General features: G+C 43.4%; 5 protein-coding genes across 9 annotated transcripts; 1 reads left to right on the top strand and 4 right to left on the bottom strand.

Moving 5' to 3' along the window:
- Positions 1-8,886: 8,886 nt before the first annotated feature.
- On the bottom strand, positions 8,887-29,219 carry LOC117346786 (RING finger protein 225-like). The gene is made up of 2 exons (XM_033916878.1): positions 28,845-29,219; positions 8,887-10,089 (listed from the first exon to the last, which is right to left on the bottom strand). Exon 2 carries the CDS (start codon positions 9,974-9,976, stop codon positions 9,194-9,196), a length of 783 nt encoding a protein of 260 aa, XP_033772769.1. The 5' UTR covers positions 9,977-10,089; positions 28,845-29,219; the 3' UTR covers positions 8,887-9,193.
- A 9,462-nt stretch (positions 29,220-38,681) lies between these two features.
- LOC117346486 (40S ribosomal protein S5) lies at positions 38,682-63,334 on the bottom strand. 2 transcript variants are annotated; one of them, XM_033916139.1, is made up of 7 exons: positions 63,192-63,293; positions 54,035-54,085; positions 52,402-52,507; positions 49,492-49,701; positions 49,165-49,293; positions 41,384-41,482; positions 38,682-38,797 (listed from the first exon to the last, which is right to left on the bottom strand). In XM_033916139.1, exons 3-7 carry the CDS (start codon positions 52,504-52,506, stop codon positions 38,729-38,731), a joined length of 612 nt encoding a protein of 203 aa, XP_033772030.1. In that variant the 5' UTR covers position 52,507; positions 54,035-54,085; positions 63,192-63,293; the 3' UTR covers positions 38,682-38,728. The 2 variants fall into 2 exon arrangements, with proteins under 2 accessions (XP_033772030.1, XP_033772029.1); XM_033916138.1 differs by lacking the exon at positions 54,035-54,085 and having other exon boundaries at positions 63,192-63,334.
- Positions 63,335-82,383: 19,049 nt separating this feature from the next.
- On the bottom strand, positions 82,384-126,898 carry CCDC105 (coiled-coil domain containing 105). The gene is made up of 8 exons (XM_033915284.1): positions 126,783-126,898; positions 124,318-124,881; positions 115,137-115,241; positions 106,647-106,815; positions 97,181-97,347; positions 93,544-93,639; positions 85,481-85,594; positions 82,384-82,698 (listed from the first exon to the last, which is right to left on the bottom strand). The coding sequence occupies exons 2-8, from the start codon at positions 124,861-124,863 to the stop codon at positions 82,498-82,500; spliced, it is 1,398 nt and encodes a 465-aa protein (XP_033771175.1). The 5' UTR covers positions 124,864-124,881; positions 126,783-126,898; the 3' UTR covers positions 82,384-82,497.
- Positions 126,899-130,118: 3,220 nt separating this feature from the next.
- Positions 130,119-151,459, bottom strand: LOC117346074 (butyrophilin subfamily 3 member A1-like). Of its 4 annotated transcripts, none has more exons than XM_033915376.1 (4): positions 151,422-151,459; positions 138,610-138,893; positions 134,757-134,849; positions 130,119-131,533 (listed from the first exon to the last, which is right to left on the bottom strand). In XM_033915376.1, the coding sequence occupies exons 2-4, from the start codon at positions 138,872-138,874 to the stop codon at positions 131,022-131,024; spliced, it is 870 nt and encodes a 289-aa protein (XP_033771267.1). In that variant the 5' UTR covers positions 138,875-138,893; positions 151,422-151,459; the 3' UTR covers positions 130,119-131,021. The 4 variants fall into 4 exon arrangements, with proteins under 4 accessions (XP_033771267.1, XP_033771268.1, XP_033771269.1 ...); XM_033915377.1 differs by lacking the exon at positions 151,422-151,459 and adding an exon at positions 142,157-142,351; XM_033915378.1 differs by lacking the exon at positions 151,422-151,459 and adding an exon at positions 141,978-142,096.
- Positions 151,460-152,416: 957 nt separating this feature from the next.
- Positions 152,417-243,323, top strand: STXBP2 (syntaxin binding protein 2). The gene is made up of 19 exons (XM_033916533.1): positions 152,417-152,575; positions 160,204-160,253; positions 164,228-164,309; positions 169,403-169,479; positions 172,495-172,573; positions 176,100-176,203; positions 179,015-179,163; positions 186,670-186,754; positions 197,803-197,933; positions 198,213-198,320; positions 209,717-209,774; positions 214,149-214,214; positions 215,285-215,365; positions 219,599-219,737; positions 221,614-221,720; positions 228,455-228,547; positions 236,443-236,528; positions 237,175-237,332; positions 241,974-243,323. The coding sequence occupies exons 1-19, from the start codon at positions 152,539-152,541 to the stop codon at positions 242,054-242,056; spliced, it is 1,773 nt and encodes a 590-aa protein (XP_033772424.1). The 5' UTR covers positions 152,417-152,538; the 3' UTR covers positions 242,057-243,323.
- The last annotated feature ends 470 nt before the right edge of the window (positions 243,324-243,793 follow it).

Here is a 243,793-nt window from a genome sequence, read left to right on the forward strand (position 1 = left end):
ATGATTTTAATATTGAGAATAGCATGGCAGAGTTTTTTGCCTTTCCAATTTGTTCCTTATAGTACTCTTTCTTTGCTACATTTATTTTAATCTTATAGTGGTTTGTTTGTTCCTGATAATTTTAATAAGTTCGAAGGTGTCTTAGTCTGACCCCATTTTCGATTGAGAGCACGCAATTGATTTTTAATTAATGTTAACTCGGAAGTATACCAAGGTTTTTTTGTTTTTTTAACCGAAATCAATTTTGTTGCAGTAGCAGTACATTTGTTCATCAAATCTATGCAAAGATTATTCCACTTGGATAATTGGTCTTCGAGTGACAAGTTATCAAAGTCGTTGATGTTCAACTTAATAGATGAAGTGACTGATGAGTCATCTAGATTAGAGTAGTCACGAACAGATATTAATTTAGGTGACCCTGAAACTGAATATGATGATTGAGAATATTTTATTACTATTAAATTATGATCGGACCAGGGTACAAAATAAATTTTTGGCACCAGTACCTCCTTTTTCCTACTGGCCGTATCTCGTTATGCACCCTAGCATCCTTCTAGTTTTCAGTCATCTTTTCAACCATTTAACCACCTTAAGACTATCACATACTATCACTCCCAAGTCCATTCTTCTTTCCTGCACAAAAGCTCTTCACCCCTTATACCAGGGATAGGGAACTCCGGTCCTCGAGAGCCATATTCCAGTCGGGTTTTCAGGATTTCCCCAATGAATATGCATTGAAAGCAGTGCATGCAAATAGATCGCATGCATATTCATTGGAGAAATCCTGAAAACCCGACTGGAATACGGCTCTCGAGGACCGGAGTTCCCTACCCCTGCCTTATACTATACCATTCCTTCAGGTTTTTGCAGCCCAAATTCATGACCTTGCATTTCATAGCATTAAGTTTTAGCTGCCAAATTTCAGACCATTCTTCAAGCTTCACTATGGGCTCCTTTTACAAAGGTGCATTAGGGCCTTAACGCGCAGAATAGCACGCACTAAAATGCCATGCGCATTAGCCGCTACCGCCTCCTCTTGAGCAGGCGGTAGTTTTTCGGGTAGCATGCGCTATAGCGCACGCTAATCCAGTGCATGCGCTAAAAACGCTAGCGCACCTTTGTAAAAGGAGCCCTATGTCTTTCTTCGTGTTATTCACGCCATTCGTGGCGTCTACTCTATTGCAGAATTTGGTATCATCTACAAAGAGGCAAATCTTCCCCGTCAGCCTTTCAGTAACATTACTTACAAAAATGTTAAAAAAGAACAGACTCAAGAACCGACTCTTGAGGCACACCACTGATAACATCCCTTTCCTCAGAGCGATCTCCATTGACCACTACCCTTTGTCACCTTCCACTCAACCAATTTCTGACCCAGTTCATCACTTTGGACCCAAACGTAGGGCATTCAATTTATTTATTAGACACCTATGTAGAACAGTGCTATTGTTTTATATTTTAGGCTCACTATTGGCTCCTCAATTTAGGAGCTAACTTCTAAAATTTCCTTTTATATATTAAGTAGTAGCAGACTTCTTGATGAGTCTACTGGTAAATGTCCCTTCTTTGTATTTCAGTGGCACCTGTCGGGTTCTGCCTTGTGATACCCCCTCCACATCTATTTATTTATCAAAATTTCTAATTCTATCTAAAATTCATAGTGGGATATGAATTGCATATAATAATGATGATATTTAGCCCTATTAACTGGCTAAATTCTATATCCTAAATGGCACATCTATATTAGCTGAATAAAGATACCCAGTAAACTTTTAACCTATGACATTTACTGGGGGAAATTATCAACAGGCGCTAACTGCATTTACATACACTCTTCAACCTCTACATAGCCACACTCGGCACATACCTAGACAAAGACATAACCTCATACAGCTACGCAGATGATATCACCATCTTCATGCCTTTCGACCATTCCACCAATGACACAACAATCAAAATACATACAACACTAGAAACAATATCACAATGGATGAGAGACCACAAACTAAAGTTGAACCAAGTCAAAACCAAATTCCTACTTCTAGAAAAAAACCAAAACACCCTCCATAACAAACCTAGAATTAAACTCCATCTTATACCCCCTACAACCCAACCTAAAACTGCTGGGAATAATAATATACAAGGGCTGCACCATGCAAAATCAAATCAGCAAAACAGTCCAGAAGGCATTCGCAACCATGTACAACCTAAGAAAAATCAGAAAATACTTCAACAAAGAACAATTCAGACTCATGGTCCAAGAGCTAATCCTGGGTCTCCTGGACTACTGTAACAGCCTATACCTGTCATGCCCACCTATACCTTAAAACAATTACAAACGGTGAAAAACACAGCTCTCAGATTGATATACTCATTGAAAAAATACGATCACATTACCACTACTTACCAAGACTTACACTGGCTCCCAATACAAGCACGCTTACAAGCCCTTTTCAGAGCCCTAAATGGAACTGGTCCCAGCTACTTAAACACCTGATCAGAAATAACACATCAAAGACCAAGGGGAACACAGGCTCTCTTCACCCATCCCCCAGCAAAAGGCATACAAAGCAAAAAACTATGATGAACTACTAGTCACTAGAGCAGCGAAAATAGACTGCCACCTCTCCAAGCTACCGACCAAGATGACCAACTACAAAATATACTTTTCAAAAAATTTGTCAAATGAGCTAATCAAAAACCTTATAAACCGTCCCCCCAAAACCCATTGCTCATGCTAGTCTTCAATTCGTGTAAGCTCACTCTATCTATCAACTCTGTAAGCTCTCTGGGAGTGCCCAGGCCAACTCTTTTTGTAAACCACTTTGAACTGAAAGGTATTTGCGGGATAGAAAACACTAATGTGTTGTAAACGCTAAAAACATCCATTAAATTCCTATGAGTATCTTTAGCGTTTACTGCATGCTAATGCGGTTAGCACCTTTTGATGAATTCCCTGCCCCTTAGTGGTGCCGACTTAACCAGATATCTGGTTAAACATAACCAAATTGACTTATTGAATTATCTTTTTCCATAGATTGGGGCACTGTATATTAACCTCAATGTTTGCAGTAGTTTATTTTAAAGAAATAGATTGAAGACAAGAAGGGTTTCAGAAGGCTCAGATATTGAGTTTTATTAGAAACTGTACACAAATTGTTAAAGAGAAGTCATTTTTGAGGTAATAGTAGAACATGTCACATTTGTCAGGAAAATGCACAAAAAAAACCACAGCGGTTTTCACAACTATTGTCATTTGTTCCTTCATTCATCTAGTTATACTCCCAGCATCCTTGGCCCCAACAAAAAACAAAAAAACAAAACAGACCCCAACCTAGAAGTGCCTGCCTCAGAAAGAGAGAGAACCCCAAACCCATATACACTAACTGAGACAAAGAGAAGAACAAATCTGTCTGCTTGATGACAAGGTATCTGAAATTACACTTGTTCTCCTAACCTCCTCTGTCCAGTGTTCCCTCTAAGCTGCGCTGGCGTGCGCTGGCGCACAAAATATTACATCGCAGCGCACAAGTTTCTCGTCACAGCGCACGGCGTACGGCAGATGGCAGGGCGGCGAGAGGAGAATCGGGCGAGTTGGCTCATAACTTGCTGGCGCCCGATATTTTTAGCTCACAGCGAAAAAAAGTTTGCTCACAACACCCGCCCGCTTAGAGGGAGCACTGCCTCTGTCCCAGCTTGACTTGGACAGAGCTGCCAAGTTATCCAGTTCCAGAAAGGAGATTTTGAGTTTATTGTCGATTTCTGACAACTCAGTCCTCAGGGATCACCTGGCAAGTTGGATTTTCAGGATACACTTCTCCCTCCGTATTCGCGGTTTCAGCCATCACAGTTTCGATTATTCACGGATTTTAACTTGCTGGTTCCTCCCACAAAATTATATCAGCTTGAATAAGAAATCACTGATTCTAACCATTTACAGAGAAAATCGCCGATTCCCAGCACTTTCTTCACTGTGTTTTGGCTCTCCTTCAGGAACAGGCCAGGTCTCTCACCATATTATTCGCGGTTTCACCATATTCATGATGGTTTTTAATAGAAAACAGCAAATAACATATGAAAAAGTTTTTTTTTGTATTCTGTCACAGCGAATACGGAGGGAGAAGTGTACTTACAATGAATATGTATGAAATGTATTTAGCCTGCATTTCCTCTATTGCATGCAAATATCTCTCATGCTTATTCATTGTGCATATTGCACTATGGGACATGAAGCATCACTACCAAACACCACTGGTCAAAACACACACACACACACACATGAGTTAGTTGAATTTTATTTTATTATATTTTGCAATAGGACCCCTGAGAAAGAAGTTTCATCTCAACACGACCCTGTCGGGTCCCAGTTTCTAACACTGAGGACCTCTTCTAGTGGGGCTCCCACCACTGAAGGTATTTGAGGGTCTTGGGGGAACAGAGAGAGAAGGCCAGGGGCAGAGAGCAGGGGGACAGGGCAAACTTTTGCATCCTTCCTAATTTTGTATGCATGTGACCTCCCCCCCAAAAAAATAATTAAACTGCACAACATTGATTTCAACAGGTAGAATCAGAGATGACAAATAACACTATCTTAGAATGTATATTCAGAACCGGGACTGGCAAAAAACTCCCCCAAAAACAACAACAAACGTCTCCCTCCTTGAACTGGGAAACTTGGTAGCTTTGCCTGGATTTGCCAGAAGTGAAATCAGCTAGTACTTAAAGTTCTTCATACAGCACAGAGAATGCACAGGACTAAATAACCACCAACTGCGTTAAAATACAACATTTGGTTATTAATTTATAATTTTTGAGTGTTTCCTCAGTGTGAAGTCACAAGCTATGAGAGCAAATTGCCCAAAGGTTAAAATCAGAGCAAGACCAAACTATCATGCAGGGCCACAAACCTACTGAAGCGGAATAGAAAGTATGGAGTTGTGCAGTAGCCGTCTAACCAGCAACGTTTAAAGGGGATCAGTGTTCAAAACCACCCACTTAGCCGCAAAGTCCCACAGATTCTAACATAGTAACATAGGGGGTCCCGTTACTAAGGTGTGCTAGCCATTTTAGCACACGCTAAACGCGAACACGTCCATTATAGTCTACAGATGCGTTAGCATTTAGCGCATGCAAATATTTAGCGTACACCAAAATGGCTAGTGTGCCTTAGTAAAAGGACCCCATAATAAATGACGGCAGATAAAGGCCTGAACAACCCATTCAGTCTGCCCATAAGTTATACTCATTAAAAAATGTAACATAGTAGATGACAGCAGATAAAGACCCGAATGGTCCATCCAGTCTGCCCAACCTGATTCAATTTAAATTTTTTTCTTCTTAGCTATTTCTGGGCAAGAATCCAAAGCTCTACCCGGTACTGTGCTTGGGTTCCTACTGCCGAAATCTCCGTTAAAAACCTACTCCAGCCCATCTACACCCTCCCACCCATCCTCCACCAAATGGCCATACACAGACACAGACCGTGCAAGTCTGCCCAGTACTGGCCTTAGTTCAATTTTTAATATTATTTTCTGATTCTAGATCCTCTGTGTTCATCCCACACTTGATTAGATTAAAATGTCTGTTTTTTGATATCAGATATGTGCATAGTTAGAAAACTGCTTTTAGGCAAGTACATTTTTCCTTTCACAATGCATGTCGTTTTGAAAATGCAAATCTCCGTACCTATTTGCCTCCCTTGACCTAACCCCCACCTTCAAGCTTGTCTAGTTTTTCTTTGAGTATAGGTTCATATGCTTTTGATCCCAGATATACTTTTGTACCCACAGACAGGGTGAGCAATTTTTAGACAGCTTATTAACCAGAGTAAATGGTTTTTGGAAATTGTCCTTCCAGGGAGGTGGAGATGTTTGCAGAACTTCAGCCCTGGAAAGAGGAGAAGGGGCAAATGCAGAATGGCACACGCCACACTGCTGGCTACCGACAAAAATCTGCTCCTCTTGCTGCCCTTGGCATTGAGCCAGCAGAGTGGTAAAACTGGCAGATGGTGCTTTCATGGCCCCCCCATTGGCTGCTTCTTATCCCTAATGTGTGTTTCCTTTTGAAAAAAAAAGGAAGCTAGAGGCTGGGCTAGTAAATCTGGTCGATTCTTGGAACAGTTTCTCTCCACCCCAAAGTCAGAGGGGGCCAGGAATGCTATGAAATCAATGTTCATTGGTCGATTCTTGGAACAGTTTCTCTGCACCCGAAGTCAGAGGGGGCCAGGAATGCTATGAAATCAATGTTCATTGCCCCTTGGGAGGGGAAGGGCTGAAGTCATAGTCATCTACATTTAAAGAGCAGTTCTGTAACAGTGCACCTATATTTAGGCACCTAGAGGGCACCCATGTGGCAAACATTCCATAAAGAAAATAGATGCCTATATTCTTTTTTAGAATATGAGCATAGTCTCAATGCATAAATTTACTCTTGGTCCATTCTCATCTGACCGCCTAATTTGTAACTTGAATTTTTCTTTTTTCTTTTAAATAGTTTTCTCACTCAGGAACATCTTGGATCTTTAATTTTGGGACTTAATTTGATTGAGTAAATTGTAATTTTGTTATATAAATGTTACTTCTTTTGTTTTTTTATAACATGTTGACTTAATCATATTCTGTACAAGAAGTTTATTCTTGATAATATGTTTAAAATAGAAATAAAGAATTAAAAAAAAAAAAAAAAAAAAAAGAATGAGCATAGCAGCATATCAAGCTCATGACCAATGATGGGCCACTATAGCAGCCGTGCATTCGTCAATGGGCTGCACTAAAATATTCATCCTCTCTATTCTTCCCATTACAATTACCTAAGAGCCAAATTCACATCATTTAATCAACCAAACGGTAAATTTAGAAAGTGCATTAGATACCACCCTGCAGGCCCTGCAGGCCACATGTTTGACACACCTGGTGTTAAGCCTCATGCCTAAATTGCTATAATGTACTTAAGTTATAGTTTTCAATAATTTATGCTTGCAACTCTGCATTCTGCCCATGCTCCTCCCAGACTTTCAGATATGCTGAAGGTGGCCCATTCCAGGTCTAGAGATTTAAGGCCAATGAATGAGATTTCTCTCGTAGCCCCTGCCATGCCTTAAACCAGCTCAAGCATACATACGTCGCAAAGCCTGATTTATTTTTAATTTTATTTTTTTAGGTATTTATACGCCTCCTATCAAAGTTATCTAAGCTATTTATAATCAGGTACTCAAGCATTTTCCCTATCTGTCCCGGATGGCTCACAATCTATCTAATGGACCTGGGGCAATGGAGGATTGAGTGACTTGCCCAGAGTCACAAGGAGCAGCATGGGATTTGAACCCACAACCTCAGGGTGCCGAGGCTGTTGCTCTAACCACTACGCCACTCCCTCCTGATATATTGTAATTAATAAATAAATAAGAAAATAAACATATTTTTCTGTTTTTGTTGTCTGGTAATTTTAGTTTTGTGATAGTGTTGGTCTCAGTCTCTGGTTTCTGCTGTCCTCTCTCGTAACTGTCTTGCCAGAGTCTCTTTATCCTTTTGGCACTTATTTTTTCTCCATGTCTATCATACCCAGCATGACCCCTAAGTTCTTGTCTCTATCTTACTACCATGTTGAGCATCTCCCACATTTGTGTTCCTATTCTTGCCCTGTCCATCATAATCTTCTGTGTCTCTAAGCCCGCCTCCCAACATGCCAGCATCTCTCCCTCTTGTCTCCTAGTAGGCCAGCATCTCTCCCTCCTTCTGCTCCAGCAAATATTCCTCTGTCTTCCCTCACTCCTATTCCGTTTCCCCTTTGGAGGTCTAGTACCTCTCGCTTCTCCCTTCAGCTTCCCTTTGCAAGTCCAGTACCTATCTCCCCTCCCTCCAGCCCCCACCCCTTTCACAAGCTCAGCACCTTCATAGCTTTCTTTTCGACAAAGTGCCAAGTTTTGAAAAGCTGTCTAGACCCCAAGGCATGTCCTCAAAAGGAGGACATGTCCAGAGAAATCCAGATCTCTGGTAACCCTAAGTAACTAAATAATGGGAGTAAAAGGATCATGGATTTGATATACCACCTTTCTATGATACAACCAAAGCGGTTTTCATGTATTATATACGGGCATTTTTTTTCTATCTCTGGTGGGCTCACAATCTCAGTTTTTGTACCTGGGGCAAAGGAAGATAAGTGACTTGCCCAGAGTCACAGCTGCAGCTCCTCAGATTCTTAGCCCCCCCTGTACTAAATCATTAGGCTACTCCTCCCCTCCTGCGAGCACTCTACTAATTAGATGAATGAGCAGCCCTGTAGTCAGCAGGATTTGAACCTGCACAAGGAGACCTCAATGAATTTTTGGTCCATCATCTTAACCACTCAGCCTTAACAACCGTCACACTACTGAATATCATATCTAACTGCTTCGACACATTCCAGTTGGTGCCAGAGCAGTCCAGGAACAGAGCTAAGGTGGATCCAGTAGTTACATGGGTACCGCCAGCACCCGTACCCTGTTAACTATCTGGACAAGTTAGGCCGGAGCCATAGTTGTCCTAATTGCTTGGATAACTCATCCGGTATTGGCACTGAATGTCAGTGGTACTCAGATAACATCCGATGGTTTTGGTGCCAGTATCTAGGCATGGCCCAACACTGACTATCCAGTTTAGAAACACCCACAGTGGGCCAAGTATTTAAATATTACCTCAATAATTTCTAAGCACGCCTTGCCCATGATGGCAGTGGCACATCATGCAGTGCCCGAGGGCTGGTGTTTATATTTGCCCCTCTCCCAAAACACATTACCGCACAAAGGGCCTGTGCTTTGTTTTTTGACCTTTCAACTCCTCCAGTGCCTCTCCTTAGATAGCACTCAGAGGCCTTGGCCACCATCCCAACCCCACCCACCCCTTTCCCACAATCGATACACTCTAGATCCAGTGCATATCCCTGCATGTTCTTTTGCATAATAGTATAACCGCATCGATTCCTTGTAGAGAACTGCGGTATATAAGACACTATATTGTATTGCATAGTCTATATCCAAGTGATCTTTTGGCCAATGCCATCATAGCCTTGCTCATGGCAGAGGGACAATCCCAAACCCAGCAACCCACCACAGAGTCATCTTGCTCAGCTCCAACTATTGCTGGCGTAAGTCTTTTTCTACTCGGTAGGTGTCAGTGCCTCCTATAAGTCATTCTTCATTTCAGTCCTAATCCCTTGGTCACATGTGCTGTAGGGTTGTGGCATTCCCATCTCCTTGCATCATGCTGCTATTTCCAATGTGGACAATTGCTGGGCTGCTGCCTCCTGGATATTTATAGGGAAGCAGGAAGAAGATATAGATCCCAGACATGACCAGACCCAGCGTAAGAATGACTGCGATGGTCACAGCAATATAAAACAGCCAGCTGCCCCGGACACAGCCCATGGGGACCCTGCTTCGGGGAGCAGGCCGCCCCACATCCAGGCTCAGGCTCACCGAGCTGACCTGTAGTGGTTTGGGCAGGTGGTGTCGAACGGACGTGCTCTTGTCTTTCATATACAGTAGTCCTTTCTTGCGACTGAAATGGACCGAGCCCAGTTCCGAGTCCCCAGACAGCTGACTAAGAATGCTTGTGTCGTTGTCCAGTGCCGGAAGCCCTTTCCTTGTGGGCAGGCGGGTGGCATTGCGACAGATGGGGCACGTGACGGAGTTGACCTCTTCAGAAGAGATGTTAATACGCGCCAAGCACTCCAAGCAGAAGGTGTGACCACACTGCAGCACTTTTGGCAGCTTGAAGACGTTGTCGTACTGTGTGAAGCAAATTATGCACTCGGTGCCGTCACAACTGCTGGCATCGTCGTTTGCCGTAGCACCAACACAGCTGTTGCTATTGACTGTTTCTTCCTTCATGACACAGCTTCTGGCATCCTCTTCAACTGTGGCGCCAGCGCTGCTGCTCTTGGCATTCTCTTCATTTGTGGCACCTCTGTCACCAATTGTGGCATTTTCCTTCTTAGCCATGGCACTGCCAATACTGCTGCTGTCCCTGGAATCCTTCTCCTCCTCAGACACTTGGAAAGTTCCTTATCTGGAGCCAGAAACAGCCAGGAAATCTCTGTGTCCTTGTTCAGCCTCTGTGAAAGAAAAGCAAAGAAAAGGCATAGTTAGCAGATTCAGAGGTGAAATCCTGGAGTACGATAACAGAGTAAGAGAGATAACGAGGAACGAAATTGTTGGACAATTACCACAGTAGTATCGAGATAGTACTAGAATAACCGCTGGCACTAGAACAAGGACTGGCTGACCAATTTAAGTCTCAGTATGAATCTCTGTCTTTTTTAGCTGAGAAATCACATCTCCCATGAGCCTCTCAACAGGTATAACGTGTCTGCACTGGAATGAAGCCTCGGGTAACTCCCGTCATCAAGCCACGGACAAATACCTGCCCACAAATGTCAGAATGCTAACAAATAATACAGATCTCAGATAGAATCAAAGAATGAAATTCGGAGATTGCAATTACCAAAGGCACAGAATGTCACGGCTCTTACATTTGCTAGTATTCTAGGAATCCAGCTTCCATTTCAGAGGCACTACTTTTAACCTATCCAAACCCTACATTATACTGGGAACCCACAAAAACATTCCTTGATTTTAAATGGTTACAAAACCAAGATTTATTGGAATATTCTCTCACCTTTGAGGCTACAGTTTCATCAACTCATAAAAGTTTCATATGGTATCTGATTGCATATACTCGATGTGCGCCCCACCTGTTACTCGGCAAACATCGATGCAATAATCGAGCTCGGACCAGACTCTCTGAAGCATATCTGGCGTGATCGCGTTTATAGCTTCAGTGATCCGTTCCTGCAGATCATCCATAGTTGCGGGTGGTGGAGGTACATACATACTCTTGTCTTCACGTACCCTAATGTCCAGTGATCTCGGGGGCCTCTTGAGGAACACCTGGTCATTTTGTTGCGTTGCATTGTCCGAAGGTTGTAACTTCTGCACCAGCTGCAGCTTATATAAGGGTGAAAGCACAAGCGATAAGATCTCGCTAACCGTGCTTTTTGGGACTTGTACTTGCTGTCACCTTATTTATAAACATATTCCAATAAGTTTTGATTTTGTAACCATTTAAAATCAAGGAGTGTTTTTGTGGCCACCCTGTATATTTTAACAGTGTTCAATGGCTGCAAGTAGAATCTTACTGGAATCTTGTTTGATGGTGGCATTTTTTTCAAAGCTCAGAAGAGGGTAGTTTTTCCTCAAAAAGTGGAAAAATTGTGAAATGTTTTCTCCTTTACAACCATAACTGCCATGCTATTCTGCCTTCTTTCCCTTCTGATTCTCTTCCCTCCAGTAGCATTCAATATCTTCTAATCTACCACTACTATTAATTATTTCTATAGCGTTACCACACGCACGCAGCGCTGTACAGAGTCACAAAGAGTAAGAAAACAGTCCCTGCTTGAAAGAGCTTAAAATCTAAACAGGCAAAACAAACAAACAAGATGTCATGGATACAGTTAAGGGGAATGGTTAATCAGCTGGCTGGGTTGGAGGGCAGAGGAGTAGGGTTAAGAATTGAAAGCTATATCAAAAAGGTGGGTTTTCAGTCTGCTTTTTTTTAACATCATTTTTATTAAGTTTTGGGGTTTTTTAAAAAAAATACAATCAATACAACAACAAACCAACAACTGCAAACAAGAGGAAATAACAGTAACAGTCAGGTCGTTCGCGTTATTCCTTCACGAAGACCCACGGAAACCAACTCCCCCAAACAGAACCCCCCTAACCCTCCCCCCCCCCCGCACTCCAGTGTCAAAAGTTCAATAAAGAACTTCTAGCTCTAGGGGACAATCCCTCCCAAACGAGAGCCCATATTCTCCTAAATTTCCTCCACGGCCCAGGACCGCCCCTCCGAACATTCAGATATTCAAATTTCAACAAAGTAAACAAATTCATTTCTCCACATAGTAAGGGTAGGCCCTTTAGCTTGGCGCCACAACAGAAGGATACATTTCTGGCCCAATAAGGAGGCCTTTTGCAATAACATGTTACCCCCTCTAGACAAGCCCAAATGAACCACCTGAGAAGAGCAGAACGTCCGCCCTCAAAGGAATCTGCTTACGCAGAGCAGACTGCAAGTACAGTGCTACAAAAGACCAGAACGTTTGAATGCGGTCACAAGACCAAAACATATGAAGCAAGCCTGCAGGGGTGGACTGGCACTTAGGACACCGAGCATGAGAGGCATAGCCAGAGACATAGGCCCGAAATGGTGATACATGCAGCCGCAAAAGAAACTTGAAGTGCAGCTCCTGCAGCACAACAGAATGAGTCATCCGAGAAAGATGTTTCATAAGAAGACAAATTCAGTCTGCTTTTAAACCAGGGAAGGGGCTTGACGGACAAACTTGGATAATTTATTCCAGGCATAGGGGACAGCTAGATGAAAGGAACAAAGTCTGGAATTGGCAGTGGAGAAGGGTAAGGTTAAGAGTGACTTATCTGAGGAACGGAGGTCTCTGGGGGGGTGTTTAAGGAGAGAGAAGCGAGGAGATATATTGAGGGGAAGCAGAATGAACACACTATGCTTTTATTAACCGCCAATTCCAAACAGAACCTAGTTATTTATTTAAAAGATTTATTAACTGCCCAAAATCTAGGCGGCTTACAATAAAACATACACAGTCATCAATAGACATGTATAAAATTCAAGAGCCATCAATTACATCAGTAAATTTAAACAGAACATCTTAATGAATGATTTAATATGCAAGCCTTGCAAAGTATAATCAACCCTTGCTACAATGAAATGTCTGGACAAAAAGATATGTTTTCAATAACTTCTTAAAACCAAACATTCTCACAGAAGCACAAATTTCCAGGAATACCGTTCCACAAAACTGGACCAGCAATAAGAGAAGGAAAAGAAGACCGCTTTGGTTCTCAAAAGTAGTAGCTGAGATGGTAAGGAATAAGAGGTTAGCTTTCATAAACTACAAAAAATCGCAGAAAGAGAAGACAGGCAAAAATATCTGGAAAAGTTGAGAGAGGCTGGTCGAGAAGTCAGGAAAGCAAGGATACAAATGGAAGAAAAAAAAAATAGCTAACTCAGTAAAATGGGGAGACAAAACATATTTTAGATATATCACTGATAGGAAGAAGTACAAATGTGGCATTGTAAGACTCAAAAGTGAAGGCTGAATTGTTTAACAAATATTTCTGTTCTATATTCACGGCTGAAAATCCGGGAGCAGGATCGCAGAAGATTAATGTGAATAGGGATGTGGAGTGGTAGACCCCGATCAATTTTCAGAGGGTTAATTTCATGAGGAGCTAGCTAAATTAAAGGTAGATAAAGCGATGGGGCTGGATGGTGTACATCTGAGGGTGCTGAACGAACTTAGGGAAGTTCTGGTAGCTCCGCTGACTAACCTTTTCAATGCTTCTCTAGAGTTGGGAGTAGTACTAGAGGACTGGAGAAGAGCGGATATGGTCCCTCTACACAAAAGTAGAAGTTAAGAAGAAGTAGGGAATCACAGGCCAGTAAGCTTGACTTATGTGGTAAGCAAATTAATGGAAACGCTTCTAAAACAGAGAATGGTGATGTTTCTGGAATCCTGTGGATTACAGGACCAGAGGCAACATGGATTCACTAGAGGTAGGAATTGTCAGACAAATCTGATCAATTTCTTTCAAGTTTCCAAGTTTATTAGTTCTTAATATCCCGACCATCAAACAAATATCTGGCCAGTTAACAATAAAATTAAACAAGAGATTAAAAATAGTAATGAGAGATTAAAGATTGTAGAAAGTGCGTAGGAATATCTGAATTGAACATAACTGGGTTCACTAGAGAATTGGGTAGAGGGAGTGAAAGTTCTAGATGTGGTGTATTTAGATTTTAGCAAAGCCTTTGACAGTGTACCACACAGATGTCAAATAAATCGAGTGGTCTTGGGAAGGGCCCCAAAGTGACGGGCTGAGTCAGGAACTGGTTAAGTGGAAGATGACAGAGGGTAGTGGTCAATGGAGATCTCTTTGAGGAAAGGGATGTTACCAGATGATACCAAAATAGATGGTGTGAATAACATGAAAAAAGACCTAACGAAGTTTGAAGAATGGTCTGAAATTTGGCAGCTAAAATGTAATGCTAAGAAATGCAAAGTCATGCTTTTGGGATGCAAAAATCCAAAGGAACGGTACAGTTTAGGGGGTAAAGCACTTTTGTGCATGAAAGAGCGGGATTTGGGTGTGATTGTATGTGATTATCTTAAGGTGGACAAACAAGTTGAAAAAGTGACGGTGAAAGCTAGAAGGATGCTAGGATACTAGAGTGCATAGGAAGAGGTATAGCTAGAAGGAAAAAGGAGGTATTGATGCTCCTGTATAAGACTGGTGAGCCCTCATTTAGAATATTGTATACAATTCTGGAGACCGCATATTCAAAAAGATATAAAAAGTATGGAGTCGGTCCAGAGGTCAGCTACTAAAATGGTGCGTGGTCTTCGAAACAAGGTGTATGGGGAGAGACTTAAAGATCTTAATATGTATACTTTAGAGGAAAGGTGGGAGAGAGGAGATATGATCAGAGACGTTTAAGTACCTACATAGCATAAATGTGCATGAGTCGAGTCTCTTTCAATTGAAAGGAAGCACTGGAATGAGAGGGCATAGGATGGAGTTAAGAGGTGATAGGCTCCGAAATAATCTAAGGAAATACTTTTTACAGAAAGAGTGGTAGATGCGTGGAACAGTCTCCCAGAAGAAGTGGTGGAGACAGAGACTTTGTCTGAATTCAAGAAGGCGTGAGATAGGCAAATGGGATCTCTAAGAGAGAGGAAGAGAACAGTTACTGTGGACGGGCAGACTAGATGGGCTATTTGGCCTTTATCTCCCATCATGTTTCTATGTAAGATTTTTTTAAATTTATTTATTTATTTATTTATTTGATTATTCGTTATATCTTAATAACAAATATTCATGAATGATCACAAAAATTACAAATTCCATATAAAGAACAACAAAACATATTAGGCAATAATTCAACCATGTCCTAGTCCACATTATCACTGGTCGCCAGTATTTTAAAATAAAACATCAAATCTTTCTGTCTACTTATCTAGGGACAGGCAACTGGCATTTTATACATCTATACAACATCCTCCAAAAGTAAAATCAGTATTTGAAATTAAACTTTCAACAATGGTTTCTCTTTAATAAAGTCTTCTAACTGGACTGGATCATAAAACACATATTTATCACTACCATACGAGATAAGGCATTTGCATGGAAATTTCAAAAAGAAAGTAGCTCCATCTGCCAAAACTTTAGGCTTTAGCTGAAGGAACTGTTTCCTTTTGAACTGAGTCTGTTTAGAGACATCCGGAAACATTATCACCCGTTGACCGCAAAACATCTCTTGTTTTTTCAAAAAATATAATTTTAAAATATCTTGTTTTTCAAGCTCTGTCTTAAAGGTCACGAGAAGAGTTGCTCACTTATCTATTGTATCTTTAGATGATTCCAAAAACTGTGACACATTCAAACTATCAAGTGACACTATTTTATCCATTTCACCTTCATCTGCCCTTTCTTTAGAGTCTCTTGAGATGTAATAGAGATTATCATTCTCAAAGGTCTCCACTTTAGTATAATGTAATATATCTTTCAAATACATTCTCAAGAGTTCCATCGGGGACAGATAATGTGTGATTGGAAAATTTAATAAGCGAAGATTTTTACCCCTGATAGAGTTTTCCATTTTTTCTAATTTAGCATGTATCATCATACTATCCTTTATATTAGAAACAGCACTAGCTTGTAAGGTAGCTACTGCCTGGTCTAATTTTTCAAACTTCACAGCTGTTTCTCCAATTTTAATATCTTGCTCTTTAATTTTAACTGTTGCATCAGATGAAAATTGACATAAATTCATAACAGTCTTTTGTAATGATGATGACTCTATTCTATTAATGCTAAGCCAAACATTATTTAGAGTGATCACTTTATCCCTGGGGAGAACGTCCGAGTCTTGCCCAGTAGTCATCTGCACTGGGATTAGTTCTTTAGCTTGCCCCAAGGATTGTCCAGAAACCTCCAGTCCAGATAACAAGGATGATTGAGGGGAAGAAGAAATTAATCCCTCCTTAAAAAGGGAGGGAGATTCTTCTAACCATAGGGAATATAATGGTTGAGGAGGTGGTGTTGGTTCCCCTGAGGATAGAGAGACAGCTTGAATATTAGGAGTTACCTGTTCTTCAGCATGTGGCAGAGTGGGAACCATAAGGTGGCGATCCATCAGGCCCGTTGTTCCAGCAGATAGTATTGCTTTGGCCTTCCTCTTGCCCATATTGAGGAGTAGATAACCCTACTCCCTACTCCTCTTGGGCTCCGAAGGGGCTCAAAAGGGGCAAGCCCATTTAGCCACGCCCCTTCAGCTCACGACCCGGGGCTCACGACCCGGGGCCGCGTACCGCAGCTGGTCCGAAGTTTAAGGCTCCCCGAAGGACCCTCTCAGCTGGCTGGGTCGGGCAGCAGCGGGACTGCCTGTCCCGATGTGAAGAGGTGCTAAACAGCACTGGCTACAGGCTCCCTCACGGCTGGTCCGAAGTTTAAGGCTCCCCAAAGGACCCTCTCAGCTGGCTGGGTCGGGCAGCAGCGGGACTGCCTGTCCCGATGTGAAGAGGTGCTAAACAGCACTGGCTCTCTATGTAAGATTTTGCTGTATTCACATAATTGCATAACCCCTTGTTCCAATATCCAACAATATACGTTTCTCAGATCTTAATGTACGCCCTGGGTTGTAAATCTGTAAAATCCCACCAAAGTACTTGTGGAGTTTACCATAAATGCCTTGCTGAATCCACTACTCCAAGACTGAAAACTAGGGTCCTTCTATTGGAAGGGCAGACAGCCTTGGAATGTATTGGAGAGATCCTGGAGACTTATGATAAGCTTTGTATCCCTACAAGGTCTCACTGAGTAAAGTGTCCCAATACCTACAGCAGATATACACAACACAGAGTTCCCTATTAACATTCACAGCATCCTTCCTCCCCTAATCCCACTATCCTTTAACACCTTGAGGCCTGCTTCCACCAGATTCTCCCACAGACATAAACTATCCTTCCCCTCTCTACACGGTATTCTCTATGCAGGTAAACTGGGAAAATCCCTTCTCTTCAAAATCACAGGTCTTTGGAACAACCTCACTATCCCACTGCGGAACCTGGGCTCCCTTCAATTATTCTGCAAACAACTGAAAACCTGGCTTTTCTCTAATATATAACACTATTTTCCCCCCCTTTCTCTTCCCTCACTATATATGCTCATGTAAATCTTTCCCCTGTCTCTTCTTATATTTTTTAAGCTTGTAAACCGTGCCGAGCTCCACTTCCGTGGAGATGATGCGATATATAAACTTAAGGCTTAGTTTAGTTTAGTTTAGTAACATTGGAAACAACGTAGGAGAAAACCAGGGTCACAAAAATACACAAAAGCCACAGACATACTCACTTAACTCCAAAGTGACATGTAGAGCCGAAAAGAGTTGGAGTTATTTTACACACAACTCACAACACTGAGAACAACTAGAGTCACATACAGGTCTGAAACTGAACCCCCCCCAAAACAAACAAACAAACAAAAAAAAAACCCACACACTGTAAGCTGCCTCGAATTAAAAATTGGAAATGTGGATGTGAAATAGAAGCACAAATATGCAGCGACACCACTGCAAATAGTTGGAGTCACCACAAAACCCCTCATTGATGTTGTAACTTGACTTACACGGCTCCGCAGTGACACATAAGAACATAAGAGTTGCCTCCGCTGGATCAGACCAGAGGTCCATCGCGCCCAGCAGCCCGCACCCGCAGCGGCCCATCAGGTCCACGACCTGTTTAGTGTCCCTGTCTTTCCTGTACCTATCTTTATGTCTATCTGTCCCTGCCTTTCCTATACCTATCTCTATGTCTATCTGTACCCCTCAATCCCCTTATCCTGTAGGTATTCATCCAAACCTTCTTTGAACCCTTGTAGCTTGTCCTGCCCTATCACAGCCTCCGGGAACGCGTTCCATGTGTCCACCACCCTCTGAGTAAAGAAGAACTTCCTAGCATTTGTTCTAAACCTGTCCCCTTTCAATTTCTCCGAGTGCCCCCTTGTATTTGTGGCTCCCCTCAGTCTGAAGAATCTGTCCCTGTCTACCTTCTCTATGCCTTTCAAGATTTTGAAGGTTTCTATCATGTCTCCTCTAAGTCTCCGCTTTTCCAGGGAGAAAAGCCCCAGCTTATCTAACCTATCAGTGTATGAAAGGTTTTCCATACCTCTTACCAACTTAGTTGCTCTTCTCTGGACTCCCTGAAGTATTGTCATGTCTTTCTTGAGGTACGGTGACCAGTACTGGAAACATTTGCAGTCACACAAAGTTGAGCAGCATCAGACAAAAGTTTGAAACAGCTAGTCGCACATACACTCAATTTACACATGCTGCAAACAACCAAAGTCTCCACGGGCACAGCCCCTGGGCGCAGTGACACCACACACCCTAAATATTGCTACCTTTAGTTGCGATTGAGGTGTTTCCAGCAACACCCTCCTCCATTCCTGGTCAGACTGAACCTTCCATCAGCCGCAGCATTATTCTGGAACCCTGTCTTTTCCACCCAGCAGACGTGAATCTGCGTAATGCAGGAAAAGTAAACAGAAGATAAAAAAGCAGCAAGGGCAGAGAGGTGTGCCCATAACCAGACCTAACTTTAAAAACTCTGTGTGACCTGAGGAATACCAGGCATGGGGGAAACCTGAGCCTGTATAAGGGGCAACAACAGCTCCAGAGTTCATTATCCAGGATATAAAAATCCATTGCTTCCCTAAAGATGGTAGATCTTCACTGACCCCATCATCCCCTGGGGTGCTGATTCCCACTGCCCCTTTCACTGCCTAAGATATTGATTATTTTGTTTTAGCAGGACTTTTAGTACTTCTGTTTTGGTAATGATTATAAACTTCTTCCCCAGTGCAGACAAGTGGTTGGGCATTAAACGCCCACTTTGTACAGGTTCTCATTCTCAGCCAAAATGCCAAGAACAAATCTTTGATCCTTTGGTTAAAAAAAAAACCCATACCATTCTCAGGCAGGAGTCACTGACAGACATATCTGTGATCTCACAGTTGTCAATGGTCTCACGTTCCCTGAAATCATGGCATTTCACCGTCTCACTGTGAAACACTGAATTCGGTGACCTCTTAAGCTCTGCCAGCAGGGGAAGAGAGGAGAGCCACCACTAGGGTGAAAAGGAGAAGCAGTTACCGACAGGAACCCCATTCCCCACTGGCAGAGGAAGGATCAAAGGCCACAAGGGTGACAAAGAACAGAAGCAGCTGCCAGTGGGAGCCCCTAAGCCCTGCTGGCAGAGGTTTGTAGCTGTGCCGAAAATTGCTGGAGCCTGCCAATGGGAACCCATAAGTATTCCCATAGCGAGACAGACCAAAGGTCCTTCAAGCTCAGCTTCCTGTTTCCAAGATCAGTCAATCCAAGTCGCAAGTACCTGGCAAACCCAAGAGAGCACAATAGATTTCATGCTGCTTATCTTAGGACTAAGCAATGGGTTTTCCTCAACTCCACCTTAATAATGGTTTTTGAACTTTTTGGAACCTATCCAAACCTTTTTTACACCCTGCTAAGCTAACTGCTGTTATCACATTCTCTGGTAATAAATTCCAGAGTTGAAATACACATTGAGTGAAGAAATATTTTCTCCAATTTGTTATAAATGTACTATTTAGTAACTTCATTGCGTTCACCCTAGTACTGCTTTGGAAAGAGTAAACAAGCAATTTACATCTTCCCATTCCATTTTATTCATGATTTTATAGACTTTTATCATATCTCCTCTCAGCTTTTCTCGTCTTTAAGTTTCATCCTAGCCTCTTTAGCTTTTCCTCATAGGTGAGTCTTTTTATTTTCTTTTTCTCACATATATGTGCATGTGGCCTTTTTCACTCATGGGACTACCCAAGCACATAACTCGGCTGATAAAGAGCCTCTACGAAAATCATGAAGCTGCAGTGAGAGCAGAATATGGCAACAGCGAATGGTTTCCAATAAAACATGGCATCGGGCAAGGATGCATCTTGTCACCCTACCTGTTTAACCTTTACGGTGAAGCCATTTTCAGAAAAGCAAATTTGGAAGAGAAGGTGGTGGCCAAGATATAAACAGCCTGCGCTATGCAGATGATACAAGGCAGCAAAGACATGCTCTGTAATCTACTGAGAAAAGTCAAAGTCAAAAGTCATAACATGGAATTAGAACGGAACATAAACAAGACGAAGATCATGAACACGATGAAGAATCTGAGCTTGAAGGCGATAGAAGTTGTAAAGGATTTCAATCTCCTGGGCTCTTTTGTAAACAAAGCAGCAACCAGCAGGCAGGAAATACTCTGGTCGCTCTTCAATGAAGGCTCTTGACAAAGTATTCAAATGCAAGGAAATAGCACTCATTTTCTCAGTGGTCAATTACGGACGGGAAAGCTAAACACTACAGAAACAAGACAGAAAGAAGATTGACTCATTTGAGCTCGGGTGCTGGAGAAGAATTTTATGCATGCCGTGAACCGCCAGAAGAGCTATCAATTCTGGGAGAGATCAAACCGGCTAGACCACTCAAAGCCAAATGATGAAATTACAACTAGAGAATGACACGGGGACAAATTTTTCCCCGTCCCCGCGAGAACTCATTTTCCCATTCCGGCGAGTTCTTTTCCTGTCCCTACCCCTTCCCTGCAAGCTCTGTCCTCATCTGCACAAGCCTCAAACACTTTAAAAATCAGAAGTGTTCGAGACATGTGCGGTTAAGGCAGGGTTTACAGGAATGAAACAGGGACGGCAACAAAACTTGCAGGGACGGGATGGGGAAATTGAGTTTGTCCCCCGTGTCATCTCAAAACATACCTCTTTGACAAATTCCTCTAACCCCCACCCTCCCTACCCAAAATAACACCCCACTTCATCTTCCTCCCTACCCTTCCCTCTCCTTCACCCCGGTTGGCACCCCCCAAGCAACAGTGATTGGTTCACTTTGCATTTGCCACCGGTCTATACCATATAATTGTTAATTAATTCTCTACACCTGCATTGTTTAAATCGCTCTGAACTGTTTCCAATATGCTGTAACTTCGATGTAACTTCGCTGTAAATGTACAGTCTCTTACCCTGTAAACCGCTCTGAACTGCTTGTGGTATTGCGGTATACAAGAATAAAGTTATTATTATTATTATTATTATCCTCTAGTTGTCTTATTTTGGTCACACTGTCAGAAGAGAAAGATCATTGGAGAAGGACATTAAGTTTGGTAAGATCAAAGGAACCATGCGAAGAGGGCAGCCCGCAATCAGATGGCTGGACATGTTGAAAACAACCATGGGGGATGACACTTGAGGCCCTTACTGGACTAGCACAAAACCAATCTATTTTTAGATCTGTACTTTATCAAGCTGCAAGGACTTAAGCACGAGTCGATGGCACCTAGCTATAATTAAGCTCACGTCAATAGTACACCCACACTTTCATTTATTGTATTTTGCTCACACCTTTGTAATAGTAGCAAGTTAATGTCAGGTAGAGTAGGTTTTTTCCTGTCAGGCTATAGATGATGCAGTAGAGCAGGGCTGCCCAAGTCCGGTCCTCGAGATCTACTGGCAGTCCAGGTTTTCAGGATATCCACAATGAATATGCATGAGAGAGATTTGCCTGCACTGCCTTCTTGGTATGCAAATCTCTTGTCTCATGCATATTCCTTGTGGATATCCTGAAAACCTGGCCTGCCAGTAGATCTCGAGGACTGGACTTGGGCAGCCCTGGCAGTAGAGGGTTAATTGGACTTGGACTTGCCCACGACTATGAGGAATGTTAGTGGGTCTCTCCAATGGCTACCTGATGCTCTAACCAGTAGGCTACTCCTCTACTTGCCCTGTATAGTTGTCTGTGAATTTTCAAAAGCGTATATACTTCTGTTCTGAATACGTCTCCCCAGAGTTTAGGTGGCTCTTTACCCTTTACAAATTTTCTGGGTCATTTTACTAAAAAATATTTGAACAAATTCAAACACCTCTCCAGCTTTGGCCCAAAGAACACCACTACTAGGTCAGAAAATTCTACGTGTACAGATTGTATGCATATGACTTTGTGTGCATATTGGATGCACAGTTTTATCACCGCACAATGTTTTACTTCTAAAATTGCCCTCATAGGAGATATATTTTTATAAAATAAGTCTAAAAAGGTACCTGTACTACAAAAGGTGACATAGGTGCTTCTTGCCTTTATAGAATAGGCTTATACAATAGAAACACAAAAAATGACGCCAAATAAAAACCATTTGGCCTATCCAGTCTGCCTAACCATACCATTTATTTATTTTATTATTTATATACCACTTATATCCTAAGTGGTTTACATTCATATTTCCCTATCTGTCCCGGCGGGCTCAAACTATCTAGTGTATGTGGGGCAATGAGGGGATTAAGCGACTTGCCCAAGGTCACGAGGAGCAGCGAGGGATTCGAACCCACAGCCTCAGGGTACCGAGGCTGTAGCTCTAACCCCTGCGCCAACCACTCCCCATTTACTATCCTTTCTTTTCTCTTAGAGATCCTAGGTGCTTGCACCATTCTTTTTTTTTTAAATCGGATAGTCTTCATCTCCACCACCTCCACTTGGAGGCCATTCTGTGCATCCTCCCCTTTTCCATAAAGAAGTATTTACTTAGGGCTAGATTCACTAAACCTTACGATCCTGACCCCGACCCGATTCACTAAACAGCTTCCCGATCAATCTCCTAACGGATCCGACACACCCATGCACATGAGGGCAGAGGGCATGCAAAAGTAGGAAGCGATCGGAAGCAGAAGAAGAAACCCCGATTGGGTTTGCTGATCCAAAAAGAAGCGCCTGCTGACGATCAGTTGCGTACTATCCTTTCCAACTGTCCTGCCCAGAAATATCAGTATCAAGATTACAACCCTATATAAAACAACCATTAAAATGAAAAATAAAACTGTAAAATAAGAATTCATGACTTTTATATATTCTGTAAAATGCGCATTGCAAGCCTGTGGTTTTTAAAGCGTGTTCTGTTCCGCAAAACGTCCATAGTCTGGCTACACAAAATCTAATTCACTGCGTCGGTCACAAATCATTCCTTTTTAAAAAGTCCAACTAGTAGGGCCAGCAAAAGGAACTGCAGACACCCTCCCCCTTTTCTTTTGGGATCGCTTGTCGCGTGATGTGCAGGAATAAACCCCACCCACTAACTTCGTAGTAAAGGGCGAAGAGTTAGCGCATGTGTAAATTGAATCAATAACCAACCAAGGATACTCTGCGCACGCGTTTCAATTGCTCTTACAGTGATCTGTGGGATCGCTATAGGGCGTGCATCTGATCAGATCATTTGCACGTAAAAACTGTGGTGAATCGGTCGCTCGGCAAAACTCGGCCAAGAATCGCCCAAGAACGATCCAGTCGGCCTTAGATTACTGTCCTCTTTCATCTTCATCCTATGCCCCCTCATTTCAGAACTTCCTTTCAACTGAGACGTGTTTCCTGTGCATTTTTATTTTAATTGGTATTTAAATGTCTCTGTCATATCTCCCCTCTACCATAATGATCCCCATTAGTGAACAAATTCTCCCACACAAATTTACACCCACTCAGAAGGTGTAAATATGTGCATGTACTCTTAGTATGTTTCATAAAATACATACATTTTAATACTAAAATTCCACCCAGACTATAACTCATGGGAACACCTGTTTATTTATCTGAATGTAGCTAATATCTTTTCATTACAATAGTACCTCAAGGGGGAGCGTATTCAGGTAGATGAAGTATTTCCCTGTTGCTAGAGTGAAGGGCTTGTAATGTATGTTTGCACCCGAGGCAATGGAGGGTTAAGTGAACTGCCCAAGGTCACAAGGAGCACCAGTGGGAACTGGACCCCGTCTTCCCTGTTTTGGGGGGCAAAAAAACCCCCCAGGAATATAACTTCTGCAAAACCAGCCCAGGATGTAAAAACAGTAAAGGTGGTCCAAGAAGTGTGGAAGAACCAAAAATGCAAATGTAATATTTTATTGAAGCAGGACCCGACTTGGCCATAAGTTTGACATGAGCCTTTATCAAGGGCAGTCAAATTCAAAGGCAACAGTAAAAGCTCAAGTTTGCATTCAGTGGTTTACCATTCTGGATTATCCAAAAAATCAAGAAAAGGATGCCCAAAATAAATCACAAAAAATTGCACCCTCCAAAATACAGGACAAAAAAAATACCTTTCCTTACAAAAAGGGAGAAAAGACCTCAGTGTCTAATAGGGGCTCTTTAAGCTTCCCATATAGACAGGCTAGTTTTAAACAGAATTTAATCCTAGCAGACACATCCTTGGTCAGAAAAACTCCCAATTAGTGCGTGAACCTCTTTTCTAATTTTCTTATAGTTTTATGTATTTTCTTATAGTTTTAGATATTTTTTTACTTTTCTTCAAACAACAATTGTCAAAAATAGAAGTCACTTATCTGAGCACTTCGATATTCAGGTGTAGTCCTGGAGTAAAGCAAGCAGGAAAAACTGCTCTATGGAAAAAAGCTATCAGTCAAAACATTCTTCCAAAATATCCAACAGGGGCCCCTGTTTCGCAACAAGATGCTTCGTCAGGGATTTGAGCGATCACACACCCGCTTCCACTCCTGTCATATCATTCTGGATGCCATGTGTTAGTAGTGGTTTGCAGACTATTTCAGTGCAAATTTAAGCTTTTCTTGGTTTCTTTTGATGAATTTGACTACCCTTCATGAAACATAGCTGGGTCCTGTTTCATCAAAATAATAACTACTACTACATGGCGATACTTGAGAGGGTTCAGAGAAAGGCAACAAAAATGACAAAAGGTATGGAAAACCTCTCATATGCAGACAGGCTGGAAAGGCTGGGGCTTTTCTCACTGGAGAAGCGGAGACTCAGAGGAGACATGATAGAGACATAAAAGATCATGAAAGGCATGGAGAAGGTGGAGAGGGACAGATTCTTCAGCCTATTGGGAACCACAAGAACAAGGGGGCACTCGGAGAAATTGAAAGGGAACAGGTTCAGAACCAATGCTAGGAAATTCTTTTTTCACTCAGAGGGTGGTGGACACCTGGAATGCGCTTCCGGAAGATGTGATAGGACAGAGTACATTACGGGGTTTCAAAGAGGGATTGGATAAATTCCTGAAGGACTCGGGGATTGAGGGATACAGATAGGGGTAGAGATAGGACTATGAAGGTTAATAGATAGAAGGGGAACGGGGAATGAATGGGTTTCAGACAAAGAATCACTTTACAAGTCATGGACCTGATGGGCCGCCACGGGAGTGGGCTGCTGGGCACGATGAACCACTGGTCTGACCCAGCAGAGGCAACTTCTTATGTTCTTACTATTAATTGTTTCTATAAGTCAAAAAAAAACAACAACAAATAAAAAACCCAATTCAAGCACAAGGGTACTTAAAAGATCACAAAAATATGCTTAAAGGAAAAGAACAGGACAGGGGTGAAGATTTTCTATACTCCTAAATATCACAATGTCGATAAAATATTAATAGTGAAAGAGGGGCCCTCAGTGTCGAGGTGATAAGCTCTACAGAGCGAGTACAATTGCTTAAACAGACATTGGCCCCAAATTTCACGTTTCTAGCCACACACCATCATAGGGTGCCCCGATTGTGTGGGCTCATACAGTGAATGCTGTGATATAATTAATAACAAAAATGAAAAAAATTAATTTTAATTCAATTAGCAAGAAAGTTTCTGCCCCCGCCCTGTAAGCCAAACGGGAAAACTGACAGCGACAACGTAAATTCATTCATTAGAATGAATCCATCAGCTTAAGGTCTCTGATCTCCCACAGAGGCTGTTCTGGCTGGCAACACCGGTTTCACCTTCTCATCCCAGGACTTCCCCCTCAGTGCTCAGGGTCTCAAGGGGGGGGAGGGGCTGGACAACCGAAGACCCCTTTATAACAGTGAATTAACAGTCATGATCCCAACATCATCTCTGTGGGCAGCCATCTATTGCCCTTTCCTTACTATACAGAAAAAAAATGGAACGCTGATGCATGTATAACTTTGAGGCATCTTCTGTAGGCTGTTTTAGCTGCTAACTTGTTATAATATAGTGTGCTTTGGAAAAAATCACCAGAGAGATGGGACTTGATTACAAATTTAAAAAGTAGTTACCACATCAGAAGAACATAAGCATTGTCATACTGGGACAGACTGAAGGTCCATCAAGCCCAGTATCCTGTTTCTAACTGTGGCCAACCCAGGTCACAAGAGCCTGGCAAATCCCAAAAGAGAAAAACACATTTTATGCTGCTTATCCTAGAAATAAGCAGTGGAATTTCCCCAAGCATATCTTAATAATGGTTTATGAACTTTTCTTTTAGGAACTTAGTCTAACCTTGTTTTGTGTTTTTTTTAAACCCTGCTAAGCTAACTGCTTAGATGCCCAGGAAATGCAGTGGTCAAAGTATTAGGCATTTTAAAGACTTGTAGCAAAGTTGCTCAACTGCAAAAATGAGTAACTGTTAATATACAGTATATGGGAATAAATCTCCTGACCAACTGCCACTATATTAAAGTGGACTGGAGAACTGTAATGAGTATGTAATCTTCCTCTTCCGCCAATCAGGCCATTAAAAACTGCCTCCTCAATATACTTCTAGTACTCTTCGCTATGACCAGTCTGGGTTCTAGAATAAGCTATGTTATTGTCTACCGTAACCTATTTGTTGTCGTGACTAGTCTGTTTTCAAACGATTGTGAATGTCTACTTGTAACCCATTCTGAGCTTCTGGGAGAATAGGATAGGAATCGAAATTAAAAAAAAAAAAAAAAATCTAAGAATTTCAAACTTAACTGAAGGCAGATGGCAGCATAGTGAGATTTTCAGCATCAGACCCTTGAAGTAGATTAGATCCCATGCTAGATAGATGTGGTCTTTTAGGGTCGCTAGCTCTAGGATCATCACAGACAGGCCGAGACAGCCATGCTTTTATTCCTCATTGTGTCCCATGGTTACAGTTTCCCACCTGACTCGACCTCTCCACAGTTTGCTTCTGGTCAATACTTTTTCTAACGTTCTTGAGTCCTCAGAAACTCCCGCACTTTAATCTATATCACAAAGGACCTCTTTTACTAAGCCACGGGTGCCAAATGCTCCGACACTGCTCTGACATTCAAAGGAATTCTATTGAGCATCGAAGCATTTAGGGCTCTACCGTGGCTTAGTAAAATTGGGGGGGAGGGGTTAAAAACAATGAGGATGAACACAGCGGTTAGAGCTTCAGCCTTAGCACCCTGAGGTTGTGGGTTCAAATCCCTCACTGCTCCTTGTGACCCTGGGAAGGTCACTTAATCCCCTCGTTGCCCCAGGTACACTAGATAGAGTTTGAGCCCACCGGAACAGATAGGGAAATATGATAAACCACTTAGGATACAAGTGGTATATAAATAAATGTATGTGTGTACCTTATGTAGCGACATAGTAAAGGGTCATAGATTTGATACCACCTTTCTACGAGTACAACCAAAGTGATTTACATACACCGTAGCAGATAAACGCCAAAGTGGCCTAGTCTACCCAACAAAGTGGTTAGGGTTTTAGCAATCGCGCCACGCAGGTTATGTCTCATGCCTTTGATTTAGTTTTGTAACTATTGTTCCCAATGTTGCTTCTGAATCTGCCTCCTGATATCATGACTTCTAATTCTACAGCTTCCCAAGCCTTTGGGCAAGATTTGTTTATTAATACATCCTAAGTATTTAAACAGCTTTTATCACCTCCCTGTGTCTCATCTCTTGAAAGACTTTTTTTTTTTTTTTTAAGTTACTGTATATCTGTCTGCTTGCATCTATTTCTTTCCTATGGATGAGGTTTCTCTATCCTTCTATTAGTCTAAGTCCAGGGGTAGGGAACTCCGGTCCTCCAGAGCTGTATTCCAGTCGGGTTTTCCCCAATGAATATGCCTTGAAAGCAGTGCATGCAAATAGATCTCATGCATATTCATTGCAGAAATCCAGAAAACTCGACTGGAATAATAATAATAACAGCTTATATACCGCAATACCGTGAAGTTCTCTGCGGTTTACAAAGATTAAGCAAAAGGTACAAATTGATTGATTTTAAGAGGGGAGGAAGAAAGAGGGTTAATAGGACAGGAAATCCATTTTTGAGGAGAGAGTGATCAATAGAACAAGTTAATCGCTATAGAGGGGAGAGAGAAGAGAGGATCAGTTGTCTAGATGCTTTAGGAACAGGTGTGTTTTCAGACGTTTCCTAAATTCCTCATAAGTAGGAATACGGCTCTCGAGGATCGGAGTTTCCTACCCCTGGTCCAAGACTCTCACTCTGACACTCCTTTCGGCCCCTTTAGTCCAGCTTTTCTCTCTCCATAGTATCTTTGTTTCCCCACTTTGCCAAGTCTTAATTGTAAAATGTACTATAGGCTTAGTTTTGTTTCAGCATGGTTTTTCCACTTGCCTATTTTGGGTTTCCAACTCAAATCACATAAGGACTGGGATCTGACCCCCCCCCCCCCCTTAATTTTTATATTCCCCCCTCAATTTACTCAGCCTAGTCATTGCAGCGCTTGGACTAACAGGTTCTAAAAACGCCCACCAGGGGTCACCCTTTTGTGCTCACGGGCTAACTTCCGCTCCCCCTTTTTTACCGGACTCGGGGAACGGAAGTCTCGAGCTCGCAATGAATTGTGCACTAGAAATCGGGTTGTAAAAAGTAAAGCAAAAAGCCACCGGAAGTGGTTTTTACCCACCTGTTCATGCCTCTCTCTTTTTTTTTTTTTTTTTTTGGCATTTCTTTCCTTAATCTCCTTCTCTCTCCGCCCGTTTCCCCGGAGTTATAAGCGCCATGGCTGCCTTTCTCTCTCTTATCCCTTTTCTTGCGCGGAGGAGTTTTGCATTTATTTGCCTTGGGTTGGACTTCCCCATTCCCAGCCCGCCTAACCACGGGGCTGCTGCTGACTAGCGGAGCCCGGCTGAGCCGCAGCTGGCATTAGCCGGTGCCTGGAATCTCGGCCAACCTGTCGGACCGGCTGAGCCGCGAGAGCGTGTCGCGCGCAGCAGGTGCAGCGGCCCGTGCGAGTAAGTAACCACACCTGGCAGGCTCTTTCTTGCGCGCGCCCACCACCCCCTACACACAAGAGAAAGCATTAAAAAAAAAAAAAAGACGGGGAAAAGGAGAATCCGAAAGGACGACTTCCTGGTAGCTGCAGGGCTCGGGGCCAGAAATAAAAGAGGGAAATGGAATGCAGTGGAGAGATGCCCAGTAAGGCAATGGTTCACTAGCTTTTACTTGACAAAAAAAAAAAAAAAAAATCAAATGGTGATCTATTAGCAAAATAAATATATATTAGAGACCATTTGCAAAAAAAATCAAAAATGAACATTGACTCTAGATGTACTCATTCAATCATAGTACTTATTTTAATTAATTAAGCTATAATTGATTTAATTTATAACATTTTTATTGAAATCAGTAAAAATATAATACAATAAGTCATTAAATTAAAATTCATCATATTAATTTCCATCAAATATCTTTCATTTCTTTAAAATATATTTCTCAATACCCTCCCCCTAATTCCTACCCCCCCTTCCCTTTTCCCTATTGACCTCTCCCTCCCCCTATGCTCCCCCAAAATTTAGTTTATAACTTTTTATTGAAAGAATCATACTAAACCCCCAAACCCAATGAAAGTTGACAAAAATAAAGAATAATAAAAGTAAAGACCTGGCATTTTAGATAAATAATCATAGCTTCAATGTAAATCATTAAGAATTAAACTTCTTGCCTTAGTTGATTCTGAATATACGGATCCCAAATTTCCATAAACATATGAATTTTCCTACCCTCAGACTTAGAAGTACATCTTCCCATACTGGGACTTCTTCGAGAGAAGGAAAGCCACTAATTCTCTTGCCTCCTTATAACATCACTGGCTTGTTCCCCACCTCCCTACCAAATTAATTCATTAATCTTTAATCAGCTAACACTTTCTAAACTGCATCAGTCTTATTATATAAATACTTACTAATTTATTTCCACTATTTAAATAATTTAATTTTAAATTCACTATTTTAATAATATCAATATATGAAAAACTCTCACTTTTATGGTATGGGGTACACATATACTCTAAAGCAGGGGTGCCCAACACGTCGATTGCGATCGACCAGTAGCTCAGGAAGGCAACGTGAGTCGATCGCTAGACTCGTGTTGCCGTCCTGATCTACCGGGCCGATCGGCCTTCCTCTGTGTTCTCCCTAGGGCCTTTTAGCTGGGCGGTCCGCCCAGCTGTCATCTGCTGCCGCGGCTGCTGAACATTTGAAAAAAACCCGGATTGGAGATTTTAGCCCGTAGCGAACTTATGCTCCGGGCTCTAACGTGTGCGTGCTGGCTTCTCTTCTCTTCCCTCCGAAACCGGAAGTTATGTCCGGGGGGGGGGGGGGGGGAGGCCGGCACGCACATGTTGAGAGCCCTGAAGCAAGTATTCGCTACGGGCTAAGGCGGGAGACAGGTTAGTGAAGCATTTCCTCTTCTTGCTGCCGGGTCCTGCCTACTTTCTGTTTCCGCGAAGGCAGGACCCGGCAGCATTTCCCCCAATAGGTCGATTGCGATGCTGGTCGGCCGAAGTAGGGACAGCTTGGGGCGGCATTGGCTTTCGGGCCTGTTATTGGTGGCAGTTTGGGTCCTGGTCCAGATGGCAGTTTGGTCCCCGTTGGCTGTGGCAGTGGCTTGGGGGAGGGCAGGGAGAAAGAAAGAAAAAGAGCAGGCAGGGAGACAGAAGGAAAGAAGAGAAACAGAAAAAAAGAAAGGGAGGCAGAGAGAAAGAAAGGGAAGGGAGAGAAGAAGGAAAAGTTGGGGGAGGGAATGAGGTCTGGAGGAGAGGAAGCATACAGGCTAAAAGAAGGGAAGAAAGATTGGATGCACAGTCAGAAGAAAGTGCAACCAGAGACTCATGAAATCACCAGACAAGGTAGGAAAAATTATTTTATTTTAAATTTAGTGATCAAAATGTGTCTGAATTTATATCTGCTGTCTATATTTTACACTAAGGTCCCCTTTTACTAAACCACAATAGAGGTTTTTAGCACAGGGAGCCTTTGAGCGTCGAGAGCAGCGCTGGGCATTCAGCGCAGCTCCCTGCGCTAAAACTGCTATCATGGTTTAGTAAAAAGGGAGGGGGGTATATTTGTCTATTTTTGTATGGTTGTTACTGAGGTGATAGTGCATAGAGTCATCTGCTTGACCTCTTTGAAAAACCCTGGAATAGGAATGATAATTAACATTTTCTATGTGTACAGTGTGCTTTGTGTTTTTTTAAAATTTTATTGTTGGTAGATCATTTTGACTTGGTCATTTTAAAAGTAGCTCGCAAGCCCAAAAAGTGTGGGCACCCCTGCTCTAAAGAATAAGTCGCTTTCCTTCTCTTGAAGAAGTCCCAGTATGGAAAGATGTACTCCTAAGTCTGAGGCTAGGAAAATTCATATGTTTATGGAAATTTGGGATCTGTATATTCAGAATTTTTCAACTAAGGCAAGAAGTTTGATTTACATTGAAGTCTGAGGCTTGTCCCTGTAAAATTTCAATCAATTATAGCTAAATTTAATTAATTAATTTAAATAAGTACTATGATTGAATGAGTAAATCTAGAGTTGATGTTCATTTTTTTGCAAATGGTTTCCAATATATATTTATTTTACTTGAAAGGAGGCATGTGTTGAGTAGCACCTTTATTTTGGTTGGTAGGTGGGGGACCACACCATCAAATCTGGGTGAAGCAGAACAATCAAAAATATTCCCCAAACCTGCTTCAAACTAAGCAATGAAAAAAAAAAAAAAAAAAAATCAGATGCAGGCTCTCAAATTGGGGGTCTGTATTATAGATTCAGTGCTGGCTCCATTATGGGCTCCTTTTACAAAGGTGCGCTAGTGGTTTTAGCATACACTAGCCGCTACCGCCTCCTTTTAAGCAGGTGGTAATTTTTTTGGCTAGCACACGCTAATCTGGTGCGGGCACTAAAAACGCTAGCGCACCTTTGTAAAAGGAGCCCTACAAGATAAGTGTTGCCTTCTTTGCCTTTGTTATGGTGACATTTTATGCAAGAAACCAGGATTTTGATTTTAAAAAAATGAATGTTTTAATAACACAGATAGCAAGCATGCACAATTCATTTATAAGGTAGGGAGCATATATGATTAAAAAATGGAGCGCAGGAGGTCCTATGATCTAAGTTCTGAAAGCTTATGATATGCTCATCTCCCTTAGTAATATTTGGTGTTTAATGAGATTCTTATAGAAAAATCAAAGTGTAGTAAGATCCAAAAAAAATTTGGATGATAAAATGAAGTTATGAAAACAGAAATTGTTTTGGGCAATTATCAATTTTTTTTGGAACAATGAGAATATGATAGTCTTTATAATCATCCTATTACCCTCTCCTCTTTAGTAATCAAATTAAGGCTCCTTTTACAAAGGTGCGTTAGGACCTTAATGCATGGAATAGCGCATGCTAATATGCCGCAAGCGCTATCCGCTACCACCTCCTCTTGAGCAGGCAGTAGTTTTTTGGGTAGCGCACACTAATCCAGTATGTGCACTAAAAACACCTTTGTAAAAGGAGTCCTAAGCAATAAGCAAGAGGTTTCCTAGTGGTTGCACTGAATTCATTAAACAGGCTAATGCAACCCAAAGAGAGAGAAAAAAAGTGTAGAAACAACCTTAGTCTTCATATGGTCTTAAAAAAAAAAAAATCAACTTCAAAAAAAGTACATAAGACGTCCCTTATGCAACAGTGAAATGGGGTTCAATGGTAGCAAGGACACATTGAGGCATCTGGATTTTGCTTCCATTGCTTTCAATGGAAATAAAACCTGGATGTCTCGATCCGTCCTCCTTTTTCTGGAGTCGTATGGCAACCCTATTTGCCTGCCTTCCTTCCTTCCATTCCTTTCAGTGGAAGAAAAACCTGGATGTCTCGATCCATCCTCCTTTTTCTGGTCGTTTGGCAATCCTATTTGCCTTCCTTCCTTCCAGTGGAAGTAAAACCTGGATGTCTCAATCCGTCCTTTTTCTGGAGTCGTATGGCAACCCTATTTGCCTTCTTTCCTTCCAGTGGAAGTAAAACCTGGATGTCTCGATCCGTCCTTTTTCTGGAGTCGTATGGCAACCCTATTTGCCTTCCTTCCTTCCATTGCTTTCAATGGAAGTAAAACCCAGATGTCTCAATCCATCCTTCTTTTTTTGGAGCCATATGGTAACCCTATCTAGGGCAGCCCACATGTTTGCAGCAGACTCACTGCCACCAACTACTGACTCACTTGCTCCACTGGTGTTATCTGAATCAGGTGGGGATGCTGGAACAACTCTGGTAATATAGACGGCAAGGTTCTGGTCAGTGGGCACATTATGTCTACTTCTGGATGTATTTGACTGGGAAGATGTAAATGCGGACCTCACAGATCTAAACCTGCAGGTCCTTAAAAATCTGAGGTCCGTGCCACTTTTAGTCTAAGTATGGCTCTTAGGATCCTAATGCTTTTCCCTCCCTATGCTAAGACTAAAAGTGTCACGGACCTCCGGGCAAGTTTTACCACTTTTAGTCTCAGCATAGGGAGGGAGAAGCATTAGGGTCCATCAGTTAAGAGAGGCTGGTCGTGTAGTCAGGAAAGCAAAGATGCAAATGGAAGAAAAATAGCTGGCATGGTAAAACGGGGAGAGAATACATTTTTTAGATATATCAGTGACAGGAAAAAGTGGCATTGTAAGACTCAGGGTGAAGGGGAGAAATATGAAGAAGCTAATAAAGATAAGGTTGAAAAGGTTTGAATTACAAATATTTCTGTTCTGTGTTCATGGCTGAAGCGCCGGGAGAGGGACCACAGAAGACAAACGCGAATAGGGATGGAAGAGTGGTAGACCCTGATCGATTTTCAGAGGGTTGTGTTCATGAGGGGCTAGCTAAATTAAAGGTTAACAAAGCGATGGGGCCAGATGGGGTACATCTGAGGGAGCTGAAGGAACTTGGGGGAAGTTCTAGTGGCTCCACTGACTGATCCTTTCAATGCTTCTCTAGTCGGGAGTGGTACTGGAGGACTGGAGAAGGGCGAATGTGATTCCCTCTTCACAAAAGTGGAAGTAAGGAAGAAGTAGGGAACTATAGGCTTTTAAAACAGAGAATATTGAAGTTTCTGTAATCCGGTGGATTACAGGAATGAAGTCAACATGGATTCACTAGAGGAAATCTGACAGTTCACTAGACAAATCTGATCAATTTCTTTGACTGGGTGACCAGAGAATTGGATAGAGGGAGTGCGCTAGATGTGATGTAGAGAATGACACGGGGAGCGATCCCCGCAGGGAGCTGCGGCGTGGCTGCGGGTTATGGAGACTCCAAAGCCAAATCGCCGCAGACACGGGGACAAAAGTTTTCACTGCCCGCAAAAACGGTGAAAAGGTTTGTCCCCGCAGGCCAATGTACCCCCTTCTAGGAACCGCTATTTACCTGTGTTTCACCGTGCTCCTCATTTGTCAGATCAACCCTTCCTGCCAATAGAACCCGCCCCCCCCCCCCCGACGATCGCCGGCAGGAAGGTGCTCAGCCCTTCATGCCGACAGAACCAACCCTCCCCAACGATCGCGGCAGAAGGGTACCCATCCCCTCCTGCCTACCCCAACAGCCCCCCTGACGATCGCAGCAGGAGGATATCCAACCCCTCCTGCCAGCTCCCCAACAGCCCCCCTATGATCACTGGTAGGAGGGTGCCCAACCCCTCCTGCCGGCCCCCCCAACGGCTCCCTATATCGCCAATAGGAGGGTGCCCAACCCCTCCTGCCGGACCCTCCCCCAACAAACCCCGCCATCCTGAAACACCACCCTTAGTCTTACTTTCCAAGTTGGACCGGACAGCTCCTCGCTCGTCTGGCCAGCAGGCCTGCCTCCGTCCAAATGAGGCGGGCCCGCCCCTCCCCTCCCCTCCCCTCCGGGGTGGGAGGGTTCGTTGGGGGGGGTCCAGCAGGAGGGGTTGGGTACCCTCCTGCCGGCGATCTTAGGGGAGGCCATTGGGAGGACCGGCAGGAGGGGTTGGGTACCCTTCTGCTGCGATTGTCGGGAGGGCCGTTGGGGGGGGTCTACAGGAGGGGTTGGGTGCCCTCCTGCCGTGATCGCTGGGGGGAGGGGAGACTTGCAGCCGTAGCCGCGGTCACTATGCTAATCACGGCAGGGAGATCTTTGCCGCGATTAGGTACAGCGGCCGCGTCTACTTACCATGTAGGCTAACATTGTAAGCATTAAAAGTACATGTCGTGTTTGTTTTTGTATAGTTATTAACTAATATTTAACTAAGTTTTAAAGAATGTTTCCTTTATACGTAAATAAAGAAAAGTATATAAAATCGTACCCGTTTGAGGCTTTTATGTATGCAGCGGTGACGGGGCGGTGAATGGGGTTGCAGTGGCGGTGACGGGGCGGTGAATGGGGTGGCAGTGGCGGTGACGGGGTGGTGAAGGGAATGGCGGTGACGGGGCGGTGCAGAGGATGGTGAGGCGGTGACGGGGACCAATTTTTTCACCGTGTCATTCTCTAATGTGATGTACAGTATTTAAATTTAAGCAAAGCCTTTGACAGTGTACCACACAGCTGGTTAATAAATAAACTGAGTGCTCTTGGGATGGGCCCTAAAGTGACAGGCTGGGTTAGGAACTGGTTAAGTGGAAGATGACAGAGGGTAGTGGTCAATGGAGATAGCTCCGAGGAAAAGGATATTACCAATGGTGTGCCTCAAAGTTCTGTTCTTGGGCCTTTTCTTTTTAACATTTTTATAAGCGATATTGGTGAAGGGCTGTCAGGTAATATTTGCAATAGAGTAGACACCCCGGATGGTGTGTATAACCTGAAGACCTAGCGAAGCTTGAAGAATGGTCTGAAATTTGGCAGCTAAGAAATGCAAGGTCATGCATTTTTTAGCTGCAAAAACCCAAGGGAACAATACAGTTTAGAAGATGAAAAACTTATGTGCACCACAGAAGAGCAGGACTAAGGTGTGATTGTATGTGATGATCTTAAGGTGACCAAACAGGTTGAAAAGGTGATGGCAAAAGCTAGAAGAATGCTAAGGTGCATAGGAAGAGGTATGACCAGTAGGAAAAAGGAAGTATTGATGTCCCTGTTTAAGACTCTGGTGAGACCTCATTTAGAATATTGTGTACAATTCTGGAGACCGCATCTTCAAAAAGATATAAAAAGGATGGAATCATTCCAGAAGGCTATTAAAATGATACGTGGTCTTTGTCATAAGGTGTATGGGGACAGACAATCTGTATATTTTGGAGGAAAGGCAGGAGAGGGGAGATATGATAGAGACATTTAAATACCTATATGGCGTAAATGCACATGCATCGAATCTCTTTTTATTTGAAAGGAAGCTTTGGAATGAGAGGGCATAGGATGAAGTTAAGAGGTGATAGGCTCAGGAGTAATCTAAGGAAATATTTTTTATTTTTTTTTACAGAAAGGGTGGTAGATGTGTGGTAGTCTCCTAGAAGTCAAGGTGGAGACAGAGACTGTCTCTGAATTCAAGAAATCATGGGATAGGCATATCAGAGAGAGAAAGAGATAATGGTTACTGCAGACTGGATGGGCCATTCGCCCTTTATCTGCCATCATGTTTCTCTGTTTCACATAAAAGTTCCCACAGACACATTGCAACATAACACTTTTACATTGTATGGTGAGCCCTCTAAAACTGACCCATAACCTACCATGCCCAATTGTATACCACCCCAATAGCTCTTATGCCTGCAGGTGTCACCTATGTCAGTCCAGATTGTTTTTGGTGGGCTCACAGTTTCCACAACTGCTAGCATGAGGGTCTGGGTCCCCTTCTCTGAAGTCCACTGTACAGTAAGTAGGCTTCTCCAGAAACCTGCTTGCTGCTCTAATAGGACTGGCCATAACACCTGAAGCTGTTATACAGGCTGGTAGGAACTGTTTCATTCACATTTTTGGGTGGTGTGAGGGGGAGCCATGCAATATTCCATTATTGCAGAAAAAAACCATCCAAATCATGTCCACCCTAATCCCACCCAACCCCCCCCCCATGAGATTTAGACACACTGCAGACAAAGAGCTTAGAAAACCATCTAAAAATGTATTTTGAAAATGGCAATTTGGACAGTTGAGGAAACAAATGCCACTTTTTGTACATTTTATTTTATTTTTTTGAAAATTAGCCCTATAGTCTCTTGCGGTACCAATAATACTGTATTTCCTTAAGATATCTTGTAAAGGGAGTCTTAGGAAAGTTAATTAAATGAAAATTTGAATATCTATCCACCCGCTCCAGACTGCAATTGCAATTGAAAGCATCAAAAAACAAACTCCTTTGGGTACATAGTTGTATTTTTCTCGTCCTTTTTGTTGGGGTGATAATACCCTGGTAGTTTTGGGTGTAACAGATGCTGGCTTGACAATTTACTAGTCACATTTCTCAAGTGGTTTTTAACCTCCTTTTGCTATTTGCATCAATTACAGAAAAATTGAGTGTATTTTACAGAATCTGATTTTGCTCAGTTACTTTATGCTATGTGCACATACGAATTATTGCAATATATCACTTGTAGGTTTACCTGCAGATTGAGTCCCGGACCTAGAGCCGCCATGAAGGGGGGGGGGGGTTACAATTTTTTTTTTTTTACTGCTGTGGTACTGAATGCAATAATTTGTAACACATTCTGTTTTTTTGAGGGGGAAACAGGCTAAAGAACCAAGGATATAAATAAAATGCATTTCAACCTTATGTCTCAAAATAATATTCTTAATCAAGGTTGAGGCTAATAACTGAGAATTCTTAATGTTATCAGTTTGGTCTTTCAGTTTTAGTCACATTAGAAACTTCCAGTCTGCCCATCCGCAGTAACCATTATCTCTTCCTCTCTAAAACATCCCAGGCGGCTTAAGGTAAGGTCCGGGATTCCGGAGAAAGACGGGGGGGTGGGTCAGAACCGGCTCAAATATTATTCGCGTTTTTTTAAAAATATTCGTGTCCTGGCTCTGCCCCTAATCCCTCCGAATATTGAGGGAGAAGTGTTCTACCTTCTTTTATTGAGCTGAATGTTTCCGTTTTCCTTTTCCACAAAGCATTACACCAACAGCCCTAAAGTGAAGAAGCATAAACAGGTATGTTCTTACCTCCAACCAGGGAGACTGATTTTAGATGTGAAAATAGGAAAAGGAACAAATAGCATTTCAAACATTCTCCAAACTCTTAATTGTAGATTCTTAGTTTGTACTGAAGTGTTTCCTTACTTCCTCGGTCACTGTGAATTTATTATGTGTGGAAAAATTCAGTAAAGCAAATGCACAAATGATGGTAGAGAAACCATAGTGTCTTTAGCCTTGAATTTCACTCCCACAGACCAGGTATTCAGGATATCCCTAATAAATATGCATGAGAGATTTAAAGCCTACTATTCCCACTGAATGTAACTTATCTATTTGTGGCTCTCAAACTGAGACGAGTGAGGGGCCATAAGGCTGAGCAGAAGAGACAGCTATATTAGTACAAGTACAGTTACAGATCTGACACAGCATTATAGAACTCAGCCAATTTATTTGAACAAGATGAATATCAAATAATTTAGCGATTGGATTTTGCCACTCGTTCCAGCTCATCCTTCTTCTTAATAGCATACGAGTTTGAAGAACCCTGACAGAAGAGAGAAAAAAAGAGTAAGAAAGATACCACCTCATTTACTCATTGTTAAATTTATAGATGACTCAAAGCAAAGTTATTCTCAACCACTTAAACACTATATAACACTACTATAATTATTAATCTCTTTTTCAATAGTATAGTAGTGTCAGACTTCTATGTTCAAAAGACCCCTGCACATAAACCAAAGAAAGACCTCAGAAATTTTACTCCTTAGTTTTCAGTACATTAAAGGCCTGTAGAGGAGCTCTTACAGTCACTGGTCTCTTAAAAAAAAAAAAAAAAAAAAAAAAGCCACCAAAAACTTTATATAAAAAACTTTCAATTATCGTTTTCCTTTCTGATGGATACATGTATTTTATTGGGGGAAAATTGGATGATTAATATTTTTATTTAATGATTGGATTTCTGTTGAAGAATTGTTGGGTGGGGGGGAAGGGTTATAATTTTTACTTTAATGGATTATATGTATAAGAATGTCAAGTGCTGTATATTTTATTAGTAATGTAATGTTTTAATATTAATCACTTGTTTGTCAGTTTTAAAATGAATAAAGAATTAAAAAACAAACAACAAAAAAAATCTTTCAATTCTGTAAGAGTAAATCCAAATATGTAGCCTGATACTTAATCTTCATAGATATCAAAGACGGTCAACCATTAATGTTCATGGACGTTCAACAACAACCACCATCTGAGAACATTCAGGCAAACTCAAACTGCTTCAGCCAGACTCGACAGTGGCCGTTTCGCAAAGAGCTAGATCAAGAGCTCTGGCCATCTCTTCTCCTTGAAAAACAGCTAATAACCAATAGTGTATCCCAGCAACACCCTGGGCAAGTCACTCAGTCCTCCACAGCCCAGGTACATTAGATAGATTGTGAGCCCACTGGGACAGATAGGGAAAATGCTTGAGTACCTGACTGTAAAAACCGCTTTGACAACCTTGATAGGCGGTATATAAAATCCTTATAAACTTGACAAACTCACCAGTACTGTGGAAATCAGGTTCAGGGAGAAGCGTTTACATCTCCAAACAGTCCCATTCTTTTCTTCCTGATTTCTACAGTGAGGAAGCCGCTCCTGCTTCGTGCCGCTCAGCGGCTGAAGAAGCTAGAACTTGCAGCAGCCACTGAATGACCAGGTTAGCAGCGGGGCAGGAGTGTGGAAAGCTCGATCCCGCATGCTGCACCTCTGGACCACCAGGGATCAACAGAGGAAGTACAACGGACAGTGTAGGGAAGGGGCAGAGTGAGCCTAGCGGCAGCCTACAATAACTCTTGGAGGAAGGTGACTTTCCCCAGATTCATCTTAATAACGGCTTATGGACTTCTCTTTTAGGAACCTTTTAAAACCCTGCTAAGCTAACTGCTTTCACCACATTCTCCAGCACCATTGAATGAGGAAATATTTTCTCCTATTTGTTTTATATCTGCTACTTAGTAGCTTCAATACATACCTCCTAGTCCTGGTATATTTGGAAAGAGTAAACAAGCAGCTCACATCTACCAGACCTCTATCATAGCTCCCCTGAGATGTCAATTCTCTAGGCCAGGACTTCTTAGTTTCCAAACAAAGCACGGATGGCAACACATCCTATGAAGCTAATTTGGCCACATACAGTATGCAGACATCTCACGGGGAGAAAGAATTTAAAAAATAAATACCCCTGATTGGTAGAGTGAAGGGAACAACTGGGCTAATTAAATTTAATTATAGGACTGTGGATGTTATAGGATCTTATCTATATATCTGCTGTTCCAGGACTACATTCAGAGGCTGATAAAAGCTTAGCATTCAAGACAGACTGATTGTAGCCAGTCCAGCTTGCAAGTAAGTTCAGCCTCTAATGCACAAAAGAGTTCTCAGGGGCTTTTACCAATCGCAGTAGCAGCCACCGAGAATCCTAAACAAATGCATTACAAGGAAGTCATTAGTATTAAAATGAGCACTCCATGCAATTCACAGGACGGAATGCCCACCTTTTACCATGCAAACTTTTCCAGCAGGTCTGAAACCATCAGTGACTTTTCTGGTAGAGGCAGTTTGCTTGAATTTTTTAAGTGTGTTTTGTGCATATGGGTCTTGTGCCTAAACAGCCATGTCTAAAATCACCGTGAACATAAAAAAAAGGCCTTCCAAACCTGCTGCAGCTGAAAGTTTTTTGTTTGGTTTTTTTTTGTCCTTGCTGATGATCACAGCCCTATACTCTACTGGGCCTGCACACAAGAGCTGTGCCCACCGCTCAGCTCTTGTGCACAGGCACCAGGCAAAGTTCCTCCCCCTTTTACTGCAATACTGAACAGTGTACATATAATTTGTATGCTGTGTTGAGCATCACCTGGCAAATGAAAATTACTTCCAACCTAGTGTTTTGCACATCAAGCCCTCAGTGTCTCCAAAAAGGCCTGTTTTTAATGTATAAAGAATAAACCTCATTAGAATACCAGCTTTATAAGGGAATATTTTCTGGATGTTGCACCTAATCTACCAGAGTTGTAATCTTTATCCCCCAATGACTCTACCACTAGTCTACAAGGCCTATCCTATATGCAGATGTAAGACTTGCAGCTCCTCTCACCTTGGCAGCATTGATAAGCTCATCAGCCAAGCATTCAGCAATGGTCTTGATATTACGGAAGGCGGCTTCACGGGCTCCAGTGCACAAAAGCCAGATAGCCTGAAATACAAGCAAGGAAGTAAGTATTATCATCAAGTATGGTGAACATAAGCAGTGTTGATGGTTTTCAGGATATCCACAATGAAACATTGAATAAATATATCCTTTGCATGCTAATCTCTCATATGCAGTGTTCTCCCCAGGGCCTTTCAGCCAGGCGCTCCGCCCAGCTAATTTAGATGAGCGCCCGGCTGTAATCTCGATCGCAATCCTGCTGCCACTGCCGCCTTCTGCTCAACATTTTTTTTAAAAAACCCTTCTCACCGGTTTGGAGATTTACCGGGCTGACTCGGCACAGCCTGAATCACAGGAGCCTGACTATTTTTTTTTTTTTAAGTTTTTAACGCCAGCAAGCGACTTGAACTCGTGCTCTGGGGCTCTAATATGTGCATGCCGCTTCTCTCCGAAACCGGAAGTCACGTCCTGAGGGAGGAAGAGAAGGGAAGTCGGCATGCACACGCCCCGGAGCATGGGTTCGCTATAGGAGACAGGTCAGCTTACAACTTGCTCTTGCTTGCTTCGGGCTTTCTTCGCTGCCGGATCCTGCCTACTTTCTGTTTCCGAAAGTAGGCAGGACCCGGCAACGAGGAAGGCCCGAAGCAAGCAAGAGCAGCGAGTTGTAAGCTTCCTTCCGTTACTGACTTATGGAAGATAGGTCAGTGATGGAAGGAAGCTTACAACTTGCCTTAGTCCAGCCCTGCACAACATGCGGCCCAAAACGGATCTCACTGCCGATATGGCTCTCACTCCGCTCTCCTTTGAAGATTAGCTCAGGAGGCAAGATTTAGCCCGAGATCAGACCAACATTAAAGGGCATCTGAGCAGATGTCCTGTTTTTCTTTACCTAAAAATACCACCTTGTCTAATGTAATCTCTGATCAGATCCTTAAGAGTGATGCAACTATGTATGCTGGACAGTCTCCTCCAGTAAACAGAGCTTTAAAGCCTGCAGCCATACAGAACCAGATGGTCAAAGGGCTCCGAAGTGTAGTATTGCCAAGGAATCTGTCTCACAAGTTTCTGCTGCTGGCAGATGTAAACACAGCACAAGAAATAGAGACTTGTGGCATTCTGTGTGGAAAGATGATGCATAATGAATTTACTATTACCCATGTAATAGTGCCAAAGCAGTCTGCTGGACCAGACTACAGTACAGTGATATGGGGAATATGGAAGAATTATTCAGTGTTCAAGATCAACATGATCTCCTCACAGAAGAAAGACGGAGAGAAAGAGAGAGGCAGATACTGAAGAGGGGGGAGAGAAGGAAAGGAGATAGAGATGCCAGACCATGGGGTGGAGTGGCAAAGAAGGAAGGAAGGAAAGGAGAAGAGAGAGATGCCAGAGCATAGGGGAGGGGTGGAGACAAAAAATGGAGAGGGGTTGAAGCTGAAATAAATCATGTACAAAGGAGAGAAAGGGCACAGGATATGGAGTTTACTGAAGAGACATAGAAAGAGGGAAGATACCATATGGAACAGAGAGAGGGCAGACACTGGATGGAAAAGGCAGAAAGGGTGGACAGTGGATGCAAGGGGCAGAGATAGGGTGGACAGTAGATGGAAGGGGTAGAGAGAGGGTAAGGCTGGGTGGAAGGGGCAAAGAGAGAGGACAGATGTTGCATGGAAGGGAGCGAGGACAAATGCTGAATAGAAAGAAGAGAGTGAAGAGAAGATGACTAAAGCAGAAACGACAAAAGGTAGAAAAAAAATATTTTTGTTGCTTTACGTAGAATCAAATAGTATTGTAACTGTATTGATTAAAATTTATCAATAGGAAATGGAAATAAGGCAATTTTGGGAGGGAATAACCCCTTTCCTCAGGTCAGGACAGGATACCATAACAGCTGTATACTGTACTGTCTTGAAGAAAGATTTGGCCTCTGAAAACTAATTGAAAAATGGATTAGTCCAATAAAATGGTATTTTCATATTTCTCATTATTTTATTTCTATTTGTTAATTTGTAAAGTGGTGACTTATGTAGAAGTTTTTTTCAAATTTACATCTACTGTCTTTATATTTTGCACAGTATTAGGGGACATGTGTCATTGTTTCTGTGGTGTTGCATTGTATGCCGAGTCTGGTTTCTTGGTTCAGTTTAACTTTTGACTACATATTTCTATTTTTAGTTTATGATTATTCCATATTGGGCGAGGGTGTATCTGTGTTCTGTGTGTATGAAAAGGACATGGCTTTCTGTTAGCATCGACTACAGGATCAATTGACTGTGTAGGATCTGGTTTGTTTAGTTTTACAATGCGTGTGTTGGTGTTCTAGTGCTCACTGCAGTGTTTAAGATGCTGCCTTTTCCTAGATGCACCCTTATTGTGTGACTCATATATTTTTTTATATAGAGGAGGGGGTTGTTAAAAAAATGATTAGCACTGGCTATCATATATACTAGGTACACCACTGGATTTAATGACTCTATTCTAACTTTACTGTTGACGTAGGTGTTGTCCCCCCCAACACACAGACACACATTATAAAGAATTAAATTAAAGTTGTATTATCAAGTAGTTTTCAAAAGACATTATAAGCAAATAAAAATAAAATATTTTTAATACATTGCTAATTATTACCTGCATCTTTACCTATTCTGTTTTGCCCTAGCTCTTACTTTGCACTATAGCAAAATAAAAAAGAAGCAGATAAAGATCAATCACACAGTGCCCTTCAAGGCTCAGTAACACCTCTCCATAAATTATGTGGAAGAGGTCTGGAAGTGGGGATAGCATCTATTTCATATCCTCAGTGAGACCTCAGGAAGGAACCTAGTGATCAAAACATTAGAGGTGTTGTACAGCCATTTCTTGTATGACTGGATGAGCTATATTTATCTTTTTTTTTTAGTTGTTTAAATTAATGCAGAAATAAATGGTTAGATTGAACCTAATGACTTCATTAACGCATTTCCCTTTTTTAAACCTCTATACTATTTGAAAGAGGGTGAATATCTAATTATTCACTTCTAGAATTGGATACTTCTTAAATTTAGTAAAAATATTCTGGCACAAGTGTCAAACCTTAAAAAAGGAAGTCATATCGAGCATTGGAAAATAATAATAATTAACTAATAAAAATAGTATACATTTAATTTTCCCCACTACCAAATTTCCCCGCCCCGCCCCACCCGGCTGGAAAAAATTTCTGGGGAGAACACTGCATATGCATATTCATTGAGGCTATTCTGAAAACCCAACTGGTTGGGGTTCCCCTACAACATACATGTCAAACTCTGGCCCATGATGTAATAAAATTTGGCCCGCCAGACAATTACAAAATTTCACTTAAGCTGGCCCACCGGCAGACAGGTACAAGCGCCAGGCGGTGGAACTATAGTTCACTGTCCTGATGTTGCTAGTGGTGATAGGGTGAACAACGGACCGTGACTTCCGCTTCCTAATGCAAGAGAGGTGCCGGTATGCTAGGCTGGAATCGCCGCCTTCCAAAGTTTCAGCCGCTTCAGAAGACGAGCTAAGAAGCATGGGAACGTGCGCGAGGTATTTGAAGGCACAAGCACGTCACAATGGTGGGTGTAAGCGCGACAATCATTGGTTTCAGGGTGGGGGTGTATTGGGGGTTAAGTTTTGAGGCTGGGTCCACACTATCACGGCTTTCTTGACTTTCAATTCAAAGCCGTATTACTAACTGTTCAAGCAGTTTTTAAAAATATTTTGGGGTTTTATTTTTTTAACAGTTCTGGGAGAGGGGTGGGAAGTAGGGAGGTTGGTAATATTTTGGTATTATATAGTATGATATTGATTTGGAAATTACAGAATATTATATTATTTCAATGTTTTATTTCAAATGATTTCAAATTACAGAATGATTATATAGTAATGAAACAAAGATGTATTGATGCAATATTTTCATTTGAAAATTAATAAATATGACTAAAGATTTTAAAAATATATATATTTGTACGAGTATTGATGCACTAAGAGTTTGAAACTTGAGTATTGGCTTTGTATGCATGCGCAAGGTCCTTATTCTTAAAAGTAGGGTTTTATTGTTTTCCCCAAATAAAAGACCAGTTTCACAGGTTTTTTGTTTTTTTTTTGTTCAAAAGATTTCCAGAGCTACAAACTACTTATAAATTGTGTTAGTCATATACATTGGTTCATTCTAGTGCACACATGTCTCTTTTATTTATTTTGTTTACATTACAGAGCTGGCATATGGTTGTAGAGAATGTAACCCTATATTTCTACTAAGACTAAGGGGTCCTTTTATTAAGGTGCGCATTTAGTGCGCGCTAAATCAGTTAGCGTACCTTAATAAAAAGGACCCCTAAGTATCTTAATAAAAAATTTGGCCCGCGACTTAGCCTATGTTTTGGATTTTGGCCCCTTATATGATTGAATTTAACACCCCTGCCCTACAAGAAGTATGGGAATCACTGAGTAGTTATATAATTAAATTTTACAGGGAGAGGGGGGATGTTTTGGGTTGGGTTTGGGGAGGGAGGTTCTTTGGGGGGATATTTCAAACTCTTTTGAGCTGTTGTTTTTGATCTTGTTGTGTCACTTTGTTTTCTTGATTGCTCAATAAAATATATTTGACCACATAATTAAATTTTACCATTACTTCAAGCAACAAATTCTGGATTTATTGCATTGACAGAAAACACACACACTTTCAAGTGGAAAAGTAATCTTATCTGTTAATTCCCTGTCCTTGAATCCTGCTAAACCAGTTCAGATGCGTGGGTTTGAAATCACCCTGCCAGAAGTTTGAAGCCAGTAAGTTTGACTTCTGTGGCAAGTAAATTAATAGAAACACTTTTCAAAATAGACAATAGAAGTTCCTGGAATCCAATGGATTTGCAGGTCCTGAGACAGCAAAGGCTTCACTAGAAGCAGGTCTTGTCAGATATGATTAAATTTATTTGACTAGGTGTCCAGGGATTGAGAGAGAGTGTTATTCTATTTCTTATAACAGATAATTTTAAACTAGGATTCTATGTGGTTTACAACTCAAACCAGGGAGTTACAGGAATTTAAAATCACAAAAAGTAATACATTAATTAATCTCAGGATGTTGCATGCTTTTAGCATTAGGAACGTTAAGCGCAGAAACTTACTCGCACTACCTACCACGCCTCTTGAACAAACTACCTACCCACATAAGAAGCTCCCCAAGCCATTCTGGATTTTTATCAATCTTATTATTAAAAGCCTCTCTGCCTCAAAACCCCTTGGTCTTTCAAAATCAACTGGGATGGAATTCTCAGGCCATTGTGACCCTGTATCATGCCAACTTTGCACTGTATGGTCAGCTGAGGAGTGTCTTATGTTTTGCATGCCATAGAACACGTGAGACGTTGTGGGAGCCTCAGGCTTAGCTTTTCCAGAATCCTTTAGGACTGTGGGGCCGCAGGGGTTCCATATGGCAGGAAAGAAATCCCTCTTGGAGACCCTAAAGAGTGAAGGTGCCCAATGCAAGTGTGTGGACGCAGCGGGCACCAAATAGAATCCAGTCTGAGTCACTGCAGGGGGGTCTATGGGGCCACCTGTTCAAGAATTTACCTTGGATTTTGTTAATCTCCTCAGGAGAGCTTATTTATCGGTACCGGAGCATTCTATGCTGCCTGCCAATTGTTCTTTTCCAGTAGAGGTAACAGTTCTCAGAGAAGCCATGTAAATTTCTCCTTCACCAAATATTTGTTGAGAGCATGGAGATCTAGTATTAGATGGAGATCTCTGGTCTTTTTCAGAATCAGAAAGTATTTGGAGTAGAACCCTCTGCTCCTCTCCCTTTGTGGAATCGATTGTACTGCGTTGAGGTAAAGAAATGAGAGCTCCTGGTGCATTAGAGATTTCTGAAGTGAGGTGAAAGTAAACTGTTCCGGAGGGTGGGTTGGAGGCTTAGAAGATGAACGGCACCTTGAGAGACCACCTGAAGGACCCATTTATCTGTTATGTGGGTCCAGCGTGAATAAAAATGATGGATCCAACCAACCAACCCCCCCTCCCCCAAGTCAAAAGGACTGTTGAGACTTTTATGGAAGACACGTTTGTTGCTTTTCCTGTTTCTTTTGACAAGGGCGTCAGTGAGCAGACTGACATGAGGAGGAGAAAGAGTAAAGCATGGATAATTGGGCTGTCGACAATAAGGAGAAGAATATTTTTGTGACTGCTATGTAGCTGGAACACACTGTACTTTAGACAAATGTTGTCATACAATCAGTATTTCTTTATTTTTTTCAGTAGCCGCCTCTATTCAGTCTCAGAAGAAGTCATCCCCTGTACAAGGTATGTTTCATAAGACTGTCTTGGACACTGAGTTCTAGGTTGGAAACACGAAGCCATGTCTGACCGCGCATAGCAATAGGAACTGCTGATGTTCTGGACGCAGACCTCACTATGTACTTTATAGTTTTGAAAACATCTTTAGTAAGGCACTGGAAAGCTTTCTGTTGGTTGAGAGGAAGATACTGCTGGAAGTCTGGCAGTTTCTGAATAAAAGACTTTAGACATCTGCTGTTCACAAGGAAACTTAAATTATAGGCACAGAAGCTTCATGTTTGAATGTTAATGGTCTGAATCACATGATAAAAAGGAAAAAAGCATTATTATTTTTAAAGAGGCAAAATGCGGATATTTGTTATATACAGGAGACCCACCTCTCAAATATTGAATCTAAAAAGCTGGAAGGAGGTTGGGTCAAGCATTGTTTCTTTTCTCCAGCTATAGGGAAAAAAGCGGGTGTTGCTATTCTAATGAATAAAAAATGCTCTGCTTCATTCAAATTAAAGGCGTCGGATACTCAAGGCAGATGGGTAAATGTGGAAATGAGCATGGGAAATACTACTATGATGTTGTTTAATGTATACGCCCCTAATTCGAACCATGTTCACCAGCAGGCAAGAAAAAATATAGCGATTTACCTCAATGAAGTAAAACTAGAAGCAGGAAGAGCAAATACACACTTTCTCTTCCTAAGACTGCCACAAAGAGAAGTTCCAATAAACTTTTGCCTCATTTAATATTCTAAAGTCAGCTCAGAGATAAGGAGTGGAGTGGGTGGGGAGGAAGGCTGGATCATGGGTCACCCAAGATGGATGAGAAACTAGAATCTCTGGGTATCATCCAAGATCAGTGAGAAAGTTCAGACTATAACCTGAGCAAAGATGACCAGCCTAACCCCCTTTTCAACTGTCACCTGGAATTAACCAGGTAAGGAGTTGCACCATCCACCATCGGCTTGGTGACAAGAAAAATACTGAACATTCCAGGCCGCACAATATCCTTAAAGAGTGAAACTCTTAGGATTATTTTTTCTTTGTCTCCATCTGCTGATAAATGGACATAATCCATTTGATCTGGACTGGTTTGGCAGAGTTGCTATGAAAAATTGCTTTAACATTTGCTATCAGCAATTATTAGGAGACAACCCACCCATCCCCATTAAACTATTTTGAAAAGGTAATCTTCCCTATAATGGGGTCTGCATCATTCATGTTCCACACTAAAATGGTAGACAACCAGTCAACTTTCTGATGCAGATACATCCTGTATTAGGTCTGCCAATGTCAATTTCTTTTAGAAGAGACACACATCCATCAGTGCAGCAACCTGCTCCAAATCTTGGCTCTGTTATTTTCATTCAATACTTGTGATGCAAAGCAATCCATTTCTCAGCTCTGAACTTTTGTGTGTGCATGCTGTGCTAGTACCTGGTTAACCCTACGAAGAGGGGACACATCCACAGCCTGCCGCCTCACTGTTCCGGCTCTACCAATACGAGTGGAATCCTCCCGAGGGCCACTGTTAATAATAGCATTCACCAGGACTTGCAAGGGGTTCTGTAAAAAGAAAACAAAAACAGAGGCAAAGAACTTCATACATATGTTTTGTAATTAAAGGCAGTAATGACAAGTTTCTTTTATTTGCTGTTTAGGAAGTCCCACCACCAGCAAGCATTAGCTGGTATAGCTGGTCTTAAGAGATTTGCTTTAAAAAGTGCACTAATCACTGGGTACTAAGTTTTAGTTCTTCCTTACCTCTCCAGTTAACAAGTGGATAATCTCAAAGGCGTGCTTTACAATACGCACAGTCATCAATTTCTTGCCATTGTTACGGCCATGCATCATCATGGAGCTGGTGAGGCGTTCCACTATAGGACACTGGGCTTTACGAAAGCGCTTAGCAGCATAGCGGCCAGCACTGTGGGGCAGGTATTTGGCATACTTCTCCTTCACTGCAATATAATCCTAGAAGTAAAGAAAATATACTGTGGTACTGTGTAGTGTCAGCACATCTGTATTTCCAGATAGCATAAAATGTCACTTGATCTAGGATATCTTAAGAGAATGCTACAGCTTTCTCTAAAACTGCATTCAAGTCCCTTGCTTCTCCAAAAATTCTCAGTTGTTTTTCAGAAAAGTAACAAAGCCCAACTTCCACACAATAATTATCCTAAAATACACCTGTTCCTACAATTTAAGCATACAAAATGGGCAAACGATATATCCATGATTCTGGCTAGAAGGATACATGTCCTTTTTCTAAAAGACCAGTAGAAACGAATTCATTTGTAGCCTGGTGATGCTTGAACTCTACCCAAAAGAGAAAATGGCAATCAATTTTGATTACCAAGTCAGAAATAAAAGGATCCAATGTTTGCGATTTTGTATCCCAAAGTAAATCAAAAGCAGACACATGCGCTTGTTTTCTGAAACTTATGACAAGTGCCTTCACAGAGCAAACCTACATACCTTAGCTTCACAGACAGCAAATAAGTCACATTTGTGAGATTGTATCACCAACAGCAGTTTTTTTCTATATGTATTTAGATGCACTACAAGACCCCAATTAATCATGTAACAGATTAGGGTAGGGCTCTACAAATCCCAGGCACCAGATTGTCATGGCAACCAGGGCTGTGGAGTCGGAGTCGGAGGAAATTTCGGGTACCTGGAGTTGGAGTCAGAGTCAGAAGTACAAAAAACTGAGGAGTCGGAACATTTATCTACCGACTCCATTTTTGAACTTGGCATACCAATCATGAGCGATTCTTTCAGCTATAGCACCCACTATATACACAGCACAAATGTTGCGAGCAGCTTCTGCGGCCTTAGAACCTTGATTAAAAGCAAAAAGAAGGTGGTGTCGAAAATGCTCATTTCTCTCAACTTGACATTCCATTTTAACGATCTGAAAATTAACCAGTGCTGTGGAGTTGGAGGAAATTTTGGGTACCTGGAGTCGGAGTCAGAGTCGGAACATTTATCTACCGACTCCACAGCCCTGATGGCAACTAGCTTTTTTTGGTGCCTGGTATTTCCAGACCCTTTAAGATTTTATACACCACCTAGGCAGTTTCCAAATGGCCATACATAAAAGTTAACACACTAAATACAATTACAAAAACTGTCTCTTCAGCGATACCAAATTTTAATACCATTCCAAAATCCTGCAGGATCGCTCAATGTTTAAGGTCTTAGCCACAGACGACCTTATCTTGCGCGATTGTTAACCTTTGTAGCCTGGGGCATAGGATATGTATCTGCTAGGAATCTAAGATTGGCAAATAAACAACTTCTTATAGTTCCATCTTATAGGGAATTCGTACATGAGCATATCAGAGATGCTATCATCTCTGTTAAGAGGGCCTATGATATGAAATTCATTACCCCTATTGCTCCGATTAATAGCATCCATTTTTAAACTTTCCTTTTCTCAGATGTTATTAAACCTGTTTCTCTTGACAGCGCTGCAAAAATCACACAAAACTCCTATTATGTTCCCATCCCACCTTTCTTATTGCAATTTGTAGTTCTTTCCCTGACCAAATGTTACCGAGCTTTTAAATTTTTGATGTGATATTTTGTATTTTTTTAAAATTAAATTTAGATTGTAAGCCGCTCTGAAGGTATTCCTTAGAGCGGGATAGTAAATTTTAAATAAACATGGTGCTGATGTCCTTGGCTTTGTAAAGAAAAACAAGTTATATGATTGAAAAAAAATTATTTACACTACATATTCACCACTGAGTTCCACACACTTACAACTTTGTTGTTCTAACTTGTTTAACCCAACCAAGAAAAATTCTATTGGTTGTGCTTCAAACCACTCGTCTACAGCTAATGTAGCATCCTCAGTGCTTGAAAACTTTCTTCCCTTCAGGTGTTTCTTGAGGCTAGGAAAGAGGCCAAATCAGGTGAGTAGGCTGGGTGTTTCAGAACTTCAAAATGAAGACCTGCCAATTCTACTGCGTAATGGCTGCCTTGTGAGGAACAGCATTGTCTTGAAGAAACAAGAGTCCTTTCGAAAGCTTGCCTTGAAGTTTGACGACCAGTTGCTGCTTCAGTAACTTTTTTTCCAGGTAATCTACAAATTCCATCTTTGTCCCAAAAAACACCAAGACCTTGCTTGATAACTTCTGTGTCTTGAACTGCTTGGGAACCCATTTGACTGAGAGCTTGTTCTCGGGGTATCTTCAGGGTCTCTACTATCTTTTTAGCAGATATTCTTCTGTCATGCAGGATCTTTGGCTCTCATTTTTCAGCCGGAATTCACCTTTACTGTGGAGAGGGAGTAACGTAGAGCGCAGATAAAGGCCAAATGGCCCATCCAGTCTGCCCATCCACAGCAACCATTATCTCTTCCTCTGTCTAAGGGATCCCACGTGCCTATCCCAGGCTTTCTTGAATTCAGATACAGTCTCTGTCTCCACCACCTCTATCGGAAGACTATTCCACTTATCTACTGCCCTTTCTGTAAAAATGTATTTCCTTAGATTACTCCTGAGTCTATCACCTCTTAACTTCATCCTATGCCCCAGGCTATAAAGGTGCTTCCTAAGCTCCAACTCAAGGCATCAATTTTTAAACAACCAAGCATTCTGAACCCCTGTTCAAAGGGATGTAAAGTGGATTGAGTAAACCCAAGGCTTCTGGTCACAATCATACCTGCAAAGAAATGTCATTGATCTGCACGTCATCTGTGCTCCACTTCCCAAAAAGCTTAATTTCTGGGGTTTCTGAACCCGCAGGTACTGTTTCCCATTCGGTCATTCTGCAGAACAAAGAGAACAAAGCATTACAAAATGCTTCAAAGCATGCATCTCATTTTCTCTCAAAGTATATATATATATATATATATATATATATATAAAAAGACACTAATATACCAAAAGGTACAGCAAGAAATCCCTCCTGCATGGCAGCCAATAGCAATACAAGCAAGGATTTTGCATCATCAACATATTTGCATGAATCTTCACCTTTAAACATCTTAAAACTTGCATTTAAATATGCAAAAATGTTTTCCTAACACTGTCTGTTTTAGTTTGGAGGAAGGTTGTGTATAAAGAAAGATTAGGTTCTTACTTCAATAATTTTCTTTCCTATAGACGGGAGCAGAGGTCCTGAATGGCTTAAACAGGTGACACATTGTGAGGTCCTCTCACTGGTCCAGGGTTGCCACAGACTCTCTGATGGTGGACCCCGCAGGAGACATCAAATCTTCTAAAATTAAGATTACTCCCTTCATCGAAGGAATGGCGCTCAGTAAAGATCCTCCTGTGCAATCACCGGTGAGACTCCAGCCAGTGCAGATTACCTCCAGTAATTCAGGTAGGCTTCAAACAGACTCACAAAATCAGGGGTAAAGCCCTGAACAAGATGCCCAGAGGACCCCCTGCAGGAACTCTTCTTGTCTTCTCATGGGCCCAGTGACTGCTGCACATTTGCGCTTCTCTGAAGACGCTAAGTTGCTATCCGAGGGTTCTAAAGGGGATTTTTGAACCAAAAACTGAACTACCTGCAACTCCTTTGGCCCAGAAGGCTCCCCCCCTCCCATGGCACATGGACACTTCTCAGCCAACCATTCAATGCAAATCTGGCCTGAATCAAGGGTAAAACAGCTCAAAAAGTCCATCTATGGATATTTTAATCAAAAAATTAAGGTGTTCCGAAGCAGATAGAAGCTTTAAAACCAAATTGGGAAATCTAAGATGGCCACGGTAGCAGCAGCGTTTTAGCCAGGGCTGTGGAGTCAGAGTCGGAGGAAATTTCGGGTACCTGGAGTCGGAGTCAGAAGTACAAAAAACTGAGGAGTCGGAACATTTATCTACCGACTCCATTTTTGAACTTGGCATACCAATCACGAGCGATTCTTTCAGCTATAGCACCCACTATATACACAGCACAAATGTTGCGAGCAGCTTCTGCGGCCTTAGAACCTTGATTAAAAGCAAAAAGAAGGTGGTGTCGAAAATGCTCATTTCTCTCAACTTGACATTCCATTTTAACGATCTGAAAATTAACCAGTGCTGTGAGTCGGAGTCGAGAAGTCAGAGTCAATTTCGGGTACCTGGAGTTGGAGTCTGAAGTACAAAAAACCGAGGAGTCGGAACATTTATCTACTGACTCCACAGCCCTGGTTTTAGCACCAAACAATGGCCGAAGAGAGCTATATTAAATTGGGAAAAAGGTTTTTTGGAGGTAGGGGACCTAAATACTAGCCTCAGAAACCTTTAAAATTGAAATACGAGACCCCTCCCCCCAATGTCTCCCATAGAAAGCAATAGACTGTACTCACAGTTCTGTTGCAGTTCTTTCAGTACTGTGCCTGCTTAAGGTCTAACAGCAGCTGAGAAATGGAAAAGACATATGCCGCAAACAAGCATGTAAAAATAATCCAAATGCTTTTGGGCTACCAGTCAAAACAGAAACTGAACTCAAGACCTCAAACCCCCACAGCTTCACACGTCAAGAGGGAAAATGCAGCCAGCACATGATAAGAGCCCTCAGGTCCACACATCCTGTGCTCCAGCCTCAGAACCCACCCAGAAGTGACCCTTATTACCAGAGGAATGGGTCCCCGAGCCACCGAGTGTGTTAAAGCAGGTTCCTTGTAAAAGGGTTGCCCTCCCCAGCTACAGACTTCAGCCACAAGTGTCTATCAAAGCCCTCTGCATCAAGTCTCCAAAGAAGTGCAAAGTAGAGTCATTTGTTTCTCAATTTTGTGTAAGGTTGTGATCTCCCATGATCTGAATTTACAACCATAAATGTTCTGTTTCTCAAACCTGCTGACTTAAAGCAGTTCAATGCCTCCCAATGAAATTTGCCTAAGAACGTCTGGCAGGGGGGAAGACACCCTTTTTTAAAAAATTTGTTTTTGGTTTCCTTTTCCTGAGAGCCTTTGTTAATTTGCATATATTTTCTGTAGGGGTGGGGGGGGGTAGTGGGGATGGGTTTTGGGTTGGGATTGTTTAGCTGTGAGGATTCACATTGTATTCTTATGTTCAGAACTTTGAATGGAAAAACTCTTACTACCCAATACAGTATGGAATTTTTATGTTGTCAGGCGGACTTTTTCGGTCACCAGGCCGCGCAGTGGTATAAAACTATTAGTGATCCGGTTAAAAAAAAAAGCCTAAAAATGGTCTTAGGGATATTTGGAGCATTGAGATTAAGCATCAGATTTCAGCATCTCAATGGCCACAAATTTGGTCTTGGAGAATAAGATGTACAATGTCGGCATCTATGAGGCAAACTTGTTTTTTTCTTTTACACAGAGCTTTTTGGACCCCAATTAGATTACAAAAATTAAATAGTTCCTTGTCTAATAGATGCTGGCATTGTAATCTTGATGTAGGGACTTTGGATCATCTTTTATATTACTGTCCCCATATCTTAGCCTTTTGGAATTCAATCTGGGATCAAATAAATTGTTTATTGGAAAATCATGTAGCGTTATCTGATGATACTGTGATATTTGGAATGTCTATGAGAAAAAAGAGTCAGATATCATCGTGTAACAATAAACTTTTATTGATCATGACAGGAGTTGCCATCCAACATAGATTACTAATAACTGGAAAGACCACAGTAGACTTAATTTTAATTTCTGGTGGAATTTGTTGTGTCACCTATATAGAATGGAAAGCTCACTGGCGGTACAGAATGGAAATTATAAAAATTTTATAAAAATATGGGAGCTATTAACATCTTTTTGTCATGATTAAATGCCATTTTTCTATTAATTATACACCACTTAGTGTTGGGAGGGTTTCTATTGGAGGGTTTATGATTTTACAATTAATAATGGACTTAGGGAGGATGGGGGGAGGGTTGCTTTTATGTTTATAAAGTACTGTATACTGACTGATAAGATGTTCAAGTGGTCTATTTAATATTGTTAATATGAATTTTGTACACTTAATGAAAGCTTAAAAATGAATAAAGAATTAAAAAAAGAACTTTGTAATTGGCTGTATTTGATGCTGTGGTGTGAATCTGTTGTATTTCTTTTGCTGGTTTGTGGTTAAAAATAAATAAATATTTTTGGGGGAAAAAAAGAACATCTGGCAAAGAATGTGCTTTCGCCCAGCAGATCAAGAGATTACTCTTGGTGGACTTCTATGCTACAGAATGACACGGTGACCCATTCTCTCAGGTAGCTGCAATAAAACCACAGGAAAAGGTACAATCTATATCTGTTCACCACCAGCATGGGAACAAATCTTTTCACCACTCCGTGGAGTGGTAAAAGGCTTTGATCCTGCAGAGAACCCCACCCACCACAGCTCCCTGATATCCCACATCCCTCCCCCCATCACAAGTCCGGGGGCTTCAGGCCCTAACCCCCTCGCTGGTGGGGTCCGACAGCTCCTGCCCGATCCCCCTCGCTAGTGAGTCTGGAGGCTCCAGCCGCCCTCCCTCCCTATGCCAGGCTCCTCCTTATGACACAACTTCCTTTTTTTGAAAAAACAGGAAGTTACGTCATAAGGAGGAACCCGGCAGAGGGAAGGCCGGGAGCACCGTGGAGCAAACCTGTATAGAGATTGGCTTGCTCTGCAACGTGTGTGCCAGTGGCACAGAGGGAAGCTGTCTGGACCCACCGCAGTGAAGAGAGGGTGCAATGATAGGCAAAGTAGGAGGAATTGACTCAGGAGGGGGGTTGGGGCTGGACAAAAGGAAGAACTACAGGACCTACAGGAGGGGGAGCTGAAGGGAAGGGGCTGAAAGGAAGTGAAGGGAAAAAGAGATGCCATACTAAGTGAATGAAGGAATAGGGAATGAAATACTGAACACAGCAGAGAAAGGGAGAGACACAGGGATATCAGAAACAGGGGGGGAATATAAATTTATTTACAATTATTTATAATCTACCTATCCACAAATCTAAGCGGGATACAATAAACACATACAAATTCATAAAAAACAATGCAAACAAATACAAAACAGCAGTAAGCAAAAAACAAGTGACTAACTCACGTAGTCATATGTCTAGCACCAAAAAAAGCGTTCAAATAAAACAGGCCAGTATTGAACAAATTTGTACGGTTTGTCCCCCATATGTGGTGATTTGGTGTAGGATAGGTTGGGGAGGGCATCAATGGGACTCCACTAAACATGAGTTACTGGCCAGATTTTACAGTAGATATCATGCAAACAACGGGATGGCTGGAGTGAGCTTGGATGACAATTTCAGCAGCTCGAACCTACGACATTACCAGGTGGACTTTAGTCTATGGCCCATAAATGTCAAAGAAGAGACAAGTTAACTTAATCATGTATTTCTAAAGAGAATAACTAATGGATGGACCATTCAGGTCTCTTTATCTGCCGTCATTTTACTATGTTCAATACCTACGTGGTGTAAATGCGCACGAGTCAAGTCTCTAATTTGAAAGGAAGCTCTGGAATGAGAGGGCATAGGATACAGTTAAGAGGCTCTGGAGTAATCTAAGAAAATACTTTCTTACAAAAAGGATGGTACATATGTGGAACAGTCTCCCGGAAGAGGCAGTGGGGTGTCTGAATTCAAGAAAGTGTGGGATCTCTTAGAGAAAGGAAGAGATAATTATTACTGCAAATGGGCAGACTGGATGGGCCATTTGGCCTTTATCTACCATCATGTTTTTATGTGTCTGTGTAATTTATTAACCTTGCATACCATTCAAATCGCAGTTTTGAAGCATTTGGAGTTTCTTGATTAATCCTTTGGATATTCCTGAATAAACTATACTGCAGTAATCCAATTTAGTGGTAAAAAGAGCTATGACTAAAGTAGAGAAGGTTCGAGAATCAAACAGATCTTGTACTGTGTGGAGTTGTCAAAAAAGTATAGAAACAAGGATTTACTTAAAGCAGAAATTTGTAGGGAAAAGGATACCGAGTCAAAGATTATTTCTAGATACCAGAATGTGTTGACAGGTGACAGTCATCTTGTTCAGGATATGGTAAATGACCTGCTAGCCAGCATACTGTAGTTTTTGCAGAATTAAGATGATGATGTTCAAAGAGCCAAGTAAATATTGGAAAAAAATGCAACTATCAACTATTACTTCAATTCAGTAATTTTTTCATACCGCCCTTAAGTTCCCTCTGGCCTCACCCCATGATCTGTCATCTCCCCTTTCCTCTCTTTCACTTCCTCCCCCACCCCCAAACCTGGTATCCTTCTCCTCTCCTTCCTTCCTCATGATCTGCCATCTCTCCCATATCTTCCCTGATTTGTCTCCTTCCTTCTCCCAACCCCCAATGAGTTTTCTCGCTTACCTCTCCCTCCCAATTGGGTGCAGCATCTCTCTTGTCCCAACCCCTCCCCACGGGATCCAGTACCTCTCCCCCTCTCCAAGGCTGCAGCTTACGTTATTCGGGCCACCAGCAGCTTAAACATGCTGCCTTCGGCGGCCCCAGAAGCTCTCCCTTATGCTTCAACTTTCTGTCCCCACAGAGGCAGGATGCTGCAGCAGAGAAAGTTTACTTAATAATTTCCAATAAAATTGGTTTTTAACCTAGAGCAGTGTTCTTCAACCTTTTTATACCTGTGGACTGGCAGAAATAAAATAATTATTTTGTGGACCGGCAAACTACTAAGACTGAAATTTTAAAAAAAACATTTCCATCCCCGTCTCCGCAAGCTCGGTCCCCGCAAACCATCTGATCCCATCCGCACAAGCCTCAGTTATAATTTTATATTGAACATATTCCAGTACCTCCCCTCTTTTCCCCATCTTAATCCAGCAGATACCTTCCATCACCCTACTCCCTCTCCCTCCATTCCTTATTCAGCATCTTCTCCTTGTCTCCCTATTCCCCGTTCACCATGTCCAGCATATCCCCTCTGTCTCCCTACTCCCTCTACCCATGTCCAACATCTTACTTCTGTCTTCATACTCCACCCTCCTGTAAAGCATTTTTCATGTCTCTCTGCCCCCTGCAAGGTCCAGCATCTGTCTTTGTGTCCCTATTCTTCCAACTCCCGCCTAGTTCCAATAACTATCCTCCTCCAAGGGGATCCGCCATCTCCCTTCCGTCACACCATTCCCCCCACCCCCCCGGGTCTACCATCCCCTTCCCACAACACGTGGGAATCCAGCATCTCTTAATCCCTCCCTTGGCTGCTGGCCCCAGAGTGATTTCAATGTCACAATGGCTGGTCTCACCATAACTGACACTAAATTGGAAGCAGCCTGGTTCTTAACAGTTTACTTACAGTTCCCTTGCCCAGAACTCTGAACGAAGACAGAAGCTGCGGGATCTTTCCTTTTGCCTGCATTGCTATTTGCTATAAGCTCTGCCGGTCTCAATCCTGCCCCTCAAACACAGGAAGTCACTTCAGATGGGGGCAGGATCAGGATCGGCAGAGCCTATAGCGATGCAGGCAAGAGGAAAAGTCCCACGGCTTCTGTATTTCTTTTTGCTGTCCGCAGCCGATCCTAAGCCCTGGAAGGGAAAGGGGAAGAGACGCCGATGGGAAATTTAACCGCGTCGATCTCGCTGGTCCTCCGCGGACCGGCAGGAATTTTCTGCGGACCGGCGGTTGAACAACAGTGACCTAGAGCAGTGTTTTTCAACCGCTGTTCCGCGGCACACTAGTGTGCCGCGAGATGTTGCCTGGTGTGCCGCAGGGCCGCCATCAGGGCAGTACTACCAGTCCTGCATTCAGGGGCCCGGAGCTGACAGGGGGCCCGAGGCAGGGGCGCCAGTAGCTCGCCAAGGCAAAGTGAGTCGATCACCCAGGACTCACTTTGTCTTGGCGATCTAATCTATCGAGCCGATAAGTCTTCTTCTCCCCGACGTCAATTCTGCAGTCGGAGAGGAAGTTCGGGCCAGCCAATCGCTGCCTGGCTGGGCGGAACTTCCTCTCCGATTGCAGAATTGACGTCAGGGAGAGCATGCGTCGGCGTCGGCTTTGGGGCCTGTTATCCATTGGTGGGTCCTGTTCCCCGATGGCAGCGGCAGTGGCAGTGGCTTGGGGAACAGCAGGGAGAAAGAAAGAAAGGGGGCAGGCAGGGAAACAGAAGGAAAGAAGAAAAAAAAGAAAGAAAGGTCAGGGAGAGAGGAAGAAAAAGTTTGGGGAGGGAATGAGGTATGGAGGAGAGAAAGCATACAGGCTGATAGAAGGGAAGAAAGATTGGATGCACAGTCAGAAGAAGAAAGTGCAACCAGAAATCACCAGACAAGGTAGGAAAAATGATTTTATTTTAAATTTAGCAAAGTGGAGGCAGTATTACCACAGTTTTCAAAGGAATTTGCCCAAATAACTTAATAGTTAACTGGGTAAATTCCCAGAGATGAAAACTTCCCTTCACTTACTATGCACAGTTCTGAATTTATATCTGCTGTCTATATTTTACAATATGGTCACCTTTTACTAAACCGCAATAGTGGTTTTTAGCGCAGGGAGCCTATGAGCGTCAAGAGCAGCGCTGGGCATTCAGCGCAGCTCCCTGCGCTAAAAACTGCTATTGTGGTTTAATAAAAAGGATGGAGGGTATATTTGTCTATTTTTTGTATGCTATAAAAACCAAATACAGGGCGAGACTGAGAGCTGTTGACGAAGAGCTACGTTTGTGTCTTTCTTCGATTCCAGCCAGAATATCAGCTTTGTGTTCAGCCAAACAGGCCCAGGTTTCGCACTGAATAAAGTATTTTATAATTTTTCACTATTCTGTTTACTTAATATTTCATAATAAAGTAATTATAAAATACTTTCTTTGTGTTTATTTGATTCCTATTCAAGAGAATTACTTTATATATAGTCAATATAGGCACAGAGTTAAATTTTTTAACATTTTCTAATGGTGGTGTGCCTTGTGATTTTTTTCATGAAACAAGTGTGCCTTTGCCCAAAAAAGGTTGTAAAACACTGACCTAGAGCACTTTTGTCCCAAAGATGCATAAAAACCGACCACAGCAAGCTGGGCTCTTTTAAAAAACTGACACGCTGCAAGCTACAACTATTTCACCCCGATTCTTCATGTTTTGTTTATGTTGGGTTTTTTTTTTTTAACCTTTGCTTAATTACATTACACTTTTCTTGCTTCTTCCCTGCATCCCTTCTGCAGTTTCCTCTCCTTAGCTTTCTTTGGCTCACCCTCTTTCACTTGCCCTCCCCAGCAACAAAGTTGTTGCCTCGGAACCCCCTCCCCCCAAAAAACACAAAAAAAACAACCTTGAATTTCTAGGTGCTGAATCACCTAGGACTTTTGAGGCCCTGATTTTCTCTATTACTGTGTTCTTCAGACACTGGTGGGTGTAATCTTAAAAGTACAATGGAAAGAGGCAAATGAGATGTCAGATATTCAACCAATCAGTTACTTTATAGTACAAATAATAAAGACTAAAAACAAAATCTATATCCTAATGTCCATCTTGGATAAAAAAGTCACATAAGCAGATCCAAAACCTGTGATGTGAAAGTAGGCTAAGTCTAGGACAGGGGTGCCCAATAGGTCGATCACGATCGACCGGTAGATCGCCAAGGCAAAGTGAGTCGATCGCGGAGCCCTTCCTGGGCTCCGTGATACTCACTTTGCCTTGGCGATCTACCAGACCGATCAGCCTTCTTCTCCCCGACATCAATTCTGCTGTTGGAAAGGAAGTTCATGCCAGCCAATCGCTGCCTGGCTGGGCCGGAACTTCCTCTCCGACGGCAGAATTGACCTTAGGGAGAGGAATGCTGGTCGGCCCGACGCAGGGAGAGCTTGGGGCAGCAGCGGCTTTGGGGCCTGTTCCCCGATGGCGGCGACGGCTTGGGGGCCTGTTCCCCGATGGCGGCGTCAGTGGCTTGGGGGAGGGCATGAAGAAAGAAAGAAAGGGGGCATGCAGGGAGACAGAAGGAAAGAAGGGAAACAGAAAAAAAGAAAGGGGGCATGAAGAGAGAAAAAAAGAAAGGGAGGCAGGAAGAAAGAAAGAGCAGGGAGAGAAAGAAAAAGTTGGGGGAGGGAATGAGGTCTGGAGGAAAGGAAGCATTCAGGCTGAAAGCATGGAAGAAAGATCGGATGCAGTCAGAAGAAGAAAGTGCAACCAGAGACTCATGAAATCACCAGACAACAAAGGTAGGAAAAATGATTTTATTTTAAATTTAGTGATCAAAATGTGTCTGAATTTATATCTGCTGTCTATATTTTGCACTATGGCCTCCTTTTACTAAACCACAATAGCGGTTTTAGCGCAGAGAGCCTATGAGTGTCGAGAGCAGCGCTGGGCATTCAACGCAGCTCCCTGCGCTAAAAACTGCTATTGTGGTTTAGTAAAGAGGGGGGGGGTATTTGTCTATTTTTATATGGTTGTTACTGAGGTGACAGTGCATAGAATCATCTGCCTAGACCTCTTTGAAAAAACCCTGGAATAGGAATGATAATTAACATTTTCTCTGCGTACATTGTGCTTTGTGTTTTTAAAAAAAATTTTGTATTGTTGGTAGATCATTTTGACTTGGTGATTTTAAAAGTAGCTCGCAAGCCCAAAAAGTGTGGGCATCCCTCCTGGTCTAGGACATTCTAGGTCCAGGAACAGCACCCCCGTGAATTTCGAAAAACCACCTGTCAAAAGACAGGGGAGGCCGGAGAAGGCAGCTGGAGTGCCGGCGGGTTAAGAAAATCACTCACGGTCTGCTCCGACCGCCTCTTCCGGTAGTAAAGACGGGCTACAACAATCAGGCCTAGCGGAAGAGGCGGTTGGAGCAGATCGCGAATGAGCGAGTCCGCGATTCGCGAATTCACAGGGGAACACTAGCCTACTTTCACATCACAGGTTTTGCATCTCTTTATGCGACTTTCTATTCAAGGTGGACATTAGGACATAGACTTTTGTTTTTAGTTTTTATTATTTGTAAAATAAAGTAACTGACATCTCATTTGCCTCTTTCCATTGTACTTTTGTGCAATTTTTTTATTTATTTATTCATTTTCAGTAATACAATTCAAGATATACTTGTACAGAAAGTTTTTAAGTTAAAAAAAAAAAAAAAAAAAAATCCAAACAATAATATAACTTCAGAGGTATTAAGTTAACTTAAATCAGCTCAAGTCCACTTTTGTGCAATTTTTGAGGCAAAATCCTTCCTTCCCCTTCCTGTTTGGGTGTAATCTCAAGTCTCTGTACTTCTTTACGGCCCTGGAAATCTTAAAATTGATCAGAGGATCCGGGCTTTACCCCGTTCTCTTCTTTCCTCATCGCCTCGGCATGCGCATGCCCGTCTCAATCCGAGAACCATGAATTCAATTCTCACCCGATATCTCCAGCTCGCGCTCTCTCCACTATGTCGTCACGCGGCACGCGCCTCGGGCCGGTTTCTCCTCTCTCGCGCTCCCTGCCCAGATCTAGCGAAAAGCTCTAAACAGCCTTACACTAGGTCTTCCGACAGATCTCCTCTTTATTTCCCCCCCATCCAAGCACGTATTTCTTTCGTTACGGTTCCCCCCCCCCCTGATTTTTAATATCACTAATTTACTCACGCGACTGCGATTCCAGATACTGGGCCCTCTGCACGGTGCCGCGCCACAGGAGGAAAGAGAGCTAACACGGGTTCTCCAGCCCTGATAACCAGGGGTAGTACTTCCGGGGTGAAAGAGCATACTTACGCCGGGAACGCGTCTTCCATATTTGTTTTGGGCTTTCTCTGTTTTCAGGCGTACGTAAGTACTGTATTTACAGTATAAACTGTCGTAAGTGACGCGTTTCCGTTGGGACGCAGCGTTGCCAAATTGGGCTAGTTTTCAAGCCCGGCGGCGGGAAATAAAGGGCTTTGGAGGGTGGGTTTGCTACTCGTATCATCAGTTCGTCTCTCCACACTGCATTGCTGGCAAACTGCATGATTTTCTATCATTGGTTCTGCTGCAACACAACGGGCCAATCACAAATGACCTCAGGGAATCTGAGGTCGTTTGTAATTGGTCCATTGTGCCCCAGCTGAACCAATGAAAATTCAGTAAGTGTTTTTCTTCCCTATAATTGAGTTTTCTGTGAGAACTTGCACTTGAATTTTTCTTGCTCTGTGGAAGAGCCTGAAAAGTGCCTTTTGACTTACTACTATGAGTTTGGGGTGGGAAGTGTATAAGTTATTAACGTGACCATTTATTTTTTTCATCAAACCGGGACATCTATTAATTGTCAGTCCCGCCCCCCATTTCTTCCATTCATTTTCATGTACACATATCTTATTAATTCATAATGGTAACCATAAAATAAAATAAAAAAACCACAAAGCACACAATATGTAGAGAAAATGTTAATTATCATTTATATTTGGGAGGTTTTCAAATACAGTGGTGCCTCGCATAACGGACGCCTCGCACAGCGAACGCTGCGCACAACGAACTTCAGGTCTTGCTTCCCACAACGAACTTCGTTTCACACAACGAAGTCGCCCGAGCTGCATCGCTTAACTGCCCTCTCTCCGCCTGGCTCCCTGTGCAGTTGCGCTACATATTTTAAACCCCCCTGCCGCCGCTGCTGCATATTTTAAACCCCCCTGCCGCCACTGCTGCATATTTTAAACCCCCCTGCCGCCGCGGCTGCATATTTTAAACCCCCTGCCGCCGCTGCTGCATATTTTTAAACCTCCCCCCGCCACCGCATATTTTTAAACCTCCCCCCGCCGCCACATATTTTTTTAAAAAAGCCACCACTGCTGCAACTTTAATCTCACCCGCTCACTCGTGGTGGTCTAGCAAATTTCCCAGCCAGAAGCGCAGACAGAGATCAAGAGCAAGCCTTCTGTGCTACTGCCTGGGCCTGCGCTGATCTCTGAATGGCTGCAGTCAGCTCTCGCGGGACTCACAAGAACTAACTGCAGCCAGCTCTCGCGGGACTCACAAGAACTAACTGCAGCCATTCGGAGATCGGCATGGGCCCACACAGGCGTGCAGAGGAATTGCTCCTGATCTCTGCGCTTCTGGCCTGTACGCCACTGGCTGGGAAAGATGGGAGGAATTAAAAAAGGTACTGGGGAGTATGTGGGGGGTGATTATAATACACAGCAAGGATCAACAAAACCCCTGTCTCCCCTCCCCTTCACATATATCCCCTCTATATCATGCTAACAGCTCTAACAAGATAAATTTATCTTTTTTTATGTCATCTTAGCATATTTTATGCTACAGAACGAATTATTTTTTTTAACATGTATTGTTATGGGAAAACGCGTTTCACATAACGAACTTTTCGCATAACAAACTTGCTCCTGGAACGAATTAAGTTCGTTGTGTGAGGCACCACTGTATGTCAAGGCTGATGACTTTATAATATGCAATGTCACCTCAGTAACTATAGAAAAATAGACAAATATAGTGCAAAATATAAACAGCAGATATAAATTATCAAAACTGACACATTTTGATCACTAAATTGAAAATAAAATAATTTTTCCTACCTTTGCTGTCTGGTGATTTCATGAGTCTCGTTGTGTTTCCTTCTGTGTATCCTTTCATTTCTTTCTGCACTCAGGCCTAACAATTGTCCCATTCTATTCCCTCCCTCCTTCCTTCCCATGTCCTTAGTGCCCCCAGTGCCTCCTTCCTATGTCCTTAGTACCCCTTCTTGTGTCCTTAGTTCCCCCTTCCCATGTCCTTGGTGCACCCAGTACCTTCTTCCTATGTCCTTATTGCCCCTTCCTATGTCCTTAGTGCTCTCAGTGCCTCCTTCCTATGTCCTTAGTGCCCCCTTCCCATATCCTTAGTGCACCCAGTGCCTCCTTCCTGTGTTCTTAGTGCCCCCAGTGCCTTCTTCCTATGTCAGTGCCCCTTCCTAAGTCCTTAGTGCCCTCAGTGCCTCCTTCCTATGTCCTTGGTGCCCCTTCCTGTGTCCTTAGTGCCCCCCCAGTGCCTCCTTCCTATGTCCTTAGTGGTTCATAGTCGAAAACGCACAGGACAATCGAGCGCCGACAATACTGAGCAGACAATCACGTGCAGGACATCAGCACGCCGGACTTAAACTTAATTTTAAAGTGCTCCGAGTGGGGGTTTGGGGAGGAAACCCCCGCAGTTAAGTTAGTACTGTTTGCACTACCGTTGGGTGGGGGTGTTGGGGGGAATCCCCATTATAGAAGGAAGAGGCATTTTTCCCTTTTTTTTAGGAAAAAACATCAATTTCCTCTGTAATGGGGGGGTTCCTCCCGCACACAGACCCCCAATGGCAGCGGCAACAGTACTAACTTAAGGGGGGGTTCCACCCCCACACACACCCTTGGAGCACTTTAAAATTAAGTTTAAGTCCGATGCGCTGATGTCCTGTGGGAGGTGGGGTAGCACTTTACATCAAAGAGAACATCAAGACAACTAGGATCACAGATGTCAAGTACACTGGGGAATCCATCTGGGTAAACCTGGCCAGAGGCGGAGAGAAATGCCTATACCTCGGTGTGGTATACAGACCTCCAAGACAATCGGAGGACAAAGACAATGAATTAATTGAAGACATTGAGAATATCACCTTACAGGGGGATGTTGTCCTGTTAGGGGACTTCAACATGCCTGATGTAGACTGGAACACATTCTCAGCAACAACTTGTAGTAGCAAGAGGATATTAACATCCATGAAGGGAGTACAGCTCAAACAAATGGTACTAGAGCCCACTAGGGCCCAGGCCATCCTGGACCTGATACTTACGAACGGGGAAAGCGTCACGGAAGTCTTGGTGGGAGAAACGCTGGCAACCAGTGAACATGGTATGGTTCAACCTTAGAAAGGGCTTCCCTAGATCACAAACAAAAACGAAGGTACTCAATTTCCGGGGCACTGACTTCGCAAGCAGGGGTGATTTCGTCCATCAGACGCTACAGGCTCAAGAAACAACGGATGATGTGGAAGCTATGTGGTCAACACTGAAAAGGACACTACACGAAGCAACTATCCGCTACATAAAATCGGTAAATAAACAACAAAGAAAGAAGAAACCCCGTTGGTTCACTGATGAGATCTCACACCTAGTCAAGGACAAGAAAAGAGCATTTCTTTCATACAAACGCACCGGGGAGAAAGAAGCTAAAATTGAATACAAGACAAGGTCTGCAGCGGTCAAAACAGCAGTCAGGGAGGCCAAACTTCGAGTGGAAGAAACTCTAGCAAAGAACATTAAGAAAGGGGACAAATCCTTCTTCAGGTATATTAGTGACAGGCAGAAGAACACAAATGGGATAGTACGTCTTAGAACAGCAGATGGGATTTATGTGGAAACAGATTCCGAAAAAGCCAAACTACTGAACGATTACTTCTGCTCAGTCTTTACCTGCAAGGCACCTGGACACGGGCCACAGCTGGAAGCAAAGCCAAGCAAGGAAGACCCATTTCAGAATCTTGGGTTCTCACCAGCTGATGTTTACAGCGAACTGTCAAGACTCAAGGTAAGCAAAGCCATGGGACCAGACAAATTGCACCCACGAGTTCTCAGGGAGCTGTGCGATGTCCTGGCGGAACCATTAACCATGCTCTTCAATCTCTCCCTAAGTACAGGGAGAGTCCCCCTGGACTGGAAAACAGCTAACGTCGTTCCTCTGCACAAAAAGGGTTGCAGAGCGGAGGCTGCAAATTACAGACCAGTGAGTCTCACATCAATAGTGTGTAAACTCATGGAAACACTACTTAAATGCAAATTAGACACGATTTTGGATGAGGGGAATCTAAGGGATCCTAGTCAACATGGATTCACTAAGGGTAGGTCATGCCAATCCAATCTTATCAGCTTCTTTGATTGGGTAACAGGAAAGCTGGACTCGGGAGAGTCTCTGGACATAGTGTACTTAGACTTCAGTAAAGCTTTCGACAGCGTCCCACACCGTAGACTATTAAACAAGATGAAATCAATGGGGTTAGGCGAGACACTAATTGCACGGGTCAAAGATTGGCTGAGTGGAAGACGTCAGAGGGTGATGGTCAACGGCACCCTCTCTGAGACATCGGAGGTGACCAGCGGAGTGCCACAGGGCTCGGTCCTGGGTCCACTCCTTTTTAACATATTCATAAGAGACTTGACCCAAGGGCTTCAGGGTAAAGTAACTCTATTCGCTGATGACGCCAAACTATGTAATATAGTAAGTGAAAGCAATCTGCAAGATAGTATGACGCAGGATCTCCTTACGTTGGAAAACTGGTCCTCGACATGGCAGCTGGGCTTCAACGCTAAGAAATGTAAGGTTATGCATCTCGGTAGCAGAAATCCATGCAAACCTTACACCTTAAATGGAGAAACACTAGCTAGGACTTCAGAAGAAAGAGACTTGGGAATAATCATCAGTGCAGACATGAAGGCCGCCAAACAAGTAGAGAAGGCCTCATCCAAAGCAAGGCAACTTATGGGATGTATCAATAGAAGCTTCGTTAGCCGCAAATCTGAAGTCATAATGCCACTGTACAGAACCATGGTGAGACCTCATCTGGAATACTGTGTGCAATTCTGGAGGCCACATTACCGTAAAGACGTGCTTAGAGTTGAGTCGGTTCAGCGGATGGCCACTAGGATGATCTCGGGGCTCAAGGGTCTCTCGTAAGAAGAAAGACTAAACAATTTGCAGCTCTACACTCTAGAGGAGCGCAGGGAGAGGGGGGACATGATTGAGACATTTAAATACATCATGGGACGTGTCGAGGTGGAAGAAGACATCTTCTTTCTCAGGGGACCCTCGGTCACAAGGGGACATCCATTCAAACTCAGAGGCGGGAAATTCGATAGTGACATAAGGAAGTATTTCTTCACAGAAAGGGTTGTAGATCACTGGAACAAGCTTCCAGAGCAAGTGATCAAGGCCACCAGCGTTATTGACTTTAAGAATAAATGGGATGCCCTAGTAGGATCCTTACGAGGGTCGAGTTAAGGAACTAGGTCATTAGTACTCAGACTTAATGGGGTGGGTCAGTAGAGTGGGCAGACTTGATGGGCTATAGCCCTTTTCTGCCGTCATCTTTCTATGTTTCTATGATTGTCTGCTCGGTATTGTCGGCACTTGATTGTCTCACGCACTTTTGTCCCGTCCTCTCAGTTCATCCTTCCTATATCCTTAGTACCCCTTCCTATATACTTAGTATCCTCAGTGCCTCCTTCTTATGTCCCCCTCACTGCTTTCCAGCCTTTGTCCCACCCCCTCCCCTGGCCTGGACCTTCTCTCTGTCAGGGGGAAGGCTTGTGGGCCAGCGGCATGCAATTGCTTCACGCACCTGGCCTTTCCCTTCCCGGAGTTGCGGCGATGGATAATTAAATGCGGTTGGTGAGGGGCGGCGGCGGACCCGGGGAAGGAGGAATCGGTGGCGGGTCGGCTTGGGGGCAGACAACACTCGTTCTACCATCTGTTCGGAGGCTATCAATCTCTGCTAAGCTCTGGCTAAGATGAGCCTCAAGCTGGGGAAAAGGATGCAGCTCTTTCACCAGAGAGAGTGCTTCTCAAACGCGAGCATATTAATTTTTCCCGAAAATCTGTAAAATGTCTGTCTTAGAAGAAAGAAACAGTTGAGAGCTGGCAGAATGGAGCAATTTCTTTTGGATTTCAGTTCTGCTGGATCCTCTCTCGTGTAGTGATCCAAGGAGAGAGGCCTGTTAGTGTTAATCTGTAGCTCTAGGAATGTGTTGGATCTTCATAGAGGAGAACACACTTATGTTGGGCATAGTGATGGAGGGAGAGATGTGGCATGGTGTTGGACAGGAGTGATAAATAGAGAAATGTTTTTTTCTTTATTCTTGAAGAAAAGTCTCAAATGCCAGTTTTTATCCAGTATAAGGCCTAAAGTCACTACCAACATTGCAAAAATAGCAGTTTCCATATCTGATAACTCAAGTAAAGCTGATACATTTATCGGTCCTTGACTTTTTTTCCTGTTGCTGGTTCTGGTTTTTATTTGGCAAGTAATAATCCTGCGTAAATATTTCCATCAGATAACGTTTTAGCATTTCTCGAGGAGTTGCTGTTACAATTCTAGGAAAATTAATCAGTTTAAGGTTATTAGTCCTTGAGAAATTTTCAAATATCTCTATCTTCTTAAATTACCATTATCTTTCATTAGTGTCTCTTGTATTTGTTTAGAAGATTTTAATTCATTTTTAGTACCCTGCAAAGCAGTCTTAGAGTCACCAATATCCTGTTTTATTTGAATAATTTCTTTTTCTTGCTCTTTTATTTTCCCATCCATCTGGCTATGCTGGGTGTTCACAGTTTTAACTAATTTGGCAACCAGGTCCCACAAAGTGTCCAAAGTGACTTCTTGGGGTTTTACAATAGTAGAACATTGCAAGTCTGTTTGTATAGAGTTCTGCTCACCAGCCAGTAGCTCTTCTCCTTGTCCACTCTCCTGGGCAGGTCCAAACCCCGATGTTGCAGTATCCTCCTCCATACTCAGGCTTCCTTGGAAAACCTGGGAGCCTGAATCAGCAATCGCTATACCATTCCCGGTAGCCTTTGGGGAAGACTGCGTCCCGACTTCCGGTAGCTTCTCAACCCCCGGGGAACTGGTGGCTCGAGGATGTGGGGGAGGTGCTCTTACGTCGGGACTCAAGTAGTCTCAAAGCCCGTAGAGATGTCTCCATTCCATTCCCCTGGAGTGTCTCAAGCGGGGGTATCACCGACGACACTGGGACGTCCTGCATCCGCCTCAGCAATTCCTCGATATTGCCGAGGGTTGCTGTTCTGGAGCGCCACAAGGTTCCAGCGGCGCTCTTGCCCCTCCTCTTAAGAAATAGCGCCTACAAAGGAGCATTGAAAGAAATCTTGGGCTTCAAGATACAAATGTTTCCTAACTTAGCAAGAGATACACAAAGACGTAGAAAAAAAATTTCTTCTATTAAAACCTGGAGCAACTTTTTATCTTCATCACCCTTGCAAGTATATAAATCAATATAACTCTCAAAAATATGTTTTCTTTGACAGCCTGCCTCTCTTTGTCCCGTCTGGAGAAGGAAAAGAAATGAGGGCTATAGAATATATTAGACGCCTGTATTTCAGTTAATTTTGCATCACGCTGCTTATGTTAGTTTTCTTCAATTATTCTGTTTATATTACATCATGTATCTTATTGTGGACTTGAGCTGATTTAAGCTAATATTTACTTTTTGAAATGTTTTATAATTATTTCTTTTTTTAATTTTCTTCGCTTTAAATCGCTTTCTGTACAAGCTTAATCTTGAATTGTATATTTGAAAACTTATAAATAAAAAAAGAAAGAAAGAGAAATGGGCATGGGGCTGGGGCTGGGGCTGATAGGCAGTGGTGAAAAATGATCTGGGGGATGAGAGAGAAAGAAAAGTTTGATTCATGGAGGGACAGAGAGAGATGTTGGTTGGGGAAGGTAATGAGGTCCAGAGGAAAGGAAGCATGAAGGAGGCAGAAAGAAAAAAATATTGGATGCACAGTCAGAAGGAAGTGCAACCAGAGACTCATGAAATCATCAGACAATAAAGCTAGGAAAAATGATTTTATTTTCAATTTAGTGATCAAAATGTGTCAGTTTTGAGATTTATATCCGCTGTCTATATTATGCACTATATTTGTCTATTTTTCTATAGTTGTTACTGAGGTGACATTGCATATTTTAAAGTCATCTGCCTTGACATCTTGGAAAAACCCCCAAATATAAATGATAATTAACATTTTCTCTGCGTACAGTGTCTTTGTGTTTTTTTAATTTTACGGTTACCATTATGTATTAATAAGATTATATTGTGTGCATATGAAAAATGGATGGAAGAAATTGCATTACAATTAGTGTTATTATTAGGGGGGGTGGAGTCAGGGGTGGAGTTTGGGCAGGGTACTCGGTTGGTATTTGTTAAGCTTAGGGGGGTACATGGTTTGAAAAGGTTGAAAAACACAGCTATAGAGGCTTTGTCTTCACCACTCTTTCCACAGAGAAGTTTAGTGTTCCCGCTAAGCTGCGCTGGCGTGCGCTGGCGCACAAAATATTAGGTCGCAGCGCACAAGTTTCTCGTCACAGCGCAGGACCGGCAAGATTGACTCATTTGAACTTCTGCAAGATCAGCATCGGAAGCGTGCGCTGGGCCGGAGAGATCTTGGGGAGCCTCCGACAGTGGCTTTCTCCCCTCTCTGCAGCTCTCCTTTACTTCCCAGCGCAGCGATTCACGAAGGCAGCCTCGGGGCTTTTGCTGAGTCGCGGCTGCCTCTGATGATGCAACTTCCTCTTTCCTCAGAGGCGGCGCGACACAACAAAGGACCCGAGGCTGCCTTCGTGAATCGCTGCGCTGGGAAGTAAGAAGAGCTGCTGGGAGGGGAGAAAACCACTATCAGTCTGGGAAGCTGCTGGGCAGGGGAAAAAAGGGACAGCTGCTACTGGAAAGGGAGAAGGAGAGATGCTTCTGGGAGGGGAGGAGGGAAAGGAATCTGGGAAGCTGCTGGGCCAGGAAAAAAAAAGGGACAGCTGCTACTGGAGAGGGAGAAGGAGAAGGAGAGATGCATCTGGGAGGGGAGGAGGGAAAGGAATCTGGGAAGCTGCTGGGCCAGGAAAAAAAAGGACAGCTGCTACTGGAGAGGGAGAAGAAGGAGAGATGCTTCTGGGAGGGGAGGAGGGAAAGGAATCTGGGAAGCTGCTGGGCTAGGAAAAAAAGGGACAGCTGCTACTGGAGAGGGAGAAGGAGACGGAGAGATGCTTCTGGGAGGGGAGGAGGGAAAGGAATCTGGGAAGCTGCTGGGCCAGGAAAAAAAAGGACAGCTGCTACTGGAGAGGGAGAAGAAGGAGAGATGCTTCTGGGAGGGGAGGAGGGAAAGGAATCTGGGAAGCTGCTGGGCTAGGAAAAAAAGGGACAGCTGCTACTGGAGAGGGAGAAGGAGACGGAGAGATGCTTCTGGGAGGGGAGGAGGGAAAGGAATCTGGGAAGCTGCTGGGCCAGGAAAAAAAAGGACAGCTGCTACTGGAGAGGGAGAAGAAGGAGAGATGCTTCTGGGAGGGGAGGAGGGAAAGGAATCTGGGAAGCTGCTGGGCTAGGAAAAAAAGGGACAGCTGCTACTGGAGAGGGAGAAGGAGACGGAGAGATGCTTCTGGGAGGGGAGGAGGGAAAGGAATCTGGGAAGCTGCTGGGCCAGGAAAAAAAAGGACAGCTGCTACTGGAGAGGGAGAAGAAGGAGAGATGCTTCTGGGAGGGGAGGAGGGAAAGGAATCTGGGAAGCTGCTGGGCAAGGAAAAAAAAGGGACAGCTGCTACTGGAGAGGGAGACGGAGAGATGCTGCTGGGAGGGGAGGAAGGGAAGAGAGTTACTGCTGGACAGGAGGCTGGGAGAAAGAAAGAAAGGGGGCAGGCAGGGAAACAGAAGGAAAGAAGAGAAACAGAAAAAAAGAAAGAAAGGTCAGGGAGAGAGGAAGAAAAAGTTGGGGGAGGGAATGAGGTGTGGAGGAGAGAAAGCATACAGGCTGATAGAAGGGAAGAAAGATTGGATGCACAGTCAGAAGAAGAAAGTGCAACCAGAAATCACCAGACAAGGTAGGAAAAATGATTTTATTTTAAATTTAGCAAAGTGGAGGCAGTATTACCACAGTTTTCAAAGGAATTTGCCCAAATAACTTAATAGTTAACTGGGTAAATTCCCAGAGATGAAAACTTCCCTTCACTTACTATGCACAGTTCTGAATTTATATCTGCTGTCTATATTTTACAATATGGTCCCCTTTTACTAAACCGCAATAGTGGTTTTTAGCGCAGGGAGCCTATGAGCGTCAAGAGCAGTGCTGGGCATTCAGCACAGCTCCCTGCGCTAAAAACTGCTATTGTGGTTTAATAAAAAGGATGGAGGGTATATTTGTCTATTTTTGTATGCTATAAAAACCAAATACAGAGAGAGACTGAGAGCTGTTGACGAAGAGCTACGTGTGTGTCTTTCTTCCATTCCAGCCAGAATATCAGCTTTGTGTTCAGCCAAACAGGCCCAGGTTTCGCACTGAATAAAGTATTTTATAATTTTTATAATTTTTATTTCATAATAAAGTAATTATAAAATACTTTCTTTGTGTTTATTTGATTCCTATTCAAGAGAATTACTTTATATATAGTCAATATAGGCAGAGAGTTAAATTTTTTAACATTTTCTAATGGTGGTGTGCCTCGTGATTTTTTTCATGAAACAAGTGTGCCTTTGCCCAAAAAAGGTTGAAAAACACTGGTCTAGAAATTGAAAGCATCAAACGTATTGTCTTCTGGACTGTTTTTAATTTACAGTTTACACATATGGATGTAACAGACATAACTACATTTGTTGTAAAACATTTATTAAGATATCATTTCATCCCTACAATTTCTGTGTTCTTAAAAATATTATTTAACGTTATTTAATTTAGCGTGTAGGCCTAAAATTCCTTTGAATACCTCGTCCTCATGTATCAGCAACTTTGACAACATATTTATTTGGCTCATAACTTGCTGGCGCCCGATATTTTTAGCTCACAGTGAAAAAAGTTTGCTCACAACACCCGCCCGCTTAGAGGGAACACTGTTTGACCTGAGTCTATCGCCTTTCATCTTAATCCAGAGCTTGCTTTCAGTTGAGAATCTCCTCCTGTGCAATTATGCCATGGAGGTATTTAAATGTCAGATACATATTGTACATCTACTGTCCAAACCAGTACTAAGAAATAAGAATAGTGAAGGGGACCTTGGAAACCAGAGCAACAATGTCTGCTTCGTTGATCAGTTAATGCTTTCATAGCTGTTTAAATAACATTTGCTGGCCCAGGGTATTGACAGAAGATCTTTATTTCAGATAAGCATTCTATATAGGCAGGGCCGGCGTTAGGAGAGGGCAAACAGAGCAGCTGCCCTTGGCCCCACAACTCCAGAGGGCCCCGCGGTCTGGGCATCTCCCTCCCTTCAACTTTGCGGTGCTTTTCCAAACCAAAGTTTTCTCTTCCAGAGGGGCCCTGACATGGCACGCAGCTGCCTGGAAGCTTCTCCTCTGACACAATCTGTCGGAAACAGGAAGTTACACCAGAGGAGAAGCTTTGGAGTAGTCGCGTGCAATTAGTTAGAACAGCTGCTGCATTAGGGTCCCTCTGAGAGAAAAAAACTTTGGTTTTGAAAAGCATCCACTAAGGAGAGGGAGGGAAATGGGCCAACAAGGGGAAGAGGTTGAATGGTGCTTTAGGTTTATTTTGTGGAGAAAGAGGGGGACAAACACTGGATGATAGGGGGGTGGTGAGAGTTGGGAAGCAGATGCTGAATGGGGGAGAAAGAGGGGGAGGAGATGCTAAATAGAAGTGGTGAGGAGAGGGGGGTAGACACTGGATGGAAGTTGGGGGTGTGTGAGAGGGGTCAGACACTGGATAGATGTGGGGGAAGAGAGAGGGGAGCAGACGCTGAATGGAATTGGTGAGGAAAGAAAAAAGAGTGGTTATATAGCACTTAATGGGTTAAATTACATTACATTACATTACATTAGGGATTTCTATTCCGCCATTACCTTGCGGTTCAAGGCGGATTACAAAAGGTTAGTTTAAGGACAGGATTACAATGAATTACAGAATTACAGAATTACAGAATTAGAGAATTACAGAATTACAGAATTACATAATTACAGAATTACCTAATTACATGAATTATAATGAATAGCTAGATAGGTAAGATGTAGATCTTAAGGGCTTTTAGAGGTCGTGTTGTTATTGCTGTTTTAGGAATTTCTTGAAAAGTGTGGTTTTTATTTCTTTTCTGAACGTCTTATAGTCTGGGGTTGTCATCAGAAGGTTGGATATCTGGTTGTCCAGTCTTGCAGCTTGTGTGGCTAGGAGGCCGTCATGTTGTTTTGTTCTTTTTACTTCTTTGGATGGGGGGGGTATGAATGGGGAGTGCGTTTTTCTGTGTCTGGTGTTGGTTGCTTGGATGAGGCGATTGTTCAGGTATGATGGGCTGTCTCCGTGTAGGGTTTTAAATAATATGCAGTAGAATTTGAATTGGATTCTTTCTTGGATTGGGAGCCAGTGTGAGTTGATGAAGGCCTCAGTGATGTGGTCGTGTTTTTTCAATGAATAGACGAGTCTTAAGGCTGTATTTTGGATTGTTTGGAGTTGTCTTATCGTAGTTGCTGGGCATGGGAGGAAGAGTATGTTACAGTAGTCCAATATGCCTAGTATTAGGGATTGTACTATAAGTAGGAATTGTGTACTTTCAAAGAATTTTCGGACTTGTCTCAGGTTTCTCATGATTGCGAATGATTTTTGAGTTGTTTTGTTTATTTGCGGTTGCATTGTGCAGCATCTGTCTATGGTCATGCCTAGTAGTTTTATGGTTGTTTGGATGGGATATTTGGTTGCGTTTATGTCTAGTATGGTTGTGGTTTGGATCTTGTCGTTTTCTAGGAGGATGAATTTGGTTTTGTCTTGGTTGAGTTTAAGTTTGTGATTTTCCATCCAGGTTGTGACTGCTTCCAGTGTTTGGTGAAGTTCGTCTGTCATGGTTGGTTTGGAATGATCGTATGGGATGAGGATGGTGATGTCATCCGCATAGCTATAGGATGTTATGCCTAGATTATCCAGATGAGTTCCTAGAGAGGCCGTGTATAGATTGAAGAGGGTGGGGGATAGTGGAGATCCTTGTGGTACGCCGCAGGGGTTTGACCAGGATTCTGATTTTTCTTTGTTTGATTTTACACTGTAGGTTCTGAGTTTTAGGAATCCTTCGAACCAGGCGTATACTTTATCTGAGATGCCTATTGCATCTAAGATCTGTAGAAGGATGTTGTGGTCTACTAGGTCGAATGCCGCCGATAGGTCCAGTTGTATGAGTAGCATTTTTTTTCCTGTACTAAGTTGTTGTCTGACGGTATCCATGAGGGAGCCTAGTAATGTCTCTGTGCTGAAGTTTGTTCTGAATCCTGATTGCATGGGGTGGAGTAGGTTGTGGTCCTCTATGTAATTGGTGAGGAGTTTGGCTACTAGGCCTTCTATAATTTTGACATATAGCGGAATTGAGGCTATAGGTCTATAGTTAGATGGGAGGTTTTGTGGTGCCTTTGGATCTTTTTGGATTGGGTTGATGACGATTTCGCTGAGGTTGTCAGGGAATGTGCCCTCTGTGAGCGTGAATTGGATCCATTGTAGAGTTATGGTGCGGAACTTTACACTAGAGGTGGTAAGGAGATATGAGGGGCAATGGTTGAGGTCACAGGAGGCATGGCTGTATTTTTTGTAGAATTTGTTGAATTCTGACCATTGTATGTTTGGGAATTGAGTCCAAATTCTGTCTGCTGCGATTGCCTCTTTTCCTGTAGGGTGGATTGTGATTGGATTTTGCTTGGATGGGTTGAGGATGAGTGTGGCTCTGGTGTTGGTGATTTTATTCTTGAAATGTTCTGCTAAGAGGGTAGGTGATGGTAGAGGTGTGTTCGTGGTGGTAGTGTGTGGTTTGGTGTCTGTTAATTCTTTCAGGATTTGGAAAATTTTTTTGGAATCTTGTGTTTCTGTGCCTATGAGCTTGGTATAGTAACTTTTCCTCTTGTCTTTTAGTAGATTTTTGTATAGTTTGTTGATTTTTTTCCAGTCGGTTTTTGTTTGTTCTTGGTTCTTTTTTCTCCATTTTCTTTCTAATCTTCTACACTGTCTTTTGAGTTGGAGTAATTCATTATCAAACCATTGGTCTGATTTCCTGCTGATTCTGGTTTTGGTTTGTATGGGTGCCAGATTATCAAGGATGTTGGTGGATACATTTTTCCAGTGGGAGATGAAGTTTTTTGGGTCGCAGTCTTGGATGGTTTCGTCTACCTTTGACCAGAAAATTGTTGGGTCGATATGTTTGCGTGAGGTATATGTGGTTTTTTTTGATTGAGGTGTGAATTTGGTTTTGGTCCAATTGATATTGAAGTTATAGATGTAGTGGTCTGACCATAGGGATGGGGACCATGTTCCTTTAGGAGTTTGGATTTCTTGATTGGATGGTTGGTGAGACATGAATGCTGCAATGTCCAGTTGATGACCTTTTTCATGCGTGGTTTGTGGGTTTAGGATCTGGAAGGATAATGCATTGAGGAAGGATAGACAGTTGTTTGCTGGTATGGAGGTTGGGTCTTCTAGGTGAATATTTTAATATTCAGTACGAGATAACCAGTAGAGAATGACACATGGGCTGTTACCCGCGGCTAGCCATGGATAGCTGTGGGTAACCCGCTGAAACAGTGGGGATGGAAAAATTGCTTACTGCGGGTACGGGGACAAGGCCATCCACCGCCCCGTGGAGCGGTGAATGGCCTTGTCCCCGCAGTTAAGGGAGGGAACGTGCGTGGGCACTAATCGTGTGCAGCCCCCTCACTCCTTCCTATCTACCCAAATCTATCTACCTCCCTCCTCTTACCTTCGCGGTGCATTTTAAGTGAGTATTTTGTTCAAGCTGCCAGAGCCTGCGTTCAGTCGCGTGTGTCAGTGGGCGGAAGCTTCTCCTCTGACGCAACTTCTGGTTGCATCAGAGAAGCTTCCACCCACAGACGCACACAACTGCTCATAGGCTCTGGCAGCTTGAACAAGTTACTTACTTAAAACGCACCGCAAAGGTAAGGGGGAGGGAGGGAGATGGGATCTCAACCAAAAAGGAGGATAACTGCTATAAGCAGAAAAAATTATTTAAGCTCCTCTTTGACCCCCAGGGTACCACATCCTTAGCAAACCCTATCTGTGAACCTCACCTGCTCACTGGCCCAGGGTATTCCTTACTGACCAGAACTACAGTATCTCAGATAACTCAGCTGTTTCTCCTTCCAGAAGCAGCCAAACTTCAGTTTCTTGTCTCTGAAGACAAGCAACACCATGCAGCCCTTCCTTACAGTCCTGCTGCAGTGTGAGACACTGACGCAGTCTTTCTCCAGAACTTGCCTTTCAACTTCTGACTCAACTGCCACTTTTGTAAATCTCTTTGGGATTAGTATACTTTGGGATTACTACAGCTGAGGCTGGTGGGGGAAGTTTATAGGAAACTGGATTTCAGCTCTAAACTGCTCAATGAGACGCTGAAGGGAAATGTGGAAGACAAAGTGGGGAGAAGATGCTGAAGGGAAATGGGGAAGACAGAGTGGAGGGAAGACGCTGAAGGGAAATGGGGAGCAGATAGTGGGGAGAAGACGTTGAAGGGAAATGGGGAGCAGATAGTGGGGAGAAGATGCTGAAGGGAAATGGGGAACAGAGAGTGGGGAGAAGACGCTGAAGGGAAATGGGGAAGACAGAATGGGGAGAAGATGCTGAAGGGAAATGGGGAGCAGATAGTGGGGAGAAGACGCTGAAGGGAAATGGGGAACAGAGAGTGGGGAGAAGATGCTGAAGGGAAATGTGGAAGACAGAGTGGGGAGAAGACGCTGAAGGGAAATGTGGAAGACAGAATGTGGAGAAGATGCTGAAGGGAAATGGGAAAGAGAGTGGGGAGAAGACGCTGGAAGGGAAGAAGATGGATTCCAGACCAATTGGGGAGGGGGTGTGAAGGGAGAGGCACAGTAACAGAGCAAATGGAAGACGCAGAGAGAAGACAGACAGTGGATGGAAGGAATTGAATGAGAAGATGAGGAAAGCAGAAACCAGACAACAAAATTCTATTTATATTTTTATTTATTTTTTGCTGTAGGATAAAATAGTATATTAGTTATGTTGATAAAAATTTATAAACAAAGCCCTGCCAGCTGAACATCTCTTTCTCTAGTTCAGCAGCCAGAACTTTGATTTATAAGGAAGGAATAAGCTAAATATTGCAATACTGAGGCTTGTATGGATGTTGCGGGAACAGTAGTTGCAGGGATGGGGATGGGGTGGGGACACTGGTCCATGGGGACGGGGTGGTAACAAGGATGGTGGTCGCAAGGAAGGGGCGGGGACGGGGACAATTTTTTTTCCCCATGTCACTCTCTAATAACCAGTCTGCTACGCTAATCCAGAGCTATTACGTAGCGTTACACCTCATGAAAATTCTGCACGTCAGATATGTGTCCTTTCTTTTTCAAATCAGGCTCATACAGTTGCTAAAATTCATCAATAAAAACATTGGCACATCTTGAACTGCCATATGTCATTTCAAGAGCCCCCCGTATAGCCTTCTCTCGCCCTAAGAATTTGAGCAACCTTCTAACTCCGGTGACCCCGCGTTCTAGGTATGGTTCAGGTAGCCACCAAGCTTGTGGGCATTGTAATATGTGTCTCAATACCCTTTCCATTAGCAGTTGGCAGCACCCTCAAACCAACTGAGACATCATACAACATGTGATTCCTCATGTTATCTATATCATCATTTGTCCCTGCCATCTGATTTACGTGGGCCGTACCAGCAGAAAAATTAGGATCAGACTTACAGAGCATAAGAGCAGACTCAATACCAACACTTTGTCTGCTCCTCTGGTCCCACACTGCCTGGACAAGCACTACGGATTCGATAACTTGCTTTGGTTTGTACTCGAGAACTACAAAGGTGATAAAACGGCTCGGATCCAGTTAAGAGAACAGTTTTGGATTTTTCATTTGCAGGCTGTTCAACCTGATGGACTCAATGACTGCATCGAGTGGAATACTATTTTATAGGCCACTCCTCTCTCTTCCTGCTATTGGCTCTCCTAGACTTGGCGTACTTCCTGCTTGGCCTTAAATCCCGGTGTGTGTTGCTCTTCGGTAGCTCCGCCCTCCTTTCAGTCAGCTTGTAACTTCATTCTCCACGTTCTCATCTTCAGCTCTCAATCCTGATGGGTTCCTGATGAAGGGGACACTTCGTCACCGAAACCAGGCTTGGTTGAACTCAGCCTGAAGAACTAGGCTTTGAATCTGTTAATTTTTTCGGACTCTCCAACATTGGAAGGATATTGTGGATTCTTCTATTCAAGCTAAGTTATTTTTACTTTTTTCGTGGAGTTGGCTGGGGGTGGGGGTTCTCTGAGTGGTATTTTGGCCTTGTATGCTGTGTGTTTCACTAATTATTCACTAAATTTTTGGTTATTTACCTTAGTTGGGCACACGGGTGATATCCAGTGATGGTGTACAGGTGGTGGCTTTGTGCCTCTACCTTAGAGTGCTAAGCGCTGGAGGTTCTCCTCCCCTCACTGATCCCTCATACTGAGGATATCCTGTTCACTTTATTATTATTATCGTTTTTGATTCTGTTGTTATTCACATTTAGTGCTTACTTAGAGGATGTATTCACCCTGTTCACGCAGCACGGCCCTAATACCACTCTTAGAACCTATTGACTACACTGCCTTTTTGTTATCTCTTGCTAAGTTCCTTTGGCAGTCTTTTGTGTTGGAGTCTTTGCTGATGAATATTTCTAGTTAGCAGCTAAAAGGTAACTGGCTATATCGCACGATAACTGACAATTTTCAGTGCTGAGCAGCTAAGTTTAGCAGATAAATTAGGCCATGTAAATAGCAGTCTTTTCTTTGGCAGCCATAAACTTAACCAGCTAGCACTAAATATCGATGTAGCCAGTTAACTTTTTAGAAGCCAAATAAAACTAGATATTCAATGCTGGTCCCCAGAAACGGCCTGCAATTGAATATCCGCATCAGCACCGCCACAGGTGTTAGCTGGCCTGCATCCTGTGGTCTGTCTATCTATCTACTATCTTGAAAAACCCGCTCCTAGTTCTCTAGTTTGCACACAGAACCCTAATATTTTGGAAACATTTGTAAATGAGGATTTAGAAAGAGTGACTGTTGGTATTATTTGTTTTCCAGCAAGATTTAGCTGTTTTGAAGTTGTACTTTCAGAACCCTCAAGTTTTATTTTGTGGAAAAAAACATGGATTTATCCTGATATAACCAGGCAAACTTAGGAACGTAGAAAAGCTTTCTTAGCTATGTGGCAAGAAGTAGTGACATTGGGGGCAACTTTTCTCTTAGTTTACCTTATAAGTGCCTAATAAGATATTTAGGTTTAAAGTGTGGTTTTTCCAACCGAAACAGTTGAAACGTAGAAACATGATGCCAGATAAAGGCCCATCTAGTCTGCCCATCCACAGTAACCATTATCTCTTTCTCTCTCCGAGAGATCCCACATGCCTTTTTCAGATTTGAAGATTGTCAGTTAGTATCCAACTTAGTCTATCTCTGTTGCTTTTATATAAAAGGGGTGGGTGTTAAAATTACACTATAGCCTTTTCTTTATTGACATTTCATATGACCTCCTTGTCTTATGTTCTCCTTTCCCCTACTTTTGAGGTCTAAGAAGGTATTAGATTTCTTTTTCTTTTAATTGTATTCCTTATTATAGATTTCTGAAAAAAAATGAATAAAAATATATTTTTGTGTTTATTTTTTCTCCCCTGATACTTATAATAAACTATTTTTTTTTCACCTGCAACTGCTATGTGACTCTGTCTTACCTGAGCTCTGGGTAGTGGCAACCAAATCATCAAAACTACTTTTCTTGGTGCCTCAGTGAGGCAACAAAATGTAATTGATGTACTGATTGCCATTTGGACAGTCGGCAATCCCTGATGTAGGCATTGTACCAAAACACGGCCTTGTCGGGTCTGTCTTAATAAACTGTTTATTTGTAGCTGCTGTTCACGTCTTCATTTTTTGGCCACCTCCGCTTTGTGGTTTCCCTAGTTTGTTCAATGGAGTTTGTCTTCCTAACTTCCTTCATCAGCCTTTCTAAAGGGTATGGAGCTGGCTGGTGATCCTAATGTTGACCTGCCCTCCCTTCTCCCCTTTTTTAGTCTTTGGTCCCTGCTTCTCCTTTCATAAATCAACCTCAGAAAAAGGTCCTACACCATCAGGAATTTGGATGCAATAATTTACTTCTGGATATGAATTACAATGAATGGTTTCTTGCTACAGATTTTAAGGTTGCTCTTGCTGACAGTTTTACTGCTCTTCATTTTCCAGGGTTCAAATTAATCACAGATGAGCTGCTTGCCTTGGTCAATGGGCCAACGGTGATTAGCCCGTCTACGCCGTAGGTGAATTACAGAGGTGTCTACATTATAGCCAATGCGCTTGTCCCGAATATTGTCTTCCACTCGTAGGCGTGTAGCTTGGAGTTGGTCAATGTCATTGCTCATGTTCTTCATTGCATTTTGTAGTAGGATGGTTCCCTAAACAGAGAGAGTGGGAAACAGAATGATATACTGTCTCTAGTACCTGGCACTTGGAGTGATGACATCAGTAAAGCAGAATGCATTTCCAAAGAAAAAGAGAGAGGTATAGTGACAAATCATTACCTCACAAGATATTTCTAAACAAACACAGCACATTTGATAGAGAAGAAAGACCAAGAGATGATGGTATTGTTTTTACTCATAGAGGACTGAGTCAGTCTTTATTCTCTACTAGTGTTTAAGCCCGTTACATTAACGGGTGCTAGAATATATGGCTGTCTGTCTTTCTTTCTTTATGTCTCTCTCCCTGCTCCTGTTTCTTTCTTCCTTTCTTTCTGTCTTTCTCCCTCCTGCAATTTTTTTCTCTCTCTCCCTGGCACCCTTTGCCTGTCTGTCTTTATTTCTGTGTCTCTCTGGTCCCCTGTCTGTCTTTATTTCTGTCTGTCTCTCTCCCTAGCCTCCTTTGTCTGTCTGTATTTCTTTCTGTGTCTCCCCCCCACTTTCCTTTGCAGAAGCAGCAGTGCTATTTCCCTTCCCCTCCAGATCCCTGTGAAGTAGTAGCAGCATTTCCCCCCACCCACCCCCCATTCCCTTCTCTCCCCCCCCCCCACTTTCCTTTGCAGAAGCAGCAGCGGTATTTCTCTTTCCCTCCAGGTCCTTGCTGAAGCAGTAGCAGCATTTTCCCCCACCCCCCATTCCCTTCTCTCCCCCCCACTTTATTTTGCAGAAGCAGCTGTGATATTTCCCTTCCCCTCCAGATCTGAGAAGTAGTAGCAGCATTTCCCCCCACCCACCCCCCATTCCCTTCTCTCCCCCCCCACTTTCCTTTGCAGAAGCAGCAGTGCTATTTCCCTTCCCCTCCAGATCCCTGTGAAGTAGTAGCAGCATTTCCCCCCACCCACCCCCATTCCCTTCTCTCCCCCCCCCCACTTTCCTTTGCAGAAGCAGCAGCGGTATTTCTCTTTCCCTCCAGGTCCTTGCTGAAGCAGTAGCAGCATTTTCCCCCACCCCCCATTCCCTTCTCTCCCCCCCACTTTATTTTGCAGAAGCAGCTGTGATATTTCCCTTCCCCTCCAGATCTGAGAAGTAGTAGCAGCATTTCCCCCCCCCCCCCCCCCATTCCCTTCTCTCCCCCCCCACTTTCCTTTGCAGAAGCAGCAGTGCTATTTCCCTTCCCCTCCAGATCCCTGTAAAGTAGTAGCAGCATTTCCCCCCACCCACCCCCATTCCCTTCTCTCCCCCCCCCCCACTTTCCTTTGCAGAAGCAGCAGCGGTATTTCTCTTTCCCTCCAGGTCCTTGCTGAAGCAGTAGCAGCATTCATTTTCCCCCACCCCCCATTCCCTTCTCTCCCCCCCCACTTTATTTTGCAGAAGCAGCTGCGATATTTCCCTTCCCCTCCAGATCCCTGTGAAGTAGTAGCAGCATTTTTCCCCACCCACCCCCCATTCCCTTCTCTCCCCTACCACCACTTTCCTTTGCAGAAGCAGCAGCGGTTTTCCCTTCCCCTCCAGGTCCCTGCTGAGTATTAGAAACATTTTCCCCCACCCCCCATTCCCTTCTTACCTTGAGCTGCCCTGCTCCGTTCGGCCCCTTCCCCTTCCCTTCCCGTGTGCTGGCCTGCTGCGGCTGAAGGTTTTTTTTCGGCGACTCCTCCTGTTAAAACTCCCCCCCCCCTCCCGCAACCGCTCCTGTTCAAAGCGGCCTGCTGAGGTTCGCGGCCGCTGTAACGAACCTCGCAGGCCGCTCTCCAACTCGGTAGCATGTTCCCTCTGACGCGATTGCGTCAGAGGGAACGTGCTACCATGTGGAGAGCGGCCTGCGAGGTTCGTTACAGCGGCCGCGAACCTCAGCAGGCCGCTTTGAACAGGAGCGGTAGCGGCTGTTGCAGGAGGATTGGGGGGGGGAATTCGTGAGCGGCGGCAGGACCATGAGGCGGGATTGAGTTTTTCGGCTTCCCCTATCTGGGGAAACCGCCGTGCCGAACTGAGCTGCGCGTGGGGCCGTAGTAAGCGCGGGGCATGCTGCAGTCTTGGCGGCCACGGACATACGGATCATGGAAGCACGCTGATAAGACTGCGCATGCGCCGCCTACGGTTTTATTATATAGATTAAATGTGCTGTGTGTGAAAAGAAAGACCAAGAGAATGAAACAGTCCTCTATGAGTAAAAACAATACTATCATTGTGGCTCTAAAAATACAGAAATTCACCGACAGCGTGTTTATTCCGTATCTATTGCTGGGAGAGTGATCATTCATACAATGCAATGTAAAGATAATCTTATAAGATCATCCTTGAAGAAACTCTCACTACAGTCATAAGCTTTCAAGGTCCCTCAGAGATGTCACCATAATACTCAATTAGTTTCATCGTATATGGCTTTATACATCAAGTCTTCATCGGGTCCGATGTTTATCAAGTGTTATAAATTAAGTGAATAAAATGAAACAATATTGCTCAAAGATGCTGTAAATACTTAAATTCTTAGCTTTGCTTTATGTGGTCAGATTCACAGGGACTAATCAGCCGACATGTTTCACCCGGGGGGGGGGGGAGGGTTCAAGGCTATTTATCCCTTTGTGCTGCGCTTGCCCATATAACGACCACTCGGTGTATATACCAAAGTTTTTAAATAAATAAATACCCTATGGTGCTTTGGACCTACAGTAGTTCTTCACCCTGGCTAGTTCCTGCTCTCAGCCTGAACTGCTTCGCCTAGCCACTCCATCTATGCTCTTGCCCAGGGAGGTACTGACATCTGAGGAGGCTTCTCTCTTACCTTTGTGAGCTCAGTAGGCTCAGGTAACTGGGTTCCGACATGGCGCTGATACATGCGGATTATTGGGCGGTCCAGACGCTCATGAGCCTGAAGGTCACCACTAGAAACAGGACCCTTGAACACAGATCAGAACAGAAATCTAATTTAGAAAGCCAGAACATGACAGCAAATATGTCTTATCTGATCTGCCCATCCATCCATAGTAACATGATAGTCTATTCAGTCTGCCTAATAAGAGAAATTCATAGCATAAGGTATGATGTGATACTGCATATACATACTTGACCTTGATTTGTCCTTGTCATATTCAAGGCACAAACCGTAGAAGTCTGCCCAGTTCTAGCCTATGCTCTACAATCCTTTCCTCTGTTTTTGTCCCATGTTTCTTGAATTCAGATAAAGCCCTTACCTCCACTACCCTTTCTGTACAGAAATATTTCCTTAGATTGCTCCTGAGTCTATCTGCTTTGATCTTCATCTTATGCCCATTTGCTTCAGAACTTCCTTTCAGTTTAAGAAAGCCCACCTCCCAATCATTTATGCCATGGAGGTATTTAAATGTTCTCTATCCCTCTCCTGCTTTTGACTTTCATTCTCAAATGCAGTAGAGGTCAATCTAGTATCAGAATTCAAGAAGAACTGCGTTAAGCATAGACGTTCCTTAACTGTGCGTAGGGAAAGGGAGATCAAATAAAGTCTCTGGCAATCAACAAGAAGGAAAGTCTGGCTTATTGCCAAGGTCTTGAAGTCTTTATTTGGCTATATATTTATTTATTGCACTATCTACATCACTTCTCAATCTAGGAAACATGCAAAATAATTTGAAACATCACATACATGGCTTTTTCATAATTCTTTGTTAGGGGTTTAGATTGACCTGAGTTTGTATGATATGTTTCTTGGTGTGTAGTGAAAATACTGTTTGTAACTCACTGTTTCAGAAATCTTTGTTAAGAGTTTAATCTGATTTTGATTTTGCACTGTATGTTTATTTTTGTGTAGCGATAATGCTATTTGTAACTCACCTTGAACTCTGTTTTGAAAAGATTTGGTGGTATATAAGATTACATATTAACATTACATTACATATTGCTTCTATTCTTTGATATCTGTAACTTATTAAACTAAGATGTTTACTTTCCAACTAATTAGGTATTCATATTAAGGGTACAAAAAATTGGTGTTTATCAGTATTTTCATATCAAAGCCAACTTTGAATTCCAAGGACCCAAAGTCTGGAACGAACTCCCAAGCAGCTTACGACAACTTACCACATATGTCCAATTCAGTAAGGCACTAAAAACACATCTATTCTCTTCACTGCACTGACCTGTCACAACTTATCCACGTACATATGGTATATAACATAACATAACATCATGCTTATTAGCCGCGTACAAGTTCAACGCGGTTTACAAAAAAGACTATAAACAAAGAACAATATTATTTTTTTTCCAAATTCTTTATTCATTTTTTCATCTTATAACAAGTACACAATATTACATCATTTAAAACTTTTACACATCACTTGAATTTCTTTCTATTGTCCTCATAAGTACATAAAATTTATTCCCTCCCCACCCACCCTTCCCTCGAATATTTCAATCAAAAATATCATAAATATTGTATTCTTAATTATTGATGAAACCTTTAAAATAGAATATTATACCATCCCCCGCCCCCTATATATAAAATTACTGTCAGTGGAAAATTATGTCTAATCATTACAATAATTTGCCAATGGCCCCCAGATCTTTTTAAAATTATTATAATTCCCATTCTGCAAAGCAATTACTCTTTCCATTTTGTAAATGTGGCACAACGAATTCCACCAGAATGTATAACTAAGATTGTTGTAATTTTTCCAGTTACTGGTGATATGTTGCATGGCGACTCCTGTCATTATCAATAGAACAATATTATTAAGAACAGAATAAATTATTTAACCAAGTATTTTGAGAAGAGATAAGTTTTCAGCTGAATTCTAAAATGTTTATAGGAATAAGCAGTAAGCAACAACGATCGGAATTCTTTATCATGGGAAGCTACTTGAAATGCCAAAGTATGGTCCAGAAATTTCTTGCTTGCACACCTGGACAGGTGTAGGCTCGAAAATGCAGCCAGCACACTGCGGAACACTGCTGAACCCCCTATGCACGCTACAGTCTGCGCCTGACCCCCCCACTTAACAGGGAATGAGATTAGATTAGGGACGGCCCTGAACTCCAAGTAAGACTAAGGCCCTCTTCTATCAAACTGCGATAGCAGTTTTTGGCACGGGGAGCCGTGCTGAATGGCCTATGCTGCTCCCGACGCTCATAGGAACTCAAGCAGTCTACGACGACTTACCGCACACTTCCAATTCAGGAAGGCACTGAAAACACATGTATTCTCTTCATTACACTTATCTGTTACAACATATTCATGTACATGTGGTATACACTTCTGTATTACTTCTAATATTATGTAAGCCGGAATGATTCCTAGTCGACATTTGTGGGATACAAGAATCTGTATGGTATGGTATATTGCAGTTTGATGCATACTCCATGCCTCAGGTTGAAGATCTAATAAAAAATCTAGGGGGAGCCCAATTCTTGTCCATACTGGACTTGACAAAAAGATACTGGCAAATCCCGTTGGATGAGTCCTCAAAAGAAAAGACATGGTTCATAACCCATTAAGACTTATACCCATTTACTGTCCTCCCCTTCAGGTTACATGGAGCTCTTGCAACATTTCAAAGAGTTATGAACGTCATCCTCCGGCCTCATTCAACCTATGTCAAAGCCTACCTGGATGATGTTATCATATTTTCTGAATCCTGAGACCAACAAATACAACACCTTACTGCCATCTGCAATACTCTACAATGAACAGGACTCACCATCAACCTGAAGTGTGCTTTAGGACAGAAAGAAGTCCAGTACCTCGGATTTTAGGTTAAGCCCATTCCCTCTAAAGTAGAGGTGGTCCAGGCTATATCTCATCCCATCAACAAAACACAGTTAAGACACTGTCTAGGCATAATATGCTACTATTATAGGTTTATACCAAACTTTGCTGATGAGGCTGCATGCTTAACCAACTTATTATGGAAGACTCCCCCAAATAAACTTGAATTGAATGAAACCTTTGAGCGGTCTTTAACTGACTCAAAGAGATTTTATGTCAAGAACCAGTTCTGAAAAATGTGAACTTTAAACAGAACTTCATCCTACAACAGATGCATTGGGGACAAGACTTGGGGCCATACTAAGCCAAGGAGTCAGCAAAGACGAACATCCTGTCCTGTACTTAAGCCGGAAACATTCCAAGACCAAACAACACTACTCCATTATTGAAAAATAATGCCTTTAAGTTAAGCAGGCAATTGAGTCATTACAATATTATTTAACAGGAAAAGAATTCATATTAATAACTGATCATGTGCCTTTGCGCTGGCTGCAGAAGATGAAAAGCTCCAATCCTCGTCTGATGCGGTGGTATTTAATGCTCCAGACATACCGCTTCAGAGTGGAAGAATCATAGCAATGCTGACTACCTGTCCAGAGAAGGACCTTGATGCTCAACCAGTGACGCTTTAACTGGGGGGGGGGAAGTAATGGGGTAGACTCACTATCACCCCAATCATTGCTGAGAGAAGCCCTATGCTAAAACCTGGTGGGCCCAGCAGGCCAAGCGAAGCAAGCTTATTTGAATTTTTCAGTCAAGTTGGAAAAGATCTCACCCCGAGAGAAACAGGAGACTGCAGACAAGACCCGGAGCCCAGAAAGACAAGTGAGGGAGCGACCCTTGGGGGGATGCATGTTGGCACCTGCCTAACTCCCGGTAAGCTCAAACCTGAATTGACCAGTGACCATTAAGTCCATGGGAACCAAGATACCCAGAGACCTAAATTGATCAGTGACCAGCGGGTCCACGGGGACCAAGATACCCAGAGACCTGAATTGATCAGTGATCAGCAGGCCCACGGGGACCAAGATACTGGGAGACCTGAGTGACTGGAAGTGACCAGTGGTGACCAGAAGTGACTTATGGTGACCAGAAGAGACCCAAGTGACCGGTGGTGATCATAATAATAATAATAATAATAACTTTATTTTTGTATACCGCAGAACCATGGCAGTTAACAGAGGAAGAGACTGTACATTTACAGAGATGTTACATATAAGACTGAGATGTTATGTACAAGATAATAGTGTTACAAAGAGGACATTCAGTTGAACTTGGAGTTCAGTTTAACTTGGGCGTTAAGATTGACTTAACAAGTCGGGGGAAGTCAGGTAAATCCAGAGGCATATCAGAGATCAAGACAGGGATGCAAGGTAGGGGGAGTCAGAGAAATTTATCAAAGAGATAGGTTTTGATTGATTTCCTGAAAGTTTGGTAGGAGAGTGATTTAGAAATGAGGGTGGTTAGGCATTTATTCCATTTGCCTGCTTGGAATGCTAGAGATCTATCAAGGAATCTCTTGTAGATACAGCCCTTTAGGGATGGGAAGGCAAACAGGTAGGCATTTCGTGTGCGAGTGGGGCCTGAAAGTTCAAAGTGTTCTGACAGGTAGATTGGGGAAGAGCCTGTTAAGGTTTTGAAGCAGAGGCAACAAATTTGAAGATGATCCTTGCCTCCATCGGCAGCCAGTGCAGTTTTTTGTAATAAGGGCTTACATGATCAGATTTTTTGAGATCGTAGATGAGGCGAACGGTAGCATTTTGTACAATTCTCAGGTGTTTGATGATTTTCTTAAAGGATCCCAGGTATATAATGTTGCAGTAGTCTAAGATGCTTAAGATTAGTGATTGGGCCAACAGTCGAAAGGAGAGGAAGTCAAAGTAGCATTTGATGGTGTAAAGTTTTCAGAGGGTAGAAACATAGAAAGATGACGGCAGATAAGGGCTATAGCCCATCAAGTCTGCCCACACTATTTACCCTCTTAAGTCTACTGACCCCCTAAAGTATAATTGTAATTATACTGTCACTCTACTGACCCGCTCATTCAAGTCCATACCCTAGTGACCTTTGGCATGACCCTCGTAGGGATCCCACATAGGTATCCCATTTGTTCTTGAAGTCTGGGATGCTGCGTGCCTCGACCACCTGCACTGGAAACTTGTTCCAATGCTCAATCACTCTCTCCATGAAGAAGTACTTCCTGGCGTCTCCACGAAACTTCCCTCCCCTGAGTTTGAGCGGATGCCCTCTTGTGGTCGAGGGACCCTTGAGAAGAAAGATATCATCTTCCACCTCGACCCGTCCCGTGATGTACTTAAATGTCTCAATCATGTCTCCCCTCTCCCTACGCTCTTCGAGAGTGTAGAGCTGCAATTTGCTCAGTCTTTCTTCGTACGGGAGACCCTTTAGCCCCGAGACCCCCTTCTGCTTCTATTCCTTTCTCTCCTCTCTTCTACCTTCCAAAGTATTTAGATCAATGCTGTCTTGTTAAAATGTTTATTTTATTTTTATTTTTCCTCTAACTCTACTTTTCACTTCTCTATTACCCTCCAGGTACTTTAGTTAGATTGTGAGCCTTCGGGACAGTAAGGGAATTTTTCAAGTACCTGTCTTATTTCTAATCTTAATGTATATTTTCTGTAAACCGCTTAGAACCTAACGGATGTAGCGGTATATAAGAAATAAATTACATTACATTACATTACATTACATCCTGGTGGCCATCCGCTGAACCGATTCAATTCTGAGCACATCCTTACGGTAATGTGGCCTCCAGAACTGCACACAGTATTCCAGATGAGGTCTCACCATGGCTCTGTACAATGGCATCATGACTTCAGGTTTCCTGTTGACGAAGCTTCTCTTGATACAACCTATCATCTGCCGTGCTTTAGATGAAGCCTTCTCCACTTGAGTGGCTGCTTTCATGTCAGCACTGATGATTACTCCTAAGTCTCATTCTGCCGTAGTCCTGGTTAAAGTTTCTCCATTCAGGGTGTAAGTTCTGCAAGGATTTCCGTTACCGAGATGCATGACCTTACATTTCTTGGCGTTGAAGCCCAGCTGCCAGATCAAGGACCAACTTTCTAAAGTATGCAGGTCTTGCTCCATAGCATCCTGTAGATTATAGCCGTTTACTATATTGCATAGTTTGGCGTCATCAGTGAATAAGGTTACCTTGCCTTGAAACCCTTGAGTCAGATCCCCAATGAATATGTTGAAGAGGAGTGGGCCTAGAACTGAACCCTGAGCACTAGTATGGTCTTCGAAGGTATGACTCCAAGGATTTTGATAGTGGAGTTGATTGGGTAGTCGAACCCATTTAATTTCAGGGAAGTATTTGTTAGCTTATGGTAGGGCTTGCCAGGAAAATTTTCATTTTTTCAGGGTTCAGTTTTAATTTGTATTGAGTGGTCCATTGTTCTATCTTGGTGAGGACGGAAGAGGTGAATTGTTCCGTATCTTGTGTCAGCGAGGTTAAGGGAATAATAATAGTGATGTCGTCTGCGTATATAAATGATTTCAGATTTAAGTCAGATAACATATGTCCCAGCGGAGCCATGTAGATGTTAAATAGAGAAGGGGATAGGGGGGAGCCCTGTAGAACTCCACAGGGATTGCACCAGGATTGGGAAAAGGTTCCGTTACAGTGAACCTGGTAAGAGCGGTTTTTTAAGAATCCAGTGAATCAGTTTAATACCTGTCCAGTGATGCCAGTGGAGTCAAGGCAACTGAGCAGAATGTCATGGTCAACCAGGTCAAAGACACTGCTCAAGTCGAACTGAAGTACCAGGGCGCTTTTTCCCAGTGAGAACAAGTGGAAGAGGTAATTGGTCAGTGAAGCTAAAACAGTTTCTGTGCTATGATTTGTGCGAAAAGCCAGACTGGGAATCATGAAGAATGTTGAACTTTTCTAGGTATTTCATGAGGTCATGATTAACTAGACCTTCCATAAGTTTTTGGAAGAGTGGTATATTGGCTATGGGTTTGTAGTTGGTATCGGAAGAGATTGGTTCCTTGGGGTTTTTAATAATAGGAGATACAAGGATGTGGCCAAGTTCTGTCGGAAAGTGGCCAGTGGACAAGCACAGCGAAACCCAGTTGAAAAGTTCAGCTTTAAATGTGTGTGGGGGGGGGCAGATTTCATGACAGAGAGTGGGCAGTTGTCTAGTAGGCAATTGGATTTAGCATATGACCCGTGGTTACTGGAAGAGACCCAAGTAACTGGTGGTTACATTACATTATTACATTTCATTTCTAGACTGCAAAACCTTCCAGATTGATGTGGTTTACATAGTCAAGAAACTGTACAAAACAGCAAATTATAAAAATGGAACCACAGACCTTAATTTTCTAAAAATCTTATAAAAAGTTGGAAAGAGCAATTGCCATACAAAAAGGGAATTATGATAATTTTAAAAAGATTTGGGGGCCATTGATAACTTATTGTAATGATTAGATGCCTTTTTACACTGTAAGTATAATTATAATTAAGGGAAGGGGTGGTATATAGTTATATTATAGGTTCAATCAATATGTATGAATATAATACATGTATGATATTTTTTTATTACAATATTTGTGAAAAGGGTAGGTGGGGGAGAGAGTTAATTTATGTATTTAAGATGATATATAGAAAGAATTTCAAGTGATGTATATGATTCAATTGATGTAATATTGTGTTCTTGATGTAAGATGGAAAAATGAATAAAGAATTGGAAAAAAAAATAAAAATCTTATAAAAAGAGAGGATTTCAATAATTTTCAAAAGCGCATATATGAATCAGAAGGGGCAAATAGAGTACATAGCTCGGTGTCCCCAGAAGAGACCCAAGTGACCAGAAGAGACCAGTGGTGACTGGAAGAGATCAGAGAGAAAGAGAGCGAGTCCAGAGATGCCTGAATGACCAATCGGAGGTCTCTGCCAACTGCAACGAAGTGACCACTTGACAAATGTCTTGACCAAAGGAAAACAAAGCAGTCTCTATGAGTACTGGAGATAGCTGACATTTGTGTTAGTGCAAGTGAAACCCTCAAGGCTGTATCACTGAAAAAAGAAAAACATGGGGGCAGTAAAAGTTAGACATGTTTATCATCCCTTCACTTACTAGAGCAAATCCATGAGTTATATCAATGTCATCGTAGAGACGCTGGCAGTAGTGCTTCATCTTCCGCAATTCACCTGATGTTAGCAGAAGTTGTCCCTAAAGGAGTATAACATGGAGTCAGAAAATTATAGCAATACCATAAGAATATGGTCAAAGTAAAGCTTCATGAAAGTACCTAAGAAAATGAGAAAGTTGTAAACAGAGTTACTGGATGTAGCCCTGTGGCTGGGGAGGGGGTGGGGGAAAGGCAAGAAAGACAAGTGGAATTTTTATCTTCTGTGTCTGTGCTGGAGGGATGTAGGAAATAGTTGAAGATGGAGTACAAGTACCAGGTCTGCAAGGAGAATAGCAAATGTCTAAGATTAGTTTCTGTACCTTGTGTTTGTGTGAATTAGAGAATGACATGGTGGATGTTACCCACGAGTAGCCGCGGGTAACCCACCAAAACGGTGGAGGGGGGAAAGGTGCTCACCGCAGGTACCAGGACAAGGCTATCCACCGCCCCGTGGAGTGGTGAATGGCCTTGTCCCCGCAGTTAAGGGAACGCGGGTGGTCACCGATCACGCATGGCCCCCTCCCTCCTTCTTACCTACCCACCCAAATCTATCTATCTCCCTCCCTCCCCCTTACCTTCGCGGCGTGTTTTAAGGTTGCAGACTTGTTGAAAGCCGCCGGAGCGTATGTGCAGTCGCATGCGTGTGTGGGCGGTTGCGTTAGAGGATAAGCTTCCGCCCACACACGCACGCAACTGCACGAACACTCCAGCAGCTTTTAACAAGTCTGAAACCTTAAAATGTGCCAAGAAGGTAAGAGGGAGGGAGGGAGAGGCTTGGACCGCGCGAGGGGTGCCGAAGGGCAGTGAGGTGGCGAGAGGGAAGGGTGGATGCTGCGGGGACAGGGAAGTGGTCCAGTGACGGGGCAATGATGGGGACAGATTTTTTTCCCCATGTCATTCTCTAGTGTGAATGTCTGTGGTGAAGGGCTTGGAGGAATGATGTAAGCACTTGACTTTGTGTTCCAGCATGTGGAAGTGGAAAACTTGCAATTAGACTCTTTATTTTGTGTGTATGTTGTCAGGTAACAGAAGATCTGAAAATAACCTTTTTTTTTTGCTGTGCATCTACACTGTGAACCCAAAAAAAACCCACAACAAAATATTTTTTGTCGTATCTCCCACAGAACTCGGCCGATTCTTATAAAATTTAATGCGTTGTGTCCTGAATGAAATTGATATAAAATGTTGTAAATATTTGCAATCACACCATAACACTACTTTGTGAAAATTAATTGTTGCTAAGGGATGCGCGCAGAAGCAGACAATAGTTTGTAAGCAGTCTCCGTATCAAAATAGTTTTCATTGCAGAAGACTGAATTCTGATAAAGAACTTGGTACTACTAAAAGGTTACAGCTGTCAACGATTGTCAAAAGAGTTCCCACAGAAGGGTTGGAACAAAAATGGCCTTGATGGCTGCTACGCAAGATCTGAGCAATGAGCGCTGTGGATGGGAAGCCAGGCAGCAGACAACTGTGCTCGATTTGCACACAAAAGCACATTGACGTTCTACGCAATCTTGTACTGAGCCAGGAGGACGTGCTGCAAACACACCTAACAACTCGCCAAATAGCAAAAGAAGCAGGAATAAGCCAGACAACTCTGGTTAGGATAATGAATGACAATCTGAAATTCAAATGTTTTAAAAAGCGTCATGCCAAAGAGTTAACTTTACAACAAAGGAACACACCTTAAACGGTGCAAGCAGCTTTTGATCAAGTACCTAGAGCACAGTGTCACCTTCATTTGGTTTGCAGATAAAAAGATATTTACAGTAGCTTCACCGATTAACACACAGAATGATTGCCTGTATGTGCCTTCAACAACACTGAAGCATGAGGTTCATTCAAAACGCCTACTACGGACCCACCTGACCTTCAGCCAATCAGTCACGGTCTTGGTCACAATCTCGAAACTCGGATTCACAGATCTGTTCATCATTGATCCTGGGGTTAAGATCAAAGATGCACACTACCAGGACGTCTTCTTGACGCAGAAGCTTTGGTCAGCGATCCATCACACATCACTTTAGCATCAAACAGGACAATGTCCCAGCACATTGGGCAAAGGACACTATAGAACTGCTACATCAGGAGACCCCTAGACTTCATTGGTCCAGATCTCTGGCCTGCAAATTCTCCAGACCTAAACCTACTTGACTACCAGATCTGGGGGCTGAGACAAGAACATGTCTACCAGACAGCGATATCTGATGTCAAAGACCAGCGCCTCATCTCTGCTTGGGCTGAGCTGAAGCAGAGCGTCAATGACAAGTCCATAGATTAGTGGTGGCCAAGGCTGAGGGTGTGCCTTTGTGCAAAGGGCGCACACTTCAAACATCTCCTTAATTGAAACATTACTTTTTGACTTTACATTTTTCTGCAAGATACGCCATAAAACCTTTTGATGTGTTTTGATTCAGTTCATAATTCATTTTCACAAGGTAGGGTTGTGGTGCGGTGGGAAACATTTACAACATTTTACATCAAGGAAGGGGAGGGGGTGGGTTTATAATTAGAGTAATAGTTGGTATACTTATTAAGTATGATATGCTTTTTCAATATTATAGTACAGTATTATATAATAATATGTTGTATTTACAATGATCTATGAAGGATTATCAAGTGTGCACTCAATGAAATTGTATAAATTTATGTGATACACTTATTATATGAAAAATGAATAAAAAACTAAAACAGAACATTTTACATCAACTTCATTCAGGACACAACTATGTTGTAAATTTTGTAAGAATCAGTTGAGAGTTCTGTGGAAGATACGACAAAAAAAACATTTTAGTGTGGGTTTGTATTTTTTTTAATTCACAGTGTATAGTGAGTGAATTAGGATGAGGTGTGTGGAGACTGGAATTATGCTCTTTGCGTTTTGCTGTTTGATTTTGGGAGTGTTGAAGAGGGAACAGTAGAACTAGGGCAGACCTGCCCAAGTTCAGTCCTTAAAGACTTCAGGCAGACCAGCCAGTCGATATTCAGCCAGCGGAGGACAGGGGGGGGAGGGGTTTCATCTGCCACTGGCACTAAAACCAGAAATTCAATGCCAGGCCCTTTACAGGCTTTGTCATTGAATATCTATTCTTTAAAGCCGGCTAGTGCATAATTGGATAAGTTAATATTCAGACTTAACCAACCATGTGTTAGTGCATAAAGATAGGACAGCTATTTATGTGATTCTCTGCCCCCGGAATGCCCCTGACATAGCTGGCTTTAAGTTCATCACTAACCAATCATTTGCAGCAAGGATGATCGGTTTAAGTGGCACAGAAAATGAACAGATAGCTGTGACCAAGCAAGCTAATTGTTCACTTTGAATATTAGCCAGCAGGTTTTCAGGATATTCCTAATAAATATGCATGAAAGTAATCTACATAGAGTGGGTGTAGTGGGCATGCAAATCTCTCATATGCATATTTATTAGGGATATTCTGAAAACCTGGCCAGTTTGCAGCCCTCAAGCACAAGTCTGAACTAGGGGTGTGGAGTGGTGTGATGTGTGATGTGTGTGTGTGGAGAGGTGTGGTGTGTGTGTGTGTGATTGGAAGAGAAGGCTGGGATTAGGCACTTTACCTTGAGAGATAATGTTTCCAATGTTTTTTGTTTCATGCTGTCATTGACAGATTTGTTTAGTGCTTCCTGTAGAGCTACTGCTTCTTTTATGTGATCTCTGATAATCTTGCGCAGATCCTGGGAACGGAAGCATGTTGGTACGACTATGCCAATGGCCTCCTTACATTCTGGGTTATAAGAAAAGAATGTGAGTCATAGAAAGGAGTCCTCGTCACCCATTGTTGGGACATGCCAGGGTTGATATTCAAAATCACTTATGTATTTGCTGGTGACACTGACCAAGTAAGTGTTTTAAAATAAATTACTGGGGCTGAATATATGATTTTAGGGACAACATTTGGGGTGTTTTGAGAGTCCCATCATTTAGATGTCTAATGAGCCACACAAATAGCAAGTACATCTTGAAACATTTAATTTGGATTAACACATTATGGGGATAATTCTATAAGTGATGCCTAGTTTTAAGCATGAGTCTTCCATGTTTCACCTTTATTTAATATACCACAAACAACAAAATTAACGACATCGTTTACAATAAAGTATCAAAGTAAAAATAATTTTAGGAGAAAGATGGCAAAAACCAAATGGGAACTCTAGATTTCAATGGAAGATTAGGTTCTTACCTCAATAATCTTTCTAAGCCAAAGAATTCTGTACTGAAGCCATTGTCCTCTAGTCGTGAACTTTGCAGAAGGGTGTCATTCAAATCTTTCAGCTCCTCCCCTTCACCAGTAGAGAATAGTACAAAGCAATCGAACTCCACTGAAACAGAAGAAAAGAAGAGGGGCGCGGGGTCTTCCCCGGAGACAACATCCATTTCTGTTCTGCTCTGTAGCACATGAAAGAACAATATTCAACAGGAAGTCACAACTTAGGAGTATCCATGAACCAACTTGCTGTGTGCAACTAGCACTATCGCAGAGAGAGTAATTGGAGGTACCTAATGTTGGAAGAAGAAATTGCCATGCAAATCCATCTAGCAATCAAAGCTCTAGAAGCTGGCTTGCCTAGTCTTGACTGACTGGTCAGCACAAAAGGATGGCCAGATAAATGTAAATCTTGGTCCTTTCCAGGTAGCAAAGTAAAACTATTCGCACCTCCAGCTTCTGCAGAATCCTGTCCTGTGTAGCCGATGCCATAAGGAGAAAAGCAGGCAAACAAATCTCTTGGTTGATGTGAAAAGCTGAGACCACCTTCCGAAGAAAGGAAGGTACCATCCACAGTGAAACACCAGAGGAAAGGCTCTCTGCAGGAGAGAACCTGGAATTCAGAGATTTGCCTTGCAGACTGTGGCCACCAGAAATACTGTCTTGACTGAAAGGTCCAGAAGAGATGTGTCTTGCAAAAGTCCTTCAAAATGATATTAAGATTCCAAGACAGGAAAGGCTGGCACAACAGAGAATGCAATCTAAGCGCCCCTTCAAGAACCAAGCAACATCTGCATGAGACGCCAGTGACCACATACCACCTTAAGCCTGACAGCACCACTGTTATTGCCTAAGGAAGGATGGTATATCAATATATTAAATAAAATTAAATGATAAACCCCCTGAACTTTGAGGGATGCTACTTCTAGACTTTATTAGCCTGGCTCACAGAAGTGCCAGGATTACAGGAATTGGTGCCTCGCAAGGCTCTACCTGTTCCTTGGCGCACCATAACTGGAAAGTCTTCCAGGTCTTAGCGTAAGCTACAAACAGTGGAGGCTTCTTTGCTTTAAGTATAGTCACAATGACTACCTCCAAGTAACCCTTACGTGTTAGGGCCATGTGCTCAAGAGCTATGTCATAAGACCGAAGCGCTCTGGATTCTCCATGGGGACTGAGTTTGACTGAGCAGCTCTGGATGAAGTAGCAGCTCTGGATGAAGTACACCTGCCTCTTTGTAGGCGCACTATAACCACATACCAAGGCTGATGAGGCCAAACTGGAGCCACCAATATTACCAGAACCAGGTGGCTCGTGATTCTGCGATGATCCAGCCTACCATGGCCCAAAGTGGAAACATGTAGAGGAGATGCTCTGTGGGCTAGGACCGAACCAGAGCATCCAGCCCTTGTTTCAGGTTGTCGAATGTAGAAGCGAGTCACCTTCACCTTCATGGCTGAGGCCATGAGCTCCATCTCTGGTATTCCCTAGCACTGCACAATGAGGATGAAGGCTCTTTTGGACAGGGACCACTCCTCTGGATCCAGAGTTTGATGGCTGAGAAAGTTGGCCTGGATGTTCTTTATTCCTTCCATGTGGGTCATGGAGAGCTCCAATAGTCAGTTTCTACCCATCTGAACAACACCTGGGCCTCCAGGCGCAATGTGGCACTTCTCGTGCCACTCTGACTGTTCACATAAGCTACCAAGGTGGTATTATCAGAGAATAGTCTGACTGCCTTTTCTATAGAAGTTTCCAATGATTTCAACACAAGACAAATGGCTGTCATTTCCAGATTTATGGACCACTTGCTCTCCGATGACATCCACTGGCCCTGGAGTAGGCGACCACAGCAACAGACATCCCTCCCCCAGCTGTTCAGGCTGGCATTGGTTATGAGCATTACCCATGATTTGGAGAGGCAAGCCCTTTGATAAGGAGTTTCCCTGGAGACACCAACATAAACTGTTCCTTGCCTCACGTGACCAGGGAAGCTGCATCTTAATAGAATGCCGTTGTGGGGATCATTTATAGAGGAGGAAATCCTGAAGTGGATGCATATGCGCTCTCACCCAGGGGACGACCTCCCAGGAGGCCACCATCTAGCCCAGTATCTGAAGGTAGAACAGGCCGTGGACTTCAGCATCATCAAGATCTCTGTAATGTGCTTCCTGAGCTTCTGTTTGTGTAGCTCGGGAAATAGGACACGGCCTCTCACCATGTTGAAATGGATTCCCAGATACAGGATATGCCAAGCACTGAGTTGGATTTAGCTGACTTTTCCTGAAGTTGACTATCCAACCAAGACCCTGGAGCAGATCCACTACCTGCGTCACTGTGTGCTCGCCTTCCTGTCTTGAAGGGGCTCTGATTAGTCAATTGACCAGGTATGGGTGAACCTGTAAGCTCATCCTGTGAAGGTGAGCTGCTAACAGCACCATCACCTTGGTGAAGGTGCACAGGGTTATAGCCAATCCAAAAGGTAGCACCACAAACTGGAAGTGTCTCTGGAAAACATAGAATCCCAGATACTTTTGTGGTCTGGAAAAATGGGAATAAGACATGCCTCTGTTAAATCAGTGAGGCTAGGAATACTCCCAAAGCCACTGCCACAATGACTGACTAGACCATTTCCATGCGGAAGCATGGAACTCTCAGTGCCATATTTATGGACTTCAGAGCCAGAATAGGTCTGTGCCTTCCTTGGACCTTATGAAGTATAAGGAGTAGCAGCCATAGCATGACTTTTCTTCAGAAAGTGGTTCTATGGCACGAATGTCCAAGAGACATTGTACCATTGCTCAGACCCTAGCCTCCTTTTCTGGCTGTTCGGCAGGGGAGTCAAGTAACAGAGCTGGAGGAGAGCAAGAAAACTCACTCCTGTGATCATCTCAAATAATGTTCAGGACCCAGCGGTCTGAGGAGATCTGTTCCAATTCCCTCCAGAAAGCTGACCATGTCCTGCAAAAGTGAGGAGGTGTAGCAGTTGACCTGGTATCATTGTGGCTTTTTGTTGTCAAAAAAACTCTGTCTGACCCTTGCAAAGGTCTCTGGGAAGAGGAACCGGAGGAAAACTGGTGATATCTCCAAGAGGAATGAAAAGTGCTTTGCCTCACCCAGTGAAACATCAAGTTCTGCTATCTGGGAGATATATAGGTCAGCGATATGCCACACTGGCCATTAACCAGAGCATCCAGTAGGCAGAAACGGCATACGCTGATGCCTTGCTCGCGACTCTGATATCATAAGGAGTATCTGCCACATAGTCTACTCCTTCCATAATCAAGTGGAGACAGATGTCTTTCTGCTCCGTAGGACTGTGCCTCAACCTGGTGTGACAAGCATGTGCCACAAAGGAGACAGCCGTTGCCATTTTGATTCCCAAAGTTAGCTTCCTTCAGCATCACCACCTCCCTCACTTGGAGGAGAGGTACACTTGGTTACCTGAACTATCACAAAATACACCTTTGACTGAGAAAACATCCATTGGAATACTGGAGCCATAGGGTAAAGCCTGGACATAGCTTTGCTACCTTTAGGGAGCCTTCTATGTTTCTATGCTAAAATTTAATGCTAAAAAATGCAAGGTCATGTATTTGAGCTGCAAAACCCAGAGGGAACGGTATAGTTTTGGGGGTGAAGAACCTATGTGCACGACGGAAGAGCTGGACTTGGGTGTGATTGTATGTGATGATCTTAAGGTGGCCAAACAGGTTGAAAAGGTGATGGCGATAGCTAGAAGGATGCTAGGTTGCATAGGGAGAGGTATGGACAGTAGGAAAAAGGAGGTATTGATGCCTCTGTATAAGACTTTAGTGAGACCTCATTTAGAATATTGTTTACAATTCTGGAGGCCGCACCTTCAAAAAAATATAAAAAGGAGGGAGTCGGTTCAGAGGAAGGCTACTAAAGTGGTGTGTGGTCTTCGTGATAAGGCGTATGGGGACAGACTTAAAGATCTCAATCTGTATACTTTAGAGGAAAGACGGGAGAGGGGAGATATGATAGTCATTTAAATACCTAAATAATAGAAATGTGCATAAATCAAGTCTTTTTCATTTGAAAGAAAACTCTGCAATGAGAGGACATAGGATGAAGTTAAGAGGTGATAGGCTCTGGAGTAATCTGAAGAAATAATTTTTTACGGAAAGGTGGTAGATGCGTGGAATAGTCTCCCGGAAGAGGTGGTGGAAACAGAGACTGTGTCTGAATTCAAGAGGGCCTGGGATGGGCATGTAGGATCTCTCAGAGAGAGAAAGAGATAATGGTTACTGTGGATGGGCAGACTAGATGGGCCATTTAGCCTTTATCTGCCATCAAAAATACCAAATACCCAATACAACCCGAACTAAAACTCCTAGGAGTTACGATAGACAGATGTTGCACAATGCAGCCCCAGATCAACAAAACAACCCAGAAAGCTTTTCTAACCATGAGAAATCTCCGTAAAATCAGAAAATTCTTTGACCAAGCACAATTTAGACTAATCGTCCAATCCCTAGTCTTAGGTCTGCTGGATTATTGCAACTCCCTATATCTTCCTTGTCCAGCCACTATGATAAAACAACTCCAGACCATACAAATCACCGCCCTCAGATTGATCTACTCACTCAAAAAATATGATCACATAACAACTGCCTTCTTAGACTCTCACTGGCTACCCATACAAGCACGAATCCAATTCAAATTCTACTGCCTGATATTCAAAGCATTACACGGCTCTTCCCCCTCCTATCTAAATAACCGCTTAAACCAAATCTCCACCTCAAGACACAGAAGAACCTCGAACCCTTTCGCCTTCCCCCCACTCAAAGGCACACAACGCAAGAAAATGTTTGACAACCTTCTAGCAACACAAGCAGCAAAAATCAACCATTCCATCGCCAATCTTATGACAATATCAGACAACTTCAAAACATTCAGAAAAGAAATCAAAACCCTGCTTTTCAAAAAATTCATCCAAATATCTTAACCCCTCCTCTTTTACCTCCAGAAGATTCACCTACCTTCAGATAACCTTCCCCCAAATTATCCACCTTAACACCTTCCAATTAAACAAATACCATAGATTGTAACCTACCCTCTCTAACTGAATTCCATATGTATTTTTCATACAGTTCTTCACTGTCAGTTTAATTTCCATCCTATAAATTCACATAGAATTTTTCTTTTTTCAACCATCTTTATTTTCTCTTCTTTATTAATTTCCAGGTACTTTAGTTAGATTGTGAGCCTTCGGGACAGTAAGGGAATTTTTTAAGTACCTTCTTACTTCTCATTTATAATCTTAATGTATATTTTCTTTAAACCGCTTAGAACCTAACGGATGTAGCGGTATATAAGAAATAAATTACATTACATAAATAAATTACATTACATCATGTTTCTATGTTTCAGGGATTCTCATCGATCAGTGACTGAAGTAATGTTCAGATGTGCCAGAAAAAAAGGCAGTCTGTGTGTTTGTGCTACCCATGACAGAACATGGGGAGGTGGAGGGCTGCTAAAGGTCCAACTTCAACTCACAAAGTGTGTCTGAAATAACAAGTGAAACAGTTGCGGACTTGGAAATATGGCACACTGAGGGATTGTCACCCTGATCGAGAGCAGCCACAGCCTTTTTAACCTCTGGCATGGACAGAGACCTTAAATCATTCAAGGATGCAGCTGAGCCTTGAGATAATAAAAGCATAGAAAGGGACTTCTCCAATTAGTCCTTGACACTTGGTGCTGGCTTGCTCAGAGACAGGGAAGCCTTCTTAAGGAGGAATTCTCCCTGTTCCATTGCTGGCGTGCTTACAGGTAGTGCAGCACTCCCCAGACCCATCAAATGGGCTCTCCACAAGAGACTGACAAAGTCTGAAAAACCCTGAACAAGTGGTCCCAAGGACCCATGCAAGACCTCAGACTAGGGTTTCTTGGACTCCTCTGCCTCCATGCGCTTACGTTTCACCTCTTGTGACTTCTGAAAGGGATCTCATTCCTGTTGGCCAGAATTTGGGGGGGGGGGGTTCGCCCACCCTGGAGGACTCTAAAGAGGCTGAACCCAAAGCTACTACCCCTTCATCCCATGCCCTGCAGCATGTGAAACACATCTGCTCTTCTGCCGACAAAACTATACAAACATAACATGAAACAGAAGCAGATTGTCCTGAGGAATCCAAAACAGGTGATACCTGGTCAAAATTAGGGTTTTTGAAAAAAAGATTGTTAAAATTCTAAGATGGTCACCACCAGAAAAATCACAGCAAAAACGTTTCTTGGGAGCTTCCCTGAAACTAAAAAAAAACCCCTCGGTTAAAGGGGTTTTAGTGGGAGAAGCTAACTCTATCCCCAGAAACCCTCAGATCTACCTTTTGAGAGGAAGTGAGAAAATGCGGTGAGCTCTGGTATGAAGGAAAATACACTCATTAAGTCATGGTATGATACAGGTGAAGCACAGTAAGTCCTTTGGAGAACATTAAAGGTGAAGAAACCAGACCTCAAATGAGAAAAATCCCCTTTTCTCCCCTCCTGCTCTAGCAACTCAATATATTAATAATCTAAAAAGACATTTTCTGACTACATTTTCCAGCTGTCACATACTGGTTGGGAAATAACCTGCTGGGCTAAGCGAAACTTATGAAGAGGAACAAACAAGCAATACTTAACTCTTTTGCATGGCAACAGGGCCTCACACCTGTTATGATGAACACATCTCATGGTCAAGAATAGAATTCTCGAGAATTGCATTTAGTAAGACGTGTCTTGTGATAAAAGGGCGGAAGGATGAGGCTCAGAAGTTGCTGATATGGTAGATTAAAGGACATATGCGGGAAAAGGATAGGCTTTCTGGTAAACTAGACATACGTATAGCATGACACAAATGTATAAACCAATAAATGAATTTACAGATGTAATGGCGTGTAAGGAAAGAATCAATAAAGATGTATCATGCGATTTAGACCAACGTGGTGCTAACCACCAAGAAAATGTATAAAAACAGGCCTTTAAGAGGAAGTAAGCAGAACAGACATCAGAGGATCCTCAGGCCTGAAGATCACATTCTGTTACTCTATATGCTAAATGCTTTATTCTTGTAAGCTGTTGCTGATTTGTTAATAAATATCCTTATTGATTGATACAAGTATATAGAGTGTGAGGTCTCTATCTCGGTGTAGGCTCCGACAGCGGCCTACTTCACTTTTCTGACTCTTCCCCTAGTTTTTCCTATAGGGAATAATGGGAGTACTCACTGTGGCTTCACTGGTGCTCATCTGTCAGCTTGGAGCAGGGAAAAGATTTCTGCCTCAGAATACTGGAAAGACAAATCTATCAGTGGAAATTTTCTGACTGCTGGTCAAAGGGACTCTGATCAAAGACTCTAACCCCCATAAATCCACAAATCATGGCTCCTTGATACCCAAAGGGTTGTTACACAGGAGCCCCATAGCCTGTGCTCAAGCATCTGATAAATTAGCAGATGAGCAAGCTCCCGGGGGAACAGACCCCGAACTCTCGATGGATCACAAGCAGGCTGGCTCCACGGGTACTCTAAGAGATTGGCCTGCAAGCAGGAGCCTGCCCTTGTGGACGTATCCTTTCTCCAGCGGAATAGCCCCAAGAAGATGACGTCTGGGTAACAAAGCCACACAGAAAACAGCGGACAAGAATACCCGAAAATAATAAAAAATGAAGCAGAGCAGATCAATGACTGAATGGTGTTCAATCTCATTTATTGAATAGAAAGACTCTGAGTCTTTCTATTCAATAAACGAGATTAAACACCATTTAGTCACCTTCATTGTTTTCCTTCTGCTTTCACGTCCTGTGAAGGTAGCATCTCCTGTGTTTTCTGCAGAGCAGATCAGAACACACCCTCTCAGTTCGCTAGCAGAAGGAAAAACTGAAGAGGGAGCTATTTATTTATTTATTCAATTTTCTATACCATTCTCTCAGAGGAGCTCAGAACGATTTACATGGATTTAATCAGGTATTCAAGCATTTTCGCTATCTCAGCGGGCTCATAATCTGTCTAATATACCTGGGGCAATGGGGGGGGGACCATGTGACCTGCCCGTTTATGGTGAAATATGTGAAGTTTCCAAACCCCACTCTAATCTCATTGTACCTATATATAGGTGATACCTGCAGGCATAAGTGTGGTGTACAGTTGGTCCAGTAGATTTTGGGTGGGTTTTGGAGAGCTCACCATATAATATAAGGGGATTGTAGTGAGAAGTATACCTGGGAATTTTTATATGAAGTTCACTGCAGTGCCTCCTAGGGTTCCCCACTGCTCTGCTGGGATGTCTGTGTGGCCATTCTACTAAAATGTTGATTTCTCCTACATCCTAATGGCTTGTTTTGTACGATTTTCTTTTGGATGTTTTTTTTTTTTAATGATTCATAAAAGATCACTGCACTGAGGACCAACACATCTGAGAAATGGCCATTTTCAAAACAAAAAGATGGATGTCTTCCTGTCATGGTCATGCTCGCTATTAGATTTTTGTATATGTCCCACAAAAACTCTAAACTCAGATTTAGACATCATATCAAAAATGCCCCTGCACGTATTGTTGGAACAGTTTCACAGAAGGAATAATTTATAAATCAGATATTTCCAAAACCACAGTTTCCTATCAAAAGAAATCATAATGTTTTTTTTCAGTAAAACTTCATTACCAAATATTTGCAATAATCTTCCTTTAAGATTTGGCATCCTGAAACTTTCAGCATAAACATTCTATTTCATCGTTAGACTGGGCCCTCTTTTTTTTTTTTTTTTTTTTTTTTGCTGTAGGCAAACAATATTATTAGAAAATAGGGTCCTTTACCTGTATTGAAGGGTGAAAAAGGATCCACTTTTTGAGGTTCAGGACTTTTCTGCCTATTACGTTTATCAAAATCTCGAAGGACCTCAGTCCAAGAATGATTAATGAGATCCAACACCCGATTCCTCTCCTGAGCACAATCTCTTAATTGCTGACGAACTAACCCCAGGGCCTGTAATAGAGGAACATAGTTGAGTAGTAGCAATGATCCTACTCACTCATGTGCAGTCACTAGGCAATAATACTGTCACATGCAACTGATGCTGTTATTCTTAACATTTAGCCACTCATAGAAACAGAGAAACATGATGAGTCTGCCCATCCGCAGTAACCATTATCTCTTTCTCTCTCTGAGAGATCCCACTTGCCTATCCCACGCCTTCTTGAATTCAGACACAGTCTCTGTCTCCACCACATCTTCCAGGAGACTGTTCCACGCATCTACCACCCTTTCTGTAAAAAGGTATTTCTTTTGATTACTCCAGAGCCTAACACCTCTTAACTTCATCCTATGTCCTCTCATTCCAGAGCTTCCTTTCAATTGAAAGAGACTCGACTCATGAGCATTTATGCTACGTAGGTAAACATCTCTATCATATCTCCCCCTCTCCCGCCTTTCCTATACATATTGAGATCTTTATGTCTGTCTCAATACACCTTATGATGAAGACCATGCACCATTTTAGTAGCCTTCCTCTGGATGGACTCCATCCTTTTTATATCTTTTTGAAAGTGCAGTCTCCAGAACTGTGCACAATATTCTAAATGAGGTCTCACCAAAGTCTTATACAGGGGCATCCGTACCTCCTTTTTTCTACTGGCCATACCTTTTCCTATGCACCTTAGCATCCTTCTAGCTTTCACCATCACCTTTTCAACCTGTTTGGCCACCGTAGGATCATCACAAGCAATCACACCCAAGTCCAGTTCTTCCGTCGTGCATATAAGTTCTTCACCCCATAAACTGTACCGTTCCTTTGGGTTTTTGCATCCCAAATGCATGGCCTTGCATTTCTTAGCATTAAATTTTAGCTGTCAAATTTCAGACTATTCTTCAAGGTTTGCTAGGTCTTTCTTCATGTCATTCACACCATCCTGCAGGTCTACTCTATTGCAGATTTGGTATCATCCACAAAGAGGCAAATATTACTTGACAACCCTTCAGCAATAATCACTTATAAAAATGTTAAAAATAACAGAACTTTGGAGGCACACCACTGGTAACATCCTTTCCTCAGAGCATTCTCCATTGATCACTACCCTCTGTTAACTTGCACTTAACCCGTTCCTGACCCAGCCTGTCACTTTGGGCCCTATCCCAAGAGCACTCAGTTTATTTATTAGTTTCAAGTTTATTCTGACTTGATGTACTGCTTTTACATACCAAAGCAGTTTACATTTTTACAATACTAAAAATTAATTAAAAACCTGGGGAATAGACACTGTCAAAGGCTATGCTAAAATCTAAATACACCACATCTAGTGCACTCCCTCTATCCAATTCTCTGATAACTCAGTCAAAGAAATTGATCAAATTTGTCTGACAAGACCTACCTCTAACGAATCCATGTTGCCTCTGGCTCTGTAATCCATCGGATTCCAGAAATTTCACCATTCTCTGTTTTAAAAGCATTTCCATTAATTTGCTTACCACAGATGTCAGACTTCCTGGCCTGCAATTCCCTACTTCTTCCTTACTTCCACTTTTGTGGAGAAGGACCACATCTGCCCTTCTCCAGTCCTCTGGTACCACTTCCAACTCTAGAGAAGCATTGAAAAGGTCAGTCAGCGGAACCACCAGAACTTCCCTAAGTTCCTTCAGCAACTTAGATGTACACCATCTGGCCCCATTGCTTTGTCTACCTTTAATTTAACTAGCTCCTCATGAACACAACCCTCTGAAAATCAATTGGAGTCTACTACTCCACCATCCCTATTTGCATTTGCCTTCTACAGTCCCGCTCCCGGATCTCCAACCATGAACATAGAACAGAAATATTTGTTAAGCAATTCAGCCTTTACTTTATCAGCTTCTACATATTCCTCCCCTTCACTTTTGAGTCTCACAATGCCACTTTTGTACTTCTTCCTATCACCGATATATCTAAAAAATGTTTTGTCTCCCCGTTATACCATTTCAGCTATTTTTTTCTTCCATTTGTATCTTTGCTTTCCTGACTTCTCGATCAGCCTCTCTTAACTTTTCCGGATATTTTTGCCTGTCTTCCTCTTTCAAAAACAAAAAAGGAGGAAACACAATTCCAAAAGGAAGCGTGAAAAACTTAATCCAAAACAATAAACAACATGCTTATATGAAACAATATAAGCTATTTTGAGTCTACTTATACTGTTTCATGTAATTGTGTTGTTTATTGTTTTGTCTTCCTCTTTCTGCAATCTTTTGTAGTTTATGAAAGCTAACCTCTTATTCCTTACTAGAGAACCAAAGTGGCATTCTTTTCCTCTTACTTTTACTTACTTGCCTCACAAAAAAGATTTGTCGCCATTACAATAAATCCTTTTAGTTCTGCCCACTGCATTTCTACTCCTTCCAAACATTCCCATCCAGACAACAATTCCTTGACGTAATTCCCATCTGAACAAAATTAGTGATTTTAAAGTCTAGAAACTTTACTTTCAAATGAGCCTTCTCCATACCCGTCTTAATATTAAACCGTACCATGCAGTGATCACTGGATGCTAGATGATCAAGAGGTGACCTGGGAAACTACAGACCGGTGAGTCTGACCTCGGTTCCGGGGAAAATGGCGGAAGCACTGATAAAAGAAAACATCGATGAACATTTTGAAAGAAACGAACTTCTGATAAACAGCCAACATGGTTTCTGCAAGGGGAGATCGAAGGAATTAACAAACGGAAGGACAAAGGAGACCCCATAGACATCATATATCTAGATTTCCAAAAAGCCTTTGACAAGGTGCCCCATGAACGCCTACTCCGGAAACTGAAGAACCATGGGGTGGAAGGAGACGTACATAGATGGATCAGAAACTGGTTGGCGGGTAGGAAATAGAGGGTAGGAGTGAAGGGCCACTACTCGGACTGGAGGAGGGTCAAGAGTGGGGTCCCGCAGGGTTGGTGCTTGGGCCGCTGCTATTTAATATATTCATAAATGATCTAGAAACAGGGACGAAGTGCGAAATAATAAAATTTGCAGATGACACCAAACTATTTAGTGGAGCTTGGACTAAAGAAGATTGCGAAGAATTGCAAAGGGACTTGAACAAACTAGGGGAATGGGCGACGAGATGGCAGATGAAGTTCAACGTTGAGAAATGTAAAGTATTACATGTGGGAAACAGAAACCTGAGGTACAACTATACGATGGGAGGGATGTTATTAAATGAGAGTACCCAAGAAAGGGACTTGGGGGTAATGGTGGACATGACAATGAAGCCGACGGCACAGTGCGCAGTGGCCGCTAAGAAGGCAAACAGAATGCTAGGCATAATCAAGAAGGGTATTACAACCAGAACGAAAAAGTTTTCCTGCCGTTGTATCGGGCGATGGTGCGTCCGCATCTGGAGTACTGCGTCCAATATTGGTCGCCGTACCTTAAGAAGGACATGGTGTTACTTGAGAGGGTTCAGAGGAGAGCGACGCATCTGATAAAGGGGATGGAAAACATTTCATACGCTGAGAGATTGGAAAAACTGGGTCTCTTTTCCCTGGAGAAGAGGAGACTTAGGGATATGATAGAGACTGATAAGATCATGAAGGGCATAGAGAGAGTGGAAAGGGACAGATTCTTCAAACTTTCGAATAAGAAAAGAACAAGAGGGCATTCAATAAAATTGAAAGGGGACAGATTCAAAACGAATGCTAGGAAGTTCTTCTTTACCCAACGTGTGGTGGATACCTGGAATGTGCTTCCAGAGAGCGTAATAGGGCAGAGTACGGTACTGGGGTTCAAGAAAGGATTGGACAATTTCCTGCTGGAAAAGGGGATAGAGGGGTATAGATAGAGAATTATTGCACAGGTCCTGGACCTGCCACGTGAGCAGACTGCTGGGCACGAGGGACCTCAGGTCTGATCCAGCAGAGGCATTGCTTATGTTCTTATGTTCTTATATAACATCAGAAACACTTTCCCTGTTTGTAAGCACTAAGTCCAGTATGACCCGATCCAGCATGGGTTCCATTACCAACTGCTGGAACAGTTCTCCTTGTAGCAAATCCAGGATCTCCCTACTTCTAGAAGACCCCGCAATAGGGATACCCCAATCAACATCTGGCTTGTTAAAATCACCTATTAGTAAAACTTCCCCTTTTTTAGATATATTCTGAATGTCTACTATTAAATTTCTGTCCACTTCTTCCATCTGTGAAGGAGGCCTGTGTATCACACCAACGTAAATATATTTACCATTCCCTCTTTCTATATTGATCCACAGTGCCTCTTCCTTGCCCTGCAGATCCTGAAATTGTGTGGCTTAATATGATCTTTCATTAATCACCTTACACACAATGATGGTCTCTAACACAGCTGACTTCGTGAATTTTCACTAGAGTTATGGTTGTGGGTCTGAGCATTCACTTAAAAGCACATTTGGGGGGAGCAGTTACCGGATTGGAGGAGAGTTGTGGGGTGACCCGTTGCTGGTCCCGGATTCCAACAGCGGCGGCATCTCTTCCTATTTGGCGGCGCAGTCAGGCATTCACAGAGACGGACCCCTGACGTCACTGGGTCCGTCTCCAACATCGTTAAAAGCAGCCGCTGCTGCGGTTGCGGCCGCAGCCGAAGGGGCTCCCAAGGGGAGCCCCTTAGGAGCCACGTGGATAACAAATGCAGTGAAGAAGGCAATAAGCGACAAGAAAGCATCGTTCAGAAAATGGAAAAAAGACAAAACAGAGGAGAACCAAAAAGTGCACAAAGAACACCAGAAGGAGTGTCCGGACGGCATTCACCCAAGGGTACTCAAGGAACTAAAAAACGAAATAGCGGAGCCACTTCGACAAATATACAGCCTATCCTTAAAAACCGGAGAGATCCCGAAGGACTGGAAAATAGCAAATGTCACGCCCATCTTCAAGAAGGGCTCAAGGGGAGACCCAGGAAACTACAGGCCAGTGAGCCTGACCTCAGTCCCAGGAAAGATGATGGAGGCACTGATTAAGGACATCATCTGTGAACACATCGAAAACAATGAGCAGCTAAAACCGAGTCAGCATGGCTTCTGCAAGGGTAGGTCATGCCTCACAAACTTATTGCACTTCTTCGAGGGGGTAAACAGCCAGGTGGATAAAGGGGAATCTATAGATATCATTTACCTTGACTTCCAAAAAGCCTTCGACAAGGTACCACACGAAAGGCTGCTTAAGAAGATATGGAACCACGGGGTACAAGGGGTGATCCACCGATGGATCAAAAACTGGCTGGCGAACAGGGAACAGAGGGTTGGCGTAAAGGGCCATTACTCAGACTGGAAAGGGGTCACGAGCGGAGTTCCGCAGGGGTCGGTGCTGGGACCGCTCCTGTTCAATATCTACATAAACGACCTAGAGGCGGGAACCAAGTGTGAGGTTATTAAATTTGCAGATGACACCAAACTATACAGCAGGGCTCAAACCAGGGGAGACTGCGAAAATCTCCAAAAGGATCTAACGCAGCTGGAAAAGTGGGCCGAAAAATGGCAAATGAGCTTCAACATAGGGAAATGCAAGGTCATGCACGTGGGGAAAAAGAACCCGATGTTCACATACAGAATGGGGGGAACACCGCTAGGGATCAGTAACCTGGAGAGAGACCTGGGAGTGATGGTAGACGCAACACTGAAGGCATCGGCGCAGTGCGCTACAGCCTCAAAGAAAGCTAACAGAATGTTGGGTATCATTAAGAAGGGTATTACGACCAGGACGAAGGAAGTCATCATGCCGCTGTATCGTGCAATGGTGCGGCCGCATCTGGAGTACTGTGTCCAGTACTGGTCGCCGTACCTCAAGAAGGACATGGCAGTACTTGAGGGAGTTCAGAGAAGAGCAACTAAACTGATAAAGTGAATGGAAAATCTCCCATATACCGACAGGTTGAAGCAGTTGGGACTTTTCTCACTGGAAAAGCGGAGACTTAGAGGAGACATGATAGAAACCTTCAAGATCCTGAAGGGCATAGAAAAAGTAGACAGGGACAGATTTTTCAAATTAAGGACCACCACAAGTACAAGGGGGCACTCGGAGAAATTGAAAGGGGACAGGTTTAGAACAAACGCTAGGAAGTTCTTTTTCACTCAGAGGGTGGTGGATACATGGAACGTGCTTCCAGAGGCTGTTGTAGACAAGAAAACATTAAATGGTTTCAAAGAAAGTTTGGATAGATTCCTAGAAGAAAAAGGGATTGAAGGGTATAGATAGATATAGACCACTACTCAGGCGATGGGCCTGATGGGCCGCCGCGGGAGCGGACCGCTGGGCAGGATGGACCTATGGTCTGCCTCAGCGTAGGCAACTTCTTATGTTCTTATGTTCTTAATTCAAAGAAGAAAACATTGAGGAACCCCGGGAGAGGTCATTGGACATTTCGGCAATACTGGAACAATCAGATAGAGAGCTGGCTGTTCCAGCTACTCTCTTATTGTCTGTTGCTTTGGCTCCAGACAAGGATTGGATATTAAAACTTTTCTTTAAAAATAGGTCCAAAGACTTCCTGGGGCAGCACATTCAGATTTTTCCTGATGTCTCTAGAGAGACTCAAAAAAGAAGGAAAGAATTTTTAATTCTAAAACCTGGAGTGACTCAAATAGGGGGTAGTTTTTTCTTGAGATATCCATGTAAATGTGTAGTTAGATATTTATCATTGAAGTATATATTTACAGAGCCATCTCAATTGATTAGTTTTCTCTCAATGAAACGTCTTGAAAAAGGAATAACAACGTCCATGGGAAATTAGTTCCCTGCACTTTAGTCAGACAAGGATTTTTCTTACTTAATTAATTTGAATTATATATGTTCTGCTCTTAATAGTGGATCCAATAATATTGAGGACTAGTGTGAGATCAGCTAGATTAGTATTTCCTTGTAGTAAATATTAATTTTGGAATTTTAGTTTAATATGTTGTTTGATCTCACTTTACTGTACAAGATGTATATGCTTGGAAATATTGTAAAATTTTATAAATAAAAAAAAAAAATAAGCACATTTGGAGTTTTTTTATTTTTCTACTGTTATTTTTTATATACAAACAATTTATTTTGCTTGTAAGGTAATTAATGAGAGGTGTTTTATATATCACCTTAGCTAATTGGAGTTTCCCTTGTATATTGTGTTTAATATGATCTTTGACATATAATGCTATTCCCCCCTCCTTTCTTCCTACCCTGTCTTTCCTGAACAGATTATAGCCCACTATAACTACATCCAAGTCATGGTTCTCCTTGAACCATGTCTCTGTGATTGCCACTATATCCATCACTGCTTCTAGATCCAGAATGTAAAACTGTTGTCCTTTTCTGAAAGAACTGTGACTGGGCAACTACTTGTAGAAGACAGTATGAAGAGATGAGATAGAAGCAGAGAAGGGAGAGGTGTGGAAGAGAAACAGATAAGCATAGTGTGGTGTTTAATCTATAACACCTTTGATTAAAAGCTTCAGGAGAGGTGGTACAACCATTGCGGTCAAGCAACTGCATGGCACAATGGACATTTATAGGCAGTTGTCCTTTTGTACTGTCTTCTTCAAGTATTCTAGTGTAATGTAGTCCCTCAAAGACAACCACAAAAAAAATTGGTGAATTTCTAGGTTTCTTCATTCTAAGTATGTCAAAAATATGACCACAATGGCTAAAGTTGAAATTTACAAGAGCCCTCTTTTGCATAGAATGATCACTGGAAAGATTTGAACCCATTTCAAAACTAGCTCCAATCTGTGTCCTTGTTTTAAGAGACCTTATAATGGCCTGCATCCAAAATAGCAAAAAAGAGACACATCCTAAAGCAGGGGTCTCCAAAGTCCCTCCTTGAAGGCCGAATCCAGTCGGGTTTTCGGGATTTCCTCAATGAATATGCATGAGATCTATGTGCATGCACTGCTCTCAATGCATATTCCTTGGGGAAATCCTGAAAACCCGACTGGATTGCAGCCCTCAAGGAGGGACTTTGGAGACTCCTGTCCTAGAGGCTGATTCTTCATGCCAAAAGCGGTGCATGACTTTTTGGCACCTCCGTTTGGGTGCTGCCATTTGGCCACTCTAGTGTTTTGGATGCCCAAATAGGGTGCTCAAATGTAGGCAACGAAGAGTACTCGGCTAGTAATCTATAATGGCACATTAACACCTAAAAGTCCTGCTTTGTGCCAGAAGAGTCTCCCGTGTCCCATCTCACAAATGGAGAGAAGTGACCCATCTTAGAGCTAATCTGTCCATGCAGGCAGGTATCTCATAAAGTTCTTCCTTCCATTTGCTTAAGAAATTACCCACCCCGGCAGAGTCGAAATCTCTCTACGAGAGCCCTTGTTTCTGCGCCTGAGCATTGCTCACCTGTAGCTGTTCATGGGTAGTTCCAAGGTCCTCCTCCAGCTTAATTTTTAGCTTCAAAAGCTGTGCTCGCTCTGAGACCATGAGAGTGTCAGCCTTGTCTGTGTCCTGGAAGACAAAAAGTGCAAAGGAAAGGACAGTTTGGTGACCTTATGCCTATAGGAGTCATCTTTCAGTTTTCTTGAGATTCATTTGAGGACATGGTGTGGTTGAAGTATGGGATGTACCCGAAAGTTCTCTTGAAGCAAATTAATCTTTTTTTGTATACCAGGATGAAAAAATTTACTATTTTAGACAAAATAAGCTACTATCCCTCCAAAGGTAGAATAGTGTCCAGGCTAAACAGGCATATTTCATGTTCTCTGTATAGCTCTGAAATCTGCAAAAAGCTTTACCTGCAAAGCTTCACCAACTTTCAAATGAAGGTACACATCAACTTTCATTTTCAAAAATTGCATAAGAAAAAAGTACCTGCTCACATTTGCACCTCTTTCTTCTAAGTATATTTTGCTGACCAAAGTACATAGATTGTTTCAATACTGCCCCGGTAAATGCCTCCATTAAATCCAGGTTCAAGTAGATGTCCATTTTACGGTTCATAGACAACTCGGCGAAAGACAAAGGTGCGCGCTGACAACTGAGCGCAAGACGGAGGCGCGCGCCGAAGAAAATTACAGTTTTTAGGGGCTCCGACGGGGGGTTTTGTTGGGGAGCCCCCCCAGTTTACTTAATAGAGATCTCGCCGGCATTGTGGGGGGTTTGGGGGGTTGTAACCCTCCACATTTTACTGTAAATTTAACTTTTTCCCTAAAAACAGGGAAAAAGTGAAGTTTTCAGTAAAATGTGGGGGGTTACAACCCCCCACAACGCCCCCACAACGCGGCGCGATTCCCCCCCCCCCCCGTCGGAGCCGTAAAAAGAGTAATTTTCTGCGGTGCGCACCTCCACACTGCGCTCAATTGTCTGCGCGCGCCTTTGTCCCGGCGCGCTTTTGACCTGACACCCATTTTACCTACACAATGGGCAATTTATAAATAACAATTTCCATGACTACTGCCAATGGGAATAGCTTTGAAAAGAAAACAGCCCTTGAAAAAAGAGCAAGTCTATAAACTAGACACTGTAATTTGCATATGTGTTACATACGTTTAGAATACTAGCATATTCGTATGTATGTGAGCATTTATGTATGTATATATTCATATTAGACTACTCCTAAGCACCAATGTCATACACAGGGGCAAAAAATAGACCAGACATATGCATGGCTCCCACTTACGCATGCTATACATGTCCCTTCTGCACGTAGGCTCTGCTACTTGGTTCTATGACTGGCATAAGTGCAAGTGCCTAAATGTTGGGCATGAATACGTACTGTTAAATTTCAGTAATTTTAATAGAGCAATCTCCTGTAGACCAGTGGTTCCCAACCCTGTCCTGAAAACCCAACCAGCCAGTTGGGTTTTCAAGATATCCCTAATGAATATGCATGAGAGAATTTGCATATAATGGAGGTGACAGGTATGCAAATCTCTCTCATGCATATCTATTAGGGATATCCTGAAACCCTGACTGGCTGGTGGTCCCCCCCCCCCCCAGGACAGGGTTGGGACCACTGCTCTAGATCACTGTCCAATGCCTCATCCCAGAGTCTCACCTGTTCTGTGAGGTCTGTGATTACTGGTTTTACTTCTCCGAGGTGTGTTTCCATTCTGTTTTTTGAACTTGGTGCTATCAATGAATCCTCTCCCTATTTTTGGTCTTATTCTGGATGTTTTTAACTGTTTCTTACCTTATTAAAGTTCTGAACCCACACCGACATGGAGCATGTTTCAACTAATAGCATCAGGGAACGGTCCTGAACTTCTGCAAAATACTATATGAGCCAGCCAACTTCACCTTTTGAAGAGTGTTTATAGTATCAGCATAAATTGTGTTAGAATGGTCCAGATGCAATTACAATGTGGAAGTATAAGAAGGAAAAGTTGAGTTGACCGATCACGAAGCAATCCTGCAGTTGGGTAAACTCTTACGGAGTTCCGCAGGGTTCCCCTTTATCCCCTACTTTGTTTAACATTTACATTGCCTCTCTAGGGAACTTATTGCAAAGTTTAAAAGTAAAATTTTATATCTGTGCAGATGATATCACTACAGTTATTCCTTTTACTAACCTGACTTCTGAGATAAAAAAAATAATTTGTCTTTTATTTTAAAGAAAATTGAATTGTGGATGACTGCATTTAAATTAAAACTCAATTCTGACAAAACCAAATCCTTTCTGGCAAGCCCAGAATGACAAAATTAAAGATTTATCGATTTATTTGAATAATCAGGTCTTCTCAACTGACTATTCCATAAAAATTTTGGGAGTGACATTGGATCAATCTCTGACTTTAGATGAAAAGCGGATGTATTGGTTAGAAAATGCTTCTCGGTATTGTAGAAACTAAGATCTATCAGAAAATATTCTGATGCTGTATCATTCCGTTTATTGGTTCGATCTTCCATTCTAAGTATGCTTGACTACTGTAATATCATTTACTTGGGAACGTTTAAGAAAACCCTTCAACGACTTCGAGTTATTCAAAACTCGGCTGTTAGATTGATCTTTGGGATGAAAAAATAGGAACATATAAGTCCCTATTATCAAAAATTGCACTGAGTTCTGTTCAAATTTTCTTGTCTTTGTTTTAAATCAATATTTGGGTTGGTCCCTACGTATCTGGTCTGTCATTTTAAACTGAACTGTTCTAACAGGCCTACTCATAGAATTCATATGTTCACTTATCCTACAATAAAGGCCTGTCGATATAAAGGATTCTTGGATAGAACTCTTGCTTTCCAGGCAGGTAAATTGAATGAATGGTTGGGTAATATCATTATGCATTCCTCATTCTACTTCAGTTTTAGAAAATTAGTAAAAATAAAATTATTTAATCAATTTGTAAGTTAAGGTTTTACTGTTTTTATTTTCACATTGTATGTACGTACTGATGATTTTATATTGTGTTTTATTCTCTGATTGTCCAGCACTTCTTGTTGTAAACCGCCTCGAACTATTATGACTTTGGCTGTATATAAGAATAAAATTATTATTATTAATGCAGAGATTATATATCATTAAATCACCATGCAGGCTTCAAAGCAGTTTACAAAAACAATTTGACTAATACACCACAATACTAATACTTTAAGTAATTTCCCTCTCTGTCCCAATGGGCTCACAATCTAAATATGGAAAAAAAATATACAAATATTTTCATACATACCAGGGATAGATAAAGGGAAGCATGAAAGAGGAAACAGTACAATGATCCAATAATAGGCACAACAAAAGAAAACCCTCCAACTTAAAGAATCCCAAAGAAAGAACAAAAAAATAACAGCAGTAAAAAACAAACTCCCAACGCCCAACAAAATAACCATTAAAGGCTACAAAAATGAAAAAAGTAAAATAAAAATAAACCCCCGTCTTTTTCACTTATTTAGCTAGGGGAGAGCACCGACACATAGGCTTTGTCAGCGGACTTCACCAACAAGTGTGGCTGCATTCCCCTGCTATCTACAGAGAACACCTGATACAGGTGAGCAACTTTGCTTTCCCACACTGTATAAAGAACTGAACATCAGGAAGTGCTAGCCATCTTTCCTGCACTAATTAGCTGGATCTCACAGATTACCTGCCTTCTGCCACATGCACATTTCTCCAAGAGACATCTTCAGCATCAAGTCATAAGCCATCTCTGTTATTACCAAGGGGAATGATATTTGCTCAACTTTGGGTGTGTTTTCTCTAATTAGCTGCTATCTCTTGTTTTCCTAGGCTATATAACCCTGAATATAAATCTGAGCCACTTATGAGTTTATGTTATACTATAAATCAGGGGTAGGGAACTCCGGTCCTCGAGAGCCATATTCCAGTCGGGTTTTCAGGATTTCCCCAATGAATATGCATTGAAATCAGTGCATGCAAATAGATCTCATGCATATTCATTGGGGAAATCCTGAAAACCCGACTGGAATACGGCTCTCGAGGACCGGAGTTCCCTACCCCTGCTATAAATGAAAGCCCTTATTTTTATAATAATGGACAGTGTTTTTGCATGTCAGCATTGTATTGTCATAAGGGTGCAGGGTAAGAATTCAGATCGGATCTTTGGGGAACATAAGAGTTCTATATAAATTCCATTACACACAGATATTTGTTCCCTGTTTACCTCTCTTTGGGGATGGTTGCCCTGTGAGCGTTCCCTGCCCTAATTACCCATCTAGATATATTTACACAGGGGAAATACGAGATGGGGGAAGCAGAGAAAGACCTGGAGCACAGGGCAAAGGATAGACGATGGATCTGGGTAGGGGGAGCAGAGGAAAGAGAGAGACCTGGAGCAAAGGGGAGAAAGAGAGGGAGCGAAATGCTGGACTAGGGCAGTGGTTCCCAACCCTGTCCTGGAGGAACACCAGGCCAATTGGGTTTTCAGGCTAGCCCTAATGAATATGCATGAAGCAAATTTGCATGCCTATCACTTCCATCATATGCAAATCTCTCTCATGCATATTCATTAGGGCTAGCCTGAAAACCCGATTGGCCTGCTGTTCCTCCAGGACAGGGTTGGGAATCACTGGACTAGGGGTTGGTGGAGGGCAAAGAGAGAGCCTGCACAAGGAGTAAGGGTGCAAGAGGAAGGGAAGAGAGAAGAGAGGCTGGACATGGTGAGGGACAGGGAAGGAATTATTGTGACACTATTTTTTTATGTTACGGAATCACTTGGCTATTTTTGCTGTTCATCATATCATTTTACTTTATTATTCTCTGTAGAACAATATTGGACCCCTGAGGAAGGTAATCAATCAGCCAAAACACGGACCTTGAGGGTCCCCTCGTTAGAGTACACCATCTTGTTCATATGTACTGACCATCAACTTGTTCAACATTTGTAATTTTTTAACATTATTATGCCATTTTGTTTTTTTAATTGGAATACATTTGCTTATTCCCATTCATGAGTTCCACTTCTTGCCTTGATTTCCCGCTGAAAAAACAGCTATAACTCCACCACAGGACCTAAAAAAAAACAGTGATTTTAGAATTTCTGGGGTGGGGGAACAAGGCTACAACAAAATATGACCTAAAAACCCCCACAATTTCAGATTCCTCCCCCCCCCCCCAACTAAAAATGTGCTGCAGCCTGCCACAGCTCTTCTCAGGGTAGCTGGCATAAGGAGAGGATCTCTGCCACCAGGAAAGCTGCCTCTTCAGCTGCCAGTCAGGCCACAGCCGAACTGAGCCTCAACCCCCGGGACCAGGATCCAAATGCCGTGAAGAGGTGGGGAGGAAAGTGCAGCTGACACCGTGTGCACTCCAAAGAAACACAATCGGTGCTCATATAGCCTGCGCTACACTCATGATCAAGTCAAGGAGTGAGCAAACAGCAGGGGAAACCCCTGACCTCCACAGCTCTAGAAGGCTGGATTAGCAGGTCCCCCCGCAGGATCCATCTGTCATCTGCAGACCAAAGTCTGCTCCTCTAACACAGGCTAGGGCTAGGCAGTCACTGGAGCTGAACAAGAACATAAAATCCCACAAAAAAAACTGCAAAATATATATAGTGTTCCCCCGTGAATGCGTGGACTCACTCATCGCGGTCTGCTATGACCGCCTCTTCCTGTAGTAAAGTCGGGTTACACCAAACAGGAGCTGCGTGTCAAAGCAGCTCCTGATTGGTGTAGCCCGACTTTAATACAAGAAGAGGCGGTCAGAGCAGACCACAAATGATTTTCTTCACCTACCAGCTGCCCTCTCCTGCCTCCTCTGCCTTTTGACAGGCGAAAAATCGCATTTGTGGACGCTTGAAATTCGCAGGGGTTCCTGGAATGGAACCCCCGCGAATTTCGGGGGGGAGTACTGTATATGCAAAACAAAAAAGATGACCGAGCAGAGCAAAGTTGCTCCTGCAGGCTTACTTGCAGAAGAAATAACTGACTGGAAGCAGCAGACATCAGGAAGAAGGCGGAAGTACTGAATTCAGTGATCAGTATCTTCTGCAATGGAGAGGATGCAAGACCCTTGGTTCAGCACACCATGGCCCTATTGCACTGGAAACAAGCATTCAAACACATGCAACACGCATTCAAATTAAAATGTATTTTGTACATATCTCACCTATCATAATATTACTAGGCAAGTTCCAGAGATATACATTAACAATATACTGTACACATAATACATGCAGAACATGTGCCCTTACAATCATGCACAAATGCACATACAAAATAGAAATACACACGCATAAGATAAAAACACAAACACATATACACTAACGCACACCCAAGTGCAGAGCGGTTGGAAAGAATTCCATGAGCCATGCGTGCTTTTTTCACTTATCATCAGATTATAAAAACAAGCAAGAAGCTTATCACCTTGATTAACACACTGTTTTGATTCACACACCACCTATACCTCTAGTTTGTTTGTTGATATTTCATCAGTCTTTAAAAAAAAAAAAAAAATAGGTGCTTTTTGGAAATATTTTGGGCGCCCAGCGATTCAATTATTCCCACAGGTGGCAGAGTGACAGTAATTTCCCTTTCCCCACTAATTAAGCTTTTCCAGCAATAATCAGAAACTACTTCACAGCTCTCACCTAGCAGCTTATTTCCAAGAATTTGGCTGCAACTTCCAAAACCTTAAATGTAATAAGACACTCATAGAAGCTAATTAAACCCTCCAACCCATCAGTGCAGCATAACACTCTCAGGTCCAGATGCACAATGCTCCAACGCCACAGTAAAAGTTACTATGGTGGGAATGATTTTCACCCAATGACGGATGCTCATCACGAACAGCATGCAAATTACAAGTGCACACTATTTGTGTGGAACAGCACCAGTAAAAGGGGAAGGAACTGTGCCTGGCACCTGCTCAGAAGAGCAATTGCTAGGTACAGTTCTTTCCTATCCCTCCTGTCAATTTTTTTTTGCTGCTCTCCCTGCCCGCTAATCAGCTTGGGCAGGACTCCCCAAAGCAGTTGTGGCTTTGGGGGTTTCCTCTGCCGCTCAGCTGCATGGGGTTTCCTCTGCCGGCTCAGTGCTGAGCTGCAGCAGGGGAAGCCCCAAGTCCTGCGGGCTCAGCTGATTGACTGGCAGGGAGAGCATAGAAAAAAGTGCCCCCTTTCCTCCCTCACAGGCCTCCAAGGCCTGTCACCTCCTCCCCCCCACTGAGCCCCCTCTAAAAAAGGCCCCTTCCCTCCAATACCCACAAGTACCACCTATACCTTTTAGTTGATAAGGTTCAGCAGGAGGGATGCTTATTCCCTCCTGCCAGCAGGCCACTTCTTCAAATGGTGGGCCTTCGCCTTCTCGGTGCATTTTGGGATGCATTGGGCCTCAGGCCTTGATTGGCTCAGGCACCTAGGCTCCCTCCCAGGCTGTAGGAAGGGTGTCAGGGGTCCCAGGCTGATGGGGCAATCCCCCCGACTTGGGAAAAAGGCACAAGGGTGGTGGGGGTGGGGTGGTTCTGTCCCAGCAGCAATGGAGGGTGTTGTCCCAGCGGCATCAAGGGGGGGGGGTCCCGGCCCTGTGGCAAGAGGGCGTGGGTATCCATTCTGTGTTTTTTTGGAACATGTAGGTTGGGGGTCCTGGGCCAGCGGGGGGCATTGGTGGGTGGGAGGGATGGGAGGTATTTTTTTTGTGTGTCGGGGCTTTTAATGGCAGGGTCTGCTGTCATAGTCTTACTTTCCTGTCAGCCAATCAGCGTTCAGGCTATGTCAGCTCAGACCCTGTCGTTACACTTTGCCTGGGAAACTATTGGGCAAATTCTATAAGAAGCGCCCAAAAGTTAGGTGCCTAATTAGGCCCTGTTCAGCGCGATTCAAGTAAAATTGGGTGCTGTTTAACGAATCACGCTAAGCGGAACCCATTTGGGAGGCGCCCAAGAAATAGGCCAGCTTAGCTGAACGCTTAAGCACGCTTAAGAGCGGTGATTCTGCAACAAGGTGCCTAATATGTAGCCACGCCCACGCCTGACATGCATAGTGCCTATTTTTTTGAAGGCCACCTAAATTTTTAGAGGCGCCTTGTTACAGAATCGCGCTTTCTTGATAGGCGCCTAGGTTTCAATCATTGCCGATTAAAACGCTTAATTGAGCTTGTTCTTCAATTTAGGTGTGGAGTGTGTGGTGCGGTGGTTGAAGCTACAGCCTCAGTACCCTGGGGTTGTGGGTTCAAACCCCGCACTGCTCCTTGTGACCCTGGGCAAAGTCACTTAATCCTCCACAGCCCCAGGTACGTTAGATAGATTGTGAGCCCACCGGGACAGACAGGGAAAATGCTTGAGTATCTGATTGTAAAACCGCTTAGAAAACCTTGATAGGCGGTATATAAAATCCTAATAAACTTAAACTTAACTTAAACTTAAACTTAGATAGGCGCCTATCTAGTTAGGTACCACTGAAATAGGTGCCTAACTTTAGGCGCTGGTTACAGAATTTGGGCCTATGTGTTTCCCTGCTATGCATTACACCTAGTTCTCATTATAAAACTAATGAGCTCCTTGTAATGCATTAGAATAGGATTCTCAGTGGCTGCTGTGATGATGGGTAGCAGCCATGGAGAATTATTTTGTGCATCGGCAGGAGAGTTTCCTTGCAAATTACGACTGGTTAAAACCGGTCTTTCTTGCAAGGAAACGTTTTGTGGATCGGGGCCTCAAGAGTCTGCCTGTAGCAATGGCTTATATATAGCCGTTGCTTGTCTCTAAAAAATCTTCAGAAGAATAGCTTTCAAGCCTTCTTGACTCCTCCAAACTGTGGTATAACGGTATATTACAACATTTAAGAGTACTGTATTCTAGTAGTGCTATTCTGAGTTATAAAACTTTTCCTATTTGTTGAGAATAATACTTTTAGAACCTATTACACCCATAACATGAATGATGAAATTAGAGGCTAAAGAGAGAGAGGGGCAAACAGGAGAAAAGCAAGGGCAATATAATACAAAGTAAATAAGAGAAGGGAACAGGCAAAGAAAACAGGCAAAACACAGATGCCCTCAAATCCTCATTTCTCTATTTTGATAATTTGAAACCACTATATTTGTTGCAATATGCCTTTGTTCTTCCTGTGCAAACATTAAATCACCATTACCCTCTGCTACAGGAATCTATATAAACAGCACACCTCCCCACCTTCTCAGAGATGGGCCGGAAGGTCCTGAGAGTGACGCTCTGCTTGTTGGTTAGGATGTCCTTACGGACGTTGGCCAGGGTATGTTCCAATGCCTCCTTCTCCTTCAGCAGCTTGCCCAGTTCATCATTGACATATATGATTGCCCTTTGCAGTCGGGCCAGTGTCACCCGAGTCTGACGGTTGTAGTCATGGACAAAACTGTTATTCTGCATTGCTACGAAGTCCCGGAAAAATGGGAGAGGGAGGTGGGAAATCCAGCCTGTGTCTTTGCTGCCTGCATCCCCTGCTGGTGCTGGCTTGGCTGCATCCACACTGTGCCTCCCACTCTTGGAGGGTTGCTTTTTCTCTACTTCACCTCCCACTCCTTCATGGGTTGTTTCCTCTGCATATTTCCTCCTGGGGCGAGTTCGATGAACAGGAGCAGTGGTAATCACCCTGCCAGATTTCTCAACCAGATCACTGGCCACTTTAACTATATTATAAGTGGCCTCTCTCCAAGACTCTGGGCCCACAGGTTCTGGGGTTTCTGATATTACCAAAGACATGGTTGTGTCCAAATCTTTCTGTATCAGAAGAGATTAAAGAGGGAGAGGATCAACAAGAGATCAGCTAGAGGAAAGAAATACAAGAGAAAGGTACAAGAAATAGAGAGATAAAGAAATAGAAAATGAGATGGAGCAGGGAAAGAGAAATAGGGAGGAAGAGAGAAAAATGAATAGAAATGGACGAGTGGCAAAGAGAGACAGAAATCTATATACTGTATATAAAATTGGATGTATCTGTGTGTCTGTGTATGTATGTATGTTCCAGCGTAACTCTGAAACGCATGGGGAGATTTCAACCAAACTTGGTATACAAATCACTCACTGAGAAAAAATACTGTGGTGGTGGGAAGGAGGTGACATGTAAAAGTTCTTAAAAATTACAGATATTAGTGTATAACCCATAGTTTTTGTCCTCGCTGAATGATGTTCCAGCATAACTCTGGAACACATGCAGAGATTTCAACCAAATTTGGTATACATATGACTTACTATCTGGGGAAAAATACTGTGGGGGTGGGAAGGGGATGGCATGTAAAAAAATGATCAAAAACAACAGATGATTGGGATAAATAAATATCCAGGCAACGCTGGGTAATCAGCTAGTGGATAATAAAAAGTGGTTTAGTGAGAGAATAAGAAAAAAAAAAAAAAAAAGGTTAGCTTCAGTTTTTAAACTGTGAAATATAGCATTGATGGAGGTAAGAGAAAAAGGGAATTGGGTAAAAAATAAAAAAGCGGTGGGCAAGAGTTAAACATTAAACATCCGTAAAAATACATGAAAACAATAATGTTATTAAACAATCTCACATGATCTATAACCAAGTGTAACTGGACAGCTATCCTTGAATTTTTCAGTAAACTGTTACTGTTTCATCCGTCTCCGTCTCCTGTTCCACTTTCTTTTCCTTCATACTTTTTCCATGTGTGGATTTTTTGTTTGATCAAACAATGTTAACCTACTAGTCCCAATCTGGCTATTAGCAGGGCCAGTTACTAAGATGCATTAAATATGTTATTTGCCTTTAAAGCACAATTATTTTTTTTTTTAATGCAACACAAGTAAACTAATAAGATCAAAATGCATGCAGCACATATTATTTTGCAAAATGAATAAATACAGCTTACAAGAAACCTTGTAAACTTCTGGGCCAATCTAGTGTATAGTATGGAGAAGCAACGCTTTTTTTAAAAAAAACAACAAAATAATATCCGTCCTCTTTTCAAAGAGTTTGGGTAAGGTAGAAAGAATCCCAATTGAAAGTTGATGTTATCTTTTGGGGAATAACACAGTTTACAAGGTTTCTTGCAAGCTGTATTTATTCATTTTGCAAAATAATATGTGCTGCGTGCATTTTGATCTTATTAGTTTACTTGTGTTGCATTAAAAAAAAAATAATTGTGCTTTAAAGGCAAATAACATATTTAATGCATCTTAATAACTGGCCCTGCTAATAGCCAGATTGGGACTAGTAGGTTAACATTGTTTGATCAAACAAAAAAATCCACACATGGAAAAAGTATGAAGGAAAAGAAAGTGGAACAGGAGACGGATCCGGATGAAACAGTAACAGTTTACTGAAAAATTCAAGGATAGCTGTCCAGTTACACTTGGTTATAGATGATGTGAGATTGTTTAATAACATTATTGTTTTCATGTATTTTTACGGATGTTTATTATTCCCCAAAAGATAACATCAACTTTCAATTGGGATTCTTTCTACCTTACCCAAACTCTTTGAAAAGAAGACGGATATTATTTTGTTGTTTTTTTTAAAAAAAGCGTTGCTTCTCCATACTATACACTAGATTGGCCCAGAAATTACCTTGCTGCTGGCTGCTGGCTTCCCCCCTCCCATTGGCCAACTCTGCTGCTTCTATCCCCATAGTCTCCCGTCCCCCTCGGTCCCGTTTCCCGTTACCTGGATCTAAGGTGCTGGGGCCAGGGCGCAGATCAGCAAGCTCTTGGGCTGGTGGATATGAAAACTTACTTCCGGCATCCCCGACGCTCCGTCGCCATAGAAACAGTTAAAAAGGCGGAAGCAAGCGACCGAGCTCCGCCCTCCCCCCCCCCCCCATCACGCTTCTCATTGGTCGTCCGGGTTACAGCGCGGGAGGCGTCTTAGACGTCACAATTTAAAGCGCAACGGCGGACGAGGTCGCTGTTAGGGAAATGCGCGGCGGCTCTTCCGCTTTGCTGTTTCTCTCGATGGCTCTATCGCTTAAGCCTTAGGGAACTGATGGAGCTGTCGGGCTTTAGCTATTCTGTTCCGGGTCTAATATAGCAGTGTCACACATGTTGCATATATATATATAAGGTGCGAGATTTGCGCATTATCTGCGCGTATTTAGCTGTCGACTAGTCCAGGGGTAGGCAATTCCGGTCCTCGAGAGCCGGAGCCAGGTCAGGTTTTCAGGATATCCACAATGAATATGTATGAGATGGATTTGCATGCACTGGCTCCTTGAGATGCAAATCTATCTCATGCATATTTATTATGGATATCCTGAAAACCTGACCTGGCTCCGGCTTTCGAGGACCGGAATTGCCTACCCCTGGACTAGTCTATACCAGTATTTTTCAACCTTTTTTGGGCAAAGGCACACTTGTTTCATGAAAAAAATCACGAGGCACACCACCATTAGAAAATGTTAAAAAATTTAACTCTCTGCCTATATTGACTATATATAAAGTAATTCTCTTGAATAGGAATCAAATAAACACAAAGAAAGTATTTTATAATTACTTTATTACGAAATAAAAATTATAAAATACTTTATTCAGTGCGAAACCTGGGCCTGTTTGGCTGAACACAAAGCTGATATTCTGGCTGGAATCGAAGAAAGACACACACGTAGCTCTTCGTCAACAGCTCTCAGTCTCTCTCTGTATTTGGTTTTTATAGCATACAAAAATAGACAAATATACCCTCCATCCTTTTTATTAAACCACAATAGCAGTTTTTAGCGCAGGGAGCTGCGCTGAATGCCCAGCGCTGCTCTTGACGCTCATAGGCTCCCTGCGCTAAAAACCACTATTGCGGTTTAGTAAAAGGTGACCATATTGTAAAATATAGACAGCAGATATAAATTCAGAACTGTGCATAGTAAGTGAAGGGAAGTTTTCATCTCTGGGAATTTACCCAGTTAACTATTAAGTTATTTGGGCAAATTCCTTTGAAAACTGTGGTAATACTGCCTCCACTTTGCTAAATTTAAAATAAAATCATTTTTCCTACCTTGTCTGGTGATTTCTGGTTGCACTTTCTTCTTCTGACTGTGCATCCAATCTTTCTTCCCTTCTATCAGCCTGTATGCTTTCTCTCCTCCACACCTCATTCCCTCCCCCAACTTTTTGTTCCTCTCTCCCTGACCTTTCTTTCTTTTTTTCTGTTTCTCTTCTTTCCTTCTGTTTCCCTGCCTGCCCCCTTTCTTTCTTTCTCCCTGCCGTTCCCCAAGCCACTGCCACTGCCGCTGCCATCAGGGAACAGGACCCACCAATGGATAACAGGCCCCAAAGCCGACGCCGACGCATGCTCTCCGTGACGTCAATTCTGCAATCGGAGAGGAAGTTCCGCCCAGCCAGGCAGCGATTGGCTGGCCCGAACTTCCTCTCCGACTGCAGAATTGACGTCGGGGAGAAGAAGACTTATCGGCTCGATAGATTAGATCGCCAAGACAAAGTGAGTCCTGGGTGATCGACTCACTTTGCCTTGGCGAGCTACTGGCGCCCCTGCCTCGGGCCCCCTGTCAGCTCCGGGCCCGGCGGCCCTGCGGCACACCAGGCAACATCTCGCGGCACACTAGTGTGCCGCGGAACAGCGGTTGAAAAACACTGGTCTATACCACTGGTCTCAAACTCGCAGTATGTTTATCATAATCACAAAAGTAAAATAAAACAGTTTCTTTATCATATATATATTTTTTTATTTACCAATTGTTTACATTCAGGTACTTTATCATATTTCCCTATCTGTCCCGGTGGGCTCAAATTCTATCTAGTGTACCTGGGGCAATGGGGGGGATTAAGTGACTTGCCCAGGGTCACAAGGAGCAGTGAGGGATTTGAACCCACAGCCTCAAAGTGCTGAGGCTGTAGCTCTAACCCCTGTGCCACACACTCCCACTATAACATATGTCTCTTTAGCTATAAATTACAATATTATTATTAAGACTTAGCCAAAAGGAAAGATTTATAAACTATAAAGAATTGTTACCTCATGCAAAATTTACATTTCTTTAATAAGACATTAACTTTTTTTCTGAGGCCCTCCAAGTACCTACAAACCCTGCAAAGGGTTTGAGTTTCAGACCACTGCTCTATACAGTTCCACCTTCCCTATCAGAGGAACGTGCCGCTAGGACAGCAGTGAAGAAGATTGGGTTTCCTTTATTGTTTTGCAAGGGCTTTGTAGTTCTGATTTCTCAATTGGAGTCCATAAGAAAAGCAGGACTAGGCATCCCCTACACACAAGCCACAAGACTGGCTGAACCCTCTCTGGCAAATCAAGTGAGAGATCTAAAACCAACCCACAGTTGCATTCATTGAAATTAAACACCTTGCGCACAGGAATCCAGAAAAGGTCTTTTGGCACGTTCTGACTCTGGGGGATGGAGGGGGGGACTATAAGAGGAAGGAGGGTACAGAAGTGTAGCAGGATTGGGGGTGGGGGTTATACCTTTTTCCGGCGAGAATCCCATGCACTCCATGTAATGCACAGCAAGGAAACGTACTGTTTCCTGTGCAAACTTTGAGCTGTCGTAGTGTCTGAATGCTGATTGGCTCAGGCACTGACACGAAAGTAAGGCTATGACAGCCCACTCTGCCTGTAAAGGTCCCAAAGACCATTAAAAAAATTTCTCCATCCCACTGATCCCTCCCATCCATGCCCCATCCCTTCTCCGATCGAGCCCCCCCATGCCACCCTCCCCACACCCCCATATTTTTTTTTTTCAATATGAGCAGGAGGGATGCCTGCCCATTCCCTCCTGCCTCAGTTGCCACTACCCAGACCCCCTGTACCTTCTAATGAAAACCAGCAGAAAGGATGCCCACTCCCTCCTGCCAGCAGGCCCACCTCTTCAAAATGGTGGGCTTTCCCCTTCTCAGTACATTCCGGTGACACATTAGGAGAAGCCTAAGGCCTTGATTGGCTCAGGCACCTGAAGCCCCTCCCCTGGGGAGGGTCCTTATGTGCCTGAGCCAATCAAAGACCTTAGGCCCATCCTAGTGCATCCCAGGATGCACTGGGAAGGGGAAGGCCTGTCATTTTGAATAGGCGGACCTGTCAGCAGGAGGGAGTGGGCATCACTCCTGCCAGTCTTCATTAGAAGGTATGGGGGTTGGGGTGTATGGGGTCACTCTATCGACATGTCAGATAGAGCTGCCAGCTTCTAGGCACAAGAATTTAGACCAGGATTTACTTGGTGTAAATCCTCGCATCCAAAATTGGGCATAGAACCAGCACCAAACACTGTTCTATAAATGGTGTCCACTTCTAAGCGCCATTTCTAGAATAGTGCTCAGGACTCATTTTTATCGCCACCCAAATTTGTGCATCATATATAGAATTGAGTTCTAAGTACAAAGTCTAAGCATGTAATTTGTCCTTGTAGAGTACTGGCATAAGTCAGCATTTACATGCCAACATGTTGTTGCTTATTCCATGTCAATGGCAGGTGTAAATGTTCTCGATTACAAGTTGCAGTTGTGTGCGTAACTGCCATGATTTTATAAGCTAAGCGCCAGGTTTCTAACCTGACCATGGCCTTCCCACATGCACACACCCCTGCAGTTGTGCACTATAAACCTGGCACTGAAAATTGATAGAATTGTAAGTGCATGACATTTACAACCTGATTTTTTAAAACCATATTTATATATATTTTATATAATGTTTTACAACGACTTAGGAATATCAGTGTCTAATTTTAGTAATTGCTTGATTGACATATCTATACCTAGCTGCTATTGGCCCTCATCTTTATGGGATAAGAGGGATTTTTTCACATTGGGTCTTGAGAAAAAGGTTTAAAAATCATAGCTTTAGTTTTATGTGGCACTTGGATGCTGCAGTTTATGTCCAAGTCCTTTCAACCGAGAGTGCCAAAACAATTAAAAAGAATATTTTTCAATAAATTTGAAGGAACAAGCGAGGGTTTCATAGGATTCTGATTGGTATTTGTTGGTCCCATGTCATGAAGAAGGGGAAAAGCTGGTCTCGAAATGGGTAACCGAACATGTACAGAATCGTTGTAAATTCATTAGCATCAAAGAATGTCAGATGACCACGCTCATAGTCCAAAGAAATTAATATTTTCTCAGGGATCTGACGATGGGACAGAGGAGTTCGAGGGAAAGTAAGAGCTCGAAGTGTGTTATCACTCTTCTCCAAAACCCAGAACCCTTCCTCAGGTGACATGTACAAATATCCTTTTCTCTCTGATGCAGCACTGGCAACCCCCAGTGTCCAACAAACCCCACTCCCTACCTCTACCTTCCACTCATGCCTTCCTGTTGTAAACCCCTCCATTCCCAGGACACAGGGACGGAAGTCAAACCGTTCAGGGTTGTTGGGTAGGTTCTGGGCTATTTTGCCCAGTCTCACACTTTTCCCATCATCAGACAGCAGGAGAGTTGGAAATGCTGTGTCGGGATTCAGAATCACATTTGCTGAGGAAAGAAAAAAAAAAAAAACCCACTGTCACATTCATAGTGTTATTCCAAGAGTCAGAGAGCTTCATATTCTCAGGATTATCATCAAAATTTTATCTCTAGATGATGGTAGAATAAGTTCCTTAGGAAGAAGAGAGTCATAATCCTAGGCATAGTCAGGGCTCGGCTCTCAGGGGAAGAAGATTTGAAAATCCTAGAGATAAGAGTCAGAGAAGATTGGTTTGATCATTCAGCAGGCCAAGAAGTCACATAGTGCACAGCCTTTCAAGTCCAGCCTCAGGGCACACCCAGCCAATTGGATTTTCAAAATATCTACAATTAATATACATGAGATAGATTTTCACACACTGCCTGTTAGATTTGCTTGCAGGGCCTCTTAGCATACTAATCATATGCATATTCATGTAGATATTCTGAAACCTCGATGGCCTAAGTGTGTCCTGAGTAGGGTTGCCACTTTATGGATGTTTATATTTTTTTGAAAATGAGCCCCAAAAGCATAGTTACTCACCTGTAGCAGGCGTTATCTGAGGACAGCAGGCAGATATTCTCACATGTGGGTGATGTCATCCATGGAGCCTGGCTCAGACAGAGCAAAAGTGGACTGTCATTTTAAAAGTTGCACGCCTCTTCCCACCCGACGTTGGCTCGTGGGACTGTCAGTTCAGTAACAAAGCTAAGAAGCCAATGAGGGGAGGTGGGAAGGTTGTGAGAATATCTGCCTGCGAGAATACCTGATACCTAGGCTTTATCCAAAGACAAGCGGGCAGCGTATTCTCACATATGGGACTCCCTAGCTGCCAGGATCATGTGAGAAGAGGGTTATTGAGAACTACCATGAGCCTGGTGAAATCAAAAGAGTTGAAGGGAAGTTGGCTTCTAAGTAGAAAATACATTTTGTAGAACTGATTGGCCAAACCTACTATCCCTTCTGAAATGATTCTCCAAACAATAGTATGTAAAGGTATGGATTGAGGACTAGGTGGCTGATATACAGATGTTCTCAATGGAATGTCCTCACTGATGATGCAGCAGACAGCCTGTTCAAAGCCTGCCTCTGCTGCTTCAGGAGACCCGACTGTATGTCAGATCTGCCCACAAAATAGCTGGTTCTCAGTTTGGTGGTTACTGCTGATTTTCAATGGCATTAACTATGAATGGCATTCAGTGCCACTCAGTATCAGTGGATAGAAACATAGAAACATGATGGCAGATAAAGGCCAAATGGCCCATCTAGTCAGCCCATCCACAGTAACCATTATCTCTTTCTCTCTCTGAGAGATCCTAAGTGCCTATCCCAGGCCCTCTTGAATTCAGACACAATCTCTGTTTCCACCACCTCTTCCGGGAAACTGTTCCACGCATCTACCACCCTTTCCGTAAAAAAGTATTTCCTCAGATTACTCCGGAGCCTATCACCTCTTAACTTCATCCTATGCCCTCTCAATGCAGAGTTTCCTTTCAAATGAAAGAGACTCGACTCATGCACATGTACATTACGTAGGTACTTAAACGTCTCTATCATATCTCCCCTCTCCCGCCTTTCCTCCAAAATATACAGATTGAGATCTTTAAGTTTGTCCCCATACGCCTTATCACGAAGACCACACACCATTTTAGTAGCCTTCTTAAGACCAACTCCATCCTTTTTATATCTTTTTGAAGGGGCGGCCTCCAGAATTGTTCCAAATATTCTAAATGAGGTCTCAGCAGAGTCTTATACAGAGGCATCAATACCTCTCCCTATGCAACCTAGCATTTTTCTAGCTTTCGCTGTCACCTTTTCAACCTGTTTGGCCATCTTAAGATCATCATACCCAAGACCTGCTCTTCCGTCGTGCACATAAGTTCTTCACCCCATAAACTGTACCGTTCCCTCTGATTTTTGCAGCCCAATTTAACCGGCCAGGACTCTTCCCTAACCAGGACGTGATGTCATAAGGGAGTCGAGGCTGGTGCGATCAGCAGGTGGAAGACTCTGTTCGAGCTGACGAACATTTCAAGAGGTACGTGGGCAGCAAGTGCTCAAGCGGCCAAGGGTAGAGGAGCGCTCAAATGGTAAGGAAGAGCAGGGGGTGCACAGCGCAGTAATGCCAGGCCCCACTACCCTGGGCACCAACCTCTCTAGATACACTTCTGCTCCCCAGCACTGTGTCACAGTGGTCAGAAGGATTTTCAGCAGCTCTGCCAGGTTAAAACCTGATGAATATTCACTCCTGAGCCCTGACACACTCAGTGCAATTTAACTGGTTAAACCATTTTTAATAATGCTTGGTTAAATCATTTTTATATTGGGTCCATCTACACTTAAAAATAGTTTAATATTAAAAAGCAATGTCCAATTATGCATTTTCGTAGGATCATTCTGGGAAGGGTGGTTTGGGGAGATCATTATTGCAATCTCATGGGGCTGGATTCCAGGGGCCTGAAAGCTAATTGATTGGGATGCAAAGTTAGATGCTTGCCTAGAGTCAGAGCTCAGTCCTTCAAGTAGTAAAGCTTGATAATCCTACAGCTGGAAGCAGAGTTCTGTTCCCACAGAAGGAAGGTTTAATAATTACAGTCAGTGCTCAGATTCCAGGAGAGGAGGGCTGGATAATCCCTGGTTATAGCGAGGAGCATATGAAAATCCAAGGTTAGTATTTAGAATCTGAGTCTCAATTCCCTTAAGTTAATCTTGTTGTAATAAGGTATCCTTCTGGAGTTTCTCCACCTACAGTATATATGTGAGGAGAAAAGATTTTCCTTTTAAGGGATGAGGGGGCTCCCTTTCCACAAATATGTTTACGGCATCTCCCCTTCTCGCCACGGTCTGTTTGCTTGTTTGTCACTCAGGTAAAGGGTTGATTACTTTGGCAATAGGGGGTGATAAGAAGTAAGAAAGGAAGAAGTATTGTCTAATAGCATAATACCTACCTATATGATATGAACGTCGCTGCTTGATGATAAGAATGGAAGTAGTATTGTCTAAAAACATAATACATATGAACAGGCCCTATCGAAGAAGGGCCAGCAGGGCATTGTAGCCAATGCCTCATATAGAAAAGGGGCTTGCATTCTGAAAATTGTTTCTATACCTGTATTATTATTATCTTCAGGACTTTGGGGCCTCCTAAATTGCACTGACCCTGTGATTTTTCTGAAAGACCCTGAACATGAGTGGTGTGAGGACTGAGGAGGGTCCTGCTGCAAAAGAGAGAAAACTATTAGGGTCACTGACCTTTCACGGTCACCTCATTCCTTCGTCGTTTGGAAGCAAAGGGTGCTGTCGTTCCCACCTTCATCACTCTCTCCTCGCTTCTTTCTGAAGAGACTGGAAGAGAAGCGGGTGCAGCTGCAATTCATTTCATGTGCATATCACATATGATAAAATTAAGAGGCTTTTTAAAACTTTTATCTGACAGTAGTACAGCACATAGGCAGCAGAACACTTTTACTTTTGAGAGGGCCCAAAAACTCCGCCCCAGACCTGCCCAAGCTCTGTCCATGACCCTGCCCCCATAATAATAATATTACTAATTGTAATACCATTTTTGTCCATTCATTTGTCATATATACACACACAATAAAACTTATTAACAATACATAATGGTTAACCACAAAATTAAACTACACAAAGCACATTGTATGCTTCTCATCATTCATTCCTATCAGAACATCTGGCCTTGGTCACATATGCAGAACACAGAAAACCCCTATTCAAATTAAAGCCCACAAACTAAGGGCAAGATTCTCAAAAGTTTAACGCCATCGCTAAACTGTTTTCCAGCGGTTTAGCCTGTACACAGTTTAGCGGCGGATTATCAAAAGGGATTATCTCTGTCTTTAGCAAGGTTTCTAGCAGTCTCCGACACTGACACGCAAATGGGCTCTTCAACATTGAAATGAGCCCTCCGGTGGATTCTTTATAAAAAAAAATGCTGAGCCATTTTCAAAGAGTGGCGTCAGCTTTTGCCGACAAAAATAAGCGACTGGTCCAGGGGTGCTGGTCAGTGTCAGAGACTGCTAGAAAGCCCTGTGTTGTGATGCAGCGGGAGAGATGCCCATTCTCTCCGCTGCATCACAACACCCCTTCCCTGCAGTAGCAGCGAACACAACCCCCGCCCCCCCTACAGCAGGAGAGATGCCCACTCTCTCCTGCTGCCCTAAAATCCCCGCTGACCCAGCGTGTATCTGGTAGAGCTATAGAAATAATTAATAATAGTAGTAGTAACAAGATTAGTACCATTGTATTAGTCTAAACTAAGCAAGTTTGGATGTTCAGAAACATCCACCGGGCTGATAGAGAAACTTTACTCCTGAGGAGTCGCTAATATTCCAGTTGAATCTAATAATAATAATAATAACTTTATTTTTATATACCACAATACCAAAACAGTTCTAAGCGGTTTACAATAAGAACAGAACTGACAACGAGTGAAATACAGTCAATACAGGCAATAGAAGAGATTCAAAAAATGCATTATGAGGTAACAAATTTATCGAATAGATGGGTCTTTACAGATTTTCTAAAGAATTGGTAGGAAAAGGCTATTAATACCATTTCGCTTAGCCAAGCATTCATTTTACCAGCTTGGAATGAGAATTCTCTGTCTAGAAATCTCTTATAAAGACAACATTTCGATGAGGGAAAAGCGAACAAATGAATTCTACGAAAATGTCTAGTAGTATAGAAACATAGAAACATAGAAAGATGACGGCAGAAAAGGGCTATAGCCCATCAAATCTGCCCACACTACTGACCCACCCCAATAAGTCTAGATGCTAGTGAATCGTCTTAGGTAGGGATCCCATGTACATGTCCCATTTGCTCTTAAAGTCAAGCACGCCGGTGGCCTCGACCACCTGCACCGGAAGCTTATTCCAGTGATCTACCACTCTTTCCGTGAAAAAATACTTCCTGGTGTCACTACTAAATTTCCCCCCTCTGAGTTTAAGCGGATGCCCTCTTGTGGTCGAGGGTCCTTTGGGGAAGAGGATGTCATCTTCCACCTTGACACGTCCTGTGATGTATTTTAAATGTTTCAATCATGTCCCCCCTCTCCCTGCATTCCTCAAGAGTGTAGAGCCGCAGTCTGCTCAGTCTCTCTTCGTACGAGAGACCCTTGAACCCCAAGATCGTCCTAGTGGCCATCCGCTGAACCGACTCGACTCTAAGCACATCTTTACGGTAATGTGGCCTCCAGAATTGCACACAGTATTCCAGATGAGGTCTCACCATGGTTTTGTACAGCGGCATTATAACTTCTGGTTTCCGACTGACAAAATTTCTATTGATACATCCCATCATTTGCCTTGCCTTGGATGTGGCCTTCTCTACCTGCTTGGCAGCCTTCATGTCTGCACTGATGACTACTCCCAAATCTCGTTCTACTGAGGTTCTAGCTAATGTTACTCCATTTAAGGTGTAAGTTCTACACGGATTTCTGCTACCGAGGTGCATGACCTTACATTTCGTAGCATTGAAGCCTAGCTGCCATGTCGAGGACCAGTTTTCCAACGTACGAAGGTCCTGTGTCATACTATCCTGTAAAAAGCTTTCACTTACTATGTTGCACAGTTTTGCGTCGTCGGTGAATAATGTCACTTTACCCTGTAGCCCTCGTGTCAAGTCCCTTATGAATATATTAAAAAGGAGAGGACCCAGGACCGAGCCCTGCGGCACTCCGCTGGTCACCTCTGATGTTTCAGAGAGGGTACCGTTGACCATCACCCTCTGAAGTCTACCACTCAGCCAATCATTGACCCATGCAGTTATCATCTCACCCAACCCCATTGATTTCATCTTGTTTAGTAGCCAGCTCAAAGTGGGAACAAAGATAAGAACCGGTCAAAGTTTTAAAGCAGATGCAGGCAGACTTGAAAATAACTCTAGCCTCCACCAGCAGCCAATGCAATTTTCTGTAATAAGGGCTGACATGATCTGGGGGGAGGGGGTTCAGACCAAAAATAAGGTGAACCACTGAATTCTGAATGGTACTCAATCTTTTGATGATTCTCTTATAAGATCCAAGATACATGCCTCATAACAAAGACCACGCACTTAATATCACCGATACTTAATATCAGTGATTGGACCAGCAATCTAAAAGATACTGCATCAGAGCCTTAGAATCCCTCAGTGAAGCTAAGCTATCGCATAACTGTAACTGGACTTTTCACTGATCTTCATTGCTCTGCTACCCACAGTAGAAGGCATATACTTAAAGAGATGAAGAAGTTTGGACTTTCTCTAAGGGTTACGGTATCAAGCATCAGAGGCTTTGTAACTAATTGCTGTTGTTATTAATCTCGTATTGAATTCTGCTTCTATATTTGTTGCACAAAAGACTTTACTTAAGTAATAGTTGGCTCAGAATACAGCCTTTAGAATGGACCGGCTTAGTAGAAAGTGGAGTGGAGTGAAGTACTGTATATGAAAGCTGCTTAGGCTTTCTGGGGCCTACTGGCCTGCTTAGCTGCTGGGGCCTACTGGCGCCCAGAGCATATGAAAACTACTCAGGGTCTCCCAGAGCATTCTGATCCTGGCTTTGGTCCCAACAAATAAATATTCTGGGTATAAATGAGGTGACTGCCTAGGCAAAACACTAATCTCATATTACATAAGACTATAAACTTTCTAATGAAGAGTTAGGCTGAAGCCTGACTTCAGCTAAAAGTTGCGACTGTGCTTTTTAAAGTTGGACTACAAAAGGATTTGAGATAAAAATCATTGGTGGAAATATACAGTACAATGTTTTGTATTGCTAATATTGTTTGAAGAATCGGACTCTTATTGCCAATGAACTTGTGCAACCAGGAAGACCATTGGGAAAATCACTCACACCTTTAGAGGGAAGATTGCAGTATTAGATTCTACCAAAAGGAGGTGCTTCATGGTAATATGCAATCATACTGCTGTATACATGCTCAACCTATCAAAACAAGATATAGGAGAAGTTAAAAAACAAAGAAACGCTATAATAATACTTCCCAAAGTTTTCAAGACTTTAGAAACTATGGAAATCTGAAATATGTCATCATGATTGCCATTATCATGGTTGAGCACTTGGAAATGCTGTTGGTCTACTTACCACTTATGGCATCTCTGAGTTTGGAGGACAGGTCCTTCTTGTTAATTTCATGTAGTATGTGCACAGCCACCTCTGGAGCATATTCTTCTCCATAATATTGTATCATCAGCCGTGCTATCTCTGTGGCATCAGCTTTTTCAGTCTTGCTTCTTGGGATGTTGGAATACCCTTCCATCAGAGGAACGTCTCCCAGGCTGGTCTTAAATTTATTGAATTCGGCCATCAACAGCTCCTCAAGGTGCCTCAAAAGCACATTCCTGGCCATTTCTGCCTTCTAATGGTCTCTTCAGAAGGAGACAATTGAAGATAAAAAGATATTGAAGCCCATCAGAAATAGGTCCACTTAAAAGAATTTCTCCCCTAGCAAAGACCCCCATGCATCAAGTTTTAAAGGCTTACAGATGGACAATCTGGAATGAGGGAGAAATAAAGATCATGTTATCTACGTATCATGCCTTCCAGGGAATCTGTTCTGTTGCAGAGTTTTGTATCCTCCACAAAGAGGCAAATGATTCCCGATAGCCCTTTCAAAAGGGAAGATTAGGTTCTTACCTTATCTTCTTTCTAATAGATAGACAAATTGGCCCACTGTGCCTTAAGTTAGGTGCTGGTATCGGCACCAACTTAATTAATAAAAGCCATTAAAAAAGGTTTTAAACATCATTTTTATTTTTAAAAAATATAGCTGCCTACATATTTATTTGTATCCACAATCTGGTTTAAAGGTAATTTGGAATCATTCATGTTTGTTTGTTCTTTATAAATGTTCCAGGACTAGGCAACACAGTATTGCTCACTTAACAAGATATACTAACCCCCAGATTCTGTACATGGCTCAAACCTGCGCGTGCAAATTGGCATGTGTTCAAGTTGCAAATGCAATTTAATTAACAAGCGGATAACTACCAATAATTGCAGTTAATTGGCTCCAATTAAGATTTGCACGCACGTCTTACTAAGCGCCATTCTGTAAAATGCACGCACAAATCTTTTAGCGCCCAACTGAAAAGGGGTTGTGCGTTTGAGAGAGGCATGGGCAGGTTAGGGGCGTTCACTAAAGATGCACGCAGTATGATAGAATTCGGGGGATCTGCGCCTAACTTATGCATGAGACTTTACACCAGTTGGTGTAATTCCACGGATCCAGGTGCTTCCATGCTATTCTATAAACCAGGGGTGTTCAACCTGTGGCCCGAGGGCCGCATGCGGCCCCGTGAAGTATTTTGTACGGACCCGGTCCAGGGCACTGCAGTGTTTTGCTCTGCTGCCCTCGGGTGTTTACCGTCTTGCCGGCCCCCTCCTCTGTCTTGCTGCAGCGTTTGCGCGCTTGTGAGGCCCCAGAAACATTTTTTTCAGCCAATGCGGCCCAGGGAAGCCAAAAGGTCGGACACCCCTGCTATAAACAGAGCCCAACTTGGAATGCTGTTTATAGAATAGCGTTCAGTGTACTTTTTTTTTTTTTCCCCCAGTATCCACAGTGATCCAGGAAGAAAGCATTGAACTGGATGGAGAGATTTCCAGTACTGATGTGCTGTTGACTATCACTTCATAACAAAATAGATGGCTTTGCTATAAAATAATTTTATAGAGTCACTAGCTGAACTATTTCTTTCTACATAAACATAGTAACATAGTAAATGGCGGCAGATAAAGACCTGAGTGGTACATCCAGTCTGCCCAACCATATATGCTCCATAAATTAATTATTTAGTTTAAATGGTCCTTTTTCTTAGATATTTCTGGGCCAGAAACTCAGAGCTCAGCCCGGTAATGTGCTTAGGTTCCATCTACTGGAGTCTCCATCAAAGCTCACTCCAGCCCATCTTAACCATCCCAGTCATCGAAGCCCTACCCAGCCCACCCTCAACTGAACGTCCATATACGGGACACAGGCCGTGCAAGTGTGCCCAGTACTGGAAGTTGTAACGATGAGCGAAGTGATTAAATTTGCAGACGACACAAAGTTATTCAGAGTAGTGAAGACACAGAAAGATTGCGAAGTCCTGCAACGTAACATAAATACACTTGAGAAATGGGCTGCAACATGGCAAATGAGGTTTAACGTGGATAAGTGTAAGGTGATGCATGTCGGTAACAAAAATCAGGATGTCTGGTGCAGTACTCGGAGAGACCTCCCCAGGAAAGAGACTTGTGAGTACTGGTCGACAAGTTGATGAAGCCGTCCGCACAATGTGCGGTGGCAGCAAAAGGGCAAACAGAATACTAGGAATGATTAAAAAGGGGATCACGAACAGATCAGAAAAGGTTATCATGCCTCTGTACCGGGCTGTGGTACGCCCCCACCTGGAATATTGCATCCAGCACTGGTCACCGTACTTAAAGAAGGTTATATTACTACTTGAAATGGTCCAGAGAACAGCGACTAAAATGGTTAAGAGGCTGGAGGAGTTGCCATACAGTGAGAGATTAGAGAAACTGGGCCTCTTCTCCCTTGAAAAGAAGAGACTGAGAGGGGACATGATTGAAACGTTCACGATAATGAAGGGAATAGACTTAGTAGATAAAGACAGATTGTTCTCCCTCTCCAAGGTAGGGAGAACGAGAGGGCACTCTCTAAAGTTGAAAGGAGATAGATTCCGTTCAAACGTAAGGAAGTTCTTCTTCACCCAGAGAGTGGTGGAAAACTGGAACACTCTTCCGGAGGCTGTTATAGGGGAAAACACCCTCCATGGATTCAAGACAAGGTTAGACAAGTTCCTGCTGAACCAGAAAGTACGCAGGTAAGGCTAGACTCGGTCAGGGCACTGGTCTTTGACCTACGGGCCACTGCGGGAGTGGACTGCTGGGCACAATGGGCCACTGGTCTGACCCAGCAGTGGCGATTCTTATGTTCTTCAACGTATACCCATTATTTTCTGATTAGAGATCCTCTGTGTTCATTCCATGCTCATTTGAACTCTGTCACCGTTTTCTTCTCCACCACCTCCCTCGGGAGCGCATTCCACACATCAACCACCCTCTCCGTAAAGAAGACTTTCCTAACATTACTCTTGAGTTTACCACCCCTCAACCTCAAATTAATCTGTCTGGTTTTTTACCATTTTCCTTTCTCTGGAATAGATTTTGTTCTACGTTAATACCTTTCAAGCATTTGAATGTCTGAATCATATCTCCCCTGTCCCTCCTTTCCTCTAGGCTGACTTACTATCAACAATAAGACTGGCAAGTATCACAATTATGTCAGTAACAGTAATGGTACAGGATGACTGAGCTCTCACTTTTCAGTTTTGAGACCTTGTGGGAACAGGAAAGAAAGATGAGCTTTCAGGGCTTTACTTTCAGTTGATGCTACAGACAAGAATTCAATTTTTCAAGCAGAAACTGGTTCAACAAAAATAAATCTTTACCGAGTGAAAGACAAGTGTCCACTGCAGTCACAGAGCTGACGCCTATGACAGGATATTTTTGTAGCTCTGTCAGGACTGAGGAAGGATCTAGTTAGGGAGATAATCTTAGAAAGATAAAACAAAAGGAAGTTATATGCATTGGTGGGGTTTGTTTTTTTAAACAGAATCTCATTACTTACAGGGAAATTGTATGTTATTACTACAGCAGCTCCAGCCCTTCTTGGAGTCTCACAGTAAATCTCTCTTCTGGATCTCACAGCTGTCCTTATAATACTTCTATAAGTCGTACTCTATCGTGCATTTAATCCGTTTGTTTTCAGCCGGAAGCATATCTGAAGCTGACTTCACTGGTGAATCTATAAACTGCTTCCTGCCACATGACACTGCGGCTGTTGGCTTTCACCTTTTCTGGAGCTAGTTCCCGGCTCATAAATGACTCAAAGTGAAAGTGAAGAAATTAACTTATGTACAAGTTAAAGGTCTGCAAGACAAATAATATAGAGAGAACAACCCCAACAAACTCAGAGCCTCAGCCAAAACTGTCAATGCCTTGTGTCAAGCTTTAAATATGATGCCCCTTTCCATGTGTCTCATGAATGAAATATGACCCTTTTCAGCAATCTCATCATTCTCTGAATGTACTAACAGTTTATGAATACATTTCTGAATTTTTGAATATTAACAGATGAGAGATGCATGCGCGTAGGGTTACCATGAAAGGTCACTTGGACACACAAAGTCAGAGGCGTGAAGAAAGTACAAGAGATTTATTACGGTATACCGGACTCTAGTGCAGTTAATAGCCTGCCTACTAGAGTGTCAGAAACAGGAAATACACGGACTTTTATGCCCTTTTTGCAAACGAATATATGCAAAAACTACAATTTTCATTTGTTACTTCTATAACTTTTCTACAATTATTATTGGTCCTAAGCTCACACTAGCAAGTCACTTATCTAACTCTTACAGTTAGAAATGTTAAATGTACAGAAGGGCAGGGTACATCATGGCTCAAACTCTTATCTATTCAGCTTACAATGTGGTAAGGTAGGGACATACATTTTAGGCAGATGAAGTCAATAGATTGTAAACTTTCTTCAGCTATGTAGACCAGAGCAATATTTTAAACAACAGTTAACCATTTCATGACCGTACAACCATACATCTGGGGAAACCTGGACAGGTCCTCTTTTTTCGAGGCCTGTCCAAGTGTCTGAATGGGATTTCTAAATTGTGTTTGGCAGGGCCAGCTCACTCAGAATCCGATGGCTCTCCCTCTCTTACCTCCTCGGTGCTACAATTCAGTTTTCTTCGGGCCGCTGGCCGTTCGGGCATAGGCAGAACCTGCAGAGAAGTGGCTTCTGGGACAGGTTGGCAGCAGCAGGCTCACCTCACTGAGCTACCAGTGGCCTGAAGAAAATTGAGTTGTAGCACCGAGGAGCTAAGAGGGAGAGAGCCGTCAGATTCTGAGTAAGCCGGCCTTGCCAAACTGCATGCAAGGTGCACATGCCTAATTTTAAAAGTTAGCTTCTGGGGCGGGGTGAAGGTAGGGTCAAGTGTCTTTTGTTTTGTTTCATAACTCCCTCACCCGCAATACCCGTACCCACAAAACTTACCCCGCTCAGTGCATCAAAGGTGAACCAGAACGAGTGCATCGCACTCGTGATATTAATGGGTCCTCTGTCCCATCCTTCCCCCCCCCACTGGGTGCCCCAGTGCCAGCTTAGACAGCGGTCAAGATCTGCAAACTTACTACACTAGACAGTGATCCAGTGCATTCATACCCCATCAATGATCTCCAAGCACTCAAACCCCCATACTCATACTGAAAGGGAAAGAATGATTAGACCAGGGCCAGACAGCCTCCCCACACAACTTGCCCAAAGCTTCCATCACCTATGTCACGCTCAAACTACTTAGAATGTGTGGCCCATCATTCAGTCCAACTAAATATCCAGCTTCCTCCAAGATTAGTAAGCTTACCATATCCCCACATCTAATTAACCATGTTCCCTCATTCCCAACCGATTATACCATTCAAACATCACACCCCCCCCCCCACCACCACACACATACAACAAATGAATGGTCTGAAATTTGGCAGCTAAAATTTAATGCTAAGAAATGCAATATCATGTATTTGGGCAGCAAAAGCCCAAAGGAACGGTACAGTTTATACCTATGGACTGGCGGGGAAAAAAAAAATTATTTTGTGGACCGGCAAACTACTAGGACTGAAATTTAAAAACCCCGTTTCTGCCCCGTCTCCACGAGCTTGGTCCTCGCAAACCATCTGATCCCATACGTACAAACCTCAGTTATGATTTATATTGAATGCATTTAATTAAAGTATAAAAAGAAATAATATTCTGTACAATTGTCATTTTCTAAATACGAATAATACAAAGCAAGGATCAACAAAACCCCTGTCTCCCCTCCCCTTCACATATATCCCCTCTACTATCAAGAAAACTGAATAAGCCAAATTATTACAGAATGCTACACAGAAATATCATGTTAACAGAATACCGCAGTCACACATAGCAGGAATAGGGTTAGGGGAGTGCAACTAGGGCAACTGCCCCCTGGTCAGAGAGAACCCTAAGCCACTGCCTGGACTTTGCAGTCCCCAGTTATGTCTAACACCAGCTCTAGCAGGATATATATTTCAAATCTGATATATTCTAATCACAAAATAGAAATAAAATTATTTGTTTCTACCTTTTGTTGTCTCTGGTTTCTGCTTTCATCTTCTTTTCACTCTCTTCCTTCCAGCGTCTGCCCTCTCTGTCTCTTCAATCCAGCATCTGTTCCTTCCATCTACTGTTTGACCTCTCCCCCTTCCATATGGTATTTGTCTTCTTTCTATGCCCCTCTCCCCTTTCCATCCAGCCGGTGCCCCCTCTCTCCTTTTTACATGATTCATTCCAGCTTCACTGCTCTCTTCATTTTTATCTCTCCTACACCAGATCTAGCATCTTTGTCCCTCTCTATTTCTCTGCTGATCCCCCTTCCCATCTCATTCCTGTCTCTCCCCTTCCCCTCCTCTAATCTCCCTGCCAGCTGTTTCCTTCCTTTTTCCTTCTCCCTTCCCTCCTCCCCCTGTCCAGCAGTAACTCTCTTCCCTTCCTTTTCTCTCCTCCCCTCTCAGCAGCTTCTCTCCTTCTCCTTCCCTCCAGGTCCACTAGCAGCTGTCCCTATTTTTCCTTGCCCAGCAGCTTCCGACTCCTTTCCCTCCTCCCCTCCCAGCAGCATCTCTCCTTCTCCCTCCCTCCAAGTCCAGTAGCAACTGTCCCTTTTTTCCCTTGCCCAGCAGCTTCCCAGACTCCTTTCCCTCCTCTCCTCCCAGCAGCATCTCTCCTTATCCTTCCCTCCAGGTCCATTAGCAGCTGTCCCTTTTTTTTTTTTTTTTACCATGCCCAGCAGCTTCCCAGCCTCTAACAGTGGCTTTCTCCCCTCCCAGCAGCTCTTCTTACTTGCCAGCGCCGCGATTCAGGAAGGCAGCCTCAGGTCCTTTGATGGGTCGCGCCGCCTCTGAGGAAAGAGGAAGTTGCATCATCAGAGGCGTCGCGGCTCAGCAAAAGCCCCAAGCCTGCCTTCCTCAATCGCTGCGCTGGTAAGTAAGGAGAGCTGCTGGGAGGGTAGAAAGCCACTGTCGGAGGCTCCCCATGATCTCTCTGGCCCTGCGCGGACTTCAGCTCGTCGATCTTGCCGGCCCTCCGCGGACCGGCGGTTGAAGAACAGTGGTTTAGGGGGTGAAGAACTTTTGTGCATGACAGAAGAGCAGGACTTGGGTGTGATTGTATGTGATGATCTTAAGGAGGCTCTAACTCCAATGGGTTCTTTTAAACAGCTGCTGATAGCTAATGCAACTATCTAAGAGTGGAAAGGGTCTCAGAAACCAGCACAGAAACCGACATATAAGTAAACTTATTCTGTGTCTTATCGGTTCCTGATTTCAATTAGAGAATGACACGGGGAAAAAATATGTCCCCGTCCCCACCCCATCCCCGCTACCACCGTCCCTGTCACCACCCCGTCCCTGCGACCACTGTCCCTGCCCCCTTCCCCATCCCCGCAGCATCCATACAGGCCTCTTGAGCAGGCAGTAGTTTTTCAGCTAGTGCAGGGGGTTAGCGGGTGATGTAAAAGTCGCGCGCGATAAAGCGGCTAACGCGGCTTCATAAAAGGAGCCCTAAACCAAATATATAACATGTGGCATACTTTTAAATGTCAATTAGACATCCTCCCAGACTTGTAAAAGTAAATTAAGAAATTCCTTGTATTGGTTTATTCTTAAGAAAGTCTTCCAACTGGACTGGGTCTAGAAACACATATCTATCACTTGCATAGGATATAAGGCATTTACAAGGAAATTTTAGAAAAAGGTTCCACCCACCGCTAAAACCCTAGGTTTAAGCAGTAGGAGGAACTGCTTCCTCTTTAACTGAATCTGCTTAGATAAACATAGAAACATAGAAAGATGACGGCAGAAAAGGGCCATAGCCCATCAAGTCTGCCCACTCTACTGTCCTACCCCATTAAGTCAGAGTGCTGCTTGACCCACGTAGAGATCCCACGTGGATGTCCCATTTATTCTTAAAGTCGAGCACGCTAGTGGCCTTGATCACTTGCACCGGTAGTTTGTTCCAGTGATCCACCACCCTTTCTGTGAAGAAATACTTCCTGGTGTCACCACCAAATCTCCCTCCTCTGAGTTTGAGCGGGTGCCCCCTTGTGACCGAAGGTCCCTTAGGAAAGAATATGTCGTTTTCCGCCTCGACACGACCCGTGACGTACTTAAATGTCTCAATCATGTCACCCCTCTCCCTGCGCTCCTCTAGAGAGTAGAGCTGCAACTTGCCCAGTTTTTCCTCGTATGAGAGACCCTTGAGTCCGGAGACCATCCTAGTGGCCATTCGCTGGACCGATTCAACTCGAAGTACATCTTTACGGTAATGTGGCCTCCAGAATTGCACACAGTACTCCAGATGAGGTCTCACCATGGCTCTGTACAGTGGCATTATGACTTCAGGAAAAACAGAAACTCGTAGGCCGCAAAACAGAACATTTGTAGGATGTTTCTGTGATGCTGTTGTTACTTTAGCTGTGTTCAAAGCTTGGGTGAATTATGCATATGCGTATTTATGTTCTTCACAAAACTTGCAAGAGCAAAAGTGGAAATGTCCAATCAGAATGGTGCACAAAAAGTGTCTTTCAACTCATCTGATAAATCCAAATGTCTTTATTCATCCAAAATAACTCATTCATCCAAAGTAACTCAATGACTCGACATGATCATGTTTCGGCCACCCGGCCTGCATCAGGGAGTCTTAGGGTATCAATTGGATAAATATGCTCTAAAACACAACGATCAAACCGTTGCTCCGAATCTTGTGACGCTACAAACCAACACGGGTGGCCGAAACATGATCACGTCGAGTCATTGAGTTACTTTGGATGAATGAGTTATTTTGGATGAATAAAGACATTTGGATTTATCAGATGAGTTGAAAGACACTTTTTGTGCACCATTCTGATTGGACATTTCCACTTTTGCTCTTGCTTGTTTGATTTTTGTGGATTTGTTTCCCCTGTTTTAGTGTGCCTTCACAAAACTTGAACAGCAACAAAAAGAAAATCCAACAGAGACTGCAGTGTGTAACAGCAACAAAAAGAAAATCCAACAGAGACTGCAGTGTGTAACAGCAACAAAAAGAAAATCCAACAGAAGGCGTGTTGTCCGAAACACAGACCATGTCGGGTCCTTGGGTTGATAATAAGGTTGTATATCTACTGCATTTTATCATTGGTATAATAAACATTGCCTGCATCTTGTACATAGCCTGCAGTTTTTGTTTGGTCTTCACAAAACTTGCACATATATTGTCTTATGGGTTTTTTCATATACAGTAAAACCTTGGTTTGCAAGCATAATTCATTCCAGAAGCATGCTTGTAATCCAAAGAACTCATATATCAAAGCATATTTCCCTACAGGAAATAATGGAAACTCGACGATTCGTTCCACAACCCAAAAACTTTAATACAAAATACTATACATACTTGTATTGCAAGACCTCGCTCATTTAGAACAGTCACTATACTCCTGCAGCGTCAGAGAGAGAAGAACCATCGGCTAAGTTGTGATGATGTGACGCGTGTATAATGTATGTACTCGTATTGCAAGATTTTGCTTGTATAGAACAGTCACTACACTCTTCCAGTGTCAGAGAGAGAAGAACCATCGGCTCAGTTGTGATGATGTGATGTGTGTCTACTGTATGTGCTTGTATTGCAAGACACTGCTTGTATATCAAGTTAAAATGTAATAAAATGTTTTGCTTGCAATCCAAGGTTTTACTGTATTTTAAATGTATGTGACCCTCCTTTTCTATGTTTTGTAATCTATTGTTTATTTTATTTTAAAGGACCCCTGAGGAAGGCAGAACACTGCCGAAACATGGCCCGTGTAGGGTCGGATCATAGAATAATACAGCAATATACAACACAGTGATTACATATTCTTTTATTTGTGATATTGTATTTGGTAAAGGCATCAATAAATTATTTAATTTTTACTCTTTTTGTTCTTGAAATTTCATACTTTTTGTGGCCCCGGGTCCATCGCTGTGGAGGTTGGGACCGTCTTAGGGACGTAGACCACTCCACAGTGCTGTTTTTTTTGTTAGAGTCATCTAAGTGTTCCACAATTTTAGTTTTTATAATTGTTTCCACTATTTTGCCTGGCACGAATGTCAGGCATACCAGTCTGTAATTTCATGGATCTCCCCTGGAACCCTTTTTCAAAATCATTGGCCACCCTCAAATCTTCAGGTACTACACATGATTTTAGCTACTAAATACACTAACAGCAGATTAGACAGTAAGCAGGCTAAATCTGACAGAGCAGGCCATCAAGACCCATGCACCTTTCTACCAGAAAGAAGATTATCAAGGTAAGAACCTAATCTTCCCTTCTAGTGCAAAAGGCACATGAGTCTTGACCAGTGATACATATCAAAGCAGTCCCATGAGTCTAGGGTGGGGCAGATGAGCCTGCTGCTGGCACCGAGGACTCAAAAGTGATGCGCATTTGTACTGCCACATACACCCTTTAAAACTATGGAGTATGGAGGGTGGACCATGTCACTGCTCTTCAAATCTCCTTGGGCAGAACTGCCTGGGATTCTGCCCATTTAGGAGACATCTTTGACTCCTCTCTCTCCTTCGCTGCCCAGATACAAAATATCGCTAAAACCTGCTGCTTCTTCCTTTATATTACCAAAATCCAACTCTTTCTCTCTGAGCATACTACCAAAACCCTTGTCCATGCCCTCATCACCGCATGCTTAGACTACTGCAACTCGCTACTTTCAGGCCTTCCGCTTAGTTCATCTTGTTCCCCTCCAATCTGTCCAAAATTTGGCTGCATGACTCATAATCCATGAGAGCCACTATATTCGCATTACCCTCTCCTAAAGTCCATTGGCTTCCCATCTGTTTCTGAATACAATTCTGACTCCTCTTACTGACCTACAAATGCACTCACTCGGCTGCCCCTCCCTATCTCTCTTCACTTATCTCCCCTTATGTGTCCCCCCCCCCTGGTGAGCTCCACTCAGCTAAGTCCCTCCTGTCTGTGCCCTTCTCTTTCTCTGCCAATTCCAGACTCCGTCCCTTCTACCTTGCTGTGCTGTATGCTTGGAACAGGCTGCCCGAATCCCTACGTTGGGCTCCATCTCTGGCAGTGTTCAAGGCCCAGTTAAAGGCTCACCTCTTCGAGACTGCCTTCAACTCCTAACTCCTCTCTCCATGGGTTCCATATCTTTAACTCTATATGTCTCGTCTGTTCAAGTTAGATTGTAAACTCTTCTGTGCAGGGACCGTCTATTAAATGTCAAAATGTACAGCACTGTGTACACCTTTCAGTGTTATATAAGTGATAAATAGTAGTAGTCGTCAACCCCAATGCTGGAAAAACCACCACAAAGCCTACACTCAAGACCACTGTGGACAGAACCTGGGGCGAGCCTTGCTCCCAAGGGACCAGCCTCTGAGTTACCAGACTGTTAATGCAGGCTGTCCTAATGCAAGACAGTCTACCTCTTGGATGCAGACCTCTGACCTTACAGTCTGCGCTCTCCCGCAACCAGAGATGTCCCATGATCAGGATCCTCTGCAACACTGAAAAGCCTCACAAACGGTAAGCAAAAAAAAAGAAAGGAATTAAAGGAAAAATAAACAGGAGCAGAAAAGCAGTGATACAGTGTGTGTGTGTGTGTGTGGCGTCAGCTTCCCCCCTCTCAGTCCCCCTCCACCTGAGCCTCCACTTTCCCCTCACTATACCTCTAGCTCTTTCACATTAGCTCTCCCTCTGATGTCACTTCCGGGTCCCGCACCTAGGAAGTGACATCAGAGGGAGAGCCAACCCAAAGTGAGCAAGTTGGTGATGCTGCTCGCACTGGTGAAATTGAAGAGGTACGGGGAAAGGGAGGGATGGTGGAGAAGAGGGTGGGAGAAGGGCGTCTCTCACTTTCAGTACACAACTGCAGAGAAAGACAGGCTCCTACCATCTTGCTTGTACAGAGACGACTGAGGAAGTGGAGGACAACCCAACTCTCTACAAAATCTTTTTCGTGGGAATAGATTGACTATCCAAAGGTTCAGGAATAATGTATCTGTCGAACTAGAAGTTATCTTTTAATCTTATCTTTTGGCACAAACTGTATGTATGAAATTCTGCTTTTTTCAGTTAGTTTGTGACTACTAGCATTGAAGTGTTCTGAAGATATATTTTGTAATTGTGCAATGATGCTTAGATATTTTAGGAGGGTTTATGTATTTTGTCATTTGTTAGTTGTTTATTGTTCTTTGCCTAGATTTGTAGATAGGCAGGTTGTTTTTAAATCAATCAATCAGTCTAGGACAGAGCTTCCTAAACTGTGGGTCAGAGCCCAAAATAGGACCACCAACCCACATTTGGGGTGGTGGTGATGGTGAGTTTGACAACCTGGCTGGGTCTCCATAGGTATTTAATTATTCTGCACCGGGAGGGAGGGTGAGTCACACAGTCTTATTTTGCCTCTATGGCAGGAGTGTCAAAGTCCCTCCCAGAGGGCAGCAATCCAGTCGGGTTTTCAGGATTTCCTCAATGAATATGCATGAGATCTATTTACATGCACTGCTTTCATTGTATGCTAGTAGATCTCATGCATATTCATTGGGGAAATGCTGAAAACTCGACTGGATTACGGCCCTCGAGGAGGGACTTTGACACCCCTGCTCTATGGTGAGATCACAGCTACAAAATCCTAGCCTGGTTAAAATCCGAACCCCTATTTTCTCTCAAACGCCTTATCCACAGTAAGGTATAAAGAACGAATGAAATAAACCCTCCTGCAGGGAATGCCTAAGATGTTTACTCTCTTCCATTTCAACATACCTCCTCGAGCAATAACAGAAACCCGCTTCCTGCCTGACTTGCGAATAAACCGCACAGGCCCCGCCCCCTTTCTCTTGTACGTGAACACCCCGCAGAGACCCCGCCCCTTTCGCTTGGACTTGAACACCCCGCAGAGACCCCGCCCCCTTTCTCTTGGGACTTGAAGACCCCGCCCCCTTTCTCTTGGACTTGACCAGCCCGCAGAGACTCCGCCCCTTTCTATTGGGACTTGAACACCCCGCAGAGACCCCGCCCCCTTTCTCTTGGACTTGAACACCCCGCAGAGACCCCGCCCCCTTTCTCTTGGGACTTGAACACCCCGTCCCCTTTCTCTTGGACTTGAACACCCCGCAGAGACCCCCGCCCCCTTTGTCTTGGGACTTGAACACCCCGTCCCCTTTCTCTTGGACTTGAACACCCTGCAGAGACCCCGCCCCCTTTCTCTTGGCTTTTAACACAGCAGAGACCCCGCCCGCTTTCTCTTGGTCTTTAACGCAGCAGAGACCCCGCCCCCTTTCTCTTGGACTTGAACACCCCGCAGAGACCCCGCCCCCTTTCTCCTGGACTTGAACACCCCGCAGAGACCCCGCCCCCCTTTCTCTTGGCTTTTAACAGCAGAGACCCCGCCCCCTTTCTCTTGGTCTTTAACGCAGCAGAGACCCCGCCCCCTTTCTCTTGGACTTGAACACCCCGCAGAGACCCCGCCCCCTTTCTCTCGGGACTTGAACACCCCGCAGAGACCCCGCCCCTTTCACTTGGGACTTGAACACCCCACAGAGACCCCGCCCCCTTTCTCTTGGGATTTGAACACCCCGCAGAGACCCCGCCCTTTTCTACTGGGACTTGAACACCCCGAAGAGACCCCGCCCCTTTCTATTGGGACTTGAACACCGCGCAGAGACCCCGCCCCTTTCTCTTGGACTTGTCTTGAACACCCCGCAGAGACCCCGCCCCCTTTCTCTTGGCCTTTAACGCAACAGAGACCCCGCCCTCCCCTCCCTCGTCACCGACGCGCCGTGTAATACGAGCGTTGCCGTGACGTCAGAGAGATGGGCGCTTGAGGGTCCGCCTTCGTCGCGAGACCCGGAAGCGTAGGGAGCGACCGGGAGGCTGGAAGATGGCGCCAGGAGGACTGAAAGCGCTGGTGGGAGAGAGTAAGTGCTGGGTTGTTGGGTTGTTTTTTTTATCACGCTCTCAGCTTGGGCAGTGAGGCTAGTCTTCTGCGAGGAGGAAGAGGCGGCTGTGGCAGTGAGACCCGACTGCTTGGTTGGGGCTTTTTTTTAATGCAGTGGGTGTGGCTCAGACCCATCTCCTGGAGATAGATCTCTTTTTAAAGAAAGAAACTTTTTGATAGCTCTCTGTACCCTGTTCCTGCCTGCAGTGCAATATCTTGATGTATAAAACCTAGGGTTGTCCTTTCATCCCGGGTCAACTGACTACGGTGATAAGTTGTGGCTTTTCTCTTAGTGCATGCAGGGATTTGTAGTTCCGATTCTCTTAGTGGAGGTTGAAGGGAAGGCTCCATTCTTGCCTGGGATGGTGTCAGGAATCGATCGATCGATCGATCTATCAGGGGTCTCAACGTCCCTCCTGGAGGGCCGCAATCCAGTCGGGGTTTCAGGATTTCCCCAATGAATTTGCATGAGCTCTATTAGCATACAATGAAAAGCAGTGCGTGCAAATAGATCTCATGCATATTCATTGGGGAAAGCCTGAAAACCCGACTGGATTGCAGCCCTCGAGGAGGGACTTTGAGATCCAGTCAGGTTTTGCCCAATGAATATGCATGAGATCTATTAGCATACAATGAAAAGCAGTGCATGCAAATAGATCTCATGCATATTCATTGGGGAAATCCTGAAAACCCGACTGGATTGCAGCCCTCGAGGAGGGACTTTGAGATCCAGTCAGGTTTTGCCCAATGAATATGCATGAGATCTATTAGCATACAATGAAAAGCAGTGCATGCAAATAGATCTCATGCATATTCATTGGGGAAATCATGAAAACCCGACTGGATTGCAGCCCTCGAGTAGGGACTTTGAGATCCAGTCAGGTTTTCCCCAATGAATATGCATGAGATCTATTAGCATACAATGAAAAGCAGTGCATGCAAATAGATCTCATGCATATTCATTGGGGAAATCCTGAAAACCCGACTGGATTGCAGCCCTCGGGGAGGGACTTTGAGATCCAGTCAGGTTTTCCCCAATGAATATGCATGAGATCTATTAGCATACAATGAAAAGCAGTGCATGCAAATAGATCTCATGCATATTCATTGGGGAAATCCTGAAAACCCGACTGGATTGCAGCCCTCGAGGAGGGACTTTGAGATCCAGTCAGGTTTTCCCCAATGAATATGCATGAGATCTATTAGCATACAATGAAAAGCAGTGCATGCAAATAGATCTCATGTATATTCATTGGGGAAATCCTGAAAACCCGACTGGATTGCAGCCCTTGAGGAGGGACTTTGAGATCCAGTCGGGTTTTCCCCAATGAATATGCATGAGATCTATGTGCATGCACTGCTTTCAGTGCATATTCATTGGGGAAATCCTGAAAACCCAACTGGATTGCAGCCCTCAAGGAGGGACTTTGAGATCCCTGATTCAGTTGAGCTGGGGTAAGACTGCATCCATGTGTGTTGATCTATAGCTGGACCGTAAGTATCTGGCATTTCCTGGGCTTTACATCCCATTCTAAAACAGTTCAAACTAAAGAATGACACGAGGACACATTTTTCCCCCTAGGAACTCAATTTTCCCTTTCCCCACGGGTTTTGTCGCCGTCCCTGCCCCATTCCCATAAGCTCTGCCTCAAACAATTACGGTTGTAAAGGGTTTGAGGCTTGTGTAGATGAGGACGGAGCTTGCAGGAATGGGGCAGACAGGAAAAGAATTCGGGATGGGAAAATGAGTTTCTGCGGGGACGGTGAAAAATTTGTCCCCGTGTCATTCTCTAGTTCAAACAAGATCATATTGTAACCACTTAATAATTCAGTCAACTTGGCAAAGTGCTTTAGAGTTTAAAAAGTTGATGTCTTTTCAAAAATGGTTTATAGTTGTTAGGGCATTAGCACATGGTTATGTGCTCAAGCCATCGGGATGGAGAGAATAACTGTTGCTAAAAGTCACCCTGATGTTTTTGAGAGAGATTCTATCCAGTTCTGGTTAGGACACTCCATTGGAAAGAGATAGTTAAAACATCTGCGATAAAGAAGGTGCAAAATAGAAGTAAACTGAGACTTCTACAGAACAAAGTGACACAGGTTGTAAACTGATCGGAGTTGTGTTATGCTTTTCATTTTTGCAGTAAGATTTTTTTGTGTTGTTGTTTTGATGTTTGAATGAAATGATATTGAAAACTTTGAAGTGAATGAGAAACAAGTATAGGACAAATGAATCACACCTAGGGTTGTCCTTTCATCCCGGGTCAACTGACTACGGTGATAAGGAATTATTCCTAAACCCTCTGTGTGAGGATGTGTATTCTGACCTGTAAGGAACAGCTTGAATTAGTACCCAAAATGTTGTCTGATTCTATTTTGGGTGTGCTGTCTCTGTGTATGTTGATGAGAAAGTTTGAAAAGTTTCTTTAGTGCATAAGCTGGAGTTGCTTCTCATGTAGAAAAGCATTGGGGAACATTTTTTGGCTATTTCTTTGAAATTCCTGGCCTGGTCTGGCCCATTTTCAAACTCAGTGCGTCTTTTACAGCTGTTTATCCCCATCACAGATTTTATCCTGTTCCATTAAATTTTGAGGGAATTATTTTGCCTATAGGCAACTGCTTTCAACCCTTATGTGTAATATTTCAAGCATCCATTGGGTTAGAAAAAATAAGAAGTGGGGGAAAGCATGGAATTCATATAGATTTGCCTAGGGCTCAAAATATCACTGATCACTTTAGTGCCCCTACCACGGACCCTCAGTTTTATCCATCTTCCTCCTCCCCACTGCCAAAATCTCATACACTCTTTTCCTACATCAATCTCCTCACAAACTGCTGCCTGATTTGGGGAAAAAATTTTCGATTCGATTTGGTCCATTGAATTGATTTTTCGATTTGGTCCATTGAATTGATTTTTCAATTTGATTCAATCACTTTTCCTGCCCAATGGGGCATTTTTTTTTTCCCAAACATCCTGGTGGGTTTATTTTGTAGCTTCTTCACCCATCCAACTCCCCTTTGATCTCTCCAACCCCACGCTGGCCCTGTGGTGTAAACAAAATAAATAGTCTTTTCCTCTCTAACACAAGCTCTGACATATTGTAATCACAAAATAGAAAATAAAATTATTTTTTATCTTTTGTTGTCTGGTCATTTTATTATTCAAATCATGATGGTCCCAGGCTCTGGTTTCTGTTTGTCTTCTGTTAACTCGCTCACCTGGGTCTCCTGCCTATTTGACATTTTCTTTTTTCTCCATGCTCACCATCCATCTTCCATCTCTGTACCTTCCCTTCCATTGCCATATCCAATATTATGTTTCATTCTCACTGTCTACCATCTTTCTCTCTCCCTGCCTTGTGCCCTGGATCAAACCTCTCTATTTCCCTCCATTCAGCATCTCAGATTCCTCCTCTCCATTATCGTGTGCAACATTTCTTTCTCTTCCCATGCACTATTTCTCCCTGCCCTCCACCCTATGTCCAACATTTCTCCCTCTCTTTTCCATGCATGTCTCCCTCCCCTTCACCATTTGCAGGATTTCTCCCTCACCCCTTTCTACCTTTTTGTTGCATCTCTCCCTTCCTCCCCTCCACCCCATGTCCAACAGTTCTTCCTTTTCTCTCTCCTCCCATCTACAGCAGCTTTCCATCCCTCCCTTCCTTCCATCCCCCCTGTGCAGAAGCTTTCCATCCCTCCCATCTCCCCTCCTTTATGAAATCTGACATACTGGCTTCCCAAAGCAGCCGTGGTGGTGGCTGACGGGAAGAGGCAGCGTTCTGAGCAGGCTGCTTCTGGCCTGCCATGCCAGGGCTGTCCTCTGCTGCATCATAAGTGATGTGGCAGAGGGAAGTTCTGACGAGCACTGCCTCTTTCCACCGGACACCGCTGCTGCTGCATTAGGAGACCCGGAGATGTCAGGACTCGCTGAATCGATGAGCCTGAAAATCTAGTTGTGAGAGTGCTGGTAGCAGTAGCAGGTTGTGAGTGAGCATGGGGGCTTTGCAAAAAACACAGGCTTTGAGTGTACAGTAGTGGTTAGAAGAGTGGACTGAGAACCAGGAAGGCTGTGACAGTCATTTTCACTCTCTGCTGCTTTTGGTACAAACCAGAGATGCCAAGGGTGGACAGCCCCTGAGAATTAAATATCAAAAAGATGTCACAAATAGAAGAAATAGAAAATACTTGGCTTTCTCTGGTGCTTCTGAACGGATATAGAAAATGGAGAAGTAGAGGTCTTGGAGATACTGATAACTCTCTTTTCTTGGCCTATATCAGACTCCACCCTAAACTCTCTCCTTTTCCTACCCCTTCTTAGCATCCACGCCCCAAGTACACTCTGGAAATAACAGGGGAGCAAGATGGGGGAGGGCAGGTCCTAGGCCCAGAAGAATTCACCACAAAACTTTTTTTTTAATAATTACTGTATTTGAAATTAAATTATGCCATTAGTAAGATTTATATTGCTTTTATATATAATTCCCCACAGGAAGAATTGCCTATTGTGGGCTTGTTTATAAATTTTGGTCCTCATTCCATCTGGACCTGATGGGAAAATTCATCCCTGACCTTAGTTATTTGGGCCTTGATCATAGAATTACCCCATTTTGTGTAACTTCAATGAATATTAAACATCACTCTTCAGCTTAGTAAATTTATCTTCTTTTTATATCTCTGTTGTGTGAGAAATATAGAGGAGAGATATGAGATTATTTCTTGCACAAAAAAAGTTAATCATCAGAAAAGAACAATTTGTCATCTTAAGGTAGAACTGCTTTTTCAGTTTCAAAAAGGTTACATTGTAACTTCTTTGAGGTAAATAATAATTGCCTTGATACTAAGGTTATTTCTTGGTACATGAAAATTATATATAAGTGATCAAGAATGACTTTCTGAGCACAGAATAACTCCATCAATTTAATGGAATAAGCCAAAATTTTGCGTCTGTTGGTGGGGGTGTAATTAGTGTAAAGGCACATTGAATTTAAAAATGGTCCAAATTGGACTAGGTTACACACAGGGGTCTCAAAGTCCCTCCTTGAGGGCCGCAATCCAGTCTGGTTTTCATGATTTCCCCAATGAATATGCATGAGATCTGTGTGCATGCACTGCTTTCAGTGCATATTCATTGGGGAAATCCTGAAAACCCGACTGGGTTGCGGCCCTCAAGGAGGGACTTTGAGACCCCTGGATTAGGAGTTCCTGAGAAATAAGCTAGCACCCCTAAGAATGGCCTAATGCATTTCTATGGGAGAAGCCATTCCAGTTTCAGCAACATAGAAACTCTGATATATTGATTCATACCATTAGGCTAGGGGTAGGCAATTCCGGTCCTCAAGAGCCGGAGCCAGATCAGGTTTTCAGGATATCCACAATGAATATGTATGAGATGGATTTGCATGCACTTCCTCCTAGAGATGCAAATCTAACTCATGTATTGTGGAGATCCTGAAGACCTGGCTCCGGCTCTCAAGGACTGGAATTGCCTACCCATGCATTAGGCCATTGTTCCTTTCAAAATGTCTGTCCTGCTTTTCTCTCCCAGACACAAATATGCACAGAGTGCAAATACATATAGTATGTTTAAATCATTTTTATTCATTTTCAAGAAATACAAACACTGCAAAAGATAATAATCTGTCATAATCCTAGTTCACCCCCCTCCACCTCCCTCTCCTGGAACAGCAGCATCATTAACACATGATTACCCAGCAGATAACCATACTTAATTCAAAAATACATACAGTATACACCTGTAATCACACATCTCAATAATTGGAAAGACTTCCATAAGGTATGCTTCCCAGGCTTTCCCAATAATGCACCCCTCTCCAATTTTGCTACCTCCATATTCCTGATGGGTTGCCTGTTAATGATTCAGCTTTTATTTTAGATCTGTACAGCTTTCTTAATGGTAATTGTACTACCAATTGACACCTTTTGTCATGGTAACATGTTAAACAGTAAAAATCCATTCTTTGAAATCTAATGACATGAGCCAGGTTTTAAATCCCACTGATGCTTCTTTTGACTTTGGACAAATCATTTAACCCTTCAGAGGCTCAAGTATAACCATACATTCAAGTACAGCAGGCTTACAATTTAAGGCATGAGCTAAATTTAAGATATACAGTAAAACCTTGGTTTGCAAGCATAATTCGTTCCAGAAGCATGCTTGTAATCCGAAGCACTCGTATATCAAAGTAAATTTCCCCACTCGAATCATTCTACAAACCAAAAACTTTAATACAAAATACTTTATGTACTCGTATTGCAAAACTTCGCTCATTTAGAACAGTCACTATACTCCTGCAGCGACGGAGAGAGAAGAAAAAAAATATTCTTTATTAATTTTCAAAACTACAACAGTGCAATACAACCATTGCAATCTCATAGTAATACAATAAAAGCAGATTCATCTTTCTCATGTTCATAATCATCCATTCTCCCCCCCCACCTACCCACCCACCCATCCACCCAAACAATTATCATTCCATATAACACAAACATATATTTACATTTGTCGTACAAAGCACTTCAAGGACACACTGTAGCAAATTACATACATACATATCAATGCATCTTTTTAAAAATTTTTATTGAGAAATGCCTTGTCCTTTTAAGAATGCGGCTCTTCCCTTCATCTACTTCCTCCTTTCTCTCGTGGCGGAGAGAAGCAGAAAAAAAAGGCCAGGGGGATGAGGACTACCATTGGCCCTTGCATTGAGCAACATTGCCCTATTGCTGTCTCACTTTGTCAAAATTTGTATGCTGCAGAAGCTGGATCCGCTTCTCACATAGAAATGCAGCTACGGTTTTCTTGAGAGAAACTGGCCTTATAAAAATAAGCAAACTCCAAAGAGTTGGATGCCTCCTAACATGGGAGCAGTGTTTCTAGCTTTCTTTGTGTTTTGGTGTAGGGGTGCATTAGTTCAGTGTTCTTCAATGTAAGGCCTGGGGGCCAGTGGCAGCCCCCAGAGACTTCTGGGGTGGACCTCATTATCTTTTTTTTTTTTTTTTGGGGGGGGTGGTTGTTTTCTATTCTGCATCTCTACCCAGGATCAAGACAGAAAGGGGGAAAGCGGATTGAGGGTAGAGCCAAGGTATTTCTCAATAGACATTTAGAAATGTTCTCAACTTTGAGAATACCCCCACCCCCAACACATACACAATGAAGTTTGAGGGTGGACTAATGGGAATTGATGTAATTGACACTGGTCAGCAGTGTCATAACCCTGCTTAAAATTTGATGAAGGCCACTAAATTAGCTTGTTAGGCATCAAATTATGAGCAGCCTGCCCTGGGTTTTCAAGTTAATTTTCAGTCGACTGAATTATCTAGATCAGGGATCTCAAAGTCCCTCCTTGAGGGCCGCAATCCAGATGGGTTTTCAGGATTTCCCCAATGAATATGCATGAGATCTATGTGCATGCACTGCTTTCAATGCATATTCATTGGGAAAATCCTGAAAACCCGACTGGATTGTGGCCCTCAAGGAGGGACTTTGAGACCCCTGATCTAGATTTAAAAAAAAGATTTAGACATGAGCTCTGTTGCTTAAAGATCTGTGATGGAAGTTGTTGGGTTTTTTTCCCTTCTTTTATCTAGAAATCCTGAATGGCGTGGTTAAGAGTGTGAAGAAGGATGGAGAATGGAAGGTAGGTGAAGATCTTAGATGCTGTTGCTCTAAACTTTGGGGCATTTGATAGTTAAGAGCTTGTAGAAGTGTAAGCAGTGCAGTCTTGTAAACTGGGTTTTTGAAGAGAGCCAGACGAGGAGTTGGGGGGGAGACTTTACTTGAGGGACTAAGGCAGGGGCAGGGAACTCCGGTCCTCGAGAGCCGTATTCCAGTCGGGTTTTCAGGATTTCCCCGATGAATATGCATGAGATCTATTTGCCTGCACTGCTTTCAATGCATATTAATCGGGGAAATCCTGAAAACCCGACTGGAATACGGCTCTCGAGGACCGGAGTTCCCTACCCCTGGACTAAGGAGATTTCAGATGAATTAAGAGGAGTGTGAATTTTTCTGACATGATTACTCTTAGCATAATGAAAGATCTATGAACTGAACAGGACATTGGGACTGGAACTCAGTTTTCTCTCTGAGCGAATCATAGATGGTACGACATATACTAAAGCTTGCACAAAACACTATTAAGATAAACTCGAGCCGTGTCGCAAGCAGTGTTTCGTGCCCTGTTTCTCATCTGTCTTTTGAGAAATGAAGTATTAATTTATCATCTCTCAAGAGGCTGCATGTGGAGAGAGGATTGTATAGGGATATGTCCAGTTTCTGATGCAGGGTAATATACTAAACTAAACCTTAAGTTTGTATACCGCATCATCTCCATAATGGTTTACAGGTAATTCAATAAATGAGGGTAGGACATAATACGAAATTAGAGGTTATGAAGAGGATAGCTAGCTTTTCATTTGAAATAGATAGCTTTACGTTTTGGAGAAAAGCCAGGTTTTCAGATGTTTTCGGAATAATTGGAATGAGCCTAGGTTCTGCAGTGGGGCAGGGAGGTTATTCCAAAGCTCAGTGAATTTGAAGAAAAGGGATTTCCCTAATTTCCCTGCATACATGACGCCTTTTAATGAGAATGAGAAAGAGAGAAAAAAAGAAGAGAGAGAGAGAAAAAAAAGAGAGAGGAAGAGAGAGAGAGACGAAAAAAGAGAGAGAGGAAGAGAGAGAGAAAAAGAGAGAGAGAGGAATATAGAGAGAAAAAAAAGGAAGAGAGGAAGAGAAACTAAACTAAACCTTAAGTTTGTATACCGCATCATCTCCATAATGGTTTACAGGTAATTCAATAAATGAGGGTAGGACATAATACGAAATTAGAGGTTATGAAGAGGATAGCTAACTTTTCATTTTAAATAGATAGCTTTACGTTTTGGAGAAAAGCCAGGTTTTCAGATGCTTTCGGAATAATTGGAATGAGCCTAGGTTCTGCAGTGGGGCAGGGAGGTTATTCCAAAGCTCAGTGAATTTGAAGAAAAGGGATTTCTCTAATTTCCCTGCATACATGACGTCTTTTAATGAGAATGAGAAAGAGAGAGAAAAAAAAGAGGACGAGAGAGAGAAAAAAAGAGAGGAAGAGAGAAAAAAGGAGAGGGAGGAAGAGAGAGAGAGAAAAAAAAGAGAGAGAGAGAGGAAGAGAAACTAAACCTTAAGTTTGTATACCGCATCATCTCCATGAAGATAGAGCTCGGCACAGTTTACAGGTAAATTCAATAAATGAGGGAAGGACATAATAAGAAATTAGAGGTTATGAAGAGGATAGCTAGCTTTACATTTTAAATAGATAGCTTTACGTTTTGGAGAAAAGCCAGGTTTTCAGATGCTTTCGGAATAATTGGAATGAGCCTAGGTTCCGCAGCAGGGCAGTGAATTTGAAGAAAAGGGATTTCCCTAATTTCCCTGCATACATGACGCCTTTTAACGAGGGGAAAGATAGTTTGAGTATATGGGCGGATCTGGTAGTGTCAGGTCTCGAAGAATTCCAGGATAGTGGAATTAGGAGAGGAAGAATGCCATGTAGGATCTTGAAAGTTAGGCAGGTACATTTAAAGTGAATCCTAGAAATCACCGGAAGCCAGTGAAGTTTTGACAGAAGCGGGGAAACATAATCAAATTTGCTTTTATATAACATAGTAACATAGTAAATGACGGCAGATAAAGACCTGAACAGTCCATCCAGTCTGCCTATTAGTTATTCTCATTAGAAAAACATGATTAAGTTAACTTGTCTCTTCTTTGATATTTCTGGGCTGTAGACTAAAGTCCACCTGGTAATGTCCTAGGTTCCAACTGCTGAAGTTGCCATCCGAGCTCACTCCAGCCTATCCAATCATCCCGTTGTTTGCAGGATATCTACCGTAAAGTCTGGCCAGTAACGACCTCGTGTTCCAAGTTAGTGGAGATCCCTTTGAGGCCGTCCCCAGCCCGTTCTACCCGAATCAGCACATATGGGACACAAACCGTACAAGTTTGTCCAATATCGGCCTTAGTTTTTTAATTTATATCATTTGTTTGTTTTCTAATTAGAGATCCTTTGTGTTTATCCCATGTTTTTTTGAATTCCATCACCGTTTTTCTCTCCATCACCTCCCTCGGGAGGGCATTCCACTCTCTCCATGAAAAAGAATTTTCTAACATTACGCCTAAGTCTTCCTCCCTGCAACTTCAAGTTATGCCCTCTAGTTTTGCCATTTTCCCTTCTCTGGAAAAGATTTGGTTCTATATTAATACCTTTCAAGTATTTAACCATCTATATCATATCTCCCCTGTCCCTCCTCTCCTCTAGAGCATATGTGTTTAGGTCTTTCAGTCTTTTCTTGTACTTCTTTTGGTTCAAACCCCTTACCATTTTTGTCACCTTCCTCTGGTCAACTTCAAGTCTTTTTATATCCTTCACCAGATACGGCCTCCAAAACTGAACACAATACTCCAAGTGCATCAATCACTTGGCTACTTTGCATGGGGTTTGATGTAGGCAGCTGTCCAGGCCTACCTCGGTAATGAGACCTCGAACGCTATATACTGGTTTCAATAAGTATATATTTATTTAGCCAATCAATAACAGCTTACAGGAATAAATCATTTAGTATATAGCGTAACAGAAGGTGACGATCTCTAGGCCTAGAGGTCCTCCGATGTCTGTTCTGCCCTCTCCCTTCTATAGGCCTGGTTTTTATACATTTCTTAGTGGCCAACACCACGTTGGTCTATATCACATGATACATCCTTATTGGCTATTTACTTATGCATTACTGCCTAACTACATTCATTTATTGGCTATTCTCATCTACGTCATGTTATATGTCCACTCTGTTTTCCGTAAAACCTACCTTTCCCCCGAAATGCCTGTTTCCCCACCATATTAGTATTTCCGAGCACAAGCCCCCCTCCCAACTTTAAACATCTCTGATACTTTCTATTAGATGATTTTTCTTATGAATTCTTTCTTCTGAGAATTCTGTCTTCTGACCATGGTCTGTTTATCTCTTTATGGTATCTGGCTGGGTGGGCCTTGGTGTGAAACCACAGCTAGCCCACAGCCTCAGGACCTGTTGCTTTTTCTCTAGTTTTAGTAGCTAATTGAACTCATAAAACAGCGTATTTCTCCATCTTTGCATGCTCTTCAGTTAATGGTGAAATATCTTTCCATAGTTAATCTATTGTTTCTATCATCTGCAGAGATAGATAAGGTAGATGTCAGTTGCAGGGGGTGAGGGCAGTTTTTTCTGTAAAGAGAAAAGTGATCTTTGTCTTAATCCCATCCCCCTTCACCTGGCTAATGTCAGGACTTATCGGGATGTATCCAGAGCATCCATGCTTTATTCTCTCTCAGGTTTTAGCTAATTTGCATGGCCGGATTGGAAAATGGGCGATCGAGGAGCAAAAACACGCGGTGAGCTGTTTTATGCATCGAGTCGGTAAAAGCGATCGTCACTAAAGCTGTGAAAACAGGTTTAGTGACAATCACTGACTTTAGTGCATCTAGCTCATAGTCTCCACAGGCTAAATCTGCTAAGGCTAAATTTTACAGGCTAAGACAGGACTGGAAACAGTATGGCATACTCTTCACCTTGACTGCCTCATAGCACCTGCTTTGTTTCCTAGGTGCTGATAATGGACCACTTCAGTATGAGGATCCTCTCATCCTGTTGCAAGATGTCTGACATACTTGCTGAAGGCATCACGAGTGAGTATGGCCCTGTGGGTATGAAATGGCTCATGTTATGCTCTTTTTTTTGTGGTATGAGCCATTTTGTTTTATTTATGATGATTTATTAACTGCCTTTATGAATAGAAAGCAGTGTATAACAGGTATATCTTCAAATTCAGTTGTCTCTGCTTCAAGACTCTCTTCTGTTTGAACAAAAACTTAACCCAGTAACAAGGAAAAAGTGAATAGTGCAGCAAAAATTCATTCTATAGATGACAAATACACTGGAAGATCACTACTGAGAATAAATAACGATGATAAGTTAAAATAATTAATTCATTTTATAACTTACATCAAGTGTATAGTAAATATCAAACAATTATAATACAACATCACTTGAAAAATCTTCAATATCATACACCAATAAGATTTAACCCCCACCCCCTCCCAAATTCATATATAACTAAAATATACCACCTGAAAATAATATCTTATGACATTCATGTAACCAAGAACCCCCCCCACCCCAAATCCAAATGAAATTGTGATGGATTCTCAGTTTACACAAAGTCACAATCAGGACCAGCCTGTAATATGGAGTTGAGAGAGGATTCTTCACTAGTGTAACATCCCTGGACCCGTAGTGAATTTTGTAAAAAATGTGCAAAAACACAAGTAATCATTCATCAATTGTAATCTCTCCAGTGTATTGTGTGCAATAAAAATTGCTACAAAATCCAAAATGGTAATATTCAACTTTCAAAGTTATGTCCTCCTCCAATATTGAAACAGTTATATAAGATGTGTCCAACTTTAAAGAGTACTTATCTCACAATCACTGACAGTCCCTTTGTTCCTGCCACAATATTGTCCATGCCAGTCAAATTGAAAAGCTCTATGGGGCTCCGTTTCGGAGGATCTCAGCCTCCTTCATTTGGAGCTGAAGCATAGACTTCTCCGATTCAGAAGGGAGCTGCGTTGTAACAAGTTGATTTCCAAAAGACTCTCTTCGGCAATGCACCCACCTATCTCCTGAAACACCTCACCCTTCAGGACAAACTCCGCTTTTCACGCAGAACACTACTGTTCACATTGCCTTCCCCCAAAGGATGCAAATTCAAAAGATTCCTCAACAGGACACACTCCTTTCAAGTAGGGATCTTGAACAACACCTTAAGTGACCTAATTAGAAAATCACTAAAAACCCACCTGTTTGACAGACTTATCTGATCCTTCAATTCTGCTTAACACCTACCATGCCTTACACATCCCTTCTCCCTTTTCTCCTAGTATCTGTCTGTCTATCCCTCCCAAATCTAACTGATGTAATTTCGCTGTCCTTACAGCTCCACTTGTTGTATACCATCTTGAACTGAAAAGGTATGACGGGATATAAATAAAGCTATTATTATTATTACTAGTGTTTAAGCCCGTTACATTAACGGGTGCTAGAATATATGGCTGTCTGTCTTTCTTTCTTTATGTCTCTCTCCCTGCTCCTGTTTCTTTCTTCCTTTCTTTCTGTCTTTCTCCCTCCTGTAATTTTTTTCTCTCTCTCCCTGGCACCCTTTGCCTGTCTGTCTTTATTTCTGTGTCTCTCTGGTCCCCTGTCTGTCTTTATTTCTGTCTGTCTCTCTCCCTAGCCTCCTTTGTCTGTCTGTATTTCTTTCTGTGTCTCCCCCCCCCCCACTTTCCTTTGCAGAAGCAGCAGTGCTATTTCCCTTCCCCTCCAGATCCCTGTGAAGTAGTAGCAGCATTTCCCCCCACCCACCCCCCCCATTCCCTTCTCTCCCCCCCCACTTTCCTTTGCAGAAGCAGCAGTGGTATTTCTCTTTCCCTCCAGGTCCTTGCTGAAGCAGTAGCAGCATTTTCCCCCACCCCCCATTCCCTTCTCTCCCCCCCCACTTTATTTTGCAGAAGCAGCTGTGATATTTCCCTTCCCCTCCAGATCCCTGTGAAGTAGTAGCAGCATTTTTCCCCACCCACCCCCCATTCCCTTCTCTCCCCTACCACCACTTTCCTTTGCAGAAGCAGCAGCGGTTTTCCCTTCCCCTCCAGGTCCCTGCTGAGTATTAGAAACATTTTCCCCCACCCCCCATTCCCTTCTTACCTTGAGCTGCCCTGCTCCGTTCGGCCCCTTCCCCTTCCCTTCCCGTGTGCTGGCCTGCTGCGGCTGAAGGTTTTTTTTCGGCGACTCCTCCTGTTAAAACTCCCCCCCCCCTCCCGCAACCGCTCCTGTTCAAAGCGGCCTGCTGAGGTTCGCGGCCGCTGTAACGAACCTCGCAGGCCGCTCTCCAACTCGGTAGCATGTTCCCTCTGACGCGATTGCGTCAGAGGGAACGTGCTACCATGTGGAGAGCGGCCTGCGAGGTTCGTTACAGCGGCCGCGAACCTCAGCAGGCCGCTTTGAACAGGAGCGGTAGCGGCTGTTGCAGGAGGATTGGGGGGGGGGAATTCGTGAGCGGCGGCAGGACCATGAGGCGGGATTGAGTTTTTCGGCTTCCCCTATCTGGGGAAACCGCCGTGCCGAACTGAGCTGCGCGTGGGGCCGTAGTAAGCGCGGGGCATGCTGCAGTCTTGGCGGCCACGGACATACGGATCACGGAAGCACGCCGATAAGACTGCGCATGCGCCGCCTACGGTTTTATTATATAGATTATAAATGGCTTATGTTGTATTAGCAGTATAACAATAGCTAAAATGACCAATGTAAGCATAAAACACAGTTGAGACAATGAGGTAAACTAGGAGATAGGCAGATTACCGTAAATCCTGGTAATAGCATTAATAGTAACAGTAATATGATAAATATCAACAAAATACAACTGATACCGCATAATATAGGCATCATTATAGAATTCGTATAACAGAGCCACGATACTCATGAAGTCAGCATAATACAGTTTAACATGGTACAGTAAGGGGACTGCATTTGATATACCACCTTTATAACCAAAACAGCTTATGTATTATATACATAAACTTTCTCTGACCCTAGTGGGCTCACGGTATAAGGTATTTTAAAAATATTTTATGTTTTTTTGTACCTGGAGTAATGCAAGACACATTTGCATACCTTTCTCCTCCATTACATGCAAATCTCTCTCATGCTTTCCCTCAACGTAAACAAAACTAAAACAATGATCTCCCAGTCAAAAATGGTCTAATTTTATGTTCTCCAATCAAACTTAGGTCATAACAACATAAGAATTGCCGCTGCTGGGTCAGACCAGTGGTCCAATGTGCCCACAAGTCCGCTTCCACGGCGGCCTCTAGGCCAAGGACCTGAGCCGTAACTGAGTCTAGCCTTACCTGCGTACGTTCTGGTTCAGCAGGAACTTGTCTAATTTTGTCTTGAATCCCTGGAGGGTGTTTTCCCCTATGACAGCCTCCGGAAGAGCGTTCCAGTTTTCCACTACTCTCTGGGTGAAAAAGAACTTCCTTACATTTGTATGGAATCTATCCCCTTTTAACTTTAGAGAGTGCCCTCTCTTTCTCTCTACCTTGGAGAGGGTGCACATCCTGTCTTTATCTACTAAGCCTATTCCCTTCATTATCTTGAACGTTTCAATCATGTCCCTCTTTTCAAGGGAGAAGAGGCCCAGTTTCTCTAATCTCTCGCTGTACGACAACTCCTCCAGCCCCTTAACCATTTTAGTCGCTCTTCTCTGGACCCTTTCGAGTAGTACCATGTCCTTCAAGTACAGTGACCAGTGCTGGATGCAGTATTCCAGGTGGGGGGGTCGCACCATGGCCCGGTACAGCGGTATAATAGCCTTCTCCGATCTGTTCGTGATCCCCTTCTTAATCATTCCAAGCATTCTGTTCGCCCTTTTCGCCACCGCCGCACATTGTGCAGATGGCTTCATTCACAAACAGATCAGAGAAGGTTATCATGCTGCTCTACCAGGCCATGGTGCGCCTCCACCTGGAATACTGCGACCAACACTGGTCGCTGTACATGAAAAAGGACCTAGTACTGCTCGAAAGGGTCCAGAAAAGAGCGACAAAAATGGTTAAGGGGTTGGAGGAGTTGCCGTGCAGCGAGAGATTAGAGAAACTGGGCCTCTTCTCCCTTGAAAAGAAGGACATGATTGAAACGTTCAAGATAATGAAGGGAATAAACTTAGTAGAGAAAGAGAGATTGTTCACCCTCTCCAAGGTGAAGAGAACGAGAGGGCACTCGCTAAAGTTGAAAGGGGATAGATTCCGTGCAAACGTAAGGAAGTTCTTATTCACCCAGAGAGTGGTAGAAAGCTGGAACGTTCTTCCAGAGGCTGTTATAGGGGAAAACACCCTTTAGGGATTCAAGAAAGGGTTAGATAAGTTCCTGCTGGACCAGAACATATGCAGGTAAGGCTTGACTCAAATAGAGCAGTGGTCTTTGACCTAAGGGCCGCCGCGTGAGTGGACTGCTGGGCGCGATGGACCACTGGATCTGACCCAGCAGCGGCAATTCTTATGTTCTTAATTAAAATTGTTTATCTTTAATATTTTTAAAGATATTTTTTTGAATTTTGTTTGTGTACTTGTGTGTTTTTTTTTTTTCTTTATGGTGCTTGAGCCTGCTTTTTCGTTAGCCTTTACCTCGAAATTTGGCCTATGTTTGAAGTGGAATGCCATAATGCAGCTGAACCAAACTCACAGCCACGATTAATTCTGGTTCTCTTCCCCCTTCCCTTTTTATTTCTGTGCCGACTGTTACACTGATTTATTTAGATTTTTATCCCGTCCTCCCAGTAGCTCAGAACGGCCTTCAGATAAACATACACAATGGAGAGTAATTAGACAAATAAGATGTACAATGGGTTAAATGTTTGGACATACAGGACTGTGCAGTAGTTAAATACAGGGAGTATACAGCAAATTAAGAGTAGAGTTTAAGTATAAGTAGTTTAGTATAAGTCGTTTAGTTTAGTTTAGTACAAGTTATTTGAGTTTAGATACAATTTATCCGAGTACAGATTAAGAGAGGACTATACTGAAATTTAGGGAGAAGTTAGACAGGGGAGGGAAGAGAGAGGTGGGGTTTAAGGGGTGTGTGATGCATACACATAGATTTATGTGGAAGTTCAGCGCTTCACTCCACAGCTCAAGTTGATCTCTTCTCTTTGATTCTCCAATCTTAGTTGTGGAAGATGTCAACAAGCGGCGAGAACCAATCCCCAGCATGGAGGCTATATACTTCATTACCCCCACCGAGAAGGTAGGAGCATTGCTTAACTACCACAGTCAAAGCAGGCTTAAGTGTCTGAAAGAATGTAACTTGTACGGAGTGTCAGATGTGGCTGTTGACTGCCTGGAAGATCTTTATCTGCTTTCATTTTACTATGCTACTCTGGTGCTCATTTTTGAAATGGATGTCTCAAAATGGCCAAAACGCATACATCTGTCCAAAACACCTAAAATATGCCTTTTCAAAAATAGCTAACTTAATTTGTCCAAATAGCAAGGAGGCAGCCCCAAAATTAAGAGCATAAGAACTGCAATCTCCGGATCAGACCTTCGGTCCATCAAGTCTGGCGATCCACACACGCGGAGGCCCAGCCAGGTGTACACCTGGCGTATTATTTTATCTTAGCATTGTAAACCGGCTAGATACTTGTCGATGGTCGGTATATTAAAAACAATAAAACTTGAAACTTAATTTTAGTCACCCATATCCCTCTATGCCTCTCGTAAGGAGATTGCATCTAGTTTGCTTTTAAATCTTAGAATGGTGGATTCCGCAATAACCTCCTCTGGGAGAGCATTCCAGGTGTCCACCACTCGTTAAGTGAAGCAGAACTTCCTGATATTTGTCCTGGACTTGTCCCCCCTTAGCTTCAGTCCATGTCCTCTTGTCCGTGTCACATTGGACATTGTAAATAATTTTTTTTCCTGCTCTATTTTGTCGATTTCCTTTCAGTATTTTAAAAGTCTCGATCATATCCCCTCGCAGACTCCTTTTCTCAAGGGAGAACAATCCCAGTCTCTTAAGTCATTCCTCGTATTCCAAGTTCTCCATAGCTTTGATTAGCTTATTAGGATGTTTTTCAGCGATAATGAAGTATGTTTTTATCTAGACCAGGGATGTCCAACCTTTTGGCATCGCTGGGCCACATTGGCCGAAAAAAATGTTTCTGGGGCCTCACAAACACGCAAACGCTGAAACAAGACAGAGGAAGGAGCCGGCAAAACGGTTAACACCCGGGGGCAGCAGAGGAAAACACTGCATCGCCCTCGACCAGGGCCGCACAAAATATTTCACTGGGCCGCAGGTTGAACACCTCTGATCTAGACTGAGTTAAAAAAAAAAAAAATGCTTAACCCCTCTTTAATTCCCAGTGGATGCTGTCCCCCCTCCAATCCCCTATGAACTGAAACTGAAAGGGCTTATCGGGCACTATGACAGCATCAGGTGTTATGGGCATACCCAAAAGAGCAGCAGGCAGCTCCCAGGAGTAGCCTAGTGAACTCTTTTCACAGATTCTGTTCTACAAATGTCTTCCTGGATTATTTTTGCCTATGGCGCTCCATTCCCTGCAAACAGAAGTCTCCCACGAGTTGGCACAGCTTCTTTGGAGATCTGTAAAATTGTGATATGGACTTCTGCCCAGATGTTCACATTTAAATGGGTGACGGGACAAAAGCGCGCCGACATTACATAGCAGACAATTGAGTGCAAGACTCCAGTTCGCCGCGTAAAAGTCTATTTTAAAGAGCTCCAAGGGTGGGTGTGTGGGAACCCCCCCCACACACACTTAATAGTGTTTGTGCTGCTGTTGGGGGGGCTGTGGGGGTGTAACCCCCCCATTATACAGAAAACTTAACTTTTACCCTAAAAAATAGGGAAAAGTTAAGTTTCCTCTATAATGGGGGTTCCAACCTCCCCAACAGCAGCACAAACACTATTAAGTAAACTGGGGGGTTCCCCCCTCAAAGCTCTTTAAAATAAACTTGGAGTCTTGCACTCAATTGTCTGCTCTGTAATGACGGCGCGCTTAAATGACTATTTAGAGAGTGCCTCTGACACAAGAATAGGATTGGTCAATCTGTTTTTAAGAATTCCTTTTGAGGCATAGAACCTAATTCCAGCTGCTGTAGTGCTTTTTAAAAAAAATCTTTTATTTCAGGTTGCCTTTATCGCAAACACACAAAAGGCCTGCTGCCAGTAAAACTAAGTTGTTGCCTGTTGGCAGTGTGTGTCTTCCATTTTTTTGTTAAGGCAAACTACGGCTAAGAATTCCCATTCAGGTGGTCTTTCTTTTTTTTTTTTTTAAATCTTTATTCATTTTTATTTCTTACATCAAGTGAAAATACATAGTAAAAGACAATTATTTCATAACACTTGAAGTACATTCAAATACTCTTATAATATAATATAAATATCCCCCCTTTTTGTCAATAGTCCTATTTCCAAATAAAATAAATTACCCTCCCTAACCCCCTCTATAGTCTATCCATGTGCTAAGATATCTGATCATTAGAATAACTAGCCAATGGTCCCCATACTTGTTGTAATGCTATCATCTTTTCCATCTTATATATATGGCAAACTGAATTCCACCAAAATGTGTAATTTAATTTAGTATAGTCTTTCCAATTTTGAGTAATTTGTTGCATGGCGACCCCTGTTCAGGTGGTCTAAACATCCTGCTTGTCCTTGGAGAAATCAATGTTGCTTTCAGATCCTGCAGAATGACACCAAAGGGGTGACCGGCCTGGAAAGCTCTAAACATGAAGATCTATTTTTCTGTTCTTACCATGCTTAGCTTTGTTAGATGATTCTACCCGTCGGTGAGGACTTATTTTCTGCATCTTTTGACAGCTGAACAGCTTTGCTGGAAACTTACAGAATGGCTAAAGCACTGTACTCCGTAACCATGTATTTTCTCATTGACCTCCAGCATAGGTTGAACTATGCTTCTTTGGATGCTGCTTAAATGTGGATCCTTACCCTTTTCCCTCTCTCCTTTCTTCTTCTAACATGTAACTCTCCCCCCAATCCTACCTACTTTCCCTCACCTTCAAGTCTGTCTAGTTAATGTCCTTGGTGTGCACTTTTTTTATTTTTTTAAATTTTATTGTAAACCGGCCAGATACTTGTCGATGGTCGGTATATTAAAAGTCAATAAACTTGAAACTTGATCACCGTTAACCTAATATAGGGGAGCAGTGCTTGTGGATGTTTCAGCTCTACTGAGCTGTAACTTTTATTCTCTCTTCCCTTTCTGACTAGTCTGTACGAGCTCTTATCAATGATTTCAAGGACACTCCGGCCTTCACCTACAAAGCAGCACATGTCTTCTTCACTGACAGTGAGTATTTAGTGGATGGCCCTGTCACTGGGGAAGATGGTATAGCACCTATGAATGAATATTAAACCAGAAGTAGAGCACTTCATTATATCAACCCTTTAGATACAGTGTAGCTAATATTCAGGGGCTGTAAAGACTGTTTCTTTCCTCTCTGTGATTATGCATATAATTTCTACTTGTCGGTATCTCTCTCTCTCTCTCTCATAGGTCTCTCTCTCTCTTGTAGGTCTCTCTCTCTAACTCTCTTGTAGGTGTCTCTCTCTCTCTTGTAGGTCTCTCTCTTGTAGCTCTCGCTCTCTTTTGTAGGTCTCTCTCTCTCTCTCTCTCTCTTGTAGGTCTCGCTCTCTCTCGTAGGTCTTGCTCTCTGTCTTGTAGGTAGGTCTCTCTCTCTCTTGTAGGTCTCGCTCTCTTTAACTCTCTTGTAGGTCTTGCTCTCTCGTAGGTCTCTCTCTTGTAGGTCTCTCTCGGTCTCTCTCTCTCTCTCGTAGGTCTCTCTCTCTCTTGTAGGTCTCACTCTCTCGTAGGGGTCACGCTCTCTCTCATAGGTCTCGCTCTCTCTCTTGTAGGTCTCTCTCTCTCTCTCTTGTAGGTCTTGCTCTCGTAGGTCTCTCTCTTGTGGGTCTCGCTCTCTCTCTTGTAGGTCTCGCTCTCTCTCTTGTAGGTCTCTCTCTCTCTCTCTTGTAGGTCTTGCTCTCGTAGGTCTCTCTCTTGTAGGTTTCTCTCTCTCTCTTGTAGGTCTCTCTCGTTGGTCAGTCTCTACTGGAATGTAGAAGTAATGGTCACTCTCTCGTAGGTCTCTCTCTCTCTCTTGTAGGTCTCGCTCTCTCTCTCTTGTAGGTCTCGCTCTCTCGTAGGTCTCTGTTCTTTGTAGGTCTCTACCTACTGGAATGTAGAAGTAATGGTCATCAAACAAGGTACAAGTGATACCTTTTTACTGGAGTAGCTTAGTAAGGTTGACCCTGTATTCTCCCTTTTACGGGAGTCAAAAAAAAAATCATCCTGTAATGAAGTAGGCCAACTTAGTTGATATGAAAAACTGACCCATCTCCTGACTGCAACAGCATATGCTTCTCACACATAAGTCCCTAACACTAGACTGGTTACAGAATGGACAGCAATAATGCAAATTTTCTCACATATACGCAAGCTTCCCCGTGACAAGAAATATCGAACTTGTGAAATAACAATTGCTTCTTCATCACATACTAGTTTAGCAACTTGTCCTAGACCTGCTGCGAAAATATATATATATATTTTTTCCAATTATATATTCATTATTTCATCTTAAATCAAGTACAAAAATATTATTTCAATTGAACTTATACACATCACTTGAAACTCTTAATATTATCATCTTACATACATAAATTTATTTCCTCCACCCCCCACCCTTTCCACAGATATTATAGTCAAAATATCATATAAATATTACATTTATAATTATTAATTAAATCTTTAATACAACTAAAAACCCGCCCTCCCTTCCCCTAATTATAAATATACTTTCAGTGTAAAAAGGCGTCTAATCATTACAATAGTTTAAATGGCCCCCAAATCTTTTTAAAATTATTATAATTCCCTTTTTGCATGGCAATTGTTCTTTCCATTTTGTATATATGACACAACGAATTCCACCAGAAAGTGTAATTAAGTCTAGAATAATTTTTCCAATTCATGGTAATATGTTGAATGGCAACTCCTGTCATTATCAATAAAAGCTTATTATTATTTGATGAAATTTGACTTTTTATTCTCATTGATGTCCCAAATAGAATAGTACCTAAAATAACTAACCCAAGTGGTTTAAATAACATAAGTCACACAATATATAATACACCACTATTTTTGAAAAAGTGCAAACAGTGTCTTTCAACCACTATTCATTCAAACATTCCATAATAGGCCTCAGAAATGGAGCCTACTCACAGCTGCAAAGTCACAGACTGAAATAGTCGGCGTAGTGTTTCTGCTCCTTGCTCCAGTCATTGGCCAGGAAAGTTAGTGATATTTATCTATTAATTCTTTTAAAAATCTTTTTTTTTTTTTCTAATTCTTTATTCCTTTTTAATCATTCAACAAGTGTACAAGAAAAATCATACATAGGCTCAAAAACAACACTTGATAAATCCATCAAGATAATAACAATTGTATCTATATAATAAAACCGTAGGCGGCGCATGCGCACTCTAATCCGCGTGCTTCCGTGATCCGTATGTCCGTGGCCGGCAAGAGTGCACATGCAAACTTACAACAGCTCGCACTCACGGTCTGGCTGGCTCTTTAAAGTTTTTTTCGGTGCCGGCTCACCTGCTCCGCCTTCCTCTTCCTGCCAGTCTCAGCCGGACTCACTCCTCCCCCCCTGGCAGCCCTGAACCTGTTCCTCCGTTCCCCGCTGGACGGGCCGGTGAGTGCTGCGCCAGGGGCAATGCAGGTGGAGACTATCAGCGGCGGAGCCGGAGGGAAGGGGGGGTGGGAGGCACGCGAAGCTGCAAGTCGCCGACTCCACCCCCCCCCTCTCTCGAACCGCACAAGGACTGCCGTTGACGAAATTTGCCCCACCGTTCCTTCCCTTCCTCCATCAGGTACAGTTCAGCTACGCCTATGTTAAAAGCAGCTGCTTTGAAATTGGAGTCCTGCCGCCACCGTAACACGTTCCCTCTGCCGCGGTCCCATATGTCAGAGAAGGGGCGGGACCAAGGCAGAGGGGAACGTGCTACGGCAGTGGCAGGCCTCTGATTTCGATGCGGCTGCTTTTAACATTGGTGGAGCTGCACTGCACCTGATGGAGGGAGGGAAGGAAAGGTGGTTGTGCGCTGTTGAGCCCCTCTGCACGCGCCCAAACCAAAAAAGGAGCCAGGACTCTTCCCCACCCGGCGCCAGCAGACCCGAAAAAACGGCCCTACCGAACAGACCCGCGAGCAGGGTTGCCATGGAAACCTAACCGGAATTACATGCAGTCGGCAAGGGTCAGTGAGAGGGGATCAGGAGCTAAAGAGAGATTGAAAAAAACAAACAAACTGTGCACAAGTAGAGAGAGACACACAGACAGTCACAGAAGGACAGGGGGCTAGAGCAGAGATGCTTGCAGGGAGAAAAAGCTAAGCAGTAATATTACAGCTTGAGAGTGCAGACTGAGGAAGAAAGCAGAGACAGCGCTACACAGGGAAATGGAGGGAGGAAAGAGACAGAAAGAAAAATACAGACAGACATAAATTCTAGCACCCGTTAATGTAACGGGCTTAACGACTAGTATATATATAAACCCATAACCCACATTCACAGTAGTGTCGTATGATAGAGCTACATGGTTTTCTAATAAAGAATTAACTGTGAAAATATTTTTAAACATCAGGGTAGCATCAGGTGTTCATTTATCCTGTGTTGAAACTACCAGGTAGGCTGCCAGTTATAGGAGGTAAGGTTGTTTGCCCTGAGATAGATCGAGACCTTTTAAATCTATTGTGGACTTCCTTGCAAATGTTTGTATCTATTTTATAACCTCTGCTTATTCCAATTGTGCCTGCAGCATGTCCAGATTCATTGTTCAGAGAACTTGGAAAAGCACGAGTGACAAAGGCGATAAAGACCTTGAAAGAGATCAATGTGGCATTTCTACCATATGAATCGCAGGTAAGGAGACATACATTTTATATTCTCCTAATTCTGAATGTAGTATATACTGATAGCAGTGAAACTGGACAGAGAAATCGCCAATCTGCTGATCTCGACCAGACTACAAAACCTTCAAAAAAGAAACAAACTCTACTCTTCAAAAAAAATACATAAAACCAATATAACACAACCAGTCATGTCCCAAGCTTCACTTGAAACACTATCTACTCCTTAGCAAATTAGAAAATGTTCAGACTATTCCTTAAAGTTCTACTTAATGTCACAACAATTCTTATGTAATCCGCCTCGAACCGCAAGGTAACGGCGGAATAGTTTATCAATTTTGTCATTCAAAACTTTAAATGCAAAATGTTGCCAAATTCACAAAATGCAACAAACAATTTCAAGATTCTGCTTAAAATTTTGTTTTGTTTTGTACAATGTGCTCAGTACACCTCCGCTCAGGTCCTAAGTGAAAACTTTGGACCAGATTTTGGAACAAAAGGAACCATCATCGCACAATTGTGTTCCCACCTGATGCTGGTAACACACAAACTCACAATTTCTATATTTCAAAAAGTGAAAACCACTTATCTGAAATGCTTGTCCGTCCAGTCAAAGTGCAACGCTGCTTCCAAATCAGGTCCTTAATATGTGTTTATCCCCCAAGTAAATATGAAAAATTAAAAACTGTCTTATAAACTCCCAAAGCCGTCAGACAATTGACTCCATTGCTCTCCTACTCCAGCGGAGTTTCGTTTACGTCTTCAGGGAGAGCAAAAGTGTACCAGAGCTATATTGTAATTCTCTGTGTGGCTGAGGATTAGAGAATGACACGGGGACAAGTCCCCGCAGGAACTCAGTTTACCTGCCCCATCCCCGTGAGTTTTGTTGCTGTCCCTGCCCCATTCCTGTAAACTCACAACCACACAAGCCTTACGATATTAAAGTGTTTGAGGCTTGTGCAGATGAGGACAGAGCTTGCAGGAATGGGGCAGGGACAGGAAAAGAACTCGTGGGGATGGGACGGGAAAATGAGTCCCCACGGGGACAGGGAAAACATTGTCCCCCGTGTCATTCTCTACTGAGGATCACTGTCGAGCACTACAAACATGAAGATACATACATTGTCAGCGTGGATTTCCTCCCCTATGAGTTTCCAGTCTGGAGACTTACACTGGTGGCATGGAACTCTTTCCCAATGAATTTCTGGTGTGGTATCGTGCAATATCAGTGTGGCACTTTTGCGTATAGTGTTTGACATCCCTCATATGCTGTGTAGTAAGTGTGCTTGTAAGTAAGCAGAGGCTCATAGTTATTAAGATAATAACGACTTGTGTGCACTCGGCTCTCTTCTTTGTTAAATCATTTTTGCTCAAAATTTATATTCTTGAGGACATAGAAACATAGAAACATAGAAGATGACGGCAGAAAAGGGCCACAGCCCATCAAGTCTGCCCACTCCAACAACCCTACCCCCTTGAATTTACCCCCCTAGAGATCCCACATGTGTATCCCATTTCCTTTTAAAATCCTTCACGCTGCTGGCCTGAATCACCTGAAGTGGAAGTTCATTCCAACGATCGACCACCCTTTCGGTGAAGAAGGACATGCGGGATTATATTCTCACATGGTGGTGAGGTCATCTAAGGAACCGGTACGGACACTGCCAAGCGCGCTGTTACTTTAAATTTTTTGGCGTATAGTGTGCCCATACTATGCACATGCCAGTGCCTTCTTGCCCTATATCAGCTCATGGGACTATCAGTTTTTAGTTTTCTGAGGAACTATTCACATATAGTCCCGAATAGGATCCAAGTTTCGGCAACTCCGTCGCCTTCCTCGGGGGACAATTGTAAACTTGTGATACGCTGCAAATGGTGCGTTGTAAACGCGTCGGCATCTCTACTTGAGAAAAAAAAGTCGCAGAAACTTGAATCCTAGTCGGGACCATATGTGTTTAGCATTTTTTGAATAAACTATCAATAAAGCATTTGTGACTGCAGGTTGGTTCTGACATCTCCAGTGCCTCTTTTTGTTTGTTCTGTTTTGCCTCAAGGCTTGGTATCTTCTTTTCTTTTCCCTGCTTTCCATAGCTGTGCCATTTTCCTGGCTACCCTGGAACATTGTGCATCTCTGGCTGTTAACTAGAGAATGACACGGGGAAAAAAATCTGTCCCCGTCGCTGTCCCGTCACCGGACTGCCGTCCCCTTCACTGCTCCATCCCCTTCACCGACCCGTCCCCACAGCATCCACCCTTCTCTCTCACCACCTCACCGCCCTTTAGTGGCCCGAGAATCTCCCTCCTTCCCCCTTACCTTTGCGGTGCGTTAGTAAAGGATTGAAACTTAAGGGATGGAAGGTGCGCAGCCCTCTCCTTCCCTCCCTACGGACAAATCTATCTCCCTCCCTCCCCCTTACCTTCATGGCGCTTTCATAAAAAACTTATTGAAGCAGGCGAAGCCTGCCTGCAGTCGCGGGTGTGTGGGCGGAAGCTTCTCCTCTGATGCAAGTTCCGGTTGCTTCAGTAATTTTTTTACGAAAGCGCCATGAAGGTAAGGGGGAAGGGAGGGAGATAGATTTTAGCGGGAGAGAGGGGGGCCGCGCGCGATCGGTGACCGCGCGCCTTCCCTCCCTTAACTGCGGGGGACAAGGCCATTCACCGCTCCATGGGGCGGTGGGTGGCCTTGTCCCTGTGCCTGCAGTGAGCACTTTTTCCCCCCACCGTTTCGGCGGGATAGCCGTGGGTAACTGCCACCGTGTCATTCTCTACTATTAACTCTTCCTACAATAGCACCTTTTATTTTATCTGATGACTTTTCTCTCAGGTTTTTTCCCTGGATGCGCCAGAAACATTCCACAACATCTTCAGTCCTTATCGGTCTGTGGAGAAGAACAAGCTGATGGAGAGCCTCGCAGAGCAGATTGCTACGCTTTGTGATACCTTAAAAGAGTATCCAGCCGTTCGCTACAGAAAGTGAGTTGCTTCCTGTAGGAAAACCGCCTGTTAACTACAGATAGATAACCTGCACCATCTAGTACTTCATCTGCTACACAGAAAGACCTACTTCTTACAGGAATACCTTACTCTTTTCCATGCAGTAGAGGAGCCTGTCCCTGTAAGAAAACCCTTATTACTATGAGAACGCCATAGGCTCTCCAAGTAGCTGTCTGATGTGACAACATGGGCCAGTTTTCCCACTAGCTCAGAGGACTTTGAAGGGCATGGAAAAAAAACCAAACCCAGTCAGAAATACCAAATTTTGGACAAAAGCAGTTCTTATATGTTTTGGGTTTTTTTACTCTGAAAGCAAACAAAGAATTGAACATTCTTTAGCACTCTCCAGACCAGTAGAGGTTAATCTTTACAAATGGGGTATATATCCAATCATGACCAGCAGGTGGAGACTGAAAACAAAACTGTGGGACAGTATTTAATATACTCCCTTCTCTATTTACCTCAGTCTTCTTTCAGTCTCCAGCAGGTGTTGATGTGATCTGTACCCATCTCCCTTGGTAGGGCTGTTGGAATTTGTTTAGGGGGTTTATAGTCCCCGTTTTTGGCCGGACGGAGCTTGTGCGGGCCCTGTTTGGGGGTTCGTCCGACCTCGGGGGTGTCAAACCCGGCGGGTCTCGAGCGGGGTCCCTCCCCCCACTTCCTCCATCTCCCCACATTTTTTTAGAGGAGCCTCAGCAGTAAGCCTTGCCCCCTAAATCAAGCAAGGCATATTGCTTCGAGAGCCTGTGGAGTCTGTTCTGTGAAAAAAAAAAAAAAAAATCCTGAGGTAGTGCTGGTCTGGAGGGTTGTTTCCCTTTAAGAAAACTGTATTTTACTGTATTTTTTCATCTAACCGGCACTTTTTTATAGCTAGGTCGCGTATGGAGCAATGAGCACTTCTAAAGGGAAAAAGTGCTCATTGTGCTCCAGGCGCGAGGCACTCGCGGCCGGCCTGTGCAAGCGGTGTTCAGGCCGGTGCAGTGGAGGAGCTCCGTCGGCAGCGGCTGCAGGCGCCCAGAGCTCCCCGCCGATGGTGCCTCGCGAGTCGGCTGGGAGCAGTGGGGAAGCCCGGTCTTCCCCAACCGCCCACGGAGGGATTCCCCGAGCTGCCGACGGTCGGGTTGTTGGGGATTCCCTCTCAGCTGATGTTTTGACAGCTGATGCCGGCTTGTCTGTTTTAGCGGCTGGGACTGTTCAGGTTTCTCAGCCGCTACAGGCTATGGAGGGAGCTTTTTTGGCGGGAAAGTCGCCATCTTCTCAGTCTGGCCCCTCCATTTTGTCTTCCACCTCAGGTGACCTTCCCCCTGTATTGGAAAAACAGGGGCAGGTTTCTGCTGGGTCCCCTGCTGTGGCAGGGAGTCCCTTGGGACCCTCGGGGGGGTTTTCTCCTGATTTCTTTTTTTCCTTGTGCAGAGCCTATTTTCAGGCGGCTGGGGGTCCCAGTTGCGCTCAGGGGGTTTCGGGGAGTGGGGTTTCCTCCGCGCTCCCTGCGGCTTTGCCTCTCTCGTCTGTTGTGGCATCCCCTCCTCCTCCTCCCTTGTCCAAGCGTCCGCGGGTGTCGTGGGACGAGGATTTATGGTCGGAGGAGCGTGTCGGTCTGGATGAGGACCTGGACCTTTCTGAGGATTTCCAGGACCCTCTCGAGGGGACGGCCGCTGGCGGCGGGTTGTCGGGTTCCCCGTCCTCCGGCGAAGAGGCATCAGTGGTGCGCCTTTTTCAGAGAGATGAGCTGCCGGACCTGATTCAACAGGTTTCTTCGGTGTTGCGTTTTGAGGATGCGCCGCCGGAGACTCCGCGTGTGAGGGACCCTCTGCTACGGGGGATCCGTTCCGTTTCCCGCTATTTTCCTATGCATCAGGATATTCGGGATATTATACTGGAACAGTGGAAAACGCTGGAGGCGCCGTTTCGTTTGGCGCGCAGCATGGCTTGTTTGTATCCCATCCCAGAGGGGGATCGGGCTATTTTAGCTTCGACAGTCGTAGACGCAGTGGTCTCGGCGATTTCTAAGCGGCATACCGTGCCTGTTGAGGGCGGTTCTGCCTTGCGGGACTCTGAGGAGCGTAAGTTGGAGAACATCCTTAAGCAAAGTTTTCAGGTCTCTGCTTTTGGGGTCCAGGCGGCTATTTGTGGGGGGCTGGTCGCTCGCGCCGTGTTTCGGTGGGCTGAGCGTGTCCTGGATCGGGAGTCTGATGACTGGTCTCTGGTGGATCAGGAGGTGGCGAAGATTGAGATGGCTGCCTCGTTCCTCTCAGATGCTCTTTATGACTTGGTGCGGATCTCGGCTAAGTCTATGGCCTTTGGCGTGGCCATGCGGCGTATTTTGTGGCTGCGCGCTTGGGCGGCGGATGCTGCGTCCAAAGCTAAGCTTACTAAATTTCCCTTTCGGGGGTCGTTTTTGTTTGGGGAGGAATTGGATAAGTTGATTCAGACTCTGACGGACTCAAAGGTCCCCGTCTGCCTGAGGACCGTGCCCGCCCTGCGTCTCGGGGTGGCGCTGCCCGGGGGCGTTTGCGGGAGTTTCGCAAGTATCACCCTGGGCGTGGGGCTGCTTCTTTCCCGGCTCCAGGGTTTTCCCGGGGTCGGTTCTTCCAGCGCATGCAGCCCTTTCGGGGGGCCCGTCGGGTGGCAGGAAATCCCTCCACCGGTTCCCCCACTTCCCGTCCTGCACAATGACTCCTTGCCGGCGCCCCCTTTGGTTCTGGTGGGGGCCCGGCTGCGCGAATTTTTCCCCAAATGGGCCGAGATCATGTCCGATCAGTGGGTCCTGGAGGTGGTGCGGGACGGTTATGCCCTGGAGTTCGCCCGCTCTCTGCCAGACCTTTTCCTCGCCTCTCCATGTCAGACTCCTTGGAAGACGCAGGCTTTTCGCCAGACCCTTCAGCGCTTGCTAGATCTCAAGGCAGTTGTTCCAGTGCCCCCTCCGGAGTGGGGCACCGGCAGGTACTCCATTTACTTTGTGGTGCCCAAGAAGGAGGGGACCTTTCAGCCCATCCTGGATTTGAAAGGGGTCAACAGGGCTCTCAAGATTCCCTTTTTCCGCATGGAAACTCTGCGGTCGGTCATTCTGGCGGTTCAGCCAGGGGAGTTTCTCACTTCTCTCGATCTGACGGAGGCCTACTTGCATGTTCCCATTCAGGCCTCTCATCAGCGCTTCCTTCGCTTTGCGATCTTGGGTCGGCACTATCAGTTCTGTGCGCTTCTCTTTGATCTGGCCACGGCTCCCCGGACGTTCACCAAGGTGATGGTGGTCGTCGCAGCAGCCTTGCGGTCGGAGGGCATCCTGGTACACCCCTACCTGGACGACTGGTTGATTCGGGCAAAGTCGTTGCAGGAGAGCTCCTGGGTTACGGCTCGGGTGGTGGAGTTTCTCCGGTTGCTGGGCTGGGTGGTCAACCTTTCCAAGAGTCGGTTGGTCCCGGCTCAGCGTCTGGAGTACCTTGGGGTTCTGTTCGACACCTCCTTGGGGAAGGTCTTCCTTCCAGAGGCCCGGGTGAGCAAATTGCAATCTCAGATTCGCCTGCTTTTGGCGTCCCGGTGTCCTCGGGCGCGAGATTTCCTCCAAGTCTTGGGGTCGATGGCGGCGTCCCTGGACGTGGTGAGGTGGGCGCGGGCCCACATGCGTCCTCTTCAGTATGCTCTGCTCCGGAGGTGGTCTCCCCAGAGGCACGGTTTGGATGTTCCTGTTCCCCTGCGAGGCATGGCGCGCTGCAGTCTGCGCTGGTGGCTCCGGACCCCTCACCTGGTTCAGGGGGTGGGTCTGGATCTCCCGCAGTGGACGGTGCTCCTTACGGATGCGAGTCTCCTCGGTTGGGGGGCTCAGTGTTTGGGTCACTCAGCTCAGGGCACCTGGTCCACGGAGGAGGCCTCCTGGTCGATCAACGTGTTGGAGACCAGAGCGGTCCGTCTGGCGCTGTTAGCTTTCCACTCCCTTTTGTTGGGCAAGTCGGTCAGAGTCCTGTCGGACAATGCCACGACGGTGGCTTATGTCAATCGTCAGGGGGGCACCAAGAGCACTCAGGTGGCGCAGGAGGCGGCTCGGCTCATGGTTTGGGCGGAGTCCCATCTTCTGGACCTCTCGGCCTCTCACATAGCCAGGGTAGAAAATGTTCAGGCGGACTTCCTCAGTCGTCACTTCCTGGTTCCAGGAGAGTGGTGTCTCGGCGCCGTGGCGTTTCAGTTGATAGTGCAGGCTTGGGGGCAGCCCCTGATGGACCTGATGGCCACGAGTGGCAACGCCAAAGTGCCCCGCTTCTTCAGTCGTCGCAGGGACGGTCTGGCCGAGGGCCTGGATGCTCTGGTCCAACCGTGGCCAAAGGAGGGGCTGTTGTATGTGTTCCCTCCTTGGCCATTAGTGGGCAGAGTACTTCTTCGCATTGTTCACCATTCGGGTCTGGTGGTTCTGGTGGCTCCGGATTGGCCTCGACGTCCGTGGTATGCGGATCTGGTGAGGCATCTGGTGGCGGATCCTCTTCCTCTGTCTCTCTTGGACGATCTTCTGACGCAGGGTCCCATTCCCATGTTCGACCCGTCTCCCTTCTGTTTTACGGCTTGGCTCTTGAAAGGGGTCGCCTTGGTAAGAAGGGATATTCAGATAAGGTGATCTCTACACTCTTGGGGTCCCGGAGGCTTTCTACCTCTCGGGCTTATGTGCGGGTTTGGCGTCTCTTTGAGGGGTGGTGCCGGGCGCGGGGAGTGGTCTCTTTTCGCGCTTCCCTGCCTAACATTCTAGAGTTCTTGCAGGATGGCCTGGATAGAGGCCTGGCTTGGTCTTCTCTCCGGGTTCAACTTGCGGCCCTGTCGGCTTTTCGAGGGTTGGTGACAGGTCAGCGTTTGTCGGCCATTCCTGATGTGATTCGCTTTTTGCGGGCGGCCAAGTTGCTCAGGCCTCCCCTACGTCCCTCGGTTCCCTCTTGGGATCTCAATCTGGTTCTCTCTGTTTTGGTGCGCCCGCCTTTCGAGCCGTTGGATGGCTGTTCTTTGAAGGACCTTACTCTGAAGGCGGTCTTTTTGGTGGCCATTACTTCCGCTAGGCGTGTTTCTGAGCTACAGGCTTTCTCTTGTAGGGCTCCCTTCTTGGAGTTTTCTAGGGAGCGGGTTGTCTTGTGGCCTGTTCCTTCCTTTCTGCCGAAAGTAGTTTCTCCTTTTCATGTCAATCAATCGGTGGTCCTCCCGGTCTTGGGTGGTCGGGAGGGCTCTTCTGAGCAACGGCAGCTGCGCAAGTTGGATGTCGGTTGGGTCCTCTGCTCTTATGTGCAGCGGACCCGGGAGTTCCGGAAATCCGATCATCTCTTTGTCCTTCTGGCGGGTCCTCGTCGGGGGGCTGGCGCTTCTAAGGCTACTATTGCGCGCTGGATCAAGGAGACGATTGCTTCCGCTTATCTTCTGAGACAGAAGCCTGTTCCGGAGTTTCTCAAGGCTCATTCCACTCGGGGTCAGGCAGCTTCTTGGGCTGAGTCGTCGCTTGTGCCTCCAGTGGATATTTGTAAGGCTGCAGTTTGGTCTTCCTTGCATTCCTTTGTTAGACATTATCGGGTTGATGTGCAGGCGCGTCGGGACGCGGTGTTCGGTGAGCGTGTTCTGATATCGGCCCTTCGGGGGTCCCGCCCGTGAGAGGGACTGCTTTGGTACGTCCCATTTGTAAAGATTAACCTCTACTGGTCTGGAGAGTGCTAAAGAAGGAGAAATTAGGTTCTTACCTGCTAATTTACTTTCTTTTAGCTTCTCCAGACCAGTAGAGGTCCCCAGTCTGTCTGTCTGTTGTTGTTGTTGTTGTTGTTGTTGTTGGGGCTGTTTCGCGGGCAGTTTTTGTTTTTTGCTGCGGGTTCTAGTATTTTTCTAGGGCCGGGGAGAATTAAAGAACAGCGGCTGTGGCTCGGCTGGCTTAGCTGGCGAGCTGTGGGGACATTTTCCTTCGGGTATTTCTCCTCTGCATTTTCCAACAGCATTTGGGTATGTTAGTTGTTACTCCTGTTCGGAGTATTGTTTTTCTTTCTGTTTTCCAGTTCTTGGTTCTGCTTGGCTTTTCGGCAGACTGAGGGAAATAGAGAAGGGAGTATAGTATATACTGTCCCACAGTTTTGTTTTCAGTCTCCACCTGCTGGTCATGATTGGATATATACCCCATTTGTAAAGATTAACCTCTACTGGTCTGGAGAAGCTAAAAGAAAGTAAATTAGCAGGTAAGAACCTAATTTCTCCTTGTTATTCCACAGAAAGGGATTCAATGGAGACAAAAAAAGTCTGTGGAGAATTGATGTTCCGGATATAGGCTTTATTAAAAGTACAACTTAATAATCCACATAAAAGTATCTAGGACCCAATACACTGGGAGCTATGGACCCATTTGACTGGTTTACCAACCAATCTTATTTGCAGACCCCTTCCTTAAAAAAAAAAAAAATCAGCAGGAGGGATGCCCACTTCCTCCGGCTACTGATCCCCTCCGCCTGCAAAGCCCCCCCCCCCGAACTAACCCCATCCCTCCCCCACTCCCCTTTCTAAAAAAAAAAAAAAAAAAGCAGCAAGAGGGATGTCCACTTCCACCAGCCACCAGATGCCCCTCGGCCCCCCTTCCCTGAACCTCCCCTGTACTTGGAAATTAGGTGACAGCAGGAGGGATGCCTAGTCCTTCCTGTTCATTAGACCTGCCACTTCAAAATTGCAGGCCTTCCCCTTTCCAATGCATTCTGGGATGTGAAGAGTGGCCTTTGGCATCTGAGCCAATCAGCGCTTTAGACTCCTCCCTCTGATTGGCTCAGTCATCCCTCCTACCGATTTTTTTATTTTTTTTTTTAGGAAGGGGAGTGAGGGAGGGAGGGGTGGGGTCAGTTTGAGGGATGGCAGGAGGAAGTGGGCATTCTTCCTGCTGATTTTGGCTGGCACGGGGGCATATCCATTCTGGTTCCAAAGTGGGTGTTGTGGGGGAGGGGGAAAGCCATTGGGAAGGGCCATAATTGGCACGGGGGGAGGGTCTAGCAAGGTATTTTTTTTTAATGAGGCAGCTATTGTACGTGTGTAACACATGCACAGCATCTGTGCCATTAAAAGAAAAAAGCTCCAACAGCGGAGTGGCAGGAGGCTGCTTTGGGGTTTCCCCTGCTGCTCAGCTGTTCGGGCTTCCCCAAACTGGCTCTGTGCATGTGCCAAGTCACTCTCAGAGCGACTAGTCTGATGGGATTATGGCGCATCGCCATGCAAATCATTTACGTGGAAACTTTTTGGAACATTGTTCGCTGTTCCACAATCGGTCAAAAAAATCGGCAAACAGCGACTCTCATGGTCTTAGCAACTGTGTTTAGTTCATCTAGCCCTCAGTAGTTTATCCTGCCATTTACAGAGAACCTCTGTTTCTGTACTTTTATCGTCTTCTAACCAAATCTAGACCCCCATTTACAGAAAGCTGTTGGTATATTTCCCCTTTTCCTTTATAACCCTGAATTTCATTTTTGCCCCAGCTTCTCATTTTGTCTTGTTTTCTCTTAGAGGCCATGATGATAACTCCTGCCTGGCTCATATGGTACTGGCAAGACTTAATGCCTTCAAAGCTGACAACCCCAGCATGGGCGAGGTAATCTTTAAGTATGGGCTTAAGAGAGGTGGGTAAACTCTATAAATAGAGTCTAAATTCAGCAACTTGGACCAAGGAAACATGCTATGTTATAAAGCTTTCTATTTTAGTGATAGGGATCTTGAGGGGATATGTAGCAGAAAGCTGTTAGATTTGTTTGTTCTATAAACCTTTCTAGAGTTGAGCTGATGACTACATTACTGTGGAATTGGTTATCGGATAGAGAACAGAGGGTAGGGTTAAATGGTCATTTTTCTCAATGGAGGAGAGTAAACAGTGGAGTGCTGCAGGGGTCTGTACTGGGACTGGTGCTATTTAACTCATTTATAAATGATCTGGAAATTGGAACTACGAGTGAGGTGATTAAATTTGCAGATGACACCTAAGCTGTTCAAAGTTGTTAAAATGCATCTGCAGGAAGACCTTAGGAAATTGGAAGACCGGACATCCAAGTGACAGATGAAATTTAATGTGGACAAATGCAAAGTGATGCACATTGGGAAGAATAAACCTAAATCGCAGTGACCGGATGCTAAGGTCCACCTTGGAGATTAGCACCCAAGAAAAGGATCTGGGTATCGTCGTAGACAATAAGATGAAACCTTCCGCCCAAAGTGCGGCAGCGACCAAAAAAGCAAATGGGATGCTAGGAATTATTTAAAAAGAGATGGTTAAAAAGACTAAGAATGTTATAATGCTCCTGTATCACTCCATGGTGTGACCTCATCTGGAGTACTGCATTCAATTCTGGTCTCCTTATCTCAAGAAAGATATAGTGGCACTAGGAAAGGTTCAAAGAAGAGCGACCAAGATGGTAAAGGGGATGAAACTCCTCTTGTGTGAGGAAAGACTAAAATGGTTAGGGCTCTTCAGATTAGAAAAGAGACGGGTGAGGAGAGATATGATTGAAGTCTACAAAATCCTAAGTGGAGTAGAATGGGTACAAGTGGAACGATTTTTCACTCTGTCAAAAATTACAAAACTAGGGGACATTCGATGAAGGGGAAGCCACTGCTTACCTTGTATTGGTAGCATGGAATATTGCTACCCCTTGGGTTTTGGCCAGGTACTAGTGACATGGATTGGCCACCGTGAGAATGGGCTACTGGGCTTGATGGACCCAGTAAGGCTATTGAACCCAGCTATTGTTTCTCCAGTTAGAGGTTTAAGAGCCAAAAGGAATTGCTTGGATCTTCCAGGGAACTTCATACGTATACCTCAGAGCTGTGGTATCTCTTGGCTATTTAGGCATATTTGGAATTTGGCTCCAAAGATCTGTCTTATGGGCTTTAATAATAATAATAATTTTAATAATAATAATTTATTTTTTTTATATACCGCTATACCAAAAGTTCGAAGCGGTTTACAACTAGGAAACTTAATACATACAGTGTGAATAGAAATAACATAAGAGGTAAAATTGGAGTAGATCAGTTAAAACATGAGATTATTTATAAAAACACGAAACACATTAAGGCGTCAACCTATCAAACAGATGGGTCTTTAACAGTTTTCTAAAATCAAAATAAGATGTAGCCTCTAACATAGTTTTTCCAAACTCCATATTCAATTTAGCGACCTGGAAAGCGAAAGTTCTCTCTAGAAACTTCTTATATTGACAGGATTTAATTGAGGGATAGTTAAACAGGTTAGTCCTACGTGTGCTCTTGTTAGAGTGACTCGAGAGAAAATGAGGAGCAAGTTAGTCTGGTAACATACCGAAAACTGCTTTATCCCAGGACAAGCAGGCATGATATTCTCACATGTGGGTGACGTCATCTACGGAGCCCCAGCGCGGACAGCTTTTCAAGCAAACTTGATTGAAGTTTCAAGTTTGCACACTGCACCACGCATGTGCTAGCCTTCTTGCCCACTAGAGGGCGCATCCCCACCTCGTGGTCCTCAGTTCTATTTCATCCGCGGAGCCAGAAGCCCTGTGGATAATTGTGTGCTCTATTGCCTTCTGTCGCCGCGGCTGTGTACGTTTTTTTCGACGCGGTCGCTGCGTGTATTTTTTCTTTCTTTCTTTGTTTTTCCTTTTTTTACAAAAAAAAAAAAATAATTTTCCTTTTTTCCGTTGCGCCGGGGTCTCAAAATTTAAACAGAACTCTGGACTCTACCGGCAACCAATGAAGTTTTTGATTAAAAAGGAGTAATGTGCTCCTAATTTTTTTAATCCAAAAATGAGGTGAACAGCTGTGTTCTGAATCAGTCTCAGTTTCTTGAGTATTTAGTGGAATTACTTGAACCAGTTTATAAAGTGTGTAAAGATTTTTTTTGTGTGTGACAGTGCCCTCATACATTTAACAGCTTTAATAGAAGTAATTGTAAACCAATGAGCATATCACCCTTTCCATAGCCCAACAAGTCTGCCCACTCTATTGACCCCCCCCCCTTGATTTTACCTCTTTAGAGAACCCACGTGTTTATCCCATTTCTTTTTAAAATCCGACACACTGCTGGCCTCAATCACCTGAAGTGGAAGTTCATTCCAATGATCAACCGCCCTTTCGGTGAAGAAATACTGAAAGGGTGGTCGATCATTGGAATGAACGTGGGTTCTCTAAAGAAGATGATGCATTTGTTGCATCGTTCAACTAGCTTCTGCATTTGTGCAGAGAAGTTTTCCAGCTGCTCCCAAAGCTAGGTGAGCACCGCTTCCTTTACTTCATCATGCGTTTGCTCTCCGGGTTGCAGTGATGTACCCATGACTCGTTGCTGGTGACTGTTCTCTCCAGAATACTCGTATCGTCTTCATACCATCTCAGGGGTCGTAGCCTCCGCACGCTGTTGCTTCTGCAGGTCAGTCAGCTGTTTGGGAACCCATCACGTGCAGACTTTCCTGTATCTCAAAGTCATCATGCATTATTGCAAATGCAGATCCATAGCTGATATCCAAATTTGCAGCCAGTTGAGACACCGTTATCCGTCGGTCTTCTCTAATTGAGGCATTCGCCCTGTCAATGTGCTCTTGTGTATGCGATGTTTATGGGCGGACAGAACGACTTTAGTCAGTTACACCTGTTTTTCCGGCCTTAAACCTTTTCACCTACTCATAAACCTTTCATTGATTCATGGTTCTGTGTCCATACTGATGGTGAATTTCCACAGGTTTCACTCCCTCTGCCCAAAGAACGTATACTACTGCACATTGTTCTTCAATGGTGCAATCTTGCAATGGAGCGTCCATGATTATGACCTCATGGCGGCACACGACTTAAGGCCGAGCGAGCGCTGCACTGCGCATGAGCGAACTATCCAAGAGACAATGTACGAGTACATATGTTGGAATTTTGCTAGCTTTGTTCTGGTTATTGCATAATTTAACAATTGTCTTTAATTTTTAATTCACCCTTTTATCTTATCTTATCCCTGAACTAGACTTACTATAGGGCTAGAGCAGGGGTGCCCACACTTTTTGGGCTTGCGAGCTAATTTTTAAATGACCAAGTCAAAATGATCTACCAACAATAAAATTTAAAAAAAACACAAAGCACACTGTATGCATAGAAAATGTTAATCATCATTCCTATTCCAGGGTTTTTCAAAGAGGTCAAAGCAGATGACTCTATGCACTATCACCTCAGTAACAACCATACAAAAATAGACAAATATACCCCCTCCCTTTTTACTAAACCATGATAGCAGTTTTTAAGCGCAGGGAGCTGCGCTGAATGCCCAGCGCTGCTCTCGACACTCATAGGCTCCCTGCGCTAAAAACCTCTATTGCGGTTTAGTAAAAGGGGACCTTAGTGTAAAATATAGACAGCAGATATAAATTCAGACACATTTTGATCACTAAATTTAAAATAAAATCATTTTCCCTACCTTGTCTGGTGATTTCATGAGTCTCTGGTTGCACTTTCTTCTTCTGACTGTGCATACAATCTTTCTTCCCTTCTTTTAGCCTGTATGCTTCCTTTCCTCCAGACCTCATTCCTTCCCCCAACTTTTCCTTCCTCTTCCCTGCCCTTTTTTTCTCTCTGCCTCCCTTTCATTTTTTTCTGTTTCTCTTCTTTCCTTCTGTCTCCCTGCCTGCCCTTTTTCTTTCTTTCTCCCTGCCCTCCCCCAAGCCACTGCCACTGCCATTACCATTACCATCGGGGACCAGGACCCAAACGCCACCAATAACAGGCCCCAAGCTCTCCCTGCTTCGGCCAACCAGCATTCCTCTCCCCGATGTCAATTCTGCCGTCGGGAAGAGGAAGGCTGATCAGCCCAAGATCGTGATCAACCTATTGGGGGAAATGCTGCTGGGTCCTGCCTTCGCGGAAACAGAAAGTAGGCAGGACCCGACAGGAACAAGAACAAATGCTTCACTAACCTGTTTCCCGCATTAGCCCGTAGCGAACGCTTGCTTCAGGACTCTCAACAAGTGCGTGCAGGCTTCCCTTCTCCCCCCCCTCCCTGGACATAACTTCCAGTTTCGGAGGAAAGAGAAGAGAAGCCTGCACGCACACGTTAGAGCCCGGAGCATAAGTTCGCTAGGGGCTGAAATCTCCAAGCCGTTTTTTTGGGTTTTTTTTTTTAATGTTCAGCAGCGGCAGATGACAGCTGGGCGGACCGCCCAGCTAAAAGGCCCTAGGGAGAACACTGGAGAGGAAGGCTGATCGGCCCTTAGATCAGGACGGCAACACGAGTGCGATCGACTCGAGTTGCCTTCCTGAGCTACTGGTCGATTGCGATCGACGCGTTGGGCACCCCTGGGCTAGAGTCTGTTAATACCGCCCAAAGATAGGCTCTGAAATGAAGTGCATAACATAACACCGGATTTCTAGACCGCATAACCAAAAAATTCTATGCGGTTTAGAAACCTTTATCAAAAAGATACAATAAAAAATATTAGATCAGGAATTTTGGAAAGAGGAAAATTTTCAGTTATGTTCTGGATTATTCTCATACAAAAAAACCCCTTCAGAAAACATGAAACTACTGGATAGCAGTCCCTGCGGATCACCCCAGGAAAGGAAAAAATAGAAAATTCTCTTTCCCAGGGCCACAATATGTTATTGATTATTCATAAGAAATTTTGAAAAAAGAAGAGTTTTCTAAATTGTTCATTTAGAAGAAGATGTACGTATTAAATGCCGAAAATCTATCATGATGTGCTGCTTGATAGGCCAGCGTAGGGTCGAGATACTTCTTACTTTTACATCCTTTGGTGAAAAAGCCAACATGCGTGTGACTTTCTACTATTCTATAAGAAATATATCAACTAGATATGATGGAGCTAATCTGAAAGCACTAAGCTAGTACTCTTTAAAGGGCATGGAATGGCCTTTACAGAATATTAGCTTAGCGTTCATTTTGTGCTTGTGTTCAACTGATGGCAATTAGAAACATAGAGTATGACGGCAGAAAAGGGCTGATGGCCCAACAAGTCTGCCCATTCAAGAACCCTCCCTTCCTCAAGAATCCATCTATTAAGGATTCCTTTGGAGCGACCCTACCTGTCTGTCCCGGTGTCAGGTCAAAAGCGCGCCGCTCAAAATTACGTTGTGGGGGGTGTGGGGGTTGTAACCAGTGTTCCCTCTAAGCGGGCGGGTGTTGTGAGCAAACTTTTTTCACCGTGAGCCAAAAATATCGGGCGCCAGCAAGTTATGAGCCAACTCGCCCGATTCTCCTCTCGCCGCCCTGCCATCTGCCGTACGCCTCTTCCGATCGTGCGCTGTGACGAGAAACGTGTGCGCTGCGATGTAATATTTTGTGCGCCAGCGCACGCCAGCGCAGCTTAGCGGGAACACTGGTTCAAATGGTTTTATTTATTTCCCCAAATTTATTTTTGTTATACGCATTGAAAATATTTGATATTGCGTTTAAATCAAAATCTCAATAAACTTGAAACGAGTGCCCGTGAGATTGTGGGAGGGTTAAATACTCAAAACTTAGAAGTTTTTGCTACGCCAGCTTTCTGGTATCTTTACATACAGTGGCGTACCTAGCATATGTAACATCCGGGGCCCATCATTTTTTGGCACCCCCCCCCCCATCTGTAAGAAAAACATGATTTTTAGTAACAAACCACACGTCACACATGAGTACCTAGGAAAAGGCAGCATCTTACATATTGCAGTGAGCAGTACATCAATACACCCATTGTAAAACTAAACAAGCCAGACCAGCACAGATCAATCCTACACCGTCAATCCTAACAGAAAACCATGTCTTTCGAACACACAGAACACAGAAAACACCTTCGCCTAGTAAGGAATATGTAATCACAAACTAACCCCTCCCTCTTTTACAAAACTGTAGTGTGGATTTTAGCTACGGAGGTAACAGCTCTGATGCTCATAAAATTCTGAGCATCAGAGCTGCTACCACCAAGGCTGGTGCTAAAAACGCTTCACAGTTTTGTAAAAGGGGGGATAAAATAAAAATACATAGACAAAGGTTAAATTGAACCAGCAAGAAGCTGGACTCTGCATACAATGCTTCACAGAAACAGTGACACATGTCTCCTAAAGCAATAAATAAATAGAAATTTTTTTCTACCTTTGTCTGTGGTTTCTCCTTTCCTCATCTTCTTGTAACTCTCTTCCTTCCATCCACTGTCTGCCGTCTCTCTTCCCCTATATGGCATCTTCTCTCCTTCTATGCCCCTTCCAGAAACTGTATGCCTCCCCCTTCCATCTCTCCTTTCACCCCATTGGTCTGGCATCTCTCTCCTCGCCTTCCCTCTCCCACACCTCTCCTCATAGTCTGGTATCTCCCCTTCCCTGATTCTCTGGCATCTCTCTCCTTTCCTTTTCTTCCATCTTTCGCTCCCCCTCCATGCTCTCACATCTCCCCCTTCCTTTTCCCTTAGACTGGCATACCTTCCTCCTACGCTCCAAGCCCTGGCATCTCCTTTAATTCCCTCCCTCATCTTCCTTCTCCCTCCAGCTGGGTACCGCAACACTCTTCCCTGCAGCTCTGCACTTCCCCACAATTGCCATGCTTCGGTTCCTCTTCTTCCTTCCTTCCTCCCCCCCCCCGCGGGACCCTGCGGCACCATCAACTCTTACTCCCTCTAATGTCGGCCCTGCAGCTCCAGACTTCCTCGCACCTTCCCCCCTCCCCCTTTGGATCGCTATTATTTTAAATGTTATAGCCGCGGAGCTGTATCCATCAGTGGAGATGTCTAACCTCGGCCTGCCCCGGAGCTCTTACTGCAGCAGACGCCCGTCTAGGCAGGAACAGGAAGTCACTGTTGCAGTAAGAGTTCCGGGGCAGGCCGAGGTTAGACATCTCCACTGATGGATACAGCTCCGCGGCTATAACATTTAAAATAATAGCGATCCAAAGGGGGAGGGGAGAAGGTGCGAGGAAGTCTGGAGCTGCAGGGCCGACATTAGAGGGAGTAAGAGTTGATGGTGCCGCAGGGTCCCGCGGGGGGGGGGGGGGAGGAAGGAAGGAAGAAGAGGAACCGAAGCATGGCAATTGTGGGGAAGTGCAATCCCCCCAATGCGTCCCCTTACCTTACCGACGCGTGTGTGCGCTGTGAAGAGAAACTTTGCGCTGCGATGTAATATTTTGTGCGCGAGCGCAGGCCAGCGCAGCTTAGCGGGAACACTGGTTGTAACCCCCCACATTTTACTGAAAACTTCACTTTTTCCCTGTTTTTAGGGAAAAAGTTAAGTTTACAGTAAAATGTGGAGGTTACAATCCCCCAAACCCCCCATAACGCTGGCGCGATGTCTATTAAGTTAAGTAGGGGGGCTCCCCAACAAAACCCCCCATCGGAGCCCCTAAAAACAGTAATTTTGAGCGGCGCGCTTTTGACCTGACACCGGGACAGACAGGTAGGGTCGCTCCAAAGGAATCCCTAAAAACAGTAATTTTGAGCGGCGCGTGCCTTTGCGCTGCGCTCAATTGTCTGGGCGCGCCTTTGTCTTTCGCGCCGTTGTCTATGAACCGTCTGTCCCATCATCCCTTGAAGTCGAGCGTTTACTGGCCTCGACTATCTGACGTGGAAGACCATTCCATCGATCAATTACCCTAGCTAGTCTATAACGTTGCGTCTAATTTCTGAGATGTCCATGGCCATGCCCCCTTTGGAATGACACGTTATGAAATTTAAGTATATATGCTACAGAATAGAGCGTAGGGCAGATCTGTGTGTGACTCCTAATTACCGCCAATTAAGTGCTTTTCAACACCAGTTATTGACTTTTAGCACCTAATTAGTTTTAAGTTTAAGTTTTTTTTAAGTTTATTAGGATTTTATATACCGCCTATCAAAGCTTTCTAAGCGGTTTTACAGATCTGTGTTCCACACCTAAATTTTTATACCCAACTTTGGGCAACCGATATAGAATCTGGAGGCTAGGGTAATTCTTTAACTAAGCATCTAATATAATAAAACACTAGGCCGCGCATGCACACTTCCTATGCGTGTGCCGGTTTTCCGTGAGCTGTAGCGACCCATAGGAAGTGCGCATGCGCGGCTTACGGTCTTGCCTGCTCCCTGTTGAAAGACGCAGCGGTGGCTACTCTCACGATCCCCGCCTGCATTCCCTCCCTTCCTGTAAGTTGGCCGTCCCCGCCGCCGTCATTCCCTTGCGCACTGTACTCTCTCCACTTTCTCTCTTCCTCCCCCCCCCCCCGGGTCGGATGTCGACCGCGGCGGCCCGAGTCGGATGTCGGCCGCGGCGGCTGCTGTATGGGGGGAGAAAAATACTGCACAGGGAAGTGGGGTGGGAGGGAAATGCTGCAACACACGGAAATGGAGGGGCAGAAAAGGGGTTAATGGACAGGGGAAGAGGTGCTGATGAACAGGGAGGGGGGTCAGAAAAATGAAGACAGGCCTACTGCTGGACAGGGGGAGCAGGAAGGAGGTGATGATGGACAGGGGGAGGTAAAACAAAGGGTGAAGGGCTTCTGCTGGATAAGGTGAGCAGTGATGGGGTGGTGGAGGACACAGGGGAGGTAAAAGGAAAGGAGAATGGACAGGGGGAGCAGGAAAGGGGTGGTAGTGGACAGCCAAGGAAAAAAAAAAAAATGACAGACAGAAATACAGAAAGCGGCTAAGGAGAGAGAAAAAAAAATAAAGACAGACACACACACATATATTCTAGCATCCGTTAATGTAACGGGCTATAAGACTAGTCTATATATATATATTAGTACCCAAGAGACACCCGATTGGCACACATACATAGTTTTTCTTTTATAGAATATTGACATAACAAGGTATGCACTTGGGCAAGAGCACGTAACCAGCCATAGAGCTGGTTGCTGATGCAAGTTTGTGAGCCTGCATTCCAGGTGTAATTTAGTAATCTTTAATAAGTTATACACAAAGCTTTGCATCACACCTATTCTCTGTCCATGTGTTATGCTCACCTACAGACTAAGCTCTGTTTAGGTGGTGTATGTGATACCTAACCGGATTCCTGGCAGTGCCAACGAGAAACTGCTTCTGAAGAATCCACATGAAAATGCGCTGAGGAGGAAAAAAGCAGGGGTGAGGAGAGGGATTCCTGTGTTGACTGAATTGTTCTGAATGCAGAAATTCAGCAAACAAGCCTCTGAGGGAGCTGTCTGTGCATTATATAGACTCCTCGCACTGCCAAGACCAGGAAACGCCTCAAAACTCGCCTGTTCCTGAAGTACCTAGACCAGGGGTGTCCAATGTCGGTCCTCGAGGGCCGCAATCCAGTCGGGTTTTCAGGATTTCCCCAATGAATATGCATTGAAAGCAGTGCATGCAAAGAGATCTCATGCATATTCATTGGGGGAAATCCTGAAAACCCGACTGGATGGCGGCCCTCGAGGGCCGACATTGGACACCCCTGACCTAGACAGTTGACCCGTTCCTCTCTTTCCCCTCCTTAACGGTTCACTGGTCACCTCCCCCACTTGTTCTCCCTTCCCTTAAGTTCTCTCAACTTGTCCTTCACTAATCTTTTGTAAACCGCATAGAACTTAACGGTACTGCGGTATATAAACTGTTATTATTATTATCTACTATTGGCTGGTTTGAAAGATTCAGCGTTTGTTGTTTTCTTTCCCCTGAGAACAGTGTAGAGGAAGAGAGAACTGCAGTTAGAGTGAGAAAGGGAAGGGAGAAGCAGTTTGTCTGTCTCTGATTATTGGTTTTGTGGGAACTGGCAAGAGAATTTCTCTCGGGCTACCTCTATGCATATTGCTCTGGGAATCAGTATCCCAGAACACTGAATATATTGGTAAAGGAGGGATTTCCATTGGTCCTATTTTACCCCCTTTTAACCTGATAATGTTCTTTTGGCCTTCCTCCTGTGCACCTAACCAGAAATAGGGTCCTATAGGAGGCCAGTATTATCCCCATAAGAATAGCCTTACTGGGTCAGACCAATGGTCCATCAAGCCCAGTAGCCCGTTCTCACGGTGGCCAATCCAATCCAAAACCCAAGGAGTAGCAATAACCCATACAACCGATCCAGGGTAAGCAGTAGCTTCCCCCATGTCTTTCTCAATAACAGACTCTGGACTTTTCCTCCAGGAACTTGTCCAAACCGTTCTTAAAACCAGCTACGCTATCTGCTCTTACCACATCCTCTGGCAGTGCGTTCCAGAGCTTAACTATTCTCATACTTCAGATGAGACGTTAAAGTCTATGGTTCAGTTAGGAAGAAAGAATTTAAAGAAACAGAGGGACTGTGTATTTATAGTGGCTGCTTCTGCCTTAGAAATAGTTGCTTGGGTTTGAGTTTTGCATCCAGTTTTAAGAAGATGATGTAGTTGAGGAGGATGGCTTTTCCTGTTTCAGATTCAAAGACTGAGTTGAATGGATTTATCCTCTTGCTTTAGATTTAATGGACTGGGTGGAATGAATAGCTTTTGATTTAAATTTAGGGGGAGAAGGTGTGATCATTTAAATGGCTTTGGCTTAGATTTTGGGAAGGATTGATCTTCTTTCAGGGTTTAGAGTTTGAATAGATCGCTTTTTTTGCTTTGGAATCTTGCTAACTTGGTCAGTGGTTTCCCTTCTCTTACCTTAGATTTCATGAGAGTTGACTAGATTTTCTTCATACTAAGTTCCATTCTTCATGACTTCTTCTTTCTTCCCCCCTTGGATTTTTCAGGGTCCTGATAAAGCACGCTCGCAACTCCTTATCCTGGACCGAAGTTATGATCCGGTTTCACCACTCCTTCATGAGCTGACCTTCCAAGCCATGGCCTATGACCTGTTGGACATTCAGCAAGATATTTACAGGTGAGAGGGGGGGGGGGGGCACAGATTAGATTAGATGCCCGCTGTCTCTGCATGTGTCTAGTCCTGAAATTTTGGCCAGGTACTTGTGACTTGGATTGGCCACTGTGAGAACGAGCTACTGGGCTTAATGGAACATAGGTCTGACCCAGTAAGCTATTCTTATGTTCTAATTTCCCTGCTAACCAATATTTAATTGTTTTCTTGTGTTCTTCTCATGAAAGAGTCTGTAATGAGCTTGTACCTTTACTTGGTCTAGAAATGTTTTTCTGTGTCTCACAGCTATGAAACTACGGGCATTGGCGATTCACGAGAGAAGCAGGTGCTTTTGGACGAGGATGATGATTTATGGTTGGAACTAAGGCACATGCATATTGCAGATGTTTCCAAGTAAGTTTTTTTTATAATGGTGGTCTCCTGGCACTCATACTAGCCCATGAGTGTTAACAATGGGCTACCAGTACAGTATTCTTGGGAAGGAAGGGAACGGTTTAGCAGCCTTACTGAACCTATTTATGTGGCTATGCAGTGCAGTATCCTGGCAAGGTCATGGAGGAGGCGATCTGAGACCACATCCAACATTTCTCCCTCTCATCTCTCTCTTCTCCATGCATCTGTACCTGATGCCTCTCCCACCACCGTATCCAATATTTCTTTCTCCCTCCCTATGCTCAACAATTCACCTGCTTTCTGCATTTCCCCATGTGCACCATCTCTCTTTCCCTCTCACTCCAGACATCCATGTCCAACAAGTCTCCCTTTATTCCCTCCCCACCTCAGTGTCTTTTTCTCTCACTTCCTCAATTCTTCCATCCTATTTCCCCAAGTTCATTCTCCCCTCCCTCACTCCATTCTCTGTCCCATGTTCATGCTCCCTTCAAGGTTTTATTAAAATTTGATTTAATCGCTTATCTAATTTCTAAGCGAGGCCTTCCATCTTTTGTCCAAAGTTTTTGCCCCCTCCCTTCCTTCTGTGTCCCAACGTGACCCTGCTTATCCCTTCCTATGTCATCGCAGTCCCTCTTTCCTTCCATGTCCCAACACGCCCTTCATCATCCCCCTCTGTTCCGCGTCCCAAATTTGTGCATCCCACGTTTACCTCCTCTGCATCAGAGGGAAAGCTTCCGGGTCAGCAGTCCGCATGCATGAACTGCCAGTCGCGGCTTTGCGAAGACCAGGGGACCACGTGCAGGAGCCGCCACTTGCGGCTTTGCCAAGAGATGTGCAGCTGGGAGGAGGGAGCCGGCCAGAGGAGGTAAACACCCATGGGGGAACAGAAGGGGTGACGAGGGGCGTGTTAGGATTCGGAAGGGATAAGGAAGGTCACATTAGGACAGGAAGGAAGGAAGAAGGGGCGTATTGGTTTGTGTAAGTACAAGTTTGACGTAAGTTGAGCATTCTTAAACCGGGGACTGCTTGTATTATGTATATAAATATTAGACCCCTAGTTTCTGTCAAGTTAGAATAAAAACTTGTATCGTAAACGTGTACTGAAATTATGTATGTTTAACCTGTAACCCATTCTGAGCTCTTTGGGGACAACGGGATAAAAAACTAATTGAATAAATAAATTCATCCTGAAAGGTCTGTTCTAAGGAAAAAGAAACAAACTGTTTAAAATCATCCCTCTGACTATTGCCAGACGGGTTTTCTAAATGACCATATACAATATTATATATTTTTCTTGGGAATATAATTTATAATAGGACACCAGCTTTGATCAGACTATAAAAAATATACAAGATTATAACATGTCCTTGATGCATCTCAATATAAATAATGTTTCTATTGAATTCAAGAGGGCCTGGGATAGGCACTTAGGATCTCTCAGAGAGAGAAAGAGATAATGGTTACTGCCGATGGGCAGACTAGATGGGCCATTTGGCCTTTATCTGCCATCATGTTTCTATGAGAAAGGCAGTTTCCCTGATATACCCATTTTGAAATCCAGGTTAAAAGGCATTACCATCTACTATAATAAAACCCTAAGCGCGCATGCGCACTCCTACTTGCGTGTTCTGTTTTCCGTGATCAGTAGGTCCCCGGGAGGTAGGAGTGCACATGCGCGCTTAGGGTTCTGTTTTCCTGTAAGCACACTCGCGGACCTCAAGATGCTGTTGATCGGTCTGGCCTCCTCCCTGCGTGCCTTGCCATAGTGTATTTTTAAGTTTAAAGATGTGGCGGCGGCTCCTCTCACAATCCCCACCTGCGTCGGAAGTTCACTGCAGGCAGGGATCGTGAGAGGAGCCACTGCCGCATCTTTGAACTAGACCGAACAGGACCAACTTACAAATAATTCTGCCAATGGACTAAGGCAGCCGGCCTGACAGCGGGAAGGAAGGGAAGGGGGGGGGGAGGATGTGTTTAAGGAAGCTGCTCATTGAACTGCCAGTTGGCTGGCTCCCTTGCCAGAGTTATTTTTCAGTTTACAGGTGCCGCGCGGCTCCTCTCACGAGTCGCACCTGTGTCGGAGAAGACTTCTGATGCAGGCAGGGATTGTTAGAGGAGCCGCCGGGGCACCTTTAAACTTAAAAATAACTCAGGCAAGGGAGCAAGCCAGACCACGGGAAGAGGTAGGGGGATGGAGAAATGCTGCTGCACAGGGATATGGAGGGGGAGGGAATGCTGTGGCTGCTACACAGAGAAGTGAGGGGGAGGGAAAAAAATGCTGCTGCACAGGGAAATGTAGGGGGAGAGAATGCTGTTTTAGCTTCTGCAGAGGGAAGTGTGGGGAGGGAAAAAAATGCTGCTGCACAGGGAAATGGGGAGGGAGACAGAAAGAAAAGAAGAAAGACACAGGGGCAGGGAGAGAGACAGAAAGACAGACAGACAAAGGGGGCCAGGGAGAGAGACAGACAGAAAGAAAGACAGCGGGAGGGAGAGAGACAGGGGTAGGGAGAGAGACAGAAAGAAAGAAAGAAAGACAGACAAACATATATTCTAGCACCCATTAATGTAACGGGCTTAAAAACTAGTATACTATATATTCAAATATAAACTGAGATTACATTATCTCCTCCCTCTGCTTCTCGCCCCTTTAGGGGAAAAATTAAAATATGCATCAAGGGTGAAAAAAACTCAAATATACATTGAGGGTTTTATAGTCCAGCCTTCCTCCCCTTCCCTCCTTCTCCGTGTTGTCCAGCATTCTTCCACCACTGCTCCCCTTATCTGAACCATAAGAGCTTCCATTTCCTCCCTTCCCCTGAACTGAACATCAGATGGTAAAATTTGATAAAATAACCCTGTTTTTAGCATCTAAATATTTCCTTTCCAACAGCTAGCAAAATAAACACGAACCGCTTTTAAGAAGCGATCCCCTTTCCTGGTGTTTTATCCTCCCCTCCTTCCCTTTAATTAATTTTTTTTTTTTTTTAATAATTTCTTTATTCATTTTTAAACTTACTTCTAGTGTACAGTAAATATCAACCAAATCACTTGAAAAATTTTCAATATCATACACCAAGAAGATTTAACCCCCACCCCCTTCCCAAATTCATATACAACTAATATATACCTCATGAAAATAATATCTTACAACAATCATCTATATATTCTTAATGGAAAAACAAGAAATCCCCCCCCTTCAAATCCACATGTGTATTAAGATTGGGAAAAATACATTTATTATGTATGTGTGGAGGGTGGGGGGTTTTAAAAGTGTTGGATATTTATAAAGATATATGTATGGGGTTGAGGGAGATAATTCTTGTGGTGTGAAATTTGTAATAATTTCAAGTGGAAATATATATTATGAAGTGATTTATTGTACACTTGTTTGAAAATTTATAATGAATAAAGAAATTAAAAAAAAAAAAAAAAGATTGGGAAAAGTGTAACTTATTCATTACTATAATTTAATAAAGGTCCCCACACATCCTTAAATTTATTATAATAACCTTTTTGAACAGCCAACGCTTTTTCAATTTTATATACATGTCCCTTTAATTAATTTGTTTTTAATGATGTAATTATTAACTTTCCCCTCCCCCTTCGCCCTCAAGCTCATGTTCGTATTTGTAATTTGTCTATTTAGTGTAAAGCAATTTTTTATTGAAGCAAAAAGAACACTGCAAAAATACAATCATGTGAAAAGAGTAACAAATCCCCCCCACCCCCCCACCCCAAACCCTACTCCTCCCCAACCCACCCCCAACCAAAACCATCCAAGCAGGAGAGGGAAGAAGCACGAAAATGCCAGCCCAGAACCAGCAGCATCCCAACCCCGTGCTACTAGGGAGGCCCAAGCAGCAAAGGCCACAACATCATGCAAACAGAGCTCTGTACTCTGATGAGCCCTGAGAGGAACACTAGCCCCCCTACCTCCACTCCCATTAAAACACGGAGAAACAAAAATTAAAGAAATATAACTAAAAATAAAAGTAATAAATAAAGAAATTTAAAAAGAACAACCATGGCCGGGGAGAGGCATCCACGGGTCCACGCATCCACCGCCTAGAACAGCTCAAATCTGCAACCTATTAAGAATTAAGCTCCGACTTCTTGGGGACAGTGAATAAATATAGGGCCTCCAGACACGCAGAAAAAATTTTTTGTGTCGCAAGGAACCACGCACCTGACTCCTCTCAAGTAACATTAAAGCATGCAGCCTATTGCGCCATGCCCAATACGCAGGAGGAGCTGTGGACACCCACTCAGTCAATATGACCTTTTTAGCCACCAAGCCCGCCTTCCTCAAGAATAAATTGCCGACTCCCGGCGGCAGACGAAAAGCCTCAAATTTATCTAAGAGAAACCCCACCGGAGTAAGCGGGATGGAACAACCCAACACCGCCTCCAAATAACGGACTACCCGCCTCCAGAAAGACTTAACTACCGGACACCCCCAAAAGGCGTGAAAAAAGGACTTCGGGGAAGCGGCACATTTCTCACAAAGGTCCGAGTCAGCCAAACCAGAATGAAACAGTTGGACCCTCGTGAAGTACGCCCTATGGAGCACCCGAAACTGGCACTCCCTAAGGTCAGCGGAAACAGAAAGAGTCGGGATCCGACGAATAAGGACGCCCACATCCAAATCGTTTGTAATTTGTCTATTTAATGTTCACATTCCCCCCCTCCCTACAAAAATTTATTTTAACCTTTCATTTTTAGCATAGTAAACTGGCCAGGTGCACAATTAATTAAACTTGAACTTAAAAACTATTGAATGTTGCAGTCGGTGCACTTTTATGTTCCGTCATGGAGTTTATGTTCTAGAGATAAGCTTTGTCTTGATGTGCCCTCCCTGTCAGTGGTTAAACTTCGGAGTCACCGGAAAGTGATGTTTTCTGTTCAGGGTCCTATTTGTTAAAACAGGCTCTCTCAGCAGATTACAGGGAATTGGAACGATTATACTAAACTGAATTATACTTTTTGGTGGAATTCAGTCTGTCATATTTATAAAATGGAAAGGTTATTTGCTCTACAACAAGGCAATTATAATAAGTTTAAAAAGATTTGGGGGCCATTGACGATTTATTCTGGTGATCAGACATCTTAAACACCTAAATATTGGACAAGATAAGGGGGGGGATTATGAAGAATAATAATTGATAATTATTATTTATTAGTATATGGGTGGGAGGGGTGGGCTTCTTATAAAATTATTTATTTGGAATGTTACAAATAAGAATGTCAAGTGATTAAATAAGATATTTATGAAAACACACACTTGATTTTCCTTCATGAATACTTTAAGTACAATATATCATATTCATATTTTTATAATGTTTTAGATATGTAAATCATTTAATATGTATGACAAATATAAATAAAATAACCCCCCCAAGCCCTCCCTTCCTATTTCAGAAAATCTAACCTAATACTTCAAAATGCATTAATTAATTCATACATATTATGAGGTAAATACAATAATACCCACCCAGATCCCCACTTAACAAATCTCTTACACACTGATACACTTGTTGTAATATGAAAAAATGAATAAAGAAATTTAAAAAAAAAAAAGATATTTATGAATGATTGTTGTACACGTGTTGTAATTTTTGAAAATGAATAAAGATTTAAAAAAACAAAAAAAACAAAACAGGCTCTCTATGGATCTTAGGCAAGCATCATCGGTTTTACAGTTTCGAGAAAAGCTGAAAACCATTTTTATTTTTGCATGCTTTTTCAACCGGTAGCAGCGAGTAATGAGCCAGCAGTCAAGTAACTACTACTATTACTATTTATTATTTCTATAGCGCTGAAAAGTGTACGCAGCGCTGTACATCTAACACACAATAGACAGTCCCTTCTCAGAAGAGCTTACAGTCTAATTTAGACAGGACATTTCAGGGTTGGAGAGATTATAGTAGGTAGCAGTGAGTGGGAGTTAGGAGTTGAAAGCGGTTTCAAAAAAGTGGGCCTTTAGCTTGGATTTGAACATTGCCAGGGATGGAGCACGACGTGTTGTTTCAGGCAGCCTGTTCCAGGCATACGGCGCTGCAAGAAAGAAGGGACGGAGTCTGGAGTTGGCAGTGGAGGAGAAGGGTACAGATCAGAGGGGCTTGCCCAATGAGCGGAGATCACGGGGGGAGATGAGTGAGGAGAGATATGATTTATTGGTGTATATTCATTGTTGGTTGTGTTGTTACATGTTCGTTTGCTATACTGTAATTTGTTCATTGTATTAAGTTTCAAGTTTATTAGGTTTTTATATACCGCCTATCAAGGTTATCTAAGCGGTTTTACAATCAGGTACTCAAGCATTTTCCCTATCTGTCCCGGTGGGCTCACAATCTATCTAACGTACCTGGGGCTATGGAGGACTGAGTGACTTGCCTAGGGCCACAAGGAGTAGAGTGTGGTTTGAACCCACAACCCCAGGGTGCTGAGGCTGTTGCTCCAACCACTGTGCCACACTGTGTGTTGTATGAGAAGACTGTAGTTTGTTGTTTTTCATTTGGATGTTTTATTGTGCTCCGCATCAGGATATGCGGAATATAAATTTTAAAAATAAATAAATAAGGTCTGTAACAGTCCCCCAGTATTTCTACCACATTGGGAGTGGTACAGCAGCGGTTCTGCCAACCTGCTCTCTTTCTAACTGAAACTGCACCACTCCCATTTGTCGGAATACAAACGGAGGACTCCTTTGTATCTTAGAGGGAGTGTCGTAGGATATTGGGGGTGGAGATGTTGGACACCTTGGTTCTGGTAGTGATACCTTTTTTGATAATGCCCAACGTTCTGTTCTCCTTTTTTGAGGCCACTGTGCATTGTGCCGCTGGTTTCATTGTTTTATCCACCAAAACCCCCAAGTCCTTTTCTAGGTCGGAAGAGTGGTCGGTTGTGACAGCTAGGCTGCAGGTTAATACTGAGCATTAGCCATCAGAGCTGCCAGTAGCAAGGCTGCATTTACATTTCTCCTGTAGATTCTTTTTTTTAACTGATAACTTTATTAAAGCATTTCACAAAATATCACTTACAAATCGCACATCCAGGCACACCTTGGTTTCTGCAGTGCACCCGGCAGCCACAACAAAATATAACCCCCCCACACACACACACTCCCCCCCCAACAGTCCAGTATCCAAAGACGCCTTAAACAAAAGGAAATCCCCCCCCCCAGTCAAGAACAGGAATAAAGAATCCACCAATCCTGAAACTTCCGCCACTGCCTCTCTAAGGAACATATCCAATATCTCAAATTGGCTGTCAAACGATACCTCTCATACCAGCCATCCGACTTGTCAATCACTCAAAGTCCACTCCAGTGGAGACGATTGTTTCCAAGCTGCTGCTGCCACCACTCTCGCAGTCAGGCCACCTATCTTTCTCTTCCTCCACTCCAGCCACCAGACGGTTCAAAAGCGCATTCTCCACTTTAATAGTCGTCGACTTTCCCAAGATTTGGGACAACATCTGTGCGACTTTGACCCAGAACCCTCGAATCCCCTCTCCCCCCAATTCCCACCACACACACAGGGCTTACAATCTTAACATTTGTACCTGAGGCAGTGAAGAGATAAGTGACTTGTTCAAAATCACATGGAGCAGCCGTGAGATTTTAAATCTGACTCTCTAGTTCTCAGCCTGCTGCTCTAACCATTGGGCAAAGGCAAAAAGAATTTACAGATGTCATCTAGAGTAAAGAACAAGTTCATGTGCAGTTGTGGTACTGGTCAGACCTAGAACAATTACTTTTGCCCACTAATTATGAGGAATTTAGGAAATGTCTAAAAACACACCTGTTCCTAAAGCATCTAGACAATTGATCCACTCATCTCTCTCCCCCCAATAGCGATTAACTTGTCCTATTGATCACTTTTTCCTCAATAATGAATTTCCTGTCCTATTAATTCTCTTTCTTCTACCCCTCTTGAAGTCAATCAATTTGTACCTTTGCTTAATCTTTTTTTTTAAATTAATTTTCATACATCCACAAGTGTAACATAGAAATTTAAAACGATCTCATAAAACATACACTTGAATTCCTTTCATATATCACTGTAAATACATTATATTATTCTGTATTTATGAACAAAAATAACTGAAATATATGTATTACCTAATATGTATAATAATTGTTATTAAAATTTAAACCCCTCCTTTCCCTCCCCTCCCAATACACATAACAATTATAATAAAAATAATGACAAATATTTTATGAGATAAATTAAATAAAATGAAACCCACCCCCATCCCTTCTTAATAAGATTTTTATTATGGGAAAATGATTTCATTCATTACAGAAATCTGCTAATGGTCCCCAGATCTTCTGAAACTTGCCAAAATAACCTCTCTGTGTTGCTAATGCACGCTCCATTTTATATATATGACAAACGGAATTCCACCAGAAGTTATAGTTTAAGCCAGGGGTGCCCAACACGTCGATCGCGATCGACCGGTCGATCGGGAAGGCAACGCCAGTCGATCTCGTGTTGCCGTTCCAATCGGCCGGCCGATCAGCCTTCCTCTCCCCAAGGTTCCCCACCGGAATCTCCCCAAGGTTCCCCACGCACACTCATTCTTGCTGCGCCCTTCCTGCCCGACTGCCAGAACCCGTCTTCCGACTGGGGGATGAAGTCACTTCCTTCGGGAGAAGGCGGGAGGGAGGTCTAGGGAAGTCACGACCCTTGAGAGCTGAGTGCCGGCTGCTCCTGGCGGAATTGACAAGCCAGACTGGAGAAAGGCGGTTGGGAGCAGGAGGTGCCCTCTGCCCAAAAATGCCGGATCTGCTGCTGCTGCTCTGACGTCTTGAGCCTGAAAATGGGAAGTTGAGTGTCGTGCTAAAAAGAGACTGGAACGGCTCTCATGGAAGACTGGCTTTTTTTCTTTTCTTTTCCTCGGCCCTGGGGATCCAGAGATTTGGGCCTGCAGAAGCCTAACGCTGACCAGCATTCCTCTCCCCGACATCAATTCTTACATCGGAGAGGAATTTCTGGGCCAGCCAATCGCTGCCTGGCTGGCCCGGAACTTCCTCTCCGACATCAGAATTGAAGGGGAGCAGAATGCTGGTCAGTGCAAGGCTTCTGCATGCAGAGCTTGGGGGGCGGTGGCTTGGAGGCCTGTTCCCCGGTGGCAACGGCAAACCTAGTGGCTTGGGGGAGGGCAGGGAGAAAGAAACAAAGGGGGCAAGCAGGGAGACAGAAAGAAAGTGGGCATGGAGAGAGAGAGAGAGAAAAAGAAAGAACAGGAGGCAGGGAGAAAGAAAGAAAAAGTTGGGGGAGAAAATGAGGTATGGAAGAGAGAAAGCATATAGGAGGCTGAAAGAAGGAGTGGGCTGAAATCAGAAGATGTCAGAAGAAGTGCAGCCAGAGTGAAGTGAGAAGAAGTCAGAAGAAGAAAGTGCAACCAGAGACTCATGAAATCATCAAACAAAAGTAGGAAAAATAATTTTATTTTCAATTTAGTGATCAAAATGTGTCTGTTTTGAGAATTTATATCTGCTGTCTCTATTTTGCACTATGGCTCCCTTTTACTAAACCACAATAGCGGTTTTTAGCGCAGGGAGCCTATGAGCGTCGAGAGCAGCGTGGGGCATTCAGCGCAACTCCCTGCGCTAAAAACTGCTATGTGGTTTAGTAAAAAGGGAGGGGCTATATTTGTCTATTTTTGTATGGTTATTATTGAGATGACATTGCAAAGAGTCATCTGCCTTGACCTCTTTGAAAAAAACCCGGAATATGAATGATAATTAACATTTTCTCTGTTCTTTATGTTTTAAAAATTTTGTATTGTTGGTAGATCATTTTGACTTGGTCATTTTAAAAGTAGCTCGCAAGCCCAAAAATTGTGGGCACCCCTGGTTTAAGCTATCATAATTTTTCCAGTTATATGTAATTTGTTGTACTGCTACCCCAGTCAGTATAAATAAAAGTTTGTTATTGTTTGAAGATTTTTGACTCTTTGCTCTCATTGCTGTGCCGAATAAGATAGTATCATAAGTCAAGGCTACTGGATTTTCCATCATCCTATTTATTTGAGGCCAAATTGAATTCCAAAATAATGATATGAATGGACAATAGAATAATAAATGATCTAATGTCCCAGCCTCAAGATGACAGTGCCAACATCTATTAGACCTAGAGCTATCTAATTTTTGTAAGCGAACAGGGTTCCAAAAAGCTATATGCAAAAGAAAAAACCATGTTTGTCTCATAGATGCTGACACTGTACATCTTAACCTCCAAGACCAAAGTCGTGGCCATTGAGATGCATTAATTTGATGCTTAATCTCAATGCTCCAAATGTCTCTAAGACCATGTTTTGGTTTTTTATTTACAAATTCAGATATTAATTTATACCACCTTGCGGCTTGGTGACCCATAGAGTCCATCTGAAAACATAAGAATTCTAGGCTATGATAATTAATAAGACTTTGCTTAATCTTTTGTAAACCGCATAGAACTTCACGGTACTGCGGTATATAAGCTGTTATTATTATTATTATTATTATGTTTGTCCTGCAGAGAGAATGAATAGATCACTTCTCTATTTGTCATTTCAAAAAGTGAACGCTGTCAAAGGGCTTTATTGCCATTGCTTTTATTATCTCTTTTTTTCTCTCTCTCGTCCTGTAAAGTGGGGAAGATAAAATTTATAGCAGCTGTATGAAAAGGACATGTATTTTTCACAGCATTCTAACTGGTAAAGGAAAGGGGGAAATAAGTTAAATGTTCTGCTTAAGAAGGAAGCTTTTAAATTGATGGGCAAGTAGAAGTGCTGTATATACTTGACTATAAACCGATCAAAAAAATTGGCCAAGGTAACCTTTCCCCTCCCCAAAAAGGAGAAAAAAAGGTTGACTGAAATATAAACCTGTGGTTTATATTCAAGTACCGGTACAGGGTAGAAGTGACCCTCTCCTCCCTTCCCTGGTGTTCTTTCTGCTTGCTCTGCAGCCAAACAGCCAGCCAACCCACCCCTCCTTCCTGGAACAATCCCAGACTCACCGCGGGCCTCCCGTACTGCCTTGGTGGTCTAGTGGAGCGGGGAACTGGAGCGGCCTTCAATCCCTCCCTCCCGGCAACTTTGTGGAACTAGCTTGCTCCTCCCCTTTCCTCCCCTCCCCTCCTGCTTTTGAATATTAGATCAAAACTTAGCAGACTTGTGTGGAAGTCTAAGCCTCTAGAACCAAGAGTACCTCGTAGAACCCTCCAAACTAAGCATAGTTGTCCCATTCTGTTTTGGCAAATGAGAATCTGTGTGAACTTTATGCATTTATTTTTTTTTAAATAAAGATTATTGTCTGTTTCCTCCACCAAAGGGTCTGATCAAGGCGACGGGATTATGAGTTCTAGAAATATTATTTTTTAATGTTTCCCTGTCTCCTCTGGCAGGAAGGTCACAGAACTACTAAAGAACTTTTGTGAGAGTAAGAGGATGACTACCGACAAGGTGAGAACAGTCATTTTCATTCTATATACTATGATTAAAAAAAAAATCTCAAAAACAGTTTACATATTTACAAATCCATGCTTATATAAGAAATTGACACAGCCCACTCATCCTAGCTACCCATATCACTGTTGGTCCTTCCCCATGCGCTGCCACAAATAACCATATTGTATCCTGTTTATAAAAATGTAAAATATCTGTAAAATTGGTAAGTCACTAGGGCAGTGTCTCTCAAACATTTTTAGCTCCGGCACACTAAACAGAGCAAATGTTGGTTTTTGGGGTTTTTTTTAATTTCTTTATTCATTTTATAATTCACAACAAGTGTACAGCCAAATATTAAACAATATATAAGACAATAACACTTGAAAATCCACCATATTATACAACAGAAAAAGAAATATCTCCCACCCCCCCCAACCACATCCATATACATCAAAAGAAAAACCACAGGAATATATTGTCTTATCATTCATATGTAATATTAATAAAAATCCAACCCTCCCCCCTCCCATTCCATATGCAAAAATTAAAATTCAGAAGGGATATTATAAGAGCAAATGTTTTTCATGGCACATTATGACTGAAATTATAAAATTACAAAACCAACAACAAATTAAATTTGAGAGTTCTTTAAAGTTCTTTAAGCCATGTATGGGTAATTGTAAAAAGAATGATGCTTGGCTGGGCGGTTGTATCCTTACGCACCCAGACGCTCATAACATTGACAGACTCTTGCGTATGTGACATACGTGTCATCTATTCTAATGTATACTTATGAAGAGAATTTTTAAAAACATATTACTAATAACTGGAAAGATCATAGTAGGCTTAATTTTAAGTTTTGGTGGAATTCATTATGTCACATATATAGAATGGAAAGATCATTAGCGGTACAGAATGGAAATGATAAAAATTTTATTAAAATATGGGATATATACTATTATAATCACAGCTATAATTTGAATAGAAATATTTTTATTTTTCTTTGATAATTAAACAAAAATTATTTTTATATAAATTATTTGTGAAGTGCTCAGACCAAAAAACCTTTGTGATAGTGATGTCACTACAATGAGGTTTTTATGGGGACCATCATCGCCTTCACAAGTCCCCAGCCCTCCCTGTGTCTTAAGGCCTGTATAGTGCCTATCTAATTGATGTATCCAACAAATAATGTTGTTCTATTTTGGGGAGCTATTAACGATGTTGCTTCTCATTGGTGACTGATTAAAATAACAACAAAACATGAAAATAAATATAAATATAAAGTGCTTATCTAAAATGTAGTACTGATCATTTTTTCTTATCTGATTGAATTCCCGTCCCTCCGACCCGGATTTCGTCTCTTCGTCAGGGAGGAACACTTTTAAAGGCTCGCTTGTGGCATGAACAGTCAAAGCGGACGGGCCGTCCGCTTTGACTGTTCATGCCACAAGCGAGCCTTTAAAAGTGTTCCTCCCTGACGAAGAGACGAAATCCGGGTCGGAGGGACGGGAATTCAATCAGATAAGAAAAAATGATCAGTACTACATTTTAGATAAGCACTTTATATTTATATTTATTTTCATGTTTTGTTGTTATTTTATTCATGTTTAGATAAGCACTTTATATTTATATTTATATTTATTTTCATGTTTATAACAACACCAACAATAGATGAAGCCTTAGTAGCTGACAGAACGTGGACTAACTTCCCCAAAATACAATGGAACGACATGACTCGACTATACAACAAATATAGTAAAACTTCTTGTGACCTAAACAGCTGCCCATCGTACCTGCTAACAACCGCATCCATCAAGTTCAAAGCTAACCTCATGAACTGGCTACAATCCACGCTCACAGATGGTCACTTCCCACCAGAACTAGGCGAGATTATTATCACCCCCATACCGAAAGATCCCAAAGCTCCAAACAATAATCCAGCCAACCACAGACCCATCGCTTCAATCCCATTATATATCAAACTACAAGAAGGTCTTGTAGCACAATACCTCACCAACTACTTAGAAGACCACAACATACTACACCCATCACAATCGGGTTTCAGAAAAAACCACAGCACAGAGACACTACTTGTATCTCTAATGGATATAGCCCACCAACACCTCAGCAAAGGGAACAGGATACTACTTATCCAACTAGATCTTTCAGCAGCTTTCGACCTAGTGGATCACAACATACTACTCCAGATACTAGACGCCATAGGGATCACAGGTTTGGTACTCAACTGGTTCCAAGGCTTTCTAAAAACTAGAACTTATAAAGTAAAGACAAAAGACCACATATCTGACCCTTGGTCAAACCCCTGTGGAGTACCACAAGGATCTCCATTATCACCCATACTTTTCAACCTCTACGTATCCTCACTGGGCACCACTCTAGACTCCCTAAATATAGTCTCATTCAGCTACGCAGACGACATAACAATCCTTCTCCCCTTCAATACCCAAGACCCCAACTCATCAGGACGACTGAAAATAACTCTGGAAACGGTAGAAACATGGATGACCAACCACAAACTGAAACTGAACACGGATAAAACCAAATTCCTGCTGCTAGAAAAAGACAAAGAACCTACCTTAACTGATCTGACGACAAATGCAATCACATACCCAATACAGCCAGCACTCAAAATCCTGGGAGTAACAATAGACAGGAGATGCACAATGCAGACTCATACTAACAAAACCATCCAAAAAGCCTTCTACACCATGCGCAACCTGCGAAAAATAAGAAAATTCTTTGACAAAATTCAATACAGGATCTTAGTCCAATCACTTGTACTAGGACTTGTAGACTACTGCAACAGCCTTTATCTACCCTGCCCCGCTTACATGACCAAACAATTACAGACAGTACAGAACACAGCACTCAGACTTATCTACTCGCTAGGAAAATACGATCACATCACTAATGCCTATCTCGACTCACACTGGCTACCGATACAAGCAAGAACTCAATTCAAACTATACTGTTTATTATTCAAAGCACTAAACGGAACAGCACCTCTCTACCTAAACAGCCGCCTAACCCGAAACCTCTCAACTAGAGTAAGGAGAACCCAGACTCCATTCACCTACCCCTCACTCAAAGGCACAAAACGCAAAAAGCTATATGACAACCTACTTGCTACACAGGCCGCGAAAATTGACCCCACCATATCCAAGCTGCTGACCACAACTACGGACTACAAAGCGTTTCGAAAAGATATAAAAACCATACTATTCAAAAAACACATCCCAATATTATAATCTACCATCATCTTCTCTCCCTTCATAACCTACTGCAACTCACAACCAACTGCAACTTCGTCCCCATAGGCAACATCTAATCTAGCTGCATCGGGCGTAAAGCCAATTCATATCTAGAAACACAGTCTCCCCAAATACCGAAAAAATCAGATATAGCAACCTAGGAACAGACGATTTTTTGGTAACATAAGATTATGCATTGTAATATTATGTAAAGTAACATAAGGTTATGCGTTGTAATATAACATAAGGTTATACTTTGTAATATCATGTAATATAAGTTATGCAATGTACTGGAATAATAAGGTAAAATAACATAAAATAACTCTACGTAAAGTCTTGTAAAGTTATGTAAGATAAATTATGTAAGATAAATTATGTAAACTTAATGCAAGTTATGCAAGCACGGTAAGGACAATGTAAAGTAACACAAAGTAACTCCACGTAAATTTATGTAAAGTTATGTACGTAAAGTTATGTAAAGTTATGTACGAAAAGTTAAGTAAAGTTAGGTTTGCAAAGTTTGTAAAGTTATACAAATAATTGTATTGTCATCGCCTGGAAATGTCCAGCCATCTTCTAATGTAATCCGCTTAGAACCGCAAGGCACAAGCGGAATAGAAATCACTAATGTAATGTAATGTAATTTTATTCATGTTTTGTTGTTACCCTGCGCTGCTTCCTTTGCCGTGGTCCCGCCCTTTCTCTGACATCAGAGAAGGGGCGAGACCGCCGGCAGAGGAAGCAGCAGGGCTCACTGGCATCGCAAACCCATGGTAGGCTGCTTCTCCACCGCAAACGGTGCAGGGGGAGGGGCTGGGGGATGAATCGGACGTCGGGGAGGGTGCGAACGGTCCTTCAGGGTGGGGGGCCAGCGGTCCTTTCGGGGTGGGGCATCAGGCTTTCAGGGCTGGGGGATGAATCGGGGGGAGGGGGGAACCAGCAATGTAAAAAAAAATTGTAAAACGCGCTCATGCATATAACGCACATGGTTATGCTCGGTTTGTAAAATCGTGTATAACACGCGCGTTATATGCGTGAAAATACGGTAAATGTGCATGAGGCAAGTCTGTTTGGGAACCTGTATGTTATCATTTTCTCCAATTTTCTTTTTCAGGCCAACATTAAGGATCTATCTCAGATCCTGAAGAAGATGCCTCAGTATCAGAAGGAGCTGAATAAGGTGAGGATTGAAAGGGAAAGCATTTGAGGTTGGTCTGTCCTTTTTCTTTTCTAGGAACTTAGTGTAACATTCGAGAGTGATTTTTCTTTGCTGGTTGGTAAAGTCGGGCCTCACCAATCAGGAGCTGCTTTGACACGCAGCTCCTGATTGGTAAGGCCCGACTTAAGTACAGGAAGAGGTGATCGGAGCATATAGCGAGTGATTTCCTTCACTCGCCGGCGCTCCGGCTGCTGTCTCCTGCCTCTCCAGCTGCCCTCTCCAGCCTCCCCCAGGAAAAGCCGTATTCACAGTTTTTCAAGATTCGCGGGGGTTCCTGGAAAGTGGGCTTTTAGCTTGGATATGAATACTGGTACAGCCAGAGCTTGATGTATTGACTTAACATCCTCCTTCCATTGAACAGAAATTACCCCCCCCCTCCCCGGACCTACAATATCTCCCTAGTGGTTCAGAGGCCGGTAGGGACAGGAGCAATCTACAGTCGCTCCAACCCCTGTTGGCTCCAATCCCCAAATGGCTGTCATGGCTTCCATTGGACTGCTGTTGAAAGCCACAGCAGCCATTTTGACTGCAGAGACTGCATCAGCGGCAGCAACTGAGGATCGCTCCTGTCCCTACGAGCCACTAGACCACCAGGGTGGTATGATATACCCAGGGGTAGGCCATGCTTGCGATGCTTTGGAATTAAGCAATATCCTTATATTGATCTTAACCCGGAAGAAGTGACATGTATCATGGAATAATGGCCATTGTCGGAAGATCACTTTCTGGATTGAGATGTGTTTTGTCTGCTTGGATGCTTAGAGGGCTGCTGCCTTACTTTTTTTTCTGTTGTGTCCCATAGGATTGTGTTCAGACTTTTTAAAAATTTTTTTTAAACCCTGCAACGTTGTAGACTTGATGCAAACTGGGGGGGAGGGGTGTTCCATTTTGTCTCCCTTGCCCTTATTATAAATGTAAACCAACCTGTCTTATCTGCACAAGATATTTTGGTAAGAAATGTTAAAACGTCTTAAAAAAAAAAAAAGAAGCAAAAATCATACATAGTAATATACGGCTTGAATTCTCTGCAGTATTCCACACACCTGCACCTGGCTGAAGACTGTATGAAACACTTCAAAGGAACTGTGGAGAAGCTGTGTGGGGTGGAGCAGGTTAGTGCGTACAATGCATTATTCTCTTCTAGGGCTGTACATTTAGCACGTTTTTAATGCGATTTAACACATTCAAATATTAGCTCGTGTTAATCATTTTAATGTGTTAATTGCATTTCCCATCCCTCTCACCTTAGTGGCTCTCTTAAATCGCCTGGAAGCTGCAACCCTGCTGCCACAACCTCCACCCCCTTGCAAGTCCAACATTTTTTTTTCCTTCCCTCTTCTCACCTCTAGGTTTCCAAATCATGTCGGCAGCAACAGTGGCAGCACTTACTTGCTGCCCTGGCCAACCTGGAGCCTTTCCTCAGCCACGTCCCGCCCCTCTGATCCAGCTTCTGTTTATGGGGTGTCCTGGCTGAAGAAAGATTCTGGGTTAGCCCTGGGCAGCAAGTTAGCACTGCAAGTGATTTTGAAAGCTGTAGGTGAGAGGAGGGAAGGAAGAGGTGCTGGACTCGGGAGGGGGAGCGAAGCTGGTTGAGAAAGAGGTGCTGTACTCAAAGGGGGGGGAGGAATAGGTGCTGAATTGAGAAGGAAGAGAGGCTGAAGAAGAGATACTAGACTCTGAGGGTACAGAGGGAGAGGTGCTGGACCTGTTGGGGTGCAGGTAGCAGGGAAAAAGTGTGGCGTTGTGGGTTCAAACCCACGCTGCTCCTTGTGACCCTGAGCAAGTCACTTAATCCTCCCATTGCCCCAGGTCCATTAGATAGATTGTGAGCCCACCGGGACAGACAGGGAAAAATGCTTGAGTACCTGATTAAATTCATGTAAACCGTTTGAGCTCTCCTGGGAGAACGGTATAGAAAATTGAATGAATAAAGTGCAGGACTATGAGGGGACCAGACTATGAAACGAGGTGGGGGGAGAGAGCTGCTGGACAGTGAGGGATGCAGGGAAGATAAATGATTTTATTGTTAGTTTTGAGAATTTAGATCCGCTATCTATATATTGCACAGTTGAGGAGGAAATGTGAGGAGGGTGTGTTATGCGATTGTGCGATTAGAAATTTTAATCTATTTCCAGCCCTCTTCCCTTCCCCCTCCTTCCTCTCTCTGTCGGTACCATGTGTAACACTGCTCATGTGCAATTCGTTTTTCCTTTCATCTAGTCTGTAGCACATGACAGCATGATAAAGTCGATGCTTAACTGTAGGGATAGTGGAAGAAATTTAGATAGTCTAGGTAAATCTTCAGCCATGAGCCCCCCTTTTTCCGTACACTACTGTCTTTTTAAAAGTTAGTATTGTCGGACAATCGGATTCTTTTGCTTTGCTGGTCGTGCTGCTGCTTCTTAACTACTGCCCAGGAAACTAGCATTCGCAGGGATTACACTTTTTTCTTTTTTTTTATATAGATCTTTATTAATTTTCAAAACTAATACAAAGTGCCATAAATTATACATACATTCGTTGACAAAATAAGCACTTAAATTCCAAGAAATGAACCAAAAAATATATCCCCCCCCCCCACCCACCCACCCCGTCCTGGACATGTATAAAAAGAAAGAAAAGATTTGAAAACCAAGAAACTATGTTGAATTAACAAAGGACATCAAAGCTATTTATCCAGGTTTTGGTCCAGGAAATATTCAGAGCAGTCATTCAGGTTTATCCCTAGACTACTGCAATACTACTGCAATTGGGGAAGGTTGAGTCATCATCTTCAGATAATTCAGAATGTGGCAACACGAGTTATTTTTGGATGCTTTAGGAGGCAGAATGCAAGGCTACTGTTGCATTGGCTTTCCATGAAAATGCGTACAGTTTAAATATTTGACCTTATCACATTGAGATATGAGAGGTCGTGGCCCTATTTGTTTGAAAGGGAAGTTTATTGGTACCATGACTGAGTTCAAAGAAGCGTGGGATGAACACAGAGGATCTAGAATCAGAAAATAATATTAAATATTGAACTAAGGCCAGTCCTGGGCAGACTTGCACGGTCTGTGTCTGTGTATGGCCGTTTGGTGGGGGATGGGCTGGGGAGGGCTTCAGTGGCTGGGAGGGTGTAGATGGGCTGGAGTAGGTTTTAACGGAGATTTCGGCAGTTGGAACCCAAGCACAGTACCGGGTAGAGCTTTGGATTCTTGCCCAGAAATAGCTAAGAAGAAAAAATTAAAAAATTTAAATTGAATCGGGTTGGGCAGGCTGGATGGACCATTCGGGTCTTTCTTTATCTGCCGTCATCTACTATGTTACTATGTTAACGGGACCCAGATCATATTAAATTCTTTGCTATGCTGCAGTATATCTGCCATAAGTAATGTGCGCAGCAATCCTTCGTACTGTTATACGATCACTCGTGTTCTCCAAAAACAGTACTTCACAGCATGTTTACTTATAGCTTTTTACTTATTCATTGGTCTTCAGAAGTGCCAGTATTCAATTGATTTGAGTGGTCAAATACTATGTGACACTAGCCTCCTCATCAGACCGTTGTGTTTTCTATAAAGTGCTTTAGTGCATTAGAGCTTCAATAAGTTGAAAATGGCGCTGGCGGGTGTTTGAGAGATACTGGTCACAGCATTCAGCAGTTGGTTCCTGAGGAAAGGGGCTTGTACCCTCAAAATGGAGTCCCGTTGGACAAGTCTGGACAAGCCTTTTGTGCTGCCTTATATTCTTTGACTGTGGAGAAGCTAAGTACTTCCTAGACTGTTTTCTTGTACCTCAGGCCTGTGCCCTTTGGCTGAGTTTGGTTGCTTCTGCACCCTCGGATTAGAGGCAGAGACAGCTCCAACCATTTTTTGTATGTTATGTTGGTTGATTATCATATTTTGCACTATTAGCAACTAGTTTGTGCACTAGGTATACATTTGAGCACATATGGGTTAGCCCGGGAATGTTTCACAAATAACCCCCTTGTGGGTGTATTCTGTGACAGCTGGTGCATTAGGGATTTGGTCCCCATTACGAGCTGTGTGACTGAGGACTTCCCGTTTATCACAACAAATTCCCCTCACCCCTATTTTAGGTTCAGGGAAGATTTGTTTCTTGTCATTGTTTGGGCTTCTTCCCATTTTGGGGACTTTCTTGATAGTGAGGTTTTCAGGACATCCACAATATGCATGAAAAAGATTTGCATACAATGGAGGCAATCGGTCTCATGCATATTAATTTTGGATGGTCTCAGGACTCGAGGATCTCCTGTATGAGGAACGACTGGGTAAGTTGCAGCTGTAATCACCCGAGGAACGCAGAGAGAGGGGAGACATGATCGAGACGTTCAAATATGTCACGGGCCGTATCGAGGTGGAAGAGGATCTCTTTTTCCTTAAAGGACCCACGGCAACAAGAGGGCATCTGTTGAAAATCAGTGGTGGGAAATTTCATGGCGACACCAGAAAATATTTCTTCACCGAAAGGGTGGTTGACCGCTGGAATAATCTTCCCCAAGAGGTAATTGAGGCCAGCAGCGTGCCAGATTTTAAGAAAAGATGGGATTGGCATGTGGGATCTCTTCATGGAGGTAGTTAGGGGGTGGGCCATTAGTGTGGGCAGACTAGATGGGCAGTGGCCCTTTTCTGCCGTCATTTTCTATGTTTCTAATTTTCTATGAAAATCTGACTGGCAGGAGGGTATTCCAGAACTAGCTTTGGATACACTGGTGTACGGCAGCTCCTTTTCCCCTATGATGTCCCTCCTATTCTACCTTTGCTACAGCCACTCTCCCCCAAACCGCTCCTCTCTCCCCCCCGAACAGGCACAGCTTCCACTTATTACTTCTCTCTCTTCCCCCTCCCTCTGAACAGACAAACCCCTCTACCAGAACCACTGGTAGACACCCCTTCTCCTGGACCTACTATGCAAATTGGCTGCTGTGACTTCTAGTGGTAGTCTCGGCAGACATTTTAACTATGGAAGGAGCAGGAGCAAGTGGGGATCACACCTGCCCCAGTGTTTCACTAGACCATCCAGGGCAATATAGATTAGGTCTCAAATATAAACCAAGATTAAATGTTTGATGCCATTTTTGGGGGCCAGAAAAATCTGTTTATATTCGGCATTTGTAGGCTGGCACTTGTTTGCCTACTGGAGTGACTCTCATATGCAGAGCACAGAATCATGCATGTGCAAGGTAACTTATGAGTGCCTGCTGCAGTGTACTTGGGTGGCTTACGAGTTACACTCGTATGAACAGTTGAATCTACTTGCAAACTTCATATATCCGTTCTTGATAGCCTACATTGTTTATATACGGCACTGTAATGGTTATGCTGTGCTCACTTCCTTTTCAGGACCTGGCCATGGGTATGGATGCAGATGGAGAGAAAATTAAGGATCCTATGAAGATCATTGTTCCTATTCTCCTGGATGTAAATGTTAAGCCATATGACAAGATTCGCATTATCCTGCTCTACATCTTGCTCAAGAATGGTACCAGCTTTTCTTCCTACCTCATGCCTCCACCAAGCCGATGTTGTCCTCTACTTGTCTCTTTGTAGTGCTTTCCCTTCTAGCTCTCTCTCACTGCCATTTAGTGCTTCATTTCTATTCCTCTGTATCAACACCATTCCTTTCTTTACACACTTCTCCTTGCTGTTGATATGTATTTTGTGGAAAATAATGTTATAACAGGTTGTTTGTGTGAAGACCAAATAGGTGCCTATTTTTTAATTAATAGGGGGTAAACCAACAGAAATAACAGCTAGATTGAAGCCACAAACGAGGCCAGCTAGGGAGTGTTAGCACTAAATGTTATACATATTTTTACATGAATTTTGGGATAATGGGGGAATAGATACTACTTTAAATGGCAGACACAGAAAGGGATGTTCTCTCAGTCTGTCTCTCTCGGCCTCTCTTACTGTCTCTCTGTGTCTGTCTGTCTCTCTCTCTCTGTCTCTCTCTCTCAGCCTCTCTGACTCTCTCTCTCTCTGTCTGTCTGTCTCTATCTTTGTCTATCTCTATCTCTGTCTGTCTGTCTCTCTGACTCTCTCTGTCTCTATCTCTCTCTGTCTCTGTCTGTCTCTGTCTGTCTCTGTCTCTGTCTGTCTCTATCTCTCTCTGTCTCTGTCTGTCTCTGTCTGTCTCTGTCTCTATCTCTGTCTGTCTCTGTCTCTGTCTGTCTCTGTCTGTCTCTGTCTGTCTCTGTCTCTGTCTGTCTCTGTCTCTGTCTGTCTCTATCTCTGTCTGTCTCTGTCTCTGTCTGTCTCTGTCTGTCTCTATCTCTGTCTGTCTCTGTCTCTGTCTGTCTCTGTCTGTCTCTATCTCTGTCTGTCTCTATCTCTGTCTGTCTCTGTCTCTGTCTGTCTCTATCTCTGTCTGTCTCTATCTCTGTCTGTCTCTATCTCTGTCTGTGTCTGTCTCTGTCTCTGTCTGTCTCTCTCTTAGCCTCTCTCAGCTCAAAGGCTTATATGGTAAGCATGGTGGGGGGGTTTTTCTGGTTGGTGTTCACCTTTGATTGCTGTTCAGTTATTCACACTATTTGGCTTGGAACCACATACATGTTTGAGAAGAACTGAGGCATAACCAACGTGAGGTATATGTTGCAGGATGACATGACATTGTCCCCTGTAGACAACCTGGTATCTGAGGTTATGAAGCTCATGGTAACCCAGATAAGCTAATAATTTCTGGGAAAGGGCTCCAGACACAAGGTCAATGTGGCCAGCCTTTGCTTGCGGTGCGCCGGCCACCGCGAAGGGGAATTCTTGTCGGCTTCGGGTGCCGGCATCCAGGGATCCCTTTCATGAGTGCCTCGCGCACCAGCAGCAGTCAATGAGGAAGCCCAGGCTTCCTTCATTGCCCACACAGGGATTCTTCCAGCTGCCACCACCGATCAGGGAAATAAGGTTTCCCTTACCGCCGATAGTGCTGGGGTCTCCCTTACTGCTGCTGCCGGCTTGCCTGCTTTAGCAGCTGGGGTGGTTCAGGCCTCAGGGGAGGAATTTTTCAGCAAATTTTCCACCAGTTTTCGTGGGAAGCTCCTCCATCTTGTCTAAAGCCTCAGATGACCTTTCTCCTGTATTGGAACAAGGGGCAGGTTTCGGCTGGGTCTCCTGCTTTGACAGTGAGTCCCATTGGACCACCAGGGTTTTTCCCCCCTGATTTTGTTTTAGCCTTGCACAAGGCTTATCTTCAGACGAGTAGGGAGGAGCCATTGATGCATCTTCTGTGTAAGTGCGTATTATTCACAATTCAGAGTTAGTAACGTGAGCTGTCAAAAAAAGAATTAAGAATAAATCAAAATATTTATATTGAATTCTTTGTACATCTTTCCATTGTGAGGATCTCTGCATTCTGTTTGCAGGCATCAGCGAGGAGAACCTTGCAAAGCTCATCCAACATGCAAACATTCAGAAAGATAGTAACATCATTCGTAACATGCAGCTCCTGGGAACAAATATCACCCCAACAGTAAGTCTTCATTTCCTACCTTCTACCACTGTCATCAGTCTTTTGTTTCACCTCTCGCCATCCAGCAACCATCCAGACCAGTCCTGTTGCCCAGCCAGCCACTCTCCTATCTCAGTCCCACCTTTACCATTGGTCTACCACTTGCATTTCTGAGAGATTTTTTTTCCAAAGATTTGTTGTCATATTAAAGCACACTCAGGCTACACCCAGAAATAACACCCTTTCAGCTGGTAGATAGGATGATATTTTGGTGTTTTTTTGTTTTTTTACTGATAGCTTTCATCTGTTGCCAAGGCAATTTATACAGAACATAGAATCCAGAAAATCAATAGAACTGAAAAGCATCACATACAAGATGACCATCATGGTACAGAAAGCAACCAGCAATATGAACTCCCCCCTCCCCCAAGATCCCACATACAACAAACATCACCTTCACGGTAGTGTTCCTCCATTCTTCATAGCATTGCCATTTCCGAATAAAACTCCCCATCCTGTGATGCTTCAAGGCCGATAGCCTATACAGAGAATACCAATCATCCACTTTAGTCAGCACTAATTGCATATCCGGAGCGGCAGACTGTTTCCAACTGGCCACCAACACCAAGCGAGCCGCCTTTAGGAACAGTTTAGTGAAGTAGACTTCCTTCTCCCAACCATTATCATAATGGTGCAGAAATACTAACCCGATGGAGGGCTGAAGAGCCCTATGCAGAATAGATGACAAGGCTCGGAGTACTGAGATCCGGAACCCCCGAGCTATTCCGCAATCCCACCACATATGCAAATGAGTACCCGTGAGCCCAAAGCCCCATCCCTTCCTCCAGAGAGTTTTGCTAGGAGAATAGGGGTGTAGTATCAGCGCAGTAGTGCTTTGTACCCATTTTCCACCATCACAGTGGCTAAGCCAAGCATGGCGGTATGCTTCCAGGTCATGTCCCATTCCTCTGGGGTTATATTTCTGCCCAAATCTGCTTTCCACATTAACAAGTATTTCAGGGGGACATCGGATCTACTATTAAGGCAAAAACACAAATGGAGGAAAAATATATACACTCCTTCTAATGAGGAAGCATGAAATAATCAAATCAAAATACTAAAAAAACATGCTAACATCAGAAATAGAAAATATTTTTAACTAGTATACTTAATTTTTACATAAGAAGGTAGTGCTCAGAGACATGGAGGGAAAAGGGGAACAAATTCCCCCAAAAAACCTCACCACCCAATCATTGCAGTATTTTCCAATTCTACCATAGTTATATTATAGGATCTATCAATATTTATGAATACAATACATGTATGTTATTTTTGATTATAATGTTGTGAAAAGGGTGGGTGGGGGAGGGAGATATTTTTATGTATTTATGATGATATATGGAAAATTTTCAAGTAATGTATATGATTCAATTGATATAATATGGTGTACTTGATGTAAGATAGAAAAATGAGTAAAGATTTGGAAAAAAAAAATAATGTTAGCGTGTTTTTTATTATTTTTATTCTACTATTGTTTATAATTCTTTATTCATTTTCTTATGTCACAACAAGTGTTACAATAGAATTCAATAGAAATTTAAACATACACACTTGATCATCTCATATATTAACATTGAATTAACATTTCATTAAAAATTTAAATTTTAATAAAGTTATAATATTTTTCAATAAATTTAATTTTTATATAATTTTTATTATATATAATAATCCCTTTTCCCTCCCTCCCTTCCAATAAATAATATATAAATTCAATTTTTCCTGTATATTCATTTAAATATTGAATTAGAAAGTAGTAGTTAGAATAAAAGCCCACCCCCATCCCTTCTATTCAAATATCTTATCTTGGGAAAAATTAATAATTTATTTGAGAAATCTGTTAATGGTCAATTTTAATCATGAGAAAAATTTTTTTTTTTTTTTATTCTTTACAAAAATTTTTTAATGGTCCCCATATTTTTTGAAATTTATTCATATATCCTTTATGTGTTGCAATAGCAAGTTCCATTTTGTATATATGACACACAGAATTCCACCAAAACATATAGTTCAATCTATCATGTTGTTTCCAGTTAAATGTGATTTGTTGTATTGCTACTCCAGTTAAAATAAATAAAAGTTTATTATTACTTGATGATATTTGACTTTTTTTCCTCATTGTTGTTCCAAATAATATAGTATCATATGTCAAGGCTACTGGATTTTCTAGCATCTTATTAATTTGGGGCCAAATTGATTTCCAGAATGTTAAGATGAATGGACAAAAGAATATAAGATGATCTAATGTCCCAATTTCATCATGACAGTGCCAGCATCTATTAGATTTAGAGCTATCAATTCTATGTAAACGTGTTGGGGTCCAAAATGCTCTATGAAGAAGAAAAAACCAAGTTTGCCTCATAGATGCTGATACCGTACATTTTAACCTCCAAGACCAAAGCCGTGGCCATTGAGATACACTAATTTGGTGTTTTATCTCAATGCTCCAAATGTCTCTAAGACCATTTTTTGGTTTTTTATTTATAAATCCAGATATTATTTTATACCACTGTGCGGCTTTATGTCCTATTGAGTCCATCTGGAAACATAAGAATTCCAAACTGTGATATTTAGCAAGGTTTTTCCATTCAGGGAACCCTTCCTGAATAGATTGCTTCAATTGCAACCATTTAAAATATTGTGTTTTATTAAGACCAAATTTATGTTGCAATTGTGAAAACTCCAGCAACTTATCATTTTTTATTACATCATTTAAAATACGAATTCCTGCTATCATCCAATGTTTCCAGATGACTTTAAAACCGCCTATTTTGATCTTGGGGTTTAGCCATATTGTTTGAGTAGTTGATTTACTAATTGGAATTTGAGTTAAATTACTTATGTATCTTAGAGTTTTTCAGGTATCCATAAATATTTTATGATCTTTATATAACCTTGGCATCTTGATACTAATTACATGACTAAGACGTAGTGGAAATATTAGTCTCCATTCTAGCCAGAACCAGTCTGGAATATTATCAGTGGGCTCTGGGAGGATCCAATACATACCATGACGTAAAATATAGGCTTGATGGTACCTATAAAAGTTGGGAAAATTTACCCCTCCCTCCTTAATTGGTTTTTGTAGCGACACTAAAGCAATTCTTGGTTTTTTGTTTAGCCAAATGAATTTTGTCAAAATTCTATTTAATTTAATGTAAAAAGATTCATGAAAGAAAATTGGTATCATCCCCATTTGGTAGCAAACTACAGGCATAATCATCATTTTAACGGTTTGTATTTTTATTCTACTATTAAGGCAGGCATATAGCAGAAATCATGCCCTTTTTTTACCTCTGGGCCCAATAGTTTTTCAAATTCAGTTCCTCCCCTCCCCCCCCAAGAGCACTCTTAGAATCCCAGCCCGCTGAATATAGTCCTTCGCTTGGAGATATGGGAACAAATCTCCAGGCAATGGCAGTGGACAGCATGTTCGAGTAGCTTGGATAAGGAGGGGAGGAGGAAGATGGGCATATTGGAACTAGTTAGGGTTTTTTTGAAGAGAGGTTAACTATGGCATGTTTGGAAGACATCGGGAGCCGTTGCAGTGGAGAGTGATAGATTGAGGATGTTGACAGATAGGAGGAATAACAGTGGGAGAAACAGTGCTGGGTAGGTGGGTGGGAATTGGATCAGAGGAGCAGGTGGTGGGTTTAGAGGAGAGCTGTGCAGTTTCCTCTTCAGTGATTTCAGAAAAGGGGGCAAGGGTTGAGGAGGAGGTTTGCAGAAAGGATAGATGGAAGAGGGTGGGGGAGAAGGTGACCTGGTTGAGAACCCAAGGTGACTCTCCTGAACCTTGAAGAAGAACTCGGCCATAGTCTGAGGATAAAATGAAGGGGGGATTGGAGGTGAGGGCACTTTGTGTAGAGAGTTTAATGTGACAAAGAGACTGTGAGGGTAGAGCTAAGAGAGTTAGTTACTTGTTTGTTTTTTTTTGTTTTTTTTTAATATTCTTTATTCATTTTCATATTTTACATCAAGTGCACAAAATATTAAATTACAATAAATTATTACACAATATCACTTTTATATCTACTACATAAAATTCTAATAATATTTTTACCCCCCACCACCCACCCTTCAACTGCTTTCCAATCACCATATACACATTATATAACATATTATAACATATTATGTAATATTATTTCCATTACCCACCCCTCCTGATGTGCCAAAAAGAAGAAGAGAAAAATTGATGATTATTCAATGGGTATAGTATTCTTGTTTAACAAGTGAGACGGCAGACTGAAAGGATGTCAGCAGGAATTTGAAGTGGATGAAGTCAGCGTGTGTGCAGGATTTAAGCCAAAGATGTTCGGCAGATCAGGCACAGACAGGAGTGCAGGTAGCAGATGTTAGAGGTCAGCGAGGACTGGGGTTTGCCATAGTCCATTATTGAGAAAGACATAGGGGAAGCCACTGCTTGCCCTGTATCGGTAGCATGGAATATTGCTACTTCTTGGGTTTTGGCCAGGTACTATTGACCTGGATTGGCCACCATGAGAATGGGCTACTGGGCTTGATGGACCTATTCTTATGTTCTTATGACATGAGATAGAAGGAGTGAGGGTATCTAAAGCAGAGGAGATAATGGTGTTATAGGGGAAGACAGCTTCATTGACAGACTTTTATGACATAGTAGTTGAAGGGAGGGAAGAGAAGGTGGTGGAGAGGGTGCCAGAGTCAATAATCTGGAGGTTCCTAAACATATGGGATGTTATCCAGTTTAGCATTTTAGCTTATAACTTTGGATATGCTAATATAAAACAGATTATCCATTACTCTAGATTGGATTTCGTACCTCATTATCAGTGCAGATATTTGACGCATATTTTAGGAAATCTGCAAAATAACCCTGTCCCCACCTTCCTCTGAAGCTCTTAGATTGGTCTTGTTCTTTTATGTTTATTAAAATCATTGGAGTTTCTATTATATCTAAAAAGACGTCATAGTGGCTTACGATAAAACAAAAATTTGAAAACATATAGGAAATTAACTTCAGTTAAATATAGGAAAAGAAAAGAATCATACAAAGAATAAAAACATCCAATAAACTAGTTGTTCACACATAAGTTGCCGAGACTGCGCAGATCAACCCAGTAGGTTTGAGAATTACATTGGACCAAATGAAAGTTCAGTTAATGTGTTTGTCTTGTAATCTTTCATTTATGTGCCACTCAAGTACTTCTCAAGGAACAAAAGCAAAAACTGCAGTAATGGTGTACAAGATGCCAAGTCTTTATTGAACAACCATAAATATAAATATAGTCTGAAGTAAAATACTGCTTACTTTTCCTCACTGGGGATCTGTCGTGAAGGAAAATCCCCCCCAAAAATAAAACCCACAAGATTACATTGTATATTCCAAAGCAAATAACTTTTTATTCTAGTAATTAGTATTATAACAGCATTTGTCAAATCAGAAATAAATCAGTTTGGACATATACAATGGAGAGAAAAAACCTCATACAAACAGTGCCAGCATTTTTTGTAAGTATGGCGTAGTCTCTGTAAAGAAACTCTGCCAGAGCATGGGGAGGTTTTATACAGAAGGTGTCAAAATCTTAGACAATTCCCCTGGCTGGGAATATATATCACCCTATTGGATAAGACCAACTTCCTATCTAACCCTCTCCTAGTCCACGCCTCCATTGTTCCCTGGGGGGCCCTGGACAGGCATAGCTTTTAGAACTTTCTTCTTCCTGAAGTTTTCATTCTTCACACGGGTACATCAATATCAGTGCCTCAGCGCATTAGCCTGGCATCACTTTATCAGTTCTTAGGTTCCCGGATGATGGAATGTCTTGCTGACTGGCATTTTCTTTCAGCACTGTTAAATAGCTCATTGTCTTTCCAGCACTGGTTGGTGTCCTTGAGAAACTTCACAGCAAGAAATCCACACACTCACATGCCACACATTAGCATCTCAGCATCTGAACTGAAACCAGTGTGCACAAGCCCGTGACTTCAGCAACTTCAGCAAAATGCAGGAATAGGTCTCACAACCTGTAAAAGTCTCCCATAGGCTCCTGTCATCTCTCTCAAGACATTAAAAAGTTTGTATCCAAAAGGGTTAGTGAACCGGGACCCGACACGGTCTGTGTTTCGAAGAAACACTACTTCCTCAGGGGTCCTAAAGTGTATCATATAAGTATATCATATACGTGTAGGAGCTTAGACAGCTTGCCTAGTTCTTCATCACTCTGCTGTTTCCAGTTGTCATCCATCAGATTTCTTTGTATATGATACACTTTAGGACCCTGAGGAAGGAGTGTTTCTTCGAAACACGGACCATGTCAGGTCCCTGTTCACCAGCCCTTTTGGATACAAACTGTTACATTTATAGTTGTTCAATAAAGACTTGGCATCTTGTACACCATTATTGCAGTTTTCGCTTTTGTTCTTTGATTCGATATTTTACTGCAGTTCTGTTGGATTCTTTGTTTGTTGTTGCCATTCAAGTACTTTTGCCATCTTACTCCAGATCCCCTTATGGCCATTTTCTATCATCAGCATCCAGAGCATAGAACCATAGTCATAGGGATACAGTTCTCACATTGTGTTAGGCTAAAATCTTCAAATCCATATGCTCTGAACTTTAATTTTTCTCTTTAACCTTTGATGCTGTTCTTGTTTCTTACTCAAGATCTACACTGTTGTACCTTCATTTTTTGGGGCATGTTTTCTCTCCCCTTCAGCCCAGCAGCTCCAGCAAACCTGAGAGAAGGCCTCGACTGGAGTCTACTTACCAGCTCTCAAGGTGGACTCCCATTCTTAAGGATGTGATTGAGGTAATAAGATCCTTACATTTGTATATACTGTGGCCCTACTAGTTTGAGGAGGCAAGGGAAAGTTGATGGAAAACATTGCCACTCACCCATAGTAACCGAACAGATTCTGACAAATGTCAGTTATACAATGGCATGAAAGTGTCCTCTATTCCTAATTTCCCCTATTATTGCATATACAGTAAAACCTTGGTTTGCGAGCGTAATTTGTTCCAGAAGCATGCTTGTAATCCAAAGCACTCGTATATGAAAGCAAATTTCCCCACAGGAAATAATGGAAACTCAGACGATTCATTCCACAACCCAAAAACTTTAATACAAAATACTATACATACTTGTATTGCAAGTCCTTGCTCATTTAGAACAGTCACTGTACTCCTGCAGCGTCAGAGAGAGAAGAACTATCGGCTCAGTTGTGATGATGTGACGCGTGTATACTGTATGTACTCGTATTGCAAGACTTTGCTCGTTTAGAACAGACACTACATTCTTGCAGTGTCGTAGAGAGAAGAACCATCGGATCAGTTGTGATGTGTGTATACTGTATATGCTTGTATTGCAAGACCTTGCTTGTATATCAAGTTAAAATTTAATAAAATGTTTTGCTTGTCTTGCAAAACACTTGCAAACCAAGTTACTTGCAATCCAAGGTTTTACTGTATATCACATTGAATGGTTTCTGATGTTTAAACAAAGTGTACCGTATTTTCACGCATATAACGCGCGCGTTATACGCGTTTTTACCTACCGCGCATACCCCTCGCGCGTTATATGCGTGAGCGCGGTATACAAAAGTTTTAAAACATAGTTCCCACCCCCGCCCGACGCCCGATTCACCCCCCCCAGCAGGACCGCTCACACCCCCATCCCGAACGACCCGCTCGCACGCGCTCCCACCCGCACCCACGATCGGAGCAAGAGGGAGCCCAAGCCCTCTTGCCCGGCCGACTCCCCGACGTCCGATACATCCCCCCCCCCCGGCAGGACCACTCGCACCCCCACCCCGAAGGACCGCCGACTTCCCGACAATATCGGGCCAGAAGGGAGCCCAAACCCTCCTGGCCACGGCGACCCCCTAACCCCCCCCCGCACTACATTACGGGCAGGAGGGATCCCAGGCCCTCCTGCCCTCGACGCAAACCCCCCTCCCTCCAACGATCGCCCCCCCCCAAGAACCTCCGACCGCCCCCCCCAGCCGACCCGCGACCCCCCTGGCGACCCCCACGACCCCCCACCCCCCTTCCCCGTACCTTTGGTAGTTGGGCCAGAAGGGAGCCCAAACCCTCCTGGCCACGGCGACCCCCTAACCCCACCCCGCACTACATTACGGGCAGGAGGGATCCCAGGCCCTCCTGCCCTCGACGCAAACCCCCCTCCCCCCCAACGACCGCCCCCCCCCCCAAGAACCTCCGACCGCCCCCCAGCCGACCCGCGATCCCCCTGGCGACCCCCACGACCCCCCCACCCCCCTTCCCCGTACCTTTGGTAGTTGGCCGGACAGACGGGAGCCAAACCCGCCTGTCCGGCAGGCAGCCAACGAAGGAATGAGGCCGGATTGGCCCATCCATCCTAAAGCACCGCCTACTGGTGGGACCTAAGGTGCGTGGGCCAATCAGAATAGGCCCTGGAGCCTTAGGTCCCACCTGGGGGCGCGGCCTGAGGCACATGGGCCCAACCCGACCATGTGCCTCAGGCCGCGCCCCCAGGTGGGACCTAAGGCTCCAGGGCCTATTCTGATTGGCCCACGCGCCTTAGGCCCCACCAGTAGGCGGAGCTTTAGGATGGATGGGCCAATCCGGCCTCATTTCTTCGTTGGCTGCCTGCCGGACAGGCGGGTTTGGCTCCCGTCTGTCCGGCCAACTACCAAAGGTACGGGGAAGGGGGGTGGGGGGGTCGCGGGTCGGCTGGGGGGGGCGGTCGGAGGTTCTTGGGGGGGGCGGTCGTTGGGGGGGGGGGGGGTTTGCGTCGAGGGCAGGAGGGCCTGGGATCCCTCCTGCCCGTAATGTAGTGCGGGGTGGGGTTAGGGGGTCGCCGTGGCCAGGAGGGTTTGGGCTCCCTTCTGGCTCAACTACCAAAGGTACGGGGAAGGGGGGTGGGGGGGTCGTGGGGGTCGTCAGGGGGATCGCGGGTCGGCTGGGGGGCGGTCGGAGGTTCTTGGGGGGGGGCGGTCGTTGGGGGGAGGGGGGTTTGCGTCGAGGGCAGGAGGGCCTGGGATCCCTCCTGCCCGTAATGTAGTGCGGGGTGGGGTTAGGGGGTCGCCGTGGCCAGGAGGATTTGGGCTCCCTCCTGGCCCGATATTGTTGGGGAGTCGGCGGTCCTTCGGGGGGAGGGATGTATCGGACGTCGGGGGGGGGCATCAGGCTTTCAGGATGGGGACAGACCTTCAAGGGGGGACAGTGCACGGATGTCAGGGGGGTTTAACGGAGAGTCGGGACAGCGCACGGAAAGTCAGGGCAGTGCACGGAAGTCAGGGGGGGGTGAACAGAGAGTCGGGACAGCGCACGGAAAGTCAGGGCAGTGCACGGAAGTCAGGGGGGGGTGAACGGAGAGTCGGGACAGCGCACGGAGAGGCGGGGCAGTGCACGGAAGTCAGGGGGGGTGAACGGAGAGTCGGGCAGCATGCGCGGTATAATCGTGAGCGCGTTATACCAAAGTTTTTGTGCTTATCATCGTGATTTCTGCGCGCTATACACGTGTGCGCGTTTTATACGGGTGCGTGTTATTTGCGTGAAAATACGGTAATATTAGAGGAAACCTGAGTAAACATAACACACTTTTAAATTACTACTTCATTTATTTAAGGAGCAAATTTATTCAACACCTATATTGCCCATGTGAAAAAGTAACTGCACCTAAACTTAGTAACTGATTGCACCACCTTTAGAAGCAATAATTTAAACCAAATTCTTCCTATAATTTCCTGTCAGTCTTTCAGATTGCTGTTGAGAAATCTTAGCTCATTCTTTGCATAACTGGCTTAATTTAGATACATTTGTAGGTTTTCATGCATGAACTGCTCATTTCAGGTCCTGCTGTATAGTATTTCTGTTGGCTTCAAGTCTAGACTTTGACTAGGCCAATCCAAAAGTTTAACTTTTTCTCTCAACCATTCAGATGTGGACTTACTTTTGTGTTTTGGATTTTTGACTTGCTGCATAATTCAGCAGAATTCATGGTTCCTTCAACATGGCAAGTTTTCCAGGCCCCAAGGTAACAAAGTAACGACAACAATTTTTGGCTCAGTTTTACTGGCGGTGGCCATCTTGGATTTTAATCTATCTTTTTTTCTGAAGTCTCCATCTTCCTCAAACCCTTTGATTTTGCTTAAAGTTGACAGGGATGGACTCTTTAGGCCTTCTTACTCCTATATCATGCCAAGTTTGCGCTGGATGGTTAGCCGGGGTTGGGGGCAATTGTCAGGTTCAAAGATTTGATCCTTACGCTGGAGGCCGTGATGCAGAGGTTCTTTCAGGGGCCACATCAGAGATTCAGTGGAGGCAGAAGACAGCAAGCTTCAGGCTCTCGCTCTTCCCCAGCATCTAAGAAAGCACAATGATGCCAGGTCAGGGGCCAGCCCCCCCCCCCCCAGGTAGGCCTTTTGGTCTGTCTGGTTTCAGATTGGTGCAGACCACTAGGTTGTGGACATTGTCCGGGAGGGGTACAGAATCGAGTTCTCTGCCCCCTTATCAGACCACTTTATGGATTCTCCGGCCAACTGGAGAGAGCCTTCGAAGTTCAGGCTACGGTGCAAAGGCTACTGGCTCTTTGGGCTATAGAGCTGGTCCTGGATGCAGACTCGGGTTCAAGCAGGTACTCCATATACTTCATCGTGCCAAAGAAAGGTTCAGACAACTGAAGGCTAATTCTAGACCTCAAGTCAGTCAATGCAACACTGGAGGTATTGCACTTCTGCATGGAGACCTTTTTGGTTGATCATAGAGGCAATGGCACTAGGGAATTTTTCATCTCCCTTGATCTGACGGAGGCCTATCTTCATATTCCCATCTTCCCAGCCCACACAGAGTACCTTCAATTTTTCATGAGCTGGAGCAGCATTTCTAGTTCTCCGTTCTCCCCTTTTGCTTGGCCATGGCACCTCGCACCTTTACCAAGGTAATGGTGGTAGTGGCAGCACACCTCCGCCAAGCTGGGATTCAGATGCACCTCTATTTGGATGATTGGCTCATCAGAGCTCCATCTAAGGAGGAAAGCTAGGTGGTGGTTTCGAGAGTGGTGCAACTCCTCCAGTACTTAGGGTGGATAGTCAAATTCAAGAAGAGTCAGTTGGAACTGACTCCGTGCCTGGAGTACCTGGGAGTCTTCTTCGACACAGCCCTGGGCCAGACCTATGCAGACTGAAGCTTCAGAAGCAGATTTCAGAACTGCTACAGAGGCCAGCTTCCACAGTGTGGTATTATCTGCAGGTCTTGGACAGTGGAGACCATAGAGGGTTCCTTGGGCCAAACGAGGAGAGTGTGGTGCAGTGGTTAGAGCTACAGCCTCAGCACCCTGATGTTTGGGTTCAAATTCCACGCTGCTCCCTGTGACCCTGGGCAAGTCACTTAATCCTCCACTGCCCCATGTACATTAGATAGATTGTAAGTCCATTAGAACAGATAGGAAAAATTATTGAAGTACCTGTAGGCACTTTGTGTGGTTGTATAACTACAAAAAGGCTATTTTGATGCCCAGTCTCACAAGTCCCAATTCCTTTCCCCTTTCCTCAGAGTGCACACGAGACCTCTCCAAGACTCTTCTCTCATTGGTTCCCTAAGATGGACTTGTTTCAACAGCTGCTCCCCTGGCTACCTACAGTGAAGAGCAGCCTTTGTTAATGGCTGGGGTGAGCTGCCTTTTCTAGGGGGATGCATCTTAACTTCTCCTGGTAGATACTAACCTATGCCAGCCTTTATGGTTGGTAGTGATTGTGGTGGGGTCATTGCAATGGACACCCAGTCCAGGGGGGTTGGACTCTGGTTCAGCAGAAGTGGTTCATAAATCACCTGGCCTTTTTCGCCATAGTTCTGCGGTGGGTGCCTCCATAGATGGATCTGATGGCCTTGACAGTGACCACCAAGATGTCTTGTTTTTACAGCCGAAGATATGTACTTGGAAGCAAGGGGTTGGACATGTTAGTCCAACCAGGAACAGAGACAGAGCTTTTGTATGTATTTCCCCCATGCCGCCTGCTCGGCTGAGTCATCCGCAGGATGGCAAACCATCCAGGATTGGCACTCGATTGGCCTCACAGACCACGGAATGCAGACCTGATACATCTCCAGAGGAACAAAGACCTTAGACTGTTGGTGGCTGGGGGAAGCCCGGGCTTCCCCACTGTCAGCTGCTGGTGAACGAGGCACTCGCGAAGGGGATCCCTGGATGCCGGTGCCTGAAGCTGATGAGGATTCCCCTTTGCGGCAGCCGGTATACTGCAAGCACAGGCTGGATGCATCAACCTCGCATCTGGATCACAATGAGTACTTTTTCCCTTTTGAAAGTGCTCATGGCACAATATGCGACCTAGCTAAGGGGAAAAGTGCTGGTTAGCAATAAAAAGCAATAACAATGAACTGAAGACTCCCTTCAGACCGGCATTGCCTCAAGATTTTTTTTTTTTATCAGAACAGACTCCACTGGCTCTCTAAGCCATATGCCTTGCCAGTATCGGTGGCAAGACTTACAGCTGAGGCACCTCTAGAAAAATTTTGGGGAGGTGGAGGAAATGGGGGGAGGGACTCAACTCGTAACCCATCGAGTGTGACACCCCAGAGGTTGGATGGACCCCCGAACATAGTAACATAATGGCAGATAAAGACCTGAAAGGTCCATCCAGTCTGCTCAGAGACAAGAAGGCCACTAAACAATTTCCAACAGGCCTACACTAACCATTTTCAGGGAAGACTGAGAACAGACTGCTTAGACTAGAGGGAAGCACAGCTATTAGTATTGCAGCCAAAGTTTTTTTGTCTGTCTCCACCTGCTGGTCATGGTGAGCTATTACCCATCAGTGAACTGTACCGGTCTGGAGAGTCTAAAAGAAAGAAAATTAGCAGGTAAGAACCTAATTTCTCCTTTCCAACAGTGGCCAATGCAGGTTCAACATACCTACCTAGATCCCAAATAGTAAAACAGATTTTATGCTGCTTATCCTAGGAATAAGCAGTGGATTTCCCCAGGCCATTTCAATAAAGGCTTATGGACTTCTCTTTTAGGAAATTAGTCAAACCTTTTTTAAACCCTGCTAAGCTAACTGATTTCACCACATTCTCCGGCAACAAATGCTAGAGTTTACACATTGTGTGAAGAAATATTTTTTTCAGTTTCTTTTAAATCTACTACTTAATAGCTTCATTGCATGTCTCCTAGCCCTAGTATTTTTGGAAAGAGTGAACAAGCGATTCACATAAATCCTTTCCACTCCACTCAGTATTTTATAGACCTCTATCATATCACCCCTGAGCCGTCCCTTCTCCAAGCTGAACAGCCTTAGCCACTTTATCCTTTCTTCATAAGGAAGTTGTCCCATTCCTTTTATCATTTTTGTTGTCCTCCTCTATACCTTTTCTAATTCCACTATATCTTTTTTGAGATAGGGTGACTAGAACTGCACACAGTATTTGAGGTGTGGCCGTACCATAGAGCAATACAAGGGCATTACAACATTTTCATCTTTGTTTTCCATTTCTTTCCTGATAATTGTATTTGCTTTCTTAGCTGCCACCACGCATTGAGCCAATAGTTTCAATGTATTCTCAACAATGACACCTAGATCCTTTTCCTGGGTCGTGACTTCTAACATAGAACCCAACATCATGTAGCTATAGTTCGGGTTCCTCTTTCCCACATGCATCACTTTGCACTTGGCCACATTAAACGTCATCTGCCATTTTGATGCCCAGTCTCACAAGTTCCTCTTGCAATTTCTCACAATCCTCTTGCGATGTGACAACTTTGTGTCATCAGCAAATTTAATTATCTCATTCTTTATTCCCACTAGTATCGGTTTTCTAACTGAATTGCTTCCCTTTAATAAAGGCTGAAAATTGTGTAGTTTCTTACAGCAACAGACTAATCAAAGGCAGAAGAGTTACTGTATTTTCACGCATATAACGCGCGCGTTATACACGATTTTACAAACCGAGCATAATCATGCGCGTTATATGCGTGAGCGCGTTGTACAATTTGTTTTTTACAGTTCCCCCCCCCCCCCGACGTCCGATTCATTCCCAGCCCTAAAAGCCTGATGCCCCACCCCGAAGGACCGCTCGCGCCCTCACCCCGAAGGACCGCTCGCATCCCACCCCCCGACGTCCGATTCATCCCCCAGCCCCCCCCCCTGCACGGAGAAGCAGCCTACCGTTGGTTCCCGATGCCAGTGAGCCCTGCGCTGCTTCCTCTGCCGCGGTCCCGCCCCTTCTCTGACGTCAGAGAAAGGGCGGGACCGCCGGCAGAGGAAGCAGCAGGGCTCACTGGCATCGGGAACCAACGGTAGGCTGTTTCTCCGTGTGGGGGGCTGGGAGATGAATCGGACATCGGGGGGGGTGCGAGCGGTCCTTCAGAGTGGGGGTGCGAGCGGTCCTTTGGGGTGGGGGGGGCCAGCGATCCTTCAGGGTGGGGGGGCCAGAGGAGAGTCGGGACGAGAGGAGAGTCAGGGCAGAGGGCAGGACGGCGAGAGGAGAGTCGGGACGGCAGAAGGAGGTTTTAATTCATGGAGCAGCATGCGCGGTATACGCGTGTGCGCGCTATATATTAATTTCTTTACATAAATTTCGGTTTCCCGCACACTATACCTGTGTGCGTGTTTTACACGAGTGCGCGGTATATTCGTGAAAATACGGTAAGCTATTTATTCTAGTCTGATGAGGGTTTGGGGTAATTGCTGTATTTGTCATTTCCAGGATGCCATAGAGGATAAGTTGGACAAAAAGCTGTGGCCTTTTGTGTCAGAACCTGCTCCTGCAGGCAACGCTCCAACAGTGGTGAGGTAAGCTCTGGGGGGGAGGGCCATGTCAATATCTTCTACTTTAGGCATCCCTAAGTGGTATGTGAAGAAAACACCAAGGGAGAGATTGGTGGCTACGTTAATAGTTGTTCCTGTGGGTAGTTCTTAGATAGTGGTGAGACTAGGGGAAGGGATCGGCAGCCAGATCAGAACTTGCTCCTTTGGGCTGGTCTCTGTGTTGGGGGAGGGAGTGGTTATGACGGTGCTGTTTTTGTGGGAAGCTGTAAGGTAGTGAGGGGGGAGGGGTGGTTAGGGTTAGCAGATTTCCACGGACATGCCCTCCTTTTGTCCGGGTTTTGAAAAGCTGGTGTCGGACAGGGAGGAAGTCTGAGCACATGTGTGGACTTCATCCCTGCCCGACAAGAGCAGGCAGTGGGGGGCGGAGCTAGGGTGGGATTAGGGCGGGGATAGGCGTAACTAGGTGGGGCTAGGGGTCCAGATTCTCCAAAAGGAAAATCTGGCAACCCTAGAGTTGGTCAGCAGCGGTTTCTGCATTGGAAGACCCCATATTTTTCATATTCGAGAGCTATAGTCAGTTAATTTAAACAGCTTTAAAGACATGTAAAATTGACTGGGTGCTGCTGTACTCATTTTTTTCTGTTGCTCTTTTTACCATCATTTTTTTCAGTGCCCGCTTCGGCCACTGGCACAAGAATAAAACAGCTGCCGAGTACCGTTCTGGCCCACGACTTATTCTCTACATATTAGGCGGCATGACCATGTCAGAAATGCGATGTGCTTATGATGTAACTAAGGCAACCGATGGCAAATGGGAAGTTCTCATTGGTGAGCGTTTGGTGGACCAGGCCTAATAATATATTTTTTTTTTAATCAAATTCCAACTCAATACTCGCTTACTTCAAACACTACCCTGTCCCCTTCTCATGCCATAGCTTCAGCAACATTTTTCCCTTTGCACTCACTGTCTCCTTCCCTTTAGATCAGGGATCTCAAAGTCCTGCCTTGAGGGCCACAATCCAGTCGGGTTTTCAAGGATTTCCCCAATGAATATGTATTGAAAGCAGTGCATACACATAGAGCTCATGCATATTCATTGAGGAAATCCTGAAAACCCGACTGGATTGCGGCCCTCAAGGAGGGACTTTGAGATCCCTGCTGTAGATGATATTCCCTTCTTCTTTTGTCCCCTCCTCTTTTCTCCCGTTTATTTTGTTTCCTTCTTCCTTTCTTATTCTTCACTATGTGCACCAGTTTGTCATCATGCAAGATTATTGGTGTAGGCATAGGCATTAGTCTTATTTATACTGGACTATTACAACATTGTTTATTTGGGAGTTCCTAAGAAAATTCTGAGAAAATTAAGAATAGTATAGAACACGGCTGTCCGACTAATATTTGGGTTGAAGAAAAATGATCATATTCGTTCTTACTATCGACTGTTGCATTGGCTATCGGTGGAAGCACGAGTAATATTTAAATTCTCTTGCATTTGCTTTAAACTGGTTTGGGGATTGGCCCCAACCTACCTTCTATCCCATTTTGTGCTATACAGCCCTGTGAGGATAACTAGGAATTGCAATTTATTTGCCTATCCAAAAATTACTGGCTGCAGATAAGGGCCTTTTTTTGGATAGGACTCTTGCATTTCAAGCAAGTTAACAGCAGTCCTGGTTGGGTAGTTATATTAGTGGAGCCGTTCTGTCTTATGGTGCATTTCGAAAATCAATTAAGACTGTACTGCTTGATAAATTCATCCCCTAATTTAAGTTTCATTGATAACAAAATTTTTATATTGTGTATACATAGGAAACATGTTGTATTTTTAACTATTTGTACTTTCCAGCTCTCTTCTGTGTAAACCACCTAGAAATTGATTGTGGCGGTATAGAATAAAGTTTTGTTATGTTATGTTTACGAATTAAGTATAGGGCTGTCAATTGTAAGAAAATAAAATATATCTGTTTTTGGAAGACGCACAATCCATTAACAGGGTAGACGATCAGAAAGGCGTGCTATCCTCATCCCTACAGTAAAGTGTGGTCGTGCCAGCATTACATAGTGGAGATGCTTTGCTGCAAGGACAGGGAAACTTGTGAAAACCAAGGAAACTATGGATGGTCTATAGCAGTGGTCTCAAACTCGCGGCCCGGGGGCCACATGCGGCCCGCCAGGTCCTATTTTGAGGCCCTCGGTATGTTTATCATAATTAGAAAAGTCAAATAAAAGAGTTTCTTGATCATCATATGTCTCTTTAGCTATAAATTGCAATATTATTTTTAAAGACTTAGCCAAAAGGAAAGATTTATAAACTATAAAGAGTTTTACCTCATGCAAAATTGTCATTTTTAAAAATAAGACATGAACTAATTTTTTCTGAGGCCCTCCAAGTACCGACAAATCCAAAATGTGGCCCTGAAAAGGGTTTGAGTTTGAGACCACTGGTCTATAGTAAAGAAGATCCTGAAGTAAAACCTGCCCCAGTTTGCAATAGACTTGTAAATGAGGAGAAAATTCAAATTTCAGCAGAACATAAGAAGTGCCTCTGCAGGGTCAGACCAGAGGTCCATCGTGTCCAGCAGTCCGCTCACGTGGCGGCCCATCAGGTCTAGGACCTGCGTAGTAGTCTTCTATCTGTACCCCTCTATCCCTTCAATCCTTTTTTTTTTTTTTCCTACCTTATCTATACCCTTCTTCATCCTATATCCTTCAATAACTTCTTCTTTCAAGAATTTATCCAATTTCTCTTTGAAACCCTGTAACGTACTCTGTCCTATCACACCCTCCGGAAGCGCATTCCAGGTATCCACCACCCTCTGAGTGAAGAAGTACTTCCTGGCATTGGTTCTAAACCTGTCCCCTTTTAGTTTCTCCTTGAGTAGCTCATTTAAAACTGAGACTTGAATCCAACTGAAAATATGGCAGAAATCTTGAAAATTGCAGTCTATAGCAGTGGTCTCAAACACGCGGCCTGGGGGCCACATGCGGCCCGCCAGGTACTATTTTGAGGCCCTTGGTATGTGTATCATAATCACAAAAGTAAAATAAAACAGTTTTTTGATCATATGTCTCTTTAACTATAAATGACAATATTATTATTAAGACTTAGCCAAGAGGAAAGATTTATAAACTATAAAGAGTTTTACCTCATGCAAAATTATTTCTTTAATAAGACAGTAACCATTTTTGCTGAGGCCCTCCAAGTACCTGCAAACCCAAAATGTGGCCCTGCAAAGGGTTGGAGTTTGAGACCACTGGTCTATAGCCCATTTTGAGAAAATTGCAGTCTATATAGCCCATCCTGATTTTCTTGAAAGAGCTTGAGTTATTCTGCCGAGATGAATTGTCAAAACCTGAACTGTCCCGGCTGTGCAAAGCTGGCAGACATGGCCACAAGAGGGCACCCGCTCAAACTCAGGGGCGGAAAATTTCATGGCGACACCAGAAAGTATTTCTTCACAGAGAGAGTGGTTGATCATTGGAACAAGCTTCCAGTGCAGGTGATCGAGGCAGACAGCGTGCCAGAATTTAAGAATAAATGGGATACCCATGTGGGATCCCTACGAGGGTCAAGATAAGGAAATTGGGTCATTAGGGCATAGACAGGGGGTGGGTAAGCTGAGTGGGCAGACTTGATGGGCTGTAGCCCTTTTCTGCCGTCATCTTCTATGTTTCTATGATGGGTCATTTGGCCTTTATCTGCCATCATGTTTCTATAATCAGAAAGTTCTATGACATCACAATGCAGGTGTAAAGAGCCTTAGCCAATAGGGAGAGGAGGAGAGAGTGGCTGCTGCAGACACCAGAAAGTATTTCTTCACAGAGAGAGTGGTTGATCATTGGAACAAGCTTCCAGTGCAGGTGATCGAGGCAGACAGCGTGCCAGACTTTAAGAATAAATGGGATACCCATGTGGGATCCCTACGAGGGTCAAGATAAGGAAATTGGGTCATTAGGGCATAGACAGGGGGTGGGTAAGCAGAGTGGGCAGACTTGATGGGCTATAGCCCTTTTCTGCCGTCATCTTCTATGTTTCTATGTATCCAGTACAGCTTATCTCTTGTTATTCCTTCAAAATAGGCTTCCATTAATTACCTTTTGACTATCTCTATAATTATTCTTTTTTTTTTTTTTTATAAATTCTTTATTCATTTTAAATCATAAACAAGTGTGCAATAATATATCCATTAACACTTCAATGTAACACTTGAAAATCTTAATCATATCCTCAAGAACAAAAGAATATATCCCCACCCCCCACCCTACTGAAATTAAAATTCATGAATCATTTTCAGACAATAAGTGTACAGAAATACAATCATTATACTTTCAATACAACACTTAAACATCTTTCCAAATCATCTAAATAAAAATATTAATCCCCTCCCTCCCACCCTACCTAAAGAAATAAAAACAAACTCTCAATGGAAAATATACCACCCCCACCCCCCAATACGTAAAATATAATCTCCCATAAAAAGTGATGTCTACTCATTACAATATTTTTCCATTGGCCCCCAGATCTTTATAAACTTATTGTTAAGTCCCTTTCTGCGTAGCAAGAGCTCGTTCCATCTTATAAATATGGCATAATGAGTTCCACCAAAATGTATAGTTAAGATTTGAGTAGTTTTTCCAATTTTTGGTAATATGCTGACTGGTGACCCCTGTCACGATTAACAAAAGTTTATTATTACTTGACGAAATTTGACTTTTTTTCCTCATAGATATACCAAACAAAACAGTGTCATAGGATAACGCAACATGATTCTCTAGAAGACAGTTAACTTGAGTCCAAATTGAATTCCAAAATAACATAATATAGGGACAAAAAAAAATTAAATGATCTAATGTCCCTACTTCAAGATTACAATGGGATGGGAGGGATAGGGAGGGAAAAATATTGGAAATATGTTGTTATGAAAAATAAGGAGATATATGTAATAGGATGGGATATTTATTGTTGTGCATTACTGGGTATAATAAAATGTTTAAAGTGTTTGAGGAAGAAGGATGGGGGGAGGGACAGATTTCATGTCAGATTAATTGTATTATCAAAAAGGGATATATAATTATATATAAATTTGTAAGGAATATTTTATTGATATGGAAAAGGGTGGGAGGTGGGGGAGGGAATAAAAACATGTATAATAATATTGTTTAAGAATGCCAAGTGTGTTATGTAAATTAATTGTAATAATACTGTACACTTGTTGAAAGAAATAAAAAGGAATAAAGATTAAAAAAAAAAAAAAGATTACAATGCCAGCATCTATTAGATTTATAATTATTCTTTAAAGTTGAAAGTATACAGGATGTTGTACAGATTTAATGCATTTTGAATTGTATTTTGGGTGAAGACTTTTACAAAATAGTGAACACCTTTGCTGGTCACTTTCAGACAGAAAAGAGGGACTTTTGGTTAGACCCAGTTTAACAATCATTCTTATGTTGCATCTCTGTTTTCAGGTTCTACCCACATCCTGACTCCCACTAAATTCTTGGATGACTTAAAGACTCTGGACCAGCCACCCATGGATTCTTCAAGCTGAAGTCATCCCTTTTTCATGTTCTGCGAAAAGAGGAAACTGTCCATTCCTTCCACTGAAACGTGACATCTTTCTGCTCTTGTTCTTTTTCCATTGTTAAAGGGGAACATCTTGTCTTGAAGCTCTTTCCAGCAAATTACTGGATTCCCTTTTCAGGGATATAGGGGGAAAAAGCCATAGGTGTCCAATCTGAGGTAACCACCTTGTTTTGTGAGAATCGAGGCAGGAAGTGATACTGATCACACTGATAGAAAGTGATGGGACAGTCGCTACAGTTTGTTTAAACCTATTTCCAGCACAGTTCCTATAATAACAGCTTTGTTTTACAAATGGCATTACTCTACTAGAACACCTCAATCTCTTCGATCCTGTATTCAGCTACAGAAAGATGGCAAAACTAGGGCATGATATACAAGAAATCATCCCAAAGAGTGCAAGAAATATTTGAGAATATGCAGTCCCTGCCCAGCTGTACATGTCATCAACTTTAACAAAATTTCCTTTGTCGGCATGGCTTCTGCAAACTTTTCATCACTGGCGTGAAGCCACATTTACAACAGTTGTACCAGGGTGTAGTCTCTAACATTTGATTTACTATATGGTTTATATGGGAAGAAATTTGGGAGGCTAGAATATAATATATGATGTTCCATATCATGAGGAAAGAATAATCTCCCAAAGCCCCCAAAAAAGGAACTAGATGAGGGGGAGAGACAACCTGTAGAGTGGTAATACTACTACCACTCAAAGAAATATCATAAATAATATTAAATATTTTAGATTTTAGAGAGCCCTCAGTCACACAGCCTCCCTCCGGGGACCCCCAGAAGTAACGGCTGTCACTGGCTTACACCCAACAGGGTGTTAACTGTGAAACATCCCCCTGGCTCTCTGTGATATCATGAGGAGCAGACTGAGCCAATCCGTGTTGTGTCTGTCCGGATGTGCAAAGCTGGTAGACGTGAATGTGTGATTCTCATTTTTCTTTACGCATATACAAGTCTGATAGATACAGTTGGATAAAGCCAAGACTAGTTAGGTCTGCCCAGATTACCACTAATGCCATGACTTGATCTAGAACAGATTGCCGGACTTGGGTCTGACCTGTGTTTGCTTAAAGGTGCTTTACATGGACTGTATTTACATACAGATTCTTAACATTCTTTATTATTAGCTTCTCACTCTAATGCAGTGGTCTCAAACTCGCGGCCCGGGGGCCACATGCAGCCCGCCATGTACTATTTTGAGACCCTTGGTATGTCTATCATAATCACAAAAGTAAAATAAAACAGTTTCTTGATCATATGTCTCTTTAGCTGTAAATGACAATATTATTATGAAGACTGTTTTTTCCTGAGGCCCTCCAAATACCGACAAATCTAAAATGTGGCCCTGCAAAGGGTTTGAATTTGAGACCACTGCTCTAATGCCAAAGTGAAGAATTTCTTTCAAAGGCTAGATGCAGGTCACTTCTCACAAAAAAGGAAACACCTTCTTCTCTCTATCTGCTCCATTCTGCTCCTGCCATGATTTTGCAAACTTTTGCAATAGTGAGTCACCAAAGAAGTCCATGAACTGGAGTGTATAGTTCAGTGCCCTCTTTAATTTAGCATACTCCCTTCAGAATATCCCTTATTAGTGGAATATGTAATAATAATGTGTCTGTTTTTAATGTATATGCTAAGCACTTGCATATCTGCCCCTTTTCTCAGGGTCTTGTATTCACTGGGATGATAAGCA

This window comes from Geotrypetes seraphini, chromosome 12 (genome assembly GCF_902459505.1).
Source record: "Geotrypetes seraphini chromosome 12, aGeoSer1.1, whole genome shotgun sequence".
Classification (NCBI taxonomy): Eukaryota; Metazoa; Chordata; class Amphibia; order Gymnophiona; family Dermophiidae; genus Geotrypetes; species Geotrypetes seraphini.

What these genes read in the sequence shown, in the direction of transcription:
- LOC117346074 (XM_033915376.1), bottom strand. Translation starts at nt 138,874, where the DNA reads ATGGCCAGGAATGTGCTTTTGAGGCACCTTGAGGAGCTGTTGATGGCC. An exon ending in ACTCAGAGATGCCATAAGTG is followed by an intron (nt 134,850 to 138,609) that starts GTAAGTAGACCA and finishes CTTCTCTTCCAG; the next exon opens with TCTCTTCAGAAAGAAGCGAG. An exon ending in GAATGAGGTGACCGTGAAAG is followed by an intron (nt 131,534 to 134,756) that starts GTCAGTGACCCT and finishes TTCTTTCCTCAG; the next exon opens with CAAATGTGATTCTGAATCCC.
- STXBP2 (XM_033916533.1), top strand. Translation starts at nt 152,539, where the DNA reads ATGGCGCCAGGAGGACTGAAAGCGCTGGTGGGAGAGA. An exon ending in CATATTGCAGATGTTTCCAA is followed by an intron (nt 198,321 to 209,716) that starts GTAAGTTTTTTT and finishes CTCCTCTGGCAG; the next exon opens with GAAGGTCACAGAACTACTAA. An exon ending in AGAGGATGACTACCGACAAG is followed by an intron (nt 209,775 to 214,148) that starts GTGAGAACAGTC and finishes TTTCTTTTTCAG; the next exon opens with GCCAACATTAAGGATCTATC.
- LOC117346786 (XM_033916878.1), bottom strand. Translation starts at nt 9,976, where the DNA reads ATGGCTAAGAAGGAAAATGCCACAATTGGTGACAGAGGTGCCACAAAT.
- CCDC105 (XM_033915284.1), bottom strand. Translation starts at nt 124,863, where the DNA reads ATGTCTTTGGTAATATCAGAAACCCCAGAACCTGTGGGCCCAGAGTCT. An exon ending in TTTTTCACCCTTCAATACAG is followed by an intron (nt 97,348 to 106,646) that starts GTAAAGGACCCT and finishes CTTATAACCCAG; the next exon opens with AATGTAAGGAGGCCATTGGC. An exon ending in TGGAAACATTATCTCTCAAG is followed by an intron (nt 93,640 to 97,180) that starts GTAAAGTGCCTA and finishes ATACTCCTTTAG; the next exon opens with GGACAACTTCTGCTAACATC.
- LOC117346486 (XM_033916138.1), bottom strand. Translation starts at nt 52,506, where the DNA reads ATGACCGAATGGGAAACAGTACCTGCGGGTTCAGAAACCCCAGAAATT. An exon ending in TCAATGACATTTCTTTGCAG is followed by an intron (nt 49,702 to 52,401) that starts GTATGATTGTGA and finishes CTTTACTTCTAG; the next exon opens with GATTATATTGCAGTGAAGGA. An exon ending in CTCTTCGTAGGGTTAACCAG is followed by an intron (nt 41,483 to 49,164) that starts GTACTAGCACAG and finishes CTTGTATTTCAG; the next exon opens with GCTATCTGGCTTTTGTGCAC.